The 216,538-nt window shown below is 41.2% G+C and overlaps 7 protein-coding genes and 1 long non-coding RNA gene across 16 annotated transcripts; 5 read left to right on the forward strand and 3 right to left on the reverse strand.

Moving 5' to 3' along the window:
• The first annotated feature begins 5,706 nt into the window (after positions 1–5,706).
• LOC116789041 lies at positions 5,707–10,587 on the forward strand. The gene is made up of 4 exons (XR_004357862.1): positions 5,707–6,351; positions 6,923–6,955; positions 7,366–7,522; positions 9,161–10,587. It is a non-coding gene; the product is annotated as an uncharacterized LOC116789041 (long non-coding RNA).
• Positions 10,588–29,374: 18,787 nt separating this feature from the next.
• On the reverse strand, positions 29,375–52,639 carry LOC116788100. Of its 4 annotated transcripts, none has more exons than XM_032690467.1 (8): positions 52,542–52,639; positions 42,031–42,152; positions 41,467–41,605; positions 40,537–40,613; positions 38,668–38,778; positions 34,095–34,201; positions 32,648–32,738; positions 29,375–30,794 (listed from the first exon to the last, which is right to left on the reverse strand). In XM_032690467.1, the coding sequence occupies exons 1-8, from the start codon at positions 52,636–52,638 to the stop codon at positions 30,678–30,680; spliced, it is 861 nt and encodes a 286-aa protein (XP_032546358.1). In that variant the 5' UTR covers position 52,639; the 3' UTR covers positions 29,375–30,677. The 4 variants fall into 4 exon arrangements, with proteins under 4 accessions (XP_032546358.1, XP_032546359.1, XP_032546361.1 ...); XM_032690468.1 differs by lacking the exon at positions 52,542–52,639 and adding an exon at positions 51,942–52,193 and having other exon boundaries at positions 40,492–40,613; XM_032690470.1 differs by lacking the exon at positions 52,542–52,639 and adding an exon at positions 50,752–50,992 and having other exon boundaries at positions 40,492–40,613.
• Positions 52,640–53,066: 427 nt separating this feature from the next.
• SRP54 (signal recognition particle 54) lies at positions 53,067–69,117 on the forward strand. 2 transcript variants are annotated; one of them, XM_032690475.1, is made up of 16 exons: positions 53,067–53,143; positions 56,002–56,110; positions 57,440–57,531; positions 58,110–58,194; positions 59,126–59,230; positions 62,002–62,068; positions 62,151–62,208; positions 62,899–63,049; positions 63,909–64,057; positions 65,375–65,475; positions 65,585–65,671; positions 66,086–66,159; positions 66,406–66,514; positions 67,255–67,425; positions 67,924–68,019; positions 68,654–69,117. In XM_032690475.1, exons 2-16 carry the CDS (start codon positions 56,033–56,035, stop codon positions 68,743–68,745), a joined length of 1,515 nt encoding a protein of 504 aa, XP_032546366.1. In that variant the 5' UTR covers positions 53,067–53,143; positions 56,002–56,032; the 3' UTR covers positions 68,746–69,117. The 2 variants fall into 2 exon arrangements, with proteins under 2 accessions (XP_032546366.1, XP_032546367.1); XM_032690476.1 differs by lacking the exon at positions 53,067–53,143 and adding an exon at positions 53,196–53,635 and having other exon boundaries at positions 68,654–68,761.
• A 3,544-nt stretch (positions 69,118–72,661) lies between these two features.
• On the forward strand, positions 72,662–89,844 carry FAM177A1 (family with sequence similarity 177 member A1). 3 transcript variants are annotated; one of them, XM_032690479.1, is made up of 5 exons: positions 72,662–72,839; positions 76,919–77,095; positions 84,719–84,785; positions 86,463–86,560; positions 87,398–89,844. In XM_032690479.1, exons 1-5 carry the CDS (start codon positions 72,753–72,755, stop codon positions 87,608–87,610), a joined length of 642 nt encoding a protein of 213 aa, XP_032546370.1. In that variant the 5' UTR covers positions 72,662–72,752; the 3' UTR covers positions 87,611–89,844. The 3 variants fall into 3 exon arrangements, with proteins under 3 accessions (XP_032546370.1, XP_032546372.1, XP_032546373.1); XM_032690481.1 differs by lacking the exon at positions 72,662–72,839 and adding an exon at positions 73,126–73,225; XM_032690482.1 differs by lacking the exon at positions 72,662–72,839 and adding an exon at positions 75,503–75,522.
• A 539-nt stretch (positions 89,845–90,383) lies between these two features.
• PPP2R3C (protein phosphatase 2 regulatory subunit B''gamma) lies at positions 90,384–104,980 on the reverse strand. The gene is made up of 13 exons (XM_032690477.1): positions 104,860–104,980; positions 104,069–104,196; positions 102,870–102,974; positions 102,164–102,276; positions 101,266–101,363; positions 98,851–98,921; positions 97,982–98,114; positions 96,774–96,829; positions 96,625–96,700; positions 95,862–95,998; positions 94,090–94,227; positions 91,478–91,537; positions 90,384–90,824 (listed from the first exon to the last, which is right to left on the reverse strand). The coding sequence occupies exons 1-13, from the start codon at positions 104,906–104,908 to the stop codon at positions 90,636–90,638; spliced, it is 1,353 nt and encodes a 450-aa protein (XP_032546368.1). The 5' UTR covers positions 104,909–104,980; the 3' UTR covers positions 90,384–90,635.
• A 293-nt stretch (positions 104,981–105,273) lies between these two features.
• Positions 105,274–151,298, forward strand: PRORP (protein only RNase P catalytic subunit). 3 transcript variants are annotated; one of them, XM_032690472.1, is made up of 9 exons: positions 105,274–105,389; positions 105,717–107,123; positions 108,186–108,233; positions 110,623–110,755; positions 126,616–126,723; positions 137,338–137,385; positions 148,438–148,586; positions 149,211–149,406; positions 150,895–151,298. In XM_032690472.1, the coding sequence occupies exons 2-9, from the start codon at positions 106,123–106,125 to the stop codon at positions 151,021–151,023; spliced, it is 1,812 nt and encodes a 603-aa protein (XP_032546363.1). In that variant the 5' UTR covers positions 105,274–105,389; positions 105,717–106,122; the 3' UTR covers positions 151,024–151,298. The 3 variants fall into 3 exon arrangements, with proteins under 3 accessions (XP_032546363.1, XP_032546365.1, XP_032546364.1); XM_032690473.1 differs by lacking the exon at positions 105,274–105,389 and adding an exon at positions 105,505–105,621; XM_032690474.1 differs by lacking the exon at positions 137,338–137,385.
• A 4,340-nt stretch (positions 151,299–155,638) lies between these two features.
• On the forward strand, positions 155,639–166,503 carry PSMA6 (proteasome 20S subunit alpha 6). The gene is made up of 7 exons (XM_032690478.1): positions 155,639–155,822; positions 159,763–159,857; positions 160,310–160,391; positions 160,650–160,805; positions 163,668–163,846; positions 164,485–164,579; positions 166,297–166,503. Exons 1-7 carry the CDS (start codon positions 155,747–155,749, stop codon positions 166,352–166,354), a joined length of 741 nt encoding a protein of 246 aa, XP_032546369.1. The 5' UTR covers positions 155,639–155,746; the 3' UTR covers positions 166,355–166,503.
• Positions 166,504–195,227: 28,724 nt separating this feature from the next.
• NFKBIA (NFKB inhibitor alpha) lies at positions 195,228–198,947 on the reverse strand. Its single transcript, XM_032692120.1, has 6 exons — positions 198,618–198,947; positions 198,172–198,280; positions 197,442–197,652; positions 196,858–196,946; positions 196,480–196,740; positions 195,228–195,985 (listed from the first exon to the last, which is right to left on the reverse strand). The coding sequence occupies exons 1-6, from the start codon at positions 198,839–198,841 to the stop codon at positions 195,938–195,940; spliced, it is 942 nt and encodes a 313-aa protein (XP_032548011.1). The 5' UTR covers positions 198,842–198,947; the 3' UTR covers positions 195,228–195,937.
• Positions 198,948–216,538: the final 17,591 nt, after the last annotated feature.

Consider the following 216,538-nt stretch of genomic DNA (forward strand, 5'->3'; position numbering starts at 1 on the left):
ACCAGCTAATATCTACTAAGTGGGTATTGAGAAATCAATGTAAATGAATTCTGAGACATCAGAAAACTCTTACTTTCCTTCCATGGGAATATTTATTGTATTTTAACACTGTGTTTAAATTTTGCAATAATTTGGGACTTTTTAACACATCACTGAAAGTGTAGTTTTGATTCAAGATGCTAGAATGGGATTATTGATGACATTCAGTGGGGTTGTTGATGTGGATTTTGCCACAAAGCAGCAAAAATGAAGCTGTTTTCTTTTTAAAAGTTGACTTACACTCTAACACCCATACTAAATGTAGTTCCCTAGCCAGGGAAACTGCAGTTCTCGTTCACAGAACTTTAAAAATAGTTGTATTGGGAACATAAAATCTTATAAAATGCTTGGTCTCTATGCTTTACAACGATAGAACAATTTCCTAGGGACAGTGTTGGCCCAGGATGGGGCAGCCCCCACCCCAGCTGCTCCTCTAAAGCTCCCCACAATTTGAAAATTTTGTCTTTCTTCTCACTGGCTCCCTCCAGTATTGGGGATTTCTTTCTTTATCCTATTTCTTCCTGTCTTTAAACCACCAAGAACTTCTTTACAAAAAGATGTTCCAAAATATCTATTCAGATATTCCAAAATATCTATTCAACTATATCCATTACCAAATAATTCCATGTGTGACTATTGTTATTCTGGAACAAGTAGAGCTTATGCAATAATGTACTAGAGCATTGTCACTTTAAATTCACACTTTAAATTATATTGGAATAACTAATGTTTATCAAAATCATATAATTGGAACAGTGAAAAAGCAAAAGTTTTACTCAGTTCTACCTGTACTATCATGCAACTGGGAGAGTACTTTTGTAGAGTGTGTTTTGCCACTTGCTCTCTTGCTTTTTTGTTTATTTTTTCTCCAGAGTTGCTGCTTTGTTCTCTCAAGGTTTGACTGAAGACTGAGAAAAAATTCATTGGATTTCTTCATAAAGAACATCCTTGGACCTTGAATGGCATGCTAGGTTCTCAACACTAATCTTTGTAAAAAACATATGGTTGAAAAGATAAATGTGTAAATGTGTAAATGATAGCTTGCGAGTTGTTCTGTCAAATGACATGATATTAATAATCTCTACCTTTTTCCCAGTTGACTGGAGCATATAAAAAAGGAGAAGTATAACATATATGTGAGCATTGACTCATTTTAGTGCACTGAGTAGATTTTTGGGGAATAGTATCATCCCTTTTCTTTCCAAACACTGTTTGGAAAATCCTTCATTTCCCTAATGCAAACAAACCAGAGTACACTTTCATAAAAGGGCACCCAGCAAAATATTTTTTCAATTATGCATTTTACCGATATAGCTTTTTTCACCTTTTGCCCTTTCTCTGTCACTTTGCTAAGTCAATTTGCTCTTTTGATCATATATCTTTATTTAGACTTTAAACTATGTGAGCAAAGACACTGTGCTGGTTTTATCAATCCACTCCAGCTGTGGATAACAGTAACATTTGGTCTATTGTCTTTTACTGGCTGTAAAGTGCTATGTTCAGTGTTTAATAACATACTCACTTATAAATAACATACTTCAGTCAAAAAGAAAACCACGGAAGAGATACGCAGATGATTTTTCACAAGCATTTAATCTTTCTTTCATTCTAGTGCAGTTGTATGTAACATGCTTTTAAAGCAGTTCTGTAATCACAAGGATAGGATGTTCCTTATTCTGCCACTGCTGGATGTGTTCATCACTTGATGCTTTCACGAGTCCCAGAGAAAGGTAAAGAATCAATCCCTGTGGTCAGTGAATTTTTTGTATGGTCACATGTTTAGGTAGTTTCTTAAAAGAATTAACCCAGGCATTCCACAGTTGCAAATGGAGGCATAATGGTTGGGTCTGTTGCTATCACAGAGGGCAGTAAGTCATGACTGGAGTCTGCTTTGGCTCTTGTTGAGGTTAAAGAACATCGAGTACAGCAGGGCCCATCCCTCAACAATGCCCTTGGGGAGCATGGAGATGTTTGTTATATCACTGGAGTTATTCTATGGAAAGACATTCCATGTCCTTCATTTTTTTTTCACAGTTTAATAGGATATAGACATACAGTTCTCACTGCTTTTAATGGATATTGCATGTTTAATTTCTGTGCAACTCCAGGAATTAAGAGATATGTTCCTTTAAAGTTTACTTTAATCATATCCTATTTTTTCCCCTCTCAGAAAATACTATTAAAGGTATTTAAGCTGATAACCTTATACTAGTGGGGAGGAACTCTGACCTTATCTACTTTGTGGCAATGACCATGTGTGATTGGCCTCTAACCTGGTTACAAAATTATAAAATGATGTTGTGAAACCACTATTCATTTCCTAATAGTGTCTCTGAAACCAACTTAAATTCTGAGAGGCTTGGTACTGCATTTTCTTTCTCACAGTTGTAGTGCACAGTATATAGAGTATTGATCCTACTGTAATTTTCTGACACTAAAATATGCTGAATTTCTCATTGCTAACCAATATTTGGAATGAATGATGACTGGTGAAGGATTTTGAATGAATGAATGAATGAATAATGAGTAGATTTGCTCTTTTTTGTTACATATGCACATTGTCATTATTGGAGCGATGTATGGCATTTTACAATAGATTTAAATATCCTGCATCGGCCTGCTTGAAACCTGGACCTGGATCATTAAGATACTCTTTATGCAGTCAAATTTAAGATTGAGAACTTTCAAACTGTATAATACTAACCTAAGTTTGCATTCATCTTATTTGAATTACTTAGATTGAACACCTCTCTGTCCAGCTGATGAGTACAACAAATAATTTCAAGGATGTTACTTTATGATTTTGTTATATGACTATACAGTCCCACCTTTTTTTTTTGGGTTGCTAATACTGAGATCAGACAAACCTGCTTGCATATTGAAATGATCCCATGCAGTGCAGTTTCTGTTGAGGAATACATGAAGAGAAGTTGGCCCAGTAGCTGACCTGGGTTATTTAGTCAAAGATTACAGTGATGAGTCAATCTGAAGCATGTACATCTGCTCAAATAGACACCATGTTGGATTTTCATAGAGTCATTAATTCAACAAATGTGATGACTCACAACTGTGACTAGTATTCTGACTTACTTATCCATTTAATATGAGACTCATTGGCCTCCACCTTATTTTCTTCTGTCCTGCTACTCATCTCACATAGAAGGCTTTAAGAGATAAGGCAAGGAGATTAACTATCCAGGCACCCTTCTGATGGTAGATGCCAAATAAGAGCAGAGTTGAAAGAAGACAATAGCTGGCTCGACAGGGACTCTGGAGTCTCCCCACTTAACAACACATGGGTGAGTCATGGTGTGTACAGGTAAAACAGCCCCACCACAATCCTGCACATGCTTAGACCCTGGCCACCACTTCAGCCAAGGTAGATGAGGGCTGCAGTAAAGTGGTAGTTTGCTCTGGTTATGAAGTGAGCTGCAGTTTTGATTTCATGCTTTTGCAGGACAGTGCTTTTCCATAACTGTATTAACAGGGTGCTGGCAGAGTGATCCAAGCCTGGGGTGCTGAGTCCTACAGCTGGAGGGGAGCCACCCATACAACATCATGGCCACAGAATATAATCCTTACGGGAACGCTATACTCAAGGGAGGTCCTCCAAAATGAGAGCTCTCAGGGCACAAGCCCACACAACCGTTCTCCCTGCTCCCGCAAATCCAGGGACAGGATGTTTTATGTGGACATTGCTGTCCACAATGCCCATGTTGGGGCCTCATACCCAAGAGAAAGTGAGATACTGACAGAATTTCTACATTTCTTAAAAGTCAGGCACTTGCAAATGTGTTTGGTTTATATAAAGCACACATGTAGAGCAGAACTAAAGGGAAAAAAACTTAAAAGGTGATAAATCCAGTATTGCTGGCTTTGGAAGACTTAGGACAGCGGGAAAATTATTAGGATTGTTACCATACAGTTGCTAAGCAGTCATAGCAAGGAAGAAAATGTAAACCTTTTTGTTACCAGTACCAATTCAGCACAGCAATTGATAGAATGAAATTGTTAAAGTTTCCATAACTTGTAAATTAAGAACCAACAAGTGTTTCAGTTGTAATTTCCAGTCATCCAACATTCCTAGACAAAAAGCAAACGCAAGAGTTTACGATTCTAAGACTACCTTCACACATGGAAGTTATACACCATGGTGTGGACGTAAAGTTGCAAAAATGCATATATCCACACAGTTTATTGTTCTGTAGGAACACTTTCTAGTGATTCAATGTATCATTGTGCATCTCTAAATGTACCCATGTTTAAGGTTGAATTGGTATAAATATCTCCATCTAAAATACATTTTAGAAGTTTGCATCCGTGTTATCATAATTACAGAAAGTTGTAAAAAATTGCATGTGAACCCACATTTATAGAGACAGGAGCACTTAAATCAGCATACCAGTCACTGTGTCGTCCCCCAGAAATCAGTTACTTTTAACTGCAGGCCTCCTTTAGGGCAAAAAAAAGGGTGACTTACAGCTTTGCCTAGTCTCTACTCGATGCAATGGGTAAGACCCCGCCTTTAAAAATGCTTTCAGTTACGCTCACTACCACTGACTCATATGAGGTCCAGTGAAAGAAATGCAGCTGATAATGAGAACAAGGAGAAAGTGTGCAAGAAATTTCCTTTATACCTTACCTCGGTAAGTACCCCCACTAAAGTCAGTACCAAGAAGAAAGGTTTAAAAGGTCAGATCAGGTTTAAAAATGCCCCTGCCTTCCCATCACTGCCCTGAACTGCCTTGATATTTGTTTTCTAATGTCTGTGAGTGGGTGTGTTTTGCCTCTGTGACAAAACTGAAATAAAATGAGAGAATTTCCTGCTTCATAGGTACGTTTTTGACATGCAAGGCATATATGCATGACCTCAATTCTCCATTTCTTGCCTATTGTGCAAATGAGAGTTTAGCAGCAAAAGGAATTACCACCTCAGCATTATCTAATACTTGTGCATATTGCATGCACACATGCTTGGATAAAAATGTTTAACAGCTGACACAAGTTGAAATAAAACACTTCCCCTCCACCCCAGTAATGCTTCTTTCACACAGTCTTAAGGAATCTCCTGGCAGGAGGACAATTTGATGAAAAATCAGGAGGAAAAAAGGGAAAGGTATGCCAGGAAACACAGCTCGGGTCTGTGCTGATGGTTGGATTCTCGATGACTTCCGCAAAGAATCCTTAAGGTTCACATAAAACCTAGTTACAGAGAGTGGTGACTTTCCAAATGGTTTTGCAGAAGCAAGCAGAAGCAGTGCTCCTCATCTAGTGAAGTTCAGTCCGACTATATGAATGAGGAAATGGTGCCAGAGGAGTTTTATTCACTGCCGTTAATTTATACCGGAGTGTTAGGCTGACGCTGCCACCTCGGTGGGCACCAGCTCCGCGGGCTGGCCTGTCAGTGGGATCTGCATGGTGTTTGGCGCTAACTGTGGGATCTGGGAAAAAAACACTTTTTGGAACTACGTCTTTTGTGCCTAAAACATGAGCGGTTCGGTGTCCGTGCGGGACGGCGAGGGCACGGCGTGTCCAGGCACTGGGGAGCGGCCCGGGATGGCGGGTGGGAGCCGGCCTGGAACCTCCTGCCCGCGCCCCCTGGCGGCCGCGAGGGCGGGCGGGGCTCTCGTGGGCCATGGCAGCGGTACGGGCGTGTTTCGTGGGCAATGGCAGCGGAACGAGGGAAGCCCCTCACAGCCGCCCATTAGGGGTGGTCTCGTGGCGGGCGGAGCGTCCGCCCGCTCACCTGTGGAGAAGGCGGCTGGTTAAAGCTTAACCCGAGCGGGCCGAGCAGGCGTTTTAGGACAGTCGTCGCAGCTCGCCTGACTCGTCTTGCAGGGAGTGCTCAGGGTCTTGGAAGCGGCCGCTGCCCGACGAGGCAGGCTCGGTGCTGCGGCTGCTGTGGAGAGTCCTCGGCCTCCTCCCCATGTCCGGCGTGTCTCCAAACGGGTCAGGAGCCTGGGCAGCGCCGGGGCTGGCACCGGCCCCTGCACAGCAGCCGTGCCCCAGCGGCCCACCACGGAACAGGTCACCACCTGCTCGAGGGAGGCCCACAGCCCTCCCTGCCTTGTTGGCCTTTCTGAAATTGAAGTGTCTTTTGGCTCCAAGCCACGTGAAAGCTTTGAAGCGTGTGGGTTATGGGCACTGGGTTTGGCCACCCCTTTAGTTGACAGTGTAAGAAACAGCCCTCGGTTCAGCACCGCAAGCTGTTCCTCCTACACCAGTCAGATCACGTCCAGTGCTCACACCGGTGTGTGGTGTATATAAAACCTTGCGGAAATTAAGAGGTCCTTCTACTGAGAGTCGTAAAAGGTAATCAGTTCCAGTGGGGGTCAAACAACAAAATGCTCCTGGGAATAATTTGGACTTTGTTTCTTCAGTTAAACCAGAATGAATCTACTAGTGATTCATATTTCCATGGTGTAGCGACCTTGTGCATGTGACCATCCTTTGTTCTAAAATTAAGTCTGCCCTTTCTGTCCCTTTATTTTGTAAACCACCAATTCATAAGGATTTAGGGAAGGATAAAAGCTCCTGTAAATTATTATGGTTTCACAGTGTTAAGGAATGAAGGAGAGAACTTTCCTGAGTTTTTTTTAACACAGTCTACTCCTAAATCGTACTCTCAGATTTATCATGAGCTTTGCATGCAGACCAGACCATGAACTAGTTTAACTAGAGTTATTTTGGCATCAGTTTAGCTGCAGCTCTCTGAACTGTCAGGTGGACACACTGAGAAACAAGGTATAAACGCTACATTAGCACATTAACACCGGGTTTTAAAAGTATTTAGTTAACTAGGAGTAGAAAAAGGTCTAGATGAGACAGCACAAGCTTTGTGCATAGACTAATTTTTCCTTTTGTCTGGATTTTGCCTGCATAGGAACTCTGCTTAATTCTGGATCAGATGACTGATGTAAGTATTTGCTTGTCCCACCAAAGGGAGATTTGCCTTGAAATATCTGAAGTATCTGTCATAGTATGCTTTCCTCCTATAGTAGTAAAGATAAAAATCCATCTCTATCAGCTGACGTACATGCTTTTTCCTTCTACCCTTAACTGCAATATAGTAATTCCTTTGACAGTCAATAACTACATATTTCAAGAGATAATTATTTCCCCCATATGAATATGTTCCAAAGCCTTTGCAAAAGGTCTGTGAGAGGAAAAGCTCATTAGTGTGTTTAAACTTCTAAAGAAATTAAGTGTAGAGTGTATAGTAAGATGAAAAAGTATCCAGAAGGAGGGAATGTTACCCATGTAAGTTCAATCATACTAAAATTACTCTTTCATTTATTATAAAACCTGATTATTTTTTCCTAATAGAAAAATACGAAAGAGTAAGATCTGCAATTTTTCTAAAGGAATATGGACAGAATCTTTAAAGATTCAGTGGTGCTCAATATGTCAAAACACTTGAGCAGCTGTAAGATCAGAACTCAAAGGCCGAGCAAGGATGCAGCCACCTAGGAGGCCGATTAAGGTAAAATGAAAAGTGCTTATAGGGGTTCTATGGTAGTTGTTGTTTAAATAATCCTATCTGAACTTAACCATTGCACTAAAAAAATAATCAAGTCTTGCAGGTTACTTGTGCTTATGCAACTGAAAACAAAATCTATCGGTTGAGCCAGGTCCTTGGCTCCACTCCAGTAGTTCAAAACAGGTCTAGAGCCAGCTTAACTGCCCCAGCCATAACTATTTTCCCTTTTCCAGAAACAGTTCTGCCAGTCATAGACCTGCTGAGACAGCACACAATTCCGTACTTCTGAACTTTGACTCCCAGAACATAGGCAAAGAAACAAAAGGCATGGGAAGTATGGACCTGCTCTGCAGCGCCTCTCTGCCTCTGGAATGCTCCCCCTGGACTAGGAGCAGCTGGTTAATTCTTTAAACAACAAAACAAACTCCAAGATAATGAAATAAAATGTTCACCCTACCTTTTGGGTTCCCTCCCCACGCTTTTTTTTAAATTTTTCATCTTTGGAGGTAGGATAGAATAAGCATTGAAAAACTATTTAATGTCAACTGATAGGGTTTGCTTTTCCTTGGTCTTTAGTGAATCATCCAGGGTATCATTTTAGAGTTCCTGTTGCTCATTTTACACAAACATGCTCTCAAGCTTGTGTCTGGTGAGGAAGTAATGACAATTTGTGGAGTAATAAAAAAGGGCCAACATTTTATAATGTTGAAAACTGTTAATAATCAACATCAAAAGGTTATAATCTGTTGACAGTCATCTCCTTGATTTATACAGCTGGCTGCCCTACTGGCTCTTCTTTCAGGCTAACTGGAAGGTGCTCTGACATATGTGTCTTTATAGAGTGGTAACTCTGAAAACATACAGGTAGCAGCTATTCAAAACAATGAGTTGAACCTGAAGGCCTGAGCAAGAAGTACTCCAGGCAGTACATGCAATTTTCCCAGGTGAATGAATTAAGAGCAAAGGCCTCCAGGAGCAAAAATACCCACCAACCCCAAAACAAAACAGAACAAAAAGACCAACACTCTGTCTAGCAGTTGCCTAGAGCAAGGGGACAGAAATTTTGGTTTTGTGTTCCTGTTGCCTAGAGTAATGTAAAACCTATACCCTTTTATAACTAGCAACAAATCCTGGGGGTGACTGAGTATTACACTGTGTGAGATGGAAGAAGAAAGAAAATAAAGAAAGAGCCCTTGGGGGCATTGAATGGGCCTGAGGGCCAAGCACAGGGTTTGGGAACAAGAAATTGCTTACTATATGTTTATTTACAAAGACTTTAAAGGAAGGGAGAGAGTTGATACTGCTCCTTTGTCCTCCTGATAGACATACTAATTCAGACTTTCCAATAATAAGTTCTAAAGCCAGGAAGAAAATGGTATTTTTCCCTTTTATGACAATCAGATGTTTAATGAGAGGAACACTCAATGTGCATCTAAGAGATAGGTGATGGCAGTTATGAGGAGGACTTCACACCCTCAAACTAAACCCGTTTGGTTGCCAGTATAGTAAGCAGCCTGAACAGTACAGGGATAGGTTTATAGTAATTTAAAGTGTAGTAGGTAACACATAAAAAAACTTTTCTAGAGACACCATAAGCTTGCTTAGCAAAATAAAATGACGGCTAATGTTCTCCAAATACAGGCTTTCTAGGTTTGACTGAGAAGGGAACAGAACAAGGACACCTGAGAAAGATGCTGATTTCAGCCTGTTTAAACTGTTTCATTGATGTAAGTCCTCTGTTTCTGCAAGTACATGAAACACTGGTCCAAAGAAAGATTTTCATCCATACCCTATTTTGAAAGGTCAGGTAGCAACAGCAATGAACACATGACAGCCAAAAAATTAAAAGGCAACACAGGTACCTGTTTGAAAGTACTCTTTTCATCATTTCAACACTCACCTTCTCCTAATTTTCTCCATCTCCTTATGACGTTGGGTGAACTTTGTCTCACAAAAAGATAAGAAAAAGATTATGCACCAAATAATTCAGCTGACTCCCGATTCTGACACTCTGCAAGGAAAGTGGTATGTAGATGCTATCTTTACAGGGTGAATTTTACCTTGCCTTTCACCACCCAATTTCAAATAAAATATATTTATAACATTTCTGTTAATGTTGGCCCTTTTCAGCTTGTTGCATTTTTTTATATCTTTGAACTTGTTACAGTTTCTAGAATTTATAGTTCCAGAATAATTTAGATCATTAGGAAAACTAAATTGTTAGTGTTACTTTAAGTGCATCCTTATCAATGAAAAACACAGCTCAGCCCTGAACTGTCATATCCAGCTTAACAGCAGTACTGTACATCAAAAGTTAGCCTGCTCTATGTTATAAAAAGTTTTCAGGGGAGTAAGAAGTCACAGTTCCTTGGGATATTTATAGTACTTAAGAATGCTTTTAAGTAACTTGTAATGGCAGATGCCACAGGGTACTCCATCATAAGTGGTTTTCCTATTCATAACAAGTAATGTATATTATGGCGCGTTTCAAGCCAGGCCCACAGTAAACTTTGTAGAAAAAATAAATTCCATTTGGATCTTGTTAATGCCATGTTGTGTTTTGATTTTTGTTTTGAATACAGCTCTTAAGTGGAATTTTTAGCCCTGAATTTGATAGTATGTGCTTCATGATGGACTTCATTGGATTACATTTAAAGCTCCAACACAAGTATCAATGGCACAAGCTAAATGGTGTTACCATGGGGTAAAAAACTGACTTGTTACAACAGAACTAACCTCTGAATGGCTTGGGTGAGAGGCCTGCATAGTGAGAGTCCTGCTCTTCCAAATGCTGGCTCCTTTCTCCCTTCCACAGACTATCTCTTCCTACCTCTACTACACAGCCTCTCACCAGGAGTGCATTCTCTTCACCCAGGGTATGTAGTTGTGGATTGCTGCCCCTGCAAACATCAAGATGGCTACAGCACATCCTGGCTTGGATTAGAGGAGCAAAAGGGACTTGGAGGGCCATTGGGAACTCAGAAGGACTGGGATACCAGTTCTGGAATCTAAACAAGCTCCAGTCACTGCTCCAGAAAGGTCCCAGACGTGGAGCTAACAGTTGTCAATGTGCTGGAAAGACTGAGTTAGAAATTATTGACCTGTAAGTGAAAGGACCAATTCACAACACCACAAATCCTCCTAGAACAGGACCAGGCCACATTCTAACAGAAATTGCCAAATTTGATCAGATTTGATGTTTCATTCAGGCTTCTCCAGACTAGAAAGCCCCACTCCCTTGGAAATGACACAGGTTCTCATATTCCATATGTGAGGCTATTAGCACCACTACAAGAGTTTTTATCTTCTTTGAAACAACACACTTCTGTCCTGTATGCACCAGTCCCACTTGCTGTCTCTGGCCTTACCTTTGCTTCCAGCCCTGATCCCTTCTAACTGCTGCTCTTTGTCATCCAGTCATAAACATCCCTTTTAACACCTATGCTCAGCTGCCAGCTTGCTTCTCTTCTAGGATGGCTGTGGTTACTGATTATTCAAAGTTACACTGTAATTGGCAAGTAACAACTGATTTCACAGCTGTTTCAGAACTACCAAGAAAATAAATTTGGAACTTCAGGGGCATAGATAAAACTATTCACAGTTGCTGTTAAATAGATTAAAAAATAGGTCAGTCATCTTTCATTTCTACTCTTTCCTCAGCCATGTAACATCACGTGTGAGGATTTTCCTTTTGTAAGTTACACAGCTCCCTTAATCAGCACTTCTTGCCTGTTTAATAAAAATCAAAGAATCTGGACTGAGAGTTTTTTATGTGTTCTCAGTTGAGGCTTCTAGTCCAAACTCCATCTTAAGCATTGTTAGCATGTTCCTCAGTGGGAAGATGTAGCTCTGCTGTTTTCTGAGTGGTTTTTTTCCTTGATTTTCTTTTTTTTTTTTCATTTTAATACATTTATGTAGAACTAAGCAGATAAGACTCTGTAGTGTGCCTCAACACATTACTTGAGTCACTCTGGCTTTGTCAAAGGACTGAATTGACACCCATCTTGTTTTACAGCTCTGCTTGTAGCTGCTTAGTCCTGCCGTCGTTCCACAGCCTCTTAACTCAACAACCTGTCCTTTTTCCTGTCAACATAGCTTTTCTCTAAAGAATGCTATTGACCAAACAAATACCTTCAGAGGGGATGAGACTGCTATTGCATGTGTAACTTTTTTAAAAAGTCAGTGATCTCCTGAGTTGATGAGAATTGGGGGAATTCTGTGTTATAAATACACAGATGTTTATAGTACATATATGGCTTGCTTGAAGACAAAGCCATCACTCAGGAGACTTTGGCATATAGAGAGAAATATAAGCAGGAGATGTTTAGTTGTGTCCTAGTGAATTATATACCAGACACAGAGATTGGGGATTATGAGGATTAATTTTGAACAGTTGGGTGTTTAAGTCTTCCACCATTTCTAAATGCTCTAGGTGAAGCAGGGGCTGGAAGAAGAAAAGGCAGATTCTGGTGGCAAGAGAAATCTTTATATTGCTACTAGCCTACAGTTTCAGTTATTGCCTTTAATTATTCTTGAATTGTATCATATTAGGCATGGCTTATTCAGGTGTTTCTCAGGGGCAATGAGTGTTTTGTTTCAGCAAAGCGTAATTGTTACCGAAAGAGTGACCCCTAGGAAGTAACAATTCAGTACAGAAATGTAGATTTCTCATTTAGAGAAAACTGTTTTTAAGATGTGTAGTCACTGAGAGAACAGACTTGGGTTGGTATAAACTAGTTATTAAATAGCTTTCTAATGGTAGGCATGGTATAGGTCTGAATGTGATTAAGTTAGTAGGAATTCTGCCACTCTTTGGTGACAATGACATTGAGTCCTGAACTGAAAAATAGGAACATCTTAGCAAGAGAGTAGCTATTCTGAATAATTGAAGTAAAATATTAGAAAATTTCAGTGTAAATCAAAAGAGCAGACCTCAGCATGAGTACTTAAAAAGAACTACAGTGGTTGAGATCCAATTATTAGGCAAAGACTGAGAGGCTTAAAGAATCCCTCATGTTGCAGTTTACCATTATCAGTCTTTATTTCATGGTGATGGCGTGATTAACATCTGACTATGAAGGCAGCTCAACTCCCTTCTAGTACTGCTTTAGCTGTTGGTAATACTACCAGCTCTAGCAGAATCTCTAAACCTACTTTTCAGCCTATTAGTACAGGAATAATTTGTTTCTCAACTGTTACTTTGAAACATATTGATTTTTCAGCCTACACGTTTTTACTTGTTTGTGATCTTATCTTACTCAAATTTCAGAACCACACAATTCACTGCTAAGATAAAGAATGCAAAATTATTCACACAGTTTGGCTTCAGACAAACAAATGCAACTCAACACAAACAGAGTTGTATCCAAGCATTATTTGCCTGTGTTCTTAATATTTCAGTACTTTGTGGAAAAAGCAAGTTGGGTAACAAGCTGTTTTGACTTCACTTCCAGTACACTTTCAGGTTTCTCTAGTCTCCAAAGCCAAGAATCCAGTCTAAAGATGCCACAAAGCTTCAGCATGCTTTAGGCAAGGCAGTGCTGTGCTTTTTTTTTTTCAATCTTTGTTGCCGTGCTTTGGAATAAAAGAAAAGTTTTGCTGTAGGTAAAAAGAAAAGCAGTCTAAGATGTTACCTAAATCTTCCATACTTATTCCATATAAGATTTATGCTTAGAGAAAAGAACCTTGGGTTGGAGCTGGTTAGATTTGCTTTTTCTGCTGAAACAAGCTCTGAGCTTGAAACATTTCATTGGAAGCACTCTGCTTTGATGAACTTTCAGCAATCAGAGCTGAGGCCAACCTCCCCAGAATGGGGCACCATGCCAGCCAGGTCTCCAGTCTCCAACCTGCTGGCAAATGGTCTGTGCATAGAGCATCCAAATCATCCATTTGATACCAGCTGACACAACTTCCTCAAAGAATAATTGCGACTTTTCCAGGAAAAGTCAAGCCTTGCAAGTGTCGTTGTTGGCATCAAACTGTTTCTCTTGCTATCACGTAGGAAACAGGGCCGGCTTTGTAGAGAGCAACTGCTTGACTGCTCTGGGTTATTAAACTGGCAGCTTGAAAGTCAACCTTCTGCAGTCCCAGAAACCTGAGAGTTTGCAAGCCTGAACTGCAGTCCTGTGAAGGACTGCACTTTCTAGCAAAGTAGAATCTGTTTTGATTAATTTTGTAGCAACTTGTTTGTCCCCATTGGTACCATGGAGGACAGGACCTGACTTTTTGAAAAACTTTTGTTTGTCCCCAGCAGGACTTGACACTCCTTGCCCATGTTACGCAAGGCTGGCCTACCCTACATGTGACAGAATTGTCAGGCAAGATTTACCACCACCTTTATTTACAGACAGGGCTACTCTTTCAATCTCGACTGAATGGAAAGTGTTTGCCAATTTGTGTTTTATTTTAATTTCCTCTGCACAGATCTGGAGAGTGCCTGCCTATAAATACTTGCTTATAGGGTACTTGGGAAACCACTGCTTTCTCCAGGGATTAGATCCTATTTTCAAGTCATATCTTGCCATGGAAACAGAGAGGTAATAAAGGATCTGAATTTAATTTTTCTGCATCCACATCTCATTCATTCATTCATTCAGCCAGGTGGAAAAGCCTCATTACAAAATAAGAGCTGCAATCCAAAACTATGGTTTCAGTGAAAGTAGGATCCCAAAGCTAAAAGGCTCACAGTTTAATAGAGGTAAGCAATCTTTTCCAAATCAAAATAAGTAGTGTGGTGGTACCTAACAAATATGATACACAAATTTTCATGTCTTATTATAGAAGTTTTCCAGTCAGTTCTGAATGTGTTTCAGATTGGCCTATGAATCAAAAAAAAAATGTATATTAAACCAGAGACTAGAAGTGTGACTGAATTCTGATTCAGTCTTTGCAACTGAATTCCAGACATTATAGAATGACTTTCAAGATGTTATTTGAAGCAATAGAATATGTATTTTAAATATGTATTAAAGTTAGGTTAATCTTGATCGCATTTTGCACAAAAACATTTGGAAATGCATGCTAAGGCAATTTTTTATTACATCTTAATCTTTTAAAGTATTCAAAAAAGCTATTGGAAATTAAAGGCTGTGATCCCAACAAATATCACCATTAACTTTAATAAAACTACTAGCATGCTATTAGGTATGCTAAATACCAAGAATTTATAAATGTAAATTTTTATAAAAGTCTTTGCTGAACCAGTACAAAACTATGTCAGCATTAACAGTGAAATAATTCCAATTTTTCAGGATGCTATTGAAATTTTCATGAATTTCTGAATATACAGATCAATCAATCAAAACAACCAGCCAAAAAAATGAGGGTTTTGGGAAAGACCAGACCTCTCTTTGACAATATACCACACTGAAATGCCTAGAACTCCTGAAATGGACATGAAAGATTTGCTGTGAACAGCTCTCTGTGCTCTTGATCAGAACAAGAGACAAAGAGTATTTCCAAAAAAATCACCATGTGTTTCACAGCCCCTAGTGAAGACCGAAGAAAGACTTAAGAAATCTGAGTTTGTCCAGGCAGAGCATATAGTTTCTATCAGCTTTAGTAAACCTTGTAATAAGTCTCATTATATTATTTTAAAGATTATTTAAGAAACTTGATCTATAATAGTACTTTACAGTACTGTCATTCCTGGGTAGGAATTACTAATTTCTTGGTGCTGTTAATATACGTTTGTTAATTGGAAAGTGGAGATCAGAGAGAATGTCAGTACAGAAAGATTTTTCTCATCTTCTGCTTTTCTCAGCCCTTCTTCCTCTTTTGGGTGAAAGAGAAGTGGTAGCATTTCATTTTTTGTCTTCATTACTCCATGAAATTATTATTTTGTGCCTGATCATCTTTCAGTCCAGTTTGTACCTTGCTCATGACACAAGGGTGGTAGGACCATTCTGCCAGAAGGCGGAGGAAAAAAAAGCTATCAAAGGACTGTGTAAGTGAAAATGTTTGAAAGTCAAAGGGAGGGCACATGTTTGACTTCACAAAAGAAAATGCTGGTTTCTGTTGCAATGTTGGTTACACAATCACATAAGGTTTTATTTTTGAAAGCAAGTAAAAAAATTATAGTGCATTGGCTCCTCAACTGGTGTAAATCAAGATGGTTTTATTGACTTTGATGGAGCTATGTCGATTTATACCAGATGAGGATTTGGCCTACTGTATGGAGATATTTTTATTTCTCTTCTCACTCTATCAGTTAAGGAAAGGGTAATAATCAGCAAGCTGGAAGCAATTATGTGTGTGTGAGGAGGGGGTAGTTTCATAATAGCTAACTTGATATTATTTCCTGTAAAATGCATCAGGAGAATAAAGCCTGGAGCCTGCTGACCAGTTTGTTTTGTAAAGAAATATTTGTTCAAATCTGTTTATAATAATTTGTCAAATTACGGGCATACTCAGCTCAAGCACTTGCTTTCCACTGACACCAGAGGCAGCAGTTCTGGTGCTGATCAGGGCACCAAGTGGTAGCTGATGAGGAAAGATCCAGGCAAAATTTGACTTTCACTTGCATCCATGTAAATCTAGAGTAATTTTACCAAAATCAGTGGAAATATTCTCTATTTACAAGTGTGCCCAAAAGCCAAATTTGGCAGAGTCTTCAACCGAGCATTTATAAGCTGTTTCTGGCAACAAATAAGAATGGGGGAGGGGAAGATTATTCATTGCAGATGCTTTGTAAGATTAACAGAGGCTTTCTGGTGACAATAAAGTCTACTAACATAGTCACTTTTGGAAAATGCTTTTGAAAGTGTGATTTGAGGGAGTCTTCTGTCATCCTATAATTCTTAGATCATTTCATGGTGGTAAAAAATGCTGAGACCTTAAGTGAAATGATTTAAATTGTTCTCCTTACTCTGGTAAGGCAGATGAGTCCCAACCTGCAACACCAAGTGGGCTAAAGCAATTCATGGGAAGCTACATTTTCTAAGAAACCATCTTGGATAAATGCATTTCATAGGGTGCAGTTCAATTACTGTTAAGCAGCTGCACATTGACAAGGGAGCTGAAGACAAACTAATCACAAGTAAAATAAATTTTTAAGTTACAATGCAGATTATTCTAAAGTACCAACATTAGCACTATTAACACTAAAGCATTCCAACCAGCTTTTGCAATATAGCTCACTCATCTGTTATCTTTGCTCTCAGTGATGATTTAAGCATATTTTTGTAATGTTTTAATTTAAAAATAAAATTACTTCATGCTCCATTAGAGTGAATACAGTTCTATCAAGCTAATGGTGCTTTTATCACTATAGCTTATACCCATATTATCACCTCTTTCTGAACTGATCTACAGTTCAATTAATCCCAAAACCAGCATGTAGGTGAACCCTTAAGCATTAACAGACTGGAAAATATACAGTTCTGAAATTATTTGGAAACATGCATTATTAAATTCTTGCACCAACTAGGGAGAACCCCATAGAACTGCACAGCCCTCCTTCCCTGTGCTGGCCCTCTCCAGCTCTCCTTGCTGTATCTCCCTGGGAAAGGTCAGGTAGCCAATTAATCATGCTCTTGACTTTGATTTGTGGTATGTATACATCCACCATTTCCTGGATCCTTTTGAAGCAAGGAACAATGAGCAAATTTCCAAGGAAAGAGTGGGTTTGCTTATTTTGGGATTCTTTTTTTAATAGCTCAAATATAATCTCCTTCAAACCAAAGTAAGATAAAGCATCATTTCAGGTAGAGCAGGTGACATTGAATTTAGATCCACTTTCCTGGAGTGTATAAAGTGCTAGTTGTTTGTTTTATGTTTGTTTTATGTATGTTGCTACAACACATCTTTCACTAGTTTTTTTCCTCAGTTTTCCAGTTACTCATGGAAATCTGTGTGGTGTTTTTTCCCAGTAAGTTTCAAATGTATATGCTGTTCTTCATTGAAAGACAACTGCAGGGTCATTATCATCTTTTCTAGTGAGAATATAGAGTAGAAAAATAAATGCAATAACCAGCAACTACCTCTTGACTGACTGAATTTCTACAGTTATATGTGTATATATAGGTGTGTTACATGTATAAAAGAATTATTCTATTTTTTATAAATATATGCACTGAATCTTTTTGTATGATTTAACATATTGCACAAACCATAACTGTACAAACAGTATTCCTAGAATCAATACCAAAAATCAATTCACACTAAGAATAATTTTAAAAGGATGAGAAAACTTTGATTATTTTTAGGCTTAGGTCTCAGATGTTTACAGGGGGGAAAAAAAAGGTGAAAAGATCTTTTTCAAATCTGATGTGTGCTGTAAAGATGATGTTCCAGCTAATTTTGATGTAGACAGAGGTTATGACACAAGTCAGGAATACACAGAAGATTAAATTCTAAACCATGACTTCTTTTTATAGAAATGTATTAAGGAAACAAAAAAGAATTACCTACGTAAACCAAAGCATTTCTATGTAAGGCATCCATCAGATTTTTCCATGAGGTGTAGGCAGTTTAAGATGCGCTGTGACCATATTTGAGATTGTTGCATATTAGTATTGCTCAGCTTTCAGGGTAAGAGTGGTCCAAAGCCTGAAGATGAATTTCAGAGAGAACAGTAGCAGAAGAGTAGCCAGGAAAAAGGATAATATCACAGTAACTACCAGGTTAATTACGTCAGCTTATCTTTAACTTGAGAAAACACTAGAAGAAGTCATCGTTAAATCAAGTGAAGTTTGAATGTATGAATGAATTTGAGTTTGGTGTTAAACTGCATAGATGATCAGGTATTACACCAACATACTACTGGAGTTAGTGCTTAGTGCAGCAGAACTTCAGGCTGTAAGCACAAGTTCTCATGGGCGGTATCTGTGGGATGCAGTGCATCCCTCTTTCGTCTTGATCAAGGACAAAGATAATCCTGTCACGAGACAGAACTGAAGTCTACTGAGAGATCTCTGAAAGGCACTTTCAAAGGGTCCTGCAGGAACCACTGCTAAGCCGTTGCTGTTTTGTTCACTTGTTGTTACCCAGACACAGGAGAGAAGTGACTCAAGTACCAGCTGAACCCTGAAGCCAGGCAGGACTAGGGTAAAAACTGACAAAGTACCAGAAGTTCCCTTCCAAGTGCTCTAACCTGATCTGAGGAGAAATATTAATCACATCTTTACTGTCTAAAATAAAGAAATAGAGCACAGCTATTCTGAGGTACATATTTAAGGTTCTGGAGGCCTCCTAAGGTTTTCTTTGGGTTGTTTTTTGGTTGGTTTTGGTTGTTTGGTTTTTTTTTTTTAACTACACATGCATTTAACTTGTTTACCAGTTTGAAATAAATTTTTGGAAGCAAGAGGCACCCACCCACCATTTTTCATAATATCCCAAGGTATTATGAAGAGTGGAACAAAAAGGGCTGGAAGAGGTCTCTGAAGGTCATCTATTCAAACGCAGGTTGAAACAGCAAAGATCAAATTGCTGGAATATTTTCACTCATTATCTGTTTCTAGAGTGCAGCCTGGATCTGACTCCACTACAAGGTTTTACAAAAAGAATTAGTGTGAGACTTAGAGGTCCCTGGGGAAGAAATGCAAACAGGGGTGGAAGTAACAGAATGAATTCTAAAATGCTGTTGCTCAGCTTGGCCTCCAATTGAGTATCAGTTTAGAAGAACTGTTAATTAAAAAAACTTAATTTGATTTCTCTGGTTAGTCCTGAAATTTAAGAAGCTAGTGTCAAGGCCCGCAGAGCCTGAGAACTACAGTCTAATTACCAGGCTGGAATTTTTTAATTACTACAGATAAGAGTACTGGGGGAAAACTGTCATGATTCAGAATTCAGAAACCACATCCTCCCTATTTTCTGGCCATCCCACTCAGCCTCTGAGAGGGAGTGTTGAGAGTGTAGTAAGTGGAGGCAGATAACCACATCCCCAATCTGCTGTCATCCTCAGACAGCAGAATTTCCGATGTGCCTTCTGCTTAACAAAGAGAAGTGATGAAAACAAAGAGGATGTAAGTAACCTCACTCGTTAACAGGTGCCTCCACAAGAATTACTCATAGTTGGTCTTTGCCAAGAGGCATAATTTCCATTAGCTTTTTAGCAAATTTCTGCCATGTCTCCGCTTAGAAAACTCAAGATGAATCAGCTAAAGGCATGAAAATGTGTACAATTTAAGACATCTTAAACACCACATAGATCCCCTCGTTCAGGAGCGAAGAGTATGCAGACCTCTAATGGATCTCCTCTTCTTGAGATATCACAGTCACAAAAAGTTACAGTCTCTTTTGCCAGGTAGCAGAGCAGGATTCGAGCATTTGTGAGGGACATCGTCATTTACAGCTTGATGTCTTTGCACAAGGCCACCATTATTACTGGCGTAAGACACAACACTGGGCTGTGAACAGGAAGGGGTGAGGGGTGGGATCCATCTCATTCTGCTCTTCAGGGAAGAGCAGAACAAGTTGGCTATGTTAATGCACTAAACTGCCTAGCTAGATTTGGCAGAGGTGCCTGTCCAAGTTTTTCATTAATTTTAGGCAGACTCTACTAAATATCATCAAACTAAGGCCTCTTGATTTGTACCAGAAACCTCCATCTTGGGTCTGAATGCATTTTAAAGGCCTTGACAGATGGGCTCTGCCAGACTGAACAGCAGCAATCTTTAATGCTTTACCTCCCCTGTGTCTGCTGTAACCCTCTTCCCGTGCTGTCTGTCCCAGCAGCAGGGGAAACGAGCAGATGCTGATAAGGGTAATTTCTCTGCCGAGTCTGGCTTGTGGACTGCACGGGTGGAGGCAGCAAACCCCTGCTTTGGCCACTGCTGGTGCAGAGGCAATAACCCCTGACTGTGAGGTTTGGGAGATGGGAGGTAGACAATGTGTAGCCATCGCTGCTAAACCTGACAGGGTTCCACCAGGATGTCTTACACTTAGCTGATTTGCCAAACCTTCTGTAGCTGCCTTGTGTTGGCAGCTTCTTCACATGCATAATAATTTGACCACAGTGAAAGTTTTTGCTTAAAGCAAAGCATAAGAGAGTGCTGGTACAGTGCAGGAGGAGAAGAGAATGGGTTTAAAAGCCCTTTCACAGCTTTGATCTGAAACTTTTTGGGTCCCAGTTAACCCCATTTTTCCCTGCCAGCAGCAATCCCCACAGGAACACAAACATGAGCCCTGTTTCCTCCCTCTTTCAACACTCACCCCCCTTGCGTCTGGGCATACCTGCCAAGTTTTGTGCATCTCTGTGTCTGGCACCTATGCAAATTAAGCAATCTGTATCTAATGTATATGTGGTCATAAATATGGCTTCTGAAAAAACTGCTGGCTGTAGGGGTGGTTAAAAGTGTTAGGCTAAGCCTCAGCTTCACAGGGAGAGCTCCTTCAGAGACCAGGGTCTTGCAGGGGAGATGGCTAGCCTTCTTGCTAGCCAGCTGGAAAGTTTTCCTGTAGAAAATACAGGTAACAGGTGCACTCAATGATCCTCATGGGTCCCTTCCAACTCAAGATCTTCTGTGACCAGTGAGCATAGCAGTGGAAGACCAGAACTCGATAGCGAGCTGTTCCACATGGAAGTAGGAGTGCTAGGTGCTATCCCAGGCTGTGTACTCACTAGGTGTTGCCAGTTCTCTGTTGGCAGAACCTTCCTCCTGCCAATTGGCTCCTTGGTCCCTCTTTCTCCTAATCCACCTCTTCCCTCTTCATTGGATGCTCAGTACTTTAAAATTGTCCTGGGAGCACCCAGAGGAGGGAGGGAAGGCTGTCCATCAGCTGTCCTTCATCCCAGCTCCCAAGAACAGATACAAAGCCCACAGCAGCCTCCTTGCCTGGAGCCATTCTTTCCTAATTCTTTCAGAACAAGCCTTGCTGCTCCCAATTTCTCCTGCTTTTCTTTCTCACCTTGTCCCTTTCCCACCATGCAGGAAGGCTGGCTGGGAACCAGCACCCAGGTGAACCAGTTTGGGCAGAAAGAGATCCCAGTCTGTTGACCTCTGTACTCCAACTTCGCTTACCATGGTGTGAGGTAATGGGACAGCTCATGTACATTTCTGAAAACATTGCAGGGAGAAGAGACATTATTGGGAGAGGTGGGATTGCTCTGCAAAGCAGGGGAGAGAAAACAGTCTGGGTCACAGAAGCAGCTAAGTGGGAACCTATGGGGAGAAGTCCGGGCTGATTTAGCAAACCCCGTGGCTGCAGGAACAGACAGATGGGCTTGCCAGGGCTCTCAGCAACGGAAAGGGCTCAGCTATGGCGCAGTGCTAAACAAGGCTTATCACTAGGCTCAGGTCATCGCTGGGGCTGCAGGCTTTACCTCGTCTCTGAGGCACCAAGAGACTGCTTTCCCCACCAGACAACCACCAGGCTGCTCTGGAGATGCTGAGAAGTTTGCACCTTGTTTCTGCTGTGATATTAAGCTTTTTCCTGGCTACCGTTCTGCTTATGATCACAGCAGTAAGATAAGTCCATTCCCATGGGCTGGAAATACTCGCTTTGGAGCTCAGATGTCTCTGTCAGTTCCTTTAGGCTGTGAGCATGGACGTCATCCACACACATGTGATGCTTGTCCGCTCTCCTCTCTGCCAGGGTCCTTTATCACTATCAAGGCCTGTATGGGGAGGGGGGGCATTAGTTTCTGACCAGCTGTGTGTCTTCTCCATGCTGTCTATGCCCTTGCAGCCACTTGCAGGAAGGACAAAGGAATAATCCCAAGTCTGGATACCATAACACTGTAGTTACAAGACAGCAAAAAGACATAAATCCTTATTACTGAAAGGGTGTTAGCTCTGGGTCTTCTAAGTCTCAGTAAAATACCTCTTTCTAGCTACTAATAAAAACTCATCCCTGTTATCTCTGAAAGCTAAACCATATGCACAGTTATGATGAAATGTGGGTGCTGCAACTAACTTCTGTTAATTTAGAGCATGGTATCAACTCAAACCAATGAGTGGTAAAAACATCTTTCTGTATCTAGAGAGTTTCAGAGTGGCATCAACTGTTCTGAATGCAAAGCTTGGGTGAAATAGTTGACCAGGTGTGGTGGTTTGGGCTAGGCCTTCCTTGGTGACCAGTTTGTAAGTAAGGAAGGGTCCAGATTTACCCTTCCTTGGTTACAAACTGGTCACCAAGGAAGGCCTAGCCCAAACCACCACACCAGGAAAAAAACCCACAGAAAACAAACAAAAAACAAGAGACAAAACCAAGAAGGGCAGAAAAAGGAATGCAATGTTGGATTTTATATCATACATGTACTGTAGAAGAGGATCAGTTCACGAGAAATTTCACAGAAACCATCTTGTTATCTATTTAAGTAAAACCAGACCTAATTTTCAGGCTGTGCTCAGTCATGCTGTTCCCATTAGCAAAGCCCTCTCAGAAACATAAATGGTTTTATGAATATAAAACCAAGTCATTTTGAGGTTCCTCTTACCTGCAGGAAAATCTGAGGAGGATGGGAAGGAAAAAAATAGTAGCCTTAAGATGTACTTTCAGCCTTCCAGACATTAGCTGGTAGTAGAGACCCTGAGATGACTACTAACCAGCTCATTTTTGGCTATTCTGCAAATTAAAGTATAATTTATTTTAATCAGTAAAATAATACAGATATAACAGAAATGTAGCTTAAATCCATTTTTGTACTTTCTCAGCCCATATATTTGCCTGTAGCTCAGGATCTGAGCATCTGTACATAAATAGGTTTGAAGATCCATCTTCAGAAGTCTCGTTGCCCAGAGTTGAAGGTGGAAAGCCAGATACTCAGATGATGAGAACTGGAGAAAATTCAGTGAAGCCTTGCATGCATGGAGTTACAGCAGCAGGCAGACGAACACCTCCAATCACAATTTCCATGCTCAGGACCATCTAGTGGGTCACGGATGCTCTTGTAAAGGGGACACGCTTAAATTGTGTCGACTTTGTACTGCACAGAGACACTTCAACTCACTGTTACCTGATGGGAAGGATGAAGGGCCTGTAGCAACATCAGACTCCTGGCACCTAAGCTAGCAGGTGTCCCATTCTCTCGCATGCCTCTGAGGCGCTGGTTCCAGGGCAGCAGTGCCGAATGCCTCACTGCGGAGACACACCAGCATCTGAGACGGGGCATGGAGCAGAACACAGGCTAAAAACTTAGGCATGAGCTGAGGCTCCTCTCCAAAGTTATCACCCATCAGGAAGCAGTAAGCAAGAGCCTGGGGAGCTGGAGTTAGGAAACAACCCTGTAGAGAAGCAGAACATAGCAGAGCTGGCACCGGCCAGGGACAGGCCAAGAGGCAGGATCACAGCAGCGGTAAGGAAAAGCTGAAAAGGTAAGAGCCAGGACCACGCAGCAGCAGCACGAAGTGGCCCAAAAGCTGGATCTGGGAGAATATGCTGTACTTGGAGCTTGCATGATGAAAAAAAGCTACAGCTGAAAGGCAGCTCCCTAGATATATCCCACACCTCTGTGTGCATAAGTGATGTGGCAGAGGTAGCACAAAAAGCTGCTATTAACACCACCACAGCTAAATGTCAGCAGTATCCTAAAGAGGGAACTTCACTCTGAGAAATGCATAGCTATGAAATCCATAGATAAAACTGATGTCTGCTTCTATTAGTACCAAAACAGCAGTTTGACCTAAATAGTAATTTCTGTTTGGCATTGAAAGACAAACAGAAATAAGGTCCAAAATATGACTAATTAAAGACAAAAAAAGGTCCAAAATATGACTAATTAAAGACAAAAAAAGGCCAACAACATGTACTGTACTCCACAATCAGCCCCTTCCCTTAAGGGGGCCAAAAGCTGTACATACTTTTGAGTCTTCTCTTCCACAGCAAATCTTGCTGCAACTTCAGAATTTTTGGCTGACACCTTGATGACACTCAAGTAGAGAGTCACTCTACAACACAGAGATTTGAACTAGACAGTGGAGGTCCACACTAATTCCAGTAAGTGCATTAAAAACAGACTCACAGTATTGCAAACCACATGTGTTGCTCACACGTGCAGTAGTTTTGATTATAAAATCCTTGAATGCTTACTGTTAACCTCTCTCATTGCCTGGCTCTGGTTTAGATCTTTTTGCCGATCATCTTCTGGGTTGTTACCCCGGCAAGAGTGGAGTGCTGACAATGACCTACCAGTCACTGGTGCAGCCTTTCTAACATGCACAAAGAGGGAAAGGATCGGTGAGAATGTCTGAGATGCTCCTGTGTAAGCTTCTGAGAGGGACACCCCTAGTACACGTACATAGCATAGTAGTTCAAGATTACTATAACTTACTGGTTCAAGTAATTGTTTTTCCTAATTGCCGCAGCTCCTAGCTGAAATGTACTTACTATTCAAAATGCTTTCAAAACTACCAAGCAAACGGACCCATTTACTTACATCCTCAGCTTGCACACCTTACACAGGACTGAAAGAAAACATGTAGGCATCTGTTATCTCTAGTACAGAATACTGATCCTCAGCATCCAACCCTAGTTAGTTGGCAAGTGCTGCCGCAACATCATGCTCAGTTTCATTTTCAGACACTAAGCCTCATGTTTTGTTAGCTTTCTGTTTAGCTTGCTACTAAAATTGCTGATTTTTCCTTTGTTAGTTTCTTTCTTTGAGCAGTTGGAAGCAGGCAGCTCCACCCAAATTCTTCATTGCACCAGTGCCCTTACAATGTTTATCTGTGTGTCAGCTTGGTGCTTGTATTCTAGTGTCTTAAATAGTTTTGCCAGGAAGCTGCCAGTGATGTTCCTTTCCTTTCCCCTCCTCCCTTCCCAGTAAACTGTGAACTATTTATCTTCTTAATGTAATTTTTAAAATAGAGAGTATTTAATAGCTATGTATGCATTTTCATATTCCCAATTTTAAGTCTCTGAAAATACTGACCACAATAAGTGCAGTCACCAATCCTACAGCAGATCATGTGCGTGCAATTACCTCATTTACACAATCACAATAACCACACAAAATTCAGTGCCCCATCTGGAAGATAGGAAATAATATTTCCTTTCTTCTACCTTTGTCCATGTACATGAGTGGACTCTTGAGGATAAGGAGAGTCTCATTCCATGGGTGGATATATATACACACGTACACAATACATATGTTCTCACAATACTGAAGGCGATTGGGGCCTGACCTCTGTTGGGGCTGCTAGCAACTCTGCTAAATTATTCTGCTTCAAATTTGGCATGAAATCTTTTGCTGACTTTTCCTATCCTTGCTATTTCCAGCCCAGGCTGACAGTTTTGGCTGGCTGCCTTCCATGCTTGGGCAAACCTGGGAAAGCACAGCAGAGCAGCATCACAGAGCCTCCCCTCTCCCCCACTTGCCCTGTAGGTGTTTGGTGGGGCTTGGGGCAGGTGGTGGAAAAATAAGCCCTCACAGCCATTTTCACACAGAGAGGGGCAGATCAGGAAGAACTCAGGACTCTGCTGCACCCTGTGATGAAGAATGAAAACTGCTTTCCTCTTCCTTCTGTTCCACCAAGTGGAAGGAGTCTCCTGAGAAACATGAATGCAAAAATCCTCAGATAGGGTCTAGAGGTAAAGCAGTACCATAACTGCAAGAGGGGCTGGGACATCACACAGGTCATGCAGCAGAAAAAAAAAAGGGGGGGGGATGCAAATGCCTAGTAGAAAACACAACTAAGAGTGAACTTCTGGGTTTGGGGTTTTAAGATCTCTTTGTTGGACTTGTGGGGAATGACTCCCACATTCATTCGCATAGGGGACTCCTGCATTACAAGCTACAAGGGACTCTGGAGGTGATCAGCTCTAAGTCTTCAAGCACACCACTACCTTCTTCCTGTCGGAAAAGACTCACCCCTAGGGCTACACAAACATGTCATTTTTTTAAAATGATGCAAGCTGCACAGAGTGTCACAAATTTAAAAATATACATATTTAAGCATCATGTTCCATCTCTTTTCCTTCCTCAAAATACTGTGCCACACTAATCTGCTCTCAAATAATGAATAAGTGAAGTATAGACATTTCCAGAAGGAGCATTTAACATGCAGTTGTTGGCCAGGCAGCACTGCCTTTTTCTCCCACTTATTTCTACAAACACTATCTCCTCTACTGCAGAGGGCTTGTGACATCCCAAGGGCATGTGAGAGGCCATTTGTTAAAACTTTGGCAAAGAGTAGTCGCATTGTGTATGCCAACTCCCACTTTTTACTGAGGCAGGGGAGCTGGAGCCTGGGTCTGTTGTGATCTCTCAGTTGAGATGGAACAGGTTCTGCTCATTTCACTGGAGTCCCTACCAAGAATTCCTGGACAGTACAAAGCAGCCCCTTAAAAATGTTTCCATCATTACTCCAGTCTGCCTTGAACCCTAAAAGTTGCTCAACTGAAGTCACCAGTCATGTTCACTATTATTGTCTTCTAGTAACAGAGAAAACATGCAGGCTGCAGCCACGCTCAGGCAGAGCTCCTGCATGCCTCCTGCTGCACCATGGGCCAGTCCTGGCACTGGTAGCAGGGAGAGAGAATATGGCTGAAAAGAGACAAGAGACAGGAGAAACCTAGGAAAGAGAGGAGGCTGATGCCACAGACCGTGAGGAATGAAAGAGCTGGATATGTTTTTTTTCAAGCTTGCCCCACTGTCAAGTTTTCTCAAGCATATGTCACTAGCTCCTGCTGGTATTGCTTACTGTGAAAAAAGACACATGGAAAATTATTCACCTTTGAGAGCCAGGCTGCCTCCACCAGGCATTTGGTGATTTTTTGAAAACACAAACTCATGCAGAAATATTTGCAAGGTTTCCTGTCTGCAAAGTGAATCTTTCATTCTTCCAGATTGACATCTACTACAGTGGATCCAGAAAGTCTTCTTTTTTATTTCTTTTACTAGTACAGAAGTAGTTCTTGATCAGCTTAAATTTCAAATAGCTCATTCTGCAGAAGCCAGAGTACTACACGGAAAGTTATGATGCTGGGGAACAGCAGAGCTGTCGTCTGTGTGACAGAAACTCCTAGTGGTTACAAGCACTGCAGATGTGCATCTCCCTCACATTAATTTGTTCTAACTCAGGCCTACAAATGTGAAATGTTGTGATTTCTGAGTTGTTCATGACCACAGCATTTTGCTGTTGTAGCTGGGGTTAGGACTTCCATCAGGTCATACACAGAGCTGTCTTTCATGCGAGGATGTAGCACACAAGCAGTGCAGCCCCCAGAGCTGTCTGGGGCAGTGAGCAGCTCGGGCTGGCAGTTTCCAATAGCCACCATGCCATCTGTGGTAGCTGTCACAGATCTGCCCCTGCACACAAACCCAAAAATCTGGAGACCAGTGGGGTTTGTTTCTCCCCTCTCCCCTCATCCCAACATCCATGTCCACCTAACAGCAAGGGCAGTATAAAAACCGAGAGCACTAGGAATTAATTATTTACGCATTTTTAACGCTGTAGTGTGGTTAATCTGTGCTTCCTTTTCAATGCTGTTACATGAAGAGCCAGAAAGTATCTCAGAGAGGTACTTCTATTTTCTTTGCCCTTCAGGTCTTTTAAATTAGGTCAGTTTACAAAGAACAACTCAGCTGTTTAGCACTTTTTATATGACAATCTCAAAGCAATTGATAATCAATTAATTCACAGCCTTGCTTTGATTTTGGATTTGTTATTTCTATTTTCACTGTAGACACCAAGGCAGAGAAAAATTCAATCATCTGCCAAATACCACGCAATTCAGAAGTAGCAGAACCAAGAACAAGGACTCAGCATGCTGGATATATCCTTGGCAGTTTCCTCGAGCTGAACAAGCAAAACCTGAGTTGAGGCAATGCACACAGTGCCGGGAGGACTGCAGCTCACATCCGAGGCCTTCAGAGAGTGCACAGGGAGGAACGATTTGCCCACTTTCACACAAGGTTTTGCAAACATCATCACACCTTACCTTTGCTACCCTTGTGTGTGGGAATATATAACAGGACTAAAAGCGGTCAGCTGGAAAAGAGACAATTAATACCCTCTTTCACACACTAGTTGTTTCCAGCTCTCCAGTAGATGAGTTAAGTAGCTCATAACATCCTTAAGAATGGCCCTAAAAGCTCTGGCCCTGTGAAGCCAAGTTAGAAAGGGGCTTCTAAAAGGACAGAGGAGTTGTATTTCTGAGCATGAGTTTAACAAACCCAAACTGTATTACCACCACCTCCTCTCTGTGAACAAGTTGAGGTGAGGGTTTTAATCAAGAACCCATTAAGGGCAGGAGAGGAAAACACACATTTCAGCAGCTTGAACTCACCTCTTGAGTTTCTCCTGATGTTTAAAAAAGACAGGGGGAGCTTCCCTGTTGCACCCTCTGTTGCATATGAGCTCCAGATGTGTGCATGCTATTTCCAGAGTCAGAGGATACAGATGTCATTAAATATGCTGGTGATCTGCTCCAGTCTATTGAAATTTTTTTTATCTGAAATCAACACTCAAAAAAAGCATTTGAAGACTCAGCAAGAAGAGGGGAAACAACTGCAATGAAAGTTGTAGTTCCCGTATTACCAAAACAAGGTGCAGGGCACAGATCAAACCCAGTATCATGAGCCCTATGTCCTGACAATTGATTCGGGAGATCTTGCAGGACCTCTGCAAAAAGTGAAAAACATTCCGACACGGTGTTTTCTTCTCACATAGTTGTAGGGTTATGAAATGGTTTTTTATGACCCATTCAGTCTTCCTTTTATAGCAGCCTATTTATACACTCCAATTCAGTCACAGCTTCCACTGTACTGATTACTAGAGTGCTCATTTCCTCATTCTGCCTTGCACACACATTTCTTTTCTCAATTTTTATTCTCTTCTTGTTAGATCTATTAGCCTTGCGTTACCTCCACTCTGTTGGTTAGCCTCTCCTAAGTTTCCTTTCTAGAGGCACTTGTCTCATGGACAACTAAGTAACCAACAGTTCAGTTATTGTACTTTAATAAAATAAACATTTTAAGAAAAGCTTTCCATCTTTGTTCGTTTTTAAATGCATGAAGTATAGATTCAACATAGTATTTGGGCAGTGGTTCAGTATCACTCAAGTTAAAACATCCTCTTCCACTCCAAACAGACCATGAAAATAAGACTTCTTACCACTCACTATTCTATCTACAGTGCCATTTACTTACTATGTCAGTGAGTGCCTAAAGGCCACTGATCTTTTTTGCTTACAGCATATATTATTAAGGTCACTGACATGTAAATCATTTGAAGATTGAAATCCAATTTAATGTTTTCCCATTTACACTAGATAGAAGTTGTGCAGCAAACTTTTTAACAGTGCTTCTAAATTCACAACACACTTAGTCCAAAACTCCTGAAGTTAATATTTTTGCACTTGGATTGTTAATGTTTGCTAAAACCCGAAACATTCTTCAGCTGACTAAAAGCTTCACATCCTTAGAACGTAAAATCTAAATATAAATGTGGTGGGCGTATGTGGATCTTTTCTCTCTGAGGAGGCTCTGTTACGAATTTCCAATGTTTTACGCCATCACCAAGCCTCTGCTAAGCCATGACACCTGTTCAGAATTTTCAGCTTCTTAACCCCTTATTACACTTCCTACCATCCCCAGCAGAAGTGCAGAAGGTGGAAGAGTTCCATTGTCCCAGACTTGCTGTATTAATTCTCAATGGCTCCTTGGTGTCTTTTAGTATTTTATATTAATATCCACCTTAAGGACAACTAACTAAATGGATGAACTTGCTTCTCTCATAACAGACACTCTGGTTACCAAGCAGACCCTGGAAAGAAAACCTACAAATTCCATAGGAGGAACACTAAAGATAATACTGCTGACAGTAAATATTATTACTGATAATAATAAATGGTCTATACCAAAATGAAACAGCACTACAGCTTTTAAGTAACATTATGCTAAATGCATTCTTATCATTCATACCAATAACGATGTACTATTCTTAGGTTTGATATATTTAGCAAACATTGGCAGTGCACAATGCTAGTGATGAAAAATTCTTTTAGCATCAGTATGTAGCCACTCTTTCTACTGTTTCTGCAAAAATTAAACCATGAGCGTATCTCCTAGTTAAAAGTCAAAATACTCTGTTGAGATAAATGCCTTCTTAAGAAAACATGTTTCCAAAGACTCTTTTTCATTACAAACCACGTGTATGACTCAGATTAATCACAATATGAATTTTGACCTGATTTATTCACACAAATCAATCCAAATTCATTTTAGACCCAAAATATATGATATTATAAGGATACTAGTAAATGTTTCCAGGTACTAGAGAATCTTGTATAAATGTATCTGTTCAAGTGCTTCTCTGTCAACATCCTTTTCCATATACACATCATAGTTTAGCTGCATCTCTTCGACCCATTGGCTGAGCTGTACATCTGCCTGAAACAACGAAAACAGATCCTTAAATTAACACCATGTTGAGAAACAGCAGGAGTTTCAAGGTCAGTACAACATTAAGAAAGCAAGACATAATATGAGAGATGAGTCATTCCAAATCATGCAGCAATGATAAATTCATTTCTGGAAATGCCATTTTAACTTATATAGGCGAGAATAAAGACAATTTTAAAAAACTATCTCAGTCAATAGTCTAGATATTTTGCTAGCATATTACAACTGCCTCTCTATATGCATTGTATAAGCCTCAAATGTCCTGATCAGAGGACAACATTTTGATAGAAGTGCTGAGGGAGCAGCTAACAGTACCATGGAAGAATCACAAGTATGTTCTTGTTTTACACCCAGGAAGTATTGCATTAAGGCTACAAAGGACTTCTCAGCCACTGCGTGACTATGGCTTGCTCCAAGAAAAGGTCAAATGACACCACTGCTGCTCCTGGGGCTGAGGATCTATTTCACACATCAGCATACAGGCAACAAGTGATTCAATTTCTTTAAAGCTGACTACTGTGGTGAGCGAGTCCCTTTATAAATAACCTTGTCATGGATGCTCAGTGTTTTGTTTCCTAACTAAAGCCAGGCCACATAATTTGTCTAGGCATCACACACGTTACCAATGACCGATGGCAGAGTGGACAGAGAGCAGAGGTTGGTCCATCAGAAGCAGTTACTACTCAGGGAGCAGCAGCAGCACAGGGCATTCAACATCTTTGGAAGATGCACTGTCATTGTGTCTGTTTCTAACCGCAATTTAAAGCTGATGTCACTGATTCAAGACCCCTGATGGTAATCACTTGGCTAGTTGGGAGACCACATCTCTCCCTAATCTGTACTTCCAACAGCTCATACTGCCATATTATGAGTACTTCTCTGTGCTGACAGCAGGTTAAAAAATAGAGTATCCTCAGGGATTGTCCTTCTTTAATATGTCCCTTTCTCTCAGTTTGTCACATTTCAAGACAATGTGCAAATGCAGAATTAAATAGAGACAAGGTTTTGCCTCTAGAAGTCTCTAAATACATCTGTATTTCTGAAGTTCTACCCCTATACCTGAAAAAACTCTGATGATAGTGTGCCTAGGTGGCCAGGAAGGCCAATGGCATCCTGGCCTGTATCAAAAATAGTGTGGCCAGCAGGACCCTCTGTACTGAGCACTGGTGAGGCTGCACCTCGAGTGCTGTGACCAGTTCTGGGCGCCTCACTACAAGAAAGACATTGAGGTGCCAGATTGTGTCCAGAGAAGGGCAATGGAGCTGGTGAAGGGTCTGGAGCACAAGTCCTGTGAGGTTTTTAGCCTGGAGAAAAAGAGGCTCAGGATTTACCTTATTGCTACCTGAAAGGATGTTGCAGCAAGGTGAGGGTTGGTCTCTTCTACCAGGCAACCAGTGACAGGACAAGAGGAAATGGCCTCAACCTGTGCCAGGAGAGGTTCAGGTTGAATGTCAGGAAGAATTTCTTCACTGAAAGGGTGATTAAGCGTTGGAAGGGGCTGCCCAGGAAAGTGGTAGTCACCATCTCTGGAAGTGTTCAAGTGTTTAACCTCACAGCTAAGGTATTTTTTTAATAAAACACATGATAATACAATGATTCATGCAGTGTATTGATATAGGCAGGGATTTTCATTTTATAGGTGAGGACAATCAAAGTACAGGAAGATGTCTTGGTGGTCAACCTGGACATAGAATCCAGAGTCCTATACCTTTTAACCTTTGCACAAAATTAAACATCCTTCCTTACAACAATACTGGCAAGCAGCTAATCTCAACTAAAAAACTGCCACTTTGATAGAAAATGACAAAGTGTGTCAGCTAAAACTGGCCGAGGGAACTTACCTGGAGCTTTGAAAGTGATTCTTGAAGACTGGGAACTGTCACTAATAACGATCCTCTTTTCCTTATATTACAAGCAATAAATTCCCAAGCTCTGAAACATATTTAAAAGTAGGTCACCAATTTTTAGGGGAAAACTCCCCACCTTTGATATAAAATGAATCTAACATAGTTTATTGGGTAGAGGTAGACTAAGCTTAAAGACTTGCCATACATGCTTATCAGTCACTATTAATATCTAAGTAAATATCTTTACATGAACAAAATCAAGCTTCTTATTAAAAACACAGGGGATATATGGTCTTACAATGTCAGATTTAGTAGCTTTTTAACTCTGATACATACATGTATGCCATTTGGTATTGTCAACACCTTCATTTTGAACTAGGATTAAACATCAACATTTGGCCCCTTTAAACTTTTGGGTTTGAAGAAAATCCAGTCTCTAAGCGCAGTATTCTATTAAGCTTCACAACAAGCTGCTCTTTACATAAATACCTTGCAGTCGTGACAAAGTACTTCTCTTAAGACATTAGTAATCAGAATATTTAAATATAGCCCCCAGCATTCCTTTTTTCTGATTTTGCAAGTCAGATAATTTCTAAAAGCACAGCAATTCAGACTAAAAAGAATTTAATTTCAAGCACTCTTCAAGTGTAATTTGTCTTCACACTACTAATGCAACACTAAACCACTATCCCCGAGTTACCACAGAATCAAATGAATTCTCAGTCGTGTCTGGAAACGTATCTCCTTACATTTTGAAACAACCACTGCCCTTCACCCATCCACTCTGTGCCTCTCTGGTTGACATTACCACCTGGTATCCAGGGTAGTAGAACAAGCCTTAGCTGAAACTAAGACTTAGCTGGGACAGTGGAGACACAGGTACTCCTTTTTGACTGCCCATTCTAAAGGAACAGTAACTTCGGATGATCAAGTTATTTACATCTTAAACTCATGCTGCTGGATTAGCAGAAGCTTTTCTGTGAAGGTCTTGTACCTGAAAGAAAACCTTAGCCATGTGTTTGTTTGCTACCACATGCTTATGAAGATATATTAGAAATATTAATAACCATGCATTGCAGTGCATCTATATTAAAGCTCTGACATCTATTAGTCGAGTGACCTGTCTTCTTCTGAAGATCAAGCTTTATGCTGATACACTAATTTCAGATCCTTTAGCAGCAAGATACTTGTTTAATAGATCAGTGCAAAAATTCAGGGCAAGGTCTAGGTAAACAAAGCAGCAGTGTTTAGTGAGTTTAACAATACATACTGCCATTACACCTTAGCAGTGTAACAATTAAGTGTAGGCAGTTTAAAACAATTACCTGATGTAATTTATGTATGTGACTTCAAAAAGCACAACCTTAAGGTTTGCCATAACTCACAAGGTTACACACACTTTGCCAAAGAAATAGATAACTTGTCTGGACACAGAGCCTACCTGACCTGTTCCTGTCTGTCAAGAAAATATTCAAAGACATTATTCATTACAACAACATCAGCCTTCTGAAGAAGTGAAGCCTGAGTACAGATGTCTGCATGAACCACCTGAAGGAGAAAATTTTCACAAGGCATAAATTAAGAGACAAATACAGCCTCCATGTAGTCATGAAGCTTGTCAGTGTAACACAGCACTTGCTTACCACCATTTTGAACCAGTCACAAAAATGGGCATTTCACTGGCTTCACAGTAGATAAAACTGAAGTAAATAACCAGAATAACCTTTAAAAAATTGTAAACATTTTTTAAAAAGATCTATCCAATTAAAACACTTAATCCATTATGTAAAGTGAAATAAAGTACATCTGAATTTTGGTCTGGAACTCTGTGTGCCATGTGATGGCTGTTACATTTCACTTGCCTATATTTTATGACAAATGTTCACCAATTTCAGGTAAGGAGCTAAGCTAGTTCAAGCTATTTTGAGGATATTAAAAAGCATCTCACAGGGTCAGTGGATTACTGAAAGATTATAACTAGAAAAGACACTACAGACCCAGACTTGACAGCTGAATTCTCACAACACATGTTGGGAGTGGGAATGCTGGAAAGTCAGGATGCTCAGTGTCACTAGATGACAGCAAATGCTTTACCTTACTAAACAACTACCTCTCCAGTCAGCATAGGAGGAGCTGTTTTGATTTCATCTACCTTCACCTAACAAAAAGGATATGTCATTTTTCAAAACAGGTGAGACAGGAAAATATAGATGTTCATTAACATTCTGACAAGATGTGTCTGACTTCCTCTTAAAGACAAAGAAGTATATCAATCTGACTCGATGACCCTCATCCTTGTGGGTCACTTTCAACTCAGGATATTCTATTATTCTGCATCCCCAATCCGAGGAGAAATATAAATCGGAACAACTTTTGAAGGGATAAGTAGTAATCAGCATGGATTCACTAGAGGTAAACCATGCTTGACCAAACTGATTGAGTTCTATGATGAAACAACTACTTGGAGGGGAGAGCAGTGGATATTGTCTACTTCGACTCCAGCAAAGCTTTTGACACTGTCACAACATTCTCATAGGCAAACTCAGGGTTTGTGAACTGGATGAGTGGACAGTGAGGTGAATTCAGAACTGTCTGAACAGCAGAACCCATAGGGTTGTAATCAGTGGCACAGGGTCTAGCTGGAGGCCTGTCACTACTGGTGTCCACCAAGGTTCAATACTGGCCCCAGTATTGTTTAGCTCATTCATCAGTGACTTGGATGGAGGGGCAGATGCCTCCTCAGCAAGTTCACTGAGGACACAAAGCTGGAGGAGTGGTTGATACCCCAGAGGGCTGTGCAGCCCTTCAGAAGGACCTCAACAGGTTGGAGAGATGGGCAGAGAGAAACGGATTGAAATTCAGCAAAGGCAACTGCAGGGTCCTGCACCTGGGGAAGAATAACCCTGGGCACCAGTACAGGCTGAACTGCTGGAAAGCAGCTCTACAGAGAAGGACCTGGGGGTCCTGGTAGACAGCAAGGTGTCCATGAGTCAGCAGTGAGTCATATGGCCAAGAAGGTCAATGATATCCTGGGGTGCAGCAGGAAGATCATTGCCAGCAGGTCGAGGGAGGTGATCATGCCCCTCTACTCAGCCCCGCTGAGGCCGCTTCTGGAGTGGTGTGTTCCACTCCAGGCTCCACAGTACAAGAGCTCCTGAAGCAGATCCAGTGGAGGGCTACAAAGATGATTAAGGGACAGGAGCATCTCTCTTAAAAGGAAAGCCTGAGGGAGTTGGGCCTGTTTAGCCTCAAGAAGAGACAACTGAGAGGGGACCTCATCAATGACTGTAAGAATCTGCAGGGAGGGTGTCAAGAGGATGGAGCCAGGCTCCTCCGGGTGGTGCCAAGCAATAGGACAAGAGGCAACCTGCTAGAAACTGTTGTACAGGAAGTTCCACCTGAACACGAAGAAGAACTTCTTTACTGTGTGAGTGACTGAGCACAGGAACAGATTGCCCGGAGAGGTTGTGGAGTCTCCCTCTCCCCATGGGAGATATTCAAGAACCATCTGGATGCAATCTTGTGCCATGTGCTCTGGGATGACCCTGCTTGAGCAAGCAGTTGGACCAGATGACCCAATGTGGTCCCTTCCAACCTGAACCATTCTGTGATTCTGTGATAAGAGGCAGAAAGTCAATCTGAATATTGCATTCCACAAATTTTTTTTGAAAGTGCATCCCTGTATGTTGAAAATTGTCAGAAAATCTGAACAACTTATTTTCTTTCTTGTGTGACCTATTACTATGTTGGGCTGGCAATACACTAATCTGATGGATTCAGCATTTCACATTTTGTCAAATCCTACCAAGATTGGAGAGAAAAGCTGAATGTTAGTATAGATTTTTATCAGAACACCTGTTGAAAAATGTTTTGCCCACTTAACAATATATCAGTACTTGTTCTGAGGGTAAATTATGTATTTCTCCTCCTAACAAACTCTCTTTAATCTCTTATCCTTAAAGGGAAAAAAATAACAAACCCACAGAATTTCTCTATAAAAATCCCCACCTGAGCAGCAGTCCTTTAATCTATACAGTGAGTGGTGAACTGTTCCACCAGTGGACTTCTTGCAGCACAAGAAGTCATGATAAGCACTAAATTTTCTTAATGCTCTACTAATGGCATTTCTAATATTTTAAGCCACAATTCAGAAAGATGTTTAAACTACTGGGAAACTTTTAATGTTATGTTGATGTTTCCTTGACTTGAATGATACTTAACTTAAAATTACTCTGCATTTACAGAGTAGGTGACTGAGCTGACCAAAGTCACCTAAGCACCTCATTCTCCACAAACATATCCTCATTCCTGTTGGGGAATGTGGGACCACATAAGCATGTGTGGCTGCACCATGAACCAGACCAAGTACTGCTCTAGTCAAAACCCCAGTATTGCTGGGTTCTTTTTCAGCTGGACTGGTTCCCTGATCGGCTTGGCTGTGTGCTGGCACAACAGAGGAACCAGCAACTGATTTTAAAACTATCCTGTTGCCCCATGGAATACACATCAAGCCTTTCACAATTACAGGCAATTTCTGAATTGAGGTCTCAAGTTTCCTAAGATCTGTTGATCTGTTTACTTTCCTCACAGTATTTAAATGTTTGCTCAAATGGCAAAAGATGCTGAGCAACCTTCTATGTACTTTAACAAACCAAGTGTTGACCAATGAAACCCAAGGTTCACTCAGAGATTTAGCCACTAAAGATATCATTTCACTTTGCTGTCCTTTGAGAACATGGTCTAATAAAAATTCAGAATATCTTGAAAACAACAATTGCTATTTAAGAAGGGTCTCCTAAAAGGTTTTCAAATTTGTGTCATAAATTATTATCAGCAATGGGATTCTCACTGTTTTTTAAGCTGGTATTCTCTCTGGAGAGGATTCATCTGGGGGTGAAATAAAAATCTAAGATTGAAATGTTCAAAGCAGTGTGATAACAGGAGTCACATGACCAAATTAGTCTAATGAGACTCAAATAGCTAAGTCCTGAGGCACTGCTTTGAAAACATATTATCTTCTTATCTTTATGCTCCAAAATGAATACTTCAGCAGAATTACAAGGTGTGAAGGAAAACCAAAAAAACCTATAATGAAGAACATATAAGGTTATGAAAAGTATACTTACAGGTCTCCAGCTCCACTGAATTAACTTGACAGAGTTCCTAACTGTACTTTCAGTTTCATCACAATAAGGTGTTATGAACACAAAACATATGGCAAAAGCCAAAGGTTCTGGATCAACTGTCAGCAACTGGGATTGAATTGAGCAACCTAATGATACTGTGTTAAATATTTTACATTTATTATTTATTTCTAGTTTAAAATTCTTTGATTTCCAAGAAATTACTATACTCAGCAATTTGTGTGAATTCTTTCAAGAGCACATGCATACAAAACTGGATTAAAGCCAGTATCATACCCAGCATATTCTACTTACCAACTTTTGCTGGTAACAAAATAACTGGTATTCTCCAGAAAGGAATTTTTTTCCTCATTAAAATATTAGTAGTTATTCCCATAATGGGACTAGGGACATGGTTCCCATAATGATATCACATTGTTTGAAACACATTTTGTTTGTGGAAGGTACATATACACTGACATTCTATGAAAGGCAATACCAATAGCTCCAAGTCCTACAAACACCCTTCTGCTGACAACAGCAAATCACAGATGTCTAGTTGTGTATTAGTAACAGAAATTCTTCATACACTTCAGTTTCACAGAAGTGAGTGGCAATAACATCATTGATTTCACTGGGAGAAACAGATATATCTGTTTTGTGTGAGCCAAGGGGTAAGTCCATTCAGGAAAAAGGCCAAGTGAATCATATTTTGATAATTTCCCTCTTCCACTATAAGATTTTTTTCCCTAATGCAAGGCCTTTGTTTCAGACCAGAACAAGCAAAGGTAGAAACTTCTAAGAATGCTGATTTACCAGCCATTCACATAAACAGAATACCTAGTACATGGTGATTAAAGGTACATAAACTAAAACATTATATTTACTTACCTTTATTCTGTCAATGAACTCATATTTTGTAATCATAAGTTCTTGCAACTTGCAAAAGTCTGCATTCATTTCTACTCCATACAGCTGGGATGCTGAGCTATAAAGATAACCCTACATTAGGAAAAGGAAATTTAGTAACTGCAATGCCTCTAAAACAAGTTAAAAATTTTCAATTAAAAAGAAAAGAATAAAACACAAGTTAAGATTAAAAAAACATTTTAAAACAGGAAGTTGAGAAATGTCTTTCAGTGGACGTGATGTATTTTTCAGAGCTAAGCCCCTGATTTGGCAACTCCCACTTACATCTCTTAAATTTTAGTAAGAGATCCAAAATGACACATCAAAATAATAAAAAGAAGAGGAAAGTTCCAACTTCAATTGCAAAACAGTTGGAAAATAATCTAAGAAGGAAAAAAGCTGTACAAAACAAGTTATAAAAACAGTGCAAAAGGAAAAGAATGCATAATTTTGTTTCTTGGGAGAATGGAAGAAGAAAATAGCACGAAAAAAAGAAAACAAAAACATGAGACATAACATATAGTCAAAATGAGTGAAAATAGAGGACAACGTACATGAGGTATTTTGATACAAAGTCTTTGTCAGCACCTCTAAGTTATTGTATTACTAACATTTTCAGATGCTTCATAGAGGTACATATGGGGAAAAAAAAGCTAAATTATGCCTTAATAATAAGCCCCCCAAAATAGCTTCACTTTTGGACTGAGATATTGGAAAGTTGCTGGAGATGTTAGGGAAAGAAAAGTACAAATACTTGAGCATACGGGGCCCTAAAGAAGACTCTGCTTTAAGGGCCACTGTCTCCACTGAACATAATAATTACACTTTGCCAACAATGGCAAAGACAAGCAAACAATACCAAAGATACAGAGTATCTGAGATACCCATGTACTACAACTTAATTATTAATGTTTTCTGAAACCACTCAACTCAGAGAGCAGAAAAGCAACCTGCGAAGGTGAAGTCACCCCTCCTCCATGGCAAGAACATATTATAAAGGAGAACTCTTTTTTAAAAGAGCGCTTTATTTGAGAATATCTTCTACTAAAACAATACAAGCATTTAAGTACTTCAAAACAAATTCAGCCTAGCAAAAGTGTTACCATTTAAGGACCCAATGCTGCAAATATTTACAAATGGGAGTAACTTTCCTCATTTGAGTAGTCCCAAAATTAGATTATTCAGATGAGTAGAATTACATGCTCAAGTGTTTCCAAGACTGAGCCCTAAACAGCCACTGACTTTTTTAAGAAAATAGTAATGTGTGTTTTGCATTGCTGTTGGCCATATGTTGCACCAGCCATGCCAAAAGCAATCAAAATTGCACTCAAGTTTCTCAATGAAGTATTTTATGTGCATTTTAAAACACAGAGCAGGACAATATGTTTTTGCAGACAAGTTCATATCAAAGTCTTCCTTTGTATAATTTAACAGTTTGTCAGCTTCATAAAGGAATTTAACATAACGAATCTATATATAGGCATGGTCAAGATATTAGAGGACAAACTTACTTATGAAAGAGACAGCAGGAACTAGCAAAAGAGCAGCATGTGTGACAGCAATATGCTATTCTGTTGGACAACAGACTTTTCCTCTCCATAAGCAAGATCATTTGTATTCCCTCTTGTGAGGAACACAGGAAGAACTGAAATTGCTAGTAAACAGCACCTTATACTATGCAGAGAGTCAGATCAGAGGTGCCTCTCAGAATGACCCATCCAAGATGGAGTAAAAGAGTAGGCAGTCAGAGAAGAGGGAAAATATTTGTCACAGTAATAAAATATGAATTCCTGTGCTGGAAGTTACCGCAAATAGCACTGCACCAAGCCTGGAGCCAACGTCAACCACTACCTTTCCTGTCAGGTCAGGCAGTACATGTTGATAAAGAAACTTCAGTTCCATGAGGGAAAAGGAATGCGAAATAAACTCTGGGAAATAAGAACAGAACAAAGGTGTTGGGTGGACAGTACTAACTACTGTGTTATTAACCAATGAAATAATAACCTGAGGAGTTATCATCACTGAAAACGCGCATGGTTTCCTGTCTGAACTAGTGCTGGGGACCCTGGAACACCAGGGTTTGCAGATCAGAGGTAGCCTGCCAAGTAATCTGTCCCAAGTCTGGAGATTCCTTGCCTTACATGGAGAATTTTGAAATCCTTCATGAAACTGAATTACCTTTTTCTGCAAGTGACATATATTAAAGAATACAAAAAAAGTAACTTGGAACTGTTTAACTGAAAAAGGAAACATGGTACCTAAGGCCTAACACAATTCATGCAAAAATTTTTATGAGCATACTAATAGCTTTAAATTTCAACTCCAAGGTTTTAAGGAACAGAAGGTTCTTCATATAAACCATTCCTTCAATGCCTGTGCTATACTGGCAACAGCACTGATCTGTACCACACCACACACAAGCTTTAAGACAGATGGTGCTTTCTACTGTTTTTCAGCATGTGAGGCGAGGCCAAGGTTACTGCATGGACTCCTACAGTATTGTCTTCCTCTCACGTCTTCCTTTCCAGTGGTACATAGCCCCGTCTCTTACATGTCCAGTTTTTGTGGGCAACTAGCATCACTCACATACTGCAAATTAATTCCACTTACATGTGCAGGAGTCTCCTTCCACTGGTTATGGGAAATAATTCTGGCCTCTGTACTGCACCGGTCTGAACAAAGCCCTCCATCAGCCAGATGTTGTGTTGTCCAGCTGAGTCACTGCACAAACCAGTTTAGTTAAACTGAACTTGTTTCTCATGTTCCCAAAAGAGCACTTACCTAAAGATGCAGTTTTGTATGAGCCACACTCTGTGCAGTAGCTCCTACTCATTTTCCCTTCCTCACACAATGAATCAACAACATCATCATCATAAAGGAATGCATCAACATGAATCATGGGCAGTGGATGCTGGTGTATCTGAGAAGAGGAACACAATCTTAGAAAGGCATAACCAAGTCTCTTAATTTCACTTACACTGTCACATGGTTAACTGCCCCACCATCCTACCCTTCCCAAAATCCCCAAGATCCATGTTTTTCCCTATGCAGAAGTTACAAATCAAAATTAAACAAATCCTGCCTGTAAACTGGATCATCAAATTCCACTGAAATAACCAGTAAGTAGAAGTTGACAGAGGAAAGCAAGCTGGTTTCGATAGCTGGGTAGGGGACCTGACGTGGGTTTGTCTCCCTTGTGCTTACATGCAGAAACAAACCTGAGAACCAAACTGAGATTTCCTATACCTCAATCCAGTGCTCACTCTCTATTAAGAACAACTACTAAAAATGAAATCAGAATAAATTACGTGGTTCAGCAAAAGCAGACCGTAACAATGAGCTTACTTTCTGAACAGCTTGATGTTCCGAAGTAAACATTGCCTCGATGGGTAAATGATTCCGCAAATCTTCAGCAATATTTTTGAGCACAACATCATTGTTACTCACCACAAGCTCATCAAAGTCATCTATAAATCAAGACAAACAAAAACAGCTGCACAATCATATGTAGATCAAGTGATGACCAGTACAATACAGTTGCAAGACATAAACAACACCAGATGGATAAGGTTTTTTATTCAAATGCATTTTTCAGCCTTTGTTAGCTTTTCCAGCCAATGAGATTTTTGGATTGTAATAACTTTGCCACTTAAAATAAATGTAGTGCTTTTCTGAAATCTCAAATTATTTTCATATTTATAAACTCATAACTTACATATGATGGTCTGGGCTGCCACCAAAGTGATACTGTTTCAGCTTAAGATATAAAAACATCAAAGATGTTTTTGAACTATTGGAGAAATTATAAAACTCATAGTTGCCCAAATGCAGGCTTTTTTTTTTTAATATGCAAGTTTCTTTTTATACATACCATCTTTCTAATAAAGTACTTAAAAAAATCAGGGAAAATGCAAGTTCAAAGTTCAACTCACAATACATTCTACATGACTTAAACTATCAAAATATTTCAAATGGGAAAGAATATAGGAGTGGATGTAAACCACTACATTTTTGCAAAGCCACATTGTAAATTTTTGCTGTTTTTTCTAGGATGTCCCTGCATTACTTCAACACAATTTTTTTAAGACATCTAGGAAAAAGACCGAGAAGGAAACCCTGTGAACTCACTAATCCTTTCTTCCTCCAAGGCTGAATCAATAAGTGTCACTACTTCTCCAAACCATTCTTTAAAAAATGATTGTTAATGCTGGAGACTCCACAACCACCCTTAGCAATCTATTACAGTGCTTGACTACCCTTACTATTAGAAAGGAATACTTTTCTTAATTACTGATCTAGATTTCCTCTGCCACTATTTAAACCCAGGACTCTCTGCACTACTAGCAATGAAAAAAGAAAAGTTTGTTCCTCTCCATTGTACAGCAACTATTTACTTCTCTGAAGACTTATCATGTGTCATATCAGTCTTCTTTTCTAAGAAGAAACAATATTCACCTATCCAGACCTTTCCTGCATTTTTTTTCTAGGAGTGTGATCATTCTCAACACTTCTCTTTGGATCTCCTGGACTCTCTCATCCTTTATGACCTGCAGTATTGAGAACCAGACACTCCAGCTAAAGGTTTATTTGCAAGAACCAGACTTTTCACATCTTGCAGTCAATATCCTGCTTACACACCCCAGTTTTAATGTTAACAGTATGATGTTCCTAACTGGCAGTCAGCACAAGATCTGCTGTACACCTTACTGTGTTCCTTTTCTGTTATGTTTTCCTCAAAAGAAGGACTAGATAAAATTTCTTTTTGTCTGGACATCTCACTGCTCTGAGGATGCTGGATTGGTCCTAAACTAAGGCACATCTCAGGTCAAAACTACATACCTGTAAAAGAAACAAAAAACAAGAACAAAAAGCAATCACAAATCTAATCCTGAAAAAATATACCAAACCCATCTATTAATTCTTGTCTAAGAACAGACATATATGTCCTCTCTTTCCCACCCCTTCTGGTTTGTTTCTTGTTCTATTTAGACTGCCACCATGTTGGGCAGTGAATGTGCTTTTTACATACACTTCCATTACTCACAAAAAGAAAATCTGACAGCTTTTACAGGTGTTTTAAAAAAAGATAATGTTTGCTAGCATTGCTGTTCCAGGTGGGAACACTAGTACAGAAATGTTTGATGGCAAGCAGGTTCAAAATAAATCTATAGAACATGCTACAAGTTTCTCTGTACTAATATACTTCACCTTTCCTGTGTATCACAGGAAATGCTAAAAACAGTGAGAAATTTTAAGGCTAGTATAGGAAAGACAGACCAGCCAAGCTTTTAACTATGAAATACTTCTGAAATGCTTTTTGCTTAAGTACTGGAGTGAGAATAATATGATTAAAGGAACCCTCATTCATCGGTGCAAGACACTTTCTTAAGAGTGCAAATGTAAATGTTTTTTTCAACATGTCCCAAAATGAACTCCAACAAATAATCCTGAATCCCCCATAATAAGCACCAGAAAATTTAAATTAACTGTATTCCCTTAAGATATATTTGGTTTATATTTTATTTAATATACAGCAGTAATGCTCCAAGGTCCTGATGGGCCATTACCATTGGCAGTTGTTATATGACAGGAAGACAATTCACTGTTCCAAAGCACTCACAGCTAAGTTCTCCAGAATCTGACCTCCTACACAGACGCAGACTTTGCACTGAGGAAGAGACAGAGACACAACAGGTGCAATGCAGTATCTCCAGCTCGTCAGCATTTTACTTTGAAACCTCTAATGAGCACCTATCCTGTTAAACTCGTGGTCATCCAACAACTTACAATTTTGTTATGAACATCCCAGAAGCAGTGAGTGATTTTTCTGATCAGCTCAGGGAAGATTTCTATAGATATGACAAAGCACAGAAAATAAACCCAGATATCATGGGAAGGGAAGGCGGCAAATCTAACTGTAGCTTAACTGGGACCATCAGCACCACAAGACACCCTCAGAGTGCAGAGGCGCCAGTTTGCTGAGGTGGATAATGTCTGAGGAAGCAAGAGGAAAAATCGTGCTACAGACAGAACAAGAGAGCAGAAAGCTGATATTAGCAGCTGTACAGATCAGTGCCTGTGGGCAATAAGCCCCTACATCTGGTGCTTGCTTTAAAACAATACTATTACTATGCAAGAGAGCTCATCCAGCTGTTATACTGCCTGTTAAGAGTATCAAATTCATATATAGCATTTAATGAAATGCAGAAAGTGTTCCTAGACCACCAGGCCTGCCATATCACACTGGATGAATGCAGAACTTCAGCTCTCTTCTTCCTAGAGCTGGTGCCTCAATAGGATCTGCTCCCTCATGGTCTATGTGACCTTTCCTGGTCAACATTAGTGGCAGACAGCTCTCCAGACTATTCAGTGTCCCAGCTCTACTGTAGAGAAATGGATACCTTCAGTGGGAGACAGGTAGCACATTCATCTTCCTCAAATCCAGAATACTCCTTCCCTGCCTTGACTTTGGTGTATGCAATACCTGTCACAACACTGACTATCGTACATGGGGCCCTCTGAGCTCTTCCTATGAAACAAAGTATGACACACACAAGTTCTTGTATGATCTGTATGACACAGGTCCTAGGGAAAATCTTACAACACATATGCAGCTCAAAAAACTGTTGAAACACTGACACTGAAAAACAAATGACAAATGGAAATGCTCCTTTCCAACTTTCAGTTAATACTGTAAAGTGTAACATGTAGGAACAAAAAAGGAGAAGGAGGTCTGAACACACTCCTTCTGAGATGACAAAATGGCAGCTGCAGCAGAAGCTGCATATGCAACACTCCACACTTGCGTGTAGAGTCTGTGAGTGAACTCTGAGGCAGAGAGTTGCCTCGCTCCTGTCAAAGCAAGAAATAGCAACAGCTACCACAATAACTCATTTACTTTAGCAGTATGTAAATATTTGTAGATTGCCATCAAGTAGGAAACACGGGTGCCAAATATGAAAATACACATCTCTGCCTCTGCTGCTACAGTTTTATCAACTCCACCCCTGTGCTTAACAAACTGTTCACTCTTGAGAATCTCAGCATCCCCTTACAAAGAATCTTCAAAGAAGAAACAAAAATAGAAAACTATTTTTGATACCATTTTAATGCCTGTTATATATATGAAATGGAGATTCTGCAAGCCAACCCATGTTCATTGAACAGACAACTAAGCAGGAAATGTGCAGTTCATGAAACACTACAGGATGAATCACAATCATTTGTTTATGGAGGAAGCCTGAGTGCGCAGTGTTTGTATTTTACTTCAAAAACTGGTTCCACTGGATCTATTCAACATGCATTTATAAAATTTAATTTGCACATTGCAAAAAGCCTCATTAACACCCTGGTCCTACTCAGCCTTTCTACACAAGCTAAGAGACTATCACAAAGCCTTACACCAGATACAGCACCGCTATATCAACATCTGAACATCCTGGCACTGCAAAATACATGATTAAAGACAAGTACAATTTCCAAATGACAACAGAAGATTACATTTCATATGGAAAGAAGAGGATTTAGCAAAGGCAACCATAACAGCAAGCACCTTATGGCCTTCTAGATATATACTCAGACTCACTGAAGTAAAAAGCAAATATTAACACCCGTGTAACTTAATATGAGTTTAATTTAATAATTGTGTGTTTTAATCATACTGAACAAGTCAGGGAGGAAGGAAGTACCACATCTCTAAAGCTTTACTATCGCCTTTTTTGGCTAAACAGTTTGAGAAGCAAAATGTGACCTCAGTATACCAAGTACTTCAGGAACTCTAAATATTATTTCTAACCCTAAGCATACTCAGCTATTGGTAGAAAGTAATTGGGTTTTTGAATAGAAATATAACCAGAACTTATTTCATTAGTTCTCTGAGTCTTTTACATTGATTAATTGAAAGAAGCTTTAAATTTTAAACAAGGTAAGTCACATACCTACTTTACAATCAATAGTTTTCCCCACCACTACTAAGTTTCAGTGACTAACAACTTAGAAGTACTTGGTATTCTTGAGACCTCTCTCACGTCAGTATAATTTGTGACAACAAAGCAAATTAATGCCTATTCCCAAAGTTAATGATTCATAGGTAACATCCCATTTTACTTTATCAAACAGAATAGTGGAATAATGTGACAACACAATGTTATTTTTATCTCTTCTGAAAGGATATTTTACTTGGATAAATCACTTCTACCAATCTGGATATGAAGGCCTGTACTAAATTGCTTTTTCACAGGCACACACACAAAAAAATAAATACTTCTTACATTGCAGAACCCCAACTTTTCATTCTTTTTAAATATACTCATTTCACTTCAGTTTCACTTGCAGTGACAAGAGTAAGGAATCATTAAAAGAGTCAAGTTTTTTCTTATACTGTTTCCTCTTCTTTTGTGAAAATATCGTTTGATAACTTTACCTAGCAGGTCTGAGAATGTGCTAATGCCTAGATAATAAAGTACATAATTGAAAATGCAGTACAAACGTGGTCTGTTCCTAAAAGTATGATGAGAAGTTTCTTCTCTGTATGCAGAACTCTACTAAAGCAGCACATCCTCCATAGTCCAGTTAGGTTAATTTTGTCAGATACTTCTCCTTCATTGCCTGTTAAAAGCCTGAATCTAAAGCACTGACTGCCCTCAACTTTCAAGTCACAAGACTAAATTGTATGCCAGACTGTTACTTTGCTCCCAGTACAAGTAAATCCACAAGAAAAACATGATTTGTACTTAATTATATGTTGTTTCTCCTTAACTTAGATTTGCAATGATTTATTATTCAATTATTATTTTGAGTAATAATTTTGATATTGAATATTTTGAGTACTGTATGAATAATCAGCACAGATTGGAAAAAGTTTGTAAGATTGTTTTCTTACACTGTTATATGACTAAAAAAAAAGTCAAAATTTAGTATTAGAACAGTCAGTTTTAGTCCTGCTGAAAAAATATTTCTTAACCTATTTTACATCCCACAACAGAACACAAAAAGCATAAAGGATCTCATCACCTTATCTGTGCTCCACTGACATTAACTTTGTAACAGACAGGCTTTGTAATCTGCATTAAGGTGCTAAGTACAGCAAAAGCATTCAGTAGTTGCCAATAAACAGAGTGGTTTGGTGACTTCAGTCTCAAAATTGAAATTCGTATTCCTGTATTTACTTTCTCTGATTTCCTTTTCTCTGTTCATGTATACAGACAGCTTAATCAATTCTGCTTTCACTGGTTTTCTCCTCCAGCACCCATTTGTACCAAATTCAACCTCTTCTGATACTGAAGATTCTTAAAAGTTTGGGCAGTGGAGGTGCGAATATGACGGTGGGAATATGACTATGCACAAATTCTTACAGAAGCTATACATCAAATGCTGGGACCTTACTGAGGGGGATCTTCAGCGGGGTTTCCCCAAGTGGTTTGAATTAGCTCTTGGGCTTCACCCAGGTTTTCTTAGCCAGAACTTCTGGAACATGGTTATTGCAGAAGGATATTAAGGCATTAATCATCCTGTTATAAGAAAGTTAAGACACCAAAGATTCCTGTTCTTCTTTCCAACTCTTATTATTTAATTTGATTTGAGATCTAAGACTAAGTCAAAAGAAAAGCTGGAATACAAGTCACCGTGAAATGACGTACATTTCACTGCAGTGTGTGGGAAGAGCTGGCTGACTGTGAAACAGCAAAGCAATGTTGCTAAGCAGCTGCTTTAAAACAGTCTTCTTCCATCACATATAAAAATTTGGAATTTCTAAAATTCACAATACCCCAAAACAGGAGGAAAAAAAAGAAAAAAAAGCAGCATGACTGGTTATTTTATTTTGTATTCATATAAAGAAACAAATTAATAGAATCTTGCACACACATTCCTGTAATTACTAAGGAAAGTTTGTCAGAAATCATTGGAATGAGAATGTGTTCAACATTCTCTCTGTTCAAAATATGTAAGAGTCTTTACTTTAGATAAGATAACTCTCTTTATTATTAAAGAATTTGTCTCTTCCATGGAAAAATTTTTCAATAACATTCCACGCATTCAGCGTGCGAGTCAGAAAACTGTAACCAAGTTAAAGGGCTACGAAGATGATTAAGAGACTGGAGCATCTCTATTATGAGGAACACTAATCAAGTAAAAGTGATAAATAAGGCTGTCTTTGCAACAACACTAATCCTAAAGGGCAACCACTTCATACAGAGCTTAACTCTAAGGATGCATGTACACTTTAACTGAGAGACAGGTGTGAGGGAGGAAAAAAAGCCTGACTATAGCTAACACTGGAATCATGCCCAGTCCTCCTCAGTTAGAGGTAAAACTATAAGATCAACATTTTGACAGAAACAGGAACAGGATGCAGTAGAGGAAGGGGGGAACCCTTTTACCACAGGAAAACTATTTGTCTGTGGAGATACCATTTTTGTTTACATTTATCCTATCCTAGTTTTCATTCCGAATATTATCTCCCCATCCCTACAACTTTTTTTCTTTTGTTCATCAGAGGTTTGTTTCTTTCCTACATCTGTATTGCCAAAGACTAGGCTTTTATTTTTGTGTGGCACACAGACCTGGTAACATTTTAACATCTCCCATGAAACAAGTTTTCTCTCTGCACAGAGAGAACACCATATTCCCTAGCTGTATTCAGGGTACAGCAGCAGAAACCCCTACCAGCTCCTCACTATCCTCAGTCCAACCAGTATTAATTATCACAGCACTATCTAGGCGATATAACGGGCAGTATAATTATCCAAATGCAACAATTCTGAGGGGGGGAAAAATACCCCACAGTAAAAGTTACTGTCAAGGATGCAGCCAAAGAAGCAGGTCAGAGAAACAATACAAAAAGAAGCATCATCAAGAGTCTTGTGTTGGGAACATCACCCGAAATATCTGCATCTCTGAGAAAGCTGCAAAAAGGCTGAAGGAATGTGACCTGTAGGACAATGGCTCTGCTCACTTACTGTTCAATGCTGTAAGCAAATAAAAGCAGTAAGGGAGAGATATTTCTCTTGTACTCCTGTCCTGTACTCATCAGGGTGACAAAAAAGAAAACTGGAAATAAACACAACCATTCAGACAAAGCAGACTGGACAAACAGGAACAGGTTCATGCCCCAAAGAGGCAATGAAACAGATCCTAATTGCTTAATGATGAAAAGTTCTTATAGATAGGCATAAAGCTTTCTAATTCCCTCTCCTCTACCACACATCTATATGTAAACATATATCTGTGTTAGAGAGGGAGACTGCAGCACCTCAACAGAGCACAAGAATTGGGCAAACATTAATACTTTTCCTTAAAACATCATAATCAATAGGTTCACCAACTGGTAACGTCTACAAGCAGTAGCACGAGACCAAATTCTATAGACTCTAAATTTCTCCACAAATGTGGCAATCTGGGAAATAAAATTAGCCGAAGTCACATGTCCCAAATGATACACCTGGGAACAAACAGAGTTACCTATAATTTTAAACTGCATCAGCACTCCACAAAATACAATCACACAGTGTAAGCAAATGCCAAAGATGCAGATGCCTAAAATGCAACTTGATTTCTCAGAATATTAATTAATAGCATCCAGCCAGGATATTAACAGTGAACTTTTTTTTTCTGAAAGACAAAATTAGTATAAAATATAATTAGAGCACAAGCCTGTAAACAAAGGATCTTAAAGCAAAAAAGATTTTGAAGATGGCCTGCCAAAGACACTACAGAGATGAAGTTATAATTAGTTCAGCTGCTTGACTCTGACTGCCCTATATATCCTGTCCACTCTGTCCTCTCATCTGCAGAATATGAGTTGAAAAGCCATTGAATGACAACTGCAAAGCTAATTATGTTAGTTAAAGATGATGTGCATAGTGAAGCAGCAGCAATCACTATTGATGCAAACAATGTAAGAAAGAATAGAAGGACACAAAATGTATCACTCACAAAGTAGTTCAAAATGTATTCATTGACAAAGGATTTTGGAAAGTTTACATAAACTACATAAACTATGCCATTGGCTAAAAATGCACCATAAGAGAATCAAAACAGAGAAAATAATAAGTACTAGATTCCTACCTGAAACAGTTCAGCATTTTCAAGTTTCACTAGTAAGTTCCTATGTGCTTTACTGTATTTGTAAAGGAGTCAGGAAGCTGAGAAAGTCATATGTGCACATCACCCAAACTAATAATAGTTTATAGGAGCTGTGATGATTTTTGTTAAGTGAAGAAGCAATATGAACAACTGCATATGAAATCCCATGAGATTTTTTATATTGGAGCATATTGAATCTCTAACATTATTTACAGTAAACCAAGCACTGTTTAGCAAGCAGAGCATGCTATTGCATTCAGACAAGGACTCAAAGATGAAGGGATGAAGTACTCCTTACAGCACATTGCTCTAGCACTGTGTCTATAAACATAGACATATACATACGTACAGATATACATATGTGTGTGTACATCCATACACACAGAAAATAACAATGTTTATTTACAATTAACACTAACTACTTCCATCAAAATTAAGCCTTCAGGTCTCAGGGAGTCTCATCCCTGCTCTAGTCATGAAGGCTGACTCACAGATGCACTGAAACATCTGGCAATGTGTCTGCTAGGAAAGAACCCCTTTGGGTGGGAGGGCTGTGTGCCCATCATGGATGGTAAACGCTTTTCCCAATCGATTCCCTTCCCGTAAATCCAGCAGAGGGCCCACTCTGCTCGAGAAGGATCTCTCCTGCCTCTCCACGTGAGTGGCCGTGGGAGCCGCAAATCACAAGGCAACAATGAGTTTGCGGTTCCAAGTACCTGGACAGCTGGACAACTACTTGGTGTCAGAGCTGGCCTTTGTACCACAGCGCCCGTCCGTTTGCTTATGAAGGTGTCTCCCCCCTAAAGTGGAAGTGCGGGAGAAAAAGACCTGAACAGGAAGCATAACCCTAGCACCGCAGGGCATGACTTGGGAAGTAATGTATCATATGAATATCTCCAACGCATGATCATCAGGGTTAACTGTCCCAGCAGGCAATAATTAATAAACAGGACACACACATACTGGATGCTTGAGACTGGATCAAAGGACCGGAGGGGCCTTTGATATTCCTATCTGCAATGGCAAAATGCACCTATACTCTGAGACTAAGCAGCAATTAGTCACTTTATTCAGCACGGCGCTTTGTGCCTGTAGCTTTAGTGCGCTGCCTAAACTGAGGTTTTCCGTGTCATTCTTTGGTTCAGCAGCAAATTAACAACTTGTGCACTGACCCACATTTCCCTTCTTCATCTGCCACAAGATGCTTGATCGCAGCACGTTGATGAAATTATATCAAGGCACAAACAAGAAAGCTACCAGAAAGCTGTGTTAATTTCAGATGACAACAAATGAGGAAAGCAGTGTTTGTAAACGAGCTCAAATCGCTACTTCCGAGCTTGTGAAAGGCTGCTGTGAACACGTGTGAAGCTGAACAAGCCAAGCCCTGTAGGCGTGGCAGAGGCAGGGTGGCTCCGCACGGCCCGTAACGCCGCGGGGCTCGGGGGTCACGCCGGGCCCGCCCCGCAGCGCCGCCGGCCCCTGGCACGGCCCTGGGCACCGCTCGGCACACAGCGGAGGGTGCGGCCGCGGCCCGGCCGCGGGGGCAGCAGCGCCGCAGGCCGGGAGGGGCCGGGCGGGCGCCGCTCCGGTCTCCTCGAGCGCCGCGGCCCGGCCGATGCCAGCCCGTGTCCCGAGCGTCCCGCAGCCCGGCAGGCCCAGGCGCTTGCGCGGGGAGCGGCGCCCCGCCCCGGGCACGGCGCCCCCCGCCCCGGGGCGCTCCGCCCGCCCCCGCCCCGGCAGCCGCCGGGCGCCCCGCCGGGCGCGGCGCTTACGGGAGTGGCGCATCCAGTGCAGCAGGCGGGGCAGGTCGGCCGCGCGCGTGCCCCGCACGGCCGCGAGCACCGCGCGCCGCGCAGCACCCAGCTCCATGGCCGCGGGGGGGCGACAGCAGCACTGCCAGTACGCGTGCGCAAGGTTACAGCGCCCGGAAGGGGCCCTTCGCGCATGCTCGGTTTGGCCCGTAGGGGGGGGCTCCCCCCGCGCGTGCGCCGCTCCAGGCCCCGCCCCCTCGCCCGGCACGCACCACCCCCTTCCTCCCTTAAGGCGGTTCCCACCAGTGCCGCGGGACCGTGCCGGGCGCGGGAGGGAGGTTTATACGGAGCCACCTTAAGGGGCCCGCGGTGGCGCGCGCGCTCCGGAAGCGGAAACACGCGCGGCCCGCGAGGTGAGGGCCAGTGCTGACGTTTCCCTGCCGGCGGCGGCCGTAGCTCCGCGCGGCTCCAGCGGCGACAGCAGCGTCTCGCAGGGCGGCCTCGCCCCGGCGGCAGCGCCGGGCGGGCCGGGCCGAGCCGAGCCGAGCCGGGCCGGGCCGGGCTGGGCTGGGCTGGGCTGGGCTGCGCGCGGCTCTGCCCGCGTGCCCCGCTCCGCGCGCACGGTGAGTGCTCGCAGCTGCCGCGTCAGCGGGGACGGAAGGTGGGCACCGGGCCCTCCTGGCCCCGGGACTGGACGGGCGGCAGCACGGGCCGCTCAGGGCCCTCGGTCCGCCAGAGCTCAGTGGGAGCAGTTCTGGGCCTCCCGGACCAGTCCCCGCTGTCCGAGTCACTGGGACGGGGCTCGCCCGGGCGGGGCCCGGTCGCTGTTTGTGGCCAGCCCGGGTGCCCGCGGAGAAGGCAGCGGTTGGGCACGTATCCAAGGCTGTGCCTTCCCTTCTCTTCCTTCCCTTGAAAACGAGGGCTTTGGGCTATAAGCGACACAGCCGGTCCCCGCTGCCGTCCCGGGGGCGCCTTCCTGTCCTTTGCCGGGTAACTTTTGAAGGTGGAAACTCGTAAGCTAAGGTTGAGTGACGCTGTAGCAGCTCCAGCCATTCGCACCTGTGAAACAGCTGCTGCTCCGTTACAGTATTTGAGTTGAGATTGATCTAATCCATGTAAGTATGTAAGTGTACATTTAGTGTAACTTTATTATACAGACTTTTAAGAAAATGTCCCTTTTGCTTGCTGTCTTTTAAACAGCTGTTTATGCAGCTCTTGCATTTTAGAGTTTTTCGCTTTTTAAAATCCTTTACTTAAAAGAGTACTGCTAGATTAGCTAGGCAGATTTATTTAGGTTTATGCTGGGGGGCTGAGCAGCGGTAGGCAGTCTGTCCCTTCAGAGTTGCTTCATTGCTGATTTTCTTAGACCTAATAAATCCCCCACTATTTCTGCTGCCCCTTGGTTCCTGAAATGCCTGTTCCCGGCAGAAGCACAGAGTCCTGGCACTCCGTGGAGCAGAAGGATGTCCTGGGAGCTCAGTGTGGAGGTGCCCAGGTGGCTCAGACTGTGCAGAGCTCAGCTCAGCAGAGACCTGCTCGCTGCAGCCTGGCGAGTCTCTTGGGGGGCCCTGCTGGGTTTAACCCTGCTCAGGGTGTTTGTGGGATGCTGCATTAAAGCTCAGCTCTCCAGAACTACGGATGCTCAGCATATCCATGTTCTGCAGTGCAGTCACTGCTAATGCCCTCCTGGCTGCCTGCCCACCCAAGCAGTTGTCGGGAGTGTGGCTCTCAGCTGGGATGGACTGTGTGTGACAAGCTCTGTTAAGTTCTGTACTTGGCACTCCTTAGTAATTCTGATGGCTTATGAGTTCTTAATGTGCTAGCGAGAGCAGTTGATATGAAAATACTTAAGCTCATCTCCTTAGCAAAGTATTTGTGTTATTCCTATTGTAAGGCTGTTGGAAGAAGCATTTGGAATTCTGCAGAGGAAACATTTGTATCCTAGGACATAATTAACTTTCTGTATTTAGAGACCCATAGAACTCTGGAAACTAATTTTAAATACTGAGCAGTCACATGGCTTCTGTATGTTGGTCATCCTATCAAATTTCTTAGCTGTTATATCCAAGTATGGTAGTTAAGTTTTGTCTGTGGATGCAGTTTTAGCAGCTCAAAGCTTACTGAGTTGCAATGCTATTTTTAAGGGGTTTTATTTTTGCATTATTGTGATTTTCATAGGAAACGAACTTGAAAAAAACTTTTGAACATCTGTTTTGCTGAGACCCTTTGGTAGATCATATTGATGATAATGGTTTTTTAGACTTATACTGCAATAATGTGACTTGTATGCCTTGTAAAACTCCAAGGTTTCCTTCCTTACCACTTCAGATAACATGAAGTCCTCTTTCAGCAATATAAGAAGGTGGACATCCATACCTGTTAATGTACTGATCTACAAATACTCTGTGGGTAGAGGTCCTTAGGAAGCATAGACTAATTTTTTTAATGAATATTGAGATGGCATGGTAATGGATATCACTTTGGAATTGCTTGTACATACAATGTACATTAAATCTAAAATGTGTAAATGTATTTATTTGCATCATTTGCTATACCCAAGTCCTGTACTTACAGTGGATTTATTTATCCTACATCTTTTGAAGCTCCTGAAGAATTTGTTCTGCAGTGTGACCTCAGTATTGGGGGGGGAGGATTAGGCTGGCAGTTGGTTTTAGGGTTTTGTTGTTGGTTTAACCTGCTAGCTTTGTAACAATAGTAACTCTCAATTAGACAAAGCAATCAGGAGATTGGCTTACATGGGTGACTTGTTTTAGCTCTTTTGGAATATATCTGGAGGGTTATATAGGAGGTGGAGTGGTTTAACATGTTGACCTGAATATTCATACCCTTCAGAAATTAACTTTTTCTGGTTTCTTAACTGTAAGCTGTGGTACACTTATATGTGAGATTTGTGTCTGTAGCGAACAAAACAATCTGTTTTTCCAATAAATCCATTAAAAACTACAGTGTGAATTTTGCTTATTAAAATGCAAGCATGTTTGTAGGGTTACTAAAATGGGAAATTCAGTTTGATTTATTGGAAGCTAGATAAAATGCAACCCGTAAATAATGTTCAGTTTTGCTAGCAAAATATCTTGCTTCTGGTCATACTGGCTTTGCAGGATGCAGAGTTTCTAAGCTATCCTGCTTGATTTTATTCTGTCATGTAGCATATTGCTGACAAGAAGATAAAAAGCAGGAAGTGTTCTTTCTGGAAGTCTGTCTGAACTGTTTTTTCCTGGTGAATACAATGCAGTTATTCTACACAGTGAAGTGCTTCCTAATTGAAGTGTGGTATCTCTGTTTTTAAGTAGGCCATCAGGATAGCCTAAAATTAGCTTCAGGCCAGTGTTTCCTAAAAATAACTAAAAAGTAAAACTTATGCACTTTCTGGATTGCAAAGCAGGATTCTTTACCTGAAAGTTCCTGGAATAATTAATTTGTGACATTGTAACTTGATTTTTTTAAAATTGTTTTCCAGATTCTTCTGAGTTGTACTTGAAGCCGCCAAAATGGTTCTCGCAGATCTTGGAAGAAAAATAACTTCAGCATTGCGCTCCCTGAGCAATGCTACGATTATCAATGAGGAGGTAACTAGTGTGCAAATGTGATGGCACTAACACTTTAAAAGTTCTGAGAAAAAGTTCTCAGAGGCTGATGAAAAGCTTAAAGTAGGCTGATGTTGTCTGGAGGCTCTTCTCTTCCTTCAAGTAAAATTTCTACTGGAAGTTTTAACCCCCTGAGAGTACTGCCAGAACTTAAAACTAGATTTATACATGGATAATCACCTCAGACATAGTGGGTCCTGTGGTCAAAGGGTCCTTGAGTGTGGTGGCTGTACTTAGGGAGATTAATGTTCAGTGGAGATAATGCCAGAGGAGGCACGTACCAAAGGTTGGGTGGAAGGTAGGCACCTGCTCTCATTTATGGCTGTATGTGCAGCCAGACTATGCAGATGTGAACTAGGCTGGTAGAAGCTGAAATGTGGAAGAACAAATAGCTTTCAATGTAAGCTGTGCTGTCTGAAATGTGAGGAGTGTGTTGTTTGCTGCCTTTATATTCAAGCCAGTGTGTGGTTCTGGATGTTTGTTTCAGTTGGTATAGTCTGTATTTTTTGTAATTAAGAGTTTGAAATTATAGCTGTGTGTATTCTGTTATAGGACTGAAAAGCAAGATGGCAAACTAACTAATGTGATGGTTTAAATGTGCCTCTGAGTAAATAAATTGTCAGAAACTGTTTTCAGATGGACAAACAGGTGGCTTTAGGTAACTAAAAAGTAGGCTTATTGAGAGCTGTGGGGTTGGAACTTGTGCACAGAGGAAAGGTTTTACCATATTGGCAGCTGGGAGACAACAAATCCTTAACTGAATCAAATACAGCCCAGTATATAGCAGTAGAAACTTTTATCCTCCAAGAGCTCAAGATGTGCAAATGAGGCCATTTATGCAGGTGTTACTTTGAAAAAATCTTTCTGTTCAAGACTTTTCACTTTGAAAAATCTTACAACTAATAAACTGGGTTGCTAACCAAGGCACCTGCTTACCTAGAAGAAATACAACCAGAGCAGCTGTCCAGTTTCTGAAAATGCAGATAGCAGGGTGTCCATCTTGCATTTAAGGAATACCTGTATATACAGAGCTGGTGGTGTGACATGAGATTTTTTGGTGTACTCTCTGAGTACCCATAGGGAAGTTTAGAAAGTCTTGCTACCATATGAGTGGCTGTTGGCCTTACAGCAATAGGAAGTGTTCTGTTGTTACTATGTTATATAGTGTGCAGTTGTTACAATTGAGAATCCTTCTCTTCCATTATTACCTTTCACATATAAATTTTATTTATGTAGGAACAAATGCACAGACTTTTTTTGTGGTGGTCAATCCTGTGTATTGTAAAACAATTTTTCTTTTATACTCCAAAGGTTTTAAATGCTATGTTAAAAGAAGTATGTACAGCATTACTGGAAGCTGATGTTAACATCAAACTTGTGAAGCAACTTAGAGAAAATGTCAAGTAAGTGAAATAATCAGAATTTATATAAGTCTTGATGTTTGTAAAAGTTGTAATTTGAGGTAACAGAAGAATTTATAACTATATTTTTTTAGACACACCCACTTTACCTTTAACAGGAAAATGCAGTTTGCACTAAACATTTAGCCAGTTTCATTAAAAGAATTTTCATCAAGTTTAGCCATTTACTGCTGTTACAGGCTTTTTTCAAAAAACTGTTGCTCTCATCAGCTGAGTTGTCTGATAAACAAGTTCTTCATTACTTCCTAGACACTTCATCTTCACGTGTTCTGGGCTGCCTATAAATAGATCTGTGTATGTGACTAGTACTGTTACCTTGCCTGTTTTCAGATGTGTAATTCAAGTAAATGCAAGTCTGAAAGATGCAAGTATTTTAGAAACTTGTTTTTATCCTCTGTACAGAAGTGTCTCCAATGCATGTCACTTAAGTACATCTTATCTGACAAATCAGGATGATGCTGCAGTTGCAAAAACTTTGTTTATTACAAAAACATTGTTTATTACTAGGTTTAAGCAATGCTTTAAGTTATGCTAGTGTTTCATGGTTTCCTTAAATTCAGGTCTGCAATTGATCTTGAAGAAATGGCATCTGGCCTTAACAAAAGGAAAATGATTCAGCATGCAGTCTTTAAGGAGCTTGTTAAGGTAGGACTTCAAAATTCTGCATTATGTCACTTTTCTTGTACAGCCTGGGCTATGGAAGCAGTCCAGTAGCAAGCCAAGCTTTTAGGTGGTTATGTGGTACCTGCACTTATGCTTTCTGTTGTAAGGCTTCTTCCTATTGCAAACAGTAGTATTCTAATTGAAACTACTTTCTGGACATTTCTCAAGCTAACTTCAGTTTAAGCTTTAAGTTCACCTGTTCTTAGTCTTCAATTGAAATGTAAAGACAAAGGAAGAATAAAGTACTGTTAGCTTCTGGGCTGTCTTTGGTTGTCCCAGAACACACCTCTGCTACCCTAATGAAGATTTGTTCAGACTACTTATAAGCCTTTGAAAAAGTGTGTTAAGTGACAACCTAGCAGTTTATGGCAACATTTCTCATTAATTTACCTGCTTGGTCAAATCAGTACCTGGGTATCTGTTTTCTACCCTCCTTCCAGTTAGCAGTGTAATCTTTTGTTCTGTTAGTCTGTGCCCAGCCATATGATGGCTCTCAGGAATGTATGTACCTTCTACTCATTTCAGAAGTGAGGCAGCAATCCTAAAAAGCTTTCTGTGCTGTGGGATTCTCACCGGAAGAAGCTCATCCTGAGCAGTGACAGTGGGGTGGAGATCCTGTTTCTGTGTTGGTTGTTACACTTGTACCACCTACACAGGCCACCCTGACTGTAGGGCTTGGTGGTAGAAAAAAATTAACACTGTTACTCTTGCAGAATTATTATGCATAACAATAGATATCTTCCATGGGCTATTGCTGTTCACTGTAAATCAGCAAGAACCTGAGCAAAATTAAGACTAAATATGCAAAAATTGTCTTGCTCCATTGAATATGAAACCAGGCCCCTAGCATGATACCAACTCTCTGTGCTTTTGACATTTGGTTTTGCTACATATGTTAAACTTTGTTCTTTAGCTTGTAGATCCTGGAGTCAAAGCATGGACACCTACCAAAGGAAAACAGAATATTATAATGTTTGTTGGTTTGCAAGGAAGCGGTAAAACAACAACTTGTTCAAAGGTAATGTGCAGTGAATCTCTTTGCATGGGTTTTGGGTTTTTTGTTTATTTGTTTTGGTTTTGTTTTGTGTTTCTTTGGTTGGTTAGTTTGGTTTTTTCCTTGGGGAAGGTGGTGGTCATTTGACTCCTTAGATAGGGTTTGCTTGTGATCTGTGTTATTTCTATTAGTAGCAAAATGCTAACTCGCTAAAAGGTAGAGATATTTTTGCAGAAGGGTTCCTGAGATGAGAGGAGTGGACAAAGTGATATTCTTTTGGGACAAATGGCTTGTAGGACTTCTTTCAAAAATTTTTGAACTAAACCCTTGATGAAACAATACTGTATATGGATAAGAAAGATTCTTTCTATTTTTCCTTATTTAGTTGCCATCTGGAGTTAAACCACGACACTATAGTTCACTTCCTAGGTCAAAGACTAGTACTATGAATGGAACCTATCTCACTCCATTAATTATTGAGGCAAGCTACTGGAATTTGACTTTTGTATTAGATACCTCAGTTAAATATCAGTGTGTGGTGTGAAACTTCTTCCAGCCCGGGATTGATTGAGGAAATTTACATTTGTATTTTTTTAAGGCTAAAAAAGAATGCTATGAATCAACACAGAATAGGTAGGAGTGGAAGGGACCACAGTGGGTCATCTGGTTCAATCTCCCTGCTCAGGGAGATCATCATAAAGCACATAGCACAGCATTGTGTGCAGACGGTTCTTGAATATCTCAAGTGAGGGAGACTCCACAACCTCTCCGGGCAATCTGTTCCTGTGCTCAGACACTCACACAGTAAAGAATTTATTCCTCATATTCAGGTGGAACTTCCTGTACAACAGTTTCTAGCAGGTTGCCTCTTGTCCTATTGCTTGGCACCACCCGGAGGAGCCTGGCTCCATCCTCTTGACACCCTCCCTGCAGGTACTTACAGTCATTGATGAGGTCCCTTCTCAGTTGTCTCTTCTTGAGGCTAAACAGGCCCAGCTCCCTCAGGCTTTCCTTGGAAGAGAGACAATCCAGTCCCTTAATCATCTTCATGGCCCTCTGCTGAACCAGGAGCTCCATGTCTCTCACACTGAGGAGCCCAGAACTGGATACAGCATTCCAGATGTGGCCTCAGTGGGGCTGAATAGAGGGGCATGATCACCTCCCTCGACCTGCTGGCAATGATCTTCCTGCTGCACTCCAGGATGTCATTGGCCTTCTTGGGCACACTGCTGGCTCATAGATAGCTTGTTGTCCTTTTGTTATCCTCTTGTTACCCTTGATATTCTTGGCCAGATTTAATTCCAGATGAACCTTGGCCTTCCTTGTCTCATTTCTACTTACTCTGACAGCTTCTATATTCATTCCAGCTGGCCTGACCCCACTTCCTTCTCCTATGTAGTTCCTGCTTATGCTTGAGTAATGACAGTTCTTTGTTCATCCATGCAGCTCTCTTGCCCCCTTTGCCTGATTTCTTGCTCATCGGGATGCATCCTTCTTCAGTGTGGAGGAAGTGATCCTTTAATATCAACCAAATCTCTTGGACCCCTCTTCCCTGCAGGGCCCATTCCCATGGGATTCTTCCAAGAAGATCCCTGAAGAGGTGAAAATTACCTTTCTTGAAGTCCATGGTTGTAATCTTACTCGCTGCCCTGCTTCCTCCTTGCCCAATACTGAGCTCCACAATCTCACTGTCACTACAGCCAAGGCTGCCTCCAACCTTCACATCTCCAACAAGGCCTTCCCGGTTCGTTGGTGTAAGGTCAAGCAGCACACCATTCCTTGTGGGATCCTCCACTACTTGTGACAGGATGTTGTCATCCATGCTTTCCAGGAACCTTCTGGACTCTGTTTCACTGTGCTGCTTCTCCAGCAGATGTCAGGGTAGTTAAAGTCCCCCCCAAGTGCCTGTGACTCCAAGGCTGCTTCAGGCTGTCTGTAGAAGGCCTCATCCACTTGTTCCTTGTGATCAGGCAGCCTGTAGCAAACATCCACAACAACATCATCCTTACTGGTCTGCCCTTTTATCCTAAACCATAAGCTCTTGACTTGCTCATCATCCACCCCAAGACAGAGCTCAGTACATTCCAAGCTGGAAGGAAAAATTATTCTGTGGAAAAAAGATGCATCTTTCTTGCTTTTTTTTGTCATCTGCTTTTGAGGTTCACATGTAGGTTCTACTGAATATATGAATTCCTCCGATTTCAGAAGACTTTCCTAGTGCTTCTGTAGGTGAACTTTATTTTGGAAGTTTGTCTTTGGTCAGTCAAGTGTTTTGTGAACGTACATTGTACCAATGAAGCTGAGTGTTACAAGAAAGTTAAGGATTCTATCCACCACTCTAAAATAGGTCCTTGCAAATGGAAATATCTTTGTTCCTCTGGAAGCACAGAAACCACGAGCTGTGCAAGTTGTAGCCAGTATGGTACTTGATATTGAAGATTTACTGTTTTGGGTAGTTTCTAAATGCTAGTCCAATTTGCAGTATTAACAATAGAATCCAAGAGTCCATAAGATGGGAACTTGAGTTATTTGTAGTCATTCCTAACTCAGAAACTGAAATCAGAAGCAGAGTCAAGCTGCTGTTTTCATCTTGCCATTAATAATTATTTACGACATACTTTTCTAAATAATGGCCATGCTAACATTTGATACTTGGAGTCAGTGGCCTCAGTTATAGGAAGGCTGGCTTGCCTTTATGTCTTCTGTGTGTGTACTTCAGTGACTCACAAGCTGTTACACAGTGTCATGTCAGTGGACCTTTGGTGTAACTGCTTGTTTTGGATTTCTTTTCACAGTTAGCATACTTTTATCAGAGGAAAGGCTGGAAGACCTGTTTGATATGTGCAGACACGTACAGAGCAGGTAATACAGACTTTAATGATGTGGTTATCTATAATATTTAGAGATTTTCTTAAGTAGTCCCTTGACTATATCTGTCTTACAGGTGCTTTTGACCAGTTGAAGCAGAATGCCACAAAAGCAAGAATTCCCTTCTATGGGAGGTAAGCATCTTTCAGAATCAGTTTGGAGGACAATTTAACTCCAATAATGTATTGTTCCTTATTGAACATCTTGCACTAAGCCCCATCCAGTGTTGCCTAATAAATTAGGTTTTAGTAATATATTCTATTTTCTCTAATCATATAAAAATTCTACCTAATTTTGTATACTGCCAGGATTAGCAGGTAGGGATAGTGTAAGAAGAGATCAGGCTACTTTGTGTATAGAAGTTCATAGACTTCTACCAGACATATTCATATTTTCAGGAATTATCTTACAGATCAAAGGATATTATTTTTGGATGCTTAATTTTTTTTGTCAAGTAGAGGCAGAGGTGAACTAAAATAGCTTTTATAAAGCAGTAAATAACTTTCCTCTAAGCTTCACTGGAGGTGTACTGTCTAGGTGCTCAGTTAAATTGTATTTCAGGAAAGGGGTAGTAGAACTTAGTGCAGCTTCCAGCAGGTGAGACAGACAGTCCTTTGCACTTGAGTTCACAATGTAGTAGGGGTAAATGGCTCAAGAAGGCATATTTTTAACCAACTTTTGCTTGACATAAGAGAAATTCCCTCTTGAAATCCAGATACATTTATAGTTAACAAGTTTATAGTCAAGTGATGAAATTTTAAATGAGTTTGTTTGGGAATAAAAAATTGCACATACAACTACTAGATGTTTCTCTTTTTGATCAGTTACACAGAAATGGATCCTGTAATTATTGCTTCAGAAGGTGTTGAGAAATTTAAGAATGAAAACTTTGAAATAATCATTGTTGATACAAGCGGACGTCACAAACAAGAAGACTCGTTGTTTGAAGAGATGTTACAAGTTGCTAATGCCATAGTGAGTAGTTTTGAGAAATATAGTAACTTCTGTCATAGTCATTTGACTGCAATTGATTTATCTTTGTCCTAATGTTCTGTGTAGATTTTGCTTTAATTACTAGATTATATTAGAAATTACAAACAGGTATGAAGAAGCAAAGGTTGAATGACAAGTACTTGATAATTTTTTCAGTTTAAATTCTTCTATCTGTAATTCAAGGACACTTGCATATAAGGAGACTGTCATTCTTGCTTTAACTTTTCAGTTTCTTTGTGGAAAAACTAGATGAAAGAACCAGTCTGATCTGGTTTCCTGTAACTATGAATACAAAACTTTCTGTGATTGTCACAAATAATTGTCTTAAAACAGAGAAGATGATTGGATAACTTTCAACAGTTTTGATATGTAAATGAAGCTGGTGTTTCTTGTATGGGTTTAAAAAGTCTGGCTACTTGTTTGATTCCGGTTGTCTTGCATGACAATATGACACTTCCCACAGAATTCCTGCTAATGGCTAACTTGTTGTCAGAGGAATGATGTCTTAAATCTCTTAATGTAAAACTGAATGGACAATTTGAGCCATTAATTGCTCGTTTGCTCAAGATACTGGCTAAAATCACTTGAAACACAACTAATAAGCACAAACCTATTAAATTGTAATGTTCTGTCTTGTAGATAAATCTTTCATGTAGTAATACAGTATCAGTTTTTCAAATGGTCCTTAGATAATATTGTTCATAAAATGTCCTGTTTTAAACTGCACAGCCCTTACATACTGTTACTGCAGCAAGTTCTGCTACTGAATGCATGAACATAACGCATGAACACTTTTCACTAAAGCAGGAAATTATTATTTTGTGTATCTCATTTCTCCTAGCAACCAGATAACATTGTTTATGTGATGGATGCTTCCATTGGCCAAGCTTGTGAAGCTCAAGCTAAGGCTTTCAAAGATAAAGTAGATGTAGCTTCTGTTATTGTTACGAAGCTCGATGGACACGCAAAAGGAGGTGGAGCTCTTAGTGCGTAAGTATTGTGGTATAACAGTGACCAACATCTGGCCATGCACAGCCAGCCATGAAAGTGCCTTATTGTCTCACAGAAACCTGTTCTGTGAAAGTCACTGTCACATTGCACAGAATCTGAGATTTAAGTCGGTAACACTTAGATGCTTACCCTTCTTCTGATTGATAGGATCACCAGTTGATATTTAACTTCAGAATCAGATATTATGATGTATTTTGAATATAGTAGTGCATATTGTTACATGTCAGACTTCTGTCTTCTGAAAAGAGCATCAAGCAATATTCATTCCATATTCTGTATCAGGCATTTTCCCAAAAAGATCCATTGGGGTTTAATAGATATAGCTTACCTGAAGAGTTTTGTTTCTTATTTAATGCCTGAGAGTTTTTTCCAAAGGGGGAAAACCTCCACCTAGTCATATCTAGTGGCCTTAAAACTGTGATGCAAATCAAACTTCTGGATTGCCAGTGTCCAGCAACTTGGTAAAAAGTTGTCTGCAGTCATACTTACCTGAATTCCATTCTCACTGGACTTGCCATGTGCTGTATCTTCAGCCTGGTATGATTGTTCCAGCTGCGTTTCAATGACACAGCTTGTACTGAGCTGAGATGTGTCAAAACAGTCAATGTTAACTGACACTGACTTACTACATCACTGTCTGACTTCGATATGAAGTGTTACAGTTCTTGAACTGCCATATGTATTTTGTTTTATTTATAGCATAGTGATAGAAACCTAAAGCTTTTGGTATCTTTATTTTGCTCTTGTTTTAGTTGTCATGCATTAAGTTGGCTGTATTTGCTCTGTACTGTCTGTGGACTGGAAGCTGAGTTTCATCTCAAAGCTAGTACCAGTAGTTGACTGGTGAAAAGGTTCTGAGTTTTCTTATGCCTAAGCTTTTTTCCTGTGTTGAAAACAAGATTTTCTGTTGTTTGAGGTACCTTGAAGAAAATGTAATCAATGCCTGTGTCATATGACCTCCCAATATTAGGATAAACTGGAGATGATGTATTTTTATTTCTTTCCTCTCAAGATTCTTAAACTCAGCAATGAAAATAAACAACTTCTATTTCTGTTGATGATTTTTTCAAAGCAGAGTTTGTATTTTACAAAGAACTAATTAGAGAAAAATCTTTTTAACTACTGTCAGCTATACATCCAAATGCTGGATGTTTTTTTCATTAATAATAATCAAGGAGTAAGATACTTTAGAGAGGATGCATAGTGTTGAGAATGCCTAGCTGATTATGTTAATAGATGGTACAAAACATGGATGGTTTTTTGAGAGACTGTTTCATAAAATGTATTGTACTGCAGAGTTGCTGCCACAAAGAGTCCTATTATTTTTATTGGAACTGGAGAACACATAGATGACTTTGAACCCTTTAAAACACAGCCTTTCATCAGCAAGCTGCTCGGTATGTATGTACTATGTACAACTATACTTAAGACACTTTGAATTGGATAATGGAAAGTCAAAGTGTAATTTTTTTTAATGTTAATTTCAGAACTGTTTTCCTTTTCCAGGTATGGGTGATATTGAAGGATTGATAGATAAAGTAAATGAGTTAAAGTTGGATGACAATGAAGCGCTCATAGAAAAGCTAAAACATGGTAAGTTATTCCCAGGGCCTGAATAGCAGATGTGTTACAGTGATGTAATCATGACAGGTTCTCTGTGACAGAGACAACTGAGTTAATTTGTGTTATGTGTAGACATAAAAAACTTGCTCATGTGCACAGTGAAGAATAGCTATTCTTTCTCTAGTACATGTGGCAGGCAAGTAAACTGAGTTGTGTTTTTTGAGTGATGTCTGTCAGACTGTAACTGCAGAATAACTAGCTTAACAGTTCAGCATGTGCCATCTTAAACTGTTTATCCATGTTAGTAGTGAAGAGGTTTGTTTATCCATTTATCTATGCAGTATAGCATTTACCTTGTAAAAATGAAGAATAATTGAGAAAGGAGAGTAAGACCAAAATGCTAGTGTGACTTCTGCTAATTTTTTTTTTGTTGTTGTACTTTAGGTCAATTTACGTTAAGAGATATGTATGAACAATTCCAAAACATCATGAAAATGGGACCATTCAGTCAGATCTTGGTTAGTTATCCCCAAAATCATTTTATTTTGTCAGATTTTCACTGATATTTGACCAACTTCTGTAAACTTAGAACTCTTCATTGAAACTGGTGTTATAGTCTGTGCTATATGTTTTTCAAAAGGTGAAATTTGTCTACTGTATGCATAACTACTGAACTAAAAGTTGTTCTCTATATTTCTGGCTGCTTAGTTAAAGTTAGCTTTGCCTATTCTGATACAGCTTTTGTTTTTCACTTTTGAAACAAGGGCATGATCCCTGGTTTTGGAACCGACTTCATGAGTAAAGGTAATGAACAGGAATCAATGGCAAGGCTAAAGAAATTGATGACTATAATGGACAGTATGAATGATCAAGGTAAAACAAATGTCATGGGCTATTTTTCTTTCTCCATTGTTGAACAAGCTTATTTAGAGATCATTTTGGAAACAAAAAGACGTTGCAACATCTACTGTGACAGAAAATGATGAGAAATAATTAAGACTCTTAGAAATGGAAAGGAGTATGCATGTCTCCAACTATCCGAATAAGTCTAAATATTTAGAGATACCTTGATGACTGCCAGTTGTTGCTCTGTCTTGTGTAGGGTAGGTGGGATTTTGAAGCATTCTATTGGAAATTCATGTATTTTTATTTTTATATTGTAACTGTTCTTAAATTATTAATGCTACACTTGCAAATTAAAAAGCTTCTTAATCTTTAAACTGGCATTATTGTCTTTTTTCCTACCCACCATCAGATTTACTTGGTGATATAGCCTGGTCTCTGGAATCCACCCATAACTCCTGCTCTTATCCTTGGTCTAAACACATTAATATGGCTTAAGACCAAGTATGCTGAGAACATAATTTATTCAGACAATTTTTTTTCTATCATGGTGATTAACATATGAAGATAACAGCTTTTTAGTATTACTTCCTAGAATGTTACGTCTCAATTATTTATGTAAAATTCTGCATTGTCACTTCTAAAACTAGGTTTTTTGTTCTCTGGCTAAAAACTAAATTCTCAACTAGGAGAACAGGTTTGCTACCAGCTGTAACAGTTTTTAATGTCAGTAACTCAATATATCTTTCTTTTCCACATTCTAATTGCAGAACTTGACAGTACAGATGGTGCCAAAGTTTTCAGTAAGCAGCCAGGAAGAATCCAAAGAGTAGCAAGAGGTTCAGGTGTTTCTACCAGAGATGTTCAGGAGCTTTTGACCCAATACACTAAGTTTGCACAGATGGTGAAAAAGATGGGAGGCATCAAAGGGCTTTTCAAAGGTAAGAAAAACCCAACACCACAAAACCAACCAACCAAACCAAAAGTAAACAAACAAACCACCCCCCCCCCCCCCCCCAAAAAAAAACCCCAAACCAAAAACTAAAATTTATGAACTTGGTGGGGACATTACTTCATGTGTGAACACAGAGGAAATGTGAAAACATTGATTAGGGAGAGGAGAAAGTGACTTGTAGCTCACTCATTTTCATGATGTAACTTTATGTAACTAGTAAGGTCTGCACTGTTCTTCATGCCACTAATGTGTAACTTAGCAGGGAAAGCCACTGTATTTCTATGAATGTAGACTTGATTACTACCACAGTACTAACACTGCAATCTGTTATGTGGGGTGCAGGGACAGTTGATCTTTAAAGTAACTTTAACTGGCTGATGTAGTAACTTTTGATAATGGACTCATGGATTTGAATTTAGAATTAGAAGGTAACATTCAGATTTATTTCTAGCCCCATATGCTAATCCACTTTTTTTTTTTTTAGGTGGTGATATGTCAAAGAATGTAAACCCATCTCAGCTGGCCAAACTGAACCAACAGATGGCAAAGATGATGGATCCAAGAGTTCTTCATCATATGGGTATGTGCTGACTTTTTATAGCTTCAAGAGAGGACAGTTATGGTGGAGCATTTGAAATAGAGAAGTGAGGAATGTCATATGGGAATATCTGCATTATATATCGGTATTAAGTATTTCTAAAACTTTCTAACAAGAATCCGAAAGTTTAGTCCAAATGCTTTGCACTTTCCAGTGCTTAATCTAGCCTTTTCGTTTGGATTCAGCTCTCAAAATGAGCAATTGGAATGGTGTCTGGGAACAGTGATGACTGGAGGAATGACTGTGGTAAAGCAAATCTGCCTAAACTTCCCTTCCCTTCCAAGCTTTGCTTCAAGTAATTAAATCTGATAAGAGCAGCTTTAAATAAAGACTCGCATACTAGAACCTTACTAATCGATACTGGTCATTGCTTCAAGGTTTTTTCTTTAGTTCATAATGCACAGGTCATTGTAAAACCTACTTTAAACCTGGTGTTTTGCAGGCCTTTCTATAATTAGTCATTCAGTTTTTTACTTTCAGTAGCTGTTTTAGCCTATTTCGACAGTCTTGGGCTTCTGCATTTGTATATGACTGAAATAGTGTGTGTACTTTAATGAGACCTCGAGCAGGAGAGCTGGGCTTCAGAGTTAACACATTATGTTCTCACTTTCTGCAGGTGGCATGGCAGGTTTGCAGTCAATGATGAGACAATTTCAACAAGGTGCTGCTGGCAATATGAAAGGCATGATGGGATTCAATAATATGTAAAGAAGCCTTAATACAAGTGGACTTGGTTGACTCATCATTGCAACGTCAGTGAAAGAATTTGCTTTCTTCCTTTTTACAGTGATGAGGGAGTGGTCTTTTGAAATCTTATCCAGGCTTCTCAGTTTCTACATCTAATTTCTGGAAACTATTTTTGCTTAAATTAGTTCCTCTCCACTAATAACTGATGGCACAAAGAATAATTCAATTTAATGAAATAAGATCATGATGTAAAATTTTAATATTCAGAGACACTTTTTAATTGTTTACATCAAATGGCAGCCATTATATTTGTAAACAACCCTGATCTTTGGTTATAGTAACATAAAATGTCACAAATATACTGTAAAATAAAATGTAAGTGGTTATAAACAAGGGAATGGCCCATTTCTTCAGTTGTTTCCTACTACCCTTTATCATTTTGTAATGAGATGATTTCCTTATTTTGATTTGTTTCTAAAGAGTATTGTAGCTCATGTTTGGCATAGATACTGTAAGAATAGTTCAGTATCTGAAAATCTGCTGGTGGTGCTCAGGTGTGGACCATTTCTGAAGGTGGATGTGCTGTGCTCATGTTTGTACAAGACTTTGTTCTACAGAATTATATCATTCTTTCCCTGTACACAAGGAATGAAGTACATCTGGGTATGCAGATATCAAACTGTCTCATATACTGAAGAAAATCTTCATATCGTGATGTTTATCAAGCATTCTTTTGTTAGGGAGATAATTTCTGATGCATCCTAGGTGGAATTCTGTACTGGTACTGAATTTTAACACAGAGATAGCTGTATCTAGCAGAGCATATTGCTCAGCTACAATCTAGTCTTAATTTCCTATAGCATTTCTTTAGTATTTCTGTTTACTGTGTTGGTCTCAAAAGGGTAGAATCTACAAGCACAGTTCAGAAACTAGGTGTAGACCAAATGAAACATGAAATCTTAGCAAATATCTTTTACCCTTAAAGTAGGAGGGTGTATTATGAACCTCAATATGCTGCAGAGTGCTTGGTTTGTAAATGGACACCCAATGTTATTGCTTATAGAAGATAAAAGCTAAATGTAGTAATTAAAACAAGTGGGTCCATTTGTCAGCCAGTTCTTTAAAAAGGTGGCAGCTAACAGTGAATAGCTTATATAGGAAATTATGCTCTTGTGCTAATATAGGGTATGCTGTAACTTAGTTTATAATGTGAAACTATCTTCTACTTGATTAGTGGTACTTGTGTTCAGCATGAAGGATGCTGAAAAATCTTCAGGTATGCCATTTACCTAATGCACTGCATTTTATGCATAGCATTAGTCTGTAAAAGGATCAGTTAAGTTGGATCTTAATATTTTAAATATAACAAAAGAGTCCTTGTATATCACCAGCTTTTAGGGGACCTGTCCTCAGCTACTGAAGTGGTGTGTGTTTGCTAAAACCTGATTTTTTTTTTTTTTTTTAGTAGTTTTAGTTCTTGAGCAGTACAAACCAATGAACTATACAAAACGAAGCAGAAAAGAGTATCAAATCTTGGTTTGGAATGCAGTCGGGAGGGGAGAATGGATAGTTAAATGCATATGATGGAAATCGAACATGAATAGGCATATTGAGGATGAACACTGAGGCACTGTGCTTCAGGACAGGCTCAGTCAGACTGTCAAGTTACCAACAATTAACCCTCTATTTTCAATTTGTTGCATACATTTAGTTTTAGCTTTTAGTTCACCATTTCCAAACTAACTCTGCTACCAGATAGGAAGAGAGCTGTCACTAGCTAAGTGTTGGCAGAGGCACGGGCAAATTCAGAATGCATTTCCTCTAAAGTATAAGACACATGCTTGAATGAACAAAGTGTATATTTTTTTACCTTAGCGAGCCAGGTAGAAAATACTTTGGAAAATACTTAGAAAAGTTACCTGAGTATCTCAAGTCTGAAAAAAAAAAAAAAAATCATATATGTTGGAGGCACTAAGAAGGAGAGTTCAACTGTAGAGCAGCACTTACAAAATTCTCTCCTAGCTTTGTAAGAGAACAATTTTAGAGACTGGGATATAATTTTTATGTTTATGGATCCTGCAGAGCACAATGTGTGGAAGAAAATGCTAAAGTTATTGCAGGAGAACAACAACTATATGACCTCTCAAAGCTTGATGCAAATAAAACACTGTTGGCAAGTGTGTAATAACTCCCCTAGCACCATTTTCTTCCATTAGGGTTTTTGTACTCATTCTCCACAGGATCTCAGAGAAGTCTACAGAAAAGTTTTCTCTGGCATACAAGAACCCTGAAGAGCTAGAGGCAAGCAAAATTTGCTGGACACACTTAGATGACTGAGGTCTGTCTTCCTGGGTGTATCTTGCTGAAAGCTGTTGCTGCTGTCAGACAAGCTTTTGTCTGAGCTGTTTGAGCTCAATCTGTTGCTGAGCAGTCTACTAAGAGGAAACAGTTATGATGGTCAATAGATAGCTGTGTGATTGGAGCTGGACAATTAACTATTAGCACACACAAATAGCTATAGGTTTATTTGTGAACAGTCTTTACTTTTCCATAGGATTTTCAATATTGTCATGTGCTAAGTTTATTAAAATTGTCTCAGTTGCAAATGCCAGTTGTTCTGGGAGGTTAAAGATTAAGTTTAGTACTACTGTATGGCTTCTATAATCACAGTAGAGGGAAAGGAAAGCAAGTTGTTTGTTTGACTTAAAGCTGTTCTTTAGGAGCTGTTACCCTATTTCAACCAGTCCTTACTAAATAGAATGTAGACTCTACTGTGGATAAGAAGTATTTATGTATCCTAACATTAATTTGTTTCTTTGCAACTTTAAGTAATAGAGATTTTTAATACCTAAAGCAGATAGTCAGCCCAGTAGTGTCTAAAATAATACTCTAGTCTTTAATTCATGTGTTTCTGTAATCATATATTCAATATAATACATTCTGTGTTGTCAGCCCTTTTCACAAAGCAACGTTTTCTGCCTTATGCTAGTATAATTGTGTGATACATCTGTGCTTTACCTGGGCTTTTAATTTGTTTCAGGATGTAATTAATGCTTTAATATGACTAAAAAAGTGTCTAAGAGCCCATATGTGCTATACACTAATTTTTTGGAAGCTATTCTTAATGATGCAGGATTGAAGGATGGCTCTTGCCATGTAAGTGCATTTTACAGCCATTGGTTCCAGCTTAAAAAAAAAAATAATTAAAACTACTTCCTCCTTAGTCCCATGAAAAGGATGCTTCAAATGCTTCCACCTCCAGCTGTTTTCACTAGTGGTTGGCATTGGCTAATGTAACTGTTGCCAGGGTCAGCCCTGGTTCTCTCTTCAGGCTGGGCCATCACCTGCAGCACAGAGGCCTTGGCACAGGCTAGGGGGAGAAGTGCTCCTAGCTCTGCTGGAGCAGCTGAGCAAACCTATTACGTGGCAAACACTTTTCCCTGCCTGCTGGGACTGCGTGTTATTTTCCCACCCAAACGAAGCTCAGGAGCCAGTGCACCCTTGGTTTGCATTTCTTTCTTATCCAGGGGTTGGTTCTTTACAAAGCGCTGAGTTGCCTGAGCCAACACTGGATGGCTGAGCAAGGGTGGGCCTGGGAGAGGAGGATCCCTAAATCCTGTCAAGGAACTTCATGTATTTGTTAAACTATTCTGTTATTTTGCACGTTTTTACAATATTTTGGGAAAAACCTAGGGTTTTCCCTCAGAGCAGGTATGCTTCCTCCTGGGTGGAGGTACGGCTGTGCCTGGCAGCCCGGCTGCCTCTGGCCTCTCCCCCGATTCCCCCTGGCTCCGGTGACTGCCCGGCTGGGGCGAGAAGAGAAAGGCCAGAGGTGCCCCCAGTCTCTCCCCGGTGGATCCCGGCTCCTGTGCGCCGCCAGCCTCAGCGAGGCGCGGGCGGTGGCGCGGCAGGCCCCAAGCGCCGCCCCGGCGGGCGGTGTGACGGGCGGCACCGCCCGGCCGCTCTCGCCTACCCGGGCGGCGGCGGGCCCGCTGCCGCCCTCCCCCGGCGCCTCGGCGGGCGGGAGGATGGAGCAGGGGCTGTCCGCCATCACCCTCTACTGCGCGCCCGCCGCCGGCCCCGCGCCCGCTGTCGGCGCCATGGAGCCCGAGCAGGTGAGCGGGGCGGCGGGGCCCGGCCCCTCCGGGCGAGCAGCGGGGCCCGGGCGCTGCCGCTTCCGCAGCGGGGAGAGGCCGCGGGGTGTCCGGCCGGGGGTGGGTGGCGGCTGCGGCCTGACCCCGCAGGTGTGCGGGGCGAGGAAAGCCCCCTCTTCGTCGCCGGGGCGCGGGGGCCCGGCCGCGGGAGAAGAGGTCGTTGTGTCGGCCGGTCCGTGCTCCCGTCCAGCGCGCTGTAATTACAGCCAGCACGGCGGGCACGCGTGTCTCCGGTGTCTCCTGTTCTCCGGGGACAATGCCTCTGACAAATGAGCCTGATGAATATTAAAGCGAGACAGGTTTCCACTTCCCTCCGCGCTGTGAAGTTGGCGAAGGCGTGGGAGATGTTGAGGGACAGCAGCTGTTAATTACACCCCAGCCCGGAGCTCGCCTGTCCTGCCGCGCCTGTCCCTGCACCGGCCGCGGCTTCGCCCTGGGTGTTAAGAGGCGCTGCCGCTTCACTGATTATGGTGCTTTTCCAAGGCTTGTTTATTCCGAGGGTGTCTTTTCTTACAGTCGTCCTCTGACTCTGTAATTTTGTTGTCTTCTGTTTGAGAAAGACTCATGCTGTTTAATTTGAAACACAAGGGTGGAAAGCCAGGCAAGCAGAAAAAAACACCCTCACTCAAACCTAAACAAACTCCCCCCAAAACCCTAGCCAGAAAAACTAACACAAATTAAATCCGTAAGGTAGCCAATATACCATGGTAGAAATACTTTTCATTAACTAATACCAGCCTTCTAGGGATTAGCAGTATCAGACCAGTAGATCTGTGCAAATTGAATTACTCATCTTTTTGAGCAAAAGTGGACATCACACACTTTGGCATTTTTGGTCATAATTTCTCTCAAGGATTCCTTCATTCGATGGGTTAAAAGATGCAAAAAGAAACAGTGCAATCTCCCTATTGCTTTTTGCTTTTCTTCTTCCTCTCCTTTGTGAAACTTTATATTATTGCATCACCTAATATTAGTTGTGTCAGTTCTCCTAGCTTACCTGCAAGTGTCCAAGCACACCTTATCCTTAATGGTAGTTTATTTATTTTGACATTTTAGACGTAGACTGAAATTCTGTTGTGCTTGTTATTGTGCCAACACTGTCGAAAGATGCCCTGCTCTCTCTCTATTTCCGGCCAAAGGGTGAGATAAGAGGGTGGGTGTAAAGAGGGTAAACAAGGAACAGCAGTTTCAGATGCTGACTTCCTGACAGGCAAGGTTTTCATGTGTGCCATAAAGCCAAGAAAAATTCCAAGAGGACATTTAAAAGAAAGAGGAAGTTGCTTTACAGTGTTTACCAAAGACCTTAAGAATGTCAGCTAGCGTGGTGAAAGCAGAAGAGTGACAGGCCTTCATGTCAAATAGATGCCAAAGTAGATACTTCTTAGATGTGGGATTAAGACAAATACTGAGTCTTTCAAGACCATATAATGTGTTAGAGAAGGACAGGCCAGTGGAAAAAAAATGAGGCCACAAACTTGGCTAAAGCCATGTATTGAAAGAATGATCTTTGTAAAAACTTCCTGAATTGGAAAAGAAGATCAAATTCGTGAAGGAAGATCAAAAGTATAAATTCTCAAACAGGAAATACTGTAACATTTGAGCTATAAAGTGAGTCTAGCTGACAGCTCTAGAATAGATCTGCATTGCCACTGTTTTGGAAAGATAAATAAATTCACTGATGCTGAACTTTCTGCTTGTAGCTGGGAGAGTTGGCTTTTATTGACATTATGCAGGTAAAAATGAAAAGGATAAATGCTGCAGTGATAACTAAAACCTACACACGTTTGTCGACTAGGTAATAACCAAAGCAACAGCTGATATTTATTATTTTATTTAATAATTTATGAATTGGAACCAGATTTGTTGTTTCTTGATGTATCCTTATTGTCTTGAACTACTCCATTTGTCTGAAATGTTGTAGCAGTACCAGCTGCGCAGAGCTGCTTATTGTGAGTAGTGTAAGTGAAGTGTGGGATGGGTGTGCAGGGAATTAAGGGCTGCTTTTTCAACTTGAAACATGAACCATTATTTTTTTCTAAGTTAAAATATTTGAAGCATTTGCATTGAACAAGCCAAAATGAGATGAAGAGACTGTGCCTTTAGAAGAGCTCTAAGGAGGGACTCATGTTGCTTGCTGTTATTAATCACAGTGATATTTATGATGTCGTGTTAGCAAAAAATAGTGCTCTGCAGTACTGTGACTAAACATGAAAAACAGCATCTTTGTATGATGCCAATAAAGGAGCACGGAATGTTCATAAAAAGCTGGTTCTGTGGTGCTTTTTGCACCAAAAAATACAGAACTGAGTCACCGTAAGTGGTACCCACTTTTACAGTGGCAGCACGGAGTGCTCCTTATGCTTAGGTTGCTTCACTGCTTTCAGCATTCATATTTGTGTAGCTTTTCTCTGTTCCTAAGACTGATAGACAGCAGAGTGCACTGAGCTCCAGATAGTTTTGTCTTTCTACATGAAAATCTGAATCTGCATGAAAATACCACGCTGTTTCAGCTGAATTACCCCAGCGAAAACTTGCTGCTGAATTCTGCTCTGCTCCTCCAGGAAAATGCCTGAAATGTGCCACTGTTGCTAAAGAAATGCTGGGTGGGGGAAGCTGAGATGACTTGCAGTTTTGAGGAGCCATGGTGCGAGGGCTTGGAGAGATGATGAATTGGTGCGGTTCTCGTCCACACTGTAGAGCTCTGCACGTGATCTTTCCCTCCCTCTTCTCTATGGGCATGAGAAAAATCTGTGCTTGGAATGAAGAAAGCCATTCGGCTCCCTGCGGCCCCCTCCTGCCTCTCTGTCCCGTGCCCACTGTCTTTCCCAGCTAACTAAGCCTGTTTGCTTTGCAAAGCTGTTTTATGTAGTAGTCTAGCATGAGAGATGGGAGTGGTGATGCTGCACTTGCAGTGATTAAGGGATGTTTCACAACTATGTGATAAAATATATTTTTTTATTTGTAGTTTTGATTTGTGCTTTGTGTAGATCATTAAGTTTTGCATAGGGAAGAAGTCAGAATTTGAAATATACCCATTTTATGTAACCTGGATTCTGTATGTACTTACACACGTCATTCCTTACGATACAATTTCAAATTACATGAGCTCATGCATTTTTAAAAACCTTCATGGTACATTAAAAACATGTGGCTGGCATTTCCTAACCTTCTGTGGCCTTCTCTACATGACGGAAGTGTTTTCAGAACAGTTTTGTGCATTTGATACAGTAGTATCTAAAAACTCTACCAAGACAAAGGCTCTGTTTTGATAGTTACAATACAAAACCTACTAAATACTAAAATTCTCTTGCTGTAGGAGTTACTAGCCTAAAGTGTTCTTGATTGGCCTTTGAACTAGAAGTATATATTTTTAATGCTTGTGACCCAAAGACTGCACTGTGGTATTCAGCAACTGGAAGAACAAAAACAGATATTGTACTTTTCATTTTATATGTCCTTAGCCACAGAACTGAGCGTTGTCCTTTTAGCGTGGTCCCTTGTACTAATTGTGGTTGATGATGAAAGCCCACAGGGGTAGATTCCTTGATGCATCTTTTTAAAGCTTGAGCCTGGCTGCTTAGTTATTCACTTCTCTTTTGTGCTAGAGGTGTCTGCCTGAGCTCACAAAGGTGGCTACAGCCTATGAACTATTTTATTAATTTCATTAGATATTAATTTCAAAACCAGCAATACTTTTCAATATTAAAACTTATATGCTTACCAAATTATTTCAAGAAACACCCCCCCTGCCCAAGAAACTCCTATATAATGCTGTGGTTTTTTGGAATAGATGTTTTTAATACCAGCTTTCATGCTGAAGTAAAGGCACTTACCTTTTTGTTACTTTTAGAGAAGAGATCAGTTTTTACATATCTGCACACAAAATTGTGTGAGTCTTATTTTTTACCTACAGCCAAGCTCTTTCAAATGTTCACTGCATATGCTAATTAATCTAAAATATTTTAAATATCACATTTTTTTAAGGGAAAATTTCCAGTTTCAGAAGTATCTACTTAGATAATGATTTTTTTTCTTTATAGCAACTTGCAAAGGGAGATGGTGGCTTTGAGAATGTGGAGCTGGGTGTCATAGGAAAGAAGAAGAAAATTCCAAGGAGAGTTATTCATTTTGCAAGTGGAGAAACAATGGAAGAATATAGCACAGATGAAGAGGAAGATGAACAAGAGAAAAAAGACCTGTTGCCACCTGTAGATCCTGTAAGTATTTTTTTGATTGATACATTGCTACTTCTGGTTTACCGGGTAACTATCAACATTTTATACTTCATTTTTTATGTCACAAATCTGATTTAGTATTCAGTATTAAAGATTCCATTGATACGTTTGGCTTTAGGAACTTGGAAACCTGTGAGAAGTATTCTTGGGAAGTTTTGTCCTAGAGTTCTCCTCCACTAAAATAGCCCTATTAATTAGAAGTGGGTTTAATTTCTTCACTGTTCCAGTTTGTCCTTTCCAGCATTTCCCTCTCTAATAGTATTTGTTTGCTATCTCCTTGATTTGTTTTTTAAAAAAAAAACAAAAATGCAGGTGGGACATTTGTTTGCTTGTGTTTGTTGACAGTGGAGAGTTGAACCTGTAATTTAGACTTGCCATACCAGCAATTTGATATAATTAAAAGAGCATAGAAGGGAAAGAAACAGATGACTTGCAGAAATAAAGGAAAACTGGTATAATTCATGATGTATAAAAAACAGGTTCTAAAGGACCTGCCTAGTCCATGTAGGTAATGTTCACCTGTCTTGTAAGATGTTGAGATGTTCCTCAACTTGTGAATGGAGTTTCCTTTGTTGGTCCAGATTCAAGTGGAGTCTCAACAATTAAAGCTGTTGCCATAGTGTGTATTGTAGCTGCTGATATGGTTTGAAGCTGGCTCCCTGCCAAGTCTCCAAACCTTACCACAAGAAGTCCTGTCCTCCCCCAAACCTCAGGGAGAAGAGGGAGAAAAAGCAACCAAGAAAACCAAAACGAGAGAGAGACAGCTAAAGCAATATATATAAATATATTTACACTTATGTTACAGTTATATACACTTCAAATATATATACAGTTTCACAAGGGAAAGGGAAGGGGGAAGGGAAAAGGAACAAAACCAAAATAAAATATATATATATCCCGATCAGTAGCCCAATATCTAGCAACTAAAAGAATTAGCAAAAAAACTATCTTACTACTCTCCTTGGGACAATGGAGAGTCACGCTGGAACGATCGCTGGCAACCTCCATCTCCCAGGGTCAACAAGGCCTTACCAGGCCTCGCTCCCCAACACGGCAGACTCAACAGCAGGGAACCTGCACCTCCAAGCTGCCAGAAGGAAAGAGGGCGAAGGCCTTCCCTCCTTTCTTCTTATAGCCTGGCTTATGTAAAAATCGTAGGGAATACTGGGTAAATCTGGACCCTTCCTTGGTTACAAACTGGTCACCAAGAAAGGCCTAGACCAAACGACTACAGCTGCTAAAATACATTTTCCTTTTTTCTCAATCATTCTGGTTCTATACTTAGAGGTAAAATTAAACATATAATGTTTTATTCTGTTGGCCTGTTTAATAAACTGTTTTGTGGTGATAGTGTGATTGCAGAGCTCACAGCTGTATGTGCTAACACTGGCAGCAGCAGCTCCCCACCCTCTAGCAGTCAGTCCCAGAGAAGATACACATCCTTCTTGTCATCTCTCCATGTGACCAGTCTCATGTTTCTTTTGTGACAGCCCCAGAAAGTGGTGTCTCAACTGCCTCTTTACCCTCCTACAACAATTCTTACCCCAGTAAATTGGGTCTGCAGTCCTATTCCCTTCCTGCTGACAGGGCTCCCTTCCTGGCCCTCTCTGGGCTTGGATGCCTGTATTGAGCTGGAGACTCTAAAATTAGGTCCTTCCTGATGTGTTGGAATGTGGTCAGACATCCAGGAGTCATGGCTTTGTGCAGCAGCTAGTCTCGCCTGGTTGCATGCTGGAGGCAGATGCTGGTGTAGAGCTGTTTGTTCCCGCACTTGAAAGAAGAGTCCTTGCATGCACAGAAACCAGTGCACTGCTTTCTACTTGACGTTGTTGTTGAAAGGACTTCTGCACCATCATTTGGCAATCCATAATTAAGAAATGTTGTGGTTGAAGATTTCTATTTACAGTAGTAGACCCTGTATTTATTTATATGTGCATCCATCCTGGGAGAGCTTGGCTTTGTTGAAGGGACTGAAGTGAAGCGTTTGATTTTCTGCTCATGCTCTTCTGAAGAAGTGGTGAACCATAAGAAGTTTGTTTTGGGGAGGACTGTCAATAAATACCTCTTTTCACCTCTGTAAAATAAATTTATCTTGGAGGAAAAAAGAAGGGGGGTTGAGGACTAAGCTGCAGTGAGACTATGGAAATTTAGCTGGGATTGGGGTTTCTAGTGATTCACAGGTGAAGCTGTTGCAGTGCATCTTGTATGGATTGATGGCAGCATTCTTGTTCTTGCTAGGCAGTTCTTGTATACACCAAAAAGTAATATTAGCCTGAGAGCAGGTGGGATATCATCAGTATAAAACATATGAAGTTTATAGTCTGGAAAGAAATGTCTTATAGTCACAAACAACGAGTAAGATGTTAAGCTGCTTTGCTGCGTGCTGGGGTTTTTTTCCTCTTAAGGATCTTCTCAAAGAAATTAAAGAACTGTGAAATTTACTGCATATTATGGTAATGTTCAAGTATCTTCTGAGTCAGATCTGCGGGTCATGGCAGATATCCATGGATGTCTAAGAGATATTTTCCCCAGTTATAATGAGCAGGGGACCAGATGTGTATAATTTTTTGGTGCCATTTCCTCACAGTAGAAGAGTTCTGCTGTGGTGCAGCGATGGAAGGCTCACGAGCCTTGGTGTACATGTTGTGAGGGCAGAGACGTGCATGCTGCTGTGCAAATGGACACTTAACTGAAGAGCCCTCAAGTGTGCACAACAGCCAGGAATGCTGTGTGATTGTTCCCCTCCTTTCCTAATACAGATTTTTTTTTCTGAATACCAAAAAGTATATTGTATGGCGGAGTTAAGATTGCTCTATTCTCCTTTTATAGTTTATTAAATCCTTAATTTTTATTACACTTTTTAATAAAAGGACCCCCTAAACTAGAATAGTTTATTGTGGAGCACAGTATGCCTTATTATGTATTGCTTCTTACCTTGACAGAATGAACTTGATTAGAGCAGGAGTTGCCATTAAGTGAGGTTTACTTTATCTGCTGCATGCTTCGTGTATCCCAGCTGAGCCGGACAATTGAAGAAATGTTAGTCCAAGCTGAGCTTTGATGTTTTAGCCAACAGCTGCTTTAAAAATGTTTTTAATGTAGGATTTCTATAAAAGCAATTAAATAGTCTGTTTGCTGAGACCAGCATGTCTAAAACTTATCTCAGTTGGGACACAGAAAACTATGTTGCAAGTAATAGCTGTTTCTGGTCCAGTTTATTTTTAGAAAAAGCACATTTAATACTTTGAATAGAAACTTTGCATCATGAAATTTCAAAGCTCAGCTGGTATTGGCTTCCTGCCAGCTTTTGAATGAGTTTAAGGGAAACAAATATTTTGCTGTGTTGTAAAGAAATGTCTTCAGTATATACCTTGCTTTGATTGTGTTTAGAGCTAAGCAGGCAATGACAATGTCTTTCTTACTAAGCAAAGTAGTATGTATATATCCTGGTAATATGATAACCAAACACTTGGTGTAGTGGACTGCTACCACTCAGAAAAAAAAAAATTCTCAAAAAGAACTGGATTTTAAATTTTGCTTTGAAGCAGCTTCTGATACTTCTGTAGGTCAGCACTCAGTTCATTAGTATTGTTGAGTGGAGTGTCCATTCTGTAGTTTTTTGGTTTTTTTGAATCCAGAGCACAAGGTATTCTTATTTTTTAGATAATAGCTTTCAGTATTATCTGAATGTTCTCAAATTGAAATTGAAATGCTTTTATAGCATAAATGTTTTGAGTCTTCTATCTTAAAATTTATATGTTTGCACTTTATATGTAAATTTCCTTTTGCTTTTGTCTACCAAAACTTTATTCTGTATTGATTAAATTTCCCTGGCCTGTTCTAGAAGATAATCCTTTTGTTTATGCCTGGAGGGACACTTGGTATAAATTCTTTGTTGCATTCACCTATTACATGAGGAGGCAGAAGGTGGAGTGTCTTTGCAGAGGAACTGTAAGAATATAACTGTTGGTGTGATAACCCTAGAATTCATCCTGAGAAACAGAGCAACAAAGCTCCAGAAGAGATTTATTTTTTTTAACCTTCAGTGCTCAGAAAGATTGAAACACATCCTTGCAGGAAGATTATCTTGATATCCTGTAGTTAAAAGGCCCATAACTTTAAATAGCAAAAAATCCTCTCTTGAGGACCATCGAACTCTCTTTTTCTTTCAAAAATTTGGGATGAAGGAGAAAAATAAGTAATAACTACTCATGATGTGGTAAAAGCTCTTGATGGAGGATGGTGTGTGTGTTTCTGATCTTGTTTTCACTGGCTTGTCTTAGATGCCACAGCTTTATATGATACATTTACTGAAGGACCTGTTATAGCAATGAACAGTCAATAATTAAACTAATTTAAAACCTATCTTGGCACAGTAAACAATGAAAAAGCATCTATTTGGTGGTGTATATTAACTATTATATACAGGATTTGGTTTTTCTTAAATCAGGAGATTATTATTTTTCCCATTTTGCCATTTTCTCTGACAAAAAGAAACGCTACGTACTTTGGAAAGTGTAAGTGTTAGTAAGAACTGAAATCTGCCAAAAATAGATACAGATGTGGATTGTTTAGGAACATGGTGCAGTTGGTAGTTCAAGGGAGCATGTGTGCTCCCTTCGGCAGCCCCATACTAGGAAACAAAATCATGTTCTGTTGTTGAACCAGAGGCCCCTTGGTTTTATCAGTGGTTGAATCCATTATGTTAATTCTTATTTAAATTAAAATTGTACATTAAGATTTTTTGTAATTTAAAAATCAGTTGTCATAACCATTGTGTTTTCCATTGTAAATGACAAAATAAAGTCAGGATAGCTGCATAATATAATTAAGCATTGTAGAAACATATACTTAAGAGACTGATGGCAGGAAAAATACTGTTCCCTTACAATAAACCAGTGTACTGTGTTTCATACTGGTGCCCCTTGTTTCCATTCAAGAAATACAGTATTACTGTGTCCTTGAGTTGATTAAAGACTGAATAGGAAGGCTTCTCTGGCTGGCCAGAGGAGGTTGATGTATCTGAGTATGTGGTTCTACAGGTCTGTAGGACCTGACTTGGGTACGGTTTTCCAGTTTTCAGATCAGTGCATTAAAGCTACTTCACAGACTGGGATTAGTTTGTACTGAGCCGTTGCTTAACAGCCCAGTTCATATCACTCAAATGGTTCTGGTTTCTGCAGTAGCAGTTCTTGCCTCACATTTGCCATTTCTGTTTCCATCTCTGAGGTGCTCTGGGAAGCCACCCAGATTTACCCTGAGGAAGTAAGTGGGGGATGGGTGGAAAAAGAAGATGATTGCTTGAATGCATTCCCTTGTTCCTGGCTGTTCCTGGTGGTTTACTCTCCAAGCCATCTCCTTTCTCCTTTTGAATTTGTGTGAAGTAGCTTCTCTCATGGTTTTATATTGTCTTTTGAGACCCTGGAAAGAATGTTTCTTTTTAAATTGAGGAGACTGGCAAAGCCTCGCTTGGCAGGGGTGAAGAAGTGTCTGGTTGGGCTTTGTCAGAAAGCAGAGATTCCCATGAAGCTGAACTTAAAAATGCTTCTAATGTACCAAACTGATTTTTAACTGTGGTGGGGGAAGAGTAGAAATAGACAGAACCTCTGTGTCTGCCGAGCCTCAGATGTTCCTCCGTTTGTGTCTCCACAAACTTGTTAGAATGTCCTGGGTTCGAATTACTTCTGTCACATTGAAGTTCAGCCTGTCTTTTCACTCTTAAATGTTAAAGGGGTTCTTGTAGCTTCTTTCTTACAGGGCACAGCAGGCCTGTGTTTGTCCTGCACACTGTGTGAATGCTTTTTAACCCTGTCACCTCGTCATGAAGGATTGTACAGAGCCCTGTCAATGCCATTATTTGCACCTGTGGCAACAAGCTTTTCCAGCACTTTTTTTGACTTCTTCAACTGAACAAACTCCTTGTTAGCCTGTCTGCCAACTGAGCACATAATCAACAACCTGGAGGTGCTTTTGTGCAAGCAGGATAGCAGCTGGTTTTGCTTACACTTTTACCTTGGCAGGACATTTTCCATACCCACTGCCAAAAAGATATAGCATCTGGCTTTTTTTCAGCTTGCCAACTTGAGTTTCTGGCTTGAAAGACAATTTATTGCTGCACTGATTTGTAGTGACTGTGCTTGGAAAGCACAGAAGTCTAGTAGCTTATGTACATGCATACTGAGGCTATACCAACTAGTATCTCTAGCTGTATTATTTACAATAATATTGGTTGTCCTGTAGAGATATCTATTAAATAATATCACAGAAAAAAAGTTATTATCAAAGAGTTCTTAGCAACACTTTATAAATATTTATGTAACTGAGTAGAGCTAATGTGTTTTATTTAATAAAAGCTGACACTTTTAATTGCTGCTTTCCACAAGAAAAGTACTTCTACAGAGATCTTTTCTGGGGGATACATACATAACAAAGAGCTTGCCTGAATACAACATCCTGTTAACTATAAATATGTTTTAGTTCAATATGAAATTTGAGTTTGCTTTTTCACAAAAGTGAAAGCCTACAGTTTTTTTGCCATTAGCTTGGAATCTGCTTTTCCCCTTTTTGCTTTTTATTACACAGCTTGTTGTTTTATTTTTTTTTTAAGAGATACAGCCTCTTTCTTTAGTGAAAAGCATAGCCTGAGTATGCCCGTTATTTTATAATTAATTAAATTTAATTGCTAAACTTTCTTTAAGTTACTATGTGTAAATATATCAGTTTGTCTGGAGGCTGCAGTATTTTCTATGTGACTGTGAATATACCATAGTCATGCAAAGGGCAATTCCTCCTTTTTCTCTTCCTGGCCTGCCCTTCCTAAAGAGTCTGTATTCCTCCAGTGCAGCCCTCCAGGCCATTCACTGCATCTCTGGGGTCCCAACAAGATCTGCATACAGATATCTAATTTCTTATGTTTATGTCCCATGTTGTGTGCCTTAGTGTTCAGGCACTGCAGAGACACTTCCTCATGTACATGCAAATTCTTGAGGTGACCCCACTTGAGCCCTGTTTTATTCACTTTGTGTTCCTCCTTGTTCACATCACCCCAGGTGCTTTGCTTGTCAGTCTGTCCATCTCTCCCTCAGAGCTGCAGTAACTCTCTCCCTCCCTCCCGGCTCTTGGTGTTATTTTTGAGGTGCAATTTCAAGGGATAATTCATATCTGGTTGTAAAGTTTGGAAGCAGCCTCTTGCTCACAGGTTTGAAGGTTTGGTTTGGTTTTAAAGAGTCTTTTGCAGTTCACTCATCATTGTAATGAGGAACTACTTGGCTACCTCACCTCACTTCTTGACCTGATGGAATTCAGAACATTATGGAAAGCTCTTTATAGTTATAGGGATTGAGTTGGATGCTTGTCATTTCCCAGGTCTGGGGGAAACAAAAACCACGGAAACAAATTTTCCCAGAGGTAAACCATGGTTATATTCAGATCTTATGGTGATACTTTGCTTTATCTGTCTGGTCTAGAGTTATTTTAAAGCAAAAATATTGTGGCAGCTGGCAAACAGGAAACACTGCAAATCTTTCCTCTCAAGCTGTTTTGCATGTGTTATTTTGTGCCATGAACATACAGCTGTACGTATTCATACTGCTCTTGTTCCTACAGACAACGCTCACGTGGGGACCCTACTTGTGGTTTCACATGCTGCGAGTTGCAACATCAACTTTATCAGGTATTGCTTTATTTACTGGTAAACCAGTAACGGAATACTGAAAGTCACAGAGTTACCATGACATACTATAAGTCATCTTTGGGCTCTACTTGCTGTTTTTTCAAAAGTGTAAATCAACTCTATTTAATCTGTGGGAGACGTACTGTCTTACCTCAGGCACTTTTTAAAAGATTTTTTACTTTCAATCACCAACTCCTGCATGGAAGAATGAACAGAAAATACCCTTTTGATCAAAACTTTTCCTCTTTTTCTTCATATGAAGATATGTTGGTGTTGGCAACTTTCTATTAGGTTTTGTATGGAACCATTTTGTGTGATGTTATCTGGAAAGAATGCTGTCTGGAATAATTAAACTGACAGTTTTTCTGAAAAAGACAACTAGAGATTATCCCAAGAACACATCTAATGTGCCATACAACGAACATCTGAGGTTACAGATAAACAAGACTATTGTCAAGGGTCTTAAACTTTGCATAGAAATTTATTTGACTCGTGGACTTCATAAAATTTTGCTCAGTTTTAAAAATGCTTGTCCTTGTCTGTGTTTTTTCCAAGATGTAAAGTACCTTTATTGGTTTTTTTTGACAAATATTACGGAATTTCCGTCATTGTACACCTAGTTTTGAATATTTCTAAAAGCTATTGGCAGTCTGTTTTTATTAATTAACCTATCCTTATTTTGAGAAACACTTTAATGTACAGTGTAATTCTATTCCTTGACGCATCTGTTCTTCATACGCAAAGGTAGATGCTACTTTCCTTTTTTCGGAAGTGTTTTATGAATTTGAAGATTACTACTTTCTTCTTCCCACTTCAGTTTTGGCTCTTATATTTGTAATTTGAACTAGTCTTTTGCACAAAAATGGGGATGCCAGGATATCTCTAAGATTAGTTATTGTGAATATTCATTGAAGCAGTCAATTGCTAACTTCTGACTTTTTTTCCCCCTGAAGATGACTAACTCATTTGCTTCCTTAGGGCAGATTTACAGTTGGAAGTGCAGTACTTTTGACTTCTTGCTTGCCTTTACTCAAGAACCAGTGCTGTAGCCATCACCATGGTAAAGAGACTGCCTGACACAAGCCCTCCCTGTTCCATACCTATGACTGTGCACTACCTGCTTTAGCACAGTAGTGCTGCATGTAGCCTACAGCTTGAAAATTGAGACAGCTGAAACCTAAATATTTTATTAATCCATTAGTATGCAACAGAGAGCATTGTTAAAACTGACTTGACATATGCACATATCAATAAATAACTGTCTAGTTTCTAGTACCGCTAGACTGAACTAATACAGCTGATACCCACGTATTGTCTAACGTTAATTTTCAGTTAAAATTCAGTTAAAGGTTTATCCTTTAACTGATTCTTAGCAAAATGAACTTAGATTCAAAGCTGAAACTAGCAGAATACAAACACTACCACCATCTAGATTTTCACTGAACTTCATTTTCTTCTCCTTTTATTCATTTTCTATCTTAAAGAACAATTATTAGTGTATTCAGCTAATAATTACCTATAAGTAGATTGGCCTTGCAGATTTTGATTTTATCTTTTCAGTGAAGTAGGACTATGGAAAACCACTCAGGAAAGATAGTGAGACTTTTAAAAATAAAATGGTGCTTAAGAATTTTCTTCTAGATACTAATCATATGTAAATCTCTTTTTACTTTTTAGTATGTGATTTCCTTGGGGAAAAGATTGCATCTGTTCTGGGGATAAGCACACCAAAATACCAATATGCAATTGATGAGTATTACAGAATGAAGAGAGAGGTATGTGTGTGAGATAGGGTTCTTGCACTCCTTTTCTCCCAATTTGCCTTCCCTGGTATTTTAAAAAATAATATTTGTATCCTAGCATTTAAGTGAAGTTTTAGACCCCCAATTTCAGCTTGCCTTCAGTTTTCATTTGATGCGTGGTTAGTGCTTATGTAGCCATCAGCCTTTTCTCTCCAGCTTATCAGTCTTAGATGGCTGGGTCCTGACCAGTGCTCTGTTTGTTTCTCTTGTACAATGCATTTTCAAGTCAACACTGTGGGAAAGTTGGATGGACAGTTTTGCTGAACACTATAAGCAGGTGGCTGCTAGCAGTATACTTTCCAGCTCTAAAACTTGTTCAACACGGTGTCAAGGGTAAATTGAACATAATGCTACCACCATAACTGGACATGGCTGAAAAGTAACCAGTGCTTTAGGCAAAAAATCCCAAACCTTTAGTAATCTTCCTTTGGAAGAGGTGGAAAACATATTTAAAGCTTTGTTACTTATTTTTTGATAGCTGTTATTGAGAGCTGAAAAAAGAGAAGGTAGACCTATCCCTATTGCCATTAACTAAAAACTGCTTATCTAGATATATGTCTTTTTTTGGTTTGTTTAAAATGGTTTGGTTTTTTGTTCGTTTAACATGGTTTAATCCTTCACTTGTGGTGATTTTTTTTCCATGATGGAAGTTCTGGAATATACCTCATCTTATGATCAGGTAATGACTGTTTTCTAGGAGAACTAATGTCCTTGCCTTGTAATAGGAACTGGTATGCTCTTATGGAAAGACTTCCAAGTTAATGTAAATAAGTGGTAAATAGTAGCATATGAATCTGGTTATCTCTCTAGGAGGAAGAGGAGGAACAGGAAAACAGGATGTCAGAAGAAGCAGAAAGACAGCATCAGGAACAGCAGAACAAGCCACAAGCTGAAGCTCCTGTCCAGACAGACCAGCCTGAAGCAACAGCGTGCTCTTCATTCGTGAATGTAAACTTTGAAAATGAGGGAGATTGCCCGTCCATTGGGAAAAATAAACAAGATGTAGTTCCCGTCCCTCCTTAAGTGTAAAGCTCTGTATAATGTAGGAAATAAGAACTGTCAGGTGTCACAATCTGGCTATAAACAGGAAAATAGGATTATACTTGTTCAGTGAAATACAACTCCTACCATTCTTATTGATCAGGAGAGAGCTAGGTGATGTCAGTTCTGTCTGCCTAATAAAGGCTGAGGCATTCTGCCAAATTGGCACTTCAGTTAAAATGAAAATTGCACTACAAACATTTGGTCTAAAATTGAATGTGTGAGCTAATTTCTGTGTAAAGCAAGTAAAAATGTCTTTTCTTTGAATTGCTGTGTCTCTAACACCTGTGGATTGCAGAGGCAGTGCTGTTTCCTACTTCTAAACACCTGTTTCTGATTTGCACATTGTTTGCAACTCGGCTCTCTATGAATAGATTAATAGGAATTAATATCCTGTAACTCACAATAATGTCTGATTTCCCCTATTTATTGTCGCTACTGTATGCATGTATTTTTTCTGTTGTTAACATAAGAGAAACTGTTAGATTTAATGTTAATTAGATTTAAGGGTCCATTGACTTTTTTTATTTAAAAAAAAAAACTTTCCAGGGGGCTATAAACAACCTTAAGAACTTAGTAACAAGTACCAGCACTCTTGGAGGCTGATAGTGCTCAGCTGCTCCATTCAGTGCTGTAGCAAAATACAGAACTATTGTAAGTGTAAGACATTCCCACTATAAATCCAAGAATTAAGAGACCCACGTGCTTGAATGTGTGCTCTCAATGGTCCTGGGAAAGAAACTAAAGTCTTGCTAAATTATATTGAGTGCACTGGACCCTCTGTATGGTACCAGTCTAGAACTATGAAAACTTTTTCGGACATAGATTACCCAAGTCCATGTACTTGAGTGACCTAAACAAACTATGTGTTTAATGTTAAATTACCAGTAAGTGATGTGCCATTGCAGGTATTTTTCTCCCCTCTAGCACAGAATACTAAATAACAAGAAACCACAAAACAAACTTGTGACTCTTTTCTTCTCTTAAATAAACACAGTGTGTTCTGATACGGCACATGCAGCAACAGTAATTTTTATTTTTGTCCCAAGTGAAGTGCAGGTAGCTCCAAATCAAATACCAGTTAAGGCGATTTTACTGAAATGACTGTTGTACCTGTAGCTGGTAAAAGGTAAATGGTTTACTTTGCAACAACCAGATGTCAGTGCCCTAGGCATTTTCTATGGAGAACTGTTGTGGGTAAAGGAGCAGAGAACCTGCACTAGGTATAGGTACTATGTAAAACCTTACTTCTGTCCTTGAGATTTCCAAAAAAATTTTAAAAACAGTCCAATGTTGCATTGGGTATCATCACATGTTCCTGCCTTGCTTTCACTGCCAGCTAACTAAGGAGCCTGATGCAACACCACAGGCCAGGTAACTTGGCTATTAGTTTCCAGAGTTATGTATATCAGACACCCCTTGGCCTGAACTAGTGTCCTGGGCAGCACAAACTCCTCATCTCTGTAGCATTCCATCACTACAGAAAATGTGAGGAAGAGGATTCAATCATCATCTCTTCTGTTTTGATACTTTGCCTCTTTTTGAATTTTAAGATAGAGGGTGCTGACCACAGTGTAAAATCATTCCTTAGCCCTGAACATGTGCAAAGGAGAGCTTGGTTCAACACCTGGGGAATACAAAGAAAACCAGCTTGTTGAGAGTTCTTATACTGTCAAAGATAGAAAGCCTCACGTTGCTTGAGTAATAATACCTTGACAGCTGAAGGATGCTTTGCTTTTCTTCCAAGAAATTAATGTCAGTTGCTTTTTTTACCTTCTCTCCCTACTATTTGTTGCATCAGAAATACTCTCACTGCCTTGGGTTTAAACTTCTTTGTATAAAATACTCTTATTACTCACTGTGCCTTAACTTAATCCTTCCTTCAGCTTTTTGCAAACTGTATGAAAGTTGTTACTTTCATATTGGTTTAATTTTTCTGTAAATGCATTAATTGGTTATTTTATATTTAATATAATTTTTGAACTGGAAGTTGGTTATGGCTTTTCTTTTACAACTGTGTGGTCTTTGAAACTTTATGCCTGTACACAGGTGCCTGTTCACTGTTTACATCTTTACTAAGTCACACATCCTGGTTGAATATTCAGGCACCAGAATTCAAAATATCATTCTACCCCACCCCTTCCTTAAGAGTCCCATGTAGTACTCTGTGTGTTCAGCACTACCTCAAACTAATAAATAATGCAGGACTGCAAACACTTCTGGCCTGGAGCTATTGTAATCCTTCCTGAAAGTTGAAACATTTCTACAGCTCTCTTAAAGAGGTTCACAGCTGTAACTACTGCTGCAGCTCAGCTCTACAATTAAGTTAGATTACATAAATTACTTGCACAGGAGGTTAAGTTGGTGAAAGCCTCAATACAGGTGTTTAGATTAGTTTTAACTAGGCCTAAAGCTACTGCAGTTTTATTTCTGTTAATAAACCTGTTAAAAGTCAGGTAACTATTCAGTCAGTTCAATGATTTATTTATCCTTTCTGTTAAGACACTTAGAGCTGGATATGTATAGAAGAAAAAGGCCTAAATTATTATTCTCCTACTGAAGACTGCTTTTACAACAAAGTACTCAACAGTGCTGTCATTAGAGGAAGCCATACAGAATGCAGTGGAAGGCTTGGAATGGCTGAAGACACCAAGACACCAGTGCTGAAGACACCAAGAACCATATCCTTACTTTCAGGGTATATTCACACTTAGAATAGCATATTTAAGTAAGAATAGGGCTTATTACACATGAAAAAAGTCAAAAAATATTTATTTTAAAAAAAAAGATAATTTTTGCCTCTTAACACTGGCTTTTTCTAGTTTCAGAAATTATTTCTGTGATTCCTGCACGTACCACATTTTACATCATTCGTGGGGGCAAGGTGGGAAGGAGAGGGAAGTGAAATGGAAGAGGAGTTGATTCAGATAATGAATGTTTCCAGCTCCCAACAGTTGATGCATTAGATTAAGATATCTCTATGGATACAGTCTGCTCCAGTTCGAAGTCACGCATCATCAACATCAGCAGTGTTGTCATTATCACTTGCCACAAGGACCTCTCTGTTCTCATACGTCCAGAACCCATTCAGGTCAATTAGAATGCTGGTAACAGTGTCTCCTTGACTGCTATTGATCAAGTCTTGAAGGGAGATTTTGTAAGGGTCCTTAGGCTTCACCATATCAAAGATTTCATCCTATGAAAGAAAAGTCAAAATTGGGAGAAAACCTCCCCCCCCATATTAATGAGCAGAATAATGGCTATTTCATACCATATGATCTTTGGGTAACTAGTGCCACCCACACCAATTTACAAAAAAGCAGCTAGTAAGTCCCAAAGCACTTATGATACAAAGTACACTAACTGGCTACAGTTAGGAGCAGTGTGCTCAGCTCCCACCTCTCAAATAAGAATTTTCCTTACTGAGGAGGCTTTGGCCTCAAAGTGGCAATAGGAAAAACTCTGTTCACTTGTATAAGCTAACTTTTGTAGAAGCTCTTGTACTTTTTTTTTTTAAGTACTAAAACTGCTAAATATAAAGTAGTAATAAAGACAGTTTTATAGGCTGTTTTTTAAGTCACCAGCCTGCCCCCCCCCAAGGGATCATCCTGAACTGTAAAATGGACTTACCAAGTACCTTCAGGTGTGAGAAAAAGCAACATGTATTTAACAAGTATCTTAGAGAGCAACAGCTGAATAGAAAGACATTTTCAAACCTATCAGTAGGACAAGCCAGTTCATCTCTACTACTCTGCAAGTAGTTATACAAAACCTAGAAACTACAATGTAATTAAATTACAAAATGCTTATTCAAAGATTTCATGTAATACTTTATTCAGTAAAGCTAACCTTGACATCCTGAAAAGAAACTGGTTCTTGTCCATGAATTTTCATTTGTTCCTGAATAGCCTAGAAAAAAAAGAAGTTATGAATGGCTAGTGCAGTATATACTGACACTGTGTGAAAATGTTTAATGCTTCTGCATCTTAAGCTGTATTGCCCTGTAACAAAGCATTCATGGTACAGCTTGCAATCATTTTTCTTCCATAGGTAAGGCAGGGGTGAGTTAAGGCATTATCAATGATACACATCTCAGGTTCACACTTCTAAATGCATATGATAAGAATCCCACTTTCATTATGACCAGCGCTTAAGCACTCTGCAAATGGGATATTTAGACACTTGAATATTAACCCTCAACACTCAAAACTTAAGGTACTAATACACCCTAACCAGAAGGTTACATTTTCTGACACAGTATGAAATATAGGGTAGGAAAAGAGAGAAGGGAAAAGACCAATCAGCAGAAAGACAAATTAATTCTTTTAATGTGGTACTATTTAAACACCTGCATCACCAAACCTATGTCTTCAAGGAACAACTATAAACAAAAATGTTTCACTAGCACAAGGGGCGCAGCCTTGTCAGCACAGTTGTATCAGCACAGCCTCTGTGCTGACCTGTTCACACACAGCACTAGCAGGAAAGCAAGTATTCAGAGCCAAAAGGAACTGTTCTGATTTCAAACTTACAACATTCCATGTCCAAAACTTGAAAGGAGGGACACATTTTGGAGTACAATCAAGTATCTGCTGTAGTGAAGGAGCTTTTTCAATAACTAAGCCATAGAGTAGTATGTAACTGAAGACATGCACAAAACCAGCTACGCCACCATAACTAATGCAAAATTACCTTGTTAAATTGCTTTCATACTAGAATCACTTATGTACTATGACAACACTAAAGTTCATGTTTTTGTAAAATGTAAACCTGTAAATTAACAGCCTTTATTAAAATCAGAGACAGTTGATATGGCCCCTGGCCTCCCTGAATCCTATATCCACATGAACGGAACCGGAGCAAGTGCTGGGAAAATAGTGAGCTGTAAAAGCAGGGAGGGAAGACAAGTCATTGCTTAGTTTCCCTAGGATGCTTAGTATTGCCAAGCCGTCATCTGACAGCTGCCCATGAAGCATATAAGGCAGCTACAACTACTAAACAAAGTTCACGATGAAGTTCAAAAGGCACACACAGAACTCCTGCCTGGTCCTGCAGCAGAATGACTCCATGCAGTAGAATGCTCCTTGGGCCAGCTGGCTGGAGCAGCTTGGAAGGAAAGGTGCTGGAGGTCTCGGTCCACAGGAAGTTGAATAGGAATTTGCAGGGTGACCTTGTAGTGATGAAGGCAGATAAATACTGGGCTGCATTAGTACAAGCACACCTAGCAGGTTCAGGGAAATGATTGTTCCTCCTGTCAACATTTGGCACAGTACTCCAGATTCAGCCTCACAGCTCTGGGGTCCCCTTTATGAGACACTGACAACCCGGTGGGAACCTAGTAGAGGGCTATCAGCACACTTCGGGGGCTACAGCACAGCACAGCACAGCTGAGAGGAGAGGTTTGAGATGGGGCTTAATTCCCCTGAAGAGCAGGTGAGGAAAATCTAATTACTACTTTCAACTACCTAGCAGGTGGTTAGAGACAACATAGCAAGACTGTCTTGGAGATGGCACAGTGAAAGGGCGAGAGGCAGTGCACACTGACTGCAGCAAGAGGTAGTCCAATTAGACAAAAGTGGGAGAAGGGGTAAGGGGAAAAGTCTTCTCAGCCAGGGTAGTCAAAAACCAGAATGCACTGAGTACCCAAACAGGCTACAGTCTCCCTCTCCGGAGAGATTCAAAATTTTCCCGGACAAGGCTCTGAGCAACTCAGCCTAACAATGAAGCTGGGCTTGCTCTGAGCAGACAGTTGGAGCAGGTGACCTCCAAAGGTCCATTCCACATAATTTATTAAGTGGTTCCAAGGCACTAAAAGAAAAAAAGCTGGGTTTTGTTTTTCCTTTTTTTGGCTATTTGGTTTGCTGGGGATTTTTTTGTGTGGGGCTGGGGTGGGTGGTGTTTGTTTGTTAAACAAAACAAAACTTTCTTATAAAATCTATTTAAAATCGATTCTGGAAACAACAGGTAAAAATGCAGACTATGAAAACTGCAAGAAGCTTTTTGCAAGCAATACAGTGAATGAAAAATCCCCCAGCTGTACTGGCCCATCACTGCATTTCATTATTTTTGTTTCTTCTACTGAATTTTAGGATTACAGTGGAAATTAAAACCAATGGCAATAACCAATCAGAACCATCATAAGAGATTTTAATAGGTAATTATTAGGCAATTTTAGGACAATTTCAATTAAAAAACAAACCCAAATCAATAGAAAATATTTTTCCTAACCAAAATCAGTTAATTTCAACTGCAGATAAACTGCTGAAAATACCTTTTGAAATCTTTCCAATTTTTGGTTTGGGTTTGTTTTTTTTTTAATTTTAAATCTTCTTAAAAGTCATTACTAGCCTCCCTGTGGCTATTGGTAATTTCAAGTGATTTCCCGCAGATCTGCATGCAGAAGTACATAGGTTATAACACTATAAACACAGAAAATGGCCTACTTGTATAAAGAGACTTACCCTAAAGAAATAGTTAAGGGAAAAGACATTCAGGTGTCCTTTGTTCTCTATATCAAGCAGTTTGAAAACATATTGCAGAGCTGCAGGCTCCTTTCTGTTTTCTAATGCGAGCACAAAGTCCAGGTAGGTTTTATAGTCCTAGAAGTAGATACAATCATGTTTATTACAGTCTTCTTTCTAAATTGATTTTGCAAGCAGGAACTCTATAATTGGCAGCTATTTCATTGTAGGGGGCCCGGTCTATTTTCTGAAAAAGACAACATGAAATAGAAAATGGCTGCCACCACTACTGTGAACAGAAAAGTTAGTTTTTAATGACTGATGATGATAGGAAATCCTGTTATTTTAGAGGCAAAATAGGATTCCAAGCATAAATCGAAATTAAACATGCTATATATACACTTTTAGACAATGTTTAATATATCTCTAGACTGCTGAACATACCCAACTAGTGAAGAAAAACCGTATAGAAGGTTTTCATTACAAATTAAATGTCTGGTGGCAGTAAGCCTACTGTTACCCAGCAGTGAACTATATGGCCAATTAAGTATATTATCCTTAGACCAGAGTTGGTGGTTCGGCAAATCATAGGGTATAAAAACATTAGTAAACATTACAAATAACTATCCCACTTTTCTTTTTCATTAGTACTGATTCTTGGTTTCCCAATGAAGATAAAGTTGTGACAAGGACAGAAATCCTTCAGTGCTATATATATAATAGCCCTGTTCACCTTAACACCAGAGGGTCGTGCTGCCATTCAGAGGGAGTGTGACAGGCTGGAAACAGGGGCTAACAGGAGCCTCATCAAGCTCAACAGAGCAACACACGTGCAAAATCCTGCAGTTGGGGCAGAATAACCCCATGTACCTGTACGTGCTGGGGGCTGACTAGTCAGAAAGCAGCTTTGCAACAGGCCCTTGCAGTAAAGGCTCCTGACAGCATCCTCAGCTGCATTAGGAAAAAACTTTGCTAGCAAGACAAGAAAGGTGATCCTTCTCTACTCAGCACTGCTTAGACTACATATGAGCACTGGTCCTGCTCTGGTCTCTCCCATACAAGAGAGAGATGAACCTACTGTTACAAGTCCAGAAAAGGGCAATTAAGAGATCCCTAATGACCTCAATGATTATGTTTCTATTAAACAACTGCTATGGTGGCAGAAGGGCTGTAAATAGAATTTGTCATTTATTGCTTTACACTTCAGTCATCTGAATGCAAACAACAATTAAGTTGTTTTAAGGCTGAGCATTAAGTAAAGCTTTAAAAAAATATAGATAAGAAGGTGTTATTTTAGCTCTAAGTTAGAATTCTCATTTTTCACAGCTACAGAAAGCTTACAAGGAAAAACACTGTTGTCTCCATGAAGAAGTGGACAAGTTAGCTCACTTGCACTAGTTTCAGGTGTGCCACTTGTCTTTGGTTCTTTTTAAAGAATCATGTAACTAAAAAACATTCCTACATCTATACTTTTTTTCAACATGCACTTTTGTTACTGAATCTACAAGAGCCTTTATCCTAGAATGTCTTGATTCTGTACCATCTCTGCTTTTTGAAACAAGCAACTTACCTTTAAGTCACACTGCAATCACCTTGCTGTTAAGAAAATTAATTTTCTAATATGCTGCGTGGTCATTTGTGTGCACAATGATAAACCAAAGTTCCTTTACCTCAAGCTATGCTTTATTTCCAAGGATACTAATTGTTAGACATTTCCCAACTCAACAAGCCAAAGCTTTCATGTTGTGAACAAAGTGAAAATATGTGATTACCATTTCACCATCATAAGTTAAGCATTCCTGAAAGACACGATCCAAAAATATGTTGGTCAGAGTCCCTGTTCCATATCGGGACAGTTCTTCTTTGCTGAGCATGCCATTGTGATCTTTATCAAGGTTTAAGTACTGACCTAGGGAGGAGATATTGAGAGCAAACCATAATATACCTCTATCAACAAAGAACTGTTTCAACAGAGAAAGAAAAGTTATCATTTCAACAGTTGTTTAATTTCCATAATAAAATTAATGCAGCTAAGTGGGAATATGCTAGATTCATAATAATATTCATAAAGCATCACAAATGAGCATAGATCATGGCAGGAGAGGAAGCATGATTCCCATAATGAGGTGTTAGTAGTTCTAATCTAGGTAATAGCTGTGTATACAGAGAAAAGAGCAGAAGGCTAAGAGCATATTACTTTAAACAGAGCATATTATTTTTAAGCATGAAAAAAGAGCTAAAGATGATGCAAAAGCATGAACAGAACAGTCAAAAGAGAAGGTTACAGAGTAATCTTGTATCTTGTGCAACAAGCACAAGGTGACATTATAAAACTGTGATAAAAAGCAATAGCAGAGAATTGAAACTGTGAACAAGGTCAGGAAGATACACTGGAAGGATGGCTACAGGATTTGAAAAGACAAGTTAGCACAAGGATTTAATGTGACAAAAACAGAGGAAAAAATAACACTTATAATGTGAGTCATACAAGGCAGAGAGGAGAGAAGAAAAGCATTCACATATAAAGGAACCTACCATAAACTCTTAACGCAGAAGGAGCAGAAAACCAGTTTGTTTCCTGACTTTCTTTAGAGAGTTCTTCATCCCTTAACTAAGTGAAACATAAAGTTAGAATTCAGAAAGAGTAAATTAAAATACAATAGTATATGCTAAGAGACCTTTACCTCCAGTAAATCATCCAGAAAGCTGCAAGCTAAAATATCCTGTATCTTTATCTTCCCTGCAGCAAGAAAAGGAAAATACATTTTAATAGTTGCTCTGCCAACACATCCATTTGACTGTTCTCATTTAGGTGGCCCTACTGCAGAAATAAGCATTCTGAGTAGAAAAAAATTACTTTTTTAAAAAAAACAAAACTAAACAAAACTAACTTCTAACTTCAAGATAAGGCTCTAATTTAAGAGATAAAATAAAAATACCTTTTACAATGACTGAATAAAACTAGCCTGACACTGGCAGGAGTTACCCTGAAGCCTTAAAAGCCAGAAAACTAGATTAAAAAAATGTGTGTGTAAAACAATCAACTCAATGTGTAAAATAAAAAGTGTAAAGAACACATGCTTAAACATTTGTTGAAACAATAAAGTATCTTAAGTGATGTGATATTTTTACATCTTCAGAAACTACAGATGTGACACAAAGCTAAGGCGGCAGAATGCACTTCCGCTGGTGAAGCTCTGACTGGTGCACTGACACTGAGCTGAGTAAAATAATGGCACTATAACTTCCCACACATCCTCTCTACATGTTTGTAATCACTTCTGCCAGAGGCTACTGCCCACACAATTCTGATGTTTACAAGTGGCACAGCTAGATCTTGAAAACACCTGCAGCTTGTGACTTAAATCAAGAGCACAGGAAAAAATTGTTCTCCAAGGGAACTACATCTGTTACAAGGAGTAGCAGCCTTAACTGCAAACCTTTTCTAGTGGGTCTACATGGTGCACACAAATTTAATCACAGGAGAAGCACATTGCTACGACCATTCTAGAGCATTTCCACAGCTCTGTGGATGTTCTGGAAAGCAGTTGTCTGTTTCTGGCTGTGTTTTCTATTCACCCTAAAGACTTACAAAATTAGCTACTGCTGATGGTGCATTATAATGAAAAAACATCTTATTTATCAGTTTATGTAAGATATCTATCAGTTGTGGTATTATAGAGTTATCTCACAGAAATTCATTTGCTGTAAAATTAGATTATTAGACCCACAATAAAGACTCATGGTCTTCAGTGCAGATTAATCTTCATATGCTGAACAAAAGCCTACAAGGACAAGTACATTTTACTTTGAAAACACAAGTAGCTTCAGTGGAAACATTTTACAAGTGAAAATCTCTGGCATATTTAGAATTTTGAAAATATGGACCTACCTGTTCTGAGAGGATCCAGAAAGAAGAAGAACTTTCTAACCGCTGTGCAGACATAGAAGGAGTAAAAAGATTTTTCTAAGCCATCCAGTTGTGGCAAAGTAGGGATTAGCTCCAAAATATAATTTTCTAAATCCTGCAGAATTAAAAAGAAAAGTTTTAAACACTACTATTGTTGCATGCTTGCTACATTCCACCTTGACTTTTAAGTATGCTTTGTTAAAAATATAGTCCTGTAACAATGCAGGAAAGAGCATGAAAGCAGGTAAAAAAACTTTTGTCTCTGTGAAAGAAACCCCAGATCATATATGTGCACATGTGATTCCATTACTGAAACAATCTACTAATAAAGCAGAATTTACAAAGGAGATGATATTTACATGTAAATATAAATGCATTCGACTGTACCTTTTTCAAATATCAATGCATAACTCCTAATTGGATTATTCCATTGCTGAATATTCTTTGATACTTTTTTTTAAAGTAGAGTGGTAACTAAGGCATTTTTATTTATTTTCTAATATTAATTCCTGTTAGAACAGGAGAGTAATTCACTGAAGAATGAATAATTTGTGATTTTTACTATATCCTGCTAAATCTAGTGAAGTGCTAATGACATGAAACCTTAGTCTCATGAAACTATAGTCTCCTTTTTCAGACAATTACCCATATGCTAAAAAGGCTAGCAGCACTGTCACCACCACATCTCTAGAATACATGAAATTGTTATTTATCCAAACAAATGTGTCCGCCCCAAATCTACATTATGATACTTTTACGAGACAAGACAAGACAAGAACAAAATTGGACTCTTTCTGATGCTCTGTCATTTGATTAAAAAGAGACATGAAATTAATCAAGAATTTACTCACTGATTCTCTGAGGTAGCCTTGTCCTGCCACATCATATAAACTGAGACCTATTCTTGTCTGATGAAGCCATACTGTGAAACAGAAAACAGAATTAAAATGTGAGAAATCCATGGGGCTTTTCAGTTCTCACCAGAATTTGAAGTTGTTCTGGAGGCCATAAGGCACAGTCAGATATTAAGTGCCTCTTCCCATTTCTCTGAGATTTAAGCAAAGCCATGTCATGTACTGCTTATAAACACTGTTTCAGTCTTTAATTTTATAAGAGTCACTGGTAATACACGGTACACTGTGGCCAAGACTGCATTATAACTAGATGTGAAAAATGGCAGAGCAGACAACACATTTTCTTTCTTATATCATTTAATGGCTTGGATTGGAAGGGACCTTAAAGATTCATCCAATTCCAACACTCCCCTACCCCCCCATAGGCAGAGATGTCACCCACTACATCAGGTTCCTCAAAGCTCCATCCAACCTGGCCTTGAACACTTCCAGGGACAGTGTATCCACAACCTCTCTGGACAACCTGTTCCAGTGCCTCACCACCCTCTGAGTAAAGAATTTCTTGCTAACATCTAATCAAATGCCTCCTCTTTTAATTTAGAACTGCTCCCCCTTGTCCTATCACTATCTGCACACGTAAGAAGTCGCTATCCCTCTCTTTCACATGATCCCTTTAAGTACTGAAAGGCCACAATGAGGGTTCCCCAGAGCTTTCCCTTCTCCAGGCTGAACAACCCTAACTCTGTCTCAGACTATCATCATAGAAAAGATTAATGTCTTTCTTGTGCTGACTCCAGGTGGGGTCTCATGAGTCTCAGAGGTGAGGGGGAGAATCACCTCCCTTAGCCTGCTGGCCATGCTGTTTTTGATGCAGCCCGGGGTACGGTTGGCCTTCTGGGCTGCAAGCACACGTTGTTGGCTACATGAAATTATACGGATTCATTCTCTCCACTGACTTAGAGACGTGTAGCAGTGCATTTTCACTGCATTAAACAGCTGTACAATGTCACATACAGATTGCTACAACCCCCTGTATAGCACAAGATCCTGCAGCTACAGCCAAAGGTCCTGTCCTCACTTCTGGTTTACAAGAAGAGAAGTAGAATCGCACAAGCATCTCTTTTGCAATGAGAAGACACAGTAATTGTACAGTCTACAGGTCAATGGCCTTGAAGCCATTGTTAAAATACTGTAACAGTGATGAAGTATAGATTAGGCATAAAAGATATTATTCACATACTCAATGTTAAATTTAACTACCATTTTATGAAGAAACCATTCAAAAATTCCTCTTGTGCAATAGAAGCTGTCCTTCATAACATTCATCTCTTCCAGGTAAGTGTTTCTCAAGGTGGCCTAAGTGTCACTCAGAGATGGCAGAGGTTATACAGTGAGGCTGCTTCTTTGTTGGCTAAGTTTAAAGGTAAGTGCATCACCGGTCATGAAGTGATTTGGTGATGGTGGCTTTTTTTTTGTTTATTTGTTTAGAAAAAGGTAACGCCATAAATACACAAGACTTAAAACTTTTGGGTGAAACAAAGCTCTGAAAAAACCTCTGCTGTGTCCAGCCAGGTAGGCCTTTTTGAAATGCACACAATTTTCACAGACTTCTTCACAAGTCTCCTATCCTGCAGCTTTGGGTTTGTTGTTGGAAATGGGTCTATTCCTCCTTTCTTGCATACTCTGCACATCTGCACACCATGTTTCCTGCTCAACATATCTCTCATCCCTTGCACTAGAAGATTTTAAGTTAAGCAGGCTGAGCTGCTCCAAGAAAGGTGTCGTTCTCCTCTCTCAAAGGCTCTAGCAGATCTAAGAACACAGGAGCCAGGGCAAAAGACAATGTGACAACCTTCCTTTCTGCTAGCCAGCCTAATGTTTTTAAACAAGATCTAATAAAGATTTAAAATGCATATTTCAGCCCAAGTGGTTAATTACAATAAAAAATAGCTGAATACACAGTAAGGCTATAGTGACAAGCAGAGAAACGTACTGACATATTTGACAAATGCAGTTAGACAACACAGACAATACCACTCTGCAGAAGGAAAAACAACAAACAAAGCTATCTGCCTGAGCACAGTGGTTAGGATCACACTTGCCATGGAACTTTGTTTTGCACTTCACAGTATTGCCTGAATAAAGGAAATCAGAGTAACAATACATATAATAAACAACAATATATATAATAAACAGATCGAGGATATCTCTCGCTGGGGAGAAGTGGATTTCAGAGGTAGGGTGGATTCCCACCTCCTAGTAACCAGAAAAAAAAAAATCACAAGCCTCCAAGAAAACAGCATTTGCAGTTAAGGGCTAGATCTCACTGCTGTTGAAGAGAACATCAAGTGATTAATAAAACTGAAAATAGCCCTAAAACAACTTCTCTTTAACACAGAAGTATCAACTAACCTTTTCGCATGACATAATTGAAAAACTGCATGATAGATATCCTCCCATAAGGATCATTATGGAGTAATTTAGCAAAGATCTTCGCTGTGAAAAACTGCCTGTAAAACATAAACACAAAGCTACTTCTATGCATCTGATTGCAGTGCACTGACAGATCCAGTTACAGTATTTGAAATTTACAGATACTGTAAAATAATGTTTTAACAACACATAACGTGCTAACATTGCACTCATCAAGTGGGATCCTACCAAGTAACAATGGTAAACTCATTAAAAAGCAGCTGCCTTTGCTGCTCATGACTCTTCAGTGATGTGGGAGTTTTGAGAGCCTTTAGTCAACTTAATTTCTCTTTAGTACAGTATGTTTGGTAGCTTCCAATCTTCTACAACATGCACATAAATGGAACTGCTAGTACTGACAATTAATCTGCTTTTGCCCAAAACTGAATCACAAAGCTATGTGCACAACAGCCACCTCCAGGAGGAGCATAAGGAAGTAACATTCACTGTATGCCATACACAGAACACCTGACAGGAAATTCTGCATCAGAAGATAGGGAAGGTTAGGCAATATCTCTGGAGATGTAATTTCCAGTTCAAATACAAAAGGTGCGGTATACTGACCACTAACATCATAAAAATACCAATGCTGATAAAAATTTCTTCTTCAAAAGGATGGCAGTACTACTTTTCCAGGAATCTCTATCAATGATAAAGTTCCCTCAGCGATGCAGAGCAATACACTGTTACAAGGATGTAAAGCAACTAGTTCATTGATAACTACATGGACATGATTTTATCTCACCATTAAACTGTTTCCATCTATTTTAGCAACCAAAACTTAGAGCAGCACTTAGGTTTAGCCAAAGTGAGTATATACAAGTGAAGAAAGCCTTACTTGCATTTTGGTCCAGCTTTTTCACCAACTTTCAGGAAGTTCTCATAATTGATCATTGCTTCTTCCCCAATCATTGGTGACGTCTGATGTTTGTCCAGTAGAAACCATAGGTTCTTAAAAGGTATTTACATTTGGTTAAGAAGATATCTTTCTAGAGATGTGATTGTGTTTAAGATAAAGTGTTTAAGAAACTCAGCAAAAATGTGGGTTTGATGCAAAGTTCTCTCAGTTAATGAGTACACATCGTCAGTTCAGCCAGAAAAGAAAGAAAGTGCTACTTCGACTGCCTTAAACTGCTGTTAAACACATGCACACTCTCACCCACTAGGATTTCTAGGGTCACGCCTCTTTTGTCTTTGCAGTTCAGGTAAAAATCAACCATCTTTGGAGTCTCTCTCAGTGATACATAAACAGAACTTATTTCATCATCTGGGCCCACTTTTGCATTCATTGTGCTGGAAACCCAGAAGCCATTAATTTAGTCCTCATATATGTCATAACGAGGCAGCTTTATGCTGACACTACCAGCCCAAGTGTCAGCAGCACTTCAGCTTTAGCTCGTACTTCACGACCACTCACTGTGCCCGAATAGAAAGCACCTTACCACAAGATTCTGTGCACAAACAGGAGATAATCAAACTCTGACAGGAGATAATCAAAATTGTTTCAGAAGCCGTTACAAGACAGACAGAAAATATTTTCATACCTGCAGCTCTTCGTTATCCAACAGCTCTCTACTCTTCCTTTGCAGAAAGACAGCCCTAGATTCTTCTCTTAATTTCTGAAGCAAGACTTCATCTTCAGCTGGCAGCTAGAAACATTGGGGCATTTTAATTTTCTGCACCATTCAAAAACTACAAAGCAAGTACTCTTAGGTAGTCCTGAGTCATACACTCTGATGAAGCTGTTTACTTGACAGAAAATAGCCAGTCAACCACTGTTTAGTATGATGTATGGTACCTGCTTCTGCTACAGGGAATACTTGTATACTGTCTCAAACCATTTCAATACTAATGTATCTATTTAAAGCAGGATATCTTTAACATAAGGGATGGAGATGTATCTCATACCTGATAACCTCCCCAATAAGCACTTTCCCATGGTTGCAAGGTACCAGGGCTCACACATAAATGACATTTACCATTGTGTTTTTGTTCAGGAGAGAGCAGCGCTTTCTATTTTTTGGTAGGCCTGACTCTCAAAAGTGTGAATGTCTACTAGACTTGTTATGGCCAACAAATAAAATGGGAGAACACCTAGTGTGAAAGTTCTGCCAGCATTCATGTGCCAAACTGTACAGCACTGTTGGAACTTAGAGAGCTGCTTATGTATTCATCAACTGAAACACAGGTACTTCAGAACCTAATTGGTAGAAATGCAAGATCCTAAGGAATATGCGACCATGAGAGGTTAGACAGCAGCTGAGCAGTCAAGTTGACTGCTCCCATCCCAATCTGATTCATCTCACATCTAAATTACTGGACCAAACATTTCTGCTGGGTGATGCAAGCAACAGATCTATGCTCAGTCTGCAAGACCAAGGACCCACTGTTTCCATGAAGCAGTATCCCATTGTGTCTAAACAGGAACCAGAAGATACATATTTACAACAGCAGTATGTCAAAATTTATTTAAAACAGGAAATGTCTCTGAAAGAGGACTTCCTATCTTTAGCAAGCAGCCTGATGAACAAACTATTTCATGGCCTTTGATGAGATTTAGTAATTATTTAAAACTGCAGAAATTGACAAGTGTACAAAACGAAAAATTACGCTAAGCAATTCACATCACTCAGATTTCGATCTACTTTAGCTTCTGAAGCTGCAGGGTCTCTTTGAAGGAGCAAAACTTTCTTTATAACGCAAAACAGCCTCTTGTTAAAGTTTATCTGGATACTGCACTTACCCTGTAGTAAAATCGTGGGATGTTTGTATATGATGTATTGTCACTTGTTTTTCCTCCTTTCCATTCCATGTAATACTTCGTGAACAACTCCATTTCTTCATCTTTTAGTTCTTGTTCACTCTTTTTGGCTGATTGACACAGAAAAGAATTTTCACACTGTATTTCAGAGCTCTAATGTAACAAGGCGCTCGAAAACCAGAGTTAACACTGAGGCTTATACAGCTGTGCTGTTGACTAACACAAATATTAGGCGAAAATTAATGGAGCACAGGCCTATTACATAAATTATATAAGAATGTGTCACACGTATATGTTTTGAGTAAGATATGCAATTGTAGCAGATACACAGGGATGACTGACAGAACAGCAGCGTTCCTGTTTCACAGGGGTAGCGTTGTTTAAGGTGCTGCTTACTGCGAGCAGCAGCACCAATCGCCTTTCCTGCTGCCAGGTCGGGGATGTCCCTGCGCACCCGCATGAGCTCTGTGCGCTCGCTCGCGAATAGAGCGTTCCCAGCCAAGGCTGCCGCGGGGGCACGTCCTGGACAGAGCAGCTCCCGCGGCTCGTCACCCCGCCCCTGCTGTCCCTGACCCCAAAACAGGGCCGTCTGCTTCTCCGCAGGGAGGCTCCAGGAGCTGCCCGGCCCCCGCGGGAGCACAGACAGGCGAACCACGGCAGCACCAGACAGGCCGACGCTCGCCCCGCCGGCCCTGCCCCCGCACCCCCATTCGGGTGCCCCGGGCCGCTCTCCCGACGCTCCCCGGCCCGCTCCGCGCTCCCGGGGCACTCACGCGCGCGGCGCGCGGCCAGGCGGCCCCGCAGCCTCCGCTCCCACTCCATGGCCCCGCGCGACGGCCCCCCGCGACCGCCCCGCCGCCTCCGCGCGCGCGTGCGCACCACCCCGCCCGACGCGCCGCTACCGCTCGGAGCTTCCTGCCCTCATCCAATATGGCGGCTCAGCCCCTCCGCTCCTCCCCCCGCCCGCCGCAACGGGGCGCGCGGTGAGATGCGATTGGCTCCGCGCGCGGGCGCGCGTCCCGGGCGCCCCGTGACCCGCTCCGCCCCGCTGTGCAGCGCGCGCCGCCAGCGCGAGTCTGCCGCGCTCCGAGTCAGGTGGGCCCGACCCGGGCAGGGGGAGCGAGGGAAGGGAGGGAAAGGGAAAAGGAAAGGGAAAGGAAAAGGGAAAGGGAAAGGGAAAGGGAAAGACTTCCCGTGCCGAGGGCCGCGCCGCTGTGCGCACCGGGAGCTGTAGCGTTGGGCGGCGCGGGCGGGTCGCGCCCGCGGGGTACCGAGCGAGCCGCAGCAGCCTCCGGACCCTCCGGTGTTTAACTTTACAGCCCAACACATACCAGGGATTGCAGTGTAGTTACCGCCCGTGGCGGTGGTCTGCCCCTTTGGCAGCGGCGTTACCAAGGATTTGGGACTGAGGAAACCAGTGAAACGGAAGTTTGCCACAAGTTGAAAAATACGAGGGAAGCAATGTGGGAATTGCGTGCTGGGGCTGCCCGAGGGATCGGGATTGGGACTGGGATTTCTCAGTTGAAATCGGCGAGGTACCTTGAGCTTCGTGTTTACTGGCATGCAAATGTAAATACGACAGGAAAGAACAGAGCAGGTCATGATGTCCTGGTGTTATTTCTGTTTTTAGGAAATCTTCTATCTCAACTTGGATGAAGGCAGGAAGAAAACACCCTGTGCTTTTTGTGTAGTTGCGTCGGAGTTCCCTTCTGTGTACAACATACACAGGACTCATCTTTGCTGTAACCAACATACAGATATTATAAGTTGCAAACCTGCAAAGCGTCTTCTCTAGAAAGAAAGATACCCTCATTTTGAATGGATGTCCTCACAGTCTAAGAGATTGATTTTTGTGAAAAAATATTTTACCAATTTTTGTTTCCGTAAGAGGCAAAAACGACTGACAGAGCAAGCATTTTGAAACAGAAGTTTATGCAGCTTGACAGCCCTTGGGCTTTTATTAATAAACATCCCCATACAAGCTGTACAAGTGCATCAGATACAGTGAGCTAATAGTGAGATAATTTCTTCTTGTCATGGCACTCTTTTCTCAAACTAGTCTCCAGGGGTTTCAGTCTTTGTTATGGAAATGTCACATGTTCTGGCCTGTTTCAAGATGCCGACAACTGTTTGCTGCCTCTTTCAGCATCCCTACTAGGGAAAAAATTAACTATTTCAGTTTTATGACATCTTCCAGCACTGCATTACCAGTGGACCCCAAAGAAACTGGTGTCTTACCTACCGAGAAAAGGTCTGAAATTGATTGCAAAGAAGAAAAAGGATGGGATGAGGAGACTAAAGAAATACCTGAAGGAAAACACCACTTTTCTTCCTCTCTTGGAGCTGCAAAGAAATGGTCAATGAGTCCAGTTGTGTCAAGGCATAAGTTTACAAATGTACAACCTCCAGAAAAACCTTTACAGCCTGAGGAATGGAACAGACTAAGGGAAAACTTCCAATTACCTGAAATATTTGAAGAATTGATGTTGAACAGTATGATAAGGTGCAACAGCCCCATTGATGTGGCCAAGTCCTTGCTGACCCACATGGCAAAACGTGATGGTGACATTGCATACAGTGTGTTGGTCAAATACCTGACACTGTGTGTCCAGCAGGGACAGGTCTCAGAAATCCATGATGTGTATGACATAATGAAAGTCAGATTTAAGATTTTAGAAATTGGGGCTTACAACCTTTTTATCAAGGGGCTGAGTAATTCGGATCAGTGGAGAATGGCCTTGACTCTTTTGGAAGAAGCAAAAAAGATTATGATTCCCTCACGGACAAGCTATGAATCCTGTATCAAAGCAGCCAGCTGTCACCAAGAAATGAAACTTGCTTTTGAGCTTTACCATGAAATGTTGACTAAGGATGTGGTCCCAACTTTGGATGTCCTGCAGTCATTTTTTGATTTCAGCAAGGGTATGAAAGGTGCTGAGTTACAAAAAGAGCTGTTTGGCATCCTCTTATATTTGAGAGAGAACCAAATATACCCTCATGAAGCATTTATGCAGAGTATAAAGCTATGGTTTGAAAGGTAAATGTTTCAATAGCAAGGTGCAGTTCATGAGGGTGGGATTCACATTATCCCACAGATTAAGATCCCTCAGCATCTCATTTTGGTAGTTGCTTCTCCACAAAAGACATGTTGTCATGAAAAGATGCATTTTATTTTTGTTCCCAAATTAGTGTAAAAGTGTAAAATTCTTACTGATTTCACCTTTTATTTTACCTAGTAAATGTTACTTCTTGGTACAGAAAGTAGGAAATTGCAATGGGTCGTGCCTGTCCAAAATAGCCAATTTTGTCTCTTTCTGGGGTGGTACCTAAGGAATATTGACAGGTATATGAGGGTTTTTCTGTAATCTATTGGAGTGTAGAAGTAGTAAGTTATTTGAAAGTTAGATAGTTTTTTTCTTTGAAAAAAAGAGACAGCAAATTCAACTTAATTAAGTGAAGGTTAAATGTATTGACTTTGTATAGAATACCAGATGAGTAATCTTTAAATGAGACTCTGTTTTAGCACAGTATTTAGCAGGCCACTCTGTTTTCATAAGTAGTGATGGTCAGACTGCAAACTACAATTAGTTACAATGCACATGCACAGAGGCGTTCACCTGAGTCCACTACATGTTTGTCATGTATGTGAGCCCATCTCTGATTTCTTTTTTTAGCTGTTGGCTTTGGTTTGTGTGAGCTACAGAGCCATTTTACAAGTTAGTCTGCTGCATGAAAAATATGACAGCAGGAATGCACTACCATTATTGGAATGGTTTATGAACGTGCAGGGCAGCAACTTAAAAGTTGTCAGTGCACCACAATTATTTGTATAGTTCTTGAAATTTGGTGACAAGATAAACTGGGGAGATTGATGGTGTTACTTCTTTGCATGTTGTTAAATGCTGGTTCTTTTTATAATCATTTCGGGCATTACTAAATTATATATGAATCTTCATGTAATTTCTTTGCAGGGTAGATGATTGATTGAATTTTTTATTTTTAAATGTTGACCAAAATATAATTATTCTTTATCTGTAATTCAGGCGTTGTTAAATAAGAATCTAATGTTTTTATTTATCTTTCCCTCTGTACGTATTAGTATACCAGGAAGGAACTGGAGAGGACACCTGACCAACATTAAAGACAGGTAAATGCAACATTTTATTTTAAAGTGATGTGTTGTCTTGATTATTCTATCTTGAACTCTTTGTTTTTAACTGTAAAAGAGCTTTCCTTATATACCAAAATATTTTAATCCTTGAGAATACAAACCTTTGTTGTGACGTGATTTCACAAACTCCACTTTCCAACTCATTCTTGTACATTATACAAGACCAGGCATGCACATTTGGAATTGAATTATGCTAAGCAGAGCCAAGATGGAAAAGCACAGGGAAAAATAAGATGTGCCATTTTACTGTGTGGCTTATTTGTCTACTGTTTAGGAATTAAAGACTTTCTTTTTTGTTGGCTTTATAATACCATCGTTTAACAGGATATATAGCAGAGAAGCTTTGGTGTGTAAAGGGATATCTTCTTGAAAACTGATACTATTTGCACACTACAGTTGATTTGTACAGATGGAAGGGTTTTCCCATCCTACCTGATTTTCAGTGAAGACGAAATGGTTCTTAGGTTTTCACAGGCATAGCTTGTGAAAATGTTTCTATTACAGTGCAGTTTTCTTAATGTCTGTAAACTGCTATTTTAAATGTTATTCTATTTGAAACCTTGTTCTGTGCTTTTGTAGCAATTTGGCAGCTATAAATAAATTATAAGCATGTCTCCAATGGATTGTGGGGTTTTTAGGTGGGTTATAAAAATACTCCATGTTGCATACTCTGAAGTAAAAGCACACGTAGAGCCTGCAGCTCTTGAAGCCCTTGAAAGAACAGCATAACTCACTGTCCTAAGAGTTGTTTGCTATAAGCTGAACTGTTATTATGTATGAATGTGTTTGGTATTGTACTCTGTTATGATAATTCACCATATTTTAGACAACCTTTTTTAACTTTTAAGAGTTTTAAGTCTAAAGTCTTGGCTAAGAGCTGACTTGTTATCTTAGTGTCTGTAAACAGTTAAAGACTTTGATAGGTAAACTGACTTAGATCACCTCATATTTTATCACAAATTAAGAATCTGTGAACAAAGTGGTGACAAGTTGTGATACCGTAGTTATTTTGTTAGAACTGTAAGAATTCTTTTTATTTTGAAATAAAGGAGTTTGAGGTAGCCTACTTGGATAAGTATTTGAATAAAATTAAAATGGTTTCAAGAAAAGAAGTATGTGTGGTTGTGTTTAAATTAAATGACTGTTGACAGAAAAGATCCTTAGGATTTCAAATAGCCAAAAAAAGACTTCGTTGGTTTTTTGTAGGTTGTTTGTTTGTTTGGTTGGGTTTTTTTGGTCCTTAATGTATCTCTCAAACTCATGTGGTGATTGTTACTAGACTCATCTCTGCAGTCAGCACAACTGATGTCTTAAAACATGAGTTTTGAGTTAAAAAATTCAGAACTATTTTTTCCTAAACTGAGTTTGACAATTTAATAGGCTTATTCATTGGTTATTCTGATTTTGTATAAATACTGGCAGTTATATCTAAGATGCTTATATCCAGGATACTTTCTTCTTCTAGCACTGAGCTCGTTGTTTCTTTGAACCGTGATATTCAGAAGCTTGAAATCCCTGCAAACGAACCTTGAAATTTTCTGACCATTTTTCTTGGAGAGTTACAAAGGCTTTGCATTTTCTACAGGTCAGCTGTAGAAAGCTGCAGCTCAAGTTTTTTGAGCCTGCATTCAAACCACTGCCACATGTTTGACTTCATGCTTGGTATGTAGGTGCCATGGTACTACAAATCTATCTCAAAAAAAGTAGTCCCTCCAAAAAGTAATTAAATTGTTGATCAGCTGAAAGGACAGCTATATATCCTGCAGAGGTGAAAGCCTTCTGTGTGGAAATTTCTTGGCATGAAATCCTAAAATGACCAATTAGAAGTTACAGAAATTGCAAACTGGTTTTAAACATCTGGTTGCAAAAAAGCAACCATAGATTAAGGATCCAGTCTTACAAGACGCTGCTTCATGTGTTCTGGTGAGGCCAGTGCAACAGCATCACCTTCCTACATTGAGATCAGGGATGTGTGTATCCACAATAACTTTCCTATCTAGTAGGGAAACTTCCAAATGTTAGGGGTGTGGGAATTTGTGGTAATGCTGAGAATTGAACTCTGATCTTTCAAGGCCTAAATAAATGCTGTCATGCCAAGTTCTAAAGTCCTAAATCTTCAAATATCTCTAGAGCTAAATCTTTGATCCTGATGCCACTAAATCACATAAAAATATTTTTAGTGACTTTAACAGGTTTTGGATGCATCACAGAAAGAGTACAACTAATTTTCTGATGATTTTACCCTGTTGGGGTTCTTGTAAAGAATTGTGCTCATAAATAGACACTTGATAAGTCAGTAATATTTAAGGTATTTCTTATTTAAACGCCTTTTTCCTTTTATATTCTTGTGTTATTGTTATTTCAGTGGACAATGCCCGGTTTGCAACCATCAGTTGGAGGATAGCAACCTCACCGAAGAGGAGTATAATAATCTCAGCGAAAGAATAATAAGGGACGTGATACATGGAACTGACACTTATAGAAAGACAAGCCCACAGGTAGGTCAATGAACCAGTCAGGTTCATTGGCTAGGAGGGTAATATACAGTTAATGTTCAAGCACTTAACGCCACAAATTCTTTGCTTTAAAACATTAATAGGCCATTAGATACTGAAGTATCCTATGTGTCTATTTCAGTTGGGTTTATAAAAAGGGTCTAAATCTCGACATCTTTCATATTGTCCTTGTTCTTACATTTACAGCCAGCTACTAATGGATACTGAAATAACTAAAATGTGGGAGTTTTGTACATTACAAAATTAAAAAGGCGTGGAAATCTTTTAATCCCCTGAGAGCTAAATTTTAAATATGGAATAAAACCCAGTAAATACCCTAGAACAAAACAAGATATCTGATATTTTCAGCTTGCAAAAAAGGTAAAAGAATGGTTATCATTTCGTTCAGTCACCTTTCACAACCCACCAATCAACCAACTACTCATCGATTTTAAAGATACACTTTCATATTTATAATTGCAGTACACATTAGGAGTATCAAGCTTTTCAAAGGTCATGGTAAACATATGAGAGGGTGTAATTCCCAGACACTATAGTATATTGCAGTTCTATGACTTCAGTAAAGCCTCTGACACTGTCTCCCATGGCATTCTCCTGGAGAAGCTGGCAGCCCATGGCTTGGACGGGTACGCTCCTTGCTGGGTAAAAACCTGGCTGAACGGCCGGGCCCAGAGTGAGGTGGTGAATGGAGCCACATCCAGCTGGCAGCCGGTCATTAGTGGGCTTTCCCAGAGCTCAGTATTGGGGCCAGTCCTGTTTAATACCTCTGTTGATAATCTCGATATGAGAGGATCAAGTGCACCCTCAGTAAGTTCACAGACTACACCAAGCTGGGCGGGAGTGTGGATCTGATGGAGGGCAGGAAGGCTCTGCAGTGAGATCTAAACAGGCTGGATCCATGGACTGAGGCCAGTTGTATGAGGTTCAACAAGGCAAAGTGCTGGGTCCTGCCCTTGGGTCACAACACCCCAGGCAGTGCTACAGTCTTGGGGAAGAGCAGCTGGAAAGCTGCCTGGAGTAAAAGGACCTGGGGGTGCTGGTCAACAGCTGGCCGAACGTGAGCCAGCAGTGTGCCCAGGTGGCCAAGAAGGCCAATGGCATTGTATCAAAATAGTGTGGGCAGCAGGACTAGCAAAGTAGTTGTCCCACTGTAGTCAGCCTGGTGAGGCTGCATCTCAAATTCTATGTCCAGTTCTGGGACCTGACTTCAAGAAAGGCATGTGTGTCCAGAGAAGGGCAGTGAAGCTGATGAAGGGTCTGGAGCACAGGCCCTGTGAGGAGTGGCTGAGGGAGCTGGGTGGTTTAGCCTGGAGAAAAGGAGGCTCAGGGGGACCTTATCACTCTCTACAACTACCTGAAGGGAAGTTGTAGCCAGATGGGGATCAGTCTGTTCTCCCAGGCAATCTGTCTCCAGTGACAGGACAAGAGGACATAAAATCAAGCTGTGCCAGGGGAAGTTTAGGTTGGAGATCAGGAAGAATTTTTTCACTGAAAGGGTGATTAAGATTAAACACTGGAACAGACTGCCCAGGGAGGTGGGGGAGTCACCATCTCTGGAGGTGTTCAGGAAATGACTGGACGACGCACGTGGTGCTGTGGTCCTGTTGACAAGGTGATGGTCAGTCACAGGTTGGACTCAATGGTCTTGGAGGTCTTTTCCAACCTTAATGATTCTGTGATTCTATTTCTGACTCATTTTGTGTGGAGATAACTGATGCGGCAGTAGCAATACTGAATGAAGGTGAGCCCCGCTAGATGGAGCCCACACCACGTCTTAGAGTGGGTTTGCTTTACCTCTGTCAGTACTGATGAAGGTCTGTTGTAGCTGGCACCTCGGTTCTTCACCGGCTCTGAAAATATGGACTATTTAATTCTTCAGGCTTTCTGCGGGCACAGACATTGCACATGTGAAACAGTTACAGAAACTTGAAGCAGTTAATGTTGGGGTGTTTGTAGTACATGCAGCCTATTGTGCAGACATCTAATTTTCACATGGATTTTCTCTTCAGTTTAGGACTTTTTATCTGATCTAGCTGTGAATCGTACATGAGAATAAAATTACCCTTACAAATGTAGCAGTAATTTTAAGTATTTAATGGATACTGATGTTCTATAGTATCAGAAGATAAACAAAAGGCTGTGTTTAATTGCATGCTGTATGGCTTGGAAATTTCAAGTGTGTCTAGTACACAGGACTAGATTAGCAGTGACAGTTGAAGGCAGAGAGATTTAGGGAAGGAGTTCTGGGTAACAGGACCTTCACATTCAAGCTGAACAGTAGCAGAAATTATATTCCCCCTCTGTAAGAAACTGATTGATGAAATAAATGCAGTTTAATGAAACAAATACACTATATTAAGTTTTGATGCTGGTAGATTCTGTTAGTTTGTGTGATAGCTGAAAGTCCGTCATTTACCATTCTGGGGCCACCCACTTGCTGCTTCAAGTTGGTTTTGTTCTAGTTCTGTATCAGCAGGCAGTCACTGGTGGAGTGAATGGAGATGAACTTTGTGTGTTTACTGTTGCTTAAAGTCTGCTTCCTCAGTGAATTTTGAGCATGGATGTGGGGGTGGTGGTGAAATGGTGTCATAATGTATCAGATATTTCAGAAATAAATTGGGACTGTCTAGTTGCCTTTGTGGTGTGAAAGCAGACATGTGGTCATGAAAATATGCTGCCCATTTTAGGTCTGCCAGACTGTGTGACTTCTGCAGCCAGGGTTCAGCCAGGGTTTTCCAGAGGGGAAGTTAGGTGATGAGGATGAAAATAGGATGTAAGCAAGTATATCTGAAGGGAGTGTGTGTCCATTCTCCAGTCAGTTACTTTTTTGTAGTAGCCACAATTCAAATAGAAAACGTTTTAGCTTTGTATTCCTTCTTTTATCCTAACTAGTTTTCTTTTGTACATCTGTGCTTCTTGCAATGAAGTGATTAATCAACACTTTAAGTTGTTGTGAGCTCTGAACTTTTTTTTTCCAACAATATTTCAAATTGAATATGTAATACATTTGGAATATCTTTTTTCTTCAGTGAGGAATAGTCTTTTGTCTTACTTTTGCAACAGTGTCGTTGCTTTATTTGATTTTATTTCTCTCACTTAAGAATAAATGTGATCAGAGTAGACAATTAGGAGCAAAGACTTGGTTTGTTGAGAATCCCCCAAAAGTAATCTGTTGTGGGTGATTAAAAAAATTAATCGTTTTTGTAATTAATTTTAGGAAAGAAAATCAAACTATGTAGGTTTGTACATCAGAATGGTAGTGAACACTATTTACAAGTATGTTGAAAAGATGCCTTGCATGAACTATAAAACTGATTATTTGTGACAAGGAAATACCTGTTACACATTAAAAATAGACATCGATTCAGATCCATCTGCACAGCTGTTTAAAGGTCTATTAGGATGTCACATGATGATCTAATATACCGAGCTGCAGCCTTGCAAGCTGCCATAGGGAGAAAACAGTTGGAATAAGATTGTCACCTTTAGTACCGAATTTCTGCATGATGTTTGCAGTCAGATGACTGTTGACTCTGACTATATTTGATTGGGAGCTATGCCATTGAGCCTGAGAGGATATAATTGGTCTACTGGGAGGCAGAATCAACTTTTACTGTGATGACTTTCATGTCACAGCCACTCCTGGGTATTTCTCTCAAATACACAAATGCTGCAATTTCATTCCTTTTGAGGCTCCTTCATATATCTGATAAGCCTGAAAGGATGGTTGTGCAGTGGGAAGGAAGCACATTAGAAATGCGTATGTGCTGTCAAGAAGGCAGGAAAAGATGGGTTCGTGGTCATGTAAATCCCCTCACTAGATCTGGACTAAGTGTGTGAAAGGGGTTTTACATATTCCTCTAGAACATAAGGGACTGGATGGGGAGGAGGAAGTAACTCGTTCATCTCTGTGTTCTTTTTTCAAATGAATGAGGCAGTGCTGTTTCCAAGGAGCCTTGAAGATAAAGCTCTAACTCTTGCTTTTTAGACTGATACCTTTTCCTTTCTATAATGCTTTGGTTGTCCTTCCAACTCCATGATTTGCCCCAAAACCCTGATGTACCCAAAGTGGGCTTTGGGTGCATGTCAGTCTTGTTCTGAATGAAGTAGTTTATTACTTCCAAACCCCTTCTGTACTCTAACATCTAAGAAGCCTCTGTCTGACACAGTCTGCTCTAATGTGGCAGTGCCTTCACTCCCAACTTCCAGTGTGGTCTTCTCGTTCTTTTACGTGCTTTGTTGACTGTCAACTTGTGGACAGAGTCAGCTAAATTGTCTGCACTTGAGCTGTTTGCAAGGTGAGTGTAGTGGGTTTGTAACCCTCCCTGGGAGAGAAAAGGAACTAGAATAGGTCACCTGATGTATATTTTACCAATAAAGTATTCCATACCATGTTACATCAGCTCAGATATAAAGATATGTTGTCACAGAGTCGTGATTATTGGCTCTACCTTGGCCAGCCGCAGGAAGTCCCTCCTGTAGCCAGCTGTCGTTGGCTTCACTGGGGAGGAAGCTTCTAGCAGCTTCTAACCAAAGCCACCCTATGTAGCACTCCCCCCACTACCAAAAAAGTCGGCTACCTCAATGCACGACATTGAGCTACTCTTAACTGCTCTGAGATGTCTGGGTTATTATGGCTGTCCATCTTACACTTGGATGTCAAGGCTCCTTTGCCTGAGCTAAGGGAGAAAGGGAAGTTAGGCCTTCTGTGTCTCCCGAGAAGATCAGGGGCTATGAGGAGAAAACCCCTTCCAAGCAAACGGCTGATACTATGTGCACAGTATGTTCCACAGCCCAGGATTTGTGTGCCATTTACCTCCCCTACTTCTATTCCTGTGTATGTTAGCTCCTCCTTGTCACTGCCAGGAAGCAAAGAATTTTTTGAAGGGGAGGAAGTGTGGAAGGAAGGAGAAGGCCAGGTTGACTTTCTCCAGTGGTGAGCTGTAGTTATGCCTAGGATTAGGACTAAGCAGCAAGACAGTAGAGATTTCTGAGCTTGCTTTTTTTTTTTTTTTTCCCCTCTCTTTCCAAGACCCAAGAGTAGGATGAATGCTGAGGTTGTGTTACATGAGAAAGTTATGAGTAATTTTTGGATGGGTATGATTTGCTTTTAGTAGTCTGTGTTTTCAGGATGGCAAGGATGAAAGAACCTCTTATTTCTGAATCTAGAAAGTCCTGAAAGTGTGGTGTTTGGAGATTAGTGTTTTAAACAGCAGGTGCTTGAGGACTTGAGCTCAGTTTATTAGGATTGAGTGAGAGCTATTGCTGGTGGAGATAAAGGTCTTATTGTAGCCTTTTGGTACTTCTTGGTGTTGGGCTTAGGGTAAGAGTTGCTAATTGGGAGTTAAAATACTTGAAGCACACACTTAATAGGGTTGTGGCTAGGCCAGAGCATTAAATTAGAGGTGACATCAGTAAGAACAAATGTGTTACCTAGTCTGCAACAACAGTGATCAAAAAGCTTTCTTATAGTTGTTGTTTGATTATGGGATGGCTAGTGCTGGACAGTTTAATTCTACAGGTTTTGCAGAATAGCAGATGAATGACTAAGTCCATTGTTGCCTTGTGGCTAGTTTTTAGTTATGGGAAGGATGTGGTCATTAGCTTGTAGGTAAGGATAGGGTTTGCATTGCAATTAAAATTAAATACGCTGATATCAAATCTGAAGACTCCCGGATCATGACGATGTGCAGCCATAGGTCTAGGGAAACGTACAGAGACGGAGACATTTGCTGCTAGATGGTGTAACATCCACGAGGATAGAGGAGAACTGATGTGAGTAGGGCTTAGAATTAGCTGTGGGTTTGTGTCAGTTGCAGTATTTTGGCTAGAGCTACAGTTTGGATGATAGGGAGAATGCTAGCCTCAAAGTCTGACCCGCTACTCAGTCTTGTAGGTCTAATAAGGACAGAGTAGAGACAGGTAATGGTTTATGGCAGGTGTTGCAGTAATAGAGTGCTCAGTCAGAGCACTGCAGCCCAAGCTGCAGCCTTTATCTGCTTACTTTCTATCCTCTGTTTCCATTTAATTCAGGGTGAATGTTACACTCTTCTTGTGATGTAATCTACTGGAGGGGAGGGAACTTCTGGGAGGAAGGAAAATGAGGGGAAAAGGGGAGACCGAATGGGAAATAGGTGGTGAGAGACAAAAACATTTGGATTTTTCCTATAAAGTTTCTCTTGCATCTTCCCTTACCTCAGAGGTTCTTGATAATGGGAGCAAACAGAAGCACAAAGAGCCTTTTGGTGGAAAAATAAAAGACTTATCTGCTTCCTTATCAGCATTAAATAGATCTAGATGAAAACATTATAAATTGAGCGCAGACTTCTTTGACTCAATGGCCCCAGTGTTAGAGAATCTTCCTTGGGGATGGGTCAGATCTTCTGGAGTGGTCCTCCTTTTCATGATTTGTATAGCAAAGAATGAGTTGGGATTTTTTTCAGGTCGTTAGGCTACCCTGCAACATAAGAATGTTCCTTACTTCCAACCCACTGTCTAAACCCGTTTCGTTGTCCTCCACAGTCTTTTTAAGCTACTTCTTGTGTCACCTCTGTATTTGGAAATTCTCCTAACCCGATACATATTACAGTTAGTGCAATTAAGTAAGAAAAGTCTGGTTCTAATCTTATTTCTTTAGGAGCAGTTGCTTGGTTAAAATATAGTTGCTAATCTTAACTTGTTTTAACTATATATCATCTGGAGATCTTGCTAAGCTAAATGCAAACATAGTTTGCTGATGCAGTGATTTTTCTCAGATCAGTATCTTCCTTACATTAGCTGGAATGTAAAAGAAAAAATAGAAATAGAAAAAATTGAAGAATTTCACCAAGGTTTAAGAATGGCATACCTTGATAAAAACATATCTTTTCTGATCACAGAGACAGATAGGATCATAAACATGAAGTTCAGAACAGTAACTTTTAACCAAAGAATTAAACTAATATGAATTATCCAAGTAGCTGATTTTTAAGGAGATTATTTTATGAGGAACCTCTTGGACACACAGTCCTTTACTTGCAGCTCATGCCTTCCACTGAGTTGGATCTTGAGGCATGTTTACATAATGCAGACTGCATACCTCTATCATCCTTTTTTAAGTGTTCACTTGCTGCCTCTTAGTATTGCTAAGTTCTGTGATAATGCTTCTAAAGTAAAATTAGTGCATATGTTGATCTAAGACACTTGGAAATTTATCTCGTGGAACTTTATTACTGAATGGCCCTTTACCATTTGGTCCTTTGATCCATTCCCAGAGGTCCTTCTAAGTTGAGGAGCTGGTCTCCAGCTGTGGAAAAGACAGATTCTCCTGATGATGCAGAGATCTATATTGAGACCTAACATAGGACTCAGTTTTAATTGATGATAATTAGAATAGCTTAACAAATTATGATAATTTTATGTTAGCTCTCCAATGTCTTATCTCTTAGGATTTGAATAGATTTACTTTAGAACATCAGCAATTTATGCAGTGTTTTCATTACACTGTGATGATCATTTAAGTTGATACAGTCCTTCCAGAAATCTGTTTAAAAAAAAAGTGCACTTTCTTTCTATATTATGCCTTGTCTCATCTTTCTGATGCTAAATTTAATTTGGTTTTGTATTCGTCATTGGTTTGGTTTCTTCTGTGCCACCCTCTTTCCTAAATACCTGTAAAATATTACATATATATGGGAATTGGTACAGAACTGTGAAAGAAGCTTCTGATTTTTTAGCAGGACCCTTTACGGGCTCTTTATTTTCTGCCTTTTTTAATGCTGTAACTAGTTCAGTGGTTTAGTAGCTTATTATGAAGTCTTGTGTCAGGTTTTTTTCAAATCTAATTAATGCCATCTGGTTCTATTTTACCTACCTTTTCATTGTCACAAGGAAAGAAATTTTAGAGATGCTCTTTTGCAAAAGGTGTGCACATTAGCTCTACCAGATCATATTGTTCAAGAGGGTTTGCACAGTTTTTAGTGATTGGTTCAAATATATTACAGTGTGCAGGTGCTGGGTGCATAGGTTTGTAATTCTCTGGACTGTTTCTAGAAAGACTAAAATAGAAGTAGAATATGTGGTACCATTTGGACCCCAGAACAGTTGCTGTTTCTTTTGAGATTGCAAATATTAGTTGGCGTAAGCACTTGGTGGCAGTGTGGTCTTTAAACTAGTGTAACTAGCCTTACTGCCAGCTGTTCATTCCTGCCCCCTTTGGCCCCTCCAAGTGTGCCAGGAAACAAGGGAGCACAGCCCTATGATAAGGGCTGTGCCCCCTGTGCCAGGGCACAAACCTAGATGAAAAAATGTTTTGTTTTCTTGTGAGTGTTTGTTCAGCTAGATCAGTTCCTTGATCAGATTTGCTTCAGACATTTGGACCAGCATAGCAGAGAAAGCAGCACAGGGTATATCCAGCTCTCTGGTACTCATGTAGCATTTTTCCATGTGAATGCTATAGATTGTAATTAAGTACTAGTCTGCCTCACTTACATGGGACTCTCTCTTTTCTATGAAGTTCATGATTTTAAGTTATCTTAAAGGTCTTTTCCAACCTAAATGCTTTTATGATTCTATGATTCCATTCCACTGTCTTTCTGTAATGCTCATTACATTGCATTTAAGCATTCAAGTCAATCTTTTCATCATTTAGCCTTCTGTTAGGTGGTTTACCCTAAGAGGAGAAGGTTCCAAAGCAGTGGTTTTAATTTTGAAAGCACTGCGAATTCAAAATGTTTCTGCCTTTGAAAAGTTTTTTTGGTCTGTTTTCAAAGCAAGCTCGGTATGGTCCATTTCTTTATTCTTGTGCTTATGATGACAGCCCTGCAAAGATGGGGGCATTTTCCACTGAGGACAGCAGCACAAACTGTTTGTCCCACCCTCCATATTTAGAGTGCTCAGGAGGGACTTTTCAGAAGTGTGCTACCTGGATTGTTGAGGTCCAGGCTGTGCATTGGCCCTGTTACTGACCCTCTGCTGTCTGAGGTAGACAGCTGGGAACAAGTCCTACAACACTGCCTGCTGTTGACTGAGGGCTGTGAACAGGCAGCGCAGTGCACATCTCAGCGAGGTTGTCAGCGTGCCTGCAAGTACTTCCTGTTTGTGACCGTATCTCTGAAAGCTACAGCCACAGGAGTTCGTGACTCTGGGATTATTTGTACACTCTAGAGAAGTATATAACAGAGGGAAAACAAATTGTGTGCAATCCCGAGTACATAATGATACCATACACAATACTGAGAAAAGTCTTCCTGCTTGTAAGGGTTTGAAGGGGATTTCCAAGCTTTGAAACTGTAGGGGAAATAATCAAACCCTTCAGGCATAACAACAAACAGATTTAAGAGTGCTCCAGCAAGGCGCAGTAAAAAAAAGAACTGGCTGGATTTCAGTTTGACAGCTGAATTTTATTTCTCACACTTAATGGCACATTCCTGTGTTTTTCTTCTGATACCGAGAAACATTGCTGAAAACAAAGCAACCCGACATCAGTTTGTATTTTATGAAACTGTTAAAAAGGGAATGTTTTCACTTCTCTAAAAGCTGCTCTTACAGTGTTGGAAGACACTCTGTTTGATAGTAGGGGTAGTTACATTATAATTAAGTGCGGTACAATATTATGTTAATTAAAATTTGCTCTTTCCTTGCACATGTCATTTAATATGGAGAATGCAAGCACTGCTTCTTCTGTTGTACAAAGCCTAAACTATTGTGAATGCTTCTGGAAAAAAGGTATGTTGAACACTGTAGTTTTTAATTTTTTAATTTAACTAGTGTCTCTCCACCATTCCTGAACTGAACAAAAACTTTGTTTAGAAGAACTGACAAACAACCTTTTGATTTTAATAGGTTTTAGTAAGTTTCTTTTAATTCTTCTGTTTAAACTCCATGCACTGGCAGGAACATAATAGCCTTTCTTGTATTTAGAAGTCCTCTCTGGCTTTGCTTATATATCTCCTTTGTATATTAGATTACTTTAGGTGTTGGCATTTGGATCAGTAGATATTTTGGATTGTTCAAGAATTTAACCAGTGCCAGGATTTTTATTTCTAGTTGTCAACATATTTCCTATTTAGACTTGAGAAAAATATTCAAGTGATGTAACCTTTCCGTGTTCTGAAATGTATCATACACTGAGATCTGTTATAGGCATTAGAATTATTTCATAATACTCATTTGGATTAGTCTCATTGCTTTTACCAAAGGACATGCTTGTTTAGCTGTGTTTTCTTTGTTTTGAAAGACATGATAAACATGTTATGTTTAACATGGTATCTCTAAATGCTAATATTTAATTCCTTGAATTCCTTGTTTTTGTTGTGCTTTTGAAGCTTGGGGTCTATGTGTGCACAGGTATTGGAAGAAAACCATATATTTCTATTTATAAATGTATTTACAGGAGTTGAAATAGTATTGTCTTACAAGAGTCCTATTTTCATATTTATTGCTACTGCTGTTTCAAATATTGGCTGTGTAAGCCAGACTTTTGAGGTCCAAAGGCACACTTACTTAAAAAAAAATTTTAAATTAATGGTTTAAAATAGCAAGACTAGTCTTTTTTCTTTCTTTCTTTTTCAAACAGTAATTCCTATAGGTCAATTTTTTAAAACCAACCTGTTTTGCTTTGCTGCAATATTTCAGGCTGAGAGATAAATTTCATAAAATGTTGTCATTTAGCATAGGCAGGGAAAAGGGTCTATGGGAAAAGGTAATCCCAGTAGTCTCACCTGCTAACAACGTCATTCCATGTACTGGCTGCACTTTTATGCCAGGACAATCGTCTTGTTGTGACCTGAACAGGGGGACTGGTGCAGGCTAAAAACTGTTATGTGGGCTCAGTTCATCCACTTGAGTCTTTCTCCTTGTGCTAACAATGTGTGTGCATAGGTAGGTGAAGGAAGAAGGGTAGGAATGAATGGCTGAGGGAAGGGAGAAGATAGAAACACCTTTTTCTGTGATAGCACCAGTACATACCAGTATAAAATAATGGTGAAATAGTGCATGAGTCATTCAACTGATGTGGAATACCAAAAAAATGTGACTCTTTGTGCTTTTGCCAAGATGTGAATGCATCTACCCACTAGTGATTAAACAAAAAATTATTTTAAAACTCTTAAATTCTTTACGTCAATATAAATTCCATCATGGGTTTGTTATGGCTGGCTTTTACTTTCAAATTAATTTAATCAGTGTGGTGTCCATTTGTAAAGAAAAGAGTGTTTTTAGTAGAAGGTGAAGTGAATCATTTTTAAAGGTTGCATAGTGGGCATTCCCCTATTTTCTAAGTAAGGCGATAAATGAAATCAGGTGAGTTTTTTAAAATTCCCTTTTCTTTTGTGCATGGTGTGGAACACGATATCCCTGGAGCCACCTGTGGGCCTGTGCTGTGCTGTGTGTGTTGCTGCTGTGGGAAGGAGTGTTCATGCAGTGCACAGGCTGCTGGGGGAAGTCCTGCAGTGAGATAACAACCTTTCTGTATTGCACTACTTTTCTGCAGCTCCTGAGAGATAAGAGGGTCATGTCAATAAGCAATGTGAAATGTGTTTTTGAAGTTTTGTCCTTTCAGTTTGAGTCATGTTTCCGAGGCTGGGAAAATGGACTTTTCTTTGGAAATTTTGTGAGATGACCCCAGTCAGAACAAGTTAGAAATCAGTGTAAGGTTTGTTGTGTTTGTCTTGGTGCTCTTACCTGGAGAGAGAGAGAGAAATGTGTTTTGCTGCTTGTTGGCCTGTTGAAGGGATTCATCAGAAGTGCATTTTGTCTTGTTGAGCAGGATGTTACCTTGTAAATTCTCCAGTGGCATATGCAGGGCTGTGTGTAGATCACACCTTGCATTCTCCGTTTGGAATCACAGAATATGCTCCGTTGGAAGGGACTTACAAGGATCATCAAGTCCAACTCATGGCCCTGCACAGGGCCATCCCCAAGAGTCACATCATGTGCCTAAGAGTATTGCCCAAACACTTCTCAACCTCTGCCAGGCTTGGAGCTGTAACCACTTCCCTGGGGAACCTATTCCAGTGCCCAAGCACCCTGTGCCCTTCCACAGGAAGGGGAAACCTGTGCAAATAACTTGCTTCTTTTTGCCTAAACCAGCTTTCACATCATCATTGTACTGCATTGATGGTCATCATGTCTGGCTTCTCTTGATCAGCTGTACCCTAACTGTGGCTGTGCTTTACTTCATTTACTTCTTAGAAAGAAAGTGTTCAGTTTCTTCGAACAGTTAGCTATTGAAGGAGATATCTTTAGAGAACTGTGAATGAAGCATCTCTTTATTATTGTGGCTGAAGTAAGATCTGCATAAAATCCAGACAATTCCCAGTCTTTGAAAGATCAGCATCCTTTGAATTGTCTATTTTCTCTCTTCATGGTGAGTTGATCTTGGTTGGACACCAAGTGCCCACCAAGTTATTCTATCACTCCTCTCCTTGACAGGGAGTAGAGGGAGAAAATGAGATGGAAAAAACCCTCAAGCATCAGGATAAAGACAGTTTATTAAAGCAAAAGCAAAGCCCACATGCAGAAGCAAAGAAAACCAAAAGATTTATTCTGTACTTCCCATTAAGATGTGATGTTCAGCCATTTCCTGTTACGTAGGGCCTCACTGTTCATAGCAGTTGCTCCGTAAAATAAAGGTAGTAATAACAAATGCTCCCCACCCCCCCTTTTTTTTTTCCTCTAAGCTTTTATTCTGAGCAGCTGTTGTGTGGATGGAATATCCCTTAGGTCAGGTTGAGTCAGCTGTCTTGGCTATGTCCTCTCCCAAGATTTTGCCCACTCCCAGCCTACTAGTGAGAGAGAATGTTGGAGAGACAGCCTTGATGCTCTGCAAGCACTGCTCAGCAGTAGCCAAAACACTCGTGTGTTACTAACCCCTTTCCAGCTACCAGTGCAGGGCGCAGCACTGTGACATCTGCTATGGGGAAAATTGACTCCATCTCAGCCAGACTCAATACACTCCTACAGTGTAAGTCTATGGGTGTTAGAATAACCCTTTGTACTATGTCCAGATGAGGTAGCCTGCTGCTTATTCCCAGGCTTTGCCCTTTTCCTTCCCTGTGTCCAGAGAGGATGAGAAATATGGAACTCAAAAACTGTCTCTCAGGGGAAGAGACCTGAATCTTTTCTGTCATTCTTTATGTATTTTTTTTCTAGAAAAGGAAAGAAACGCTATTGTGTGTTGCTGGGAATTATGGATTGTGAGGAGAAAATGAACCGACCCTTGGGATTTTTAGTTTGTCTGAGGCTTTTCACTGGAGTCTTGTGTATTTGGTGGCGTTAATTAAACTTGGCCATTTGTCTTCTGTGCCTTCTCTGCTATTAACTCCTCATCTCCCTGTGTGGATAAGTCTTCTGTACCAGCAGCCTTCTTCCCTGTTTTGCACAGTTTACTTGTAGAGATGGAAAATAATTGAGCTGATCTGGGAGGCTGGCAGGGGCATACTGTCTGTCAGGCATGTGTTGAGAATGGTCTAGGACACATGGACAGGAGGAGAAGTGGCCAAACCATTGACAGTGGAAAAGCTGCAGCATCTCCCCAGCTCCAGAAGCAAATCCCAGAGAGCCAGGAACTGGCTTTCTGAGGAGCACTGAGCCTGTTGTGATGCCGCTCAGCAGGACCCTTCTGGCAGCCCTGCTCCATCTGACCTGCTGGGAGAGGGGAGGGAGCCAAGCGAAGAGTGGGCATAGGAGAGCGCAGACCCACCAAACTCCTCTGCTGCTTCCCCGACTCCTGCTGTAGTGTTCCCTCAACAAAGCAGTCTGCTCTGCCCATCAGGGAAAACCTACCCTTTCAGAAACCGCTCTATAACTTGTTGCTTTAAATAAAATACCACTTTAAAATTCTCCACAAAGTGCTTATTTTGTAAGGAACTGAGCCCACAAAGACAAGATTATTTGTACAGTATGCTTCACAAAAATGTCTACTTGACTGTAACTATTTTACTTCAAATAATATTACCATTTGTTGGCATTGGGAAAATAACACTCTCTTGGAGTATATACCACGTTTTTCATCTGCTTCCACTTTCTTTTGTCTTTTCCATTTTCACTTCTTTGTCTCAGAGCTCTTCTATTTTACCTTCATTTGGTCTGCATGTGTTTTGCTTCTTTTCATCTTTCCGCATTTCAGACAGCCATCCAGTATTGCAGTGATGACTCACCTGATTTTGAACCATAGGAAGTCCCCTGGATGGCATAAGCCCAGAAGGAATCCATGTTGTTTGGTTTTGCACTTGTTTCTACCCCTCCAGCCCTTTGCTAGTGACTTCTTTCTGTGTCTTGGTGTCCCTGTCAGATGGCAATGAGAATATTTATTCATCTATAGAAAATACATTGAGATTGAGGCAGGGAGCAGGGAAAACACTTCACAAGTGCCAATAATTTGTTTTTGTTGGAGATGATAATTTCCTTGCCCAGCTTTTTATACTTTCTCAATAATGACATTTATTTAAGCCATGGAGAAATGAAAGATCACATAAAAGGCGATTGATTCCTATGGTGCTAGGCTGAGCTCTGTGTGTCTCTGTTCTCATTGTTGTGCTTTTGATTAGCATGCCTCTTTTCACCTGGAAATAACTCCTGAAACTTTAACATCTGAGTGAGGCATCCTTATCTCACTTGGTTGGTTTGTACTCTTAATACAAATGACCCTTTTCCTAGTATAATTTGTCATATGCATTCCAACTAAATTTGAAGTTGGTGATCATTTGTTAGTGCCTGACAGCAGTGTATTTTCTGGACAAATAAATTCTTTCATTTCTTTCTCTGAGGAAGAATGTATATGCTGTATATGTTTTTGTTTGTGTGCTGAGGGGATGTTTTTTGTTTAGACATATGTTACCATATGGCTATGTGGGAGAAGGCAAGATTAGAAGAGTACTTCTTGAATCCTGAGTAGAAGGCATGAAATATGAATTGTTTTGAGTTCCTATGAAAGTTAATTTATAGCCTTGGTCTGTGAAAGCTCTGTCAGTGATAAATAAGTCTTACTTGTTACTAGAAAGGTAATTTATGAAACTAAGTCACTGCCCACCAGGATGGTGCAGAGTTCTTGTGCCTATTAAAAACAGTCAGAAGGAAGAAGTAGAAATCTTATGCAAGTGTCTCCAAAAAACCACTCAATCTTTCCTCAAAAATTAAGGGAGAAATTCTTTTATTCCTATATATTATAGCTTTGTAGTCTGTTCTTCTGCTGCAGGCTCTCAAACCTAAAGCAGTTGTGTTTTCCCTTCTGTTGGAAAAACATTTTGTTGGATGGATGCTGCTGTTTTGCTCAATCACTGCATTACATTTCTGACCTAATAAGAAAGTTCATTCTTTTGTTAGTCTTAAAGCCATGTGTTACTCACAAATCGACTGCTGTCTTTCTAAATGAATGTTTATTTAAATGTTGACCGGCATTCAGAGATTTCAGAATTCTTCCAGAGAACCTGAGTATGATGCTTACCTTACATTTGGAAATGTTAAGACCTAGTAGTAGTGTCACTGTCTACCGGTTTATACGGTTGCTTTGTTTTGCAGCTATTGCATGACAGTGACTATAGCATGTATCTTTATGAACGGGTACACTTCAGATTATAATATTGAAAATCTGGATGACTGTAAAGTTTTGAATTTTGGTTGTAATGTAATTTAAAGTTTTATTGGAAGTATCTACTGTAACACGGCTTTAAAGATGTTTTGGTTGTGGGTTTCTTTGGTGTGGTTGTTATAGGAAATACGCAAGTAATGATGCGAAGTGTAGCCAATGATGTAAAAGTGAGAGACTTGGGCTTTGTTTCTTTTTTTAATAAAAAGTGAATGAAATTTCTTTCTGTTAAACTCAACATAATATTCCCCTGTGAGTATTTATTTATTTATTTCAGGAATTTGAGGCCTTTCAAACATTTGTGGAAAATCGACTTCCGTTTGATATTGTTATTGATGGACTCAATGTTTCCCACATAAAACCCAGAAGGATGCATTGTGAAAATGTAAGTGCTGTTAAATATTCATTAAGAATTTTGTGTATGCTGATTGTAAAACAATGAGTGCCTCATTATTAGTTATTCTCTAGAGAAACTGATCAAACATTTTTGTAGCACGTTACAAAGAATCATCTAAGTTTCACACATGAAAAATGATTAGTGAGAAGATAGTTCTTCTCACGTATTTGACTGTATTATCTGTAAAATGTTGTACCCAAATTTCCTCATGTATGCAATGGTTATAATTGCAGCAGAGGTATTGATAATAACATTATTAGGACATACACTGTCAGTGTGTAAGTTTTCATAGTAATAGGGATTTGTGGGAACAGAGTAAAACTGCCATATAGAAAATTTAGTCTAATATAGTTATGCTGGTAAGAGTTGTTCTTAAAATAACCCCTTACTTTGTTCAAACCACATCCTGTACACATTTAAACTTTATTTCACTTCCTGTTGTCTTGAGAATTTGAGCCTTGTTAGTACAAGGATGTACCATCAAAGTGGCTTCAGTTCTTTCCACTTGATGATTTGTAGAAGAAAAATCCTGCTTTTTTGTCAGTATCTTTGAGAATTCTTGGTACTCCTCTGTAGCATTTCACTATGAATTGGCTTAAGATTATTTGGGTTTATTTGTTAATCAAATGTTTACTTTACATTAGGAGTAAAAAAGTAGCTGCTCACATGTATTCAAAAACCAGAATTTAAATTTTCACGCTCTTGAAATTAAAATTAAGTTGTAAATGAACTTGATGATAAAGGAAGAAATACTCTTGTAGTAATTACAAGAAATACATTTTTCTTCTAAGAGCTACTTTAAAACTGTTCTTAGGAAGTAGCATATGCTTATCTGTAGATAAAAGTGAGCTAGAGAGGCTAGATAAACTTACTGAAAGAGGTTTGTTTGAGAGTGCCAGTGAAGTTTCATGAGATACTGTCTCACAAAGGGGGTACTTTCTTTACCATGGGAAAAAAAAAATTTACAAGTTGTTTGGGTGGAATCAGGAAGTGTTGATTATCTGAGAAGAATTCCAGACACAGTGTAATGCCACAATGTTTTAAGATCTGGAAAGACAGATCTATGCTGCCAAAGATGAGGAAGAGAAATGCCTTTCCCGCTGTGGGAACTCTGAACAGGATTCTCAGTGGTCTGTAAAGCTGGAGGCAGTGGAGCAAAGAGCCAGCCTGGTTTTGGCGGATAATTACTCCTGATTTCTGATCAGACATCTTACTAGGACATATTAGCGTGCTGAGCAGCATAAATTGCCTTTGAGTTTCTCCTTAGCTTCTGCTGTATTGGAAGGACTTCAGGATCCATGATGCCGAAGAGATCCAGAAGGCCTGTACGAAGGCATTAACTTTCCATTTAGGTTGTTCCTAAATAGGTACAGGTCAGATCTCTCCTGAATCCCAGCTGTTTACAGATTAGGAGGATTTTTAGGAAGACCTACCTTTCCTTCCTAAACAACAGAACAGTCCCTTGGGCTCACCACAGCTTATCTCCAGAAGAAGGTTCTCCTAGCTAAAAATCTACTTGTCCGATGAGTTATGTTGCTGTTAGTTATTATTGCATTTTGTCGTGCACAAAAAGTGTTAATCATTGGAGCTTCCACCAGCCAATCTTACTGCTCCTGTTTTCTGGATCCTGTTATTGAGAGTGTGGAGTCATTACATGAGATAGAATGGACATGCCCATTATTCCTGCCACAGACCTGTAGATACTGACTAGCTGAATAGTACCTATTTTGGCATGGGAAGTGTGTATTGCAACAAAATAGCTCCTTCACTGCCTGAAAGAAATAATCTTCTAGACACATGGACTACTAAAGACTTTTTCCCTTTTTATTGACCCTCCAAATTAACTGAGACACCATCTTTTTATACACTTCCAGTGTTAACTATTGAGTTTATAGTTTTTTCCAACTGGAAACATTGTTTAAATGTGAGATCATGCTGGATGCTAGTAGATCCTGTTTTATTTCTTCATGACTCTCAACTCCTGTGTTGTAACATGTCAGGAAAGGACTGTGTCTTAGTTCTTATTTTGGATACTTCTGACAAGAAGTATGTATTCTTGTTTTCTTACTGGTTTTTTTCAAGACTGCTAAAAACAGAAAAAAACCCACAAAGCAGAGCAATCCTTTCTTCTGTCTCCAAACTTTTCTTTCAGATGAGGGAAGGGAAGGCCACAGGAATCTGTTGCTTTTGTGGTTGCTGGTGTTGCTGCCAAGTAGGCCCCATCTGTGAATGCTGACCTCCCTGAATGCTGTAGCCTGTCCTTTGAGGGCTGACTCTGCCACAAAACATCCTCTTGTGGAAGTTCCTACCCTCACACCAGTGACAGCTGAATGGAAAATGTGGAGTGGCAGATTTGGGGCATTTACAGCCTGCCTTAATAAGTTCTTCAATGTACATAGGGAAACATAGTGCAGAACTGAGAAGATGGAGAGGAGAAATAATGCAAGATGAGTGGGAGGCAGAGCAGAAAGTATGGAAAAAGCCAAGAGTGAGGGCTGCTGAGGTCAGGCTGGCTGGCTAGGACAGCATGACAGGCCCATTTTGAAGAAGAGGTTCATGCTGTGACCTCTTCAGTTCATCTGGAGAGGTAATACAGGAGCCATGTTTCCAAGGGCCTCTGTTAAAGCTGCCCAGCCTGTGTTTTACTTGTCAAAAACCGAAATTATTCTGAGTCTCCAGGTGGGAGTATGCTTTTCAAGGGTTCATTCTTGCAGCTGTTAGACTCAGTCAGGATATTGTTTCATCAACTTTTCTGTTACAGTATATAGATGGTAAAGAGAAAATCAGATTGTTGCTCTGTTTCTAACACACTGTAAGCATTAGTGCTTGGAAGGTTTTAGTTTCTTTGGAACACATCCCTTATGTGATTTAGAGAGCATGGCAAAATAAAGGGCATTATTAAACACAGGAGCAAGCCTAAGATTTATGTGACAAAACCATGGTAATTTAAATGCATTCTGGTCTTTATTTAAATTTAACAAAAAGTACTGTTCAGCTTGGTGATTTAGCTTTCAGAACTGCAGCTGTTTTGCTGAAGACCAGCTCGAGCTAACTTAGTCATATGATTGAAATAAGAAAACATTGATAAAATATTCCTCTCTTTTCCAAACAGCCTAACATTTTTAATTCCATTTAGGCGTTCCTTAGGCATCTTGGAAAAGGGCTGGATTGTGTGAACAAGGCACAAATACCTTGGGGGATGAGAGGAGACAGAAGGAAAGCAGAAATTGGAGGAATGATTTTTACACGTTTAATTCCCAAAGTGTTCTGACATTCTAGAAAACTAGGTATGTGACTTCCAGTAGCCCCAGGAAACTTCAGTCCTCACATCCAGCACTTACTTAGCAGATCATCCTGAATATTATTGATTTAGCAGATTTACAGGAACATCCTGTGGCAGTTTCTCTGATTGGTTTGTAATTACAATCCCCCTTTTTTCCAGGTTGGTTTTATACTAGGTCTGTTTCCTGGTAGAAATCACCATGTGACTGCATCAATTACTGAAAAAAAAAAAGGAGGCAGCCTGAGGGTGGGAACAAAGATTTTTTGAGGACTAGGGAGTGGTGAGACCATCTGATTTGAAGGCAATCCTTCGCAGCCTTACTGCAGCATTTTAAATTAGACATTAAAGTTGACTTCTAATTAAAAGATATTATAGATTGGAAATTATTTTTGCTACATAATCCAGACCCTAGAAAAAACCCCCAAACCTCCCATAAAGTCCAAAATCATTCAGTCTTGTCTTCTGCTCCTGTTTAAGACTGTACCTGATGTGTATTTGCTTGAATGAGTCAGTTACTGTTTGTACTGCAAACATGTAGTTCATAGAGATATCCTTGCAGTTTAACTAAGCACAGTTGATTCAGGCTGTGTTTTTAGGCATTGGCACCTTTCCTCCAGATGTATCTAATTACATAAATCCTTACCCAGCACAATGACATTTGGTACTCCCTGTCCTCTGCTGCTGTAACTCTCCATAGTGCCCTCACCTTTCACCTTGTAAAGGTCAAGAGAGGGAATTTCCACACGCTTATTTTCCATTTCTCTTACTAAATAAACTGTTACATAATTCTTAAATGGATTTTTTCCTGTTTATCATGATTTTCTGCGGAAGTGTTCTTTGGAAGTGAGAGGGAATCCCAGTGCAAGCAGGATGTCTGGGCTCTAAATATCTCGCTTTGGTTGCGGGAGGGGAGTGAAGAGACTACAATGAGCTCTGCTCAGCTACCCCTAGACTGTGAAGGACCAGGGTGGGAGGTGTGAGAGAGCATGATCAGCAAGAACAGTTTAAAGAGTACTTTGCTATTTTTAATTTATATTGAATTTGGAATATTGTAAATTAAATATGCAGCCAGCTCCTTTTTTAGCTGTGCGCATCTGGTGTTAGATGTAACTGAATATACATTTCAAATGTGTGTTGGATCAAAGCTAACTCACAATTCCTTTCTTCAAACAGTTTGGCAGTTGGGGTCAGCTCTGCCCTAACTTTGCCCTCTCTAATCTCTGTATTAAATTCAGACATCTAAAAGATTGGTAAAATGGTTCCAGATTGAGTTCCTTAAGACTGACAATGCACAAAGGAATAGTTTTTGCTCTTGGTGGGTAGTTCAAAGTGGTTGCTCCTAGACTTAATCAGCACTTCTATAAATGGACTACATAAGTTCATGTAATTCCCATGTAAATTGCAGTAGGCCTGTACAACAGCTGAAGAAGCCAGATCCTTGCTGTTCCACTCCCTACCCGTCCCAGTCTGGTGGCAGCAGCTGGCATGCCACCCCTACCACATCTCTGGCCTGAAGCAGCAGTCAGCTCCTGCCAGGAAAGGCACCACACTTGCCCTCCTGCACCTCTCACAGGCTGCCACAAAAAGCCAGGCTGTGACTGCTGTTATTGGGCATGATCTGTGGCAGGTACAGGGGACACGACATCTTTTGCATCTGTTTCTTGTCTCTTCCAGGGGAAGAGCAGCAGACTTGTTGAGTGAAACTGCTCTCTGAATTGGAGAAGGGTTCTTGGACTGAGTGAATTCTGTGATCACAAGTAGCATAAAATTGTGTGTGAACATATTAATGCATTTTGGTTTTCCATATGTTAAATATTTTTAAAATAATATTTAGCAAGAAGATTAAAGTTTAAAACTAATATTATAGTTGTAGTTATTCTGGTGGTTCTGTAGTAGTTATTCCTGGACTCCTGCCTACTTTAGCAGTATAGAAAAGATAGAGAGAGATTGTAGTCTTGGAAGAAAAGCTGGGAGTGAAAAATAAATTTTATCAAGATAGGGGAGAAAACCAGGATGTAGGATAGTAGTCTACAGGAAAATGGTGAATGGTCATGTTAAATTTTTGAAAAAAGCCCAGCTTTGGCCACAGAAATAAAGAACCTTGATGCTTTGTAAATTCAGCTCAGATTTTGGTATGTACTTTATTCACATTTTCAAGGCTTATTTTCTAAATATAAAGACAATACCAAGGCAAAAACCCCCTAACTCTTCAAATGAAGGCAAAGTTAAAAAAAAAGAAAAAAAACCCAGGGCATCTATGGCCCATCATTCTCTTGGATTAATAACCCAAATCAATATTGAAGCATAATTTTTTTTCTTCAAAATCCCTGCTCAATTGCCTATAAATCCTCTATGATGAAATAAGGAGATAAAAAATATTGCAGCTTGTAGTGTTTGAGAAAAATAGTGAATAAAACTTTCTCTCCTGAGTCCCACTTACTAAAAATTTTTGATGGCATGAAACACACAAAGAAATTAACACCTCTGCATACAGATGTAGCTGACAAATACTAATGTGCTCAGGTTCCCATGTGTAATCCTTATGAGTCTTCACATCTGTCTTAATGGTGCAACATGCCTGAAAGATCATCTGCACAGTTATTGAGATAGTGATACTTTATACAAAATATTAGCTCTACTGTATGAGCTGTCATGCAAAACTAGCAGCTATTAATAAATTTGACCCAAAAAAATCATGGAAAAGAATTTTTTTCTTCTTTGACTCCTTTGGCAGCATCTGTGATTTGTTCAAGTACTTTACTGTCTGTAAATGAAGCAAGAATTAAGTAGATCCATGAGTCATTCTCTGTTTAGAATCAATACATCCAAGAGAGGTCTTATTTGTCATACTGTGACAGCTCATCAATTCTTTCTCCCACCAACTCTGGTCTTACCACTCAACAAAGCAGTGTGAGATGTGTGTGTTCGTTTGCTCTCAGCCTTTTCCATCTCTTTTTTTTTTTTTTCCTGTCTCCTACTGGTGGTTCCAGTTTGCATTTGCATGATAACGAAACATTTGTCCTGTTGCCCAAGACTGGAGAGATTGTTTGCAACATGTTTCATTTTTTAGCCTTGTACGTTCATTTCCTGTATGTATTGCACAAATCATAAAGATGAAGATTTTTGGTGTTTTCACTGAAAATCACCTTCAGCCTCTGTGTAACATGATCTTAGAAGAGAAAGAAGCTTAAGCACTAAGGGGTACCCTTGAAACTTCACCTTTTTTCAGTGTTGGAGATGTGTGACTTGAACATTCAACATTTCATTCATATCTTGTCAGTTAATTTCTGGGGTTCCTTGGATATCTCAGCAGGAGAACTAAGTCAAGTTCTTCTCTGAAGAATCTCGGAGATTGATAATGATCTGCTGAAATCTTCCCCCTCCCCTCCTATATTGGGGCCATCCTAAAATAGACTAGATCAAGCTCAGAAATTTTGGTCACCAGATGCAGAAGAGCAAGACTGTTAAGCTTCTCAGAAGAGCTGAAGGAGACTAGACTCATTTGCCTGTGAAACCTAGAGGAAAGGCCTGGCCTGCAGCTTCTCTCTCTGCTGTTCTTTTGAAACCTGACAGTTCCTGTTTGTGGCTAAAAAAGAAATAAAAGGGCATTTAATATATTCAGCTTTGTATACCAATACACAGTAAGTGAATACGTATTGGACATCAGTGTGTCAGGGGTCCTAGAAGTACTCCTACAAGTGGTTGGCATGTATGCTTCCACTGAGGAAACACACATGTTGACAACACCTTGAGCCACCAAGTCTGGCTCCAACGTGCTTTACTGCAGCAGCACTGGGAGGGGAGAGTAGGAGACAGATAGGACTTCTTAAGAAGGGAAGTAAAAAGTCAGACTGGCTACCTGTGAATACAGGGAAACTTTCTCAAAACTTTTAAATTTCCAACATTGTAAAATGGTGGAGAGAAGCTAGCAGGATTCCCTGACTAAATGCCTGAACAGTCAACTGTAAGCAAGTATTTTTTGTTTCAGAGGTTTCCACTCTGATTTTGCATTTCCTGGTGAGAAGAATAGAGAAGCAGAAATTGATCAAGTTAAGAAAATCTTAACTATCAGGCATTTTGACAACTTCTCCCTGTTGCTTTCTCCCAGAGTGAAGATTATTTCTGCTGTTGCTTCCCCTCACTATTTGCAACCTTTGTTTCTGGCTATAAAAATAAATAAGGCCCATGTGATTAAATTTATGATCTCTTTTGGTTTCCATCTGGTGTTTATGATTTCTACCTTTGTATTTGGTGATAATAGCAAATCAAAATTTGTGTCAGTGTAAGTAGGAGAGCATCCAAGCACCAAGCATACCTTTTTTTACGAGGGAATTTGCATCATGTCTTTCATAACAAGAATTCTTCTAATCACTAGGAATATAAGCTTGAAATTCAGCAGAGCAGAGTGAAAGTGCCTTGATGATTCATGTCCCAGTGAACTTGTTAACTGTAGCAACATGTTGTGTGTTGTATGTTGTAGAGAAGTCCTGCTAAAATCTCGGTGATGAAGTCAAATGAAGGTATCTTCTGAACTGGACTAGTTTCAAATTTGCTGTTTTAATTTCTCCCTTAGAAACCACAAGATGAGTTTTCTTTGGGCAGCTTGACTGATTCATGTAATCATGGAACTGCTATCAGTGTGGCAATAAGAGGTGTGCTGGGCCTCCAAACTGGAAACCTCGTCTTTAGGGAACTGAACTGCTTTTTTAGAAGTGATTCTTATATGAAAAGTCTCCATAGTAGTGAAAGGCTCTGGGAAGCAGGCCAAAACATGTGAAGATTGGGTTACTATAGGCCAGGTCTCTGTAAGAATAAGTATCCGATTTGAATGTGAGAAATGCTGGTTTTAGAGTATCTTAAAGGCAGCTTGGATAATCCTCAGAACAATTATTGCCTTCGTTCATGTACATCTGGATTTATTTATGTATTTGAAAAGCAATCAATTTGGGGTTCATGCTTGGCTTTTATATCTGATATGCTATTTTTAATAAAAATAGGAAAGAAAACATATTTGGAAGCTGTGTTATTTGAAGGAGAAAAGGTACAATATAACAAAAGCCTAAAGTGCATTGGGATTTATTTATGAAGTCATGAAAGGCTAAATTTTTGAACAATAGGTTATTCGTAGGGATTTCAGCATATTGATGGGATGTTTAATGATACAGCAATCCATTAAGCTGCATTTGTTGGTTTTTTTTCTAGTTGCACTCTACTTGTAGAGTGGAAGAGACATTTATATTTAAGTAATTAAATATATTTAAATTGAGGTTATTAAATTATTATAACCTGCAATTAAGTTTAAAACTGAAGTTAAAGTAATTTTATTTTTTTTAATCTAGACTCATAGGAAATCAAGTACAATTGTCCACGGCTTTTAATCTAAATCTCTTCATAAACTGATTGTTTCATGTTGTCTGGAACATGGAAATAGGAAGTCTTGTTTGAATCTAGGAGACTCATTACATGAGAATTAAAAGTCCATGCTGGGAACCACAATCATGCTGGCAGTATTCTTGCTTAAAAACAATTCACAAGAATTCCTGTTTCAAACTGAACTTATGAAAAATGGTAAGAACTCTTCTTATCCAAAATTTTGTCCATTGCCCATTACAGGTGACCTTTTGTATGAAACACTTCTTAATGCAAACCTCACCTTTTTCCAGTATTGATTTTGTACATCAGATGCAGAGATGACAGGGAGAAGCTGTCTCTGTTCTGTCTTTTACTTATTTTGTTTGAGGGTACATTTGTGCATTTCCTAAAAACAAGGAAGGGGAAAGGAGGCAGGGCAAGGTAAAAAAACCCAAATCAAAATCAAATAGTCCCCAGAGTAATTCAGACTTATGCCTTTATCTGTGGTGTGAATCTAAATTAGATCAAATTAGATTAAACTAATGTGTTTACTTGTGCTAATATAAAGAGGAGATTTCTTTCAAATATCTGTCACTCCTCTGTGGGCTGCTACCAGAACCGAGCCATTAAGCTATTATTGTACGTACTGGGACTTGTAAATGGTTTTGTTGCTTGGTATCATGTGAGGAACAGATGTGACGTAGTAAGAACACCAGTACCAAGAACATAATAAGAAAGCTGTGGCTACTTTGCTGCTGCTGGTCTTCAAATTTTCAGGAAAAAACCCAACCCACACACTGACTTCTAGGACAGGCAATGCACATCTACGTGGGTTCTTCCTTTCTCATATCAAATGAACTCTAGGAAACATGGGGGTTTTTTGGCCCTGACCCAGACTGAAATAAACTGCAGAGGAGGGTCCTGAGTTGTAGGATCACCTGAAAATGAGTCTCATGACTGCTGGGTCAGCTCAGATGCACATCATGCTAGAGTAGCAGAACATCAGTCTTGTGTATAAGGTCATTCCTACTCTGTGTGTAAAGCAAGAGAACTTTCCTTGGTACTTGCAGATGCCCTCTAAACTCTTTTCCTTATTTGCTCCTTAACCTGATATTCCTTGTTGCTTATATGATTTTAAAACTTTTAGATCTTCTGCTTTGTATTTTTCTAAATGACAAGGAATTAACTGAAAATTTAAAATTTTATATAGATATTTACTTATTAGTAGCCATGGTACTTACTGTTATACAATAGAAATCTTCACTCCCATCCCCAAAGAAAGATGCCTCAAGATCTTAAAAACTAGTAATTGAAAAACATTAGATGAAGAAACAATCTATAAAGCATGATTTGTGTTGGTGTTCTCCTTTTTCTGTGCATCTCCACAAAATAAATGTTCATATTTTCTATTCTGTAAATATTATTTCCTAAATATGATTCCCCCCAAAAGTACATTTTTAATCACTTTGAATGCTTAATCTCTGGTACTGTACTTACTGCCCTGTCTCATTGTTAAGGAACCTTTTTCTTCTTGAAAAATTCTCCATTTACATATTTTGACTAATTTTTACATGTATTTACTAATATTTTTCTATCCACCCAGTGATGCAGTTTCTGCATGATTTATTATTCACCAGTCAGTTCTTTAATGATCTGAATAGTTTCACAGTTCTAGCTGGAAATATGCATCATATTGAGTCAGGTGAGTCAGAAGCTAAAGAGGTTGTCAAAATTATGTTGACATTATATGTGCTGTTTTCCAACCAATTTAATGAAGTATTAACTCCTAATTTCTCCAAATATTTTCTACCATTTCCAGCTGCTGCACTGTCCTATCCTTGTACAATGTTTCCTGTAGTGACTGTTAAAACTGGACCTGTACTTCTGTCATATTGATGATACCAACTTACCTCTTAGGGAAATCAGGAGTATTAGTGATGCTTATATCTGTCCTTATCATTATCCAGCACTTACCTGTTTACCTGGTCGCTTCTGTGCTCGACAAAAAGGAAACAGTGAGTTGGCAGTAATATTTCTTCTGTCTCTAATATTTTGAATCTTTCTGAGTCTTGAGCTTTTAAGGAGACTTGTTGACATGGCTCCATGAGCAAGCTGTGTACAGGGTGTGCCGTAAGCTCTCTAACAGCAGTTAAAAGCCAGTTCAGTTCCACAGGTTCTGTGGAGTTGTTCCTGCCTTATATGGTGTGCCAGTGTGGAAAGATCAATCTTTCTGATGCCTTCTCCTCTTGTTTGTTTCCCAGTTGTGTAATATTTGGGTAAACTAGGTAGTGCTTACACTATACAATGAAAAAAGAAAAAAGTGAAAGTATGATGCAGGTGTTTGTTAGAGCTGGAATTTGAGCTTCTACATTCAGTGCAAGTTTAAGAAAAGTACAGTGGAATACCTATTCCTTGAATATTACCTATACTACTACCTGATTGATTGATTGATTGATTGATTGATAGATAGGAGTTTTCTTCCACCACAGCCCTAAGCTGCCACACATTTGAGTAAATAAAGTGAAGTAGTAGTAAGAAGGTTGCAAGCAAATAGTCATAGAGCAGAACCAGACAGTCTTAATGATGCTCCTTATTAGGAGCAGTCACCCCAGGCTTGTCTAGTGTTAATGTCACTAGGCTGCTTTCCTCATCCAAAGTCATGTTCATGATATCCCTGTAAAACATTTCACTGTACTGTTTAAATCCATTTATGTGTAATGGCCCTGAGTCTCAGTAGTTATAGGAAGTGTCTTAAATAAAAGAATTGGAGGGTTTTGACATTTTCACTTCACATTGATATGTATGTATCTTCATATCATACCTTGAAGTGTGAAAATCTCTTAACTTCCCATTGAATGGGCATTCCCAAATGGGCTTTCAGAAATTCAAATGCTATAGGTTAGGGATTTCTTTTTTGTCATCCCACTCACTCTCATTTTCACAAGCCCATTCAGTTTGCCAGTCTAGCTAACATAGCATAACCACTAATATGACAGAGTTTTAACCCTTTGCTATCTGATAAGTTTGGTAAACATAATACTTCTGAAACTATAGTTCTGTCTTGCACTTGAGCACTGTGGTTTGATCCTGAGTGCTCCAGGAATTGTTAGCCAGGTATCTGCATCTTTTCCATGGAAATGTTCAAAGAAGGGAAAGATGTAACATAATTCCTCAAATGTGCTGGCTGGTGTAGTCATATACAGGTACCTGGAAACTGTAATTCTGAGTCCCCAGTTTTAGCTTTAAAAAAATAGATCCTTTTATAGAAAAGGGAGAGTTATTAATGTTATTTGGCTTCTGTTGTCCAAGCTGTTCTGCTGGTTGTATTTTCATATTCTCAAGCTTATTTCTCTTGATGACAGGAAAAAAATTACTAAGTAGACAAAATTTTTCATATAACCAGTTGTTCCCAGGAGATTGAGCCTTTAGACAAATGCCAAATATAATCTGTAATTAATTTGTAGGAGCCGACAATATTCTTTGACAAATGGCTGTATCTTATCTTCTGAGTTAAAGTACTTCAGATGAAACAGTGGTCTGCCCACTGTCCAGCTACTGAGTATTGCAGACTGCTATCAAAAAACTTATATTAAAATCATCAAAGTAAATGATACTTATGGATTTTAGCTATTGTGGGGGGCTTTCTGACCTTCACTGCCTAGGATCTCCAGGCATAGATACTGCCAGCAGTATTACTAGTAGTAAAATGGCACAAGTCTGCAATGCTGCTCAATCAAAACTAATGACTGCATTAAGAAAAATAGTACTGTCTCACATTTTACTTCAGTTGTTATACTCTGCATCAGATTTTTCCTGGTTTTGTAGGAACAGTGACTTACTTAGCATGGTAAGCCTTGATCCAACTGAGACAGTTGAACCTCTTCCTCATGGTACTGGCAATGCAAGGTGTAGTGGTATATGAAAGTCCCCTAGGTTTTCTCCAGCCTGGTAAATACCAGTTATGTTCTTAGTAGTATTAACCACATTCTCTCCTTGGTACCTCCTTGCTGAAAGCCTTGATGCACTGTCAGCTTGGGATAGGTAGGTCTGATCTGACCACACAGCTGCTTCTCCATCTCAGACCTTTGTGCTTTAGTTTGCTTCTGCTGATTTTTATACTGTTGAAGAAGAACATTTTATATGTTTCCTTTCATAGTAACCAAATTTTTCCTCTTTCTGACCTTCAGAGAAATCACAGCTCATTTCAGTAGTGTTTGTTAATGTATTTATATGTGTTAAGAGCTGTTACTGGAAGAATTGGTTTTGAAGGTATATAAAAGTTTTGAAGGTAACCTCTCTATATTAATCTGTAGCAGGCAGCTGGAAAATAGTACTAATGAGGAACAGAAGAAAAGCAGTGTGAAAATTGTGTTACAAGTATTTGCTGCATGTTGTATTCCAGTTCTTTTTTTTAACTGCAAGCCATCAATTTACTGATGTGTTTCCTTGGTTATCATGTCATTCTACCTGGATGATAAGCTTATTGACCTGTGAGCATAGAAATAGTCTTTATTTTAAAGATTTTGTGGAACTATTCAAACATGCTATGTTGCTGCAGAAGCAAAGGTTTAATGTACCTTGAACAGCATCATACCTGTGACTTCTGTAACAGTGATCTCCTCAGCTGCTGCAGCACCTTTTCCTCAAAGAACAAAAGTACTGTCTGGGATTTTTTGAACCCACAGATTGGAGATGGGGAAAACACTTAGCATCAGACTAGGTCAGTCACACTGTGTAGACATCTGCATAGGACAGTGGTGAGAGCTTCAGTATTGGTATCTTATAAACTGTCAGTTTCAGTCTTACAAAGATGCTTTCAGTCCTGCACCACGTTATTTCCTATCTATGGAAAGGATCAGTCAAGCTTGTGCTTTCATTTTCATAACACCCCATCACCACTGCCGCCACCACCACCTGGAGATCCTGCTCACATTTTGGATTTTCAGTACTTAAATGTAACTTCTGACCCACACTATGAAAATCTGAAGAGTGACACAGCTACATTTAGTTCACAAATGTCCCTTCCTAATAGCTAGCTTTTTACATAGTTTCTAAAATTAAAAATGGTAAGGGAAACTCCCTTATGTTCTTAAGTCTTTGTGTACAGCTGCCACAATAATAGTAGAAAAGTAAGAGTATCAATGGCAAAGACTGGATTTGGAGTGAAAGATGGCAAATCCCTGAAGCTGTGACTTCAGCTGGGACCCATTTACAGTCAGTGGCTTTGATAGGTAAAGTTGTACATCTGAAGCCTATACAAAAATAAGTAAAACCTCATACATTTTCATTTTTATGTAACTTGCTTCCTCAAGAATATAAAGGTGATATATGTGTAATACTGGTGCAGTGAAGCAATGAGTAGTGATCAGTAACTGTTGAAGAAACAGCAGTGCAGGTAGAAAGAATTCAAGGGTGAGAACAAAGGATAGTAATGATATGTGGAAATGCAAAGGAAACAGTTCATGCCCTTTCAGGTTTTACATGTTTCTTTTCCTACTTTTGTATAATTACAGATAGACAGGATCACCTAGCTCATCTCTGTGGTGTGGAGGGTTGATACTGATAACCCTTTTTATTACTTTGCAAATCTCCAGGTTTTGGTACAAAATAGTAGGTTCTCAGGAGATGTCTGGATAAAATAGAATCCATGGAAGCTGCCCCATATGTATTGTCAAGATCTTGGTATTTATTCTTTGTTACAAGAAAGATGAGTAAGAGGAGGGAGAAAAGTATACAGTGGTATCAACTACGTAGAAAAAATATCTCAGAGAAGGTCAGAAAAAGACGAATATCTCTACCCTTTTACATGACTTAAGAAAGAAGGACATTCAGAAAATTTGAATTCATGAAAGGAAATGTTTTACTTCCAGTCCACAATTAAAATAGAAAATGTTAAGTTTTAATTAACAGAGAAAGAGTAAGCTGCTAGGATTAGGCTATAGCTGATTGTAACTTGGACGTTTCCCAGTTGCTGCCTTAGCAGAATGTTGCTTTGGATTTCAGATTCATCCTTTCCTCTTCCATCTTTATTCCTACTTCGTAATTGCTGAGTCAACATCAAATGGTCTGCTTCCCTTTAAATCAACATTACATTTTTTGTAAGTGATTGGGAAAGAAAACAGTATTGTAGCTGATTAACAAAACTTTTGGATTGAGAAACTTGACTGGCACAGCAGTAATGTACAAAATTCAACTTCCAAAAATGCAATTAGGCAACTGAAGAATATTTGTTTGTATATCTTGAATTGTTGTAAGAGTCAGAAAAAATTGTCTGTTTTTCTCTTTTGCAATTTGTACTATAAAATTTAGCAATTCCCCACCTGTCCGTATCTTCTTTAGTCATCATTTCCGTAGTTCTTGGCATTGTTAATTTAATACCGTGCTATGTTAACTATTGTCACTACCCATTTTTCTTTCTTTTATTTGTGGTTAAACTGTATTCATCTGAAGTCCATGATGATGAAAATAGTTACCATTCAAAAGCAGAGACTTCGAAAAGTACGAGCAGGAATGGTCACATTAAGAGGTTTGTAACATGTAAGGTCTGACAAAGTAGCTGAGATCTTTTAAATGTGACAATCTGTTCTGAAAAGTCAGACTCCAAAAAGCTAGTGTCTCCTCCACCTGATGATCCCACTCCTGCCTCCCCATCCTTCATGTCATATACGCATTTAATTCTGTGTTTAAACTGTGTATATATTTCTTTGGTCTCTGCATGCATCCCAGCATGATTCTGTTGATTCTCCTAGGAAATACCACTTCACTGACCATCAGTTAACTACTTGATGTGCCCTTTGGGAATAAGACAGAGCAGGATATGACTGTAATTAGACTTTATATTAGAAAATACCTATTTCATAACCTTTTTTTTACATGGCTCTCTGCTGTGAAGGGTAGGAAGCTTTCCCTCCCTATATGCATAGAAGAAATTTGTAACTGTCTTACCAAACCTGAAATTAATTTACACAGTTTTGGGTTGTATTGTATTTTTTTTTGAGCTGGTCAGTAGAATAAAAAATGAGTGGCTCTTCAAGCTTGATTGAAATTTGAAACTTTACCCGCAGTTTACAATATAGCAGAATGTAATGTCAGAGACTATTTACAAACATATTACTTCTACATACAGAATTGTTTCAGAGATTATCCTGAGCAGGTTGCTCCTTCAATTGAAATCAAGTAGAGTTGTAATTAAAGATATCTCCATTACTGGCATAATAGCAGGGTACCGTGAATACAGGAAAATATAAATTGTGCTTCTGTATCTGACCTGAATATATTTAGTTACTCTGCTTTATTATCCACACTACCCAGGATTCAGGAGGGTTCATTAGCTTATATGCAGTCCATGGAGTATTGTTGTAGTCAGTTTTGACCTGAAAGTAATGTGTCTGCATTCACCCAGTATTGCACTTGTGCCAAGTCCTCTGGGCAGTGGGAACACTGGGCTGTGCAGGTATCTTGATACGCCCTTAGTACCAGTCAGTTTGGACCTGGCTGCAAAAGCATCTTCAGCCTCTGAATACAAATTTACTCTGCAGGCAGCAGTGCTATATTTAGGCATCACATCATATAGCAAACTGAGGCTACTATACCATCCTCAATCTATATTAAATCAACTTGGGTATCTGCTCTTGTGGTTAGTTTTCCTGCTCAATCAATAATCTGCCTTTGATTAATAGAGTTGACTGTGAAGTCAAAAGTAAAAGCTAACATCTAAAAATGAACTGCAAATTTTAATGAATTGTGATAGGGAGTTAAGACATCTCTAGTGAATGCGTCAAGAGAAGATAAGTCAATTTTAGGTGTAGAGTCAATGTAGGCAGGTTAAAACATGTTAAACATTGTGTGATTGCTGTCATTGATGTGCGAAGTGCTGTCATTGATAGACTTTTGCATGATGATATGTTACATGAATCTAAATAGTCCTACTGTTACACAGGATACAAGTACTCCCAACAATATTGTTTCTGCAGTATTGCAGAAAGGGATAGTTCCTAAGAATTAGCTGTTGCCTGTCTAAAAGGCAGAAAGTAAAGCATGCTGATTAATCTTAGTGACTGTTACTCATCCACTACCTGCTTTCCCTTCCCTTCTAAGTAGCTACTTCCTTGCTAGTCAGGGGCAGATAATCTGTACGAGGATCAAGAAACATGTATGCTCTCCCTGCATTTGAGTAAAGAGGACTTTGAAAGTAATTTATACTGTGTCATCAGTAATAATGTAGAGAATATAAGAAGCGTTTGTATTTGGTGCTGTGGTAATGGTATTGAATCTGCTTTGGTGAAATTACCAGGCTCAGTGAGAAAGTCCAGCCTTTCTTTGCAAGCAGCACACTCACCTTCCCTGAGTAACTGGCTGTGCTCTGGAAAAAACCTCCAGCTTCCCACTGTATCTTTCCTGTGCGTGGGACTAAAGTACACAGGGGTTTTCTGAGCTTCTTTTCTTGTTCTACAATATGGGAAACCAAAAAGGGAACCAAAAATTATGAAACTCTTAAATAAACACGGTGATGGTGGGAATTTATTCATAGAATCATAGAATATCCTGATTTGGAAGGGACCCACAAAGGTCATCCAAGTCCAACTTCTGGCCCTTTGCAGGACACCCCAAGAATCACACCGTGTTGCCTGAGAGCATTGTCCAAATGCTTCTGTCTGGCTCGGTGCTGTGATCACTTCCCTGGGGGAGCCTGTTCCAGTGCCCAACCACCTTCTGGGTAAAGAAGCTTTTCCTAATATTCAACCTAAACCTCCTCTGAATCAGCTTTGTGCCGTTCTCTAGGGTCTTGTCACTATTCACCACAGAGAATAAATCAGTGCCTGCCCCTCCTCTTTGCCTCACAAGGAAGCTGTAGACTGCAATGAGGTCTCCCCGAGGTCTCCTCCAGGCTGAACAGACCAAGTCACCTCAGCCAGTTCTCACACAGCTTCCCCTCAAGGCCCTTCACCATCTTCATTGCCCTCCTTTGAATGCTCTCTAAGAGCTTAATATCTTTCTTATATTGTGGCACCCAAAACTGCACACAGGGACTCATGATGAGGCCACATCAGTAAAGAGTAAAGTGGGACAGTCACCTTTTCCAACTGGCTCCAGTTTCTTGCTTTAGATTGGATAGAATGCTCATGCTCAGCGCTGCCTGACACTACAGTTACCGCAGCTCTGAACCTGTGGTCTGCATTGGGATTTCCTCTGCAGTTTCACAGCTAGAGTGTTGGGTGGGAGGCAGCACCAAAACCAGGTGAAAATAGCAATAATATAGCAGTTTGTTGCTGTTACTAGGAGATAATCTGATTGTGGATGTGTTTTGCTGTTAAATGGCAGTTAGTGAAACCAAATGTTTAGGCAATGGCAAACATGATTTATTAATAAAAAATGTAATTTAAATATTTCTGGGGTGATTACTTCTTCATGCTCTACATGTATACAGGTGAGTCACCTTTTGCTGAGTCACTGAATGGTGTGCCTCCCAGCAGCAGTGCTTACGGGTTTCCCATCTGACAAGTGGGAAAGTACCAGTTATTATCTAAGGAGAAAGGCTGTCCTACCGCAAGCTGACCTTTGAAACTGGGAACACATGGCACAGCATGATCTAGTGATCAGAATGGGTGACTGGCAGTGAAGCCTTAGGAAATCTGTATCCTGCTCTGCTCATAGTTCCTTGTATGAGGTGGAGTAATTAATCTGTCTTCCCTGTGCTCCATTATGCACTTGTGAAATGGAGATGTCATTATGCACTCACTTTATAAGGCTATTGTGAAATTTAAAGAAAGGTAATTAATCTTGCAGCATGACAAGGATTCCCTGCTCTCCTAGTTTAACTCCTATGTTTGATCGCCTTGAGATTGTGCAAAATTGTGAATGTGGGTCACCTCAAAACTATTTCCAGAAGTTTGCATAGAAGACTTCCCTTCTGGTGGGAAACTCTTAATATTTATTCTCACCTAAAAAGTAGTTCTTCCAAGGTATAATTGATTTTTAAAATGTGAAACTACCCGTTACAGCATTTTTAGTTGCTTTATTTCATATTTGCAAAGCTCAGACTTTTTACATGGTATGAGGAGTTCAACATCAGCATGATCCTGTGGAGTATGTGTTCTCTGTCCTACTGCTCTACTTCCTCACTTTTCACTTCAGCTCCTCTGATCCAGAAGTTCCTGCCCTGGTGTGTGAGCACAGTTGCGACTGTGCCATGGTCTGGTTGACAACATGGCCCAACAAATAGATTGTATCAGAAAAAAAACAGAAAAAACAACAGAAAAAAACAACAGAAAAAAAAAAAAAGGTGCATTGTGATATGAAGGCAGGAGCTTGGTGGTGGAGAGGAAATTTCATAAAATGGCATTTTTTAATGTTTTATACAGATTACCTTTGGAACTGAGCATCTGATGTTTGCTGCCTAAATAATGTGGGAACATTCAAAAGGTGCATCTACACAGAGCTTACTGCATGTAGCATATTTGCATTGTGTAGTGGCAGATAATAACTTTTAGATAACTTCTGGAGATACTAGATTAATAAAATACTCCTATCTTTTTAAATGAGAGATCACTATTGCTGCTTTTTATTAGTTAATTTCCTTTGTGACTAAAACAAGTGTTACAGTGTGTCTCCTGTCTTCCTTTCTGGAGAAGCAGCCAGGCATGGGAGTAAATACACTTAGGAAACCCCCCATGTAAGTTCTGTGACTCCTTGTAGACCACTCCTGTTAAGTGCCCAAGCCTAAAATGAGATAAAATTCTCTCTAGTAAAATTGTGTCAGATAAGGGGGAGTGCAGAACAAAATTATTTTTATTTTATGAAAACAAAAATAATTTTTATCTTCCGTGTTTTAGTTGTGTAAGGAAGGTTAGTCTCTGTAGTAAGTAGAAGAGGGACAGTGGGTTGTTATGCAAGCAGGAGTTTCAAAATTTTAAAATGTTGATTCCCTTTAATTTTATTATGATTTAAGACTGGTTTGAGTTTTTCCATTGCAAAACAACAGCTATACTATACCAACCTCTCAATTTTCTCCCAGAAGCACTTCACACTAGAGAACCTCATATGCTAATAATATGTAGGGCAAGAAAGTCTACATAACAGGTAAAAAGTGTCACTATTTATAACATTCCAAAAGAAACGTCAATATTGAAAACCTGAATATTTAATAATATGTGACATAGATGAGAAGATATGTTATTACATATTATACTTACTATGAAAGCCATTCTGTAACATAAAAACGGTGGCTTTTGTTTCTATCTTTCAGTTCTGTGTTCCACCAGGAATTCTGAAACTTTTCTCCAAAAACAAGGGCATGCACTAGTAGAGAGTGCCGTTTTTATTTTTACCTGCCATTTTGTGGACAGAAATTGCTGCATTTGGCCTTTTCCTGCTCACATTATGTTTGGTTTGTTTTAACTGGGGAAAAGTAGATTGTAGGCACACACAGCCAATATCCAGTGTGTGATCTCCTGGAAGCAGGAAGTCAGTTCTAATAGGTACCATTAAGCTCTTACGCTTTGCGCTAGCACCAAGCCCCTGTGTCTCTATGAAAACAGAGCCTTTGGACTCTCAGAGTCACTGCTGGCAACAGCAGTTTATAGGTCAACAGCTAAAATTATTGTAGAAAGTCTTCTGGCCTCCTTTCCCAGATCCTTAGATCCAGATTCATGACATACTTAATTTGAGGCATCTGGAAGTCCTTTGCTGTGAGGGGCAGTCCCAGTCTCCCTGTCTGCACCACCTCCAGTGATGTGTTCCCATCAGTCATTGAGCCATGGACTCAAGTCTGTCTGTTGGGTTGCTGCAAGCTCAACTCTACAAAAAAATGTCTTTTGTTGGATCAGTGAGCTCGTGGGTAGTTGTGACGTTTTTAGATGTAACACAAGAGGACTAGTGAGAATGTGCAGCCTGAGAGAGGACTGAGTGGGAACCACCCCTTTCCCCTGCTCTTTTCAGGCAGATGAAACTAAATGCATTGTAAAATTGTGCACAAGAGTTAGAAGAATGACTCTTTCTATCCCCTGAATCAAAAGCTGGTGATACCAAATAATGATAAGGATGACAAATAGGAGGAAAGGAGGGGAAAGGCAAATTGGAGTTATTGCAGGGAGAAAAAGTAACAAGGAAGAGGGAAGTAGCTAGAAAAGCAGGCAGAAGGATTAAAGAAAAGTCAGGAGATTGTATATTGACAAACAGTGTTAGTAAATGCATGTAGAAATTGGGAAACACTTTTCCCTGGTGGTTGAGCACACTGTCTTTGGCTTTCAAATATGATGGATGCTTCAGTCTCAAGAAACAAATCTTCTGTTTTTCTGGGCGGAAGTGAAATTGCTTTATGAGCAGTCCATAGTAATAAACCTGGATGCTGAAAGCCAGAACCTTTGTCCTCCATGAGCTCAATCTGGGTGAAGCAGGGAGGGAAAGCCCCAGGCACAAGTGGCTGTCCTTAGAATCATTTATTGCGAAACAGGCACAGCCCTAAGAGGCTGCTGAACAGTCCTTCTGAAGCGAGTTTACCACTTCAGGATGTTGGTTCATAAGTGGGCGGCTAGTCTGGATGTGGCTTTCATAAAGCCTTAATCCTGAGGTCACGGATTTCTATGTACTGTCGCTGGCTTGTTCCCCACAGGGCAGCCTGGACCCGTGTAGTTCTCCAATTCTGCCAACAGGTGGGGATGGAGAGGCGGTGTGTCTTCAGGCTTTTACATGTCAAAGGCTCAGTGCTTCATTTCCTAAAGCAGATATTACTTAAATCCCAGTGTTATTCAGTTCCCTCACCTGACTCGGAATCGCTGACATCTCCATACAAATCTTCCCAAGTTCATTCATGTAGTTCAAGCTGCAAGAGCTGGAAAAGGTTTATAATAGTAATGTATTTTCTGTGTGGTTGGGAGCAGCTTCCTATAATTAATTGGTTTGTTGTTTCTTTTCTTCTTTGTCACTAGGGAGTTAATTTAGTTATCTACTTAATTCGTATATGAGGGTAGTCCAGAAGTCCCTCTTGTTGAGACTCACATGGGAAAGTGTTTCTAGTCGGTCTGTTTTTACAGCTAAGAAAATCTTTGGTTTTGCTTTGTTTTTGGCAGCTGCTTGATGCTGTTAACTGCCTGGCAAAAGACAATGTCCGGTTGCTCGTACTGGGCCGCAAACATATGATGATTAACTCTTCAAATTGGAAAAGAGAGATTATGAAGGAGATGCAGAATAAGGCAGACTTCTTCTTTGCTGAAAATATGTAAGTTGAAGAAAATGGCTCAATATAATGGAGACCAACACCTGATTTATGTGGATTTTACTGTGGTTTTTAGTACCATTTCTAGTATCTTAATCTCTGTGTGTGTGAAAGAGAAATGTATCCCTTGCTATACTTGCTTAAAAAACCAATACATATTCAAAGTTGCATTGTGAAGAATTTCATCACTTGGAATCATGTTTACAGCTGTAAGGTTTATTAGGATTTATGGCTGTTAAAACCACTGCCAAGAACACAGTGCCCTGAACTTGCACTTCTGATACCATCAGTGTGCAGTTGTGGTCTGCTGCTGTTTGGGGGTATACTGATGAATTTTGGCAGTTCTGTTCCACATAGCTCTGTATTGTTAAACTTTGTGGAGATGATTATATTATTATCAGATTGTGATAAGAGGGAAAAATGCTCTGTGTACCAATCCAATTTGTATTGCACTCTAGTTTTTGATGCCCTGTGGTAAGCCATTTTTTATTTTACCAGGGAATTAGAGTATTGATGGGAATTTTTACTGTTGCTGATGAATAAACCTTGGATCAGCATTTGAATCATTTCCTGCAACCACTTACTGCTTTGTGAATGACGTTTGTCTTTTCCATTTGTTTTGTTAAGCTCTGACGATGATGCCTTCTTGTTATATGCCACTCTCCGATCAGGCAAGCATTGCAAGTTCGTTACTAGAGACTTCCTCCGGGATCACAAGGCTTGTCTTTCTGACAGTCTGACACGTCATCTGTTCCGTAAGTGGCAGCGTGGACACCAGATAGTGTTATCCTCTTCTGGAGATGGAAAACGTGTAAATTTTTTGGTAAGTTTTCTGCTGCAGACAGAAAACACACAGAGCATATTCATTGAAGATACACAATTTCAAACTCTGGAAGTAAAAGTAGTCTTACTGGAGTCTAAGAAATGGATTTGTACCAATGCACTCAAAACTCCCATGTTTACTGAAAATTCACTGTATTCACAAAGCATGCCACAAACAAGAAAACTGTCAGAAAGCCAAGAAATTCTGCCTAAATGTTTAAAATATAAATGTAAATACAGGTTTGTGCATACAGATGTTTCCAGTGCTGGAAACTCAGTAAACATTACTGGCACTCGGTAAATCCCGAGTGCCAGTGTTTTAATTTATTTTAAATTTTGAAATACCTTATTCTCCTCTGTAGCAGTGTTATAAAATATCATGCTTATAAATGTACAACCAAATTTTATTCATCTTTATTTTAAAGAGGCAGGAAAATACAGGTATTTCAGTATTCACTATAATATTAACATATCTGGACTGTCTGCATCGTTATTGCCTACTTAAAGAAATAGTGTACCAGTGTAGATTCATTTTCTGCCTTCTCTGGTTTAAATTGTAAGATAACATTCATAATTACAAACAGACATACAGGCTTGTAAGAATGACAGCCTTTCATTCAGTGTTGCCATACATACATTTCATTTATGGAACCAAATAATGAATGTAGGGTTACCTGAGTAACACAGCTTGAGCTGTGAAACACCCTGTTTCTTTTTTTTTGTACAAAGGGGCTAGTAATTTTCACATCTTAATTCCCATACAAGTGATTTGGATGATTGGTATTCCCAGTCATAGCTGTCTCTTCTAGGTTATTCTGAAAGCTGTCAAGAAAAGTAGACTTCTGAGACTATACATACAGAGTGATAGTATATCCTGACAACCATAATTGCCAACCAGTAATGTTTCTTTTGTATTTGTGTTATATATGTTGAATTAGTATACCTATAATATAATAGACCAGAAAAACTGTTTATTATATTTGTTTGACTTGTTCTGAAAGTGTTAGTGATAAACCCTTTTCTTATGTCTCCTTGAAACAGTGCAAGTCAGTTGTGTAAAGAGATACACTGGAAGAACAAGATGTCATTAGTGTCATTAAACCATTAGTGTCAGTTCAAGCCTATAAACTCCACATCGAGAGTTAATTCCCATACGATTTTGTTTAACTGAACAGAAAAACTATAATTTTGCTATTTCTGGAAATTCGAGTGCATTATGCTTAAATCATTATTATCTGGTGCTGATTGAAGACAGAATTTATAATGACTCCTAGACCACAAAATACTAACAGATATTTTAGTTTTTCCTCCTGTACTAAAATTTAGAATTTGTTTGGTGTAAGGAAATAGAATGAGAGTTGTTAAAAGAGGTGAAACTATGGAGATTTCCAAGGTAAGCATTGGAAGTCATAAATACATATAATTGGTATTTTAGTAATATATTGTATAAAGTCTAAAAGCAACGTTTTTCTCTGTTGTTTCCCAACAGCCAGCTTTCCAATACGACTGTGTGGTGCAGACTACAGGTGATACATGGCATATCCCCTATAAAGATGTTTTTGAGGAAAAATATTCATATCAAATACCAAGAAAATGGCTCTGCATTCAACAGAAATGATGAAGAATGTAATTGCACAAGCTGAAGCTGCTTTTATTTTTTTTTTTTTGTAATCACTCCTGACTAGCAGAACTCAGCAGGACAATTATGTGATCAATATGTGAGGCCCGTAACTAAGGAAAATTCAGTGACTGCATTTTGTCAAAATCATTCCTGCAGTAAATCTTTTAACATCAGTGGTGGTCTAGCAGGGATGAATTAGGTCCATTATTTCCATCTTTACAGGCAATTTCTGTGGCTTGAATTAAAACTTGATTTTTCATCTTGGATTTTCAGTTTGGGTTTTTTTATCTTTTTTTTTTTTATCAAGCTTTTCATCTACACTGAAATTCATAAACTCTGTGCTTCAAAGAAATTAAGCAGGACTTACAAAGTACCTTCAAAGTTTATGGGGCTGACCTTACAACAGTGTTGCAAAATGTCTGCCTCTAATAAATGAAGCTTAGGGGGACAAATGGTATGTTTACCTTTTTCCAGGCACACATTAGTCCTAATACTTTCTCACACTAATTAGAATTCATTTGATCACATAGAATGCGAAAGATTTGTTACAGCAACATGTATTAATATTTTGTTTGGAAGAATAAGGAAACAACCAGTGGAATATTTTGTGGCTCTTTCACACCCTCAAATTTGCTCTTCTGACAGGATTTCACATCACTACAATAGTTTGCTTATGGGAATGCATGGATTTTTTAAATGAAAATCGATAACTAGAAATTCTTAAAGGCAATAATAGGAAAAAACTGATTTTTGTAGAGACATTTCTATAAAACCCATCCCAAGTTATAAAGCAAGAAAAATAGTATAAATTACAGGAAAAATGTTCTAAGTTATTATTTTTAAGTGTGTGTATGGTAAGCATATTTGTTTATTGCACTTAAAAGTTTAATGCAAGCCTTTTTCTCCCCAAAACATAGAAATGCCACATAAATCTCAGATGAAATATCATGATTTTGTCACATTTGTCTTGTACGCTGAAAAATCCTCTGAAACTCAGATGAACCATGCAGATCTTTTTGTATAGTACTTGTAGTTCTGAGCTCTTGCAGTGGCCCATGACAAGTTTCCTCAGGATTCTTAGCATTCAAGCATGTTCCCTGCTATTTATTTTTTTTCCATGACAGAAAGCAATTCTGACACTTGCTGTACTTCTGGTATCAGCTTCTAAACCAGCAGGTGTGATCTGCATATAGTCAAGTCCTTCAAATACTGTGTAGAAAGTGTAGAGGAGCTGGGTGCCTCCTAAGGTAGCACAGAACCTTGGTTTTAAATTCATTATTAGTAGTGTTCCTCACAGTCGCCTTTGCTTGCAGAACATGACAGGTCCTATGGGGTCCTCCAGGAAAAGCAGAGAGGTTGGATCTACTTCTCTCATTCCTCAATACTTTTTATTTGTCAGAAGATTGTTTTTACAATTCTGTAAGTCAGAGAACTGCCATATCTTGAAAGTGTGAATACTGCTTTTAAACTAAGTATCTGCTCCTGAACAGGACCACTTAACAGCTGCTGCTCTGTACGAGACTACCTTACTCTCTGTATGAAGTTCCACAGCAGCATAAGCTGGTGTGAATCAGTGCTTTTACAGTCCTCATTTGGTACTAGCTCTGATGGTTGTGCAGCCTGAAGCAATGCAGAGCTGGGTTGTCTGAATGCAAACCCCTTACAGAATTTGCTTTGGCTAGGTCTAAATGGGTATTGTTGCACTGAACTAGCACCAGTGCACAAATACTGGTACCTGTGTGGGCGTGGGGCTGAAACGTCAGGCTGCAGAAGGTGGGTCCCAGAAACTGGACCTTCCGGTTATCCATTTCATTACCAGGCATGTTCACCTGTTGCAATTTGTGTTTTACCTCACCCTGATCATTAACAGACATGCATAGGATCAACATCTAGCTGGAATACATGCATCCTCAGCTTCCTTTTGGCTGCGGACATGTCCCCAGTCAGTCACTTGGGTTTCACCTCAAAAACTGTTCTTATGGAAATACTGTAATACCTTCTAAATAAGAACATTAGGTACACAGTACTAATGTACTTGGGGAACAGTGGAACCGAATCTGGAATTTACAACTGGAAGGTGTTACAACATTAGTGGCAGATTTGTGACTTTTTGTTTTCCAGTATTTGCTTCTAATACACTTCTCTGTAGATCTTTGCAGGGAATTAATGACCTCCTCTCTAGAACCAAAGAAGAAACAACCTACAGACTTTTTTGTTTTTATGCTACCTGTTACATAGATGCACATGGTCTCCAGAGGCTCTGTTCTGACTGAGATTATTTATTTGCATGTTATGTAAGACATTTATGAAATAACATTTCTTTTGTGTTGCTGTAAGTCTTTGAATTTCCGATTACTGAAACAGGGCATTTCAAGATAACAATATGAGGATTTTCTTCTTGAGTATGTAAAGGGAATTCTGAGGGCTTCATTGGCAATAAACATGAGAGCCATACCAAAGCATACCAACATCTACCAGCAGATCTATTTGACATCTCCTGCTGTTTATACAGTGGTACAGTAAAAATTCAAGGTAATTTATTAGAGAGGTGGTTCATGCTGAATGCTAGAGAGGCAAGTCTTGAGAACAGTACAGGAATTGTTACCCCCAGAAGGATACTGACTGCCATATGCTAGCACACAGAGTGGGGAGAACAGGAATCAGAAGGAATGAGACCTTAGCTTTGTGTGCTGCATGGCATGGAGCTGGAGACACACTGGCAGGATAGAGTTGAGGAAGACTGAACTGATTCAGCCTGTTCTCCTGCTCTTTTGTGAATGGCTTCATCTCCAAAATCACCCACTTACTGCTAATACGTTAAAAAGATGTCAGTGAAGTCAGCCTTCCTCAGGATCCAGCAACATGGAATTTGACTCTCATATGGTTGATCAGAGGTGATGATGAACATTAAACCAAAACCATGTGATTGCTCCTCTGAAACAATGCTGTTCTTTGGAATCTGACAAAATTGCTATGTAGATGGAGCAAACTTCTGGAAGCTGTATCCTGAAAATATAACTTCTACTCCATCATGTCCATGGTGTTGAGCAACTGTTACTCTTTTTTGGTCTAATTCAAATATGGAATCTTTGATTTCTTACTTTTTGGCAATCGAGCCGAATGTTTGATACTCACTTCCATTTCCCCATGCCCTTTTTCTCAAGGGAAAAAAAATCAGACATTAAACTCTGTTATAGAACAGAAGAGCTTTGTACATGGAAGAACTGTGAGGGTAGGGATCATCATGTTGGAAAAACAATGGTCTTAAGAGACATAGAAGTCATAAAAATCATGAGTGTTCTGGAGTAGATGCCTAGGGATCGATTGCTTGCTGTGTCTTCCAGTACAAAAGTGGCATCAAATGGTACTGGCAGATAGAAGGTTCAGATAAAATGGGAGGTTTCAGACAAAACCACACAACGTGTTGTTACGCTGAGCAGCTCTTTGCCACAGCATGTCATGGATTCGAGAAGTTCACGTGAGTTCAAGGGGAGACCAGCAAGTTCATGAGAGGGAACCAGCAAGGATTACTAAATAACCAGACACTATTCCTGCCTTGAGAAGTCCCTCCAGATGGTTGGAGACTGGGAGAGTAGTATATCATTAAAGGTGCTCTCTGTAGTCCTGATATTTTTCCTTGGGCATCTTCTTTTGGCCACAATTGGAGACACAGCATTGAGTCAGACTCCATGTCTGACCCAGCAGACATGTACATTTGTACAGTTGTACATTTTCATGTTCTCTGTGTTCCAGTGCCTGCATCTCTCTCACCTTTAAACATTTCATGTCCGCCCACAAAGTGCTTCCTTAATGAAAGGGACAAGCTCTGCGCCTTGTAATATATAGTAAGACATTTTCTTCTCCCAAAGCATTAAAAAGTAGGAAGAGTATTTTGAAAAATTTGAGAGTGCAGCCTTGTATTGTGTGGCATGCACAAAATGCACTTGCATTCTGCTTTTTCAACTAAGATTAAGCTCATCTAATAATAATTTTAAAATAGAAGTGTGGATACCAAAACACAGCTTCTCCAACTTTTAATGACCAACTTTTAAAAAAATGCCTTCCCACAAAGAGTAGGGGAAATCCAACATGATGAAAGGCAAAACCCCCCATATATTCACGAGTTTAAATTTGGGGAATTTCCCTTTGTACTGGACACCGATAAAAAGTATTTTCACATTATAACGCAGCTGCAAGAACAATTACTTATTATGAGTACCTTAAGTATGTTTTTTGAGGTATTTGCTTTAAAATTATACTCATTAAAGAGAGCACGTGGAATGATTTACTTTGGAAAATTAGGAGGGGTTTTGTTTTCCTGGCTGGCTGGTGATGCTTTTATCCCGTTTTCCGCTGTTTCCGTGCGGATTCCCTAAGGCACGTCCAACGGGGATTCTGTGTTTCCATGAATCAAAAACCACCCGACCAGCCTGGCCACCCAGGGCTTTTCCCGCTCCACACTGCTCCTCCCCCCCGCGCTACAGCGGCCCTGCTGCAGTGACTCTGCATGTCGCGACAGGGCAGCGGGCGGCGGCCGCCACGAGCGGGCATGCGCAGCGCCGCGGGTGGAGCGTGACTGTGCGCGAGCGGCGCCCGCCTCGGCGCCTGCGCGGAGGAGGGGAGGGGCGCGTGACCCGGAAGCGGTAGGGCGCTGTGTGTCGCAGGGCCCTGCACGCGCACAGCTCCCCCGGCCGCGCGCCGCTCCCGCGCCGCTCCCACCATGTCGCGCGGCTCCAGCGCCGGGTTCGACCGGCACATCACCATCTTCTCGCCCGAGGGCCGCCTCTACCAAGTCGGTGCGTGTCCGCCCCGCGGGGCCGCCGCAGAACTGCCCCGTCACGGGCCCGGCCTGCCCAGCTCGGCGGCGGCCAACTCGGGGAAGCTCCGCCGAGCCTGGCGGCCAGTGCGGAGCGGGACCTTCCGGTGCCTCCCGTGGCTCGGGAGTCTCGGTTCCCGCCTGGCCTGGTCCCGCGCGGTGCGGGGAAAAGCCCGGTGGGAGCCTGGAGCAGCGGCGGTCCCGGTCGTGCCGGCGTGGGGACCTGGGAAAGGGATGCTCGCATGTGATAAGGAAAACTTAGAGCCAGGGTGGACTTTTTCGAGTGTCCCCAGCCATGGGAGGGGTCTCTGTGAGCTCCTGGTGTTCGATTTCAGATGCTTGGAGACCAAGACTGCAGTTATCCGGGGGCTGTTTATTCCTCCTTAAGTGTTTCTTGTGTGTCTTGCCAAGCCTAGGAGCATTGCGTTTTGGAATCTGAGAACTACGACAGCTTTTTGAAATGGGACTTGAACTGCCTCAAACCCTGCATGCCAGAGTGACAGAGTCAGTTTTTGGATGTAACCCATGCGCTTCCTTGTTACACCTGAGTGCCGTGTGTTCTGTAAACTGTGGTCTGTGAGGTAGCAGCACCCATCCTTTATTTTCGGGCTCCTCTGAACAATCTGCAGTGAAGCTGAGGCCTTGCTTCAGCTTCTTCCATAGACCACTTTTGTTCCTATTTTTACAGTGCACCGGCTTTTATGGAAGCACATCATGGTGCTCCTTGTGCAGGATGCTCAGGGACAGCGCAGTCAGTTCCCAGCCTGGCAGGACAGTTGGCTGAGAGGGCTCCTGGAGGATCCGCACAACAGGGACAGATGAATTGTTTTGCAGCGTCATCCTGATGCCATCTTCCCCTGGAGCTTATTGGCTCTTCCCCAGCTGTGGTGGCTTCATTGCACATCCATTGCATGGCATGTCCATACATCCATTTGTTCTCCAGAAAGGGAGGTTGCCGGCATCAGACTGCATGAATTGTCTGTCGTAGCCATTAGTTTCTTTTGTGACTGCCCTTGAGTTTTCCTCAGGAAGAAGCCTATGTGGATTAGGCTTCATAGGCAGGCGGCCCAGTCTTGAGCAATCCTTTCTCCAGAGAGGAACAAGGAAAGCACCTGTGTGTGGGTGTCTGTACACAGGCAGAAAGTTACCTGTATGAGATACCTTCATGCGGGTACTGTCTTGTATCTGGAGCATGTGTAATGCTTGTATGCAGCTTGCATGGCAAGCATTATACATGGTAGGGACAGTGCTTCCTCACACAGTGGTTCTGTGATAGGAGCATGGGTTCCAACCTTCTGTCACCATTAAAACGAGTTGGTTGGTCTGCATCGCTTTTTGGTCTGTTTCTCTGTTGCAGTACTGCTTGTTGGGAATGGTTTCTGCATTCTGTAGTAGAGAGGAAATTGAGCTTTGGTTTTCTGCCTCCTGGGTATATTCAGCCATTAGGTTAATGTATGGCAAATATGTAGTGTCTCCGTACCTTTTAACAGTGTCTTAGAAGCAAGTATCTGCATGTGTGTTTGAGAGCCTCTGCACACAGCCTGAAGATGTCATAAAGATATTTTAAGTACCTGTATGCTATAGGAAGAAAAATATGTAGATGTGCAGTTACCTTTAGGCAAGAGTGAGCTCACTTTACCTGCAGCCAGGCTGGTAGCCACGGCATGGGCAGAAATCTCATGTTTGCTTGTGATCAGATATCTAAATTTACCTATTTTATCCTTATCCCTGTGCTGGATTCAGATTAACTAGGGGCTGTCAAGGATGAACATGGACATGTGTTGCTTTAAGGTTGCCTTAGGACTTGAAGTTTTTCTGGAATTTGGCAGAACAGGAACAGAGATTTTCAGCATAGTGATATTGGACTGAAATGCCTGTACTTTGTCTTAGGTCTGTCTTCTGCTTCCAAAGCTTAAAAAATTCGTGTGCTGTTGAAGTGATCTCATATGAGAAAAGAACAGTTATTTCTCATTACCGTAGTTAAAAACCCTCAGAACATCAGCGTTCTCTTGCTACTTATTAGTTCCACTCTTCAAAAGTGATGTTTCTTCTAAGTAGAGTCCTGGCGGGTGAAGAAAATTATTATAGTCAAATTTCTGACTGTTGTGATATATTCACAGCAAGGGGCTGCTGTTCTCACAAAGAATGTATGCAGTGCTACTGAAGTACTTACACAGAAGTAAACAGACTTAAAACACCACTAGCAACTTGAATTTGTTACACTGTAAGAGCCACTTCACCCTTTGGCTTGTCTCTTTGAAAACTGAGCAATGGAGATGGTAATAGTCCCAGTGCCAGAAGGGACTGCAGTTCAGCAAGCCTGGTTGTCAGTACTTGTGAGCAAAAACTAGTTTGTGAGAGCACCTATTCCTGCTGCCACTTGTGTCATAGAACCACAGAATAGCTGATGGTGGAGGGGACCTCTGGACATTATCTGGTTCAACCCCTTGCTCAAGCAGGCCTACCTAGAGCTGGTGGTCCAGGACCATGTCCAGACAGGTTCTGAATAGTACAGGCAACCTGTGCCAGTGCGCAGTCACCATCACAGGCAAAAAGTGTTTTTAGGTGTTCAGTTTGTTCCAGTCACCTCTGATTCAGTCCCATCACTGGGCATTGCTGAAAATAGCCTGCTCTGTCCATTTGCTTTATACTCTGCCTTCAGGTGTTTCTACACATGAATAAACAAGTGTTGCAGAGCCTGGGCGTGGGGCTTCAACTGTGACCAGTTTGTGGGCAGTGCTGGCTCATGTCTCATTGGGGTTCTGTGCTTCACTGCAGGCTGGCACTGATCATCCCAGGGGAGGGGAGTGAAGAGGTGAGCGGAGTTGTGCATCTAGCAGAGGAAAAGGGAGAACATCCTTTTTGGCATGTTTGGGTAACCAATAAATGCTCTTATGTCTGAGAGTAATAAATACAGTGCCACAAAAACCTGACAGTCAGCCCTTCCTCAACACTGACTCAGCAGATTGAACATTAAGAACATATTGCAAGATTTGGTTTTTTTCATCTTCAGATTATTACTCTTCTGTTTTACAGTCTCTTCTGTAGATCCAAATGCAGCTTTTAAAACAGCTGAGTTTCTTGCTCACATTATTTTAGAAGGTAGTTTTGGCAATTTACTGTGCTGTTTGTAGACATGTTCTGAATTCCGGTTTCACTTGCATAGCTAACAGAAAAATCACCCTCATTTAGCTGCTGCCTGAAACTTGCCTTTCTTAGCCAGATATTAAAAAGTTCTGAATGTTTATCGTATGTTGCCAGATAAACAGGTTTTAAAGTTGTTTCATGGATCATTTCAAGTAAATCTTAATCCATTGTACTTATATGAATAATGCTGTTTAGTTGGCATCTGTGTAGGTTTCATTCTAAAAAGTGAATAAAAGCATTACAGTATTTGAACATCAAGTCAGAAAATGTGATAGTAAGGCTAAAACCCATCTCCTGTGCCTGGTCAATCATATCAGTTTTCATCTATATCAGTTAAGAACTAGAAAATAAATTTATATCCTTGCAATGGTAGCAATGCTTAAAATACTAAACTTCATGTCAAAAATTCTTCTATAAGAATTTATGGTTACTGTAGGTTAAGGTGGAACCATTTATCAGAACAGCCTTTTTGTTTTAAGATATATTCTGTTGCTGTTAAGTTTGAACAGAACAAAACAGCAAATTATAAGAAATATTTGAAGGAAGCAGTGACAGTGGTTTCGTGAAGAGAATCAATGACTTCCAGTAACTGTCAGAAAGTTTTTGTGCACATTGTACTGAAGACCTTAAGGACACAAAGTGCTGCACAAGTATTAAAATATTAAAAAGGCCACAACTTGACAAGATTCCTGGGTGGGGGGAAGATGTGTCAGAGTTAGTTGTACTAGTATCTCTGACGCAAGTTTTTTATTAACACTTATATGTTTTTCTAGAATATGCATTTAAGGCCATAAACCAAGGTGGACTTACATCTGTAGCTGTTCGTGGGAAGGATTCTGCAGTAATTGTAACACAGAAGAAAGTACCTGTAAGTAGTCTGATTTTGAGGGGTGGTCTGGAAGGAGAGTAGAAAAAAGGTGGGGGTGAGACTCCGCAACATTGATATTATATTTATTAGCACTGACATATATCATTGCTTGAATTGAAGGTGTAATTATCCTGCTTATTACAAGTTCTAGATCCATTTAGTGCTCAACTGTGAATTTCCTCACCAAATACTGCAATATTGGTTTCCTCTGTAGTTGTTGAAGGGATAAAGCTAAAATACAAAGTTGATTCTGCTGTACTTTAGCATGCATACATGGCTCTGACTTGTAAGGGCTGAGTTGTCCATAATCAGTTCCCTGATTTCTTTAATTGCTACTGAGAAAATGTTATACCAATAGCATGCAGAAGAGGTTTTCATGAATCTGTTTTTTGCTTTTTTTTTAAACTTCAAGGACAGTGTTTTCTATTAGATTATTTTTATTTCCTCTTTAGGACAAGTTACTGGATTCCAACACAGTGACTCATTTATTCAAAATCACTGAAAATATTGGCTGTGTGATGACAGGAATGACAGGTATTTAATTCACCATCTTTTTTTAAATATTTAAAGCATGTCAGGTTTTTTATGTAGTTCGCTAGCTTTGCGTCATATAATATCAATAAATGCTCTAGGAGATTTGTTCCACTCAGTCTAGTTTTGGAGAACTTATCTAGTTCTAATGGGTATATTTAAAGACAATGTAAAGTTGGACCTGGAATTTGCTTTCTCAGGCAATGCTGGAAATAAACTTGGTACATGTTCACTGAAATTAAATTCGTTCTTTCTGTCTAGCTGACAGCAGATCCCAGGTGCAGAGAGCCCGCTATGAGGCTGCTAACTGGAAGTACAAGTATGGCTATGACATCCCTGTGGATATGCTGTGTAAAAGGATTGCAGATATTTCTCAGGTCTATACGCAAAATGCTGAAATGAGGCCCCTTGGTTGCTGTAAGTATAGTGTGTGAAATTAATCTCTTCTGTTTCTTGTCTAAGCTTGCAACTTCTTGTATAAGAAATTCTCACCCATTTTCAAAATGGGCAGCTGAAGGAGTAAGAGGCATGAACAGCCAAATGAGAGAACAGCTTTGGAAGTCTTGAATCGGAGCCATGATTTTACCATTGACTCAGCATTTGAAATGATGTGGCCTCTTCAAAATGTGTGATACTGTTTCACCTCAGTTTTCGAGGCCTAGTCTGTTTGCACTGCACAGTGAGGTCTGTAAGTGTGAAATGCTCTTTTTAATGGTGTCTGTTTGTGATGTTTTGACCTTGGCTGTATGCCAGGTGTCCACCAAAGGTTCTCCATCACTCTCCTCTTCAGCTGGACAGGAGAGAGAAAAAAAATAACATGAACGGCAAGATAAGGGCAGGGAGTGATCACTCACCAGTTACCGTCATGGGCAAAACAGACTCAACTTGGGAAAATTAATTTATTACCGAGCAAATCAAAGTAGAATACTGAGAAGTAAAACCAGATCTTCAGAATACCTTCCCCCTACTTTGCTTCCCAGGTTTAACTTTATTCCAGATTCTCTACCTCTCCCTCAGGCAGAGGGGGACAGGAAGGTGGGTAGTGGTCAGTTTATCACACATTGTTTCTGCTGCTGCTTCCTCCTCAGGGGGAGGACTCCTCACACTCTTCCCCTGCTCCCTCTCAAAGGGAGATAGTCCTCCATTAGTTTCTCCAGAGCGAGTCCTTCCCATAGGCTGCAGTTCTTCATAGACTGCTCCAGCATGAGTTCCTCTCTCCACAGGGCCACAGGTCCTGCCCCAGTGCAGGCTTCCCATGGGGCCACAGCCTTCTTCAGGCATCTACCTCCTCCAGCACAGTCCTCCAGGGGCTGCAGGTGGATCTCTGCTCCACCATGGACCTCAATGGGCTGCAGGGGCACAGCTGCCTCACCTTGGTCTTCATGGGAACCTCTGCACTGGTGGCTCCTCCCCTTCCTTCTTCACTGACCTGTGTCTTCAGAGCTGTTCCTCTCTCCTATTCTCACTCTCTATTCTGTCTGCATTTGATTCTTTGCTTCTGACAAATAATTTTTTTTTTTCCTTCTTAAATACATTATCCCAGAGGTGCTGCCACTGTTGCTGAGTGGCTCCACCTTAGCCAGTGGTGGGTCCATCTTGGAGCTGGCTGGCATTAGCTCTGTTGGACATGGGGGAAGCTTCTAGCAGCTTCTCACAGAAGCCACCTCTGTAGTCCCCTCCCTGCCAAAACCTTGCCATGCAAGCCCAATACACTGTGTCTGGGTAAACATGGCTGTTAAAACAGACAGATGGAGAGTGCAATTATGCTTGTGCAGATTTTTTGGCGGTTTTATCTGAGTAGTATGTATAGGACAGATCTGCATTATTTTTGGTCTTAACTTAGCCATCATGTATATAATGTAGTGAAGAAGCGCTAAAAATATTTCCCTTGCAAATATTTCTACAGCTTGTTTTATAAAAGCAAATGCATCTTAAATTAAAAAAAGAGTTGTGTGAAAAGTCATATTTTTGTAGATATTCCTGGTCATCTGTGTGTTCTGAGGTTGGTTTTGACTTGTTTTTTCTCTTACGTTTGACTGTAAGCAAATTATAACTGTGCTCATAGGGTGTTCAGGAACTGAGGTAAAAGACTTAAAAGGTTTCCTCAACTACTTTTTCATTAACCATTCTGTCTGGGTTTCTTTTTGGTTGGTTGGGTTTTGCCAGATTTTTTTTCTTTTAAGAAGAATAGTTTCAGAATTGATGAATCACTTCTCATAATCCTAGTAGGCACTTCAACTTCTCACTAAAGAAGCAACATTCAAGATTGCATCACAGTTTCCATGATGGGGCAATTTTCCTATGCTTGTAATTTTCAGGAATGATTGTTTCTTTCTTCCCTTGGCATTTCCCATGCCTTGATACTACTGGAAATTTCTTTTTTAAAATACATGAAAAAAAAAGTATTTTTCTTGACTTCCCTTAGTCTTTTTTAAAAATATGAAGGGATTTTTTTTCTATTGTATTGCTGCTCAGAAGCTTATCAACTCTAACCACTGGTAAAAAGTTACACAAGTGTAAAGTGAAAATAACTGAAAATCTTGACCTTGTTCTGTTTTGAGTTTTTATTGCAAGTATTTCTTTTGACTTATTTTTTAATATGCATAATGAGACAATGCAGTTGTAAATCAAGAAGTGAGAGTGAACCCATGCATTTCAGTGATGTGATCAGTTTGTGTTATTTGAAATCTATCCAGCTTAAACTTGGTCAAATGGTCTTCAGAGACTCAGTTTGTCCTGATTTCTTCATTTCTCCATTTAATTTCAGATTCTTTTTTTCTTTAAAGAAAAGAGGAAAAGGTATATAATGCTTTTCAGTGCTTTTTAGGATTACAAACGAGAAATCTAAATTCGATCTTTTAATATTTCCATTAGTTTCAACGTGTCTGTAAAGTTGCTTTCTAATAAAAAGCACATGGTAATGGAACTATTGTTTACACTTCGTGTTATATAACACAGGATGTGAGCTGTGGCTAGGTTAACTTTTGTGTTTCCTGACTTTGTGTTTCTTTACACACTGAGCATGGTAAAAATGTGTTTTTAATGAGTAGCCTTCCTTGGGAATCACGGAAATATGGTTTGTGCTAAACTGAGTCACACCTGGTAATGAGATGCTCATAAGAAATGGCAAATTAAAGAGGAAATTGCAGCTCCAGGTATGGACTGATTCCCAGAAATGTACTGCTGTGCGTGCATGTTTTTTCACAGGAGTATCCATTCTATTCTTGAATTGAATTGATAAAATTGGGAAATAAAATATTAACAAATTTTCTCTTCAAGGTATGATTTTGATTGGTATTGATGAAGAACACGGCCCTCAGGTATACAAGTGTGATCCAGCAGGTTACTATTGTGGATTCAAGGCCACAGCTGCAGGAGTTAAACAGACAGAGTCAACCAGTTTTCTTGAAAAGAAAGTAAAGAAGAAATTTGACTGGACATATGAACAGACAGTAGAGGTAGGCCAGCAGAAGGAAATAAAGATTTGTTAAAGTATTTTTAATGCATGTGCTGCATGTAGGCTTGCAATATAGAGAAATGCAGGTAGGCATTTCTGCTTTCCTTGCAGTTCCGTATTGCTGCCATAGCAAGAATAGCTATTCCAACCAGAAAATCTTTTGAAGGTATTCTACAAATGTTTAAATAGTCATCTATTCTGCTTTTTCTGCTTTATGTTAGCTGAAGAAGATTCTGTTATTGTAGCACTCCCATTGTAGCTGGTGGTTGGTTACTACAGTGCTTGGTTTTGGGAATACCAGTATGACTTAATTTTAGTCGCATTTAAAACAATCTTCATATTAGAAGGCATTTCAAACAGGATCTTTGCATGATAGAAGGTTGGTTTTGTTGTGTGGGTTTTTTACTATGAAAATGACTTGTCCTTTGCTTTTTGTAGATTGGTCTTTTTAGGGAGAGGAGTGGAGAGGTACTGTGTTCTGTAGCAAGGAAAAACTATTTGGAACTTCTAAGCTGAGGTTTTGAAGTGAAAGGAAATAACTTTAAACTAGAAGGAAGGGTAGTTGTTAATGCTATGTCTATTTAAAAGAAAAACCTTAGTGCTTTACTTTTAATGATGAGGGGTTTTGTCATCTTTCAGACAGCAATAACATGCCTATCTACTGTACTGTCCATTGATTTCAAACCTTCAGAAATAGAAGTTGGTGTAGTCACGGTGGAAAATCCTAAATTCAGGTAGGTGATCAGTGTTGATAAAACTTGGTGTGTTTCTCTGGTTATTTGCAATTAGTTTTACCTTCTTGTGTAATCGTAAATCGAGAAAAGAGATAAATGCCAGAGGTTGATGTTCTGGAGATTTTTTTACTTGTAACTTTTCAAAAGGGGTAGGGGGTAACTTTTCATGTAGGGGTAGAAAACATTGTTTAAAAAAAATAATACATTTTTAAAACGTTTGACATGGTTAAGGGATTCAGTAAAGTGTTCTCTTTCATTTCTTAAAAGGGTATTGCTTTACCTGATGATTGAAATGTAGTTACATCTGGTCTAGTTGTGCTCTCATGGTTAGAAGCATAAAAATCTTTCTTCATACTGGTAGCTGGAGTCCACTTCCAAATCATAGTCGTGCCAATTAATGCAGTAAAGTCTGGTGTACATTATGAAATATTTACAAGTTCCTTATTTTTTAGTCGTTTTCTAAATTTAATCTTTAAATTATTCTTGCTCATCTTGTAAATGTAGCAGTTTTTAACATCTCCAGTATATAGTTAATAGAATATAAATTTGTATGATTTGAAATATTCTATTTAAATTTGACAAGATTAAAAGATCTTGGATTTAAAAAATCACTGTAGTGATTTGGAAATGGCTGAACTTTTACTTCCTGAATACACTGAATTCCTATCCACCATGAAAGCAAGGCACCTGTTATTTCCTCCCTCTCTGAGTGTTACCTGAGTGTGAATGCAGCACACTGTGTGGACCAAGATTACTTGGTCAGTGTGTCAAGACAACACCTGGAAGTCTTCGTGTTAAGGGCAGGAATACTTCACATTGGATACAGTGTACTGGACAGCCTTCTGAAGACACAATGATGTATGTGTATAATGCATACAGAAGTATGAATGAAATGTGGAAGAAGAAGCTTTGGGGATTTTTTGTAATGCAAAACGACCCTCCAGATACAGCTTACCTAAAATTTTGAGAAGTTTGACTTGCTGCATAGGGGCTCAGTTATTTCTGCCTTAAGCTGTCATTGGTTTTTTTATTTATTTAAGAAGAAAAAAAGAGAGGAACAGCTAAATAGGGAATAAAGTCCTCTGCTACTTTAGTCTAATTACTTTGTAAGTGGGGATTGGAGAGAGGCTTCAAACCATTGGTTCCTACAGGTGCAGTCTTTTAAATGTTTCCTTCCTAACGTTTTTTGAAGTTGACACAATGATGGTGGGTGGTTTTACATTTGGTGGTGTGTGCTTAGAACAACAGAATAGCTCAACATCTTTCAGAAAGCATGCAGGAGCTGTATTACTGCTTTTCTACTGCCGCTCAAGTGTCAAGTGCTAGCTTTCTGCCAAACTTTCTTTATTGGTCATCTGTCCTTTTCAGAAAGGGCAGATAACAAGCAGAGGGAGAAGGCTATGAAAACATGGAGTAATCATACTACTAATTGCCATACCCATTCTTCTTACCAGGTCCGAACTTGAAAATGTATTACTCGTGTAGAGTTACCTGTTCTGTTTCCACCATTTGTTACCTCCTTTTCTCTAGTGCCTTTGATTATTCCTTTATTTTTCAAAAAGAATTGAAATGTCAGCCTGTGGCCCTGGCAGCAAGACTTTAAAGGGTAGAAAGATGCATTGCTGTAAAACTTAATTGTGGAGATATTAGGTGGTAATATTGGAACTTAAGGGGAAGAATCATTTAAGCTATTTAAGATTTCTTTTTGTTCTTTCAGGATCCTTACAGAAGCAGAGATTGATGTGCACCTTGTAGCTCTGGCAGAGAGAGACTAATTAGCATTCCCATTTCCATTGTCTGTGCTTCTGGCCAGGATGTTTGGTGAAAAGAAAACACTTATTGATGGCTTTAGATTATGGGTGGGAAACAGTGTTCGCTATATGATGTATTTTACTCTGTACAAATAAAACAGAGGTTTTTGAAATGTGTTGTATCTCCCTTTAATACAATTTTTTCAACTTTCGATTCTTTGAAACTTATCCAAATGCCTGATAATTTTGAGTGTTCTGTGATGATTGCTTGCCTTTTAATTGTATTTTAAGAGAAGTTTTATACTCTGAGCTGTATTTTTCATCTGAGTTATTTGGCTCCTAGTGTAAAGTTATATATCAGTTTTTGTGGTGTGTGTCCCCTGAGATAATTCTTACATTCACATTCATTCTCTCCTTGCCCTGATGTTAAAAGGCCTACAACGTTACTGGTTTAATTGTGGGGAAATTAAGAAGATCTTAATATATGCTCAGATTTGTAGGAGGATATAGGACAAAAACTGAAGGAAAAAGCTTGAGCTGTGAGTTCCAGTCCAGTCCTTTACACTAATTTATTTGGGGTACAGGTAGTGAACAGACGTCTGCTGTAATTAAACAGCTCTGAAGCTAATATTTATTTAGGGAACATATATTCTATATGCAGTGTACTTTAGGATTTTGGCTGTTAGTCACCTACTAGGTTTTGAGGCTTTGGTGGGCAGTGCCAGAAACAATGCTGGGGCTGGATGTGGCCAACAGACAAAATCCATCAATGAGAGTGTCTCTGAGAAGCAATTGCTCTTGCTCCTTCAGAGGTTCTGAGTTAGGAGAGAAGACAGCAAAAACTTGAGTGAAGGTAAAGAAAAATGCATTTTTGTTTTTCTTCAATTGAAGGGGTTCCAGCCTCAGCAGCAAAAATGGAGATGAAGTGGTGAGGAAGGAGACACTGAGGAGAAAGGGAAGATTACCAGACAGTTTTAGCTGTTGCACAGACACGTTGAGTCTTCTTGAAAGAGTGCCAAGCTAATACAACTTAGTTCCTTACCTTCATTCCTCTGCTGTGCTCTTCCCACATTGGCTTTAATTATTCCAAAATTTTCTTTGATTTTTTTTCAAGACCTTTGGGGAAGGCCTCATAAGTCATCAGAAACTGGAATTGTGTATTTTTTTTCTTTGTGCTTTACAGTTAAAGCCCCTTGAATGCGTATTTTTTAAGTTCATTGTAGTAAAGAAGATGCAATTCTGTGTTTGGTGGTTTTAATAAAAGACAATGCTAACCTTATGTGATAACTCAGTTGAGGAGATTCAGATATACTGTGAATTGTTGACTTCACAAAGCTTTTTGAATTTTCATTCATGCCTCCGTGCTTCCCTCATGTCAGATAGTGTAGTAGAGATGATAAAATGAAGCACTCCTGCTTCTGGTTTTGGGTTGGTTATCTGAGGATTCTGTGTGGGTTTGTGAAACAGTTGGCACATTTGTGCAACTAATGGCGTGTTTAGAAAGGTGTGTTGTTTCAGCTGTCAGTGATGGCTGAGTTTCTGAAACACCCTAGGATCTTTCTTCCTAATACTCCAGTTGTATAACAACCTGGGATTTGAATAGACTTAGGTCATCATTTATTCTGCCATAAAATATAATCCACTGATATCAGTTCTTGATCAGCTTTAATAATTTATAGAAAACTTCACTAATGACTTCTTGAACTTCCTTGAAAATTAAAAGGAAGAGGACCATCAGGGAGCCATATGACTAGAGCTCATTTGCATAGTATTTAGTATCAAAACTCCCTGCAGTTCCTTTAATTCTAAATTTTGGAGCTTATATGACATTGTATAACTCAGGTGATGGTTCTGAGAGGAGTGGGTGTTTGTTCATACATTGTTTTGCATGCCTGTTTTGCAATGCAGAACAACCCATCTTGTGTTCAGAGATGAGGAAATAAGCTGTCTACAATATATTAGCTGTAAATGTTGCTTTTTTTTAATAAGCAAAGTTAAAATTGCAGCAACTGAAATGTTATTTTTGCTAGTGTTTTCCCTGTAGTGAAAATTCATGGTTCTCTTTTCATACTAATAATGGGGATTTTTCTTTTTCAGTCAAAGCTTTTTGTTATTGAAGGTAAGGCAGTAATGCAGGTGGGGATACCTGACCAAATGGGAAAACCCCATGTGTTATGCATAACACATAATTACATTTTTCACACCCTGGAGCAGATAGCACCTGCAACCAAACTACCAGCCATAGCTGGTGTTGAGCTGTACCTGTTATCACCTTCTGTTCCAAACCTGGCACTTGCAAAGAAACTAGAGTATGTGTGGTACAATCCTAACACTTCTAGTTCGGGTAGGGCTTAGCAAGAGCGATACCAGTCTTGGGATAGCTCCACATCTTTGTGGTTTGTTGTGCTAGTGCTGAAAACTTACAGATCTAGTTACAGTGTGAATGCATGAGTAGTTAAACAGGAATAGGATCAAGTTTTATTTGCATACTAGACCTAGATCAGTGTTACCTATACTAAATTTGGACTCTTTACCAGTGTTCTTTATCTGTGTTGTAGTGTAAGGATGTAAATGCATTAGCCAGTTTTCAGTCAACTGGAATATCTCCAGATTCCTAAGACTATTCAAAAATCATCCAAAGAGGGCTCATAATGACATCAGACGTCTTTATGAGTATTGTCACATCCCATCAGGCTCCACAGACTTGGAGCAATCCAGCTGAAGTGGCAGATCCCGCACAAGTTCAGGGTCGACTGGGAGTTTCTAATTCTCACAGCCATGGTCCTCCAGCTCAGGACACTGGGACCCTCTTAGCCTGACTTTGGTGTTGAAGACAGAGGTAAAGAAGGTATTAAACATTTCTGCTTTTTTTGTGTCCCTGTTTGTGAGGTGATCATTCTTATCCTCTAATGGGCTGATGTTATTTCTGTGCTGTCTTTTCCTTTTAGTGTATTTTAAAAAACTTTTTATTGTCCCCTACATTTCTGGCCAGCTTCAACTCCAGTTGAGCTTTGGATGCACAGATATTCTCCCTACAGTGGCAAGCAGCATCTTTGTTTCTCTCATGTCACTTGACCTTGCTTCCACTGGACATACACCTTCCTTTTTTGCCTTAACTCCAAGAGAAGATTCCTGTTCAGCCAAGCTGGCCTTCTGCCTCATCTGCTTGACTTCTGACATTTTGGAATTGCCTGCTCCTATGCCCTTAGTATAACAATATTCTGAGTTGGAAGGGACCCACAAGGATCATCAAGTCCAACTCTTAAATGAATGGCCCATATGAGGATCAAACACACAACCTTGGTGTTATTAGCACCATGCTCTGACCAACTGAGCTAATCTCAGGGTAAAAGAAAAAAGTAATCAGCACTGATGGACCCCAGCACCTTCAAAAGGGTTTTCCCAGGGGACCTTACCAATTAGTTCCCGAGAAGCCTGAATTCTGCTCTCCTCGTGTCCGGAGTTGAGGTTTTGCTAGCACTTTTCCTCCTGTCAAAAGAGATTTTAAACTCAATTGCTTTGTAGTCACTGTGGCCAAGAAGGTCACCAATCACCACTTCACTTGTGAGACTCTCCCTTAACAAGCAACAGTCAGGTTATAAGGCAGGCAGTAGTGAACCTCTCTAGGATTTCAGATACTTCTTAAGAGCAACGTGATACTGAATCAACTTGTAATGCGTAATATTTGGCCATATATTTTTCACTGTAAAGCTGATGACAGTCTAAGGACAGAGTGGTAGATGGGGAGTTTAGGTGCAGTGAGTACATACAGATATATTACAGCAATTTTAATGACATGGAATAATATGTGGCATACTTCTCTACCTTCTTTGTCCTGTTTTTCATTAAGTCAATGTCCAGGTTTACTAAATAAATATTTTGGCTCAGTGCACATTGTTGGAAGTAAGATGAAAGAACTAGATCTGTATCTTGCTGGCATCTGAATTAAAAAAGTATTTAACTTTCCCATTTTTTAGCCTGACACAGCAGCAAAGGCTGCTATTTTGAGATCTGTAAAACAGCAGCCTTACTGGGTCATGAGATCAAGTTTTGTGAAGCATATCCCGTGACAGTGTTCATGTTTTCTTCCAGAAAAAACCCTACACTACCAGGGTAGTAACGGTAGAGGCACTGCTTTTCATTTTGTAATCAGTGATCTTGGGGTTTTTTTCAGGTGGAAATTTTTAAATTGTCATAGCTTGTTCCAGCCAGTTCTTGCTAGTAACAGTTTGTTCTGTTCTCTTGTTTTGCTGTAACCTAAACTACTTGGAAACAATGTGAGACATCCTGTAGCTGAGGATCTGTTGCAACAGTGAACTTAAACCTCTCATGCCTAAACTAAAACAAGGACCATCACATGCTTATGCAAAACTTTAAAATAGTGTCTGGATGTTGTTTATTTATCATGGTTCTCATATTTTAAAAAAAAACTCCATTAAACACTTTAGCCTGTCCTTTGTAGTATATCTGTACAGATAGACTTGCATTTTTAAGTGACTGTCAAAACCCTCAGTTATTAGCAGTATTTGCTGCTGTTCACCAAGCTTTTCATAGCATAGTAATCTTTTCTCTAGTAGTGGTCTTAGCTGTGTCACCATCATCTATGAAAATTCTGTGCTGCAATGTTAAATACAGGAACTCTAATGTTCTTTACTATAAACATGGTGAATAAATAGAGCCAGCATATCACTAAATCAAAATCCAGCTAACTGCTTGGCAGAATTGAGTCATCTGCAAAGTAGAGTGTGCTTCCACTTTTTGGGGATAGTGTTTTTCTCCTGATCCTTTTAAGAATCTGCCATCCGTAGCTGAGCTTCCTGGCACTGCAGATGCACTACTTGTCCGTCCTCTACAGCTCATTGTGACTTAGTCGTTCATTGAACCACAAGCATCTGGAATGAAGTTTCCTATCTAAGCCTTTAACAGCATAGTGTGCAGTGCAGATTAGTACACACAGGCCAAGCTCTAATTTTTTTTGCCAGCAAATTGTGTCTGTTTTCTCTTCCAGAAAATGGAGTCTTGTGACACCCGCTGGAATAGAGAATTGTGAACATAAGGTATTTAATCCTTCATGGGATTCCTTAGACTAGAAAGCAACCCTCTCTCAAGTTAGAGAGTCAAACTTACTAGTTGTGGATGGAGAAACATGGCATGAAAGTGCATGGACTGGGATTGCACAATTAGGAACAGGGATGCCTTTCCGTGGTATCCGATGTTGCTGTGCTTAATCTCCCCGTTTTGTTCCCAGCTATGTCTGCTCTCTTCCTTCAGCCAGCACTGCTCACTTACATTTGTAATGAGCCATTCTCTTTACTTAATTAGTGGAAAACATTGTTTTGTTTGGTTCAGTTCTCTGTTCCATTAGTGACCTGAATCAGCTCACTTGGGGATCAAATTGGCTGTAATGCTGGTGTAAAGGAGGGAAGAGGGAAATGAGATTGCACTGTGTCTGGTTTAAGCTGCTGTGGAAACCACAGCATGGATCACCAAAGGAACAGGAGTATCCATAACTCATTATCTCCTTGACTACTGTTTGACTTAAACCTAGATGGTGACACCTGGTTCACCAAAGTGGTGTTTGCCTGTGTCAGCAGGTGACTCAAGCCTTCACTCAGGCAGCATCAAGATGACCCCCATCTACTCTGAACATTTCTTTGGCAACAGTACTCTTACAGCAGCTCCTTCTCAGTTTCTCTGCTCCTGTACCCATTGTGTAGCTTAGCAATTTCCAGAACTGTCCTGGGAACCTGAATTGGAAACAAGCTTATGTTTAAAAAAAAAAAAAATCCAGCCAGAGAAGTAGCTGAGTTTGGACACTGGTTTAACCTTGATCTTGGTCCTGCAACAGTAATATTAGCACAGGGGGCAGTGCAGCACAGGATCCATGAGCCAGGTCTGGTTAAACTAGCGGCACACCCGGTAGGAGCAACAGTCAGAATGCTCCCTTGTAAGTAAATATTTTCCTCTGGGAAAGAGGGGATATTAGCTCTCATAATCTGTACAAACCTCCTTTATGGAATTTAACTGAAGGTTGGCATGGCTGGCTAGGCAGGGGGTCTCTCTGGGCAGTGTACCTTAAGGTCATTTAGGAAGGTAGAACTTCCAACAACATATCAAGAAAACCTGCAGAAGTTGGCTGCCAAAGGGGACAGCAGCTGCCCTGCAGCGGCAGCACAGGTAGGATGGGCAGCATTTCTTTCTTTTCCTTTTCTGTCTGCATCCCTTAAACCACTTCTAGCCTTGCATATTTTTAGGGTGTTGTGAAGAAATTTATTTGCATTGAATATTAGCCTAGTTTCAGTTAACAGTATTTGGAAATGCCTGGCTGACAGAAAACGTTTCTCATCTAAGGATGTGGTGAACCTTGAAAATAGGCTACCAGGTTAGCTTAGTTACTCACTGCCCCTGAAGGTACCAGGAAGCGGGCTGAGGGTTGTCGAGGCTGTTAGCAGAAAGGATGGGAGAGAACGGAGGATTTTCAGTGATGACCAGGAAGGCTGCCTGACTTGCCACAAGGTAGTGGCAAGTTGCCTGAACCCTCAGTCTCCTCTGGATTTTCCAGCCTGTAGCTCCTAGTTGCTGTGCCTTGTGGGTGTCTGCGCACATGAAATGTTTGTTGAATACTTGTTAGAAGATTAGGTGATGATGTTCCCCATTCTTATCTCCAGGAGAAGTTTCCATTACTAACCTCTCTTGCCTAGTAACAAACCAAGTAAATAAGGTATAAAATAGTGTAAAGGTAGCATTGTAAGTGCAAAAATAGTTATATCCCATGGGTGACAACAATACTCACCCAGGAAGTTATTTTTTTAACTTTTTTTCCTACGTTGAGTACTTGCTCTGACACCTACATCTTTCTCACTCCAACGCAGAAAACAGACCTGGCCTCTTGTAGGTAGTTCATCTGGGGACACCTGCCTAAAGTGCAGCAATAGTCCATAAATTCAGAGATGGGCTGCAAAATAAGTCTGGAGGGGGAAGACAAAAAACAAACCCAGGTGGAGTGAATGTCCTGATATCCAGGTAAGGATTTCAATGGTCTAAAAAAGAGCACAAGGTTGTCCAGAAATGGAAGAGAACAAAGCAAATTAGTGATAAATAACATTACAAGTGGTCATTATTACAGGAATGAAGTAGCAAAGGTCAGTTTCAAGAGGGAAATTTAGTTACTAATAGAGAAAAAGAGAATAAAATGGATTTTTCTGCTCACTGATGCTAGACGTATTGACAAATGAAAGCATGTGCAGTCAGCAGGATGATTGAAAAACTGCTTCTGTTAATGAAGTACATATTTGCAAAATGATGTTACAGCCCTTGTTTGAAATACAGATAATAACAAGTGTGTGATACTTTCCCACTTTGCCTTCAGTCGCTGCTTGGTCCCACACTGCCCTTGTGCCAGCACTGGCATCCATGTGATTGCAAGCTGACACTGTTCAGGGAACCCATCTGGGCCAGTACTCATCCCTTCTTCACTGCAGGATTAACTTTTGTCTGGCTCAGCTCACTGGCTTACTGCACAGTTGCATGAGCTCCAGTGCTTGTAGAAGGGAGAGGGATAAGATCTTGTGGAAACAGGGAGGGTAGGACCGAGTTAGCACAGGCTCCTGTTTTATCATTCTGTCAGAGTGCAAAAAGCACACCCCTCGATTTGGTTGTATCACATACTGTGGGTTGCCACGGTTATATTGTGTTGGTATTTTAAACATTTTGAGATGGGTCGTTTCCTTGGAGAATAAACTATTGCTTTTTGCCAACATCTCTGTCTCAAGCACTCTCCAGCAGTAAAGTACAATCCTCCAGATGGTACTTCAGTGGACTCTGCAGGTACCTCCTCATTCACAGCCATACAAAAGAGCATGAAACTCTTTATGCATGTGCTTCTTTGAGCTTCTGCAAAATGCAAAACGGGTGTTTGAAAGGGCTCGATTTAAGAACTGTGGTTGCTGCCTGGAATCGCTCCAGCTGCTGAAAAGCTCCAGCTCCCTCCCTCTGCTCTTGACAAATATTGTGGAGCTGCTGAGACAGGTTAGTTGTGCTCGTTAGTATGTTGTTGTCTACTCTCCCACAAAGTTCTGCCTCTGATTTACCTTCAGGTCTTTAAAAAAAAAAATAAATAAAATACAGCAAAACTCTTAAAGTACATCTATGCTGAAAGATAGGCATTTAACACAACTTGAATTTGCAATAACTGTGAACAAAACCTGAGCACTTGGTTTTGCACATCCATTGATTTTTAGAGCCGAGGAAGAAAACAGCACTGTCCTCAGTAAGGAGGGTCATGTGAGAATAGCTGAGCTAGAAAGGAAGCCAACACAAGCACTGCTGTTCTCTCGGGAGCCTTGTGCCATAGGCTGTGGAAGAGTATTCAGAACAGTATTAAATATAGTTGCAGCAGAACCTGCCTGGCTGGTTTCTTCTGGATCTGTGCTTTAAAATTTTCATTAAATATGTCCGTGCGTGGTGCAGTCTCGCCAATGATAGCAGGATGGACACATCTCCACCATCCCTTGAGTCCTGCCTGCTCGCCCTGTAGCAGGCGGGGCCACAGGACTTGGTGGTTTGCTAACTCCCCTACAGCTACAGCGTCCCGTCTGGGGTGGCTCCCAAGCAGTCTTCTGCCACTGTTAACAGGAAGAAATATTGCCACCCTACCTTCTTTCCTCTCTTAATTATAAATTATGATTATTTTTAGCATGTTTATAGAGTGGTCTCTGCTGACTGACCAGCTTCTATGAACTGCTTTCATTTTCAGGTGTCTTTAAAAACCTCTCATGGCCAGTCACAGGCGTACTTTTGGATCTGAGAGAAGGGATCAGTGATTTTTTTTTTTTTTGGAGACAAAAATGATGAGAAGTTCTGGATATCAGGATAAAGATCGTTTGAAATTTGGTAAATCAGTGCTTGTCCTAATCCTGTCTCCTCCAACTTCCATATGCTTGGCAGTTAATTACTCCTCGACCATACTGGGGAGAAACATTCCAAGGTAATTTTCCCCATGCCAGCTGCTCCAAGGCCCACCCTGAAAGAAGCACGGAAAACCTGGGCTTGTTTTTGTTGGTACCACACCCTCAGCACTGGGCTCCACCCTGGAGGGAATTCCCACGCTTGGTAATTGCACCCCAGCATGCCGGTAAACATCGAACAAGCTCAGGATCGAGCCTGATTGCAGATCCTGTAAATAAAGTAGAAATCTTCATGAATGTGCACAGCCTTTTTGGAGTCCTTCCCCCTCTGAAGATTTTCTGTGCTAGTGCCTGTGACTCTCCTGCAGTCCAGATAAGCTGTATCTGCTCAGCACAGAGAGCTGTCATTGCCTTTGCAGCTGACTGGGACTGTGTGGGTTTCCTTTTTTTTTTTTTCTGATGACAAACTGAATAATAGGGTTTCCTGTGATAACTAGAGTGCTCTGGTCTATGCTTTTATCTCCTGTGGTCAGATGGGCAGTGACATCTTTCCACCTGTAGCTCAAACCTAATTGTGTTTCAAATACTACAACACAGATAATGGCTTTGCAGCAAAATTTCCTGCTAAGTTAGCTGCTGTATCTAAGATGAGTACTTAAACTTGGGGTTTGGTCTCTTGAACAGTTGTGTAAAAAGGTCTGCAGATGGTGTGAGCAGGGGGTGTTGCAGGCTGTGTGGGGATGGTGCTGCTTATCTGAGCCCAGGCAGGTACACCAGCCACCTGACATCCCTCTCTGTGCCATGGAGTGTGTCATACTCCCACTGCCCTGCAGAGATGTGGGGTGATCCCAGCAGCATGGTGGGATAAGAGATACTGGGAAGGACTGGTGGGTGCAGTGCTTGCTACTGGGGAGCCACTGCAGGCTGCCAGGGCTTGGGTGTGGATGGAACTCATGGGTCAGTCCCACCTTCCCTGGAGTCATATGTCAGTCCTAGCCCTGCCAGAAGTGTTTTGTAGTCTCAGAAGGTCCACGAGTAAACGAGGCAGGAGATTCTTCATGTGTTTTGTGTGCATTGTGCAGCTCACAGGGTCCTGCCTGGCTTGCAAGGGCCTGCCTGCATGGGAAACTGCCACAGGCTTGACTGGGATCTGAGTTACTGGCTCAGCAAGGAGAAGTAAAGGTACCAAAACCCCCTCCTGGTTTTCCTGTTCTCAGACTTCTCCTCCATTCAAAAGTACTGTGTTTAAAGACAGTGTCACTCTCTGGGAAACCCCGTCTTGCATGGTTTCCTTCCGCTTTTCTTCTTCTGTAACGCAGTGCCTTTGTCATTACACAGCCACACAGTGTCCTCTGAGCAAGGAGAAGAGAGCACTCAGTGGTGCTCCATTCATAACAGTCTCTGCAGACTCACTGGGAGACCCTTCTGGTATGAGGAGAAGGGATGGATTCTCCTTTTATCCTCCATCATTTTGTCAGGAGAACAGACAGTGCCTCTGGGCACAGGCAGCTTTTAAAACCCATAAATTTTCTAACTTTTTTTGGCCAAAATGTTCTTGAATTTAAGCAGATAAGGCACAAGGGAAAACAGACTCAGCATGTAAACGGAGGCGAAGAGATACTGTACAACCAGCACCAACAGAGTTTTTAACTTTGGTAGAAATATATTTTTCACAAAGAGGAAAATCCCTTCAAATCCCTGAAGCCTGATTCATTGGCTACAGGGTCTGGAGAATTAGGGGCTATGAACACATCTGACTGCAAGCCTTGGTTCTCCTCCCCTTGCTCTCAGCAGAACAAGGACCAGGCGTTACCATGGACTGTGTGAAATAGTTCCTCCTGGCAAAGTTCATTTGCTTCTCTTCTGGAGGTCAGAGATTATTTACTTGCTGCTGAAGGGAAGCTGCTTTAGTCACAGTGCCGATTATTTTCTTCTAGAAATCCCCCAAGGAGAAGCTGAGTAAGCTGAACCAGTGGATACTGAGGCCACAGCGATGCTTTCCTCCTAAAGCCACTGTTGTCACATACAACCAAGCAGAAGAAAAAAAGGACAAAAAAGGCAAACAACCAAACAGAAAAAGATGGAAAAAAGCAAGGGAGGGGAAGTGTGCCCAGGGAAATGTTATGTCACCAAGGTCTCTTGCTGTGTTCAGCTGCAAGGCAAAATTGGCTGAAAAAAAAATTGGCTGTGTCTTGTTTTCAGTGCATCCATCCTGCAGTTCCTGTGGGATTGGTTTTTATCCTTTTTTCCTGACTAACCAATCTCACTTTTAGATGTGTATGTTTTCCACCCAAGTCCTACAGGCTTGCTGGGAACATCCTCAGGTGTTTCCTCCTCCAGACAAATGATCAGCAGGAATGGGGGAGATCCCAAGTGACGCTTGGACTAGGGGAGGGCATCTCAGCTCAGCTTACGGCCCGAACCTTCTGCTTCTGTAGTGCTTCAGAGCAGCAGAGTGCTACAGGGGGGTTAAATGGGACTACTGTTTGTCACTGACCTTCCAATCAGCGCATGGCCCTCCAAGGCTGTACACTCAGTGGAAATCAGGTCCTGACAGTGTTTTCCACTTGAATCACTATGAAAGTGGATGAGAAGAGCCTCAGGGAAGTTGGTATTAACCAGAAAATGGCATGAGGCACCTTATGTGCCTTATTGTGCTGTGAGTAATTTTCCCCTCAGCTGCCTGGAGCCACCTTGGTGGGCGATGGGAGCACCCTCCTCATGGCCGGTGGCTTGGTCTCGGCTTGGACTTGAGAGCAGCAGAGGACACTGCCTGCCTGCATTAGGGAAGTAAGAAAGGGTTTAGTAATACCCATCAGGTGTGTGCTGTGTTTATTTTGGTCTGGGTAATTCCCCAGGAAACCACAGTCCAGGCTGGATGGATGGCTTGGCGCCGGCACTGGCACAGCTCTGCTGCTGCAGCCTTCCATGGGAGCTGCAACAGCAGCCTCTCTCCCAGCTTCTGCAGCAGCCAGACACATGTAAAGCAAAAAAAAGAAAAAGAGTATGAGGACAGAAAGATGATCCTCCCCACTGCTCCCAAGCTCAACAGAAAGCCTTCATCCCAGCCTGTCCCACTGGGGACTCTCCCTGGGAAAAAGTCTTTTCCTTCCAAACTAGAGAACAGGAGTTTTTCTTTGCAAGCTACCACAGGAAACACTCTGCTTTCTGGGAAAAAACCCCAGCTTTTAAACAAAATTATCTGCGTGGCATATCCATTTGCACTGAAATCCAGTACATTCAGCTAGAAATTGCATCAGCTTGATCCCAGGGTAATTTTGCTCTGATGATAGCAAATGTCTTCATTTGAACCTCTGCACCCTGGTCTCCTTTGGTTGCCTGACAATGGCCTTCCCCTAGTGCTCAATTTCTGCAAGTTTCTGTGTTTCTGCCCCCAACCCTGATCCCCACTAAGAAGTTGTCCTGGGTTCTCACAGCTATTGTGAAACATGTCATGTAGTTACCTTCAAAACCAGGGATTGTCTGACTGCTCCATGGCAACTGCGCACTAGCATCTGCTTTTTGCTCCTCCAGAGCTGAATCCTTTCCCACTTCAGGATTTGGATCTTTCCTTTCACAGCCCTTCTGCAGTGGCCATGCTCAGTGCAGCATGTCACCGGTTACAGTGACTTCAAGGCAAATTCACCTCTGCCCTCTAAGAAAATGGTATAAAGAAGGGCACTGTCAGCTCAGCTATGACATAAAGCATCCATGAAGCGGAGAAGAAAGATCAGCTCAGACACATGCCTTGCTGGCTTAGATAATTAGAGTGGAAGTGGTGAAACCCTCCTTGATGAGCGGCAACAGGTCATGAGAGCTGAGTCATCAGGACACCTATCTGTCAGCAGTTGATCTGGGAAATGTCAGCCTTCTCTCAGAGGACCCACACATTTGATGGCACATGCTGATCACATCGCAAAGGTTTAACTGAGCATGTTAACTGAGGAAATAGAGGGTAGCTCTCACACCATGGTTAACACAAGAAGGGAAGCCTGCATGTAGTGCAGGATGGACTCTTTTATGTTCAGCACTGGTTTTGTTCATACAGCCTGAGTGTAGGCAGGAACCCCACCAAAACAAGCTTGCAAATGGAACATTTCACTTGTGGAAGGAACTTGGAATTTCCCAAGGTGAGAGCAGCAGGTTTAAGTGATTTCATTTACATTGAGCATCTGGCATCCTTTTCAGTGCCCCACCTCCACCTCTTCAGCCTCCTCAAAGGCTGAGGAAGCCTGCAGCTCCTCTGGCTCACAGCCAGCCCTGGAGCTCAGTGCCTGTCTGCCTGGTGCCAGGCCTGTTTTCAAGGTGAGCCCTTGTACATGAGCAGGGACAACTCCTGTTCACTGGGACAGCCGTGCTACTCATCTCCTCTCCTCCCTGATGCCGGGTGGCCCCAGGGCCTGCAGGGAGCTGAAGATTGATGCTGCCAGTTGCCATGGTGAAGCACTGAGAGCCAGCAGAATCTTCTCCCAATTTTCTCAATTTTCTCTATTTCAGTAGAGCAAACTCTTGGTCATGCAAGTTGCCATTTTGCCTGGCAGTTTCTCATGGCAGCCCAATCTCCCAGCATGTCCAACATCTATTTCCCTGGTGTCCTCCTGACCTTGACTTCTCCCCTGAGGGGGGCTCTCTCCCACGTCCAGCTTTCTCTGTGCTCCCAAGCAGTCCTACTGGCTTCTCTTACTCGTTCCCATGATAAGTTGTCAGGGCCCTCTCTGACTTTTTATATGGAAAGTGCACAAACTCCACCTCTCCATTCCTCTGGGCTCAGCACAAGCCTTTTTGCCTGCTGCTAGAAAGGGATGCTGCTGCTGCCTGTCCTGGTAATTTGGTGGATTTCCAGGAGGGGTTTCCTTCATGGATTGGGCCACAAGGACTTTTATTCCTCTGGAATGATACCTCTGGAAGAGGTTTTCAGTCTCCCTACTCTCACCCTCCCACTGGCAGTTGCTCCCCCTCAGATGGCTGGTGGAATAATTGAGAGCAGTTTCCTGTGTTTGCTTTGGTCAAATTTATACAGTTTAATTAAACTAGTCTAGGGCACCCTGGCTGGTTCTGTCTACTTGAACTAAGGGAAAGCTCATGCAGCCCTCTCTGCCAGCTGCACTGCTAGCAGCCAGGCAGACCAGGGTCATCCGCCCACAAATCTAGGGCTGAAGCAAGCCCTGTCCTAGTGTTGCACTTCTCCACTAGGGGCCAAAACCAACAAATGAGCTCTGTGCTAAATGGAGCTGTTCATTAGCTGGAAGCACTGAGCACAGGTTCTGCCTGAAGATCTGCCTTTCCTAACATCCAGACTCTTGACTCAGCTGGAGCTGGCTGTTTCCTCAGGTCTGGTGTGAACAGTGCTGCCCTTTCACAGCCTTCCTCTTTTCCTCCTGAAATACACCAAAGGTAACAGTCTTCCAGGTGAACACAATAAACTTCCAGCTGGGGCATCCACCTGAGAAATGGATTTCTTGCCCTTCAGCCCAAGGGCAGTCAGGCACATCTCCATGGAAAATGAGGCCTGACCCCTAGGTAGAATTAAGAGTAAGAAGAAGGGACACACTATCTCCTTTTCTTCCCTAATTCCAGAGTTTCAGGGCGATGGTGTAAGGTCAGGAGCAGAGCGTGCAAGAGTGGGGGATTAGGTTGCTTGGCTGGGAAGGAGGGAAGATCTAACAGTCCTTCCTCTCAGGAAGGGAGGTGGTGGGAGTTTTTGAGTGGGCCCACTGAGGGGTCTTTGGATGAGGCATGCACTCATGCAGACCCCTGGCTGTTCGAGGGCTTCCAAGCCAAACAGGGAGAAGCCACTAGTGAGTTGTACACATTGCAGGAGGTGTGGAGCTGCTGAGCACAGCCTTTTCAGATGCCAGCTTTGGATAGAGGCTTTTACAGCCTACCAGCATTCTGATTTAGGGTCTTAAAATCTCTTTTGGGATCCATGCTCAAAGGCTGATTTGCACTATGCTACTGGAGAGAAAGTATTTTTTTCCTGAAGCTGGTAAAAAGAAAAATGAAAGAGCTGCTGTATTACTGTGGCATTTTAGAATGCATTTCTGTAGGCCCTGCAGCATAAGCCCTAGTTGGGATCAGATTATACTGCTCTTAGTTCTCCTGCTGTTGGGTAGGTAAGATAGTCCCCAGCATGGGCAGAAGCATCTCTTTGCACAGGCCTGAACTACTAGTTGCCTAAGAGCCCAAGTGATGGTGAGGTTATTTATATCCCAGTCTTTCCAGCATTGGTCGTGGCTGGACAACACACACAGACTGAAAAGACCTCTGGGCTGGTGACTGTGGTGGCCTTATTAAGTGTCAAACTCAGCCTGTTGCTCAACAAGCTGTTTTTTTCATGTAACCCAGTATCCCTGACACAGCTTGCAATAGCCTGGCTGGCAAATCAATTGCAGCACTACAGGCAATGTGAGCAGCTCCCTCAGTGCCTCCACATGTGCCCAAAGTTGATCATCTTTGGCATTAATTATGGGTTTGCTCAACTCTGAGGACGAGGCCTCTGTTTTGCAGTGTAAGTATAATCAAACATGAGTCAGATGGCCCCAGGCATATCTCTGATTGTCACATTGTGCAAGTGCTCAGAGAGCACGTGCAGCTACTGCAGAACCTGCTAGGTAAACATGCTGGGGCTGACAGAGGTGAGCGACCTTGGAACCTGTCACCACGTCCTGGATGCCGAGGATGTTGTTGGAAAATCTCCTGCCAGGGGCTTTCCTGCTTGTGTAACTTTTGGCAGTCCCTTCCTGCAGAGCCATCTCTGGTGGCCAATAGAGGCTGCCAGCTCCTGCAGCAAGGCTTCTAGGAACAGACTGATTTATCCCCTCCAAGCTGTTAAATCTAACCAAATGAAACACAAGAATTCAATTAACTGAGAAACCTACTTTGCACAGGAACTTGTGTGATCAGACTTGCAGCTGTCACAAGCCAGGACTGGCCATGGCTGGCAACCTCTAGGGTGGTAGTGGGCTGGGAGAAAGAAAGAGAGCATTGGTATTGAAACAGCTAAAGCTATGTCTTCCTGTAGGTAACTGCAGGCTGGGTGGATGCCTGTCTCCAAGCACTGGCATTACTATGTGGCTGGAATGTATCCCTACAGGTGTCCTTCCAAGAGCAGTAACTAGGTTGATGGTTTAGGGAGGTGACTTTATTCAGGTGATAGAAAGGTCTGGGGACAGGGGGATTTCCAGCTTTTCATGTCATTTGAGTTTGGAAGGCTGCAAACTTGTGGCAAGAAAAAAGAAAGCTCTACCAAGATTAACGACAAGCTATTTCACGTGCAGACCTCACTGCCGAATTAGTGGCAAGTTTCTGTCCAAACCAGGGCTCTGTCCAGCCAAGAACAGTGACAGCCTACTGGCACATCTGTGTGGACACATGGAAGGGGCCAAAGGGACAGCGCATGGGTCCATCCTTAGCAAACCATCTGTAGGGGAAGTCCTCTGACCTTTTCCGTGGAGGAGATCCCTGAGCACACCAGTTACCCTGGGCTGACATTGAGCAACCCCAGCAAAACAGCAGCTGTGATCAGTCACCTGAATGTCTGGAAATCCTGGACTCTTGTAGCAGAACTGCAGCTGAAGTGCCTTGGCTCTATGGAGCAGACTATCCCCTCAGGTGCCAGATTTCCCAAGAGTGTAACCAGCCAGGCTTACCACATGCATGCAGCTTCTCTCAGCACAGGAACCTTTATTTCAGACCAGGAAACCCCAAACAGAAATAGGGCAACCTCTGCCTGCCCAAGCAGCTTGCTGGGATTTCTCCTTAGCAATGCACTGCATTTTTTTGCAGCAAACCATGACCCAGCTTGCTTGCAACAAGTCACATATTTTTCCTGGCCACAGAGCCCAAGCCTTGTACTTGGACCCGACCGTTTCGAACAGCCTGCAGAGGCAGGCACAGCAGCACGCCTGGCTGCCAGCTGCAGGGGCAAGGGCTGCAGCTCCCTGACGCTTTGGCTGGGAGCCATGACTGACGTGCTGGGCAGGCTGTCCCAGATCTTAACATTTAGTTAGGCAGCAGCAGGCTGAAGCTGTGAGGGGAGTGTTAGAGTTCAGCTCCAGTTCTTTATCGAAGTGTTATGTAAGCCTTGCTCAAAGCATATCTAGATTAAAAATGCTGGATTCTTCTAGGAAGATATTTATTCCTTTTCTGAGTGGCTGTACCCATGGGGAGTTGTGGATATGCATTTTCCAGTGGATGAGAGAGGGGCGAAATATTCTAGCTGTTTCCCCCTGCCCTCTGTCCTATGCAGCAAGGGTTTCTGCTACCCATATTATAGTGCCTTGGAGCAAGCCTTGCTCAGTTATCCCTGGGAGAGGGACAGTGTGCAGAGCCCCATTGCTGTCACAGGGTGCACTCCTTTCTGCACATCTCAGGTCAAGGGGGCAAAAGCAGAGGCCATGGAGAACATTTTTCACAGAACAGCTGCGTCATGACCTCTGATCCTGAGTCACTTCCTTCCCTCCATACTGGCCAGTCTAAGGCTGGATGTGTACCTCTGGCCTTGACATTCCCCTTTGCTTGTGTAGGCATCCCCTTGCTCCATGTTCTGGGCACCAGATGTGCTCAGTGGACTCCTGCAAGCTGGCAGGCACACAAAAATGAGGTGATGCAGTGCCTATCACTGCCATGCTTACACCTTTCCAAGGAGCTGGTCTTTTATCTTTTGACATCACATCCCACTGCCCTTATGCATCTGTACAAAAAGAGAGGTTCTCTGTAAGGAGCAACTGGATTGTCCAGAAAATACCCTGCAATTCACTCTGCCAGCTGGCCCTGGAAAACAGCTCTGTGTGGCTCTGCACTTGCTAAAATGTGGTAAACACATCTCCAAGGAGTAACTTGAAAGAGAGATGGGTTTTTTCAGTAGATACAGCTAAGTGCAGGAAGGAGCACACAGCAGGGACCTGAGGTGGAAAGAAAACCTGTCACTAGTTTATGTGTTTTAATCTCAGAGCAGCAGTCATCTTCTGAACTTCCCTTAGAAGTAAGAAATCAAAGATGATTCACATCCCATTCCCCAGCTCAGCCTTAAAGCAGCATTAGTGTGACTAAGGTTCTCGCTGCATCATTTCTTTCTCCATCTGATGCTGAGAAGGTCGTAGCAGGGCAGACTGTGATTAAGTGGAATTTCTCAGTGTTGAAAGATGTTTGATATTGTTCCTGGTGATTAATAAAATTACTTGGGGTACCATAGGAAAATCTGATCCTATACATTTTTTTCTGACAAGCATGAACCATTTGAAAGTCCCATGTGTGAAAGCTTAGAGAACAGCATTTGCATAGGGTGCCTCTGGCAGCAGAGCTGAGCAAAGGTGAAACCTGTCACACTGCAGGGCCCCTGCCCAGCAAGAAATCCTCCTGAATTTCTGCATAGCTCTGGTTACTGGAGTCCACAGCCTTTTACCTTACCTTATTTCACACCACTGGCAGAAGTCTGCTAATTTAGTAGAGCCTACAGCACCCAAGGGAGGCCCAATGCACAGATGACAGCCCAAATCTTACCTGTCCCAGCAGACATCAAAGCGGGTATGTTTGCAGCTGCTTTAGCACTGTAGCTGTTGGCTTCACCATTTCATATTCCTTGTGGGTCTGCAGAGGAGAGAACTGGCAGCCCATATGCTCCCGGAAGCTCTGCAAACACCTATTTAAAGGCATTCCCTGCCCTGGGAAGTTTACAGCCCTAAGCTGGGGCAGAGAAGCTGTGGGCCAGAAGCTTGGTGCAGGCTATGACTCCATGTCCTACAGCAACATTTTGTGTCTGCTAGTTTGTGGTGCCCTAAGGTGCACATGTAGCCTGCCTGGGTGAGGAGCAGAAGAGCTGCGTGGAGTGGCAGTGGCTTTGCCCCAGTCACACACATGATGAACAGCAGAGATGGAGCCAGACCTGGCCTTTGCCAGTTTGTGCCACTTGTTACTAGAAGCTGCTTTTAAGGAGAGGTGATGTTTTACTTTCTTGTTGTTCTCAGTGCTGTTAAGGAGCAGGCTGAGCCCTCCTATGCTGTAGCATAAACTGCTGGCTATCTGTACCTCAGTTTTCCCATTGAGAACTTTCAGCATTTGTACTATGAGTGCTTTGAGAGGCTAACACCACATTCGGTCAGACTCACTGTTTTTATTGCAATTCCTAATTTTAATTACTGGCTGTTCACTAGCAAAAGCATTTCTTTCACTCTCCCTCATTCCTTTAGTAGTGATCTGCCTGTTCTCTCCTGGCTTCTAGCAGGGAGTTTTCTCTCAGAACATCTGCAGCCCCAGTTGACAGATGCTGGAAGAACACAGCTCTCGTGGAGGTCCATTCTGGGGACTCTCAAAACTGTGCCAGCAGTGTATCTGACATTGCACATGAGATCTATGAGGTGTGTGTATGGACAGAGGACCCAGCAGATTACCAGTCAGCAAAAGGGAGATGCTCTGAGTTTATGCAGGAGCAAGTTCATTAGGTGTATGATCACAGTTCTGCAGTAAATAATTTAGCTGGCAGCTGTAAGAGAGAGAGAGAGAGAGACCAGTGTAGCTGCTGCACTGCATATGAGAAGACTCATCCTATCTGCAGCTTGATGCAGCTCATGCCACATGCATATACTTCAAGTAATTTCCTCTTTCTTCTACATTTCTTGTAAAGCAGCCATGCGTGTTAAGCTCTCACTTTTAGGGCAGATCTTCAATACGTATTTCAATCCTGTCTGAGTAGGAGTCAAAAAACCCCAACTGGTATTGATGGGACAAAGGCCCTTACTTCACAGCCAGGAGAGCAGTCAGTCACTGCAGCAAGATCCACATCAATCATAAGTCACAACCATGCAGCTCAGGGACCACAGGGTTCCCTGCTGAGGCCTTGATGCCTTGCAGATATTTGCATGTGTCACCACTGCCTCTTTTTCTCACCACTGCTTCATAAAAAAAGGTAAAATGCAATCCCGTGCAAAGCAGCTCCATCACTCTGCACCAGCTTGAACTTTCCTTTCTGAATAGCTCCTGGAGGCTCAGTTCAGAGGAGGTGAGCTGCTCCAATCAGTGGAGGTTAAAAGCACAAGGTGCCTCTCTGCTTTAACCCTTTAAAGGGGGACATTTTGCAGTGCTTGCTCTCATTTTAAGGCTTGCTTTCTTCTGAATGTCATGACTGTTTACATCCACTGTAGGTACTTTGTGCCATGAGCTCTGGATTTCCACACTCTGGTGACAGACTAATGAGGTTAAGTGAGACCATGCTCTGCACATTTCAGTGATCTCACACATCTTGTCTTTTACTTTCTACTGTGGTTTACTGAAGCTGGTCCTTGACAGCTAATAGGGCTTAGAGTGCCAGGCTGGAGTGTTTCAGTGATGAGGACACTTTCTGCTCTGACTACAGGCTCTGATGTCAGGAGCACTTGTACCCAGTGACCAGCTCTGAATGGGGACTGAGGTGCCACCAGAAGCAAACAGCAACTGCTTTGCATGTGTCACAGAACTGCTCTTTGGGCTAAGTAATGATGAAACATGATAAAAAATTCCTCATGCAAGGGCATGCTTGCTTTTTAGTTCACCCTGAAAAGGCCCCTTTGTGATGGGCCACAACAGTGTACATCCTTCTTCGCCTCTGACTGGGCCAGGGTCACACCCAGCTTGGGGCAAATGCTCTCCATCTCCCTGCAGCAGCAATAGGCAGGCATGGGTGAAGGAGGGGACACCAAGAGGCAGAATTTGTGCCATTGCCAGCACCCTGCACAGCAGCAGCATCTTCACTGCTGTCACATTCACCTGTGCACCTCAGCTCAGGCAGGAGCCTGACCACCGCCTAGGGGGAGGCTACTCCCAAGTTATTTGTGTCCCCAGAGACAGGACTCAGAACCTCTGGGGATTGGAGGTGAAAATGATATTTCATGTGCCATTAAGCAAAATGATTAATATCTACATGGAGCTACCTGTATCCTGTGCTTACAAGGAACATACAATTTCTATTGACAACATTCAATGGCCCAGCTGTAAATTCAGTGAAGCGGAATAGCTGCAGAGATAACATTTTTTCTTATGGCAATGTTGAGAAGCCACGTGTGGTGGTGTTTCATGGTGAATGTGCTTACGATACCAGGGTATATTTAGAGCAACCAAAATATGTAATAGAGGGTAGAGGGAATAGGGTGCATATGTGTGAAGGGGGCCGGATGATGTGAGGGTGAGAGACAGACAAGCAGACCGGATGGAAAGCTGCTAGCTCTAAGGAGAAATGAAGTCCTGCCCCTACCCAAGCATGAGGAGTTTAATAGCTATTATATACATGGTAATTGGATACAAATTAGAGGATTGGCTTTTCAGAGACGGCATGGTAAGCCCCAGGACAGAGGTATGCCCAGTTCACATGACTCAGGAGAAGAGTGGAAGAGAAAATTCTGCTATGTCACAATCACAAACATTTAGGAGAAAACATTTTTTGGGTGAGTGAGAAAACAGATACCTGAAGTTTCCAATGGGTAAGAAAAAAACCACATAAATTCTTTTTTTCTGAGTCTAAAGAAGTAATCTCTTTCAGTTGGGAAATCCTCAGTATGATTTTAATCATTTGGATTTTTTAAAAAATGCATTGTTTCTAACTAAAATAAAGAACAGCAAAATATTTCCTTTGCAAAATGGAATAAAAAATGGCTACTCTGAATTATTCTACTTGTTCTTAAACTTGAAACAGAAAATTTGGAGATATTGGCGCTCATTCCCAGGATACTGCAATGCAGTTGAGCTCACATGTTTTACACATCTTTGGGAGAAATATCTGCGGTCCTACTTGTGGCATGGAGCTGCCATGTGCTCTAAAGAGATGTTCTATTTTTGTGCAGTGCATGGATGCAGCTCTCTCCTTTTGTCTTCTGCCCCTCAGTACAGCTGTTTTTAGAGAGAGGCTTCTCAGAGCACCATGCCTAGGAAGGCTTGCTTGATCATGCCACCAAGTACCTGGAACTACTCATGGAAGAAAACCAACTGCTGAGTAACCTGCACAGTTTCCCTTTTCTCCTTTGCCTGGACTTCTCTGGAAAATGTAACAGAGTTATCAGTTCCTTACTCTACGAACCCCTCAGATAAAGGAGTTGCTCATGGAGGGAAGTGGGTGGTTGGATCACCTTGGCAGTCAGGTGCATGGAGAAGAGAAACTGGCTTTGTGTGCCATAACCCAGGGAGAGAAGGCACATGTCCTGAAGTCCTTACCTTCCCTGGACCTGCTTTCCTCCCTTTCTCTGGTGTAGAGACCGAGTGTTATGGTTTAGTTGTTAAAATTATTAGAAATGCCTCTGCTCGAATTAAGGTGCAAACAAGGCCATGTGCCAAAGTCAATAGTATGGATTTTATTTAACAGTAAATGTGAGGCAGAGAGAGAGAGAAAAAGAAATAGGGAAAAGGAGGGGTGGGAGGGGGGAAGGAAAGAGTGACAGAGAGAGATTAAATAGAAAAAGTATCACCACACCGTGGAACCCAGAGATGTCCCATGGGTCCTGTTCTTCTGATTTTCTTGGTGGTGAGGGTCCCACAAAACACAGAGTCCAGTGGATTAATATACGTTCAGGAGATGCCTGGCATCTCCCCTGGGGGGTGAAGCTTTGCAATCCCTCGTAACAGGCTCTGGATTTGTTGCATCAGTTGGATCATGTGCAGTCCCCTGATGGTGGAAGGCCTAAGGAATGAGTCTGAAGGGGGTTTTGAGGGACTTTGATGGTTTATGACCCCTTCTCAGCTGCCTCTTATGGGAATGTCCCATGTGTACATGGTCTTTCTGGAGGGGGGGTTTACTCCTCCTGTTTGGTGTGGAGAGATTTCACCATCACACATCCGAACCTCCCCTCCTCCACCACCCACTGAGTCCAGCTAGAACCGATTCTTAACACAGATATATTCTCCTTCCCTGAGCCTTGTTTACTTTTCCTCAGACCTGAGTCTTATCTCAAGTTCCTGTCGCAGTCCAAATTCCAGTCTAGAATTCAAGAGGGGGGGATGCTTCGATGGTCCCAGGCAGGCAGTTGCTTCTTTTCAGTTTGACAAAAATCTTTCTATGATTTTGACAATGTTTAAGGCATTAACAGCATTTCAGTGTATGACAACAGAGGAGAGAGGATGCTGTGGGGAAAGCTTAAGCATTTCTGTTTGAAAAGTGCTATGGCAGGGCTGTGAAAGGGATGAGATAACCTCAGCAGTGGACCTACGGAACCTATTGGACCTTTGGCTGCTGCTGCTGCTGGTATCCCACCTAGCTTTTGCATCCTGGTGGCACTGCTGCCTTCTTGCCATTTCAGTTGCTGAACATGCCCTTGTTCTGTTTGAACCTCACCAACTGCAGCTGAAGCCTGCCAGCCTCCCACACCGCTGTAGAGTTAACCCTGTTTCCACCTCATTATTTCAGTTTGCACAGATTTGAATGCTGTCCTGCAGGAGTGATTGTCAAGGCAGGAGACATGGTGGTTTGAGAGCTTTCCCTTGCTATGGTGGGGTAGTCCAGCCATTCAGCACCAGACATTTCAGCTTGCTGGAGGTCAAGGCTGCAAGGATGGGAGCATGGAGAGGTCTAGGATGGATGGACAAACAGAAGATGTTGGATGTTTCACTAATTTTTTTTTTTTACTCCAACAGCCTACTTCATAGGCTGTTAGAGAGGAGATGGAGGTCAAGTGTGATTGAGGGTCAGTAAGTGGTTTGAATCCCTCTCCTTGGGATTGTTTTCCCCAAGCTATGCTTGGCACAGCCCGGAGTAAGGAGCCTCCTTGCAGCTTGGGGGACAGCTTGTTTGTTTGTTTGCTGGGGCAAAACTTCTCAGAGAAGATGCTTCCAGGGGGTCAGATCTAAGTTTTTGGATGAAATCCAGAAACACCAGCCTTGACGCATGCTGGAACGGAAACCCATCCACTTCAAAAAAATGGAAAGAAGAGGGTGGTTTCATTCTGTGTGCTGCACAGGCTGGACAAGCATCCTTACAGACTCTTAGTCCTCCTCAGCTCAGTACTTTCAGAGCTTTGATTGACACATAGTGTGTCCTTTTCCCACACAACACAGCACGGGTCCTCCCACACTGCAGGAGCAAACCCCACGGACCGGCTCTCTATTAACACTGGTCCATGCTCCTCCACGGGAGCTGCCTCTCACTTGACCCCTGGGCACTCCCCAGTGAGAACAAAGAGCGTCGCTGAAACGGAGCAGCAGCATTCACAGAGACCTTCTGTAGGGCCTTGGGAAATTCCCTCCTTCAAGCTACTGAAACCCAGGGGCAATAATTAACCATGCTAAGTGTTGCACTCTGATTGTAGCTGAGTGCCCTTCAAGGGGTGCATGTATGTTAAAAATATTTGTGTTTTAAGGCTCTTTCTTGAAGCATACATTTGCTCGCATTTTGCTTTCAGCTGGAGGGATGAAAATTTTACCTTGAAAGATGCACAGGAAAAGTAACCTGAATTAGCTAAAACTGCAAATGGAAAAAGGATTTAAATTAAAAGAGTGCAGGCCTGCTCCTCAGAGCAAGGAAGCCCCCAGGGCTGGTAGTGGACAGGCAGGAGGCTGCATTCCTGCAGCTGGAGAGGCAATGTAGCTTGGTGCCATGGCTCATGGCAGCTGTAATAGGGTGAAACTGCAGAAAGGAGTGAGCAGGGAAAACCCCAGCTCACTTCTGACAGGACTGGAAAATCCTGTTTGGAAAATTGAACAAGGAGACGGTCCTGGGAAAATTTGAGGGCTGGAGCAAGGTGAGGGCAGGCAGTCAAACCTCCAGGGTGTCAGAGTGAGTTCCTGTTTCAACCTCTCTGGACTTCTTGCATTATGGCCTGATAAATGTGTCAGCATTTAAAGGGAGCCTTTTGGTCTTGACAATGCTTCTGAGGGCTATCTGAAGGGACAGGGAGGTGAACAATGCCAGAGCTGTGACAGGCAGTTGCTCCAGAAGGGGAGAGGCTGTCTGGTGGCATGTGCTGTTCTGACTGGCATGAGGGGACAGGGCCTTCCTGCTCCCTCATCCCTTGGGATACTGCGCAGTTCTCATTCTCCAGCAAAGCACTGGTGCTGGGAGCACAGAAATTCTGGAAAAATCCCTTCCTCCTGTCACCTGAAGTGAGGGCAGCCTTTCGTCCAGGGAGAGATTCTTCTCTGCCACCTCTGCACTCTGTTTTGCAATTCTTTCTTCTAGGAACAACCAGATGCTTAATTATTTTCAAAGTTCATTTTCTACAGAAAAACTATCTGTGCTGGGCCTCTGCCTGGCCCAGAGTCCACCACCATTGAAAATTTCCCATTAAAACAAGTCACAAATGCCACTTGTCCTCATCCTTGGAGATCATGGTGTCTTCCCTTGGGTTTTGTTACTGGTTTCACTTTTTTCTTTCCTCACTCAACCATCTTGCTCGTCCGGATCTGAACTGAAGCTGTGAAGCAAAGCCAGCAGCAGTGGGGCTGCCATTCTGGTGGCCTGGTGGCCTTACTGCCTTCTTCTGCATCAAGTCCTGCTGGGGCAGGCAGGTACGTGTGTCCACCAGAGCTGGATACAGGACATGTGGTTGGTAAACACTGTCTGTTGGCCCTTACCTGAGTCTATAATTTCTCTTGCGATGTAAAACGCTAAGTACTCAAATAGAGAGCCCCTCCTAATGTCAAAAGGCTGAAAGAGGAGGAGGAAGGCAGTAAAAGTTAAGGCCTCTAAGTTCGGACTGTGGCTCCTTGTGATGTCCAAGCCCATCAACAATCAGACGGGCAGGCAGCTCCTTGGGCTGCCCATCCCACCTCTCTTTGTTGAGGGAGCGGAGACACCTACATCCATGTGTCAAACAGGTCACACAGACCAAAGTGTGTGCAAGGAGGAACATAACCTAAGAGCAGCAGAACAAGCAGATGGGGAGGATGACGAAAGGTTTCTGCTCATGACTGTAGAGGTCATGCTGATACTGTAGCCAGTGGGAGAACGCAGCTTCCCTGTGCGTGTCTCCAGGTGCAGGGTTGCCTTTTGCGCTTGCTTTTTACACTTTACAAAGCTGCAGTGAATGGAAGAGATGGGTTCCAAATTACTGGGGGAAAAATCAGGCCCTGGGCTCTGCTGTCCAGTGTCACCTCCCTGGAGATCTGTATTTTATTTGTCACCACTATAATGTTCTTGAGAAGTCCAGGACTGATGCTAAGAAGGGTGAAATGCAGGAGAGCAGAGACTGAAGGTGGCCCCTTGCTTGTGATTATGGTGAGAAAGTTCTGCAGTGAGCTGCAATGAAAGCAGGGAGAGGAGGATGTGGGAGGAAATGGGGAGTTCTGTTCTTTGTGTGTAATATAAGGAAGTATGGGAATATCCTTGCAGGATTTTCAGAGATTTACAAGAATGGGCAGCAGGGAAAGGCTGGGGAAAAAAAAAAAAGTAACCTCATGCTGTGTAATGACAGGTGAATGACTGGTGTTGCAGGTGAAGAGGAAGGGGGGACCTGTGGAAAGGGAGGAAAGGAGAAAAGAACAAGCAGAGGCAGATATGAGTGCCAAGGGCAGTAAGAGCAGAGGACACAGGCATGTCAGTTATGAAACTAAATCTGAACTTCACAGGACCTTGATCTACAGCAGCATGGCTGCTCTTGAAGCTTGCAGACACACACAAGGCAGTTGGCAAAGGTGCTTGTGAAAAAATTTTGAACATTGGACCAGTATGGGAAGGCACTGGCAGTAGAAGCAAGAACAAGCTAATGTGCTCTGCAAATAGCAGCCGTGCTGTCTGAATAAGGAAAAAGTGATGCTGGAAGAATAAATGCATGTGGAGTTCTTGCTCCATGCCCAACAAATGGGACCATGCAACATATCTGCCAGAATGCCGAGAAGACCTCACGAAGGCAGGTTGTCACCAGAAACACTCTCAGAAGATCTTTCTAAAGGTATAGGTGTGGAAAGAGCAGAGACAGTGGACATGCAGCCATTAAGAGCACATATTCGAAACTAGGGGTGCAGGATTGTCCTACAGCAGACAATCTTGCTATATAATCAAGCGAACAGGCAAAGCTCTGCACTGAGTAACCCTGCATTAGCAATGCACAAATACACAACAGGCCCCAGCTTATTTTGCTAACAAACACATATTCTCACATTAATCTCCATCCTACTTGCTTTACCTGTGGTTCCTCTGCATACGTTACGTGGTTACTTTTGCATGACTGGTGGAGGCAAACAGTAGCAAACCCAGCATGTGGTATTTGGGCAATGATTTGTTTAGCTGCAGAACTTCCTCGTACAGTAAAACATTTATTTAATTTATTAAGTCATTGCATAATTCTTGCAAGATTATAGCAGTGCCTTCCTAGATACTGTTTGTGTAAATACTGCAATGGACAGCAGAGAACATACCACTGCCTCTGAAACTACTAGACCAGCCTAGTACTACTGATAACTGCATTTTTCTCCATCCCTCTGGCGTTCAAATGAGAAGTATTTGCATTCAGATGGTATCTATTTAAGTATTTGCATAGCAGGTCCAGCCGTGTACCCAAGCACTTTCAGGGTACTGATGGCTGTAGCTGGTGAATGCCTCTGCAGGACCTTGACAACATTTCCAGCCCATCTTGCAAGGGGAAACTGAGTGGAGCACTGCTGTTTCTACTTCCAGACATGGAATCACTTGAGATTCTTTGCTGGTGAAAAACCTGTATCAGCAAGGGAACAAACCCCCTCAATCTCTACTCCCAGCTCAGATTTAGTGGTTGGTCAGAGTGTAGGGTGAGTTCACAACAAGAAGGGGTTTTGGCAGATTCTCACCCCGCCCCACACCTGGAAAACTTTGCAGGTTTGCAATGCAGATGTGGCCGTCTGCCAGAAGGAACTTTCAGTGCATACACCTGGGTTATGCTTATGCAATTAGAGGGGAAGGGAAATAAAAATGACTCAGGATGACAATTTTATATAAAACTTTCCACAATGGCCTTTGGCTCCCATGCAAATTAGGAAGCACCCAGCCAGCTGTGGTGTTCTTCCTCATACCAGTGAGCCCTCCTTAGAGCAGGTCATGTGTCAGAAATCCCTTGCGAAGAGCAGGGTAGAAAAAGGAATGGGTGTTCCTGTGCAACCTGGGGCTGTGGCATTCTCCAGCAGCCTGAGCTAGGCCAGGTGCCAGCAGCACATAAGTCCCCTGGCCAACATACTTGGCAGAACTCCATCCTGCGTCAGCAGCATTGCTGCTCCCTGTTCCCATCCAGGGGGTACAGCACAGAAGAAACAGGGCACGGTCACCCTTCACACAGCTCATCCTCTACCCCGACACACAACAGGCTAAAATTTGTGTCTGAAAGTACTCCTGGGCTGTGATGTGCTGCCAGCAGATAATGAGGTGTAGGAAAGGACTTGAGCGAAGTGACTCTGTTTCCCTGAATGCTGGAGAGAAACCTGAGGAATAACTAAAGGGGATTAAAGTCACATCCTTTACTGCTATGAATTGGACAAGAATAGTTGTAGTTCCTGCAGTGGGGAAGCTGGGAGGCCCCCTACCTGAATTTCAGGGGTGGAAGCACCCTGGGAGTGTTCCCTCTTCCCATGGAAATCCCCTTCGGAAATTCCAAAGGTGTCAGAGTTCCAGCTGGAACTGGGCCAGGAGATAAACAAGAGGTGAGCAGACACAGGGCTGTGCTGCAAACCTCCAGCCTCCTGGCAAAAACTGCCAAGTATTGGAGCTGGAACAAAAGGTGCTATGAGGGCAAAAGTGGTCAGGTGCTGCCACAAACAGCCTAAAAAACCCTGCTCTAGTGGGCGGGGAGCCTGGTGCTGGGTGACAGAGGGGGAATCCCAGCCCCACAGCCCGCCTGCTGCAATGGGTGCAGGAAACAACACCTACGTCTGCCTCCAAAATTAGCTGCAGCAGAAGGGCTGAGAGCTGCAAGCTGCTCAGATGTCTTATCACTGCTGAGGTGAACTACCTAAAACCCCTGAGACCATGACCCCATTGGTCTACTAGGTGTTAAATGTTTCTTAAAAAGCAAACCAGGCAGGTTCCCATGATCTCAGGACAAGGAGGTGAGCAATGAACCATTCCACAGACTAGGTACAGTAATCTGACTTTTTTTAATAAATACATATCTCACATGTACCAAAATAATTATAAACAAAAAATGTACAGTATTTACACAATATACAATTGCTAAAAAGTGTAGCAATTATGACACACATGGTGTGAAACACACTGTTTCCAATGCCCACAGTTAACATTATTGCTACTTTCTCCTATGAGCCAGGAGGTCACCAGTCCCTTGGTCCGACTCCTCCACTTGGAACGCCCCACTGAGAGCACTGACCCCGACCTGAGGTCAGTCAGTAACGCCAGGGACTGCCACTAGCCCAACGCAAATTAACACACAGACTCTGAGAAGAAGGGGTGTTGGTATGAGTCCACCTTGCCATGAAAGTACACGTGTTCCTTGCAGTACTTAATGCCACAAGCAAGCTCTCTGTAATGAGCAGGTTGGATGTGTAGTCTGTTACCTTTGTAGGGCTGAGAAAATGGGCTACACGACTCTTTATCAGGTGGCGTGAATAATCACAGATCTCTACTGATGTTACATATCCCACTCCTGTATTTAAACACAGGGCAGATCCTGGAACTGTCTTGTTAAAATTATGAGCTCCTTCTCCTTGCTGGGCAGTGTAGTATTTCCTTCCTGGTTTTTCTCTCCACATTGCGACTTTCTTTTTAAATGAAGAAAGTCAGTCCTTTTTCTATACATATGTATATAGTCACTTCACAGAAAGCTCTGCTTTAAAATGCCAGCTGTCGTCCTCCAATAAGGCAGTCATCATATATAAGCTACAAGAAAAAAAACCAAAAGCTGTTAATGCAAAAATCTTACTGAAAATACTGTATCCACTTTGGGACAACAGCCAAATTCTGCATGCCCAGACTTCAGAAGTGTATACAGTTTTTACACCAAAATTGTTACTTTTGCCATTTAACAGCACTCAGAATATTAGAAAAACAAAGGCTGGGGAGGAGGAAACCGACCATTAACTTGAATTTTATCTCACGAGGTTCTCTGTCAGCCACAGAATGGTGTGCAGAGAACCATGTTGCATGAAGTTAACCTCCATTCCCTCATGTTATTTTTTACTTTTTATTCTTACTCTGTTTATATGCTTGCCCCACTTGCCATTTTGCTCACTGCTGACAGCATGACCTTATTTATACATGCCTGTTATACTGCAAGAGGTTACTGGGGCATGTTGTCAGAGCAGCAGCAACAAAAAAACCTACACAAGACAGGATTTCCCCCTTCTCTTGAAAAGAAGCAAACAGCTACTTACTTCATCCTCTGTGAATTCAGGTTCCGATTCACTGCTCTCCTCATCCTCACTTTCCGGCAACATCTGCAGGTCAGCTGTGGTCAGCTGCTTCAGCTTTTCCTGTATGCTTGAGTTGTCTCTTCCCCATGTGAGCTGATAGGGGGAATAGCCCTGATAGGTCACTTTGTTCACATCTGCCCCATGTTTCAGAAGAAGAGACACCAGGTCTGAATTCTGCAGATCAACAGCCAAATGTAGTGCTGTTCTGCCATTGCATGGCTCCTGTGTGAAAATAACATAAAGTTTGGCATGTTAGGAGAGGCAAAGCCACTGCCAGATCTGTTGATTCTTAAGACTACACAGCCTCACTCAGTTAAAGTCATGGTACACATTACATACCTGTGCATTTACATCTGCTCCCAAGGACAGCAGATACTCGACAATAGCCAGGTATCCTTGAATGGATGCCAAATGAAGACACGTATGTCCTGCAAAACACAAACAAAGGGAAAATCTGAGTAAGTCTAACTCAGTGCCTCATCATTTCTTAAAAGTCAAGATGATAGGCCAGGATGATACTAAATTTGCAATTCATCCATGGCAAAAGGGTGTTTTCCGGAAGAGCTTTCCAGCTTCCAGTGAGTATGAATAACAAGGTTGCATTTTGAAAAGATTTCTTAGGGGTTTTATTCCAGTGTTTGACTGCAACTTATTACAACCAAAAAAAGAAGGAGCATGGCAAAAGTACTCACTAAAAATGCAAAATTCAAAGCCATGAGAGACAATAATCAACACTGAGGAGGCCTATAAGACAGTGGCATTTTAAAGAAGTCACACACTGTTGTGTGCTTAGGGCTCCTCAACTCTCAAATGGTCATAATAATCCTTCTCCACCTCTCCAGAGACCTTTTGAGATCTACAGGACACCAACCCTACTCTCAGTGCAGCACATCGAGATAAACTGTTTAGCAGTGTGCCTGTACCTTTGTAGTTGGTTGCCTGCAGGACAGCGAGGAGGTGGTGTGGCTGGCAGTACTGCGTGAGGACGCTGACGCTCCTAAGAGAGCCCTGCTGGCAGGCAATGTGCAGGGGGGTGTTTCCTCGGAAGTCCCTGACTTCCAGGTCGCATCCAGCCTTCAGAAGATGCTCAGCAATTTCAGGCTGATCAGTTATCACTGCCAGGTGAAGAGGAGTCTGCACGAAAGAGAGAAAAAGCAGCCTGTAAGTTACAGTGCAAACTTGGCAGCAACATCTGGACAAGCAGACCTCTCGACCGCTTGGAGATCTGTGCCACCAGCTAAAAGCACACTCAATAAACTCAATTCTTTATGCTTCCCAAGATATTGTATAGTTGCCCCTTCCCCTGGAAGCGATGAACTTAGGGCACCCTGGACACCGAACAGTTCATCTATATGAAGTGTATCATTAACATCTCAATAAAGAGGGATGCAACTCATTGCATCATATTTGAAAAATGTGGGTGTCAAATGCCACTCTCTCAGGGGAGAGGAAGCATTGTACTAACACTGGCTGGAGCCAGCTGGGGACTTTCCCGAATGCAGGCTTTGATTTAAGTAGGCTTTGATTCAGTTGATTCCATCAATTTAAACAAAAAAAAAAAATTAAAAGGACTTTTTTGGGGGAATTCCCCAGAGGCCTTGTGTGGGGGTAGCTGGAGCTGATCCGGATTTGGGGCTGTGGAGGTGAAAGTACCTGGCTGAGGTTGTTCTGGAAGTTCAGGAAAGCCCGGTCGCCGGCTGCCTGTTGGATCACCTCCAGGCTCAGGGCTTTTTCCTCGTGAATAATTGCCAAATGGAGAAAACTGCACGGGAAAAAAAAAGAATAATTAAGGGACACAGGTTAAAACCCCCTAATGCTACATTAGCCCCCCCGAATCCCTGCGGCGGGCCCGGGGCAGGGTCACGCGCGGGTGTCGCAAGCCGGGGCTTTCGGCGCGGCCGGGGCTTTCCGCGGCCCGGGAGCCGCCTCTCCCTGGCGCCACTCCAGGGACTTTCCGCCCTCCCTCCCTTCCCTTCCTCCCGCCGCGGCGCGGCCCAGCCCGGCGCCTCCCCGCCGGCAGCACGTCCTGCCCCGTCCCGGCTGTGCCGTGTCCCCCACCGCGTACGAGCCACTCTCGCCCCGTTTCGACCCCCACTTACGTGTCTCCGTCCTCCGTCAGCTGCTGTGCCCAGGCGGGCGGCTCGCGGGGCTGTAGCCGTATGTCCTCCAGCTCCTTCACCAGCTGCCGGTACTCCTCCTCCTTCATGGAGTCCAAGCCACTGTCGTGGCGATCGTCGAGCGGGAACCCGCCCTGACGGTCCTTCTTGGGGTGCTCGTAGCCCTCCATGGCGGGTGGCTCGGCGGCGCGGCGGGCGCTGATCATGGCGACGGAGCTGCGGGCGCTGCGAGTGAGCGGCAGTGGCGGCGCCGCCTCGCATATACACCGCGGCCAGGGGATTTCTGCGGGGGAGGAGCCGCCGAGGACGGGAATTTCCAGCCAGTCAAAGCTCGACCGACGGGTCTGGTCCTGCTCGGCGCCGCCGGCACTGGCAGGGAGGGCGGAGCAGCTGGGTCCGCCCAGAAGGGGCGTCGGAGGGGAGGCGAGGAAAGATGTCGGCGCGAGAGGGAACTTGGCGTTTTTCCAGGGGGGAAGTACTCGCCTCTCCGGCGTCCCCGTCGGTAGTTCCCTGCCGCACCCCGGGGGGATTTCCCTTCCCTTCCCTGCCCTGCCCGGTCCTGGGGCTCCAGCTGCCCCCTCCCCGGCGGGCAGGGGGTGTGTGCACCGCTGCGGGGTCTCACTGCACGCTCTGGGGACCCCTTGAACACCCCGCACCATCTGGGCACTGCTGGCCCTGATTGCACCCTGATTGCATCCACCGACTTTCTATAAGTTCGGTAAAAGGGGCTGTGGAATCATAAAATAAAAGAATAATTTGGGTTGGAAGGATTCTCTAAAGGCCCACTAGTTCAACCCCCCTGCCATCAGCAGGGTCATCTTCAGTTGTATCAGGTTGCTCGGAGCCCAGTCCAGTCTGACCTTGAATATTTCCAGGTATCAGGCATCCACCACCTCTCTGGGCAACCTGTGACAACCTGTGACCTTCACCACCCTCATTGTAAAAAATGATATCTAATATTTAATTATATCTAATCTAAATTGACCTTCCTATTTAAGACCCTTACCCCTTGGTCCTATTGCAACAGGCCCTGCTAAGAAGCCTGTCCCCATCTTTTTTATAGGCTCCCTTCGAACACTGTAAGACCACAGTAAGGTTTCCTAAGGTGACTCTGGCCAGAAGCCCAGGCCGTAAGCATTAATACTCTTAGAAGCTCCTCTCTCTTCCACTGTCTGCACAATGGCAGATCCCTGAGCCTGTGAGGATCTTTTTGAGGTCTGATGAGAGGAACTCTTAGGAGTCATTAACCAGCGCTCATCTAACGATCAGTAACAAGCTTTGTAGCCAGCCCAGGGTGGCCAAGTCATGCTGAAATTTCAGGGAACCAAATACCACTAGAGCAATGCTGAGGCTGCTACTGCATCTGCCCTGGTTGGAGTGGGGGGAGAGGGTATCACTTTTTGGAGAGATTGAGGTAGTATTGCAGATGATGGGCGTTTATGCTGTCACAACACCTGCAAGTGTGCAGGTGCTGCCTCAGCGTTTAGAGGATTTTGCATCTTTGCAGTGGAAATTTTCACTCTGTTTCAGTGCTGTGGGATCAGTGCTGTGAGAATTCTGAGCCACTCCTGTACATCCAGTTCTAGTCCAGGACTAGATAGGCCTCTTTCAAAGGGTACATATCCATAATGGAACAAACAAAGAAATCACGTCTTTGACTGTTATTACTTTCTCTGCCCATTCCTAGTGACTCTTCTCTGCTCCTTTTTACTGCTGCTCTGCCATCTGTGAGTAATGAAAACTGGATAAATGCAGGCTCCAACATGGATAAAAGACATTGTCTGCAGAGCTGACAGCACTGAATTTTTCCCTGGTGAATTTTTGCTTCGACTTCTCAGATGTAGGGGATTCCCATGAAGAATTTTTCTTCCCTTGCAACTATTGCTGACCTCACTGAGTAATAGTGTCTGCGCTTTTTTTCCTTTTCTCATTTTCCCATGGGATGGCATCCCTTTGAACAAGAACTTATGAGAAAATCCAAAGATGAAAGGAGGAGCTAGAGGAGAGGGAGAATGCCTGGCTTTCTCTGAGCAGATGTTCCTAATTTTCAGCCCAGCTGTGCCATACTTGGACTTTTTTTCAGTGTTTATCACTTGGCCTGGGACAATCCAGTGGCTTTTGGGCATGTTTAGAAAAAAGCCATACAACTCTTTCTTTTATGGGTTAAGGGTTATGAAAGTTTTGTGAGTTTTTTGAAACAGTTTCCCCTTTTTAACATAAATTGGCAGGGGAAATTTAATTAACAAATGAATATCTTCCTACCTGCTTCTCTGCAAAAAAGGGAGGATGAGAGTTGGAAAGCAATCTCTTGCTCTGTCTAGCAGGGGAATTGAGCCCAGTGAGGACCATGCTGTCTGCAGTTGGGATTTTGCTAGAACCACACAGAAATTAAACTTTAAAAGTTCTGTCCTCACTGTGATGGCTGGAAACCAAGTTCAGCAAAGGGAATTCTTTGCTTCCTTCCATAAGTGACCTCCAGGTGCTCTCACAGGCTACCACAGGGCTATTTTAAGCAATCATTTGCCAGCAACAACCTCTTTTCAGAGGCACATGAGATACTTTTATTTTGTGTGTGTTTAAGCTTGGTGATACTGCAGCTAGTTGTAGGTAGCAGAAAGGTGATCAAAAATGTTTTCTGAATGGAAAGTCATGCCAAGGCCCCAGGGAGATGCTGCTGCTCTGCAGCCTGGCCATAAGCATCACAGGGGGGCCCAGACCCCTGAGTATTAGGCAGATAAAGCAAGGCTTGAGAAGGGATTTAGCCCTAAACCCTGGTCCATATATAAAGCAGCAACCAGCTGAAGATGCAGGGGAAAGTGGAACCCTCATTAACAAATAAAGCTGCTGTCTCCTCTGTAACTCCTCACAGCTACCACAGTTGTACGATATTTGCCTAAGGGGATGGCATATAGAAGACAGCATAAATCAAAGATTTTGGAGTGGTGATGAAGGTCATTGATGCTGGTTTTGTGCTGCTGAAGTACTGTCCTTTTTTTTTTTCTAAATTACTGCATTCTAGCAGTTCTTCTATATACAATTTTCTACATGGTCCACAAGAGAAGAAGAATAGGAAGAAACAAATTCAGCTTTTTGGATATAGAGTGGAGCCTATTGCAACTCCAGTTTCTTATGTGGCCTCTAACCCAGGTGTTGCAGTTCTGGGAGGCTCAAACATGCCCCCCAGGGAATGGAGCAGCTGTACCTATCCAGGGACAGGGCTTGGCCCTGCTAAAACAGGAGGAAAACTTCTTGAATGCTGCAGTCATCTGTGCCAGCCTGAACGCTCTTTTTCTGCTTGTGTATTCTGGTTTAATACCTCTGCTATGCCTGCATTAGTTTCACAGAAGTGTTTTTTGTGCTCTTCAGTTTGAGAGGAGATTAATGTTCTCTTCATTTTTTATTCAAGATTATGTTAACGGTCTCCGCTGCCTGGTCCAGCAGGCACTTCAGGACCAAGGGACTACCTGAAAGTCACTTTAACAATGTAAAAGGCTGTAACCACGGGAGGTGGATTTGCACCTGATACCTAAGAGCTAGGTTTTGCAAAAGCCTCCTCTACTCTGTATGCCCTGAGAACGCAATTGTCAAGTCTGTGGGGCTGCAGGGATGTGATGTTTGTTTTTATTCTACCTTGCAGAAAGCAGCTGGCAGGGCTCCGAGAAGCAGCCTTGAGTGCCTGAATACTGAAAAGGGGCAGTAGGGTTTTAATTAGTTTTTAAAGTACATGAAGGATTCTCGTGCTCCTTCCTCCAGCAAACACATTAAACTGTAATTTCCTGATTGCCACACTAATCATGAGAACTGTCTAGTGCTGTTGATTTACCAGAGTTGGTCCCTCAACTTCATCCTTTTGTGATTGCTACTGCAGATACCTATTAACTGTTTCCTCTTATTAAATCTCAAGGACTGTGCGTGGCTCCCGGTAAATATACCAGGAAAGGTAGTTAACAACATCCAGCAAGATCTTGGCCCAGGCTGTTAAAACCAAAAGCAAAGCAAATCAGTGTAGTAGACCTGCTGTCTGTACATGCACATGCATGTGCAGCTACTTCTTTGGAACAGGACTCTGGTTTGTTGCTCCAGAAGTCTGTGAACTTTGCTAGTGTGAGGGAAGCCAGGGGACACTTAATGCTGTCATTCTGATAACATTTTGCAGTTAAAATCCACATATCTCAGTCTCCAATTTACAGCTGCTATAGAGATAAGAACCATGCAGCTCCGAACAATTAGTCCAGTGGTAAACAAGGAACACATTTTTCCCTCCTGCTTTCTAATAATAATATGAGTTACTAATCTGAAAGCTTTTAAAAAACAGCCAAATGAGAGGAAGGAAAATTACGCAAAGTCACTTTTTGTCAACCAGGATGAGGGCTGATGATGTTACATGTGCCATGTGGCCTGTATCCCTACCTCCTCAAAATTTTTCATCAGAGGCAGATCCTCCAGTCACATACTCCAACAAGCTGAATGGTGGATGCAGTAGGAAGCATATCTCCACTTTATTTGAGCTGATATAATGTCCAAGCAAATAGTGCACGGGGTAATTTTTGGCACATAAAGCCAAGATCCAAATTAGGGCATTTAAAATCCTACCCATGTCCCACAGACACAAAAATAGTGTTAGCTGGGGTGTTCTGACCAGAGTCTAATGGATCAAGATTCCTGGTTGGCTACTCTAGTCTGTTTTTATTTTTTGACTGCAACTTATTTTTGGCATCTCTTAAACTGGTGAATTGCATCCCTGGGAAGATCTGCGTTTCTCTGCATGAACTATGAGCTGTTTGTATATCAGCTGGTTGCATTTCTGAGTATTCTTAGGGATGAGATGTACTATATCAGTTTAAACTGCTTTTATTGTTATGCCTTAAGGGTAGATATAAGTCAAGTCATTTGAAATTGGCTACCACTTGGATGATAAGTTTTCTCTGGTGTCATTCCCGTTTCTCATGTGGAAGCTTTGTTAAAGCATGTTGCTCAAAAAGCTTTAAACTGATGCTTGCTGCCTGATGCAGCGAAGCTTGCTGACACGTGTTTCATGGAGGAAAAAAGAGTCTTGTGCAGGGGGAAGAGAAGTAAAGGCAGGTCTCTTGAGCTTGTTGTACAACTTTCCCTCTGGCAATGACATTGCTCCCCATCAGTATGGCCCCCTCTGTGGGTGCAGACGGAGTGGAAGCACCTGATGGGGAAAATATGAACTGGGAGCATGCTAATAATTAAAAAGGGACTTTCCCCCTACAGGCAACTGTGATATTTGGTAATGTTACAGTCTCTGGTTCTTCCCAGCAAGTGGGAACATTGCAAAGGTGGAGAGAGTGGCAGAGTGGGACCATGCAGAAAACAGAGCCAGTGAGGATTCGGGAGGGGTAGCTCAACCTGGCACAATGTGAGCATTCTCAGCCAGCAGGGCTGTGCCAAACAGGGAGCAACTTTCCTTTCTGTTTGGATTACGGATACAGAATGTCAAAACTAGATCTAGATATAAATTTCTCTGTGGTACTGGATGGTATTTTGAGCAAACTGAGGACCTTAACTGAGTTACTCTGGGCCGTTCGAGCCAGGCTGCACATGGACAGTGAAAGCTGTCTATCTCAGGACATGCTTTGCTCTCAACCTCTACATGCTCCTGTGCAACCTTTGTGCCTAAACTTGGTGGGTGCAAATAATCATGGATAAAGGTAAAAATTCAGCACACTGCTCTTCTGTACACACTGGTGCAGTAGACAGGTGCATGGGAAGCCTCAGTTAGAAGCTGAACTGCGTGTGGGCCCAGGGATTTCCCTGGGGACGGATGTGGCAAACACAGGGGCTAATGAACTGAGTGCTGTAGCTGTTTGTCTGAGCTAGCAGGGGAGCTGCCAGGGGAGGAAGCAGGAAATACTAGACAATACTAACAGTATAACCCTGAGAGAAAAAACCCACAACAACAGAAGATGAACTTTGGGCTGGGTGCTTCCTGAAAAAGCCCAGGGACGGCCAGCCAAGGGACTGTCGAGGTCAGCTGCTCCTGTGCACACCCTCTTTGAAGGAAGGCAGACCCTCTGCTCTCTGCTCTTTCTCCTGGTGAAAGTCCTTTGGAGCCCCAAAGCCCGGCAGACTGCACGGTTCCAGAAGGGGTTAACCCCGATCTGCCACCCCTGATCTGTCTCCCAGCTTGTCTGAGGCTGGCAAGGGGTGTCAGCTGCTGCTGAGATAGTTCTATGCAGGGTTTGGCTTTAGGTATCTCAGTGCAAAACACCCACCTGTGTGTTCTGGGGCTCTGCTTGGGAAGTTCCCAAGGTTTTAACCTAAGTTTTTCCTGGCGTGGCTGTGGGCTGTGCTTGGAGCTGGAGCATTGACTGTGCCAGCAGGAAGCATGCAGCATTGCCAAGGGCTGGATGTGCTTCTAGTGCGGTGTCCTGGTCCAGCCCATCCCTATTCTAGCTATACAAGTGGCTGTTGATGAGAGTGGGGCTGCAGTGCCTGGGGTAGCTCAGTTATTCTCTACAGGAGAGCAAGCTGGGAAAATAGCTCCAAGGGACAACAAAGAGGCTGCATTTATAGGGTTATTAGGTGAGCTCTGATTTACACACTGAGAGATGCTAAAGGCAGGCTGAGAGAGGTTATATACAGATTCTTCCAAACTCCAAACATCCCCAAACACTCCAAATATTGCCTGCATTCCCAGGACACAGGTTCTCCAGACTGAGTTATAATAGAATCCTCTTTTCCTCACACATCTCTTGTTCCCTTGTATTCCTGTTTATTTTCATGCAGCCAACTGTTTACTCTGAGCAGGTGATGAGTGGCAGCAAGTTCAGGGCCACCATCACTTGTGGGAGCCAGGGAATGAGCAGTGCCATCCTGGGGGGCTGTTCACCTCTGCTGCCCAGGCTGGTGATCGGAAGTTGGCTGGTCCTGCTGCTCTGGTGGTACCTGAGCTGCACATAGGAAAGGGGAACTGGAAGCAACAGTGCATCTTTCAGAGTGGTGTGGGACAGGTGATTCATAGTTGGAGCTGTGTTGGGAAGGAAGAGGGAGCAGATGAAGACTGCAACACAGATTTTCCAGCCTGGAAGGAGTTTAAATTTATCTCTCCAAGGTTGCATCCATTCCTGGAATGACTTCCCATTTAGCATATGCCTTTTAGGGCTCTGATTTCTTCAGAGTTCATGGAAGTAATTTCCTAACTTGTGGCTGTGGTGTTTCCCAGGCAAAAATATCTCTAGGATAAGCTCCTGCCTTTCTTGGAAAGATAGTTTGTGCACAGGCAGTAAATTCAGTTCTTCCGTGAACTCCCCATCCTGTGTGTGTGCTGTGGTGACATCTGGAGGGCCTGCACGTGGCATATTCCCAAGGGCACATGGTGCTGAACATCCCTATATGTCTAGAAACACTGTACAAACGGGGGGGGGGGTGGGGGAAAAACTAATGCTTGAGTTCTTCCCAGGCCAAATTTCTGAGCGGGGAAAAATATAACATTGACCTCTGGTAACAGGCCTAGGGCCACAAGCTTGGTTTTATGTTTGAGACAGAATATTTGTGGAGGCTCTGAAACACATTTGTGGGAAAGCCAGCAAGGGAAAGGAGATTGAAGGGAGTGATTTTCCCCAGAGCACTGAAGAGAAGCTGTATCAGTCCCACTTTGAAACAAGTGTTTGACAGTCACGCTAATTCTTCTGCTTGCATTCACAGACATGAGCCCTTTTCTTGGCTGCATCCTCTGCTTCCCAAAGCCCGCCATCCCACTATGGCCATTGCAACTAACTCCTGTATCCCCACTAGCTGGCAGCTCTATGGCCCTGCAGACGTGAAAGGTAGAGGTGACTGTGTTGAATGTGACTGTGTTACCTTGTGTCTCACTCTCTATTCACAGCAACACTCTGTTCATCACATTATATTCATATATATCCTTCAAAGGAGAATCCTCCCTCACCCACACTCTCTGCTCTTCCTGTCGTGGTGGTGTCACTCAGTGACTGTCTATCCCACTGGCACTTCCGTGCTCTGGCCTCTGCCTGGAACAGACTCTTGGCACTGCTCTGCAAAGCTTTGTGCCCATGCAGTCCTGCACTTCTTTAAGATATCAGTGGTGTGTGTGAGCATTAGCTAACCATTCCATAATTATAGAATTATGGAATGTTTTGGGTTGGAAGTGACCTTAAAGATCATCCAGTTCTACCCCCTTTACCATGGGCAGGGACACCTTCCTCTTGACCAGATTGCTCAGGGCTCCATCCAACCTTGCCTTTAACACTTCCAGTGACCGGGCATTCACAACTTTTCTGGGCAATGAACTTCTTGTGGGTGTTGAGCAGCAAAAGGACATCTGGGGATTGCCCCCTCTTCCTAGCAAGCACTATCAAGTCCCTGTGACCTCATGGTCACGCAGCCTGCTTGACCATGGAGAAAGCCCCCTCCAGCATGGAGCTGAGCTGTCCTCTCTCTGGGCAGGGAATGCAGTTCCTTTGCTCTCCTTTTGTTTGGGAACTACCTGCAGATCTCTATGACTCCTTCTATATCTCTGGATTAGGTAATGTCAAATGACAACATATAGTAGAATGAAAATCAAGCCAGATCACCCAGTTTCAGGCACAATGTGACTGTGAGAACTAGTCACACTCCTGTATCCCTCAATATCTTCCCTCAGCTGCCTCATCCAGAGACCTCTGATAAACATTACTTTGATGCTACTGATCCCAAGGAGCGTAACAATGGTCCGGGGAGACATCATACCTGGAGGAAGGTGTTGATCACAAGGAAGCAGGCATGGGTAAGCTCTTGCTGCTGGAGCAGTGGTCTGCCCGTTTGGGCTTTTCCAGATAGCTACAGGTGGGAAAACTTTAGCATCAGGTCTGATGTCTCTACATTGTCATGGTGCTGTGATGCAGAACCTTACCTGTGACCTTCTAAATGTGGTGAAGGACACCTGTGGGGAGATGTCCAGAGCTTGGCTCTCCCATGTAGGCAGGCACTGCTGTGGGGCTGGGGCTTAGTCTCGGTTTGGGAGAGTGGGGCAGTGGGGTGAGCCTCTCTGTGGAGGAGGGGGCAGGAGGGCAGCACAAGTGGGGTCTTAGCTTGTGAGGGTGAGGGTGGGGTGTGCTTAAGAGGGTGGAGGAGGAAATATCTCAGTTTACTGGGCTGTTGCACTGCTGCCTTCACAGGTGGCACCCACTCAAGCAAAATCTGGAAAAAAAACCAGTTCAGCTTAGTTTAGCCTAGTTTTTTTAGCCCTGTTGGGGTGAGCTGTTGTGAGAAATCACACTACATGTGATCAAGCATGCACTGGCAGACGCAGGAGCATTTCCCAAATGGTTTCTTTCCTAAGGACCATCCAGACAGACCAAAATGCGTTGTCTTACAGGAAGCATGGAGCCTCTGGGAGATGGATGGGGCAGATAAAAGCCTGTCTTCAGGAGCCCAGCTGCACATTAGTTTTAGCTGCATCATCAAAGTGAGTCATTCAATAAAAACAATTAGCTGAGGAAATATCACTAAACAGTAATAATTATCCAAACGTCCTAGCATTGACCATTTAGATGACTAAATCAACACAATCAATTGTGTTAATGAATGCTAATTCAAATATAATAACTTTCTGGTTTATTTGATTATGTATAAAGAAGTCACCTGCAGTCTTTGGACAGGATGGGGCTGCAGAGCAGCCAGATGCTTGGTCGCCTGCCTACCCTGTGGACTGTGCATGTGTTGTCCCCAACCTGCCAACAGCACATACATTATCCCCTAGTTACTCTGCGGAGCAGAAGAGGAGTGCTGAGATGATGTCTAGGGGCCTTTCATCTGGGCAGGCAGCAGCTTTCGGGGACTTCAGGGGGACTTATGCCCATGCAGAAATGTGGTCACAGAATTACAGAATATGTTGAGTTGGAAGGCACCCACAAGGATCATCAAGTCCAACTCCTGTCCCTGCACAGGACCATCCCCAAGAGTCACACCATATGCCTGAGAGTATCATCCAAATGCTTCCTGAACTCTATCAGGCTTGGTACTGTGACCACTTCTCTGGGGAGCCTGTTCCAGTGCCCAACTACTCTCTTGGTGAACTTTTTCTAGTATCTAACGTAAAACTCCCCTGAGATAACTTCAGGCCATCCCCTCAGATCCTGTCACTGGCCACCACAGAGAAGAGACCAGTGTCTGCCCCTCTTCCCCTCGTGAAGAAGTTGTAGACTGCAATGAGATCTCACCTCAGTCTCCTCCAGGCTGAACAAACCAAGTGACCTCAGCCGCTCCTCACATGGATTCCCCTCAAGGTCCTTCACCCTCTTCATTGCCCTGATTTGGATGCTCTCTAAGAGCTTAATGTCTTTTCTGTATTGTGGCACCCAAAACTGCACACAATATTCAAGGTGCAGAGCAGAGCAGGACAATCCCCTCCCTCGACTGTCTGGTGATGCTTTGCCTGATGCTCCCCCGCACACGGTTGGCCTTCCTGGCTGCCAGGGCACTGCTGACTCATATTCAACTTCCCGTCATCTAGGACCTCCAGGTCCCTTTCCATGGCACTGCTTTCCAGCGTCTTATTCCCCAGTCTGTATGAACATTCAAGCTTGCCCCATCCTGGGTGCAGAATCTGGCACTTTCCCTTGTTGAACTTCATATGGTTGGGGATTGTCCAGTCCTCTAATTTGTTGAGGTCTCTCTGCAGGGCCTCCCTGCCTTTGAGGGAGTCAACAGCTCCTCCCAGTTTTGGGTCATCTACAAACTTGCTTAGTATCCCTTCCAGTCCTTTGTCCAAGTAATTTATGAAGATGTTGAAGAGCACAGGGCCCAAGATAGAGCCCTGTGGAACCCCACTAGTGACAGGTCACCAGTCTGATGTTACCCCATTCACTGTTACCCTCTGTGCTCAACCAGTGAGCCAATTGCTCACCAATCACATGGTGTGTTTATCCAGCTGTGTGCTGGACATTTTGTCCAGAAGGATATTGTGAATGACAATATTGAAAGCTTTACTGAAATCCAAAAGATTACATCAACTGGCTTCCCTGTGGTGAAGCCTCTCAGGAGAGGCTACATTCTCCTTCCTTCTTGCCTGAAGTTTTCACAGGGGTTTGAATCTACTAAATGGGATGACTGGACAAAGTCACACAAACACCAGAAATCCACATTGTCTACCTCAAAATAAAGAGGTATGGAGGGAACTCATGCTTAAAACCAATGATTACAGTTTCAGTCAAGAACAAGTCACACTCTGTAATTCATATTGGAAATGGACCCTCTGGCTCAGGCTTTTTCTGTCTCCTTTCCTCATCACTGGTACCTAGGCTCTGGAGGTCTTCCCCAAAGTGCTTCATGCTCTGGATGGACTGTGATCATGGTTCATTTTATTAAGTATGGATATAGTTTTGTTGTGCCTGGACATTGGCATGATGCTTGCCACCACAATACATGGATATCTGGAAACTATGGATGTTATAGATCCAGTGGGATTCAGCTTGGTGCTGGAATTGCCCTCACACTTCTCTTAAAGGTGCAGTGAGCTCCTCCACCCCACTGCCAACACACCCACCCTTCTTAGCCCATATCTGTAGGTTCTTGGGAGAGATTAATTCAGAAAAGTTTGTTCTTTATCAGTATTTCAAGAAAGGAAGCAGCAAAGGTACCAAGAAGGCAGCCTGCCCTGAAAACTGATGTCTGCCATGCTATTTTCACATCTATGTAGAAATTGTTATGTTTAGCTCTCCTCATGCTCTGTAAATGCAGGAAGGAGTGAGCATGTCTGGCATAGAGACCAGTGATGCACTTCTGCAACATGGTATGCCAGGGTTGGTGAAAACCCAGCACCTCTGAGGTAAGCAGGCTGTGCTTGTGCCTCTCATGCTGATGCCCCATCCACTGAAACACATTTTTGCTTCAGGTGAATTTCTCCTGCTGCCTGCTACCTGTTCTTGCTATTACATTATAGGGTTTTCTAAATGGGGATAGTGTGCAGGTGAATCACTACGATGTGCTGCAGCAGGTCTGGCTCTGTCCCTCTTGCACTCATCATCCACAGCAGGTCTGGCAGTGAGAGCAGGAGCCATCCCAGGGAGGTGGGAACATTTGCCATCAGCTGAGGGAGCCTGGCTATGTTGTTGGTAGGAGCAGCTCTTCTCTGCCTGTATTAACATTCATTTGCTTGCTGAAGCAGACTTGCTTTATATTTTTTTTAGGTCATTCTGTGTAACATAATCATATTGGAGTAGAATTCTTCTGCCTAATCAAATGAAACATCATGTAGTTAGTTTGTCCTTAGCATTTACTAATGAATGTGATTGTGAGGATTTAGTTTCTCACATGGTTAATAGGAAGGCATTTAGATAATTACAGCTGTCTAGTGTCTTTCCACTGCTAATCGCTTTTACTGCCTGGTTCATTTCCAGACCAGCAAGTGAAACTCTGGCACACAGTTGTGCAGAGAAACTGCCCCTGCAGATATGTATTGCTGTTTTCCTGATATGATGGTTTGTAAGTGTGAAGTCAGTTCTCAACTCCAACCTAAATTTCATATGAACTTCAGAGAATCATAGCCTTGCTGTGATCCAGCTTTCCCACTTGGCTAACACCATGCTAGGTCACGTGTCAGAGCAATCCCTCTCTGACACTGGCCAACTGGAGACACCTAGGGAAGAAAAAATATAAGCAGACGAATATGTAATGGTCCTTCTCCTGGACTGTGTATCCAGCTTCCAGAGCTTTAGGAACTTTCCATGCACTTTTGTTTAGCAGTTGCAGTGAATTTATCTAATCCCTTGGTGGGCTTCGCCACATCTTTGATCCCCACAGTGTTCTGCAATAATGATTAATTATACGTACTCTGAACAGAAAACTTCACCAAAACTCTCTGGTTTGTTTTTTTTGTTTGTTTGTTTTTGTTTGTTTGTTTGTTTGTTTTTAAACTACTAAGTGGTATTTTAATTGAGAAAAATGAATACTTCTGTTAAGTGAAACAGGGAATGAGATTTTGTTCTCCACCTTTTTGGGGCACCTGTGATGTGACTGACCTGTCACCACCCTCTGTTGTCTCCTTTCCAAGCTTCAGTTAGTCCTGCTTCTAACCTGGTTAGTTTTTTCTGAAATGAGAGCCTTTCCATACTTCATCATCTTTTACAGAACCCATTTTTAAATTTTTTTTGCTATCTTTTTAATACAGAATGCAAACTGTAGTTAAGAAGGATTTATAAAACAGTAAAGTGATGTTAATTCTGATAATTCTTTCTGTTTTGCCCATCATGGAGCCCTGATCTCAAGTATCCATCACAGCTCTGAGATTTGTTTCCTAGTAAAACCAGTTCATTTAAAGTCTGTGACACATATAGATTTCCCCCCTCAGGTGCTATATAGTGCATTTGTTCATGTGGAATTAATGCAAAATCTGACTTCTTATTGCTCTACAATGTCCTATTATGAAATATTTCTGCACTTCTTAGCTGTAGTTTAATCTCTTCTGAATACTTTTGTATCAGCTGCAGCCTTTGCTACTCTGCCCTTCACTCCCTTTACATAGATCATTTATGGATGTGGTAAGAACTGGGCATTGTTTTCTTGGAAGACAAGATCGGGAGGGAGGAAACATGCCTATTATACAAACTAAGTGAAGTGTGTTACAATGATGATAATGATAATTCTCATAAACTTTTTTGTCATTACTCTGTCCTTTGATAGTTATCTTGTTGCTAACAAACAATTCAGTAGCTCTTTAGAACAGTGCTGTTTTTTTAGGAACTAAGTGGGTCAAGGGGTCTCTGCCAGCAGGGGAATTTCTGGCAAGATGAAGAGAACCAGGAGCAAGCTGGTTTTGGCTAATAATTAAGTTAAAATGAAGACCTGCGCCTACTGCTCTGAGAGGAGGATCCAAGTACCCTTGGAAACTTTAGCTTCCCTCTCAACAGTTGTTTTTCAGTTTACTAGGACTGTATTTAATTTTAATTAACAAATTTTAGTTTAGTTTAGTTTAGTTTAGTTTAATTTAGTGTAGTTTAATTTAGTTTAGTTTGGTTTATCATTACTTCCCCCTCGTCCTTTCCCGTTTATTCCCCTCACAGGTTTTGGTGCGGCACCCCTCTCCGTCCCGCTCTCCCTGCGGTGCCCGAGCAGGGCGAAAGGGGAAGGGACAGAGGAAGGGCGCCTCGCCCCCTCCGCAGCAGCCCGGTGGGAGCATCCCGGCGGCCCGGCACAGCCCGCTGCCATCCCCGCCTCTGCTCTCGCCGCTCGTCCCTTTCCTTCTGGAGCTCAGGGGAGGGCCGAGGCGGTGCTGGGTTTCCCTCTAGTGGTGCCTGAGCCCTGCGGAAGGATGCAGGGTCCTGTTTGCTGCCTTCTGCCATTATGGCACTGCATTTCTCTCCCCTTGCTCAGTCTGACTGCATGTTCGCTTCTGAGACAAGAAAGACTGTTGAGGGAATGCCACCTGTTGCTGACCCACATTTGGCCATCTTGGGATCCTCATTCTGGCAGTGTCAATTGGATTCTCCAGTACTGCCATTGGCCTCACTTCTTCCATATATTTTCCCACTAACCTACCATCTCCTTCCCTCTCAGCAGCAGCTGCTAGAAGCCACTGAAGGGCTGCACTCTTTTCATCATACGCAGGTCTCGTCATGAGAATAGGAAACATCATTTTGTTCTTTGACATCTGGCAGAGGAAGCAGGTGATTCTTCTGATTATTGCTCTTAAAATGAAAAAGCTATTATGGGTACCTTAAAATGTTATTAGTGTGTTGAAGTAGTAATGTTAGTAGTTAATTCATGCTCAGTACTGTTATATCTTTTAAATATTATTATATTAAGTCTTGTAGGAACAACTTTAAAGGTTCTTCATTAGCTTTTAGTTAAGGCAAAGCATCAGCACTGGGAACGGCATAGCAGTGACTGTGGATGTGCATCCAGCTCTATGTGAGATGCAATCATAGGACTCAGGCAGGACTCAGACATTTTGGTTCAAAGCTGTGATGATGAGAACTGCCTCTCAGCAGCTGTCTGACCCTTTTCCACTTTCATATGGCAAAGGACTTCAGCTGCTGAACATCCAATGTTTCAGCCCCCATACAGACCCAAGGTTCTTGGGGATCTTCAGCCCATTATCCTCCAGGGCCTGGCTGCAGTGGGCTTGAGGCAGCTGGTGCTTTCTTTGGAAACAACTTCTGCTCTTCTTTTTGACATATCAGTGGCTAACACACTGGGGACCTGGGTTGCGTCCCTTCCTCGCAATGTGTCTTTTGAGCACCTAGGCCAGTGAGCCTCCCATGCTGCACCTTTGGTAAGGTACTTCTTCATGTAGACTCTTCAAAATTTCTTTAGTTGTAGATTAAAGATTAACTGGGAAAAGGTTTATGCTCCACTCCCTGCATGCAGCTACTCAGTGGCTATTTCACAGGAAAGACAAGTTCTCCCTGGAGCATGACCTGAAGCCCCAGACATCCCGGTCCCCAGGTGAGCATTCCCATTCCTTCATTGTCTTTCACAATCTCCTGAAGATGCTGAATGTTTGCAAGAGGTCAAAAGTGAATGGTTGGAAAGGCCAATCTATTAAATCTATTAAATAAAAAGACACCACTCAGGAATTGCCTGTGCCAAAGGTGGCTGTTGAGAGAATATTTAGAGACAGTACCACTTTATGCTTTCTTGTTCCTGTACTTTTTTTCAAGCCCCTGCTCTTGGCCACTGTAGCAGACAAAAATACAAGGTTAGATGGGCTTTCATCAAGAAAACAGGATATTTTAATAAAAATATATCCATAAAATATATAATACACATGTATTTATAAAGCTGCAGAAGCCTTTCTGTGCTGCCTTCTTGCTAGCATCTTACAAAATCCTAAGTTTTTTGTGGATGTGTCTTCAGTGGTAGTTCTGGTTGTATCAGAAAGCTTAAAATTAACCAGGTAATAAAGTAATGAAAATGCGAATAACATTAAGATTGCAAAGTAAGCACTTAGAAAGAAGAAAATGTTAGCATAAGGGGACTTGTAATCTTAGGATTGTAGCTTTTTGAAAATTCCCAGTCCAATGCCCTCCTGTGTGTACTTGGAGATAGACTTGCTTTACACAGTAGTACCCTATTTTTAACATAGGGTCCCTCCCCTGTTCATATCACAGAGTGGAGGGTGAATGAGGAGCACAGGGTGAAGGAGAGGGTAGCCTGCAGAGTCCCACCTCCTCCTCCTGCCTGCAGAAGCTCGTGAACAGAGAGGAACTGCTGGTGAAAGCTGAGGATGCCATGAGATGCTGCCCCTGAGAGCGTGCCAGTGCGATGTTTTATGCCGTCAGTGAAATCACGTTTTTCAACAGAGGGCTGAAATGGCTGCTTGTTTCTGGGTGCTGACTGAGGGGACCTGGTGCTTAACCGTAGAAATGTTTGCCCTCACCTCACCTCAAGTCAGCTAAAGCTGTGCGCATCTGACAGCTCCATGTATTATTAGAAAAATTTCTATGTCAGGGTCTGATTCGAAATTTCTTTTTCACAAGAAGCAAGATTAACTCACAGTATATATAAGTATATACTTTGAAGGATGTATCTTTGTTTTTAGCAGTGTCCATGCAGACATCTATGGTTAGGTACTCCACTGTAAAAATGAGAGCAAGTGTTTTGATGACAACAGCACTGGTAACCAGAATGTTGTCTAATGCTTTACATGCAAGTACATGTAAAGACCAAGAAAGCTGTCCAGAAGGTTTGATTTAGGCTATGGTGAGTTGCCCCTGAAGGTGTCTGTCTCTCCACTGAGTGTAAAAGGCATTTAGCTAACTAACTTAGATTACACACCTATTTTTAAAGTGGCTAACATTTGGTGACATGAAGAGGAACATTTTGACCTTGTATTCCTAGGGTTGGCTATTGTCACATGAAAGGTGCTTTTTTAATAAAAAACCCCCAAGCAACAAAATACTAATTGATTTCATAATCTATTTAAGGATTACTGAGAGCAGAAGAAAAGAGTGTATTTTTTTAACACATTGTTGTAGTTGTGCCTTGCCTGAAAACACCAGTCCGTGAAAAAATATACCTGCCACTCAACCTGAAAATGTCTTCCCAACAGGTAATGAAGACATCACTTCCCTCCGTATTGAAGTTAAAATGTGATTAAGGTTATGTCACTTTGGAAAAGTTCGTTGATGATGTGGTGGGTAAAGGGAGGCAAGACTGCAGAGCTGAAATGTGCTGGAAATTAGCATAAGGTATTATGCACTCACAGCAATCTTTATTGTGTCCTGGCAGTTTGTCATGAGAGTGTCTGTTGAAGGAGGTGATACTTTGTGATACCCAACATGAAAAGATGCGATAAACAGGAAGGCAGGTGTGATGGGGAATTTTCTGGAATATTTGGTCTAAACTTAATGTAAACACATTATTAGGAGGAGAAGTGTGTGTAAATAACTATTGGCATTGTTTATCTATGTGGAAGTATGAAAGAACTTCCCCTTGAAGTGAGAAATTTCTGAAATAACAACTTTTAAAATATGATGTGCTCAGATTTTGTGACTTCCCAACATGTCTAGAGGTTACAGTGGAGACTGCATCAAAGAGAGTAAAGTTTTTCATTCTTCATTTTTATTGTCCATTTTTTTTAATTAAAATCACCGGGAACTGTTTAGCAGGAAATTTAAAATAAAAAACCATAACTTGCGCAAAGTTCTCAAAGAAAACAAAAAATCCTATGGGTGTTGACACATCCTATCATCAGGTTTAGAAGGTAAATACAAGAAAAACGATTGTTATCAGGTGTGAATTAACATGCAGTGAGTTTGCTCACAACTGAAGGTGACAGATATAACATATGCATTAATAAAACTCCAGATGAAAGGTATGGCCATAATTAGACATGGTACTTGGAGAAATGCTATTGATTCCAGAAATTGAATTTAATTTGATGGCTTTTACTGTAATTAACACAATGGTTTGTATCAACATAGATCTCGTAACGTTAT

The sequence above is a fragment of the Chiroxiphia lanceolata genome, chromosome 6 (genome assembly GCF_009829145.1).
Source record: "Chiroxiphia lanceolata isolate bChiLan1 chromosome 6, bChiLan1.pri, whole genome shotgun sequence".
Lineage (NCBI taxonomy): Eukaryota > Metazoa > Chordata > Aves > Passeriformes > Pipridae > Chiroxiphia > Chiroxiphia lanceolata.

Coding starts and splice junctions, on each gene's coding strand:
- PRORP (XM_032690472.1), top strand. CDS start 106,123: ATGGCACTCTTTTCTCAAACTAGTCTCCAGGGGTTTCAGTCTTTGTTA. Junction 126,724..137,337: donor GAAGGATGCATTGTGAAAAT/GTAAGTGCTGTT, acceptor ATCATTATCCAG/CACTTACCTGTTTACCTGGT. Junction 137,386..148,437: donor TGCTCGACAAAAAGGAAACA/GTGAGTTGGCAG, acceptor TGTTTTTGGCAG/CTGCTTGATGCTGTTAACTG.
- PSMA6 (XM_032690478.1), top strand. CDS start 155,747: ATGTCGCGCGGCTCCAGCGCCGGGTTCGACCGGCACATCACCATCTTC. Junction 155,823..159,762: donor GGGCCGCCTCTACCAAGTCG/GTGCGTGTCCGC, acceptor ATGTTTTTCTAG/AATATGCATTTAAGGCCATA. Junction 163,847..164,484: donor CATATGAACAGACAGTAGAG/GTAGGCCAGCAG, acceptor GTCATCTTTCAG/ACAGCAATAACATGCCTATC.
- PPP2R3C (XM_032690477.1), bottom strand. CDS start 104,908: ATGGAGTGGGAGCGGAGGCTGCGGGGCCGCCTGGCCGCGCGCCGCGCG. Junction 91,538..94,089: donor CCCTTAACTATTTCTTTAGG/GTAAGTCTCTTT, acceptor TTTTTTTTCTAG/GCTATTCAGGAACAAATGAA. Junction 90,825..91,477: donor TTTCTTTTCAGGATGTCAAG/GTTAGCTTTACT, acceptor TTTCTTTCATAG/GATGAAATCTTTGATATGGT.
- SRP54 (XM_032690475.1), top strand. CDS start 56,033: ATGGTTCTCGCAGATCTTGGAAGAAAAATAACTTCAGCATTGCGCTCC. Junction 58,195..59,125: donor TCTTTAAGGAGCTTGTTAAG/GTAGGACTTCAA, acceptor TTTGTTCTTTAG/CTTGTAGATCCTGGAGTCAA. Junction 64,058..65,374: donor GGAGGTGGAGCTCTTAGTGC/GTAAGTATTGTG, acceptor ATTGTACTGCAG/AGTTGCTGCCACAAAGAGTC.
- FAM177A1 (XM_032690479.1), top strand. CDS start 72,753: ATGGAGCAGGGGCTGTCCGCCATCACCCTCTACTGCGCGCCCGCCGCC. Junction 72,840..76,918: donor GCGCCATGGAGCCCGAGCAG/GTGAGCGGGGCG, acceptor TTTTCTTTATAG/CAACTTGCAAAGGGAGATGG. Junction 77,096..84,718: donor TGTTGCCACCTGTAGATCCT/GTAAGTATTTTT, acceptor TTGTTCCTACAG/ACAACGCTCACGTGGGGACC.
- NFKBIA (XM_032692120.1), bottom strand. CDS start 198,841: ATGATCAGCGCCCGCCGCGCCGCCGAGCCACCCGCCATGGAGGGCTAC. Junction 197,653..198,171: donor TCCAGAACAACCTCAGCCAG/GTACTTTCACCT, acceptor TCTTTCGTGCAG/ACTCCTCTTCACCTGGCAGT. Junction 196,947..197,441: donor GCAGGCAACCAACTACAAAG/GTACAGGCACAC, acceptor TGTGTTTTGCAG/GACATACGTGTCTTCATTTG.
- LOC116788100 (XM_032690467.1), bottom strand. CDS start 52,638: ATGGAGCTGGGTGCTGCGCGGCGCGCGGTGCTCGCGGCCGTGCGGGGC. Junction 42,153..52,541: donor GCACTGGATGCGCCACTCCC/GTAAGCGCCGCG, acceptor CTTGATTTATAG/ATGACTTTGATGAGCTTGTG. Junction 38,779..40,536: donor TGCCTGACCTGACAGGAAAG/GTAGTGGTTGAC, acceptor TTCCTAATGTAG/GGTTATCTTTATAGCTCAGC.